Source organism: Dicentrarchus labrax, unplaced genomic scaffold (genome assembly GCF_905237075.1).
Source record: "Dicentrarchus labrax unplaced genomic scaffold, dlabrax2021, whole genome shotgun sequence".
Lineage (NCBI taxonomy): Eukaryota > Metazoa > Chordata > Actinopteri > Moronidae > Dicentrarchus > Dicentrarchus labrax.
Genome location: NW_026136715.1, coordinates 6590877 through 6873666, shown reverse-complemented (window position 1 = coordinate 6873666; position 282790 = coordinate 6590877). Strand labels below are relative to the sequence as shown.

General features: G+C 39.7%; 23 protein-coding genes across 33 annotated transcripts; 11 read left to right on the top strand and 12 right to left on the bottom strand.

Moving 5' to 3' along the window:
- Positions 1–99: 99 nt before the first annotated feature.
- On the bottom strand, positions 100–10907 carry pan2 (poly(A) specific ribonuclease subunit PAN2). Its single transcript, XM_051424282.1, has 26 exons — positions 10778–10907; positions 10044–10349; positions 9776–9945; positions 9547–9667; positions 9354–9431; positions 8991–9261; positions 8355–8700; positions 7259–7355; positions 6924–7043; positions 6687–6806; positions 6446–6574; positions 6116–6327; positions 5784–5932; positions 5539–5645; positions 4815–4913; positions 4597–4685; positions 4237–4381; positions 3988–4125; positions 3792–3851; positions 3621–3711; positions 3382–3539; positions 2298–2441; positions 1502–1681; positions 1271–1364; positions 492–683; positions 100–354 (listed from the first exon to the last, which is right to left on the bottom strand). Exons 2-26 carry the CDS (start codon positions 10329–10331, stop codon positions 320–322), a joined length of 3633 nt encoding a protein of 1210 aa, XP_051280242.1. The 5' UTR covers positions 10332–10349; positions 10778–10907; the 3' UTR covers positions 100–319.
- Positions 10908–12961: 2054 nt separating this feature from the next.
- LOC127377373 (interleukin-23 subunit alpha-like) lies at positions 12962–14484 on the top strand. The gene is made up of 4 exons (XM_051425180.1): positions 12962–13168; positions 13620–13721; positions 13868–14041; positions 14156–14484. Exons 1-4 carry the CDS (start codon positions 13016–13018, stop codon positions 14321–14323), a joined length of 597 nt encoding a protein of 198 aa, XP_051281140.1. The 5' UTR covers positions 12962–13015; the 3' UTR covers positions 14324–14484.
- Positions 14485–19031: 4547 nt separating this feature from the next.
- Positions 19032–23735, top strand: ormdl2 (ORMDL sphingolipid biosynthesis regulator 2). The gene is made up of 4 exons (XM_051425302.1): positions 19032–19181; positions 21015–21188; positions 22351–22502; positions 22881–23735. The coding sequence occupies exons 2-4, from the start codon at positions 21015–21017 to the stop codon at positions 23014–23016; spliced, it is 462 nt and encodes a 153-aa protein (XP_051281262.1). The 5' UTR covers positions 19032–19181; the 3' UTR covers positions 23017–23735.
- A 2084-nt stretch (positions 23736–25819) lies between these two features.
- nemp1 (nuclear envelope integral membrane protein 1) lies at positions 25820–30750 on the bottom strand. 2 transcript variants are annotated; one of them, XR_007887689.1, is made up of 10 exons: positions 30593–30750; positions 29723–29844; positions 29356–29572; positions 29196–29268; positions 29005–29098; positions 28792–28906; positions 27952–28177; positions 27393–27569; positions 27079–27139; positions 26535–26673 (listed from the first exon to the last, which is right to left on the bottom strand). XR_007887689.1 is itself a non-coding variant. In XM_051425291.1 (9 exons), the coding sequence occupies exons 1-9, from the start codon at positions 30699–30701 to the stop codon at positions 26514–26516; spliced, it is 1293 nt and encodes a 430-aa protein (XP_051281251.1). In that variant the 5' UTR covers positions 30702–30747; the 3' UTR covers positions 25820–26513. The 2 variants fall into 2 exon arrangements, 1 of the variants encoding a protein (XP_051281251.1); XM_051425291.1 differs by lacking the exon at positions 27079–27139 and having other exon boundaries at positions 25820–26673; positions 30593–30747.
- A 5254-nt stretch (positions 30751–36004) lies between these two features.
- cd63 (CD63 molecule) lies at positions 36005–45905 on the top strand. 2 transcript variants are annotated; one of them, XM_051425297.1, is made up of 8 exons: positions 36005–36144; positions 36901–36990; positions 41437–41625; positions 41735–41809; positions 41899–41997; positions 42245–42388; positions 45105–45188; positions 45509–45905. In XM_051425297.1, exons 2-8 carry the CDS (start codon positions 36925–36927, stop codon positions 45572–45574), a joined length of 723 nt encoding a protein of 240 aa, XP_051281257.1. In that variant the 5' UTR covers positions 36005–36144; positions 36901–36924; the 3' UTR covers positions 45575–45905. The 2 variants fall into 2 exon arrangements, with proteins under 2 accessions (XP_051281257.1, XP_051281258.1); XM_051425298.1 differs by having other exon boundaries at positions 36016–36145; positions 36905–36990.
- A 45-nt stretch (positions 45906–45950) lies between these two features.
- Positions 45951–52123, bottom strand: letmd1 (LETM1 domain containing 1). Its single transcript, XM_051425293.1, has 9 exons — positions 51993–52123; positions 51500–51654; positions 50319–50434; positions 50020–50102; positions 49631–49817; positions 48386–48487; positions 48081–48233; positions 47865–47961; positions 45951–47447 (listed from the first exon to the last, which is right to left on the bottom strand). The coding sequence occupies exons 1-9, from the start codon at positions 52106–52108 to the stop codon at positions 47371–47373; spliced, it is 1086 nt and encodes a 361-aa protein (XP_051281253.1). The 5' UTR covers positions 52109–52123; the 3' UTR covers positions 45951–47370.
- Positions 52124–55064: 2941 nt separating this feature from the next.
- On the top strand, positions 55065–59371 carry zgc:56699 (uncharacterized protein LOC405758 homolog). 3 transcript variants are annotated; one of them, XM_051425301.1, is made up of 7 exons: positions 55065–55152; positions 56566–56694; positions 56807–56913; positions 58045–58171; positions 58267–58350; positions 58574–58631; positions 58708–59371. In XM_051425301.1, the coding sequence occupies exons 2-7, from the start codon at positions 56607–56609 to the stop codon at positions 58781–58783; spliced, it is 540 nt and encodes a 179-aa protein (XP_051281261.1). In that variant the 5' UTR covers positions 55065–55152; positions 56566–56606; the 3' UTR covers positions 58784–59371. The 3 variants fall into 3 exon arrangements, with proteins under 3 accessions (XP_051281261.1, XP_051281259.1, XP_051281260.1); XM_051425299.1 differs by having other exon boundaries at positions 58705–59371; XM_051425300.1 differs by having other exon boundaries at positions 55080–55152; positions 56574–56694; positions 58705–59371.
- Positions 59372–65464: 6093 nt separating this feature from the next.
- On the bottom strand, positions 65465–69963 carry nr4a1 (nuclear receptor subfamily 4, group A, member 1). Its single transcript, XM_051425288.1, has 7 exons — positions 69853–69963; positions 68310–69108; positions 68065–68194; positions 67803–67969; positions 67491–67693; positions 67217–67395; positions 65465–66695 (listed from the first exon to the last, which is right to left on the bottom strand). The coding sequence occupies exons 2-7, from the start codon at positions 69096–69098 to the stop codon at positions 66439–66441; spliced, it is 1725 nt and encodes a 574-aa protein (XP_051281248.1). The 5' UTR covers positions 69099–69108; positions 69853–69963; the 3' UTR covers positions 65465–66438.
- A 19304-nt stretch (positions 69964–89267) lies between these two features.
- On the bottom strand, positions 89268–101121 carry tamalin (trafficking regulator and scaffold protein tamalin). Its single transcript, XM_051425292.1, has 8 exons — positions 100757–101121; positions 98457–98509; positions 96729–96783; positions 94590–94692; positions 93040–93133; positions 91495–91561; positions 90507–90573; positions 89268–90223 (listed from the first exon to the last, which is right to left on the bottom strand). Exons 1-8 carry the CDS (start codon positions 100952–100954, stop codon positions 89727–89729), a joined length of 1134 nt encoding a protein of 377 aa, XP_051281252.1. The 5' UTR covers positions 100955–101121; the 3' UTR covers positions 89268–89726.
- A 1440-nt stretch (positions 101122–102561) lies between these two features.
- Positions 102562–119661, bottom strand: dgkaa (diacylglycerol kinase, alpha a). Its single transcript, XM_051425287.1, has 24 exons — positions 119487–119661; positions 112524–112627; positions 112131–112207; positions 110800–110929; positions 110532–110606; positions 110392–110441; positions 110149–110223; positions 109708–109824; positions 108505–108622; positions 108230–108318; positions 107999–108118; positions 107574–107672; positions 107264–107350; positions 107076–107149; positions 106919–106993; positions 106684–106769; positions 106484–106573; positions 106120–106280; positions 105976–106040; positions 105550–105640; positions 105223–105409; positions 103987–104104; positions 103715–103775; positions 102562–103577 (listed from the first exon to the last, which is right to left on the bottom strand). The coding sequence occupies exons 2-24, from the start codon at positions 112597–112599 to the stop codon at positions 103497–103499; spliced, it is 2202 nt and encodes a 733-aa protein (XP_051281247.1). The 5' UTR covers positions 112600–112627; positions 119487–119661; the 3' UTR covers positions 102562–103496.
- Positions 119662–121438: 1777 nt separating this feature from the next.
- Positions 121439–125840, bottom strand: rnf41 (ring finger protein 41). Of its 2 annotated transcripts, none has more exons than XM_051425295.1 (7): positions 125716–125840; positions 124732–124837; positions 124510–124625; positions 124153–124424; positions 123847–123982; positions 123126–123229; positions 121439–123012 (listed from the first exon to the last, which is right to left on the bottom strand). In XM_051425295.1, the coding sequence occupies exons 3-7, from the start codon at positions 124597–124599 to the stop codon at positions 122658–122660; spliced, it is 957 nt and encodes a 318-aa protein (XP_051281255.1). In that variant the 5' UTR covers positions 124600–124625; positions 124732–124837; positions 125716–125840; the 3' UTR covers positions 121439–122657. The 2 variants fall into 2 exon arrangements, with proteins under 2 accessions (XP_051281255.1, XP_051281254.1); XM_051425294.1 differs by having other exon boundaries at positions 124741–124837.
- Positions 125841–127208: 1368 nt separating this feature from the next.
- ankrd52a (ankyrin repeat domain 52a) lies at positions 127209–147776 on the bottom strand. Its single transcript, XM_051425285.1, has 28 exons — positions 147609–147776; positions 146581–146664; positions 146391–146469; positions 146136–146206; positions 145732–145932; positions 145553–145640; positions 145113–145255; positions 144703–144915; positions 143920–143998; positions 143696–143810; positions 143416–143498; positions 143188–143305; positions 143013–143081; positions 142743–142883; positions 142213–142275; positions 141931–142042; positions 141465–141536; positions 141157–141358; positions 140935–141022; positions 140726–140843; positions 139382–139601; positions 139195–139282; positions 138975–139058; positions 138590–138735; positions 138324–138406; positions 138030–138112; positions 137744–137835; positions 127209–137258 (listed from the first exon to the last, which is right to left on the bottom strand). The coding sequence occupies exons 1-28, from the start codon at positions 147633–147635 to the stop codon at positions 136987–136989; spliced, it is 3234 nt and encodes a 1077-aa protein (XP_051281245.1). The 5' UTR covers positions 147636–147776; the 3' UTR covers positions 127209–136986.
- Positions 147777–149511: 1735 nt separating this feature from the next.
- Positions 149512–155013, top strand: coq10a (coenzyme Q10A). Its single transcript, XM_051425296.1, has 5 exons — positions 149512–150067; positions 151213–151362; positions 151452–151644; positions 151872–151973; positions 153011–155013. The coding sequence occupies exons 1-5, from the start codon at positions 149916–149918 to the stop codon at positions 153176–153178; spliced, it is 765 nt and encodes a 254-aa protein (XP_051281256.1). The 5' UTR covers positions 149512–149915; the 3' UTR covers positions 153179–155013.
- Positions 155014–156316: 1303 nt separating this feature from the next.
- Positions 156317–169088, bottom strand: cs (citrate synthase). Its single transcript, XM_051425289.1, has 11 exons — positions 168920–169088; positions 165340–165390; positions 164905–165012; positions 164057–164122; positions 163588–163719; positions 162217–162405; positions 161723–161922; positions 160033–160162; positions 159070–159171; positions 158545–158754; positions 156317–158450 (listed from the first exon to the last, which is right to left on the bottom strand). The coding sequence occupies exons 1-11, from the start codon at positions 168968–168970 to the stop codon at positions 158280–158282; spliced, it is 1410 nt and encodes a 469-aa protein (XP_051281249.1). The 5' UTR covers positions 168971–169088; the 3' UTR covers positions 156317–158279.
- Positions 169089–170504: 1416 nt separating this feature from the next.
- On the bottom strand, positions 170505–195383 carry LOC127377423 (inactive dipeptidyl peptidase 10). The gene is given in 26 exon segments (XM_051425286.1): positions 170505–172111; positions 172210–172282; positions 173494–173552; positions 173661–173760; positions 173850–173904; positions 174006–174200; positions 174344–174410; positions 174829–174927; positions 175267–175314; positions 175423–175541; positions 176669–176716; positions 177555–177646; positions 178434–178538; positions 178623–178664; positions 179072–179195; positions 179371–179468; positions 180295–180315; positions 180317–180450; positions 180600–180720; positions 181245–181326; positions 181901–181953; positions 185856–185927; positions 187972–188066; positions 188262–188357; positions 189336–189450; positions 195222–195383. Coding segments are annotated over 26 exon segments (2370 nt in total). The 5' UTR covers positions 195261–195383; the 3' UTR covers positions 170505–171893.
- A 1093-nt stretch (positions 195384–196476) lies between these two features.
- On the top strand, positions 196477–204491 carry racgap1 (Rac GTPase activating protein 1). Its single transcript, XM_051425351.1, has 17 exons — positions 196477–196636; positions 197030–197133; positions 197262–197464; positions 197554–197696; positions 198183–198252; positions 198363–198416; positions 198526–198603; positions 198824–198941; positions 199408–199550; positions 199801–199965; positions 200061–200156; positions 200933–201131; positions 201537–201642; positions 202038–202170; positions 202754–202880; positions 202984–203083; positions 203348–204491. Exons 2-17 carry the CDS (start codon positions 197049–197051, stop codon positions 203421–203423), a joined length of 1896 nt encoding a protein of 631 aa, XP_051281311.1. The 5' UTR covers positions 196477–196636; positions 197030–197048; the 3' UTR covers positions 203424–204491.
- A 681-nt stretch (positions 204492–205172) lies between these two features.
- On the bottom strand, positions 205173–208020 carry si:ch211-210c8.6 (uncharacterized). The gene is made up of 5 exons (XM_051425354.1): positions 207799–208020; positions 206488–206593; positions 206142–206248; positions 205743–205915; positions 205173–205651 (listed from the first exon to the last, which is right to left on the bottom strand). The coding sequence occupies exons 1-5, from the start codon at positions 207953–207955 to the stop codon at positions 205373–205375; spliced, it is 822 nt and encodes a 273-aa protein (XP_051281314.1). The 5' UTR covers positions 207956–208020; the 3' UTR covers positions 205173–205372.
- bin2a (bridging integrator 2a) lies at positions 206744–213580 on the top strand. 2 transcript variants are annotated; one of them, XM_051425353.1, is made up of 13 exons: positions 206744–206814; positions 209738–209839; positions 209938–210018; positions 210262–210316; positions 210420–210514; positions 210667–210762; positions 210921–211028; positions 211138–211223; positions 211312–211387; positions 211478–211560; positions 211923–212505; positions 212605–212680; positions 212787–213580. In XM_051425353.1, exons 2-12 carry the CDS (start codon positions 209762–209764, stop codon positions 212656–212658), a joined length of 1395 nt encoding a protein of 464 aa, XP_051281313.1. In that variant the 5' UTR covers positions 206744–206814; positions 209738–209761; the 3' UTR covers positions 212659–212680; positions 212787–213580. The 2 variants fall into 2 exon arrangements, with proteins under 2 accessions (XP_051281313.1, XP_051281312.1); XM_051425352.1 differs by having other exon boundaries at positions 206768–206856.
- Positions 213581–216693: 3113 nt separating this feature from the next.
- Positions 216694–220048, top strand: LOC127377075 (uncharacterized). The gene is made up of 6 exons (XM_051424679.1): positions 216694–216922; positions 217288–217329; positions 218496–218558; positions 218726–218785; positions 219008–219055; positions 219161–220048. The coding sequence occupies exons 2-6, from the start codon at positions 217323–217325 to the stop codon at positions 219331–219333; spliced, it is 351 nt and encodes a 116-aa protein (XP_051280639.1). The 5' UTR covers positions 216694–216922; positions 217288–217322; the 3' UTR covers positions 219334–220048.
- Positions 220049–220563: 515 nt separating this feature from the next.
- dazap2 (DAZ associated protein 2) lies at positions 220564–225857 on the bottom strand. Its single transcript, XM_051424678.1, has 4 exons — positions 225694–225857; positions 224232–224350; positions 223888–224136; positions 220564–223750 (listed from the first exon to the last, which is right to left on the bottom strand). The coding sequence occupies exons 1-4, from the start codon at positions 225704–225706 to the stop codon at positions 223622–223624; spliced, it is 510 nt and encodes a 169-aa protein (XP_051280638.1). The 5' UTR covers positions 225707–225857; the 3' UTR covers positions 220564–223621.
- A 2447-nt stretch (positions 225858–228304) lies between these two features.
- Positions 228305–237407, top strand: pou6f1 (POU class 6 homeobox 1). Of its 3 annotated transcripts, none has more exons than XM_051425708.1 (11): positions 228305–228671; positions 229399–229491; positions 230474–230663; positions 230810–230946; positions 231509–231734; positions 232123–232364; positions 232483–232608; positions 233214–233417; positions 233570–233705; positions 233790–233958; positions 234934–237407. In XM_051425708.1, exons 2-11 carry the CDS (start codon positions 229438–229440, stop codon positions 235277–235279), a joined length of 1830 nt encoding a protein of 609 aa, XP_051281668.1. In that variant the 5' UTR covers positions 228305–228671; positions 229399–229437; the 3' UTR covers positions 235280–237407. The 3 variants fall into 3 exon arrangements, with proteins under 3 accessions (XP_051281668.1, XP_051281669.1, XP_051281670.1); XM_051425709.1 differs by lacking the exon at positions 228305–228671 and adding an exon at positions 228822–228994; XM_051425710.1 differs by lacking the exon at positions 228305–228671 and adding an exon at positions 230031–230110 and having other exon boundaries at positions 229398–229491.
- Positions 237408–238113: 706 nt separating this feature from the next.
- Positions 238114–247951, top strand: tfcp2 (transcription factor CP2). Its single transcript, XM_051424877.1, has 16 exons — positions 238114–238454; positions 238779–238978; positions 240148–240299; positions 240913–240989; positions 241099–241204; positions 241452–241558; positions 241843–241995; positions 242085–242195; positions 242763–242851; positions 243021–243069; positions 243694–243787; positions 244862–244952; positions 245066–245172; positions 246090–246232; positions 246404–246455; positions 246583–247951. The coding sequence occupies exons 2-16, from the start codon at positions 238857–238859 to the stop codon at positions 246618–246620; spliced, it is 1491 nt and encodes a 496-aa protein (XP_051280837.1). The 5' UTR covers positions 238114–238454; positions 238779–238856; the 3' UTR covers positions 246621–247951.
- A 381-nt stretch (positions 247952–248332) lies between these two features.
- Positions 248333–257760, top strand: csrnp2 (cysteine-serine-rich nuclear protein 2). 3 transcript variants are annotated; one of them, XM_051424875.1, is made up of 5 exons: positions 248333–248525; positions 250901–251073; positions 251206–251468; positions 252528–252824; positions 254543–257760. In XM_051424875.1, exons 1-5 carry the CDS (start codon positions 248479–248481, stop codon positions 255497–255499), a joined length of 1737 nt encoding a protein of 578 aa, XP_051280835.1. In that variant the 5' UTR covers positions 248333–248478; the 3' UTR covers positions 255500–257760. The 3 variants fall into 3 exon arrangements, with proteins under 3 accessions (XP_051280835.1, XP_051280834.1, XP_051280836.1); XM_051424874.1 differs by having other exon boundaries at positions 250901–251103; XM_051424876.1 differs by having other exon boundaries at positions 248333–249087; positions 250901–251103.
- Positions 257761–282790: the final 25030 nt, after the last annotated feature.

Genomic DNA, 282790 nt, shown 5'->3' with positions numbered 1-282790 from the left:
TTCCTGGTAGCAAACACGATGCATCTTCTGGTGCTCATGATTTATTTACATGCACCAAATAACACACTGCTTGTTTTTTATTAAAAAGGCACTAAAAAATCATAAAATACAAATTTATTTCCTTTCCTTGATGAAAAGTGATTTGACATTGACATGATTAAAACAGTTTTTTTGAGCATGTGTGCTGTACAGGCAACAAAGACCATCATAAACACTGTACACAATGCAAAAATAAATGCAAATAAGTAGAAAATATGACACTAACTGAACTATCAGTCATCAGTGAAAACTCTCCAGTGGGAACAGGTGACGGTGCGGCTCACAGCCCCATCACAGAGGGAAACACAGCAGCACCTGTTAAAGGAAGAAGAGTGCTTTCAATCCACTCAGGCGGAATCGGTTTCTCATCAACCCTCCCATCTAAACCCATTGTTAGTTCATTGCCATCAGCCTACACCTAATTCAAACGTATGTCGTACTTTTTGGGCTACCTTGACCATCTCCTGTGTCCGATTCTGGGACTTTCCAGTCCATCTGGCGGCCTTTTTCGTAGAGTCCCTTCAGGACCTTCCTCACTTCGTCTGTCCCACCTCCACGACTCAGCTCCAGGTACTTCCTGTACAGTTGCAGAGCGGTGCGGGCGTCCTCTATGCTGTCGTGGGTTTCCCCCTGGATGCTGAGGTCTGGGAGCCGCACAAAGAAAAAAGAACAATCAGGAATGACTAATCATAATGATTCCTGTGGCAGCATTTCAACCATTAAGGATCAGTTTACAATGTGAATATTGGACTTTTAAAAGGGATTAACACCTCAATGCTTTACTGCCAAAGCACAAACACAGACATCTAAATTATTCCTGGAGACATTTGAGAATGTAGACAGACCTGAATACTAACTACCCACATCAAAAGAAAAGTTTGAACTGAGAATGAACTCTCTGATTTATCGACAGAGATATTTAAGCAACCTGACCGCCCAATGGGATGAGTCCAATAATTACTCTCTTTTAGCTCTGTTTTTTTTATCTACACAAACTGAGGAAAAAATATCTGGCTCCTTTACTGCTAAATGCTTCAGTATGTTCAACGGCCAGTCACAAACTACGGATGTCGCAATACCAGAAATTTAGAAGTCGATACAAATGCCAGTAAAATTCCACCATTGTCCATACCCAATATGATAAACCGGTAAAAACAAAACAATAAATCCCATGTACTTCAATATACACTCCTTTGCACTGTGATGTTCAAAAAACAGTTTCTGAAAGTACCTAGAAAGTACCAGGCGAGAAATCTCAGAGAAATCATCCTCTTGCGGGGTAAATGAAACAGGTAGACAGTGTCGACGACTTGGTCTTTCAGAACCTTAAAAACAGAAGAAACACCACTGTTCAAAGACACAGTCTGTTCTTGTAATTGTGCACTATCATGCACTACACAGTCAACTTTAAACCTAAAACATGCACCTACAAAAACAAATCTCACTTTAGGAAAAAACATACCAGTAAATTAATAACCCGAAAGTCCTTCTGTAAACCGTGGCCAACAAAGCGAACTCCCGTGTCGATAAGGAAGCGCAGCTTCAGGTAAGTGGACTTCAGTGTGGTCAAATGCTTTGAAGAAATCTTTGCATCCAGGTCTCCTGGTTTGATGCCAGAATATTGAGTCAGATAGTCGACGACCTGAAACATTCAGAAGTGTTAGGGGTGCATACGTGAGCAGCAGTTTAATAAGATGAAGTCAAAGAAAGCACTGTAGCTCTTTTAATATTTAACTAATAATAACTAATGAATAAAGACTTTTCTATCAAGTCAGCAGAGAGTAGTCTACCTACATAGAAACTAGACAAAGGGACAAGTGATTAATTATTATGATCAAAGCATAATATGAGAAGATTAGGAAAAAATCCTGTGACGTATGTTTGTGAATCCTAATAGTAACTGAACAACAAATAAAAAAACCACAGAGTTCAAACTCTCTCTGCTCACATGAATAACGTGCTACTCAATTCAGAACTTACTGGAATTTCTTGAACTTACTGCAGGCAAATATTTTGTTACTGGATGAACTTGAAAAAGATTTTTTTTTTTGTAAGAATGTATTATGACCACCAACAAAAGGACACACTGTTCATGACAATGAAGGCAACATGATAGAGGCAGTGATGGGAAAAAGTGTAATCTCACATAATAGTTTATTCAAGCGTATCCTGTTCTCACAGCATTCAAAACCTGCTTTCAAAGTCAAATTAATGATGTGTTTTTTGCTTGGCCATCTTGTTGTTTGGCAGTCTCTCACCTGCTCCTGAGTAGAGATGTAGTCATCGATGAAGGGCACCCCCTCGTTGGCCCCCTGACCCCTCACACAGGTGATCCTGGCAACAGACATCTGACTGGGCTTGATGGTCGACTTGGTGCCGTCGCTGCGAAGTTCTGCCTCTTCCTGCAAACAGTCATGAATCAGGTTTATTAAAGCCAGTAATCACAAACTGACTTTACAATAAATACAATATTAGTACGAGCTCACGGAGCTCAAGAAGTCTCTCTGATTCACCTCCTAACAGGCTCAATTTATCACATTCTACCATGTCAAAATGTTGATTTGAGCATAACCCAACCTATATGACTATGAGTGTATGTTTGTGGAAGCTTCATTCACACTTTTAATCATGTGACAGTCCCATTCATCCAGGGAGCTAATGTTTTAAGCTTCATGTAAACAAGAAACCTGGTTCCCGTAATAAGGGTAGAGGATTAGACTAATCTGGTTTCCCCGCCTACATTTTTCCTAAAGAGCGCCGATTTGTCTGCCGTGTAAGTAACCGGATACACGTGTGCATGACAAAGACTTCAAAGAGTACTCAACCAATTTAGCAACGTATATATGTATTATATATATATATATGCATTGTCAGACTCACAATGGATAGTTTGAAAACAAAAACAAAAAGGAATCAATGCAGCAGAATCAGAGACATAACTTTCATTCCATGCATTCTTATTCCCCCGGTCAACATTACTTTGTGCAACTCCCTCTGATACAACTTTTTACATATGCAATAGTACTCCTCAACACCTGTGAACAGTCACAGCAGAGTAGACGAATGAAAGAAGAGCTCATTACACAGATGTGTCCTCATATTTAAAAAAGTCCAACTACAACTGATAGTAACCCAAAGTAGCCTCAAGAAGTCTAAATATGTTGGTTTATGCTGAACATCCGGAAGCTGCATCTTCTAAAACCGTTAAAGTAAGCAAACCTTCAAAATACGGGCCTAGAGATGAACTCTGATCTCAGACTGACTGGTTTCACATGAGTGCATGAAAACATACTGTGGGACAGAGTGAGGTAAACAGACAGCGGCATTATAATCCTGACTCACCTGGTTGAGTGTGACAAACTCAGCGTCTAGCCCCACCAGGTCACCGGCCTGTGGCATCTCACTGACCATCAGGGGGATGAAAGTGGCGTGACTCTTCCTCTGCTTCCGTGCCAGAGAGGCTTCTGTCAGCAGCACGCTAGCGTCTATGGGATTTTTAACTGAGAAGAAACAGCAAAGCATGAGCGTGAATGCCCTTTACCTGAAAGTAAAATATTCAGATTTAATGTATTGAAACGTACTGCGGAGGTCGTATTTGGTATGGTAGTTCCTCTTGGCGTAATACAGAATGGCTGGCACTTTCCAGCTCACATCAAACTGAGCAGCTTCAGCCTTTAACAAAAAACAAACTTTCAACACGACTGCGAACATGACATTTCATCAGCATAAACTAAAAGTGGTCAAATACTTACCTTGTCAACTGGCTCAATTAAGAAATCATTGAAGAGGTACCACTGCTGGTGTGTGACTCCCTGAAACAAATGTCATTTTAAAAGTCAAAACACAGAACTGAAGTGACCAGGAATACCACATCAAGAACTTTTGGCTTTCACTTTACAGAAGCAAGCGTCTCGCAACCAGTTTTTTTCTAAATCAAGTTTCACTCACCTCTTTTCTTTGATGGTAGGTCTCTCCCACTTTGATGTGTGCAATCAGATTTCCACCTGTGCGAGCATCCAGGACGTGAGGCACCGTGACCACCAGGTCATAGAGAGAAGCGCCCTCCGCCTCTTCAGCAGAACTCAACTGTTTGGAGACGATGTAACGGGTCATTAGTTGCATTTAAATCTTTACACCACAAAGAGAAAACCAAAAATCTGAGTTTTAATCCAGAAATCAGAGTTAAATCTTCCTCACCTCTTCTCCTTCAGGCCAGCTGCTGATCTCCAGTCCCTGACTTTTGCTGATGGACATCTTGAGAGTGAGAGGGATCCAGACGTGTCGCAGGTCCTCCGCCCGCGTGTCAAAGGTCAAGCCCTCCATACTGCATACATCCTCCCCACTACAGGGATGTACGGTAAGATTAAAGAGAAGCGGTGTTGAGACACATTCAACTGAAGAACTGAAGATTTGTCTGGGAAAATATCGTGGCCATTTTCTGATGTTTTCTTCATATTCAAATTCATAAATCAATTAATAAATTGAAGAAACATTAACCGATAATGGCAATAATTGACGATGCAACCCTCTATATTTGATATTAGAAAGGGATCTTACTCCAAGCACCACTCGGTGGGCATGGGTGGGGGTTCTTTAGGTTTTGCAGGTTCCATCGCCTCTTTTTGCATGGCCTTATTGAAGGCGTACTGTGAAGAAAACCAAAAGAACAATTACATAATTCATGTAACTAACAGCAGGAAAGTGGTTAATCAATTTTTTAAAATGTATTTAAAACCAGCCGGGATGGAAAGTAAAACCAAATAAGTGTAATTTACCTCGGCCTGGACCTTCCAGAATTCAGCCTCTTTAGCACTGTTCACTTCACAGTTGATGACCAGAACATCTGGTAGACATCGAATGTTGCGCGTCTGCACCTACAGCGGCACAAAATAACACTCTCATAATGCAGAATAGGGTGGACAGATATCGTAAGTAAAGCCCAGTTCAGACAAAAGACTAAATAGACCAAAGGAAACGCTGCAGCGATTTCAACAGCCAATCGGCTGGCTGTAAAGTCAGCTGGTCAAGTCGGTTACAACCTGTCAGCTGGTGGAAATTGAAGAGTTTTGGACGGAGGAAAGAGAGGATCAACTCATCTGTTTGAAGCCTTAAAATGTACACATTTTAAGGGCCTCTGTTTGAAGCCTTAAAATGTACACATTTTAAGGGCCTCTCATTTTATTGAATGTTTTAATAGTTATATGAATAAAATGCAACTGTAGCAAGTTACTCACCATTCACTACCCTAATTTTATATTTTATATATTTTTTTATTATAGTATTTTAGTTAAAAATGATGCCCAGCTACAAAAAATGCCTAAAAAGGGAAGTACAGAGATTCGTTGCTTCGGAGACGATGCACTGTTCCATCTAGTTTCATTGGTGTGAGTGCACAAGTAGCTGCAAGTTTCAACTGGGTTGTTGCGACTCTTTGGCCTAAACTGGGCTTAATGTGTTAATCTGAGCTGCTGATACGTGTGAATGGGAGGTGGAACTCACTGTGGGTTGATACTTCTCACAGTTTTCACACCACGCCTGCGTGCTCTGCTCCAGACAGATGCTTTTCTTCAAGATCTCAGCAAAGTCATATTCCTTTACTGTTTTTTCTGACGAGACACAGTGAAATCAACATATTGTCAGCAAATACAGAACTTTTATCTGCCCCATTAACCACAAACTTTGAGGCTTGAGGTACACGATAGCTTCGCACACACTGTTCATGTACAGCAGTGCTATGAACTCACCTTGAGAGTTCTGTTCAGGGTAATGCATGGTGAAGAGCAGCGTGAGGGAGGAGCGGACCGTCTCCTTGCCACAGCGACACAGGCTGCTGTTCTCAACCTCACAGCCAAACAGTTTTCCGATGGCAGACTCACCAGAGGAACCCAGAGAACTATATCGAATGTATCGACACAACACAAACTTATAAGTGATTAGATCTGCCTAATCGGGGCAGATAAAATATCAGCCAATAGTGAGAAATTTATACCATTATGTATTAGAAAAATCTATATTGTACATATTTTCAAGTGGTTTGGCACTACGCTAACAGTGACACACTAACATCTATTCCCACTGGCTGTTCTCACCTGCTGCTGGCGCCCGGTAGGCCTGCGGGCCCTCCTGCTCCTGCGTCTCCTGGTGGAGCTGGGTGAGGATGAAACGGTTCCAGCTTTGGATTAAGCGACCGAGTCTGGCCTTCCCCGTTTGCTCGTCCGAGTCAGCGAGGATCAGACCCAGCGCCGAGGCTTCAGGGATGGTACGAAAAGCTCGGAGGAAGTTACTGGCCTTGAGAACAGGAAATAGGAGAGGTTGGAATGAGACAATGTGGTCGATATTTTAACACCTCTGCATTGCCACAGGGATCGACCTACCGTTATTGAGAGAAACAGTAACAAATAGCTACCTGACATGGATCTCCTCGAGACAAATCCAACATGTGAAAGAGAAAGCCGAGCTCACAGGCCAAACAAAACTCCTTCTGGCACAAATGATTCTGCACTAGACACCGGATTGGCTCCAAGAAATATAAGACCTAACGCACCAACACAAAAACAGGAAATAAAACAACTTTTCTTTTACATAATCTCTCAAAAATGTAATATCACTAAAAACTAATTTAAAAAAAAAAAAAACTAGTTTCTTACCTGGATCATGCAGTTACAGTAGGCATTGGGGATGTGAGGCTCCAGGCCAGCAAACAGGGTTCTGTTGTAATGTTTGAAGTCAAAGTCCTCTAGTCCAAGTTTTGAGTATTTAATTGTGACCTGATTAAGCAAAAACATACAAACTTCAAATTTTAAAAAAAAAAAACACAGCAAGAACGAATAAATTATTCTAAGATAAAAATTGATAACGATTCTTTTAAAAGCATATGGTCCAACCTTTCTGTACTTCTTGGGCACCATGTAGAGGTGTGGCTCTTCATCACGCCCAATTGGTGATTCGGGGACCTGGTTGTAATTATCATAATCCAGCTCCACGTCTTTAATTTTGTATGGAACCTGAAAGCAACACAGAAAATGTATTTTAGGTTGTTGAAATGTGACACTGAACACAGAAAACATGTAGTAGAAATGACACAATACTAAGGCAGTTACCAAAATACACCTTGTAAAAATCGGCCTAATGTATTTGACAATTTAGTGTTTTTACAGCCTTTACAACAACAGGCTGTTGTAAAGTCTCATCAGATCTACACTGTATGTTTCTGACATACCTGGTTCCGAGGGCGGGTACGAGGATTCGCCGCGTAACCAATGAACCCGACAGTTTTCATTGTGCGCAGGATTTCTGGGTCTACAGGAGGAGCTCGTCTGTTGGAAAGAAGTGTTAGATAACTCCCTTTATTGTGATATGTATTGTATCGCCACATTCTTGTATTCACATTCAGTACACAGCTGTAATGTATAAGCATAAACTAATGGTGCTGTTACATGCCAATCAATCGCCCTGGCTGGAGGGTGTTCTTCGTTTTTCCCCACTGAGTAATGAGACTCTTTTCAAACAAGGTTAAATTCTACTTTGTTAGGACGAGCAGCCTACATGCAAATAAAGGGCCAAATTTGAATGAATGAACATGAATCACTGATTAAGTAACAAGTAAAAACAATGACATCACTTCAGCAGAGTTAGCCAACTGTGGCTGCAGAAAAAGAGAAATGAATAAGTTCCACATGATGAAATCATAAGCTAATAAATAATAAGGTAAGATCATGCATGTGAGCTGGATGTTTTGTTGTCATTACGTAAAGTTGCAACACCAGTTAAAAGGTGAAGTTGGTGAGATATTCTATATTTCTGCTAGTCAACAAATCCCACCAAAAGACAAATACCAACAATGCGTTGGTCTGTCTCTCAATAATTTCCGACTTCCCTGTTGTTTCTGTGGCACTCAGCCCCAAAGCCCGTTTGGTTCCCAGTAGTTTGACCGGTGGTCACAGATATAGTTTCATTTTTAACAAAGGCTGAATCACTTCCTAAAACAGCTGAGCACCCTGATGGAGAAAACATTACCCCTACAGGATTAATAATGTATTTGTTGGGAACTATTATCAGCAAAGGACTTGGTGCTTGGTGAGTTTTGCTAGCAGTGTAAAGTTCACTCAAAATAAACTACTAGTGCGATTGTTCATCATAATGAAGAAACATGTCAACCAGTGCAACAGTGTGGCTCACTGGTGTGATTCTAATAGTTTGTGGACAATAATGGAGCTCTACAGCACAGAGGAATACACAATATCATCACAGGATACACAGACAATACTTAGCATCATACAGAATCAGCTATCTTAAAGCACTTCTGACTGTGTTACCTGGGGCTGGGTGTAGCCAGAGCAGTGGGCCAGTCTGAGAGCAGTTGCTCTGTGCTGGTCAGTGGCATGGGGATAAGCGAGATGGGCAGCAGGTCGTGGTTCCAGTCCAGCTGAGGCAGCGTGTCCACAAGGCAAGGCAGGGCAAACTCTGTCTCCCGGGAGTAGTCGTTAAACGAAACCTCCGGAGCGTCTGACCAAAGGTGCACACATCCCCCGGAGTCCCCGAAGGCCAAGGCTTGTTTGCTCGATGATACGTCAAAACTCATGAGCAACTGGCCCACGGTGTTGACGTGAAAAATGTCCGCCACGTTAGCGAGACCGGTGGGCTCGCAGAACTGGCACTGACCTGAAGAAAGAGGAGGTTGAACATTAATTCAAAACTACATGTGCCTGTATTAAGAAAACATTTGTATTTAAATACCAGAGGGACTTTGGTGCAAGTGCCACCATTCAAGAAGCACTTCCACTGTAGAGACTTAAGTTTGATGCAAACACACACATTTTATTATTATTTTATTGTTACACAAAAAGCATATATCCCATTTATTCAGCAAACTCTCGAAGATAAATAAGTTTAACTCTACAAATACACTGACTACAGAGCATGAAGTTGACCACACAATCCTCGGTTAATACCCGTTTGTGAGATGATCGCCAGGCGTGACGTGTAGGTGGGAATGAAGCGCAGGAAGAGGGGGTCCACGTGCACCTGAAGTGGCGTTACAGCTCGCATCATACGGAGGTCATACACCATGAGGAAACGGTCGCACGCCAGCCCATTCATTCCTCGGCTGGAGAACCCGCACGCAGCCAGAAGGTTTCCATGAACGTCGAAGTCTGAGAGACTGCCAGAGAACGCGTCGAAATCGTGCTCCATCTTGAAGGTACGCAGGTCTCGAAGGGTTATCTGTTTTTTTTAAAGGATGGTGAACGTGAGAGTTTTGTGTTAAGAAAGGAAAAAACATCTTTCACAAACTGATTTAATAAAGTCCACCTTACTTTGCCAGACGTGTGCCCACAGAAGAAGAAACGACTGGTTTGGCGCATTATTGCCATTCCGGGTACCTCAACAGTGAACTGTGAAATACACATAAAAGCAAACGATGCATCGCCTGCTTTTGTTTATTCTTATAAAGGCGCATTATGTCATGTGTTCCTGTGCTGCATGCATCAGTAGCTGTGGATGTCTCACCTTTTGAGTTTCTTGAACAGTATTCAAGTCAACTTCAACCGCATAGTTTTGTAATCCGCCCATAAGAACGGTGTTGTTGTCGGTCATGAGAAGACTATGCATATCAGCTCCTTCGTCCATGCTGGAATGCACATGTATGTTATTATTAAATCATTTCACGGCTGCAGTTTGTCTACAATCAATCTCAGCACAACGTCATTTGTCCCAGTCAATATTCAGTGAAACTTACGGGAAATCAAACATAACGAGACCGCCACGAGTGTGGCATTTGAGGTTACACTTGGAAAGGAACAGGACGCCTGTCTCCAAACTCTGAATGTGGCGGATGTCATCTGATGCATGCACTTGGAAAGATGAGTGGCGGCCCATTGTAGGTCCGAAGAACGAGGTTACGTGACCCTAAAGAGAATAATGAAGGGAATTAGATGGAGTGCAGAGTATGTGTGCATTTCATTAAACTGGAGGCACCCTGTATATCAACAGATCAAAGCTCTTACTCTGTGGTTTCCCATCCAGAGCATTTCCTCCTGCAGATCAAAATGTGTTGCAGTGACTGGGATGCCAACTTCTGAAACTGCACTGTGCAGCTCGGAAAACATCCCCTCCATGAGGTGCACAGACTCGGGGACAGTCACGGGCAACCCCTCGGAGTCCAGCTCCACCCCCTGCAGTAAGTTGGGGTTCAGGTGGGGGTCCATGGAGGGCTCCATCCCCGCGTCCAGAGGCCCGTGAAGGCTGGGCGGGTACTCGCCCATCCCGGCGTCCAGACCGTCAAAGTTCATCATGGGTACAGCTAAATCAACCTGCATGAGGAATGACAGCGTCTGTGAACACGAATACCACCTTAAATAATAAACATGTGCAACTTATTTGTTTTTGATTAATTAAACTCTGAAGTGTCCATTTTCTCCAGGCTAACAGCAGCTAGCCCCGGGAGCTAACGTTAGAGCTAACTGCTAACAGAAGCCCCCCCCCCCCCTCCCCCCCCCAATAAAGCCAAAGTTACATTTTTAATTACTAAATGAAGACAAGAAGCTAAACTATCTCCAGTCACAACAGCAGCGTCTCATTAGTGATATTTAATCAATTAGTTTCCGTTAACGGTTAGCTAATGTGGCTAACGGATAGCTAGCATCGTGACACTGTCCGTTTCTGTATCTATTATATCGATCAGTTAATCAATAATGTGCGTCAGAAAGACTCCGTATATTATTGTAAAGTTTACACCGACCTATTCTTGCGATGCGACGTGCCGCACATGAGTCCATGCTCGCTTCATTCACAACAATAACACACTTTTAAAAAAAATAAAAACAACAAACAAAACATTTCCGGAGCAAAGCGGGGTGCGTTCAGGAGCAGCTCCGTGATGTCGGAATTCAGGGCAGTGTTTCTATCAGCGCCTTTTAAAGTTATTGTTCAGTCCAGATGTGTGGGTTATTTAACTTGGCTCGTTGACTGTTTGATTAATGTTATTTTCTACTTATTCAAATCAGTGATATCAGTTCTGTCTTTACCGATCACCAACCGAGCAAAGTGGAAAAGTGCTCCGAGGTCTCCAGACCCCCAGCGGCCCCTGAAGGCAGCTGTTACTCGGAGCCTTAATCAATAAACTTAATAAAAACAATCTTAACCATCACTAACAGTACAGGCAAGGTAAACCGTGTGATATAGTTTCTAATCTAAACTACGGAACTTAATGCAATATATATGCTGTTACCATTAATTAGTGTATATTATATTTTAATAAACCTGAGAAAAAAAAAAAAACAATCTGCGAAATGAATCTAAATAAAAAATAAAGTCAATCAATTAGTAGTCAATCAGTTGACTGACTTAAAATTCTTCTTTTTTTTAATCGAGAAATCACTTGAGTAGTTTTTCCCTGCAAAAAATATAAAACCTTATTTTATTCCAACTTTTCAAAATGAAGAGATTTTCTGTTTTACATCATGTTAAACTGATTTTGTAATAGTATTTTCTGAAGGTTTATAGGACATACAATTAATCAATGAATCAAGGAAATAATATACACGTGAAAGGGATCATCAGTCGCGACCCTACAGTTTGTTTTAGGATTAAGCATCATGACAGCGCTATATAAACTGGAGTGATAAAGTGTCAACCTCCTTATTATTGCTGTTAAAACTTACACAGAATATCTATTCCCTTTAATAAAAATAAATAACACACCTGAGACAGGATAATTCTCCAGCACAGGTGTGTCTGATAGTTTCTGTGTCTCATCCAGTAGGAACAGACCTTTTTCACAGCATATTCTGACATGGAAATAAAAAAAAAACCAGGTGTTTACAGTGATGCTGACCAAGGTTATGTTACATTTATTGTAGCAGAGCCTTTTCCAGTGAGCCAAACATGCAGAATGTAACGGGACCTTAATTAATGTTAAAATGGCTGCTGTGAAAAAAGGTTTATTACATCCATAATTGGACAGTTCTTGGACAAAATGTCATTGAACAAACCCCCTTTTGGCTATTTATTCTGTGTTAATTTGAATTTAAGAAATAGTAGTAGACTATCAGCACACTTCCCACATTCACCAGTGTTTAAAATAAATAAATAAATGTCACTTTAATTAAGAATGAACTGATTGAGCTGAGTGCGGTAAATGAGTCAGTTAGAGTCAGTTTGGTATATTACTACTTACTATACCAAAGAATATAGAACTTAAACGGGAAAGATAAAGGAAGCACGAAAATATCTTATGTCTTCCCTTATCATCTTTTTGTCTTTCTCCGAAAAACAAAAAAAATTCAGTTGAAAGGCAGAAGGTTTTTCTCTGGTAGAGAAGAGGGGCAGAGCGTGGACACAGATGGAAAGTTTGTCCAATCTGTGTTCAGTTCATTATCGCCCTGACATGTAAAGGTTAATCTCACTTCCTCAACACAGCCAGATGTGAAACTTGATTGCAGCACATTTAGGCTAATTGGTGTCACCCTTACTATATTGTCTGTCACCAACTTAGCCCAAAATATAATGGGGGTGGGAAAATATCGGTTAAGAATATTATTGAGTATATGTGATTTTAAAAAAAAGATTTTATTGATGACTGGAGATCAGAAAGAATACATTGATTTAAACTCACATTCATTCAAATTCATAAAGCAGAGATATATATAAAAAGTTTGTTCATGATGATTCGAGGTAAATATTGTTCACTTTGTGATTACAACAGGCGAGCATTGTGCTTTTCTTCCTTTTTTTGTTTTCGTATTCACTGACAATTGCCTAATATAATGCAATTATAGTGACATCATTCGTGGTCTTCCGTGAAAAATGCACTCGGCTTGAACTTACCTGAGGAAAACCCTTTCACGTGATCAGTGGCGCTTATTCAAAACATTTAAAGGCAGGAGCATCCACACTCACTCACTCACTCACTCACTGACTCACTCACTCACAGGGACGAGCTCACACCGCCACAGCTCCAAACTCACTGAAACTCATCATGGATTTTTGTTTCGCGACTTTTGCTGCTCTTTTCTTGCTCTTCTCGGCTGCATCCTGCGCTCCGGCCGGCCACAGCCTGCACGATGCATGTGCGGCTGTACAGAGGAGCTCTCTGGAGCTTAATCACCTTGCCAAAGGTGTATCAGTCGAGGTATGTAGTTGTTTTTTAAACATTTATTTGGAATTATTAATGCAAAATACACCCAATTTCCATACAGCCTCTGGAATATGTGTTTCACTCAAATTGTGTTTTTTTTATAAATTATTATTAAAGCTTTTATAATTTATTTTTAAATATGATACGTTGAAGCATGTATTTAAACACATCTTTAAGTGTTTATTGCCTGCAGTATCTCTCTATTTATATAATATATAATCTTTAATTTGACAAGTGCGGACTGGTAAGATTTCAGAACCTCACTTACAGACTGCTTGAAAACATCATTAGTGATAAATTAACTCCACTTCCACATCAACACTGGCATAATGAGGAATACTGAACTTTAAATTTGCTGTATATACCAACATTTATTGCTTGATGTCTTTATTATCTCACATATTGTGGCAGTGTACTGAGCATGTTTGTCTCAAATTGTCTGTAGGCACGAAATGGATCCAAACATATGGGTACTTTCACCACCAATCTTGTCTGGATGGAGGCTAAAGACATGTGTGATCCCGAGAGCCTCAGACAGAAGTCTGAGGTAAGAATCAAATACCAATATTCAACAAATATCATATCAGTGACAATAGAAACTAATGGGGGAAACAATACATATAATGGACTTCTTCAACATAAACAATGAGTTCCTGATTTAAATGTGGTTTTTTTTTCCGCCTCCTTCCTCAGCCATGCATTAGCAAGATACACGATGTCCTAATGAGCTACAACTCCTTAATGAAGAGGCTTGAGCAATTTTCCAGCTGTGCAAGGTTTGCCAGCAAAGTGATGCCAGCGATGCACAAACTGCACACAGATATGAGCAAATGTGTGAATGCGATTACAGGAGTGAATCCCCACAAGGTAAGCTTTCCCCTCAGAGGGCTGTGCAGAATTTATTAGTGTTTGACTTTGTTAACTCGTGGCTCGGTTTAAAAAACTGACCAAAAGTTTTAATGGTGTTTTCTGATTCCACAGCACATCAGTAATGAAGAGACTCATCCCATGATGCCTCGCTGGGAGCAGAATCTGCTCTGCCGCTACACCCTGGACAGACTCTTCTCCTTCTCCATCCTCACCGCTCGGGTCTTTGCCGTCGGTGACCCGGCTCATCACGCCGATGGCTCTGCTCAGAAATGCTTGTAGAACATGAGATGTCGCTGACATGAATCGTACTATCATCCTTTATTTGATCACATTGATCAAAGTCTTTTGTACAGCCTTCAGCAGCTGACTATGTATCTACAACAGTATTTCCACTCATTTCTACAATGTATACATGCAGTGTATTTCCAATGGAATTATTATCTAACATATTTATTCAAATCATATTTATTGTATTTATTTATTGCTATTTATTGAAATTGGTATTTGTTTGTATGCAGAATAAATACAATGTTCATAATAAACAATATGACTTTCATCATCATATGTGTTGTGGTTCGTACATTATGTCATAGTGTCTCTCATGTTCCTTCCACTGAAAACATTAATGATACATATTGCCTTATTAAGGAAGGTTAGGAAGTTACCTGCACTGAGAACTATTTTCTTTGAATGAATTCCAAAAACAACACCCCGACAAACATGTTGATATAAGGAGGAAGCTGTGCTTTCCTGAAAGATTCCTGCTGCTCTTCAGAGAGGCACAACTTCCTGCATACTTCCTCCCAGTCTGTTTAGTACAGCAGATGTGTTCACTCGAGCGCTCTCACACTCTGGTGATGCAATGTTACTCCAATAGTGCTTCGAGGCAAAAAAAAAGGAAGGTGTCACATTTAAAGGGGAAGAGGAAGTAGCAGTGAGCTAAGTGTAAAGGTACCGGATTGCTCAACAAGGAAGTTTGTTCTCCGAGTGACTTAATATGCAGAATTCATTCATCCTTTCATCATGTCCTGTCCACAGGAATCCTATCTTTGAAGATTAAAAACTCCAAACTTTACTGATGGACATGTGTCATGGCCTTCCTCAGAAGAGGAAATCATTTATCTAAAAAAACAGACTTCCCAAAATGCTTTACAAGTAAGATACGAAAGTGATATGATCAAAGATGCACAAACAAAATGAAATAAACGCATAGATAAAATAAAAGTTTAAGAACAATATATAATTCTTGTAATATATACAAGAAAATAATGTACAAAAAGCCTGCCTGGTGGCATACTAAACAGATATAATCTGCTTAGCTTTGAGAGTTTTTTATTTCCAAACATATAAGTAGTCCAGCCCCAGAGCCTCTTCCCAGATAAATCCAAAGACAAGAGAAACTAGCAGCATGGCGAGAGGTAACTGTAGAATAAAATACCTACATCGCAGATCCAAATTTGGACAATCGGCATCAGTTTAATGCTTTGCAGGTTAAATTGCATCATCCCTATTAAATAAGCAAATATAACAAGAAGCACAAGCGGCCCTATGCGGCTGTAATGCTCATTGTAAAGAAAAACAAAGAAATATGAAAAGAAATGCTGAAGTTGAAGTTCTGTTTTTTATCTTTGGTGGTCAGGGTGAAGTGACCAGAAGGTGATGTCAGGATAAACATATTTGTTCTGCTTTATTGTGTTATTGTGTAAGCATTAAAAAAAAAGTGATGTGCAGTGTTACTGTAGTTTGTTTGTGTGAGGGTGATGCAAGAGCAGGTTACAGTAAGTCAACATTTATGGTGCTGTGTGAGATGTGAACCTGATCCAGATGATGGTAGTAGAAAAGAAGTTAAAGGAAACGGTGTGCTGGAGTTGTTGGCGTCTAGCGGTGAAGCTGCAGATCGCAAACAAACTACTACTTTAACTGTGTAGGAGAAACTGCGTGAAAAGACCCTATCTATGAATATTATATTTCATTTCTGCCAATAGATCCTCCTAAATGTGTTACACACTGGACCTTTAAAGGTTCACCGAAGAGAGTTCACAGAAACAACAGTTCATAAAACAATCACAACTCAAGGCCCATAAATATAAACATACAATAAAAATGTTTCTGTGAATGCTCGAGTCAGCAAGCCAAAGTTCCTCCTGATGTCCAGTATGTGCAATCCAAGGGTCATTCGTAATGTGAAGTTTACGTCACTTCCTTGTTACATTTTTCTACATGCTGTTCACGCCACGGGGAAGTAATCTGGCCAGCGTGCCGGTAACAGCGTGTTTTTGTTTTCATTCCCTGTGCATTAGTCATTTGGGGCGGTCGAAGATATTCTTCCCCTCTACGTTACTCATACCGTCTATCAAAACCAACATAGATTTAATTTAAAATGTAATTTCCATGCTTGATTTTTCTGTTTCTAACCACTGCTGTTTATTCTGAGAAATTTGAGCTGCAACTAAAAGCTGTTTACTTTATTTCAACTTGTACACCAGAAAAACCCGTCTACTTGTACATAAGGATGTGTTTGAGTTTGAGAGCGACATCCTGTCTCCATACTCCCACTATTGACTACGAAGCACGATGTTCAAGTGAAGAATGCTTTGATTTGTGCATTTGAGCCACTGGGGGTGAAAAAGATTGTGCCAGAGGTTTACAGACGGTGAAAGCATTTAATTATTTCGGTTTCCGTTTAGTAATTTTATGCAACGTTGCAAATCAATGAGCAGTTCTGCTTTAAGGCAACACTGGTTTCCTACATCAGGGTGATACGGCGCCTTCATTTGGCATGTATTTAGTTCACTTGACAGCAGACATTTCCATGTGGTTACTTTCTTTAATATACCGTAACAGATTTATCCATCGCCCACCCCCCTATTAGTCATTTCACATATATATATAACTGCTCCTTTTGCATGTATAGTTATGCTGATATTTATCTATATGCAAGTAAAAAAAACGTAACACTTTATCTGGATAGTCCGCCTACAGATGCATTTGTACAGGTCTTACACATTACACCACTGTGGTTAGGCTTTGGTTAGAGTACGTTCATGAAAACCACTTTCTATCCACAGACAATGTGAAACAGCTGAAAAGGTACAAATACACTATATAAACGGACATAGATCTGTAGGCAGACTATCAAAATAAAGGGTTACCGAAAAAACAAACTAAGGTACATTTTAGGTATCAATAATTGTGGGCTGTGAGGTTACGATCAGTGGTGGAAATATACTTTAAGTAGATTTAAGTAAACGTAGGAATACTCTTTTATGAGTTTGCGTTATTATACTTAAGTATCATTATTAAAAATGTATTGAAATTATTGTGCAGAATTCTCCTTTGTTATATTATTATACATTGTATGTTATATAATTCGACTGATGAAGACGGTTTTCATTGTTGTAGGTGGTTGAGGTGAAGCTCATTTTAATTACCTTTATAATTAAATCTATCCTGTTTATAAACTGTCGGAAACAGCAGTTAACAAAACCCTCTCAACTCAAGGCCCATAAATATATATGAATAAATATAAAATGTATACTTTAAAATGTGTTTCAATAAACGCCTGATTCAGCAAACCAGCAAGCAAGTTCCTCAAGACGTCCAGCACATATAATCTATGGGTGTAATGTGAATTTTACATCACTTCCTTATTTTAATTTCTCCACAGACCGCTCGTGGTAGAGGGAAGTGATCTCAGCGCTCACCCTGCACGGCAACAGCCTTCATCTTGTTTTCATACATCAGCAAATGATGATGTGGTTTGTATATCCAATCTGAATATATATATTCAGATGTTACATAAAAGTGAGATGAGAAAAAAAAAAAACACAATATTTGAAATGTAGTGGAGTAGAAGCATGGCTGGATTAACCTGTTAGGAGCAACAACAAAAACACGCTCTTCCTGACCCTTAACCCCCTAACAGCCCAAAGCCAGGGGCTGCACAACATGGTCGATTAATGGGAAAGATCCATCCAAAAGATCGAAACCAACAAGGACCTTAATCTATCTCTTAATTTACGTAACATAACTTCTGTGGCACTGCTTCCCACTAAAGATGTAAATCTAATCTGGCTACCAAATACACAGTTTCAAGTCTAGTTTCTTATATTTATTCATTTCTCATATTACTAAACGGTTCACCAAAGGCTAGTTTCCATCTGTAGTCCCCGAATTGAATAGCCTGAAATCAAGAAACAAGTTTTAAAACAATAATCATGATTAACTGGGTAGTTTAGTTACCCAAGCTGGAGTAAATAGATTAGATTGATCGGGGATTGCTGTGGATTTGGTGGCTGAGTGGTACATCTGAGATGGGACTCACAAATAAACGACAGTGCCCACGTTGACTGTAATGAAAGATAATGTCACCCAGTGCAACAGACTGGTTTATTCATGTGTTTCTAATGGCGTGTGAACAACAATGGAGCTCTGTGGGACAGAGGGACTCTACATCAGGGTCCGTGCCTGCAGACACACAATACTTACTAGTATGATATACGATTGCAAAAATTACAGAATATCACCAGATATACGCCCTTTAAGTACTTTCCACCACCGGCTTCAAAGCACTTTTGTACCAAACCCCCCCCAGTACCTGCAGTTTGCTGACCTTTAAGCCTGTTGACATTTTGTTTGTGGTGCATTTCTTCAGTAGTAGTCATTTATATCAATTTAATTTAATTTCTAAATACAATTTTGGTTGTTATTTGTGTTGCATTAATAACCCAACCTAGGATGTAATATTCTTCCCTTTTAAACTCCACCTGAGAGGCAAAAATATTTAAAAAAAAACAAGCTTAAAGCCGAAGTGAAAGTGTTGTGCTGGAGAGTGAAACTTAAATCCCTTTATTGTGATGACATTTTGTAGTTACAAGGGAATTAACTCTGATATTAAACTATTGCTCATATATATATTTTTTTTTTTTTTTGAGGGGGGGGAGGGGGATTTCTTGCAAGGGCAGTTTCTACCACCACCACTCACCTCACCTGTTTACCTGCCGCTGATGAGGACAGGAGGACGGGGCTGGAGTTTTGACAGATGTCCGCCGCAGCGGTGGAACCAGCCCAAACCTAACGAAGGCGGGGTTAAAGACAAAACAAGGAATTTCCTGGTGAGCTACGACAACACAGGAAGGTAAAGTTTGCTCCGGTTGAAATGTGAAGTTTTAAAACCTCAAAATGCCGCCCGGGCGAGGCTAATTTATCTCGACTGACACCCCGAGAAAGTGATCCAACTCTCCCCCCGTCGGTAGAAACGCGTCGATCTGCAACCTGGCACCAACCGTCAGCGTCACTTTGAGCTAACGTTAGCTCGTCAACCTGTAGATAGCCGCTCAACGGTTAGCTTCCGTCGCGAACGTTATCCGACGTTAACTGCCGACGGTTACTGTCGTGTTATCGTACAATATTAACGTTATTACGACTTTATTGTGGCTTTTATCGTGTGTGTATCGTGTGTGTGTGTGTGTGTGTGTGTGTGTGTGTGAACGTTGCTGCTAACTTAGATGTAACGTTAGCTGAATGATGGTAGTCCTGTGAGAGGAAGCGCATGTTTAGTCACCCAGAACAATTCAGTCGGGCGGAGTCTCTCTCCCCCCCCCTTTCCAGAGAGTCGATATAATTCTTATAATTATTTATTTTTATGCTTTAATGTGTAACAGTGGAAAATATCTGCCCCTAAAATATTAAATGTACAATTATATAAAGTATTCGCATGATCAATTAAACTTTATAGCAATTGTTGTTGATTATTGATTATTGATTAATTGTGATGTAACAGCTGCAAGAGCAGGGGCGGATCTAGACAAAGTATTAATGAATATAATATCCATAGGTATGTTTTTATTAGTGTGTAGTCACCTGAAAGTAATAATCATTGTTGTGTTATCTTCGAATGAACTGTTAGTATTTACAGAGGGAGGGGGTCCTCTTCTACGGAGTCCGCCATGTTGGACCGCCATGTTTCTACAGTAGCCCCAGGACGGACAAACTAAAACACTGGCTCTAGACTCTTTCTTTCTACACACTTCACAGCCCGTTCCCAGGTTGTCAAATACAGACGCGAGCAGTGTTCAGTTAACTAAATCCTACACACTGGTCCTTTATATTGTAATGTAACAGTTGCAGAGTGGATGTAGGACGGATGGAGACTTTAAAGGGGGGGCGTTCACGTATGTCAATATTTGCTTGCCTTGTTATTTACAGGTGATTACACACTAATAAAAGCGTATTATATTTAAATTTCTGCCAGTCGGCCCGCCTAACAGGACGTTTAAAGAAGTGCATAGAAATAACTTAAAACACTGAAATAAACAAAACCACAAACATGAACTTGAACTACAATGTAATGATTGTAACTATTGTATATGTTCCACTTCCACGTGTGTATTGTTTGGGGATGGTATGAAAGTAAAGCAGAGTTCTGCATTGTCGCAATTTTATCGGAAATGTTGATTTTAATAACTTAATTTCAGCAGATCAACCTCGTCGCTGCCAGTAATTTTACCGTATGTTCTCATAAGTTGGTTCTCCTGGTTGTTAATGTGTTTGAGAAGCAGGATATCTAGAGTAAGGAAGTTTCCTAAAAATCTTCATCAATAGCAATAAGAAAACTGTTCATAAGAGTATCGAAAGTTGCACAGAGATGCATTTAATGCAAACCGCCTTGAAAGCACATAATGAACGAAAGTCCCGGCTCATAAACAGCCTTACATATCCCTTGATAAATGGGAGCGTGCGATTAGTGAATCATATATCGTCAGTCACAACCTACATCTCAGGAAACAACCCACAATAAGCACTGATATTGACTGAAATTAAACATTTTATTGCGATCCATTTTTCAGCTGTATATCACCCAGCAGTGTCTGCAGCCACAGGGGGATTAAAAGGTCTGCGGGTGCCTCAACAGACCCCACCTCTTCCTCCCGTCCTGAACCCTTACGCTCTGTTTCTCTCTGCGTTGTAGATGAACGTGGGCGTAGCTCACAGTGAGGTGAACCCCAACACGAGGGTGATGAACAGCAGAGGAATATGGCTCACCTACCTGCTGCTGACCGTCGTGTTGCACATCGTTCTGCTCAGCATTCCTTTCTTCACTGTGCCGCTCGTCTGGACCCTTACCAACGTCATCCACAACCTGGTCAGTCCAAATCATGTCATGTCCATGGGCTGAGTCGTTAGGCTCTTTACATTAATAATTTATTACATGTCTGTGTTTACTTTTAGGGGTGGGCAGTAAGATGATATTTATCATGCAGTATATCTCTGTTTTGAATAGTTTGACATTTTGGCTTTGCTTTATTCACCACACGTTTTTTGGCTCAGGATCAGTTTTCTCACCTATTTTTTCTTTAATTTTGAAGAGATCACGAAACAGGGTGTACACAGCTAGCCTGGATCTGTGCATAAGTTAAAAATATCCGCCTAATGAGCACCTCTAAAGCTTGTCAATTCATATTTTATATCTAATTTGTTTAATCTTGTACAAAAAAAACAACAATAAGTTGTAGTTTTACATATTAAAAACCACAATGTGTGGAGTAGTTTAGCTTAAGAGGTGCTGGTAGGCTGATTTCCTTAACCTTAGTTTAAACTAGTCTCCTGAGACAGATTTGAGCAAGAAAGCAAATAAGAATATTTCACAAAACTATTCCTTTTAATTTGAGATTTCTGTCTTTCTGATTTTTGCCTTACACTGATTAATACTGTCTGCTTCTTTTATCCATTAACAATTTCTTGATTGACTTTCCAGGAAATCTACTATATCACAATATATACTGATATCATAATAAGATTACGTATACTGTAAAACAGGCTTTATTCATATCGCCAACCCCTATTAATCTTTATCTGAAGTATGTAAAATATCAATTTATCAGCACTGAAATCCTGATAAACACTTTGTTACACTTTCCTACTTCCTTATGAAAACGCTCAGCTCTGCTTTCTACTGCCTCTTTATAAGAGTATAGTTGTTCTATTATACTGGGTTGATGAGAAACCCTGTAGATACATTATGTGAAATGTTCCTTTGGTTTCATTATCAAAAATTAAAAACTTAAATTAAAAATTGGAATTGCAACAGCTCTGTATATAAATGGTTAAGTATGTGTCAGGCCTAAACATAAATACGGCATCTTTGCAGTGGTTGATACTGAGAGTTTGAGTCCTGGCTGTCAGCTAATGATCCAGTGATCTCTGAGGATTACTTCTTGAAAAGAGTACAAACAGTATGGAAACTCATCTGTCTTTGTGGCTGGTAGTATTTGTTTTATTTCTTCTTTGTGGTTTGTCCTGTGCAGGTGATGTACCTGTTTCTACACACAGTGAAGGGCACTCCCTTTGAGACGCCAGACCAAGGCAAAGCTCGCCTGCTCACGCACTGGGAACAGATGGACTACGGCGTCCAGTTCACATCTTCACGCAAATTCCTCACTATCTCACCGATTGTTCTGTAAGTGTGTTTGCAGCTTTTTATTTAAACAGTCATCTGCAGTGATGGTAACAGTTTCTCTTTCTTTATGATGGCTAGATCAGCGTGTAGAGGAAGACAGTTTTTGACTCACTTTTTCAGGTTGTTTGGTAACCTTCTCACCTTCTTGTTACACTACTTTCACACTGATCTACATCATTAACGTCACCTTCAGAGAACTGAGACAGAAACCGTGATAAACTTTATCATGTAGACCAGAAGCATTGCAGAATAAAGTGTGTTATCACTTGAATGGTGTATTTTTCCCTGTTTGATTATGTATATGTATACGACTGTTTGTCTTGAGTGTTTTTGGTGTTCAAAAATGAAATATAAATCGACACTTTTCTCTCTCTGCAGGTATATTCTCGCCAGTTTCTACACAAAATACGATCCCACGCATTTCCTCATCAACACAAGCTCCCTCCTTAGTGTCCTCCTCCCAAAGTTGCCTCAGTTTCACGGAGTACGGATATTTGGGATCAACAAATACTGACTGAACACTGGATTTTAACCAGCAACACTGGACTTGTAGTTTTCTGTTTTCTGCTGAACTTTTTTTTATGTTTAGAGGTTGAGGAGAAGAGAACCAGTTTCAGTTTGTCTTTATCTGTACAGACTGTGTGGAGTAATATATGAAAGTTGCAGTTTGTGCTGCCTCTTGCAGCCTGAGGGAAAAAAAAAAAAAAAAACGTAAATGCACTGCTGCTGTTTCATGAAAGTAATTGTCGTTACTGACATTCCTGATGTATGGTTATCAAAAGCCTGGCACTTTGCTCTTGGCTTCAAGAAAGAGCAAATTTGAACTGCACTGCTTTCCAATTTTTATTCATCATTTTTTAAATGTCGTCACCCTCCGTCTCAGATGTAGCTTTCCCTGTTACAAACTGCACTGGCTGCACGTCTGTAAAACTGTGCCTGGTTATTGCCATAAATGTGAATGAGTTCATTGCGAATTCATCGTGGCAGTGTGGTTCATGTTCTCATAACACTTGCACAGGTTTCCATTTTCTTTCACGTTTTTTTTTTTTTTTTTTCTTGATTTACTATGAAGGAATTCACACGCAAGTATGCATTTACACGCCTGCAATAAAACACTGCAATCTTTGTTTTGCTATGATACACGTAATCATGTAATTTTACCGTTTGCTTTACAAAAGCTGGACGTCTTTTCCAGCTTATAAAATGAGTAGTGAGAGCTACACGGTGTACACACGTGGTTGTTTTATCATCTTTTTATTCCACATGGTGAAAACTGCACAATCGTTTTGTGTGGAGGTCTGTAAGAATCAAGTTATCAAATGTGGGTGAGTGTGTAAGCTGTGGGGAACTCCAGACACTTTACATGAAGCCACCATGGGGGGGCTGTCACAGTGTTTGCAATATGCTCATACATCCGAGGGGTTCCCCCCCTTCCGCATATGATGTGGTCGTGTTTGCATCGCAGCGAGGTTTCCCTGTTTGTGTTTGTGTTTTGGGGAAGTAATTCGTAGGAAATGCAGCAACATGTGAATCTGATTACACTGTTGCTCATGCCAGCCTGTGCCTGGGAAATATGCAAATAGTGTTAGCAACATCAGCTGTTTCATGTTGTGTAATCGAGTGTAGTCATTTGTAACTTTTATTGGGGTGTTCCCTGCCTTCAGATCCTGCGAGGACAGTCACATTCATGTAAAGAAGCCGGTGGCGGGATGCAGAAGGCAGGTGGGCTAAATGTCATCAGATATGGCTCACTGAAACCGAAGAGTGGGAGCGAAAGGATGAATACAATGTTGGTTTTTTTTCTCCAACATATACTGAAAGCTACTTGATTTAAGATAACGCTATCTCGCTTGAACAGCAAATTTGGTCATCGGCTGCAGTTTTTTTTTCTTCCCAGTTCTGCTTCCACTTTAAATTTAATGTGAACTCAGTAAACCTTGATGAGAGGTGCTAGAACACTGTACTGTATTGTAATGTGTATTTAAACCTGAGAGCTTTCTGTGTGCAGGAGTGTGGCACATGCAGTGTATGCCATCACTTATTTTATTTTAACTTTAGATTTTTAACAGATTTACATGGTAAATTATATGAAAGGAGACGTCAACGGTAATGTGCAGATATGAGAAAAGGTCAGAAGTTTCTAGTTTGGTGCAGGTGGTAGATGTTCCAAAGGCTTCAGAGAAGATAAGTCATATTTCCACATAAGATTTGAAGACAAAGGTCCAATAGACAGGAAAAAGTCACATAGGGGGTTTTAAAGTAAAATGCTGTTTCATTTGGTAACTGAGGAAAAACAAAAGATGTCATTCATAACGCTGACAGTGATTCATTTCTGAAATAGGCAGATTCAAACTGTAAACTGTGGCTGTTAAAATCAAATGCAGATTCTGCACGTTTGTGTTTGATACAGTTCAGCCCTCTGCTGCTTGTAAAGTCCACGATCATCTTCCTCCCACTGGTAATTTATTTAATAGTCTCTCTAATGCTGTGCAAATAGTGCTGAAATGACTAGTTGTGAAGTCAAATGATCGAAAGCAATATTGATAAAAAATTAAGTAATTAGCAAATATGCATCTCAAACATTTCAGCATCTCAAATACAAGGATAATATTTCATTTTTTTATGTTTTATTCCATTGCACACTTCATATTTTTGAGTTTTTGTAAATTATTTTGGACAAAACAAGCTATTTGGAGACATTGTGAACTGTGGGAACTTCTGATGTCATTTTGCTTGTTTTATTAAAAACCTTTAATAGCCCAAATAATAAATAGAACATGAAAGACATTAGCTGCTGCTGTAGATGCAAATATCAAATCAATAAAATAATCTTGTGGTAAAAGTATTCAGATCTTTCACTTAAGTAAATGTAGCAGTACCTTCAAGTCAAAATAAGTCCTTCATTGAAAGTTTTACTCAAGTAGAAGTACACAAGTATTAGCAGCAAAATGTACTTAAAGTCTTTAAAAGTTGAAGTTATATAGATATAGTTATAGATACGTGACTGGAATTTTATGTTGTAGCTGCTTGTAGTAAACCTGTTTTTAACTATTTATATACTGTTGGGTAGTTTTATCTGTAACACTGCATCAAATATAAAAGGATCGTATATTTTGTGTGTAGCAAAATAACTAGTTTTATGTCAGATAAATGTAGTAGAAAGTATTTCCTTCTGAAATGTAGTTGGGTGGAAATAGAAAAACACCTCAAAATTGTACTTAATAAAATGTATTCAGTTACTTTAGATAGTTTAGGTACCACTTTAGAAAAAGAGAATTTTAGCTTCAAATGCGTCACATAATTAAATCAAAGCCATGTTGACAGAATGTTTTTTTTTATTCAAAATACATTGGGAAACCTCCACTGATTTATGTCCATTAAAATGAAAACAGTGAAATACAAACTCGACTGAACTTTTCCTCCCCGAGCAGAAAGCTATAACAGTAACCACCAGCCACCTTGTTGCTGTTCAGAGCAGTGGACAGGCATCACGTGACGCGCTGCACAACCTGGACGCTCCCATTGCAGTGAGCCCATTTAGAGCCTAAAGGCTGTTAACACAACATTTTTTTGAAAATTAAAACGTGAAACCTTCTCTAATATGACTAAAGACAACACAAACTATCATCACACAGTAAAAAGTTCAATTGCTTTGACCTCCAACTAGTCTCAATAACTGAGTTTCATTGTATTTGTAACCTCAATTTTAACAGAAGCTTTTGTTCCCTGAAAACGAAGCAATCTGCCTTTAGTGCAGTCTTTTCAAATCACTTTACCATTGTTTTAATGCTGATAACAGATCTGACCTGCGATTGTCATTGATTTTTTTTCAATGAAAGCCAGGTGGCTCTTGTGACCGACATGACAATCCAGGCTTTTTCTTAATCCAGCCTCCACAGTAATCACTCGGAAGTGTCCACAGGAGCCATGGCGAGCTGTTCTCCGGCCACCTTTCTGAAAGGCAATGACAACTGTTTATATTTTCCATACGTCTCCCAACGCTGTGCCGTCTCACTCTGGTTTCATCATTGGTTTGATGATATCGTCTTCCTCGTCGTCTGTGTCAAAAAATTCATCCTCGAAAAAAGATCCTCCGAAGCCATATTCCTGCACGTGGACGGACACCTCATTTTGCATCAAGTGAGGGGACCCTTCAATGAAATCTGCAAACCTGTTGATTAAATGTTCACAGCACTATGTTCATTGGCACGGTAATATAAAAGGAGTTTTTTTTATAGTTTGTTTACAGTATATTTATTAATTTAGACAACAAAATACAGTGCCTATAAAAAGTGTTCACCCTACTTAGTTTTGTTATCGTTTTACAATTCAATCAGAGTAGATTTAATGTGGCTTTTTTTCAACCTTTAAAGTCAAAGTGAAAACATCTCTACAAAAGTGATTAATTACAACAAAAAAAACCAATTTGTTTGCTTAAGTATTCGCCCACTTGAAAAGGGCACATACATATCATCACTGGTGCAGCCGAGTCACGTGACTAGTTGAATGGAGAGCACCTGTGTGTAGTAGTCAAGGGGTTTCAATTGATTGTAGCATAGATACATGTGTACTGTACCTGGAACTTTGGTGACTCAGCACTGTGGCAAAACCTGCACCAGCTGTGGTCTCATCTTTTTCTGTTGCTCATTGTCAAAAAAAGCCACACAAATCCACTCTGATTCAATGTTGTGAGGCGGTAAAAACTAAAAAAACTTCCAAGGGGGTGAAATAGTATTGAATCACAATATTATCTCTTCAAGTTCACATGTAAATCATCAGACTTGGCTGGTTTCGGTTTTTGTTGACCCAAGCCTCGGACTGAGCATAAATCAAGCATTAAAAGACATTTAACAAATGATATACTTGTGGACAGAACATGTCAACACTCACCTTTTTGGAGACTGAAGCCTGGACACTGCCTTCCACGGGCTGAACTCTGGGCTGTTACAGTACTTCCTCAGCTCCTCCAGTGCACGCCGAGTCTCTTCCTCTCCCTCCTTCTGATACTCCTCCTCAGTCAACAGGCGACGTGGCTCCGGCTTCCAGCGAACGAACCGTCTGATTTTCCTGCACAAAACACAGCAAGTGCTTAATAAAAAAATCCAAATGAATATCACAAAGGGAAAATGCAATATAACAGACTACCATCTCACTGTATTGAGTTTCAGTAGTTTAAGCAGTGTGAACTTGTGTAAAGGACAGAAATAAGCACACATCATGCAAAACTTTTCAAAGTACAAATGACCCAAAATATAGTATAGAGATTATCAAATCATTTTGTGGAGTATCAAAAGCTTTTACATACAATAACAAATAGAAAATACATTTGTGACACAGAGCTACATGACACTACATGAGGTAACACGAACCATATGAACGGTTTTAAAAGTGGGACATAATATATTACTGTACTCTTACGCCACCTTCTGTCAGGATTGTGAACACCCACCTCCATGCAACAACAACCAGGAAGACTGGGTACTCCAGGTTCTTGGAGATCAAACTGGCCACAATGATGGCGAAGGAAACTTGCTGAATTTGAATCCCTAAATAAACCAGGAGCAGGCCAAACAGCTGCAGCGTCCACGACAGGATATTAACGCTCTTCTCATCCACCAGAGGACCGTAACGGTAACACACAGCGAAACTGATGAATCCCACCACTGATACATAACCTGACAAAAACACAAACACAGACTTAGTGTTTAAGAAGAACTAACCCAGTGCAGAGGTATGCAACAAAAAGCCTAAATACTGAATTTACTCATTTATTTACAGTCTCTGTAAAAGTCCTGCAGCCCATCATACATATATACGAATATATTTTGGGGCTTTTCCCCCACCTTTATTAGACAGGACAGCTTAAGTGATAGACAGGAAAGGGGGAGAGAGAGGGGGGGTGACACACAGCAAAGGGCCAGATTCGAACCAATGAGCACTGCAGCAAGAACTAAGCATTCTGACCAGATGAGCTATGAGGGCCGTGCATACTGTATTTTGTCCCTCCTTGACTGATTCAAATCTCTAGCCTCAAAGTGGGGCAGACGGTAAACTGTGTGCAGACTTAAGCATGCATAAGTAACCATTACATACTACAGACTAATAATCTGTGATGAGAACTTTAACAGATGTCCATTAACGTAACGTTAAAAGTCTTAAGGTGACAAATATATGGGAAGTTTAACAGAACTATTTAATATGTTATATTAAGAGTCTTGTTTTAATCTGATGTTTCCAATTCCAGGAGGTCACTGTCTATATCACGTTTGTGTTGATGGAGGGTCTGTACCTAATGCCACATGCCAGTGTTCTCGCAGAATCATGTTGAGGTTCCTGCAGACAAGCTGGATGGCGTACACAGAAAATGACCAGCCGCCAACAATCAACACATAAAAAGGGCTTTTCTGCGGGAACAGCAAACACAAATGGTACAATGATCCAGTATGACAATAAAGTGATTTGACTTGTAAAATCATGAATATTTGAGGATGAAATTACTTACCTTTGGCAGAAAGCGAGCCAAAATGAAAAAGAGGATGATGAGAGAGGCGATCATGCCAGTGCTCACACCGGCGGAGTAGAAGAAAACTTGACTCCTTCATGTAAGGGAGACAAAATGGTTAAAAACATTATCTATCAACAAATCCTTATCCTGTTGAATCCTAACAATGGCACTTAAGGAAGAAGAATTACCTGCTGAGTGAGTCTGCAAAGATGAACAACAGCGCTCCAGCGAGGAATACCAAAAACAGATAAATATCGAACTCTGCAAGACAGAAAAGAAGATTGTGTTGGCCGTATAACATCTATTAATAACCAGCAAATGTATTGTGCTTATTTGTTTTCCACTCACTACGAAGGGGCTTGATGGTGTACGGAGTTTTATCAGCAGGATCGATCTTGAAGCACGTCTTCTTGCTGAACAGGTTGATGTTAATAGTAGTTTCATTTTGCCGCTCGCGTAAGAAGCTCTGAAACCAGCCCCAGAAACTGAAGCGGTCCAGCTCCTGCAGCTCCTCCTCACCTTCCACAGTTTCCACCTTAAACACGTTTGAACTCCAAACTCTGACCTGTCAGAAATCTTCAGTTATTACGGACATAATCAACCGAGGTTCACCAGCAGGAATTATTAAAAGATCACAACATATGAAGCTTTAAAGGGGGGACATCGATCGATAACAAACTTTTAATATTAACTTATTATTAATATTAAATCTCACCTGAATCCGTGTCCATGTTTGCCTCCAGGATGGCACTACAGAGTTTGTATAACAGAACTTGTTGGACCCTGACCTGACGTACGTTTGTCCATCCTGGAGGTCAGTTACTGGATGTTGGTTACCTGCGTTGGAGAAGCGGAGGCATGTGACATGAACAACAAAGTTAAAGGATATCTGTTACTTAAAAGGCGTTAACTCAAGTCTAGTATTTTACTAATAACGCTGACATTATTATACATCTTCTGTATTGTCGATAAATCATATAAATAACAGCATTAGTGCGTCCTTAAATACTTCCTGACTTCCCTTCCCTGTACAGGCACTCAGGCTCACGTCCATTGGTTCCTACTGAAGACAAAACTCTTTAAAAATATAAAATATATATATATTGTTTCACTTCCTAAAACAGCTGGGCACTCAACCAGTGAAGAGTGCGTTTAGTTTCAGCTGCAAAGAAACACAGATTCGATACTCTACAGAGTGTTTACACCTGCATTACTTGTCTGTATTGGTTTTATATTTAATTCAATGCAACAACTCAAAGTCTGTTTAGCTTTATTTGATTGATTAAACAGATAAACAGATAAACATTGTTCCAGATAAGCACAGTGACCTGAAGGGCGGGGCGGGGGCATCAACTACAGCAACGTTAAGGTTTATTTTTACAGATTAAGTAAAAGTTAAGTAGTTGAATTGCAGTAAAAGACTCGTTATAAAGAGATATAGTCATAGATTAACCCGCAGGAGCGTTAGCATCAAACAACTTCTGTACAGTTTGAAAGCTAACAAGAGTTAGCCGGAGCAACGACACTAAAACGCGTGTTTTATTAATTAAAGTGTCTGTTGTGGCCTCGTAACTCTGCTCCTTACCCGCATGCTGCTGGGAGGTTGGAGGTAAACAGGCCAGCAGCGCCGTGAGAAGCATTACTTTAGCAGCTGCAGACATCAGACCGTTTATCGTTTTCATGCATCCCGCCATGATGCTAGCACCGAATCACTCAGGTCGTATGTCCCGCCCCTTCCGGTCCGGGCAGCGCGGGTTGAGTTACAGGCCGTTCAGCCAATCACAGCGTGAGATGTCTGAAAGTCGTCATCATTGGTGGACGTTCAACGTCTCTACGAGTGGCTGACTGTTATTTAATAATAATAATAATAATAATGATAATAATAATAGTTATAATTATTATAATAATTATAATAATTATAATAATACTAATAATAATAATAATAGTTATAATAATAATAATAATAATAATAACAGTTATAATAATAATAATAATTATAATTATAATAATAATAGTTATAATAATAATAATAATAATAATAATAATAGTTATAATAATTATTATAATAATTATAATAATAATATTATTATAATAATAATAATAATAATAATAATTTAATAATAATAATGACTATTATTATTATAATAATAATAATTATTATTATTATTATTATAATTATTATAATAATTATAATAATTATAATAATTATAATTATTATTATTATCATTATTATAATTATTATAATAATTATTATAATAATAATAAATAATAATGATAATAATAGTAATAAAAAATATTATTATTATTATTATTATAATTATTATTATTATTATAATTATTATAATAATTATAATAATTATTATTATCATTATTATAATTATTATAATAATTATTATAATAATAATAGTAATAATAATGATAATAATAGTAAAAAAATATTATTATTATTATTATTATAATTATTATTATTATTATAATTATTATAATAATTATAATAATTATAATAGTAATAATACTAATAATAATAAAAATAATACTAATAATCTAATAATAATAATAATACTAATAATAAAAAAAAAAAAAAAAATAATATTATAATTATTATTATTATTAATAATAATAATTATTATTATAATAATTATAATAATAATAATAATAATGATAATGATAATAATAACAATAATAATAATAATAATATAATAGTAATAATAATAACAATATCATTATTGTTTGTATTATATTATTATTATTATTACTATTATTATTATAATTATTATAATAATTATAATAGTAATAATAATAATAATAATAATAATGATAATAATTATTATTATAATAATAATAATAATAATGATAATAATAATAATAATAATAATGATAATAATAATAATGATAATAATAATAATAATTATTATAATGATGATAATTATAATAATAATAATTATTATGATAATGTAATAATAATAATACAAATAATAATAATAAAAATAATAATAGTAATAATAATAATAATGATAATAATAATAGTCATAATAATAATAATAATTATAATTATAATTATAATAGTCATAATAATAATAATAATTGTTATTATTATCATAATAATGATAATAATGATAATAATGATAAGAATAATAGTCATAATAATAATAATTATAATAATAATAATAATAATAACAATAGTACTAATAATAATAATCGTAATAAGAATAAAAATAATAATAATAATATATTGATATATTAACAATTTATATTTTTAACTATTATTTTTATATCACACTACTACAACTACTACTACTAATAATAATAATAGTAATAATAATAATATATTATTTAAAAAATATATGATTATTATAATAATAATAATTATTATTATTATTATTATTATTTATTATTTACGTTTATTTTATAGCACTTTTTAAAAACAAAGTTTACAAAGGGCTTTGACAGACAAAGCAAAGTGATAGATAAATAAATATAATACAAAGATATAAATATAAAGATAAATATAAAAATAATAAATACCAACACTCAACAATAAGAGTAGAAGAAGAAGTATTAGAAATATATATATTTTTAAATTAAATAACTAAATAAAATAGAATGAAGTAAAAAGACAAAAGAGAATAACACAGTACATACCTGTACATACATACTTTATATATAATTGTTTAGATGGGTGAGGTTCTGCTGGGAGAATCATGACCCCAGTATTTCTACAGTTGTGGTTACAGTCCTGTGATTGTGTATGGAAACGTGTATTGTTTAGCCCAGGGGTTGACGGTGCCACATTAACATTATAAATAACATTAAGTTTCAAATTTAAACCTCTAACAGATGTGTAATTTTATTTCATCCTCATTGGCAACATGCATTGCAGCATTTAAAATGTTTTTCCATAATCAGGAAATTGTTATTATATGGGAGAGCACTCTACATCTCTAATCTCTATATACAGCCACAAAGTGCTTTAATGAAAAAAGATGCAGATAAGAAGGTTTATTGCTGGTGCACCAATTGTAGCACTTGTGTGTTTCAAACAAATAAAACAAGCAAAGCTTTTACCCATTTCAGTCAATTAAATGTCCATGATTTTCTATTTAAAATAATCTGATGTGACTGAAATTAGTTTTTTTGTAGTTAATTTTAAGATAGTGGAGCCCACATGGAAACTCTTTAACTAAACTGTGTACCTTTGGCAGCACCTGTAGTTTGACATTGGTGGAGTAAGTAAATACGTGGAGAGATTCGGAGGCTGCTGAAAGATAAGCTCCTATTGTAAAAGTTTACCATTGGATTTGTCCTATGAAAACACAGTGTCGGCTGTAAGTATTAGGGCTTAAAATAGATTTTAAGGTATCAAGAATGAGCAGTCAAGTGACAGAGGCGTTACATCTTTATAATCTTCTTGAGTACCACTTGTACCACTAGGTGGCAGCTACTGACCTTATCTTAGTTACATCAGGAAAAAAGACAAACAAACACCCACCTGTAAGCTAAAGTATTAAAACAAGGACATTTTTTTTTTTACCGAAGAAGCCATCAAACGTTATTACTATGTAAATTGGTGGCAATATTTGATTTGAAAAAACTAAAAGTGATTGCAACTTTAAATTAATCAATTTAAAAGTAGTTTGCCAGAAACATTTAGCCATGTAAGCTGCTGTATCTGCTACAGTAACTGATTGTTGCATTGGACGAGTCTCCCTAAAATCATTTATTTTCAAAGTGAACGAGGACCCAACACTGATTGAACCCTGTGGGGCGTTCAGAAGACATAAGAGACACCTACACACAAACACCCACCAACATACAATAAAAAACAGATGAAGCAAAACAATAATAATAAATGGTTGCCTGAGTATATGCATGCTCAGATATACTGATCTCCCTTGTTCATTGGACATGTCCATACGGGTTGAAACTGTCTGCACCCTCACACAGTCCAGGGTAGTACAATGGGTACAGGTAAAAAAAAAAGTAGCTCAAATAAGTTGCACAACAACAAGCCAAGAGGGGCAACAACCAACATGTCATAGCATGAAAAGCACGGTTGTAAATGTTATGATCAAATATCATGTGGGTGTCACAGTTCCAGGGTGCTGGTATTGCACTCGATCTTGGTAGTTACACTTTTACCTCCTTTCCTTGGATTCACTTATTGCCCCCATGATCTAAAAAATGCCACCAGTGTGCCCTCCTGGATGCCCCTATAGTAGATAAAACATGATAGAGTCCTATCTAAGGTGTTAATTCTAACCCCGACCGAGCTGTTTCACCATAAATGCATCACAACCTTCTGCACGTTGGTTCTTTTTTTAATTTTTTCACGCCTGCGTCTAGGGCCTTCCCCCGGAAACGGCGCCCTGGCCCTCAAGACTACGTAGTGTACAGCTCTGCCTTCGCCCTCTGGCATTAAAGCGCCATGCTGAACCACACGGCGCAGCTGTTATCACCGTGGCCCCACAGTTTACAGACGGGGAAAACTTTCAAATACGTCTGTAGTAATGCAGTCAATGCTGCTGTATAAGAGGTTAGAGGTCGGAGAGAATGAAGCTGAACCCTAAATATGTGTCACCAGTTGTAACACACACATTTATTCATAAACCAGTCAAATAAAAGTACTATTTCATTGTTTACACAGAGACCAGTGCACAGTGAAATGTTACGCTGAACAAAGTCTACCGCTGATATTTGTCCATTAGGATATGCTCAGGGATGTGAATTACTCAGTTGTTTGTTTTTCTGATACGTTTGTGGGACAATGAGCTTACAGGTTACAGCCCGACTAACTGTGGTCATTGATTGAGTCCATTGAAGTGGTTCTTAAAGTGGGACGGGGGCCTCCTTGGGGGCTGCCAGGGGCATCAAGGTGGGGCTTCAGCAAATTTAAGGAAAGATAATGAAAGCATTATTATAAAATTAATAAAAGTAAGGAAATATACTATAAGTAGTATTGTCAGTGGGTTTTTAAACACATCTTACAAAAGGGGAGCCTCGTCCGATGAGCTAATGCTCTTTTGGGGCCTTTGCATAGAAAAGTTTGGCCAGACTCTTCATATTATACATTGTACTTATATCTTTATATCTTTTTTTTTTTTTTATTGCTGCTGCATGTCACTGAGAGTTACCAAACACAATGCTGTAGTATGCCCACAGTGATAAATAAAGAGTTCATATATGTCCTAACGTGGGAAAAAAATTGCAGCATGACTCAGGTTCCTGCATTATGAAGTTCAGTGGTCATTTAGAAAAAATATTACTCAAGGAGGCGGTTACTCAGCAGTCAAAGGATATTACTCAATATGTAAAAGAGGAACTGTTTGAGGAATTGTATTTCTTAGGAGCAATTTTCAGTTCTCTATGACTTAACAGAATTTTAATTAGAATCCCCAAAAATAGGAATAACAATAGATGCAGAGAATATTTCACACTGCCTTCCAGTACTGTTTATATGTTTAGTACAGCCTATAATACATTCATAGTCATAATTCTTGTTATAAATAACCTCCGCTGCTTGCATGTTATCTGCTCTTTATTACAGCTCTATCTATCTATCTATGTAAGACAGATAATTTCCAATGCTCATCTCTCCCTAAAACAGACATAAAACATGTTTCATTTAGTTTTCTTTCGGCCTACAGCATATATGTTTAATATATAAGTTTTCTTCTCAAATCTAAAAAGCAACCCCAAGTGAAGGTTTGGTGATCCCTAATGTTAGGATCCACTGGTTTAGATAGTGTGTAAACTTAATTTAAAATACATAACACAGACAGAGAATTGTTTAAAAAGTCCCTAAAACTAGTAGGAAAACTCATCTCTGACCAATATTTACACAGTTCATCGGGTTTATAATATATTTATACCCAAAACAATATGTGTCTTAATCAGGGAGAAAGGCGGCGACAGTTCTGGGTTTAACGAGGAGACCGCGAACGCAGCATGTGGTAGTTATGGTGGGAGAAGTAGTTCGGGGGGGGGGGGGGGGGAGGTGAGGGAGTAACGTTAGTAGTGAGACGGGAGCTGAGGGAGGAGGAGGGACTATAAACACTAAAAGTTAGTCTACAATTACAACACATCGTCGTCCTCGCCTCCCATCGCAGGATCTCGAAGGCTTTTCTTCACAAAAAAAAAGGTTAGCCATTAGCGAACTTTCAGTCACTTATAATGTTAAGATTTTAAACTTCCGTTGACCGTTTTTTTTTTTTTTTTTTTTTTGGAACGTCAGCCGTTGACGGTTTGATTGTCAGTTAATGTCGTCGTTGTTTTTGTGGTGTTAATCTAACGTTAACTAACTCGGTCGGTTAAACTGTGTGGACTAATTCAATAAGAGAAATGCCCTCTGGTTTTCACAAAGATAGTATTGTTTGGTGGTTGGTGGTTAACGGTCCGGGGGCAGGAGGAGGGGGGGGCAGGGACAGGGGTTGTTTATTCCCTTAAAAATAAATAAACGGAGCTTTTTTTTTTATCCCTTTAAGGCCTCAGACGAAGTGTTCTTATACAGCTAGTGAGGCCTTTACTGACCTTAACACTTTTATTTGTTTGGCGAATTTGAAGCACAGCCCTGCCCCACTTTTTGTCTTTCTATTTGAGTGCTCGTTTGCTGTTTTAACTTTGATTTTGTGTCTTTTATTATATTAAAGAAAAATGAGTTAGTCAAACAATAGGAGCGTGTGTGATTCACTGACCCACGTTTGTAATGATAAATAAAATGCGCAGCTTCGTCACACATGTGCTGTTGACTGGTCAAGGCCTTTTCCAGCTAAAAACCCCCTAAGTTCCTACTTAAAATGACTCATATATTCCGGTGCTGCTGCTCATATTACAGCTGATTTATATTGTCCATACAACTGCCTTGAAATGAAATGTCTTTTTTTTTTTTTTCATGTTAAAGGAAACTCATCCTCATCAGCCATGGCTGTGGAGGGGGGTATGAAATGTGTCAAGTTCCTGATCTTCTTTTTCAACTTTATTTTCTGGGTGAGTAGCAGTTTTACCACTTCTTTAAACACACAAACACAGAACTGTAAACAACAATGTGACAGAGAAGTGAATGCAGCTTGTTGTGGTGAAAAATGAAAGCAAAGAGCAGGCAAACAGGAAACAAAACCAGGTATGTGCATTGTCCTGTGGGATTTTTCTTATCAAGATAAAGCACCTTATCTTTTTTGGCAGGATTATGTCTTTGCCGGACTAGTTTTGTGGCATTACTGCCTGCCCTGTGACTTTTTTAAGACTGAACTCTTGCTTTTGTTACCCTTATTTAAGGTTAACATACAGTTTGCTCATCATCTGTTAAATCAGCTGATGAGCAAACGCTCACTCAACCTGTGACATCCTCCTTCTGGATTCCTCATTCCTTCTAGACGGGCTCACATGTTTGTTTGATATCAAAATTTAATGAAAACATGAAGGAACATAAACACGAGGACGTCTCAAATCCCCCGGACTTACCTGAACCTATCCTGAATATGACCTGTTTGCAGCCTCCTCCTCCTCCTCCTCCTCCTCCTCCTCCTCCTGTGTTTTGAGTGCTTTAAAGCGAGGAATGTGAATCTTATGACCAGATTTTCAAAGTGTAACCGACTGTATCATGTGACACATCTCACGTTAGATCATCGGTTTTTCTTTCTTTCCGCCTCCTTCACTGACACAGTGTCACTCGACGACGCTTCACACAGTGGTGTTTGCACAATGAACTCTGTGGCACAAGAACAAATCTGATAATCATCTCAGGAGGAAGTTGACAAGAGGAAGTACACAATGACAAAGATATATTTATTCTCTTTACTCAGTGCACATTTTTAGGACTGCAATTAACAATTATTTTTTTTATTATTGATGGTAACTCTTTACTTTAACCGCCCCTCCCTATGTAGCACTGATGAGCATTATATGAATATAACACTATAATATGGTTGTAAGCAGATGTGTTTAATAATTTAATTGTCAAACATTCATAAGTAGAGGCTAGTTTATAAACAGATTATGAATAATAATATAGTAAAGCACATGTAAGATATGTCTCCATAGGATAAGTTATAATTGTTGACAAATACTGCACATTAACAAACCCTTAAAAATGTCCTTATAGCTGCTCACAACTACATTATAGTGTGTTATAAACCATTAATTTAAATATTTATATACTGCTTATAAATGCTAAGAGAAGGGGTTAAAGTACCCGTCCAAAGATATTCAGTTTATTACAAAAGCAATAGCAGTAATTTATGTTTAAAAATGGTTCGACTTGAGTCTCAAAATGCTTGCAAGGGTCATTCAGGATTATTCTTTACACATCTTCAAGAAATTAAGGTCAAGAAAGAAAGAATACAACAGCAACCTGGATAAACAGTTTTATTTTATCACTCTATTCCATTGAATTCTCTTTTGATGTGAACGCCATTTGCTTTTGCTCTGTTTGCATCCTCTGTTTACTCCTTTATGTTGTCCTACGTCGATCAATAGCCACCTGTCTGACTCACGCTCAAATATTTGCATTGGTGGTGCCAACAAGGAGAGGTCAGCTGCAGCGAGGGCTTAACATGACATGATCATGGGTCATCTGATATTAAGGCTGATGATAACCTTCCAGTGTAAATATGTTGGTTTTATCCTGCATTTCTGCTCATTTTACTTGCTTTAAAACAGCATGAAAGCTAAAGGTTGTAAGACCAGTTTGGCTTCGTTGTTGTTGTCCCTGGAGCTTAAATGTAAATTTGTACATCGACTTGATTTTTACTGTTGTAGAGAATTTGTTAACAGTTAAGACAGAAAGGAAGCGTTAGAGTGTTGTCATCAATCCTCTATGATAACCTCAGGGTGAATAATGTCTCAATCCTGTGCTACTTCCTGGCATCATGTGGTTATTTTTAGGTGGTGACATGTATAGAGACATAAAGGTTAATAAATAATCTCAGTATGACTCACAAATAAATATACAAGCAAGGTTATAGCCACATATTTTGATCATTTATAAGAAACCATTGATTTATCAAACAAAACAATATTTACATCCAAATACATCCAAGTCATTCCTTTAATCAACCCGCCTCCCCCTGAAAGTTTGAAGTTTGATACCTTATGGACTAAATGATTAATCGAGCAGTGAAGATAAACAATCTTAAAATGAATAAACATTAGTTGGAGCTCTGTATATCAGTATGCATAGTGAAGGCCAACGTCTGAGTCACTGGGGTTTTTTACAGTTTCATACAAACTTGTTGCAGTAATTCTCGCCTTGCAGTCAGTGTTTCTCCTCATGCTATTTTCATGACCTGACCAATGATTTCCGCATCCAAACACCCTTATTTATGCGTCGTCATATAAGCTGTTGTTCTAAGACACATTCATAGTCAGTATTCATGATAAGGTACACATTAATGGTAATGCTGAAAGAAATGTGTTGCAGGAATCTTTTGCAGAGTAGAATAAAGAGAGAAATGAAAGTCATATGTTTGATGTTTGAGTGAGTCTGTGAAAGTCTGTTTGATGTCCAATAAATACATTTAAAAGAAAAAGCTCACACTGGAGTCACAGTAGGGTTGAGTGTCTGGCTAATTGTTTTCTTGATTAATTGTTTGGCCCATAAAGTAGCAAAAACAAATTACGATGACAATTTAAAATGAAGAAATCTCAACATAATGTCATCCGGCCAACATTAAAGCAATCTGAAGATATTTAATTTGTCCTAACGTAAGACAAAAAGAGGTGAAACTCCTCATGTTTGAGAAGAAGGAACCAGGAAATGTCTGGTCAAAAAGATGTGTCTTGCTGATTATTTTCCCGCGGATTAACTAATCGATTAATCGACCAATTGTTTCAGCTCTAGTGGATACATTTCCTCAAAGACACACGGTTATTTAATTGTCATTTTCCAACGCAGGGTTGTGTAATTAAAGTCAGGTTGCGGTTCCCTTTATGCTACTCTTATAACAAATATATATATATATACAACAATTAGCTCCACTAAAATTGATTAATAAGTCATAAAAAAATAATAATAGGATTATTATCGTCAAAGTGAGTCATTCCCACCACAGTCGTATCCACCTGCAGTGAACCGCCTGCTCTCCTTTGGAAAAAGCCCTGTCAAAGTAAACAATATGAAGTTCGCTGTAATGTTTGCTTTAGAGCTTGTTCATCCCAAACGATCACGATCAAACAGATGACCCACACAATGTTTGCAAAGAAATGTTATAGTCGCCCCACCCAGAACAATGACATGTGGATATCACATTTTATCATCTGACCGCTTTTTACATCTGCACACAGGAACTGAAAAGTGTCCCAACTTCCTTACGTCTATTTAGTGTTAGCGCTTTGTGTGAGATGTTCATATGTAAGGAAGGCATATAAGTGACTATCTCATCGTAATTTTAATTTAATTATGACTGAATACTTAATGTTGAAATTTGAATACTCCTTCTAGAATATATCTAAATTTGTGTGGTTTTATTTCCTATCTTTAAACCTTCCAGTTGGTATTTTAACTTATATTTCTGTCTATATCTGTTATTTTAATTTTAAAAACGTGATTTTAAGTATTTTTAGCCGTCCTAGCAGGTCCAGCACTGTCATTGTCTTTCTTGGTCCCCAAGGCAATGTATCCTACTCACGCTGGTGTTCCCATGACTATTCATTTATTCATTTATCACCACCAACCGGTCCAAATTTCAATTTACTCAACACTTAATGACCAAATACCTGCAAACAAATCCCATTTGTTATGACCCAAAACAGAGTTTGTAGTTCTTTTAAAGGTTTATTTAAAGTTTAGCAACCGTAACTAAAAAAAAACCAAGTCACTAACCCCTAAATCAAAAACAGGAGAAACAGCTCAACCCCCACTGAACCCTGGGCTGTTACATCAGTTAGCAGATCTATTACATATCACACAGAAACATGTTGGCTGGAAGTAGAGAGAAGAGAGCCCACAGGAGCTTTTAAGCTCGAAGGCTGGAACCAATCAGCTCCCTGGAACAACCTACACACTCACACAGTAAATCGTTCCACAGCGGAGAGAGAGAGAGAGAGAGGGATCCACAACAGCAAATTCAGGCCCGCAGCAAATTCCATCAGACAAATCCAGTGCCAATTAGCATGTTAACACACTAAACTAAGATGACAGTTTACTTTTTTTTATCCATATTTTTTAACTTTCTAACAACAACAACAGGTTTTTGAGAGGGAGAAACTTTAAATGGAAATGGAAAATCAAACCACATGAATTCAGATCAATCAGCATCAGTATTTAGAAGTGGTTACTTTTCAAAATTAGGCATTCAGTTGCTTGTAAAACCCACATTACTACGGTTTATTTCTACTTCCATGGTGCTGCCAGATAAAGTTTCCACTACAGGCTCAAACCAAAGACTTGTATGTACAAATTCTCCTCTAAACTGAATCTCCCTCTCTTTTCTGCAGTTATGCGGCTTAGCGTTGATCGTCGTGGGAGTCCTGGTTCAGGTGGGTTTGCACAAGACCTTCACCATCAAGGACGCGGCGGCCTCAGGAGTTCCCATCCTCATCATCATTGTCGGTGTGGTGATTTTCTTCATCTCCTTCTTCGGCTGCTGTGGCGCCTGGAAAGAGAACTACTGCATGATCACCACGGTAATGCATAAAGCGTGTTATCTGTTAAACCGCACAACAACAGAGGTTGAATTATCAGCTGGGTGGGATTTGATGGTACAGATTAATGAATAATGTACTTTTTCCTCAGTTTGCCATCTTTCTCTCACTGATCATCATTGTTGAGATTGCAGCAGCAATCGCTGGATACGTCTTCAGGAACAAAGTGAGTGTAGAATTTCACTTTTTCTGTGTGTGTTTAATAAAGAAGGTGTGGTTTTAACGTGGCTTCTATGTTGTGTCTACCCACGTTAGCTCTCAGGTGTCGTCCAGGATAGTCTCACTGATATGATTATGCATTACGAGAACGGCACAGCTGAATTCAAAGACACTGTGGATAAACTGCAGGAGGAGGTGAGTTCAGTGTAAACTCCCCTACACTCTGTTTACTTAGTCTGACAACACCTTCACATAACAGTGCTGTATCCTGTTGGTCGGTCCTATTGGTCGGTCCTGTAGGACACGACTTTGTTTTCCTTTGCACCATCTGTTGACACAAGTTATATCCCTTTTCTCTGTTCATCATGTGACCACATGGCCAAACCTTATGGCCGTAATGTCCATAAAAAATGTGTTTCATGTGACTTATTTGCACTTCCAGTTGAAATGCTGTGGCGTGAACAGTTCTTCCGACTGGAAAATCTTCAGTTCTGAGGGAAACTCTGTGCCTGACTCATGCTGTAAGAATATCACTGCTGGCTGTGGAGTCGGGACCATGACGGACGCTGCCAAAGTGTACCTGAAGGTAAACCCCCAGTGGTCGATATGTTGTTGCAAAGTCACTGAACATGAGATTTAGTTCAAGTGACAATCCTTTAAGGTCCAGTGTGTAACATTTAGGAGGATCTATTGGCAGAAATGGAATATAATGCTCATAGGTATGTTTACATTAGTGTGTAATCACCTACAATTAGGAATGATTGTGTATTTTGTTACCTTAGAATGAGACGTTTTTACCTTCAGATGCCACGGGTCGCCTTTCATGGAGTCCGCCATGTTTCTACAGTAGCCCAGAACGGACAAACCAAAGACTGGCTGTAGATGAGACCTTTTTCAGGGGTTTCGCAGCCACCATAGTTTCTCCTAAACACTTTACAGCCCGTTCTTCGTACTTCACCGCTAGATGGCACTAAATTCTACACTCTGGTCCTTTTTTTGGTCTTGATTTCAATTCTGGTTGATTTCGCGACACCCATGATTTAGTCCTACAGCCAACACTCGTTGAGTAGCTACTACTTCCCAAAAACAGAAGAAAAACTGGTTTATCTTACAGAAGAGACAAACAAACTCAAGTTGTTTTGATAAAGAAGTCAGTCAATAAGCAGCCTTTTCCCATCATGCCATGAGCAACCGCAGTCTGATTTCTTGCTGCATGCAGTGCGGGTAGTTTTCCACACATCAGGGCACAGTAAAATCCATTACACACACATTCTTGTTGTACAGTCTCAGTCAGCGCTAACCTCTGTGACAAATACATACTGTTTTCTGCGACTGATAATACACATTTAAATCATTTGAATGTGACGCAACAGCAGTAGGAAATGTAGGGTTAGATTTGTAAACAGTGAGGCTGATTACAGGAACAATCCCATGAATTTGTTTTTTACAGAATTGAATACTGAGCAGGATATTTTACAGATGATAAACTTGTCAGTGGTATCTGATGGACAAACTATATTAATAATTAATTATGTCGTAGCATCACTGTTTCTAAATTCCCTGAAGCGGATCTCTGTACCACAATTTCATTTCCAATATCAGCAAACATACACACCGATACAGATATATCAGCGCTGGTCAAATATCGGCTGATAAATCGTCTTGGCGGCCCAAGTGTGAAGTATAAGTTGCAGATTGTGACAAACCTACAGAAAATAATGACCCAGCTCTGCAGTCCTACACTGTCAGTGTCACAACCCAATCTTCAACAACAGCCGGCCATTGCCAGCACCAAATGGCAAGTTAACAACTCGTCTCTGGAGAAGGTCAAACATCAACCAAGCTAAAGAGACACCAAAGTAAATATTAGACAGAAGCATCGTCTCCACTGGGATAACAATGTGGCTTTGTGTCAAATAGGCGTGTACACCAGGGTTTATTCCTGATAAACGACATTCCCGGGGATACCCTGTCCAGATTCACAAATATATATTTACCACAAATACTTCAAAAGATTGAACAATGAAGATGCAAAGTGTGTGAACGAGTGATCAGATGTGACGAAGGTTCAACAAGCAGTTCATTGTGATCTGTCTTCTAACAGCAGCCTCGTGGTTGAAGCAAGTAGTTTGGTGATTTCAAAGTAATTCTATTAAGCTGAGAGATATTGTGTTCAGAGGCTGCTGCTGCGAGCCAAACATTGTTATAATAGATATAAAACAGCTCACTTCTTGCCTGAAATCAGTGAAGATGGATGTTTTTTGTTGGTGATGGATGAATAAGCACAAGACTCCATTGAGCCGGGACATTAGAGACGCATATCAGACCCGACTGGCCGGGCGGTGACACTAGAACTGCCTCAGCTTAACTGAATGACATTGAAAACGCCAAATTACTTGTTTGAACAAATTTAGTTGATTCAGGCTGTACAATGAATAATTGTCAAATATCACTTCCATGAAGCTGTTCGGATCACAAACAATGAACATTTTATAATCTTTGAAAGCTTCACTGCAGTTTAATTTTATATTATCTTCATTCTAATGATGATTAATGTAAATGGATTTCTTTTGCTTTGATAATTATTAACAGCACCAAGTAATACACTATAGGGGTCAGGTTGGGAGGCCACAGGTTCGTGCATATTTCTCCTTTAGCGTTGCTTGAAATGTGACCAATGCGTTTTGACTGCAGCCGAAGTTCAACCTTAGAACAAGTGTGGTTCCCAGGAGTCCTAGGACACTAGTGTGCTTCTGTTCCCAGGATAGAAAATGTCTCATTTTTTGAAAACAAATATTAATCCTTAGTGTACACACACATACAGTTTATGAGTCCTGTATGTAAATTATACCTCTTTGTGGTAACCAACCCCAAACATTTGGCAAACAAAAAGGAATATATTTGTTTATGCATAGCCCATTTTACAAAAAAATATATGTATTATATAATATAATATTTGGTGTAATAACAGCAACTTTAACAATACTTTATGACAATATAAATGTGCAAGTTTGTGACAAAGTGAAGGGTTACCACTTCAATGCTTTGCCACATATCAGGTTTTAATAAGGTCGGAAGAAAAGGGAAATAATATTGTTCATTTTATGATTATTATTATTATTATTATTATTATTAGACATACTGCATTGAGGTGTGTGGAAGGAAGTAAAGTCAATGTGAACAAAACAACTGTTAGAAAGAAGTCAATGTTTTACCACGAGGCAACGTGTCTCTCAAATAACAACTGAACCAGTGAAAAGTCCAGATTGAATCTAACTTTTCTCTCTTTTTTGATGTTCTAGGGTTGCCATGATGCTGTGGAGGCTTTACTGAAGAAAAACCTCCTGTGGGTGATAGTTGCAGCCCTTGTTATTGCTTTCTTGCAGGTACGTAACATCAATAAAACAAAAAACCTGGTTGTATTACAAAGATTATCTTACCAGACACTTATTGGTTTTTGTATTAATTTGTCATTTTAACTTATTACTTCATTATATTTAATTCTTATTAAATTTAAACTGCTTTATTGCATTTTTATTGTCATATCTGGTGGTTTTTCTTTAGCTTCTGACTTATAAATACTTCTCAACCTGGCTTTTGAAAAGTGCTACAGGATATAAATTAAGATTTTATTATATGTCAGTCACATAATATCTCGGAAACACTAATGTCCTCTCCTTTTTGTGCGTGATTGTTTTCCTTCCAGATAATGGGCATTGTGTTCGCCTGCTGTTTGATGAGAGGCATCCGCAGCGGCTACGAAGTCATGTGATTCAGCTTCCCGCCCCGAGGCAGGAGCCGGTTGTTCAGATCACACTTATTGGGAGCGTCATTGTTCGTCATTGTTCGTCCTTATACTCCAGATAAAGTGCACAGAACAATTCATTTTCTCTTGTATTGATTTTTGGATTTTATTTTCATAGGTTATATCTCCGCTTTGATACTTTATCATTTGAGCTTAGGAATTCTAAACAGTAGAAAAAGATAAATGTGCGCTTTGTTATGTTCTTATTGGTGGCGAGGATTTCTAACACACTTTTACTTTGCTTGTTCTTGTTAAGAGCGCCAAGTTTTTATGTTTTTATTAAAGACTGTTTAAATTACATCTGCATTTGCTTTAAGGGTAAACACAAACAGGGGGACATAAATGTACCATAATGGTATTTATTTCAGACACAGTTCCATTACAATGTGTTTAATATTGGCACAGCAATACAAGATTCAAAACCTGAAGAACAAATAATATCATGTCTTAAAATAAATCATAAACAGAACAGAACGTTTGCAAATATTATTTCAGATATATTGTGCCAGTTCTTGCGAAAAGGCACAGGAAGCAAATGACATTTCCTATTTAACAACTTACAACAGCAAACAGCAGCACACGGGGAGGTGCAGTTCCTCTTACTGTTAATCTGAAGTTGGTAAAAAAAAAAAAAAGCTTGAATGAAGCTCGAAGTGTGGTCTGACTAGGATGTGTCAATGTAATTTAAAGCCTCCAAAGCAAGAAAACATCAAGTAAACAATAAAGTGCCATCACAACTCTTTTACACGCAGCTTGTAAATGCCGTGCTGGCGGTGCTGCACCCCAAAAAAGGTTAATCCATAAAATAAAGTTCAGTTTCTCATCACACACACAAGCTTGAATGTCTTTGCAAGTAATAATTGGGCTTTTTTCTTTCTAATCTCTATTAAGGATTCTTTTTTTTTTTTCGTTTGAAAAGGTGCTTTTGTGTAATCTAAGGATTTTTGGATGCTGACCACTTGTTCCATATTAGTCAGAACTATTTCCTTCCCTAAAAACTTTTTTTTGCTATGACCAGCATTGGTCATTGTAGAGAAGAGCCGAGCACAGAGTGAGGTAAATGTGTGACAACATACTTATTTGTATTTTTTATGAATGGAATGTGTCTGAACTATTTTACCATTCCACAAGTGAAATATATAACTGAGCCTTTTACTAAACAACATCCTCTTTGTTTCCCTGCCTGTTTTTGTAGCTGTGTAATGATGCAATAGCTTAGAAGTAAACAATCGACGAGTCTGCGTTTTACAGTGGCGACAAAGCTTGAGATACAGCGACAGGTAAACAGCATATTACCTTAACATCACCAGTTAATATAGCTCAGTGCATCACAATGGGTTTAAGTCCCCTCGTGAGGGGCTGAAGTACACGAGAACTCCTCTAAGCAAGTGTCTTATCTTGCTAATTTAAAGTAATATCCCACATCACTCCTCTTGATAAAGACACAATAGATTCATCCTTTCTCTTCCAAAAGAAATCTTCTTAACGGTGTATGTTTTTTTTTTTATATATTCTTAGGTATTCATAACTTACACTGGGCATCTAGAATTAACGGGATTATTTTCTTGACTGCAAACCTCCTTTGAAGTTTTGGGCTAAGAGAGTTTATTTTATAATTAATCCTCAAAATCTCAAAAAGAGCAGTTTTTGAAATTGTTTTTTCCTTGGCAATAACGAGACGTTGACAGCTCTCAGGAAGCTGTGCTGCCCAGTCCTCAGAAGAGAGCATATAATCAGAAGAGCAGATTGCCTCAGGCTTCCTGTCAGTGTCGGCTGGGACTGTTCGGGTAGTTGACGGAGAGAAATACAATGCTGTGCAAAAGCAGTGACACCTCTGAGTCTGCAAAAAATTAAACAAAAGAAGGCATAGAAATACCATTACATTTTAGACATGTCAATAGGAAAGGTTTAAAGTAGCGGTTGAGTATTTTAGTTAGATGAGAAGACTGATATTAAGCTCATATCTGTGCATTAAAGGAGAATTTTCCTTACTTTACTACTTAATTTAGGCAGAATTTGTTACCTTCAGGCTGAACCAGGTTACCAGTTTATGCCAAGCTAAAGAGCCGCTGTCTGTAAGCTCCACATTAACCATACCAACTGTACAATACAAACTGGTATTCTCATCTAACTCTGGGCAAGAAAGCGAATACGTGTCTTTCCCAAGATTCTTGAACTGTTTCTTCATATATTAGACAAAACAGAAATGTCAACAGGATATCATTGAAGAAAATACTGCACAGCCAAAAGAAAATACCTTTCAGTGAGGATGACACCTGAAGCCACTGGGATAACCACTCACGACACTGATTAATGCCAAGACTATTAGAATGGAGCCCCCTTATGTAACAAGCCTGCAAAGAGAAACGCTTATTTATATTTATTACAGAAGTAACAGATGAATACACATTTTTAAATCATATAAATTTGGCCAGTGAATTCAAAATTTGCCACGTCGTGCAGAGCGACTGACCTGTCTGAGTTCAGAGTCACTCAGCTGGTTGGGGCCCAGCCGGCTGAGGGCCCGGTCCAGCTGGAGCAGCTCCAGGGCATGGCTGTTCAGCCGCCGGCCAATCAGGAAACCCGGGAGGCGAGGCGTCAGGAAGAGCAGGGGGCTGATGTGTCTCTGGTTCGCCATGACGACAGACAGAAGAGATATGGGTTGGTGTTCAGGTTCACAAAGCCTTTTTTTTTTTTTTTTTAACGCTATTTCATGTCAACAGAGTTTTTGAGAGTGTTTGAGTGTGCAGGATGAAGAGCAGGGGGGATTTCACCGACCATGTGATCCACGCTCATCCTCTTTATACCCAGAGGGGGTCCGGAGAACAAGGCCCGAACGGCAAGGATTTCAGACACTTTGGGGTTTTCTCCATTTTGCACCTGAAAATGTACGGAAAGTCAGTTTATCCCACTTTTCATAGGATAATTAATAATAATAATAATAATAATAATTCAATCTGCCTTTAACTATTTATACCAGACCAATCGTCACAGGTAGCGACACGGAGAGAATCAGGTGTGAAAAGGCTCACACAGTTAATAGCTGAAGTGGTGGGAGGGAGCAAACAAACTTGGGTTGCACCAACTGTTTTTAAATGCATCACTAAGTTTATGTGTGAAGTCGTTGAGCTCTTGGCAACTACATGATAGTTTCATACTAGCCTGTAGAACATCTTAGCTCGTAACAACTTAATGTGCAAAGGCAAACATCTGTAGCGCCGTCCAACAAAAAGCAATCACCAGTTTTAAAAGCCATATAAATGTAGGAACAACTATATATACTACTAATATATCCTATTATATACTAATATTTGTATATTCAAATGTGGAGAAATGTGGAGTTTCAGAGTTATATGAATATTATTGGCTTAACAATTTGTCATTCGAAGTATATTGTGTATGTATCTTTCCAGTCAGCTTCATTAAAGTGCATTTTGTGTCATAAGTGTCAGGTCAGATGTGTCGAACATGTTCCAGTGGTGGAAAGTAACATTTACTCAAGTTCTTCACTTACATACAATTTTGAGTATGTATGTACTTTTACTTGAGTATTTATATTAGATGCTACTCTATACTTCGAGTCCTTCAACATTTCAGAGGCAGACAGCTATTATAGTTATTAGTTACTTTTCATGATTAAGATTAAACATAAAACAAAGAGACAAAGATTTTTACCTCTTGTGACAAAAGAAGCAGTCTCTTGTTGGGGCCCCTTGTCATGTTTCACATTTAACATCCATTATTAGATGGTTGACAGTAGAGTTTGGGGTTTCTTAATCTATAATTATACAGATATTTTACCCGTCTACCACTAGGAGTTTGTATGTTAGCCTGTTCAGGAGAAGAAATAGATAAATCGGACTCTTTGCGTACAGATGATTAGTCATCTTATGTAAAGCAAATGTACATTTTTTGCTCCATACTGTTGAAGCAGAGTTGTAAATGTCGTCTATATGTGTGAAAGAAGAACATACAAACCGTTCTGTATCTGTACAAACAAATAGTCTGGATGCGTTCACTTACTTTAGCGCACAGGTCCGTAAGGCGGCGCTGCAGTTGACCGTCTGTGACGTGGCGGCTCGTATTCTCGAGCCCTTTGAGAACTGGCCAGTGGTGCCGGGCCCTAAGAGAGTGGTACAGTGCCTGAAACTCCACCTGCTGCCTGGGGGTCCAGAAATGAGGAATCAGGAGCTGGCGGGGGAAAAAGTACCTGGCAGTGAACAGACAGGATGGTAGCAGAGAGAGGGGAGACACAAGGGGTGATGGGAAAATATGTATCAACAGGCACAGGACAGGAAGGAAGACTCAATACAATGTAGGACAAGGAGTATTTATTTAATGATCATCACTGAATATGAAACAAAGGGTGTAAACTAAAAATTAAAAACATGCTTATTTTAAAGTGAACTCACATCAGGACAAAAACCAGGTAGTTGGCAAAGGGCGGGATGGATATCACCACCAGTGGAAACGCCTTGACCACGTTTCTGCGAAACTGCAACACAAAAGTAAAGTAAGTAAAGTTACTATGAGAAAATAAACATTACAGACCTGAAATTAAACAACGGCAACGTCCTAAACGAAACTGCTGACCCGTAAGGAACACTACTCTACTCAGGCATCTGATTTACTCTGATTCATCCAATAATTAACAAATCTGCCCAGGCAAAATACCCAGTTCTCTCTGTGTGGTTCAGTAAATAGACCCCACCTGTCTGAGTTTCTCCATGTCTCTGTAGGGCAAATCCTGGAACTGTAGTTTTTCAGAGAACATCCTCGTTTTTATCCTCTTCACATCTCTGGCATCTTGGAACAGCAGCTTGAATCCTGGAATGATTCAATGAGATAAAATATGTTTATGATGATGAAAATGGGCTGCATTTATATAACCATTCTACATACACTGATTGGGGGTGTAGCTGCCATGCAAGGTGCCTGGCTGTCTGGAGCAAATGAGGTTCAGTGTTTTTGCTCATGGCAACTTTGTGAACATGTGAACAGGAGACGCTGGGAATCAAACCACCAACTGAGCCACAGACGCCCCGTCCTGACCCCCTTTGACTTCTTATACAGTCTGTGGTGCCACAAAAAGATAAAACTGCTTAATTTTTTATATATTTACGTTACACAGTGACTGTCATTGCACTAAATTCACATGAATATTAGGTTTATTTTAATGAAGTTAAATAAATTATGGTCTGCAGTAACCAAGAAAATAAACTTTTGTCACTGAGATTCAATTTAAGGCTTCTCTGCAACAAATTTGATCTTTAATTACTTTTTTTTTTTAAAGACACGTAGCTATAAAACCAACAAAAGAACCAGTATGAAGTTTTAAATAAATAAAAATATCTAACACAAACCCAGACATTTACAGAAAGTATTTCTAGTCTATAATAGATCCACACCAAGTGATAAAAACATAATAATGCTATTGTTTTGACGCATATTGCGATACACTTTACACGATTACTGATGTTCACTGAAGAACACTAATAAAATTAAGGCTGCACGATATGGCAGAAACATCATATTGTGATTATTTTTGACAGATATGATTCACAATTTGTGTGTAAATTATGATTTTTGCATAAAAAATGAAACGTTTTAGGGGGTCTGTACCAAACAAACATCTGGAGAACAAGATTTGTTGACCAGAGTTTTAATACCTCATTATAACTCTGCCTGCTTTTTCAAATTTGACCTTTATTAAATTAATTGCAGCTTCTGTGATATTTGGATTAATTTTGCAGCCCTAATTAAAATCATGATGATGTGACATTTTTTGGGTGGGTGGGGGGGGACCAGAGTTTCATTACTTCATCCTTACAGCTTCAGCTCTTTGGACATTGCACCTGGAGGACCTCAGAGGTGAGACAACAGTGGACTTACCTTCCACAAAAGTGTGGTAGAGCTGGAAAAATCTGGGAAATCGCCTTTTGAGGAAACCTTCATATTTGCTATTTGCCCTCTGGAGCCTGGAGGAGACATATCGACCGATACCTCGTCTAACTTTGGACGAGGAGTAGTATCTACACAGGGGCAACCTGTAAAAGCAGAATGCATATAACTCCTCAATAATAATAATAATAATAATAAAAACATCTGTCAGGACTTTAAATTGAGTAAAATACAGGAAATGATCAACTTCCAGTTTCCTGATGTTTGGATATATTACAAGATAACTGGGTAGTGTTGTTCTGGATGCACATTAATAATGACAGTGAAAAGCACCACAATTTAAATACAACATAAAGACTTAATGTGATTAAATGTTTCTTAAACGGTGGAGCTCATCCAGACATGGAGCTAGCTTCAGCGACGCTCTTCCAGTCAGTAAACACAGTGAATAAGAAGGAGCTTTTCCACAGAGATGTATAAATACCTGGGCTGATAGGACACACGGGGAGAATAAAGGACATTTGTTATCCTGTTTGTCCTGAGACCACACAGACGGATCAAAGACAAATGGCTACACAGGCTCGAACAGGACAGCGCCATGTTTGACACTGTCACTGTAGTTACCGTAATGACTCTCATGTGCAGCAGCCCCCAAAGAAAAATTATATTCAATTACCGTAATGTCTGTAATGTAGTGTCCATAAACTGCAAGTGAATTCAAGTTGTTTTTAAAGCTTTATTTATTGTCAGTAGCTATAAAATGGCTGTTTGGTAGAAATATCTTATTGTACAGTTATTTTTTAAATATTTTTGCACATTTTGCACATTTAAATTATATATTAATATATTGTTTGTCTATTACATCTGGAGTATATGTACCGAAAGTGATCCCCCCCTGGGATTAATAAAGTATTTCTGATTCTGATTTAGATTTTAATATTTTAGAATTATTTGAATCATTTTCATTGGTGCACACATAATCATAAATAAACAAGCTAAACAAAATAGACATAAACTACAATGTATAGTATATACAGTACATTATATATATATAATTTATATATATATAAACAAAACAATAAGATGTGTAGACAGTAGTGCAATAGTGCAGAGGATGCTGAAATAAGGTTTATTGTTAATGTACTTGAGGTAGATGGATATATATAGTAGTATATACAGTATACAATGTATAATGTACAACCAATTTAATACTTGTACTTACATCCGCACTATATAATTTACTGCTAATCTGTTCACACTGTAAATATCTTAACTTAATAGCTGTGTATATCTTAGTATTTTCACCTCACTCCGTTCATTCTGTTAATGTCGTTCATACTGTAAATATCCTGCTAGTATATTCATACATATAAATATCTATAATGTTATTATTTTTTATATTTATATATCCCTGTACATCAAACATTACTCTGCACTTCACTTTGGGTTAGATGCTCAACTGCATTTCGTTGTCTAGTACTTGTACTTGTGCAATGACAATAAAGTTGAATCTAATCAACTCTAATCTAAAATACACAGTATAAGTAGATGTGTTTGAATGGCTGTGTTTATGTTTAAAGAAAAGAAACTGAATTTCAACAATGAATAAAGTGTAGTAAATAGTTTACAGGTACAGTGGATGTTAGAGAAAATGTGTTCCTGTGTCTGTTTGTTTTGGCGTACAGGTTCTCTGTAGCGCCTACCAGATGGGAGAGCTGGAACAGGTTGTGTCCAGGTTGAGATGGATCTGCAGTGATGTTTCCTGCCTGTTTCCTTCCTCTGGACAAGTATAGGTCCTGAATGGAGGGCAGGTTGGCACCAGTGACTCTTTCTGCAGTCCTTACTGCCCATTGTAGTTATTAGACTATCAATCACAACTATAGCCAATTATTCTTGTTCCAATTACATTATTGTAATCATATGAGGGAGTACAGACAGTACAACAATTTAAAACATACAATCAGTGCTGGAAGGTAACTACAGGTAAGTTTATTTACTCAAGTAACAACAGCAAGCAAACAACTATTTGTTATGGTGTCTTGAGCAGAAAACAATAATTACAGTTTTATTTTATACACACAAGGCCTTCTTAATTTTAAGGTGAAATATACAAATATACAAGGCCTGTCTCAGTATTTCATTTGTTTGTTAAGGGAACAAAATCAAATTGTTATTTTTAAAATCTTGATTATTATTTAAGATATAAACAAATATATAATATAATATAATAAATATTACAATCATGTATTTACCATATGTCAAAGCAGCCTGTATATCAATAATTTTCTACTTTTACTCACACACTTATACATTGTGTCACAAATTTTTATTTGTTTTTACTTTTCAGTTCAAATTTAATTCAAAACCTTTATTTAAGTCTCGAGAATCATTGATGTTTTCCTTCATTTACAGTGAGAAGTTTAAGTTAATGTAAGTTTATTTATACAATAAATCATGATAAAATAAAATTAAGATTAAAAAAGAAGAAGAAAATAAATCAATCAATCAATTCGAGAAGCTTAAGGCAGATTTTCCAAGTTCAGAATAAACCAACAGGACTCAAGACAGTAGAGTTTTATAGGGGTCCTGAGGTCCAGTGCAGCATAGATGTTATATAGGAGAACAAATGTCCAATAAGGCATTTATGGATGAAAAGTGCTTGTTTAAGCTTCTTTGTCAGGAAGGAACCAACCAACTTTAGTGTACAAAGTGCAATAGTGAGTGTAGTGAGGGATCTCCAGTAATGAATCTGAGTCTAGTCTGTAGATTATATCACAGTAATATCCAGGACTGATAGAAACACTGTCCCAACTCAGTAGTTTTCCTGCTATTCAAAGGGATGCTTTTATTTGAATGCGGGATTGTATATTGTCATATTGCTGCTTCTTGCTTGAGCGAATGATCTGAATACTTCTTCCGCCACTGCACTGAACACAGGAGAGGTATTTACTCATCACTAAAACAACATTTATGACCAGACCACGTCCATAACTCAGCAACAATACGAGAGTCATTTTTATACTATAGCCCATTTCTTTCGATTGCACTACCTGTATAGTCCTCACATACATATATACATATATATATAAATAATTTCTTACTTCTGTTCATAGCCCTGTGAAATAATTTCTATATAATATATTTTTTGTCCAGTATAATTATTTATTATTTATTTCAACAACACGTCACTACCTCCCTCTGTAACCTGTGCATTATTATTATTATAATTTACCTTTAAATCTGTATTATCATACTGTCTGAACATAAAACCCAAATTCTATTTCTTGTCCTTGAAATCTTGTATTTTCTTTTCTATTTTATTTTGTTATTTAATGTGTATTTTATTTGTCTTATCTGCTGAGTTACACATCTGGAGCTGCTGAAAACGAGTTAATTTCCCCGATGTGGGCTCAATAAAGTATCTTATGTCCAGAGGTCAGTCAGGCCTCCTTTTTATATGTTTTACACACTTTAACAAGGCGATTGTGAGATAAAAGTTACCACGTGTTAATTTCAATGTTGTTGTTGAAACGGGAAGTCACGTGTGTCCGCGTGACGACAATAACAGAGGGGCGGGGCTAAAACCTTTTTTTAAAAAAAAATCTTTTCGCTTCAGCGATTAGCACAAAGCTAACAGGGAAAAGGTAAGTTAAGTGATAAAATGTTGTATTTAAAGCAGTCTCTGAAACGTAAAGTTAAGATTTTAGTCATTTAAACGTGTAATTTAATTTTTGTTGTCACGCAGTTTGAATCATAGTCGCGTTGTTGGCGAGCTGGGCGACACGCGTGTTTTGTTAGCAAACTTTTAAAACCGCATTCACGGTTTTAGGAATGTTTTTAATTTAGATTTAAATCTAGGTACAAAGAGAGTTTCCACTAATCACAAAACCCTCTTTCTTCACTTTCTTATGAATGGTTTATTTTAAAGTCGTGTTTTAAAACCCTTTTGAAATACGTAGAGCAAAAACCCTGTGATGCTCTTTTTTTATTATTTTTTTTATTTTTATTTTATTTTGCATTTGCAGTCGCACTAAATCCAAGTTTGTGCAGATGTTTTTGGTATAAACTCAAATTCAAATCGGCTTTATTGGCATGAATGTAAAACAACAATATTGCCGAAGCTACAAGTAAATTAACACATAAGAACAATTTCATACATTTCATTAAATAAGTAAATAAAACAGTAAAAGTTGTTTGTGTTTGTCAATAAAAAGTAAAATAATAATAATAATAAAATATTTTAAAATTAAAATAAATAAATAAAATAGTAAGTGTATGTATGTATATACATAATTAATGATTAAAAAAATTTTTTTAAATAATTTATTTTATATATTTATCCGTCTGAGTTTCCTCGTTCTCAGTTTGTGGCATGAGGAGACATATTTTGCTGCAATTATTTGACATTTGGGCATTTCTCCCAGTAAATAGGGGAGTTTCTGTGTGTCTAATATATAAATTCAAATTCGAGGTATATTTGGGAAATGTTTGCGAAGTGTTTTTCTCTTAAGGTTTCATATTTAGGGCATGAGGTTAGAAAGTGCTGCTCTGTCTCTACCTGTCCTCTGTCACACTGGGAGCAGAGTCTCTCCTCTTCTGGTAGCCAGTTCTGTCTGTGGCGACCCGTTTCTATGGCCAGGCTGTGTTCACTCAGTCTGTACATTGTCAACATTTTTCTTAGTTTAGGACATTTTATTGTGCTCAGGTAATTTGCCAGTGTGAGTTCTCTCTTTAGGGTCAGATAACATTGTAATTTACTTTGTGTTTTGGTCGTTTCTTTCCATTATTCAATATATTTTTCTTTTTGCTTGTTGATAATGTGGTTTGGTCTGCTTGTTCACAACAAACTTACACCAGCAAACAAACACACATTAGAATATTGCACAGCTGAGGGGTTACCTGCACCAATGGACAGAATCCTGCAGATTTATGATGATCTGATGGGTTGCCATGGTTCTGCAGCTTTTAAATTCTTCATGTGGATCCAGCAACCTGTCAGTATTTGTTCCTGTCTTTTGTTTTTTTTGCATTCAGCTAACTTTAATCTTATCCTTGAGCTCCCCAGTTAATCAGTTTGTGAAGTAAATCCCAGCTGCAAATGGCGACCACCATAAGATTTGGAACCACTAGCGACCCGCACAGGTCGTCTGCCGCTGCTGAGAGGATGCAGGTGGCAGAGGACGCTGGTAATGCAAAAGATATTCTTCCACAGCATCTGTTTTTTTAAGTTGTCTTCTATTATAGTCCAATGTTATTAAAAGGTAAAATGTATAAATTTGTTCTTCTTTAACTTTAAAGATGAGAAGGGAAACTGTGACCCGGAGAAACTTCTGCAGTGCCCCTTTGACAAGAATCACCAGATCCGGGCCTGCCGCTTCCCTTACCATCTGATAAAGTGCAGGAAGGTGAGTCGAGCCCTTTATTATTTATTTATTTATTTATTTATTTATTTATTTAACTAACTAACAAATATGAAAAAAAAACATTGTAGGATTACATTGAATAAAAGCTCAAACACACTGGAGCCAAACAGCCCCTATTTATTTTCTAAGTATCAGCCCTATGGCTACCTGATGTGGCAAAAACATCATATTCTCATTGTTTTGACACATATGACAACATGATTCTCGAGTAGTGTGCGAGCGATCATTTTTCTGTCACAGATTTAATTTTCACAGGAAAAAATGATTAAAATAATGATAATTTCCACCAAACAAACATGTTTTCTTAAATCTGGAGAACACAGTTTGAAGGCCAGGTCACCTTTACAGAACTGTAGTTCTAAGTTATTATTTTTCATTTTATTATACGTCATATTATTCAATTTTGTCACACATTTTACCTTTTTATCAAAAAATATGCATATTGTATTATATTCAATTAATTGTGCAACCCTAATAGCCTCCACCCTGGCAGCAGCTAGACCCTGGGAGACCTTAGGTGAGTTTAAATAGTGGTGTCCACACGTGTTTATAAGCTAAAGTCTTATGTCTGTGTCTCAATTTTAGTATGAAAAAAAAAAAAACAATTGGCCTTCACAGTTCAAAAGGTTAAAGTCCTGCTTAAATGAGAAGACTATGCCACCTTCTGTTTTAAATTGGTACGAGCGTTGGGCAGTGACAGCAAAGGATTATTTGTCATCAATGCAGATCTGCTGTTATCACAAATCTGAGCAGCTCCAGGAGATTAACAAGCACTTCCTGTCAGTTCTTTGGGCGGCACTGTGCACAGTGTGTTTTAGCCTTTAGAGTGCAGGGATATATGTATTACGTATAGTTTTTTGTTTCATTTTTTTACACTCAGTCACCAGTTTCTTATGTATACCTAGTTAAAAGTCTTATACAGCAGCCCTGGAATAAATCCTGCCGTCCAATATTTTGCAGTCTGCTTGTTAGTCTGTGTCGTGATTCAGTTCACGGAGTAACAGGCTGAGTGCGGAGGTTACAGGAATACCAGTTTTGAGTTTTCAGTCGGGTTATTTGCTATCATCACACTGTAAGTTTGAGTGTTGTTTAACTGACCTCTCATTGATGTAGAATCACCCGAAACTGGCCAGTGAGCTAAAAACCTGCCCGTTCAATGCTCGCCACCTGGTCCCAAAGCACGAGCTGACATACCATACTGAAACCTGTGAGGACAGAATCTCTGTGGACACTGAAGATGGTAAGATTATCACTTGGTTGTCTCTTTCTTTACGCCGCAGAGTCGACGTGTTACGTCTTACAGTGTTTCTGATTGGAGTTGTGCTCTGTTTGCAGGTGCGAGCACAAATGGATATTGTAAATGGCAGGTCCCAGTCAGTACTTGGGTGAACTCAGACACGACTGAGGACTGGGACAAAGGTAGTATTAATAACCGCAACTTTGGATGTGTGGACTGGGCAAACGAGATATAACTTGTTGATTAGTTAGATTACATTTAGATGGAACCAGACTTGCCGTTTCCTCGGTTTCCAGCTAACTCCTGATTCAACTCTCAGCATGTCTTAATTTGGTAACTATCAGTTCTCTGAACCAGAGTTTGTACTAGACTTGTAAAGGTAACAGAGTGTTTTGTGTCTTGCAGAAGCTGATGACACTGCTGCTCCATTTGTGTGGGGTGTGAACACGGTCTTGAATGAAAAGTAAGTCTGCCCCTAGCACTCGTTTGTGCACATTTTCTTTGTTCTTTAACTCTTATTTTGTCTCGTTTCTCAGCAGAACGGAGATGATGCCCACCAACAATCTTGGTCCCAGTTTTAGAACGCCCAATACCCTCCCATGGTCTGGTTTATAAGCATTCATTTGTGCTCACTTTTTATATCCAGATACCAACTTGGGCTACGTTCACACTGCAAACCATAGTGCTCAATTCTGAATTTGTTGCTCTTATCTGATCTTTTTTTTTTTTCTTGGCTGTTCACATTATTTTTTAGGATCTGAACTAGATTTCAGGGTCACATGATGTATGACGAATGTCTATCTAGAGTATATTAAATCAGATTTCATGTGATTTGTGCCATGACAAAAAAATCTGATCTGAGTCACATATGAGCAAATAAAAGATCACATTTGAGTCACTTTGGTCTGCAGTCTGAACGTAGCCTTTGTGTCGGCAACATATCCATGGATATTTCTTTTTAATTTGTTCTTAAGTTTTTGTTCTTAAAGTTTTTGCACATGTAGTAATGTTTTTAATTTGCATAACCAAGTCTGTGTATAATAACCCTAAAAGCAGAGTATAGTGACAGTTGAGTGGCATTCACAATAGTGCCTCATTTTTTTCCTGCATTGTCTTGCATTTACTCCCTGTTGCAATAACAAATGGCATTGGTTGGATATTGTGAATTATGCATGTTATATTAAAGGTGTTTATTTCAAATAATTTGAGTGGTTGGTTATGAAAATGGTAAATTAATCACGTGTTGTAGCGTCCACAGGTTGAAATAACTAGCAGTTTGGGAATAATTTGAGATGTAAGTGATTTTTTCCCCCCTTTTTTATGTCATTGTTTATTCTGATTTGAGACTCTGTTGCACTTATACTTCACTAAAAGGTGTATTTTAACTCAAAATGATTGTTACTTTTTGGATCAAATCAGATCCAAAAAGTGGTTGCTGGAAAATGCATGTACAGGCTGCTATCAGTATGCAAACACAGCATACAGTATCAGCAGATGTTGGGTTAGTCAGTGGTACAGACACTTAGTAGTGTACTGGTATGCTAATGTAATCCTGTTGAACAGCCTTTAATCATTCTTTTCTCTTCAAAATGGGTGTTTAAATCGATTATTTTCAAGCTGGACTGAAATAATCACATGTTAAGAATAAACAGGGCAAAAGTGGAAGTTGTCAGACAGCATTTACTTCCTTACAATAAGTAGACACAAGTGGTTTCCTTTATAGTTCATGTGAGAAATGTTGCATGAACACAGAAATATACACACACAATGTGCAGATAATTGTGGTAGTGACTGCACACTCGGCCAATAAAAATGACCGTGGATCTTTTATTTACCTGGAAAAGTTACAATAGTTCAAAGGCTTAAATGAAATAGAGTGAACACAGGTGTTATCAATGATACTAATTAAAACACATTAACACGTACAATAGCAGCGCCCTGACCACACCTGAATGGAACAGAGCCTTCATTAGATTATTGGTAACATCTGTGTTTACTGACAACATAAACAAACAATGTGAATATATACATGTACTGCAAGATTCTTTATGAATTATATAGTCAATCTCTAGGATTCTCTCTCTAGCAAGGAAGCAGCCGTGTAAACAGATGTGTCACTGTACGGCCACTGGATGGCAGTACTCGTCAGTTTGTTACTCGACCCAAGCACTTTCATAATCACTATGCCTACTTCCAAGCCCCTTTGAAACTTAATTCGTTAGATTTGATTATCTCCTTTTGATTCAAGTAGCTCCTCTGGGTATCAGACATTTTAATGCGGGCACGTTTCATGCATAAAGTTCCACGTTGGGCAGCTGACATTTGTTATATGTTGAGAAAATGCTCCAGGTGAAAGCCAAAGGAGTGAGCTCAGAGTGATGAGTGTCAGGATAATCTCAGTGTGTGGGCGGCCGGCCAGGGCTTTCTGTCATATCTAAGTGGCATTATTGATTTCATGTGATGACTGTCTATTTTAGTTGTGGCTATTATTGGAAGTGTTCAGACAGTCTGTGTGCTGTCCTGTCACCATCTTTAGGGACGAGATATGACTCCTCTGAAGAGAGTACATGCAGGATCTGTGGTCTTTACAAGACCCCTCATTTCTATCGAGGAACTACTGCCTCATCTTATGCTGTATATCTGTTACTACCCATTCAGAGTGTTTACAGGGTGAAAGCTAATGTTAGTTTTGAACTTTTGAACTCTTGAACTTGTCGCAGACTAGGCTTAAATGTCATATCCTAAAACCCAAGACGCTGATGTTAAATAGCAGAAGTCACACCTCCATGTCGTGTGTATCTGCGTGAATCTGCCAGCGGGAACTGATGTTGCCTCTTGAATATGACTCGATCTTAAAAAAAGATCTGCACCAAGACAGACCTATAAATAGCTCTTCAGATGTTCTATGATTCCTAAATACTGTGGGTGTTTAGATTTCCTTATAAGAGTCTATTTTGGAAGATGGTTTTCCAATTTACATAGAGAGCATATACATATAAGACATAAACAAATGTATTAAAATTAAAATTTTAGCTTTATATACTATTTGGTAGTTTAAAATATCACCATTAATCATACTTTATCAGCTGATCATGTTTCCTGTGAGAAATCTTAATCTGAAAGACAACTATTAACTAAATATAGTAAACACGTACAATATTTGCCTCTGAAATGTAATCGGTATCAATTGTCATAATATGGAAATACTGGAGTAAAGTACAAGTACTTGTAACGTACAGTACATAGATACTAAGAAGAGTAAATGTTGGCAGTGTATACATTAAACATACATTAAATGTCAGTCTGTTGTACTGTGTTTCCTATCAAGATGTCAGACCAAACTGTTTCCCTCTAAAATAATTTTGTTGTGGGTATTGATCAGTAATAAAACATCATTGATTAAAACCCTTTCCCCCTTTTTTTGGCGAGAAATCTAATGCCAAATCCATATTTACACTCTTGCCAACGAGCAACATAAAATGAAACTGAATAGCCTTCAGTACATCACGTCCCAGACTGAGTGGCCAGTGCAAGTCACTGTCAGTGAGTCGTACAGAAAACCTACAGGAGCAAAGAAAAAACCTGGAAAACGTCTTCCCTTCTCCTGATTTAAAGCTCCAGTGTGCAACATTTAGGAGGATCAGTTGGCAGGAATGGGATGTCATATGGCTTGGTTAAAATGCATTTCTAAAAATGGCATTTTTAGGGTGGAATCAACCTTGAAGACACGAATATATTATATATCTACACTGGTTATGAGTTTCTGTTCTCTGAGAGTGTGCTTCACTTCATATCCCCTCAGAAAATAGTATCCTGCCATCACATCACACACATTCTGGTATTTTATTTGGGGTAATATCTTAAAATGTTGGATTGAAAGTTTGAAGACATTCATGGTTCCCAGAGGATTACAACTTTTCCTCTAGCACTGTCTTTTGTATTTACTGATAATTAGCAAATGTTACCATTGCTAACACACTAAACTAACATGGTGAACATTATACCTGCTAAACATCAGCACATTAGCGTCGTCATTGTGAGGATGCTGACGTTACCGTTTAGTAAGTAACCGACAGCCTTAAAAGCTGCTAGCATTGACTGTTAGTCTTGTGAAAATAGATCTAATAAATACTAAATTAGATAAATATTATATACATAGATAACTTAATGTGATGTTTGGTTTCCATTTGTTTTCACACTCAAACAAGGATCTTAAAGGTTCAGTGTGCAACATTTAGGAGGATCTAATGGCAGAAATTAAATATAATATTCATAGGTATGTTTTTATTAGTGTATAATCACCTGAATATAGGAATTGTTGTGTTTTTGTTACCTTAAAATGAGCCGTTGTCACCTACAGACGAGGCGGGTCTTCTTCGATGGAGTCATGGAGTTTAACCGCCAGGTGTCTACAGTAGCTGTATCTGGCTTTAGATCGGGACTTTCACGTTTTTTCACGAGTTTCGCAGCCACTGTAGTTGCTCCTACACACTTCACAGCCAGTTTTCATTCCCAGGTCATCAAAAACAGATGTGTTCAGTTAGTTGTATTCTGCAACTTCACCACTAGATGCTGCTAAATTCTACACACTGGTAAAAGCCACTGACAATGCTGCCTGAAAAGATATTTCAGTATGAATGTTACCTGCTGCATGATTGGATATATATTATCGTTATATTTTTTAAGATTCTGGTTCCTTTGTGACACAGCAGAGAGGTGATTTCACATTGCTGGTCTCTAATGAAACTCATCACACTCACGCTGGCTGCTAAACACTCTGCAAACAACTTTCAGGCATGCATCCCGGGCTTGTCGCCGCAAGTGAAATCGAAGCCTCACTGTTGATCTTGTTTTATAAATGTGACATTCTCATATTCTTTCAGACATAAGAGTCCTGCACAATGTGTAGTGGACAGTTTGTGCTCTGGAGTTGCCCTCTAATCCTGTAACTCTGTCTGAAGCTTGTGATCCTCTATTATCACTGGCATTTCGTACCCCACTCAAACAAGCCACATTCAAGCTGCTCTCGCTTTCCCCAGTTTCCACTGAGGCATGATGGGTAGCTCATAAAAGAGTTGCCCTACCCACCTTGTCATTATCAGTGTACCATCACTCACATATGTTCTGTAATCAGAGAGATGCCAACTGCATCCAACTGCTCTTGTTGCATAAGTGTTACATGTGCAAGGTTATCAAGTCCTCCAACTTGTATATTAAGTTACGTTACAGCACCACACCAGACGGAGAATTTCAGCATTTGTAACTCAAGAGAGGCATGAGACCAGCTGGATGCTGGTAGCTGTAAGTTATCTCCAAATTCAAGAGCAAAGTCTATTTTCAGTGTTTGATATGACATCGGATCAGAATAACTTCAGTGCAAGAGCAATAAATCTGCAGGAATTCATCTTGGTGACACTGAAGAATATTGACAAAAACACATATAGGCTTACTCCACTGGGTACATTACAATGTGCCACACAGTGGTCCAGTGTAATGTTTAGTAATTATGATGGAAGTTTAATGAACACCAGGGAACCTTTAAATAATACAACACACTGAATACTGCATATCGTCTGTGCTGGTACCATTTCATAAAAGGACACTATGGGATCAATACATCCTTTGTAAAGGCTTTATAAATTGTAGCAAATGGCTTTATTTAGATTTTTTAATTTGATTTTAAGCTGTCACTATCTAATAAACACAATAAATAAATAATGACAATCATAACTTTTCATTGCTCTCTGGTAGTCTAAATCTGTCTCATTACTCAGCACATCTTTAACATTTCTGTACTGCTAGTTGTTGGTACTTATGAGCCGACACATACACAGATACTGACATACCGGCAATAAGCTGATATCTCCTAATGTACCAGTCTCACTCTACTCACTGTCAGAGCTGGAACAAATATCCAGGGGGGCACCAAATTACAGGCACAGAGTGGCACAGAGAATGTGAAACCGTTCAGGGGTAAGCTCCCCAGGAGAAACCTTTGAGGATTAATCACAAAAACAGTTGCTTTCCTAATAATCTGACTAAAAGCAAACATCTAATCTAAATCTAGCCCGTAGGTGTAAATAAATACACATTTTACATTGGCCGAAACTGCATCCAAAAGCTGCTTTCACAGAATACTCCAGCCATCCCCTTCTCCAGTACCAGGCAGCAAGGAAACATCACTTCTTACTCCCAAACAGGCTCACTGGGGAGGTGTGGAGACTGTCCTGTTTAGGGCCTTCATCTAAATCATCCACGGTGGCATCAGGCTCAACAGAAAGAACTGAAATTTGGTACAGACCACTATATCCCCCTTGCAATGATTTGATATAATTTTTTTAATTGTTTGTTGTGCTTCAGCCTACAGTCACTCGTAATATGTATTTAATCAGCATTGCTAATCACTCATGAGCCTGAACCTCTGTATTCCTGCTGACTTTGTCTGTTTTGGACCAATAATAATGGATCACAGTGGCCCATGTGCTGTTAACACCTGAGTAATCTACAGCCTATCATCTATAAAAAATATTTTATTGAGGTGTCTTGCAGTATTTTTTCACAACAGTGACTCCAAGCTGTAAAAGGTATACATTAATGTTTTGGCACACACACATTCATGTGAGTGAGGCATTATACAATGATGAAGTGGTCTGAGTTACTTGAGACTGGACTGGGAATTCCACTGGCTTCTAAAAAGAGACCAGCACATAACTGGGAGGGAGGTGGACGGGGGTACATTTTTCACCAGTATGTTCTGATCTGTTGCCAAAAGAAGAAGTTACACTTGACTCAGGCTTACAGACTGCTGGCCCAGCACTGCCACACAATGAAGGAATAAACAGTAGACTAACTTGCTTACAGGTCCAGTGTGTAACATTTATGAGGATCTATAGAATACAATATTCAGAGGTATGTTTTCATTAGTGGATAAGGAAAGTAAGAATCATGTTTTTGTTATCTTAGAATGAGCTGTTTATATCTACATGTGCTGCAGGTCCTCTTCCATGGAGTCCACCATGATGAACATCCATGTTTCTACAGTAGTCCAGGATGGACAAACCAAACACTGGCTGTAGATATCGCCGTTCATGTTTTTTGCAAGTTTCACAGCCACCAAACTTTCTTCTACATGCTTTGAAGAGGAGGTTGAGACAAGGGCGTTGAAATCAGGGACTACAGGACCAGTGTGTTGGTTTCAGTTGCAGATTGCAACTATTTTAAATACAGCTACGGTGGCTGCAAAAATATAATATCTCTAAATATTCTGAAGTAAAGATGGAAAAAGCAGGTGGAATATGCAGTTTTATATTTTATTTAATGTTTAGCTGCAGTAAAATATAACTTCTTGTAAAAATAACAGGCTCACAACAAAAGTACATTTTCATCAGACTACAGAATACAGTTCATGTAGCAATAACACCAGCAGGTTTAAAAGAAATTAAAAATATTTTACATTCAAGACCAGTGTATAAGACTGTACTGATGATACACACAGTATACAGTATTAGCTGCTCAACATCTATTCATGATACATGAATGATACCACTGAATTATAGGCTTAACCTACTTTATTGTCACCAAATACATATGGTGGCATTAAAGCAAACTGGAGATTTGAGTGACTGATGCTTTGGACTCACCGAACATCAGTTTTGGGGCCTGGAAGTTGGTTCTATGAAATGATTTGCTTGTTTGAACATGTTGGAGCACCTGATATATTAAAATCTGAACAGAAAAATAATGCCTTGTCGCATATTTTATGTGCAACTTACAGTCATGCAAATCCCAACAAAACATAGGTTTTTTTTGTTTTTTAAAAAAAGAAGCTAATTGTTGTTCTCATTGCATCCTTGAAATGGTGGTGCAGATAATATTTGTATTCAATTTGAAACTGTTTAGAAAGTGCAAATCATCTTCCCTCCATCAGAAATGTTTCCATTCATGACACCTTGTTGTATGTAAACAGTTATTTTGGTCCATCAGCTGGCCTAATTCCATCTGCAGAGAACACAATATCCTAGAAACACAAACTAGGAAGAGCGTTTTGTGGCAGCTCCACATACATGTTGCTTCTGAAAGTTTTATAACTCATTCACTTTATAATTCAGAAGTAGCCCTTTTTCCTGTGAAGCTCTTAGGATTCTTCTTCTTGTTGTCTTCTTGCAGTTTTACTTAATTCTACCTGAAGTACCAGTGCTCAGTCTGTTGCCTTTGGCTGTCATATGAACTCCAGAATTTATATCACAGATGGTTAATCTCCTATCTCACACTCAAAACGGAAGCGTATCCATGAAGATTTTGTCCACAATTGGTGGAGGAGGAACAAGATCTTCTAGTTTAAGGTAAAAGATACGCTGGAGGCCTTGAGTGCACAGAGTCCTGAGCTCGGGCAGCTTCCCGAGAAGTCTGGACAAATAATTGGGCCGCAAAGAGTCGGAGCTGCAGCCAGAGACGTGATGTTTAAGGCAGGTGATGAGCTGGTTCTGCAAGTCCTCCACACGTCCTGGCTCCTTAAGACCATGCCGGTCTGCAGAGGAAAATAACATGTATGTTAGAGTTAGAGTGAGCCTTATGCATCATTATTTTTTACTTTATATATGAATAACACACACACATGTTCATGATAGGGACTGCAAACTTTAAAACCATACAGTAACAAATCTGATGCTGCAACTCTGGTCTGTATTTGGAATATCTTTATACAAAACATTAACTACATTAAGAGGAATACTACAGCCCTAAAGAGGAAACCTACTAGTGCTGTTGGCAGTTTAAATGCTTCTATGTTGGAACAATTCCTTTGCTTTAAATTTAAACCTGCAGTGTAACCTATGTTTAGTCTGCTTTGATATATTGCATCTTGTCTGTACTATACATGAGGTCATGTCAATCTTGTGTTATGTAACTGCCTTGTATTGTGCACACGAATGGAACCAAATCCCTCATGCAAAGTGAAAAAAAGTTACTCTGGTTGGGACAATAAAGGTGGGTTTATCTCTGCCTCTAAAATTAGATTTGTTAGTGTTACGGGATGACTGAAGCTCTTACCAGTGATTATGACGAGGGCTGTGAGACAGGAAAAGGAGGACATGTCTAGCTTCATGCGATGGAGGGCCTGAGAAAACTCCAAGATGGAGTCGATCCAGTCCCCAAAGCCTCGGACACACTGCATTTTGTGAAGCACAGCCCCATTGCAGAAAATGATCTTGTCCGTTTCAGGACTGGAACTTCAAAAGAAAAAAAACAACATAGTTTGTTGTTTTTGTCCAAGGCATCAGGAATATAAGTTGTATCATAAACATGTGCAAGAAGCTGCCCTTACCGATAAGCGAGACGCAAGATGAAGAGTTCAACAAATGCAGATTCCAGCAGCAGTTCCTGGTCTTCTGAGCAGAACTCAGGGAAACCTGGGATGCTCTTCGCCCACTTCCTGATGACCTCCATGGAGGCTGTGAGTAAGTCGTAAAACCGTTTGATGTCACTCACATCCTCTTTCTGGTTCGGACTGACTTCTGTCTCATCATACTGAAATAGCAGACAGCAGAGGAGTTAAAGGAGATGCCAACGTTGGTAATCAAATATTCCAAAAAGAGTTGGAAAAAATTAAAATAGGGATTCTGTTTTTGTTTCTTACCTTGGAGTAATCAAGCTTCCCAACACTGGGGTTTGAGTCGATGTGGGCCCTCACAAGGGAAGCAATCATGCTCACTGGAGACACAGTGGTTGTTGTCACGTCCTGGACGACTTTAGGCTTGGACGGCAGGCGGCCTCTTCGTCCTTTCAGGCTATCCGTTCTCACAACTGGACAAATGGAGATGTCAACTGTTACTTTCAGTCCAGCGTTTACCGTCCTAAATCCTCCCGCTGTTTTTCATTTGTGTTTGTGCCAAACTTACCTTCCCTCACCATGCCTACAGTTAGACACTTCTGGAAACGGCAGAACTGGCATCGATTCCGCCTCCTCTTATCCACAGGACAGTCCTTGTTGGCAAGGCAAACATACTTGGAATTCTTTTGTACTGTACGCTGTGAAATAAAAAGAAGAATCACTCTAAACCTGTCTCAAGGACTGGCACAAAACATTCAGTGAGACATTTAGTCCATCTTCAATTGGCTGCATAGATAAGTCAGATCTTATTACCTTGAAAAACCCTTTGCATCCCTCACAGGTGCGAACGCCATAATGCTGACAGGAGGCGTTGTCCCCACACACAGCACAGCAGCCCTCATTTCCACTGGGACTTTTTAACTTGGGTGATAAGCTCCCATCCAGCTGGTCAGTGCCATCAAGGCATTGCGCTTGATCCATCACCAAGGCAGGGAAGTTCAGCACAGATGGGTGACTGTGGGTCAAAGTGAAAGGATCCTGCTCTCGTAAGCGTGGTTGACCCATGTGAGACATATCTTCTACAGATCCTGAGCCAAAAGTGAAGAAAGAGGGCGCATGTGGCACTGAGGTCTCCTCTGCTGCCCAGTATCCTGGACTGGGTGAGTATGGCCCGAAGGCTGAATCCCAGTTGGATGCATGCTGACCCTGGAACCCGGGGGTTGAAGGAGACGAGGCTGACGCGGGGCTGCCGAAATAATCTGACCCGGCAGGGGAAGCGGCCTCGTCTGGGTAATTCAGCGTGAACGTTCCAGGGTAGCAGCCGTAAACCTGGAGGTCATCCAGCTTGAAGGGGGTCTCCTGGCCTGATGATGGAGGGACGTGGGCAGGGGCTGTGGTGAACTGACACGAATACGCATCGAAGTCGCCCGCCTGAGTGCCCACCAGGGAGTTGATGCTTGGCAGGGATGGAGCAGTGAGGTGGTCCCGTGAGCTGCTCATATCGACAGCCAGCCTGGAGATGAAGTCTGAGCTTTGAAGCTCCGAGCTGCCAAGGTTGAACTCACAGGGCTGAGATCCATGCTGGGGGTGTATGCAAGTCATGGCTGCAAGACTGAAAAGGACGTAATAAAAACTGTTAGAGTCACAGGAGCTTGTTTTACAGATCTTTATCTTTAACTGTCAGGCAATGGTCAGTTAACCTGCTGGGGGTCCCTGGGGCAAAAATGGGCGACCTAATTTCCTCCTATGTGTGCTCTCTGTACAGTATTTACAGACAGGCTCTGTGGCAGCTCAGACTTCAAGATAAGGTAACAATGCATGTACCACCTCAAAGGCATTTCATAATGTAATTTGAAACTGCACAGAAATGAATTAGCCTACATTCGTTTTATGATAAAACCTAGAAAGTGTTCTGCTCTTCACAGTCTTAAATAATCTGATCATATATTACTATGTAATAATACGGTCAGCTGCACATGCCTGGAGGTACAGTAGTGGTGTTGACTTTCAGACAGCGGGCACAGAGCCAACATATGAGGCACATGTTAACGTTACCTAAGAAAAACACTGGGGCGACCTCACCTGCTGCACTTTGATTCCCAGACTTTTATTCTACAATTCAAGCTCACTTTGGTACATATGTAAATAGCAAAATACAATATTTATGCAAACTATTTTCCCCAATAACTTGGGAAATAGTGGCTGATTTATGTTTCATTTACATTTTCTTAACGCCAGTGTCAGTATCGTTTAAAAATAAGTAAAGAAATAAGTTGTTTCCGCATTCAAGTCCACTGTATTAAAATAAAATATAAACATATATCATAAAATAATAAAAACAATAAATATTTCTTACCTGTGTTTCGGATCCGTCTACAAGTGTTTTGAGCTGTCTGTACTCCACAAACGACCGTCTGTCATCCTCAGTGTTTCCCAGCTGAGGAGCAGTCCCTCCGCTCGCGGCTCGACAACACTTTTATACTAATAGCCCTATTGTACCCATGACGCCAGAGAAAGGTTTCCATACAAGGCGGTGGGCGGGGAGATTTCCACGCGTCGACCAATCACAGCGCGCGTTCGAGAGAATAGACGTCCGATGACGCACTCCGGGATTCCGTTGACGCGCATTCAGCGAAGAACCGCAGCATTGTCCTCCTGCTTCACACACGCACACACACGCACACGCACACACACACACACACACACACACACATAGACACACACGTAGAGCTAAATTAAACCCCCTCACAAAGCTGAATATAACGTGATAATTTAAGCAGGACGAGGCCAGTGTACACAAATCGATATTAAATCATCCCCACAACTACCTGTTTCTTCTATAGTGAGTAAGTTTGGCTGATGAAGTGGAAAAAAAGGATGAATTTATGATTTGTAAACAGGAAGTGATGGTTGATTCTATGAATTCCACTTTTGTGGTGAAAATGAAGAGAATTTGTGTTAAAAATCGCAGGGTTTTTTTTTTTTTTTTTTTTTTGCTTATCTGGTGTGTACCATAGAATAGACACAAAAAAATACCAGTACTTGTTTTTGTGTGTGTGTGTGTGTGTGTGTGTTTTTGCACAGGGTCATAAAAGGCTACAGGTTTATGTATAATTTAATTTAAAATATACTTATGCATCAGAAAGCACAACATCCTCTCACACCTGGAGGGCCTTGGAGGTGGGTCCTGCTGTGAGGGACCCCCCTTTGCTCGTTGTTATTTCAGTTTCATGCTTTCTGTTTTGCATATTTCCCCCTAAATTAATTTGTGTTTAATCAAATTACAACAGGTAGTATTCCAGCACACACTGCACACAGAGTGGGGACATTAAAAGGGGCCCGACGGGTCACTATAGCATGGGTTAGACACAATACCACCTGTACAACATAATCCAGTCCAATCCAATTATTGTACGTGTGATAATAATGAGCTTTCTAAAGCTTGTTATGTTGAATTGTTTGAGACTGTCAGTGCTAATTTGAGGTCATTTTAAGGGTAATTTCTTTTAATTATCTTTAATATTCAGATTTGTTTTGGATTGCATGCATGTAAAGCAAATATAAGAAAGTTTGGTTTTATTCCAGAAGCAATTAGACGTGTGAACAGCCACGTTAAAATAAATAAAATGTTACTTTTTAGTGATTTTATGGGTTGTGTTGGATATTTCCGGTGCAGCTTTTGACTGCTATTTAACCCTTGTGTATTTAAACTTGTTCTAACCTTGTCACATGTGTATTTTTATGTATGTAAATTAATTTCCTATGCGTACTTCTGTTTGCACGCCCGTTTGCCTTGAACTTCCTCCTACGGGATGAATACCGTATTTTATAAAATGAAAGGAATTTAATAGAATTTTATTCTCTTTTCACCTGGAGTTTGTTTTAGTTTTTCTGACTGGTGATGTGCTCACTGACCCTGAATGTAATCCATAACACCATGTTGGCCTCATGGGAGGAAGAGCTTCTTACAAGCTGGTGCTACAGAGCAAGCAGGCCACACACACACACACACACACACACACACACACCACACACACACACACAGAGAGAGAGAGAGAGAGAGAGAGAGAGAGAGAGAGAGAGAGCTGGAATTGTAACAACAAAACATTTTATTAAAGTGAACATCTCAGCTGTTAGTTAAAAAAAGACACCATTCCTGCTTTCTTTCCAAGGTAGTTTTATGGTTGCAGGCAGCTTCCAGGATTCTTGGAGGGTACACATTTTTATTTTTGCCTCAAGCGGTTGCAGACTGTGGGGGAAACTAATCACCCTTGCACTGAAGTCTTTTTTTTCTTCTTCTTATGAATGATTGGGCATTTGTGATGCCATGCCAGCACTGGCTGGGACTTCCCTGCCCCACAGAAACTGATGTAACTGGTTATCTGATCTGGGTTATCGGAGACAGGGTACATTCTGTGACATCAACCAGATCTTTTTTTTGGATCTCCTCTCTGCACGGATTTAGATGAAAGATAACTTATTTGGTGGAAGGACAGAGTTGTCAGGTGTGAACTCTGTGTGTGTGTGTGTTTAGAAGCTGTGAGAGTTTTGGACGCGACAATGTGATGTGCAAGAAGGCCTTTACGTGCAACTGTTCTCACACACATACTTGTTATGTATTATCACATGTGCATAGCCAGAGCTCCACCCACCACCTGTTGCTACTCCAGAGTGCTATTTTTGAGGTTGAGAAGATGCTTGTCATTGTGGAGAAATCCTGCAGTTCAGTGGTTCCCAAACTGGGTCTCGAGACTCCTTCTTGATTTGCCTCTAGATAAAAATATCTCATTCTAAGGTAACGTAAACACAACGGTTCCTATATTTAGGTGATTATACACCAATGAAAACATACCTATGAATATTATATTACATTTCTGCCTATAGATCCTCCTAAATGTTGCACACTGGACCTTTAATATCTAAACGAAAAGACCTGAACACAATATTTACAGATAAAAAGCCCTTAATTTGTCCAAAAAAGCTAATAAAACAAGCCAATTAAGTATGTATAATAGTTAAAAATACATTATACAGACACAGAAATGTGTAAAAGGTTCCTGAAAATGTCAGAAAAACTTGTGTCAGATTGTTTTCACCATTTGGGTTAATTGTGCAGTTTACCAGTTGATATGTTGTGTTATTGTTAGGCACTGAATGCAATATATGAATAATATCCATACATTTATGTCACAGTATACTCAATGATAGAAAAGAGGAAACCACTGCTCTAGTTCTTCAGTCCAAACATAAAAATACCTCTTTGTTAGTTTCTGTTGAAATCCACTTGCTTAACATCTCATTTAAATCCAGCATGCGACCAGGAGAGCTGTGAGGAATCCCTGAGGGAGACCAGCAGCGAGATGATAACTGATAACAGAGTGTTTTTATTAGATAGACCAACCTAAGCTCCAACTGTTACAGCCGGAAAAAAAAAAAAAGTGACAACTGATGAAGTCTATTGGATCCCGAGCACTTTGCATGCAGATGTAAATGAGGCAGAGATGATGCTATCAGTTCTGCTTTGCATCTTCCCCCCCCCCAAACCTTAGAGGGTTCCACTGCTCATTCACACGTATGATTTGTTGATTTTAGCTCCAGTGTATAAACTTTATAGCCTCATTCACCGATTAGGGAGTTAACAGAGCTTAGTCTTAGTTCTTTTATTGTTAAGTGGTATCATTAACTCCAGTTTTACACAGCGGTCAGTGTATGAACACCCTCCCGGGATGTGCTATCTTCTGTTTAGGCTGTGTAATTATAATTAATTCATTGTTTCAAGTCATGATATATGTAACGTAAGTAAAGAAATCTATCAGTGCACCACTCTGCAAAAGACAGATTTGTGTAATGGTGCAGAAAAAAGTTTCTTATCTTGAATATCAAAAGGATGATATCAAGCCAGTGGTTAACCTAAAAATCCATTACGCCATTTTCTTATCACACGTACCTCCCAACTGACTGGAAATACACTGTGAGAACATGACAGGGGTTCAGCAACACCTGCCTCTTTACTAGATCTATGAGCACAGGACGTGCAGATGGATTTGTGTCTGACACAGCTCATATTCTTGCACCCAAAATACAACGTGATCAGGTTCAAACATGCCTTTGTGGCACCCTGGCTTCTTCATATGAGCAGTCACACTGATTGTTTTTATGGGGTGTGTAGAGTGTGCATTGTTTGGATCCCTGCAACATGATATGAAGTAATGTTTGTGTACGTGTGTGAATCTGTATATATTTTCTTGTGTGTTTTATTTATCTGTGCACTTTATCTAATATTTATTGTTTAGAGGTGCTCTTATACACTAAAGGGTCCTGAAATATAGAAACACCAATGATGTAATGCAGTGCAACAGCCATGCTACCTTACTTAAAAAGTTTAGTGGAGACAACTTGATTCAGTTCAATTGTATATTTTTTAAGCTGTATTGGATTCAAAAGTAATATTTCTAATATTTTGCCCTCTTTGCATAATGATACTGGTCTTGTGATTGAGTCCTTACTGCAGTGGTCTGGGTTCGGGTCCAACCTACGGCCCTTCGCTGCATATCATCCCCACTTTCCTGTCAGTCTTCAGCTGCTCTGATCAAATTAAGGTTAAAAAACAGTCAATCAATCATTAAAAAAACAATATGACAAGCCACAACTATTTAAGTAAAGCAGTTTAAAGTGTTTCTCAGTCAACCCCTCTAGGATTCCACAACTTTTTTGGGTGGATTGTTGCAACCTTTCATGGTAGCTTTTCCAAATAAGTACAAGGCATGTTGTAACGTTTTAGGTATTTTTTGCAATAAAATTGTGAAAGAAAGTGAAAATTGCAAAAAATAGTTGCAATTTGTTTTGTGTAATTAATCGAAAGCATCCTGTTCCATTGAGAATAACATTGTTTGTAGTTTGGGGATGTATGGCTTAATGACTGTTATGATTGGTGCAACTTTTGCATTTCACAGGGATTGGTTGAAAAGTTGGGTTAATTGTTGCGATCGCCCACATCACAACTTCCAAGAGGGACTGCTCAGTGAACTTTAACAAGGAACTTGGATGGATGTCAATGACACGTGGCCGAGACTACAGCCACGCTAGCTGCTCTGTGAGTTGGTACTTAGGCACAGTGGCGCTAACACACTGGAATAAATGCACACGGTACTATCCAAGGTGGTGTATAAGGACAGAATGCAGAAGATCTTTGACTGGTTTTATTTGTGTTATGATTTGATATGATATGATATGATATGATATGATATGATATGATATGATATGATATGATAACATAAGCACTGAACACAAAGTTAGGAATTTAAACTAAACAACTGATCATATTTGATTAAATGAAAAGTCAGGCGGTCACCAGAGTCAGTAGGATTCATCCACTGGGGAACATGAATGTCTCTAAAAAAAAATCCACGGTAATCAATCCAATAGTTGTCGAGATATTTCAGTCTCATAGTTGTGGCTTGGCTGACCTATCAACATTGCCACTGAGACATTTCACTGACAGTGCTTAAAACTATCACAAAGTGTCCTGCTAAGTAACTCTACTGAAATACTATTCTTCCGAAAGATATTTGGTGTTTTGATGATGGCTGAGAAAAAGAGTGGTGTCTAACACATCTCTCCAAAATCCCCCATAGGTGTTCAGTTGGGTTGAGATCTGGTGACTGTGGAGGCAATAATGTATAATTCACATGATTTTCATGTTTTTATGACTTGTGTTCTGTGTGAAAGCATCTGAATTCATTATGTATCTACACTGACCTGTTCATGTTTTGCCTTTAATTTGTCTTTGCTTTGTACCTCCTCAGTGGAGATAATTAACTTTATTTTATCTGTGACAGTGTATTATTGTCAGGATGCATCTCAATACAAGACAATATGTTAATTCCAGGAAGCATTATCACAATTTTAACCAAATTGTTGAGTTTATAGACAAATTTAACAAAAAGAAATAAAGTTAAATACTTGTTGGCATGAAATATACCGGGGATCTACCATGTTCCACATTCATGACCACAATATGGAATTTATTACAAAAACCAGAATTTACAGACCAAGAAATTCACATATTTAGAGAAGCTGCTCTGCACATGACGAAAACATGACAGGACCTCTTGGTGACGCTTCCCCTTTTTTGACCAAACATGTGAGACATGTGTTTTCTGTCCGACATGTCTCCACTAAGCTTGAATCACCACTGTCCTTATCAGGTTCCACTTTCCACTCTCAAATGAAAACGGGATTGGACATCACACATAAAAGACGTCTCATGTTTTACATAGAGATCAAATTAATTATGACCACCTCCTACGCTCCCCCTCTCCAAAGCCTTTTACTGTCCATTATGTTTAACTTGTGTATGACAACAGGGTCTGTTTTGATTGGCTGTGGAAGTTTATTTGACGTGTGCTGCAAGACAGATTATTATCAAACATTTAAGTACAGGAGCAAGTGATATCTTACCCTTTATGTCTGTGCTCACTTCAGAGTTCTCAACTTTTGCTGATGTTTGCACCAGGGAGGACATATCGTATCTCATACTCCATCTGGTGGTGCAACATGGGAGCATGACATTTGAGTTTAACTCTCAAAAGGTTAATAGGTCCGTCTTTTGTCTTGATTAAATAAGTGGAAGACCGAGAGAGTGTGTTTGATATGTTGGAGCTGAGTTATGTGCAAAGTTAATTCTTCATTCTTCTTCTACTCCGTCTGCAGATGAAGACTGTGGGATATGATTGAAAGCTCCTGATCAGCTACGAAGGGACTCTGTGGAGAGATTTTTTCTGTGAAATATTCAGAGCATTTCTCGAGTAAAAGTACCAACACATCAATGTAAAAATACTCCATTACAAGTAAAAGTGCATTGAAAACTTAAGTAGAAAGAAGTGTTATCAACAAAACTGACTTAAAGTAGAGAGAAAATGACCTTTGTGATTTATGTATCATTATAAATTATATTATTATACTAATACTGGTGCTTCAGTAGCATACATAATGGCATTTTATTGTAGGTTGGTTGAGGTGGAGCTAGTTTTAACTACAGTTAGGTCGTCCAGTGGCTGTGTGGGCCAAACCCACTCAGAAGGTCACAAAATACATCAATCAGCTATAATATCATGACCACCTCATAATGTGATGCACTGTGAGTTCTGACACCTTTCTATCTATCTATCTATCTATCTATCTATCTATCTATCTATCTATCTATCTATCTATCTATCTATCTATCTATCTGTTGGATCAGACCACACGGGCCAGCCTTCGCTCCTCACATGTATCAATGAGCCTTGACCGCCCATGACCCTGTCATGTTTTTTTTTTTTTTTTTTTTTTTAAAGGCCTTTTATTGCCTTTATTTGATAGATACAGCTGAAGATAGATAGGAAAGGGGAGTAGAGAGAGGGGACGATACGCAGCAAAGGGCCGCAGGTCGGATTCGAACCCTGGGCCGCTGCAGCAAGGACTCAGCCTCGGCACATGGCTCGCCAGCTCCACCCACTGAGCTGCCAGGGCACCCATGGACAACTTTTAATAGGTACTGACCTCTGTAGACTGCGAACACCCCACAAGAGCTGCAGTTTTGGAGATGCTCTGACCCAGTCGTCTAGCCATCACAATGTGGCCCTTGTCAAAGTCGCTCAAATCCTCACGCTGCCCATTTTTTCTGCTTCTAACACATCAACTTTGAGGACAAAATGTTCACTTACTGCCTAATATATCCCACCCACTGACAGGAGCCATGATAACCAGATAATCAGTGTTATTCACTACACCTGTCAGTGCTCATAATGTTATGACGGATCGGTGTAAATCTGGTGTTGTAGAATAATTAATGAGAGAAAAAAGATGAAAAAATACATTTCTGCTACACAAATGGTCATTACTCTAATCTTTAGGGGAGAAATCACCCTTTGGCGGATCTGTGAACAACTCATAGACATCTTAAATGTCACAAGAGTTAGACTTAATTACAGCACTTCAGTAAAGTATGGCTGCCAGGCAGTTATGTTGAGGTTCTGGCCATGAGACTTTAAACTGTATTGTAAGCAGGATGTCTTTGACTCTTATCTGTGTTGAGCCTGAGGGCCTGGACTCAGCACTGCCCTGATCAACTGACCATAAGAGGCTTGAAGCATCTCCTCTCATTATATTTAATTATAACGTTCTGTATTTATTGATATGGAAAACTCCTCAGCAGATTCTCTCTGCAACATGACACCTGAGATTAGCCACAGCAATCAGATCAGATATCAGATATGATATAAGACATAAATCAACCATTCATCTGGGATAGAGGACAGCTTTAGACTCCACGTTTTAGCAGCTGCTAACAGTTTGACAGCACGCTAATTGTCTTGCTTTGGCCTGTGCTGACTTTCAGGTCGGGGCTGAAATTCAGCTAAAGCGTCGTGAGAATCTGTTGAAGGTAATTCACGAGTTACTTGTGTGAATGCTTCTGGCTACGAGTCTCTGACACTTCACAGTTTTATATTTGCTTAAGTTGGGATCTCAAACTGCCGGCCTGGGGGCCATTTCCGGGTCCTCCACCTTCCTCCCCCCCACCGGCCTGCGTCATTATGTCAAAAAATATAATAAAATCCTGTAAGATCGTTTTTTTCTAGATGTTTTATATCAATTTAAACTAACCCGTCATGTATAATAAAAATAAATAATTTTTGTTTGATGCACAATATTGGCAAAGGTCAAAGGTGCCTGCAAATGCATGTAAAGGGTAGTTATGAAGAGAGCAGGTTTTCTGTTTTTCAGGTATGATGTCAGAATATTGTGCTTTACGTGTATCAGCTGTTGCCCCCCAGCAAATTTAAGTTCGAGACTCCTGGTTTAAAGTGGAGAAAAAAGTCTGAAAAGTCTGAATTGGAAAAAAGTATTGGCTCATTATGTTAGGAAATAGACAAATATATCTGAATGTCAAAGCCTTCATTTATTTTATTTAATTCATGAATTTCAAATTAAAGTATCAAATCCTAGAGAATCCAAGAAGAATATTGCCTTACAGAGAGAGACATTTTGACATCAGTAAGAAAAGCGCAGGTATAAATAATATATATATTTTAACACTTTATTCATCGTTTTCTCATGCAACATTTGAAAATAGCATTAATGATGAATTACATTTAGCTGCTTTAGTTTCAGGGTCCTCCTGTTACTGTGCGTGCTGGTTCACTGTCACACCAGGACACTTGAATATAACGAAGCCATCATTAATGTTACCTAGTTTAAGATCTACCTCTTAAGAGAACAAGAAAATATTTTTGATAGAATTGCTATTTACATGAATCGAGATGCTAATTAATAGTGTAATTATTTAAATATTTAATACCCAACTCTTCTATATCTTATTTTAAAACTACTTTATTGCACACCAGCTTTTTTTTTTTTAGCACATCCTCAAGAGTATGTATGCCAACCTGCACTTCACTGTAAATAATTTTTGTTTTAAACCCAAAAGCTCAATAAAAAAAGTGTTTGAAGAAAAAAAAGGCTGGTTTGTGTCTTCTAAAATCAGATTTCCCAACTTGATGTGGTCCACTTTGTATGATAGTGCATTGACATTCACCACCAATGTCTTGACATAGTGCATGGAAACCACTCAGTCACCACTGGAGGGCAGCATCCTGACATGAATGAGTAACTGCAGCTCAGTAAATGTCACATTTACTGGACTTAGGTCAGTGCTGCTCTTATTTCATAGTGAATGACATAGTGACATTTGGTTTGGGTGGATAATCAACAGCTGTGTAACATCAGCATTGTCTTTTATAATATAACCAAAACTTATACTAGTGTTGATGAGTTAATGAGTTTACCTGTTAGCACAGGTAAGAAAAAGATTAAAATATAAATTGTAGGGTCTCACATAAATATAACAATGACCATTACAGTTAGGAATTATCAATGAAAAACACATAGCACAAAGCATAATGTATTAAAACATACACACAATCTACCAAATTTGAGTAGTTTGACTCAGTCTAAACTTTGTGAGAGGTTGATCATGTCGCAATTTATCCCACAGCTGAACCAAAAAGAGACCACTAGAATAACTAATACTCCGCAATGTGGCTTCACTGCTGAACAATAACTTTCCATCCAGATTATATTAAGTGAAAATGACGCAAGGCCCGACTGTGCTGTCATCAGAGACGTTTCATCACAGCCCCGTTTGAATAATGAGCTCTGTCTTCATGCTTGTCTCTGTCACCCCAAGAGGACAAAATCTTTTCTGTCATCCGTTTGTAGGTCACAAGAATGTCCTCCTTTGAGCCGGCCCACTCTCACATTCCTCCCTCATCGACTGCCCACATACACTGTCTGGGGCCACACACGCTCACTCTCAGGGGCAGACCACCTTTAGGTGTGGTTTACTGAGTTACTGTTAATCACATAAGAAAAATTGTGGTGGTACAAGCACTCAAGTCTTATACCTAAAGGAATATAGCTTATTAACTTTCTGGTGGAGATGATCGATAGTAGTTAAAGGGAAGATTTTCCAGTTTCTTGAATAGTCACATTGGGAATCACTGGTTTTACACTGATATGGTATTATTATATTATAATTATATGATATTATATACGATTATTGTATGTTTTTTTATGTGAAATCTGAAAAGTAACCACAGCTGTACAACATCTACATTTAAATTAGCATACAATTGAAATAGTCAAGTAAAGTGCCTCTTAATTGTACAATACTTGAATCAATACTTAGTTATTTTCCACAACGTGTTTTAGGTGGTAGGAAACACCTCTGCTTTTGTTCACACCTCGGTTTTGTGTCTCTTACTATTTGGTTTTCGTGCCGCTGCGGTTGTGGTCATCACTGCTGTCTCTGAGAGAAGAGGCATGGACGAGGGTGGGGAATGTTTTCTGTATAAGTCCCACAGGAAAACAGACAGGAAGCATTACACGAGGCCTCAAACACTTTCGTCAAAGCTGGAGGCAGCGGCTGAACACCTCCAAAACTCCCCATAACCAGCATCTCCTCACAGGCCACTATAGTGGATTGCCAGTGCTTTTTGTTTTGATTCCTCTCCAGGCCTGGGACAGTCGCCATCAGTGACTCACACATATTGGCTTTTGGCTGACTTTGGCCTCTTTTCATCTTAAACTTTTTTTTTTTTCTCTTCTCTCTTTTTTTCTTCAATGAGTTTCCTCTTGTTTTTCCAGATACAGTCCATGGATGAAATAGCGGTGTTATTGTCTCAAAGTTTCCTGGACCTGTTCAAGGTCAGGAGCCAGTAAGCAAGGGGGACTTTGTAGAACTGTTTGTGTGTGTGTGTGTGTGTGCACACCGGGTTTTGATTGCATTGATGCAAGTGAAATCCCCAAACAATACAATGCCTGGCTTGTCAGTATTAGACTAGGGATAGAAGAATCTTGTAGAGGTTGGAAGAGAAATGTCAGCTGTTACAACCACAGCTGCCATTCAGCTGGAAATGGATAATAGCTTTACCCCAATGTGCTTATGTTTGGTCTCCTTTCAAATCACATAAATTCCTCACTCTCATCATGCATGCAGAGTACAGTCACTGTCTGTTATTGGTGCTGAATTCAGCCTCACACTAAACTGAAGGGACCGAATGGTGAAACAGCAAATCACGTGAAAATTACAGGTCTAGCGGTGGTAAATATTCAACAGAAAATGGGACACTAAAACAACCTTAGCTCTCAAATTATTGAACTTGAGCTGACAAAATAAAAATGCGTGCCGTGAGACATATTCAAGTAATCATGGGATCTAAAACCCAATGGAAAAAACAAAAAAAGAAGAAGATGAAGAAGCAGCACCCGAGAAACCACAAAGTGACTAGACAGACACGTAAACTTCCTCCTTTCCCAATACTTTGTTTTAAAAATATAATGATCACTTACAGTAGTCTTAGCCCTTTCATAACACACTTGTCTCCTTTCATAGTCGTCATTCACATGTCGTCCCTTTCCCCCTCAAAAAAAAATCTCAATATGAAGCATGTGTGTGTGTGTGGGTTCATCATCACCGCAGATGAGTCACTTCTACCTTTCTTGGATTGAGAATGAAAGACTTTGAGGTAGAGAGTGTGTGTGGGCAGACAAAGTGTTAGATAAAAGTCCCTGTACCAACACACTGTATTTAATATAATATATTATTGAGCTTTAAGGCCACACTCTGTTCCAGTTTCAGGTCATTTTGACACTGAAGAGGGAAGAGGGGCTGTTTGTGAGTTTTCCATTGGATACAATCAAACAAAAGCATAATGTCATCTTCCTAAGAAGCTAATTTCAATCATAATGTTTTCTGGGAACACGGTACAGTATCTCTGGGCTCCATCCTCCCTGTTTTCCTGGAGCTGGCTCTTGAAAAATAAAAAGAGCCCCGGTGAGTCAACATCCTCTCTCCTCTTGGACAAACACCGCAGCTTACAGCATTCCTGAAGCCCAGACGATCCTGCTCTTTTCAGGCGGGCATGCTGATTTCATTTGCTCTGGCGTGGTGGGAGATGAGGACAATATGCTGTACTCTGCTGTACTGTTCAGTCAGTGTGGACGTGGTGGTTTGTATTTGTTCAGAGTCCCCTGGAAAAAAAAAAAAAAGACGTCAGAACAAACTGATCCCCACCACTTCCTGTCTTTGGAGACAGGAAGAAGTTACTGTCGCCATTCTCTGTCTTTCAACTCAAGTGTGGATGTCTACAGGTCTACGTGTTGCTGTAGTGGTTAAACACATCTTTAGCTTTGGGGCTGAGTATGACAAAAGTGATTGACTTTAGTAAATAATCTAACTGAAATATTTGGCAGTTACAACTTCTGGGAAAAGGTTTCAAACTGTGGCCACACAGCGATTAAAGATATGACCCCATGACACTTCCTGCCATTGTATTTGAGGACTTTCTCTGTCTCTGTGTGTACACTCTGCTCTCACACTCACAGCTGTCAGAGGTTTTATATAACAGGCCTTCACCCTTAGATGTATGCTGGGTAAAAAATGCTCTGTTGTTATTTTTTTTGACAAAATTTATTCCAGCTATTCCTCAAGAGTCTTGCTTTTTTTATTTCCATTCAATTTGTCTATAATGTCTGTAAACACTCTTCCTATGTCCTATATTTTGTTGAGCTGTGAAATCTTAACTATATATTTGAACCAGATGAAGGATTTGAATCATTAGACGTCTGGATCTTAAGTTGTTAGAGAAACTAAGTGAGCTAACGTTAGCAGCAGCTCAGCTGGCCGGCTCTTTTTAAAAGAATTTAAAGAGTTTTCTGCAGAAACCGTCTGTATATGGCTTATTTACTTGTATTGTTAACTGATTTAGCTCCAAATCTGGACATTTTATTTGATCTCTACATATTTTGTTATAAGAAATTGGCTGATCTGGAGGCCGGTTACGTATGCCGTGGCAGCTTTCGTCAACAACCAACATCTCGACTCTGCAGTCTGAGCGTCGTTAAACAACACGTAGCCACGTGGCCACGCCCACTATATGAGGGTTTTAGTTACACTGTTTTATTCAGTGGTTGTACTGGTTTCACCGGGACTGTTTGTTTTAGAGGAGGAGACCTCTGTAGATAATTCGTCTCTCCTGAATCCTAACCAGGAGAAGCCGACTGCAATGACAGCAATGGTGGTGAAGACAACAACTCCCATGATCCCACAAGACAACATCAAACTTTGTCTTTTGTTATTGTTTTCATGTGAGAGACCCTCTAGTGAAGGAAATTACATGTTTTACATTTAATTCTTACCAGTTTTTTTTGGTCTGATACATACAGTACTGTGACCACATGTCAACTATAATCCTTTACTCTCTTAAAGGACCAGTGTGGAGGATTGTGTGGCTTCAAGCAGACTGAATCTTGCCGATTACAACCCACTCGCCTCACCCTCCTGTTCTAAGCTTGTAGGAGAAACTACAGTGGCCACGGAAATCACCAAGAACGGAAAGGCCTCTATCTAATTATCTATCTAATAAATATTACAAAGGTTTAATAATTCTAGTGTGGAGCAGCAGCTGATTGGAAACTGATCTAAAAGTCAAAAAGTAGCTTCAACATTTCCAGTATTGTTTTGACTGTCTTCTGCGTGTGTGTCAGAGAGTGGAAGCTACGGTACATTGGCAGGTGGTTCCTTATCTGTTCTCAAACATCATAAAGCCATCATGAAAAAGAGGAACTTGTTTAATAACTGACTGTTCAATATAAGGCCTGTAGTACGTCATCTGTACACACACTGTTTCACATCCTGAGGAAAACTCTCTCAAATACCCCAAATCGAGAAAACAACCTGCAAATGATTAGGTTTCATCCAGATTTAATCTGACTTTTCTTCTTACCAGATCTGCTGTATTACTGACGCTGTTGTGAGCACGACAGGAAAGACAGAGCAAAGAGTTTAAGCCAAACACAATCACATGTGTATTGTATTAAAACTAAGCCTATATGCACCACTTCAGGATGTTTTAACTTCCAACTAATATATGAAAACAGTACCAACAAACAAATGATTTATTCATTCGCCCCTGAATTTATACTGAGATTAGCCACATGCAGCTGTTGTGTTTCCTGTGTGGGCATTAAAGCTAAATGGCCACGACTGTCTGACATATGAGGAGCAATAAGTATATTCACTGACGCAGACATTCACACCTGTCACCCACTTCAACAGGAAATACTCTAAGTATATAAGTATGTGTGTGTGTGTGTGTGTGTGTTGTGTGTGTTGGTGGGTTTGGTGGGTGATATAAGGTCTTATTTTGTAACTGGATACAGCCACATGGTGAGACAATGAACAGGAAGCGTTTATTTCTGTGGACACTTCAAATATTGTTTTGTTGCAAATAGCTTCATATTCATGTGCGTGCTCCGCTACAGTAAAACACAATCAGCTGCCAAACACAGAAAAGCCTACACAGCTTTATAATGAAAGATCTATTTAGTAAAACCCCATTTTAATTGAAACCATTTATCCTTTAAAGAGGCATTTAGTAAGAGAGATATCCTAACATTTAGACAGTATTGCAGGGTATACGCAGGCATGACGTATGACAATTTCCATGAGTGGATGGAGTAATGGAATAAGGGATACATCCCTCAAAATCTGCACCTCTACTGTGGCTAATGTTAATTCCATAATGATCCTTACTCCCTGAAGTAGAAGCAGCAGAAGTTAAGTTAACCTGCGAGTACTACTGGTCTGTTTTTGGGTGAACTAAGAGCAGGGAGGTGCTGGACAGGCTGCTTTAAAACACAATTTGGGGCATAAATGAATCTATAGTATGAAAATAATATACACTATACACTGTCTTTGGTCACTGGTTCCCAAAACCCTGTCCTACAATTCCCTTAATGCAACTCATTATGCATCCTCTTCCATTAGACCCTCCCTGTCTGGTAAACATATGTCTTTCAAAGTCCATCCTCTAAGTTCTGTTAAAGATGTAAAGCAGAGGACGATTTCTGGCACAACTTCCAAGCGTTGAGAAGGGAAAAAAAGGTCTTCAGAGACACTTTTAGGAGATTTCAGATCGCTGCCTTCATCAAGGTCATCATAAAACACAGTTAAGCAGTTCTTTATTAAAAGGTTGCTGGAGCTGCAACACTGTTTAACATTTGACATCTCAAGCATAATTAAAGCTAGCCATGGTGAGAGGGTTGTATTAAAAAGCATCTTTCAGAGTCACAGAACACAATATCCAAGTTAACCTGTAAAGTCTGTGGCGTGTTCCCATTAACTCATAGTTTGCAGTACAGCAGTTCAATATATTACAATACATTTTTATTGCATCTCTCAGATATGTTTTATTTATCATCCTGCCACTCCAACTACACCTACTACAACTGGTTTTATTTTACAAATCGATGCATGTTAAAGCCTACGGCATTAAATATCCACGAATGAATAAGCGATAATTAAAGTCTAAGTTTGGAAGAAAAACATCCTTAGTTATTATTTATTCAGTGTTAAAAATCCAACCTTGCTGCAGCATCTGGATGGCGGGGGCGTTGTTTGATCAGGTTTCACTGATTGTGCCTGTCAACGTTTGCAAACAAACCACACGACTGTCATCAGATTGTGATTTGAAACGTGCTAATCTTTCATTGGTGCGTGGAAATATCGCTATCACCCTTTTTTCCAACTGAGGACTTCCCACTTCAAACCAGCACTTTAAAAGAAAATTTAATAAAATCACAAACAGAGAAATATTTAATTAAAAATCACCAAAGAACTCTGGCAGAAAATTGCGACCGCATATGAAGCTGATTGAGAAAATCTGTTTTCAGCTTTCATGTGTAAGCTGCTATTTTTGTATCTTGATAATCAAGCATGTTTTTGGATCTGTTACACCCGTGCAGCCACTGGAAAACTTTTTTATAGACTGTAGCTAGGGGTTGATAAAACACACAGCAGGGCAGTTCCTAAATAAGAAGTTCAGACTGTACGACTGAGTTGTCCATTAACAAACCGTTGGGTGGAAATTATGAGCAGCGGTTTCAGGAAAAAGGCTGTTAAAGCCACAAAGAGACAATATAACCTTTAAGGTATCAGTTGACTCGTGCTGCTGCTGCTGGGAAACCAAATGCACAATCGTTATCTCAGATGCAAATTTATGAAGAACGTCTTTCAATTTGCATTTATTAAAGCATTCAGATACTGTAGCTGTCGAGGGTGGCGGCTGTTGGGTTTTGCAGTAATGCTGATTCATCCTCTGGGCAGCTCAGTTTCCTGTGTGCTACATTCACCAGTTTGCGGACATTTTACGGGTAAAGGAAGAGTTTTTATTTGTAACTTTTGACCGTGAACTCCTCTTTAATTCACACCTGTCGTCTCTCGAAGCAGGTGTCCAGTCTACTTGCTTATTTTATTGCATATGACCTGTTCTCTCTCACTCTCTTTGTCAAACACACACACTGGCAGACAAACATAAAGAGATAATCACATATGATGCTGCCTTTTTTTTTAGCATGCCGTCAGTTGTATTCTCTTATCTTTATGGTGGATTTCCGGCACATTTGTCAACCACATCCTGCGCCTTGACGGCCTACTCAAACTCCTATCCGTCTATCAGACACAACAGACACAACTCCAAAATGCCACACAGGCCACCCACGCTTTATGACACCAAAAGCTTCCCTTTTGAGAGATATTTCGGCTTCAAGCAGGTTAATTCCTTGCGTGAGACTGAAGTTGTGGTTTTGTCTGGTGTATTTTCTGTTCACATATATACGTGTAAAAAAACGCTGCAAGTGTCGAGCTCAAACTTCCAACCGCTTCCTTATTTTTAACCAAGAACATCTGCACCGATTCCATTAATTTGACCAGAGGCACTCACAGCCCATCAGAAGCTCTGACGCACGCCATGTTTGAGAAATAGCTCTCTAGCCGGAGGCTGTTTCACCACAGAGGCTTAACTTTGTGCTACAGGCCCTTCTGCTTCCTCTTCTCAAAGCTCGTTTCTCATCGCTGACAGGACTGGACACAGTGTTTTAATAATTGTGTGTTTAAGACTGCAAACTCAGTGATCAAAACTTTAAATGCATTAACTTCAACTTTTAAAGAGTTCTGGTTCTTTACACGCAGTTCTCTTTATCCGTCACACGACTATCACATTGAAAATATGGTTTGCAGAGAATTTAACACGAGCATGGAATTAAAATGTTAGCCCTTTGCTCCCAAAATCCTAAATCCTAATCCTGCAAGAATAAAAGGACACACCAGAGTGGTATCAGGTGTTGATAGACTTCCATATGGATGTTACCAGGCCCAGGCCTAGGTCCAGGGGGGGCCGAGGGGTCAGGGGCCCCTAAGCCAGAACCTCTTTGTAAAGAAATTTCTTGTTGAAAAAGTGAGTTCAGCAAAAAGTACAAACATTAATATTAAAAGAGTATTCCACTTATTCAGCATTTCTTTAACACTGTCAGACTCACAGTGGACAGTTCACAAAAAAACGATCAAATTTGACACAGCGAGAGAGAGAGAGAGCTTTTTTTTATTTATTCCACACATTATTCCCTCTCATCAAAATATGGCGCCTACATTAACCACAATGGAACTCGAATTCTGAGAGCGCGGTCGGGTTTTATGGGTTTCATGTTAGTAGCACCTAATGTAGCCACAAGCCGCTAGCCTCAAGCAGACAGGTCTGGTGACGTCACTTCTTTCACACCGAACCCCCAGATTTATTTATTTATTTATCTTCAAACTGGTAGTCTTCAGCATCAACCAATATTGTGATCATTAACACATTTGATTGCTTTATGATTTTGTGATTTGTTTTCTGTTGTTTTATAGATCCAATTATTCATCAGTTAATCTAAAACATAAGCATACACTAAAATATAATTATCTGCAGCCCTGATCCATTTTATTATTGCAAGTTTGAACTTAAGATTTGATGCTCCATGTTTCGCTATTTGGTTTTTGGCCAGCAGTTGGTTCAGTTTCAATTATTGTTGTTTGACTGATTTTAGTGTCCAACTTCATCAAAGCATCGTAGAGAAACTGTAATACGGGCTTTCTCAACATATTACGTAACCCTCCAAACAATGCAGAGATGGTAACAAAGTCAAACTTAAGCAATTAATTCTACTTAAAATGGAGGGAAAACAGCACAAGGAGCCGTCTGCCTGCAGTCCATGTTGAAACACACTGCTGCACGGACAAAAGAAATTCAGCACATAGTCTTTGAATCAACAGTGGTGTTTTAGCAGTAAGGCGACATCCAAACATTTGCAACTGTATTATTGACTAGCCACCACCCTACACTAACCTCCCACTGGGTTAATTGCTGAGTACCAACTGCACCCTCCTTGTTTGGGCCCTCTGTCTCTGTTAAATGGCCCTTTCACACATTGTTTTTAGTGTACCATCATCTTGAATAATTACCCCTTGTTATGCATTCAGCCCATTCGCTCTAAACCCATGTTTCAAGCACCAGCAGCATGCATAACAATCCCTTATGTCAGCGTCCTTTCCAAAGCCCCCTCCTTCCCCTCCTCCTCCTCCTCCTGCTCCCTGCTTCTCCTTAATGTCCTCACAACAGTCAGAGGAGGGCATGAACAGGGCTCGGCTCTGAACACATGGCCACATACCATCGCTCACCATCATCAACACTCCTGACGCATCTGTGAATGAGCGGCAGAGGACAAAAGGGATCATCGCCGCAGAGCCGACGGAGAGAGTGACCACCATGACCTCATGGGTCAGCTGGGAGCCAGGAATGAAAAGACTCCAAGCAACCCCCGCCCAAACACACACACACACACACACACACACACACACACACACCCAGTGAGCTCTTGGACAACTGAAGCCGCCATGGGAATATGGGAGCGTGGAAGAAGAGGAATCGGCATTCGCCTGCAGGAGCTGAAAGAAAGTGGTTGTGTTTGGAATTCTGGGTCATGCCTTTCTCTGCACATTCCTCTCTATTCTCCCAACAATAAACTGTGTCATAGCCGACACAACAGCCTCCATTCTGGATACCTTGAACCACAAAAAGCCTAGAACCATACGAAACCACGCACTAACCTCCTAAACTCGGGTGATAACATTCTTAAATGGAAGAAGAGTTGTGAAACTATAAAGACGTACTATATTTAAAAGAATCACATGGAGCAGGACGCATCCCCACTGGGGGAAATTACAAACAGAATGTGTCTACACTCGAGATCTGAGCGCTAATTTAAGTTTGGCAGCTACAATTCCCACAAACAGTTGTGGCCTGTGGAACAAGACAGCTTTTCTTGCAAGTTTTGCACAAAAATAATGAGCATATCATCTGAAAATGCCACATTTTTTATTTTTAGGAACCGTGACTTAGGCAGAAAAAAAATATATAACAGGATCAATTTGAATGATCTAAAGTAGGTATCAAACTTACAAAATGTTGTGTTGCACAATCACAACAGTAACGGGTCATTTACTCAGCTGTCAAAAGTGGGTGCATGCTGTAAAAACTGGAAAATCCTTCATTCTGTACATAAACCTGACATGTTAAAATAAATAAATAACTTAGAGAAAACAATTTGAAAAGTTATGTACAGCTGTGAAACAATGAAGGCTACAGGACGCGGCCAAATGTTCATTGGTCTACTCAAACATGGAGAGGTGCAGCTGTAGAGCCATTACTTTGGTCTCTTCAGTCTTTGGGGCTTCTTGCACTTTTTTTCTTTGGCAGTTTTAGTTTGACAGTCACTGGTGCTTTAAGTCTTTGGGTCTGTGAAGTTCAGGTGAACCACTCACAGTTTGCTCTCCTCCTCCTCCAGCGGTCGGTTCAAGCCTGGGATGAATTTGAGGAGTCGCCTGCGGAAGCTTTTCTGTTTGGGCTTCCTCTGCAGTGTGCTGAACCCTCCCTGCTTCTCCCCCGAGGTGGAAGACGACGACGACGACGAAGGTCCCCTCACGTAGCTGCGTGTGCTGGCGCTGCGGGTCAGGTGCGTCTTGGCCGTCAGGAAGAGCTCGCTGGCCGGTCGGAGACGCTGCTGCCTCTGCGGCGGCTGCTCTTTCTTTTTGTCTGCAATGGTGTTGTCCGAGTCCACGCTGCCGTCCACCTGGTACAGGCAGGTCTGGTAGAGAGGGTCATCCTCTGTGGCTGTGCTGAGGAAGCTGGCGCTGCTGCTGGTGCTGCCGGTGCAGCGGAGGGCTCTCTGAGCGGCGGGGCTGGGAGTGCCGAGGCTGCCGTATACACCTGCAGACTCCAGGGACTCGTACACTGCAGCATCACTCATTACTATGCCTACAGGAAAGAGTGGCAGAGTTAGGATAGTGGACTAGCTGCATCACTGAACACACAGGAATGCTAGAAACTATTCAAATGGCAGTAAAGTGGACTAGAGTGGTTTTTTATTTGTATAATGTTTGTTTAATCTGCTGAATGAAAACTAATAAAAATTAATGATTTGAAATCTGGATTTCACTTTGATGTTTTAATACTTGTATTGTTTGTTTTACTGTATGTACAAGCATGTACACAAAGGTTTCTAAATAAAAGAGGATACATAAAACTCCATACAACCTACCATGAACAAGCCTCTGCTCCTGCACCATCAACGACCGATATTCATCCCATTTCTCATGAAGGGTTTGCTACAAAAGGAAGAGAACAGAAGAGATAATGTTAAATAATTGTGACAACAAACCACAACACACTCATGGAAAAGGATCTTTAACTCTACTGAAGTATAAAAAACAATGCCACAGAAAGGTAGGACATATTAATGTAAATCACAACAGGTTGTCAGCTCATGTATAACAAAGATCTGGTGATGTGACACTTTAATATGCAACTTTTAAAAGCAATAAAAGACTAAAGAATAAATGCTGTATTGCTTGGGGAATATTCTCAGACATTCTTTGTGAAACAAGAACTGCATTGACAAATAAGAGAAGTTGCAGGCTAAAACCAACAGGAAGATGACGTATTAAGAGGGCATTCCCAAATACCACTAAGTTACACGCAACTTAATATGAATATCATTGTATCAGTTTTTGTCTTGGTGATGTAGTTGGTATTTCTCAGTAAGTGTTTTTGATTTTCCCCAACATGAATCCACAATGATATCATATTCAATGTGAAATCAACATCTACTAACAGTTTCACCCCAAGCAAGTCAAGTGCAAGTGTGTTCAGCAGCAACGTTAATCTTTAAAACGTTTGGGATTAGTATCTCAGAAAGCGGCTGTGTTGCAGCTCTCACACACTGGTGGATTAAGAGAGGGACAGCTGCTGTAATCTTGGGGGGGAAAAGCCACTTCACAGGCAGCTTTTTAGAAACAGCCACGAGTCAAGAATGTGTGCAGCGATCAGCGAGAGCCTGCTGGAGGAACTGCTGATGCAACAGGTGGTGCTGCTGGGAAGACAGGTGTGATGGGGGGGTGATGTCTATATACAGCATTATAACGTAATGTATGTGTGTGTATGTGGGTGGGTGAGGCTGGGGGACAAACAATCCGGCTGACTCACTGCTGACAAACAGTAAAAAAAACACACAGAGAAGACAAACTCACCTTCAGATACTGAAGCCGGGCCTCCAGCTCTGCTTTTCGGATTGAGTCACTGTAAACCGTCTCCAGCCTTTTAAATGTAAAACCAGAAGGCAACAGAATTAATAAGCGTTAACAGGAAGCGCTTATTAAAACCTACAAGGGCATAAAACGGCGATTTGAAAAACAAGTTGGACCATATGAAAGGCCCTTTTCATAAGACGGTGGCGGGAAGGGGTCTGGTATCAAACGGTTTACAAGCAAGGGGGAAGGATAAGAAACATATACACTTTCCACTCAAGATACTTCAGTGTGGCAAATCCTTTGAGTCACATGAGCGGCTGACCGACTTATAGAGCTTGTTTTCACTTTAACAGTTTATACAGACTTGAGTTTTTAAGTATAATTTGATGATGTCAGTCTATAAACTCCCTGCGTACACTGGCACCTTGATGCGGTTCACCTCACTTCTTTTGCAGCAGCTTTCAAAAGCTCACATACAGGGGCCTCGCTAATTGTCCTTTTAATCTTTTACAAGCAGAGAGGGAGGATGAGGAAGAGAGTGTGGTTCAGATTAAACACCCACTCAGCACTCAGCTTCAAGTGCCAGATATCAACGATGTTTGAGTTACTTAAGCTATGGTTGACAAATCTCTTTTACCTATTAAATGGAGACAAATATAGACTATATCTTGATTATTTTTAAACTTTTAAGCTGCAACTATGCTTCATTAGATGGTCGTAGAGCTTCTGAAACCCTGAAGCCTTTTCAAATGTCAGTTTGGGGGGGGAGCTGCGTCTGACCATTTCTGTAACTGTCTGAAAACTGGCAATCTGACATTCACAACCACATTACACAGCGATTGGCCAGCTGTGCAGAGGTGAGGAAGGAGCCAGTGTTCAAACTTCTCTCTTTAGGTCTTTTTTTTACCCCATTCTTGACAACTTTTTCACGCAAATAACTGAATGTAACACTGCGACTTCCAGGAAAGACGAGTCTGCAAATATGAGCGGTTATCTCTGTATTTAAATGATGTTGCGTCTGGCCCCTTAGACCAGACCAAAAGCCAGCTCAGCTTCTTAAGGGAACATCTTCTAACTGCTAGTTTTGCTCAACCAACAGATATATGCAATTGGCTGTGATAGAAAATAAAGAAAAGCAGCGAGTCCTCACATTTTTGCTCATTTAATAATTTGAACCAGTGATTCTCGAACCTATTCTATCACCCCTCCCCCCTTTAAGAACTAAAAATCCATCCTGCCCATGTAAACTGAATTCAATCTTTATTAACCATAAATAGATTTTGGCACACAAAGAGAGAGAAAGTCAGAGAGATGTGTTTTTCTGTTATTTTTCCCTTTTGAATGGATCTTTCTAAGCTGAGTTGTGACAGGAGTGCTTTGACGCTAACAACACTAAGAAATAAAACAATCAAAATTGCTTCCAATTTTTATGTCAAATTGAACTGGAATAAATGTAATGTATTTATTAATGAATTAAAAACCTGAGAACATTCACTAACACATTCTATATTGAAATTTAATGTCGCTTTCTGTCAGTCTGTGTACCTGATTGTGTTGCCGCAGGCCCTGATGAGCTGAACGATCTCCTTGTGCCTAAATCCCTCCACGGTGGCCTCGTTCACACTTGCGATGGTGTCCCCTGCGCACACACACACACACACACACACACACACACACAAACATCATGTCTGTTAACCAGCAGCCATAAGGTCAGGGTGCACTTCAATCCACTGTGGCTTCAATTACTGCAAGCTGCAGCCAACTGAGGCTCATTTGATTCTAAATGAAACCTCGACACATGTGCAACACAAATGTGGAAGGCCATGCGTGTGCAGTCGTGGCAAATGGCTCGTCACTGAACTGCAGTCACCTCATTGGGAAGAAGCTTATTTCAACATGTTAAAGATAAAATTAATGATCAAAGTTGCTTCCCAAAAATATAAAAAAAAACACTTAAAAAAGGAGGAAATGAATTACAGAGACGTGCAGATGTAAGCAAATACATTTGAGCTCAATCTACAACCAATGAGAGGAATCAAAGAGCCAAACATGTTCCAAAAGAAAAAAATCATTATAGGGATGATAAAAAGTTATTATTACTATGTTGAAAGCGAGCTTGTTGCGCTTTCTTTTGTTATGTTAAAACCACCTATGTTTATTTATATGAGTCACACCATTCCACTTTAGACCCTGCAGTTATTAGCTGTGGTGTGAACTCTCATGCGTGACAACAACCCTTGTGAGGTTTCAGCACAATGTCTATTTTCCTCTTTCAAAAACCACCGCTTAATCTGCTTCATGCAATGAAGTCACCGCGTTCGCAGCAAGGCAGCAGGGAACAATAGTGCAAGTATGCGAAGAATGTAGAAGTGAAACTGAAGTGACATACGCAGGATGGATGAAGGAGGGAGGTGGCTGAATCGGAGATCACCTTCCTTTTTCTTTTCCTTTATTGACACACTGATTGACGTAATGCTGAGAGCGGCCGGCTTGTGACTGAGCGGTCATGAGTTTTGAAAACCAGAGCCAATTTATAGAAGCAAGTGAACAACCGCCGCGATGCTCTTCAGCACAGACCTTCTTTTTCTCATCTTGCTTCAACAAATATTTTCTTCACTTAACTAATAAACACAGAACTTCTTGTGCTGGTTTATTAGCACACTCTTTCTATCTTTGAGGAATTCCTTTTAAAAAAGACCCAAAAAGGAAGCGAGCTGTTATTTGCCAAATACAAACAACACTTCATTTCAAAACTGCCATTTGAGAGGTTGTCTTTGCTTTACTCTATCTGGCACAGTGGTGAGAGGAGCTGGCACTGACGTGTTGGCTGAAATAGCCGCTCACTTGTTTGTTGACTGGAAAATGAGTAGGCGCACAGTCATATTTGTACTTCCCTAAACAGCCGGCTGAAAACACAAAGAGTGCTTTTGTTGATGTACAGTTTGTGGATTTTAGTTGGAAAACACAAAAGAGGATGAGCTGAACCAAAAACCTCTTCACACACACTCACTTCCCCTCACGTCTATTATGAGCGTTTTCCCAGGATATTTTAAGGCTTCGATACGGCTCAAAGGAAAATAGAAACACAAACTCACCAACTTTAAGTCCTGCTTCCTGAGCCGGGCTGTCATCGTGCACCTTACACACAAACGTGCACATCTCCACCGAGTTTTGGTCCTGATGGTGGAGGCCGTAAGTCTGAAAGAGACAGAAGAATCACACTGAACCACAGAAGCTTTATGAATACTTCCTTACGCCTCACATATAGGAATGATCTTACACAATGTGATTGATGTCAGCAGTTTTGAAATCTTGTAGACATGCATTTCAACACTGATAAACCACTGAATGGCAAGCTGAGGAAGTCATGGCAGACAATGCAGGAAAGCAGATCGTATCACTGAACGTGCAGAGATGTGGCACAAGCATGCAAAGCAAGTTTCACTTGTCTGATTAAACAGAAACTGTTGGTAGACGTTTTAATGTCAAACATTTGAGGGTAGATTCACAGGAGCCTGTATGTGTATCGAAAGGGTTCCTCCTGTCCATACTTTTTTTGTAAGAGAAGGGGGACAAAAGCCCTCCATTATGTGCATAAATATACTCGAAAGTTGCAGAAATTACAGCTTTAAATTCATCTGAAAATAATTTGAGGCTTCAGCAGACTGAACTAGAGAGGAAATCTTCCAAAGTTACAGTCTTTATAGTACAAAATTCCCTCTGTGTGTGTCTGTGAAAACACTGTTCACAGAAGCTCAAAGAGGGAATACTAAAAACAAAAAAGAACAATAACTCTGGATGATGACTACTCATACAATCTTTACTTGAACATTGCAATATATGTCTGCACAGAAAACACATCTGATCTCTTTACAGACAGTTTCTTACAGAGTCAGATAACTCTTTCAGCATACAATAGATTAGCCACTTTATAAACCTGCTGCTGCCACAAAACTCATTAAGAAACTGCTCCACAAACACAGATCACAACAAGCGAACCAAATACCAGCACCACCTCATTACATATCTAATATTTTGTTGTCTTGGGAACCGTTTTTGTTACTTCCACATGCATTTGCATGCTCTTCCTGGTTTCAGCCACCACATTCTCTCTACAGAAGGTCACTGGAGGCAACAGATACACTTCCTCTTGTCACTCAACTATCAGTCAGTCAAGATGCTGCTTCTGAGGGAGCCAGTAACTCTGCACCTCGACTAACAGGTCGAGAGACTCGAAAAACGATGGGAACGTCTCTTGAAAATAAAGCCCAAGTTATTGAGCTTCCCATCTGTTACAGTCAGTCAAGTGTTCCTATTAAGACATGGATCCAACTTGGATGAGTGTCTCTTATGGAAATTTGCAATGATTCAAATCTGCCTGTCTGCGTTTGCTGCTGGCTCACTGTGAGCTTCCTTTACAGCAGCCTAAAAGATAAACCATCCAAATATCGCTGAGATGCAAACATCATATTTACATGCTGGATGCTCAGCTCCACATATGTATTAACATAACAGGCACCGAGGGAGGGAAAACCACCAGGAAACACTCTAAAACTCATCTCTCTCTCTCTCTCTCTCTCTCTCTCTCTTGTGTGTTGACCGTCAAACTGGCCCTCATGATCTCACTTCCTTCTGGCCACAGGCAGGCAGGAAGGGCGGGAACCTCCATCGAAACCGTAAATAGAACAATTTGTCTTTTCCTCAATGCAGCCCTCCACTTCAAGAAACACTAACCGTCCCAGAACACATTACATTATCCGCATTACTGTGAAAACACTCAAACCCACATTTAACCATTTCAGAAAACTATTTAAAGAATGAGGTCTGCACAACAGAGCCGACATTGTGAGGCAGTGCTTCGGGGCGACGTGAGCGTGGCGAGAGAGATCTGTGAGATACTGAGGTCAAATGTGTGAAGCGTCTGCCTGCTGAGCCGGTGAGAACGAAGCAGGTATTACATGGGAAGCGTGTGAGCAAACCACAGGGCTTAAAATAAACACCGGGAGAGAAAGAACCCATCTCCTCTTCAGTCATATGACTAACATCAATGAGTTATTTGACTGATGCATGACCTTTCAACCCCCGGACGCCAGCGCAGGCAAACGTTGAGATTAAGAGATTTATGGGATAAGATGTACATGTTCCAGTCAGTCAGGCATGATGATCGGTTCACAGGGAAGTGGCCGATCAGGGAAATCCTGTTAAATGGCACTCGGGAGGTTAAGAAGTCTTACCTGGATCTCAAAGCCAAACGTCTCCTCGTCCTTTTTCTCCAGGACAACCACCTTTCTGAAAAAAAAGGAAGAGATTCCGTCAGTTTTTTACTAACTACTACTCTTTTCTGTATACACTTCAGCTCAACTTCTTTTGTATCCTCAGATTTGGCCGAAGCAGATGAGTCTTTTTGTGAAATTAACATGAGCTCCGAGGAGCATCTGTTTTGATAATCAATGAATCGCTGTCGATAAGTCACTTTTAAAGCGGAAATGCCAAATATTTGTTGGTTGCAGGTTCCCAGATGTGACAAATGGCTGCTTCTCTTACATTAAAAGTAGAGATTGTAGAAATTAAGTGTTGCATATTTACCTTATGATAAAGTAGAAGAATCAAGAGGAGGGGAAAAAAGCACAAAAGGGTTGTATTCAATGCAGAGCTGAAACTATTAGTCTATTAATCAGCAACCATATGGATAATTGCTAAGTTGCTTTGTGTCATTTTTGGTGTCAGCTTCTCAAATGTCAGATGTTTCTGCTTTTCACTGTTTTATATTATTGTAAATTGGGGTTTTGAACTGTTGGTTGGAAAAAAACAAAACAATTGAAGACGTCACCTTGGGCTTTAGGATATTTTGATGAACATTTTCACAGAATATAATAGTTAGTTGCAGCCTTGCTTTCAGGGTTATCTACCCAGAGATTGGGTTTTTTGTTTTTTTTATGAAAATCACCTTAAATCTGAAACCTCAGCTTCACTCTATCACTCTAACTAGAGCTGAACCATATAGTAAAAGCATCAAATTGTGATTATTTTGACAAATATTGTGATGCCGATATGATTCCCGAAGAGTGGGAATGATATTTTCTGTATCACAAATGTATTTATTCATAAAAACACATGTGACATTTTTTGGGGTCTGTACCAAATAAACATGTTTTCGTAAATCTGGAGAACAAGAGTTGTAGATCAGGTCAAACTACAGTGCTTTAATATAATGCTGTTTTATCAGACATTTTACCTTTTTATAAAAAAAAAAAAATGCAGCTTCTGTGATTTGCACATTGTAATTTTTGATAATAATTTGATTAATTGTGTAGTACTAACTCTAACATTGGACTTGAACTGCAGTAGAACCAGAGATACAACTTCTTGTACTACCACTCCCCATGTAAACAGCCTCTGATGTGTAAAAATCAGTGGAGCTCCCCTTTAAAGCAAATAAATATGTGATTTAATAAGCATACCCATCAGCTTTTTAGTCTGATGGTAATGGTGACATTTAAAAGACTCAGAATCATTTATAAAATAACATTTTTGTACTTTAAGACCAGGATGCGGAGGAGGTCGACAAGATGTTTACGTCCATCTCTGGATTCCTCTCTTCCATGTCCATCCTTATCTAAATTGCATAATGAGATATCTCTGCTGGCTGCACAGGACTTCTTCTGTGTCCAGCAGCATCTGGACGTCACAGCTAAGCGTACAGTACAAGGGTCTGTTGGACTGAGGGACGTCAGCACTGCATCCCTCATGCAGGGGCAGCAAAAACGCATGAAAATTCATGACAAACCTCAAGAATATCATGAATAACAATGCCAGCCATCGTTACAGATCACTGTTTGAATCATGGGGGGGGGGCGGGGGGCTTTTCACTCTGAGGGGGCGGCTCACTTGTTTGCAGGAGGGAAGGCTGTTGCCATGAAAACAATGGGTGTGAAGACAGTGAACGATTAGGGGGATTGTACCTTTGTGGTTCTGGTGACTGTGTGAGGGGTTTCCACTTCTGCAGCCCGCCACCCTGCCGGGAAGAAACGAAACAAGACATGGAGCGTGTCAGACACCTGCGTAAGATGCATGCGTGATTACTCATGAGGGTTTCCCCCGCACCCCACCCCCACCCCAGCATTTCCTAGGCACACCTACTGTACACATCAGTGCGTCGACCGGTCCAACGAGTCCTGAAGCTGCACGTGTGCGCCAAGCTTTGTGTTTGTGTTTTTAAGCCACTGAGTTATTATGCCGGTATAAAACATCAGTACTGAAACCCGAAATACGTGTCTGGCTGCTCTCTGTTTACTTCAAACAGTCACAACATCAGAGAGAGACCACAGAGGGCCTAAATTTAGCCTTTAATTTCACACAAAATCAGCTGCCTGCAGGCACTCAGACTGTTGACCCATCTGAAATTTTAGATCATTTAGGGCAAGTTTGTACAGATTCCAGCCTATTACAGAAACAAATAAGACACAGTGGTGAACACTGGGCTGGAATAACTGCCACAATAACCGCATTGAGTGAAAATCCAAGTCAACAGTAGGTCAAGACCCGGCCCTACCTGACTGTGTAAATAAGGAAGGCATCTGTCCAGAAAGGCTCCACTAAATCACTCACATTCAATCCTCGTCTGTTCCAACTCAATCACGTTCAAATGCTGCTCCTATGAAAGGGCTGCTTTGTGCCACAGTCTCTCTGGGTAGTAAAATGTTGCTTTCTTTATGTCTCCACACTTACAGAATTGTCCCACAGCCGTCTCAATGAGTGCATTTATTCCCACATACCCACAGAGACCAACGGAGGCGGCTGGAGCAGGATCTCCGTGCCTGTGTGCGCACAATGCACTGTTGTAGCCCTTTCGCTCCAGCTACTGCACACTAATGTATGTATGCATGCATGTATGTATGTATTGTGGATGACTGTGCCTCTCTTTACAGTACACTGTTGCAACAGTTCAAACTAACTGGGGATTTGTTCTCAGAAACTGAAAAGGAAGTTGCAGAATGGAATCAGTGAGCTTCATGAGACACAATAACCAGGAAGATTTGCCAATTGACCACCAGCAGTGCCAACTTCCAGCCTGTATTAGGCAACGCCGACTAAAGCTGATGTCATTCTGGACCATCAGAGAAGGAGGGGGGGCCTGTCAGTCCTGGGTCCTGTACTTCAATCATTCAATTAACTAATCCGGTCAAGCAAGTTGTTATCAGGTTAAAACGTTTAATTTGTTTACCTTGGATGATGTTTGCCGCAGTGTGCTCTTATTTTGAAATGAAGGCAGCATGTAAAAGTTATCTTAAAGCTGAATAAATGGCACTGTCTGATTCAAATGTGTACAAGTGAGTATACAGTCTGTACTTATGAGTTCAAATGACAAATTTCCCATCATAAAGTCAGTTTAATTACTTTCTTTTGGTCTTTTGACCTCAGTTTTCTAACAACTACAGTTGAGTTTATGTGTTTTTCCTCATAGTACTTATATTTTGTTGTATATTTTAGTATTTGGGTACCACAAAACTATTATATAGTTACACCAGGAGCTTGTAAGGGTTTCTCAATTACCTACATGTAAAAATCACCTCTAAAATCCTAATCATATCTACATGTTCCATCATCCCTCACAGGAAAGAGGAGTCATTATACTTGATAATGAGTTATTCTTGGACTGTTGTTTGTTGACAAGTCCACATATTAAGTAGCTCACAGCGCCCCGGGCTGTCCCTGACACAGCAGAGACCAGATTCAGTGTTTGGGTGGTCCACACTTGCCCCAGGATGGGCTACTGTTGGCCTTCAGTCAGATGCCCTCTACAGATAGTGTGAACAGCCTTCCAGCAGAGCTTTCCCAAACATTTTCCCATCTGAGTAAACTTCATCCCACTTAACTCCAGTTTAACTTTAAGACGAGGTAACACAAAGTTCAAGGGTTGACCAGCCACAATTACAAAATGATCTCTTCACCCTCCCCCCGTGAAACGCAAATAAAAAAGTGTTGATTTAGCAGAAAAGCCACAATCCAAAACCACAAGTGGAACTGGACATGAATTGATGCTAATGAGGCAAATAATAGCTTCTGCCTCTAGAGTGGAAAAACTTAATATTGAGCTAAATCTAACTGTAGAAAAAGCTCACAGAAATACATTTTAGAGTGCAGTTTTATAAGATTAAAATAACCTCAGACTAAAAAGACCCCCCCCCAAAAAAAAAAAAAAAATGAATGAGGGCACAACATAAAATAAAAAAAAGGTTATGAACACAAATGCACTTCTTACTTTTTTGAAGTTCCTGGGCAGAGTCCCTCCAGAGTAAGCCAGAGTCCTGTAGTTGTAAACCTCCGAGGAGTTGGTCGGTAGCTCCATCGTCCTGCAGCTGTCTGACTTTGACGAGGGGAAATAGATGTCGTTGTCCTGGGATGAGTGTCCACTCTCTGGCCCGCTGGAGTTCACCTTCTTCAGCCTCCTGAACGTCATGCTGAGGTTGGTTGAGGTTGAAGTGGGGAAAAAGTTGTTGGAAATAAAAAGATATAAAGAAAATATGTTGTTGTCCTGTGAAGAGAGAGATGCTGGCCGAGTCGTTCGCTTCAACGTGGAGGCAACTTCACTTCAAAAGTGAGTTCAGAGCGTTTCTTCTGAATAGGCTGCGGAGGCGGGGACTTTATTGTGAAGGACACGAATGAGTGCCAATAGCGACGTTGACGTGCATCCTTTACGCTGCCTTCGGGTGCGCCTCGGATTTTTTTCTGTGTCGCGTTTAGGAAGCTGAGCGTGAGCAGCTGCAAGTGTTGTTTTGTTTATGATTATCAGTATAATCCAAGACAGAGGGCAACAAGAGAATGAATCAGCAAATGTTTGGATAATCGATTAGTTGTTTTAATCTTTTTTTTTGGTAATTTCTAAAGCAACAATGACAATCATTCACTAGTGTCTGCTTCTAAAATGTGAGGATCTTCTGCTGTTCTCTGTGTTATTTCAATGTAACCTGAATATATTTGTAGTTTTGTACAAAAAAACCCCCAAAACATCTGAAGATCTCACCTTGATATAGAAATTTTGCTGGACATTTTTCACTCTTTTCTGATAATTTATAAATCAAACGATTAATGTGTTTATCAAGGAAATAACATTCAACATTAGCTTCAGACATAAATCAATGTTTATATTGAGACTTAAAGGGGAGAATTAACTTACCTAAGTTCAATGAATAGTTGTGAACAAGCACCACTCATTCCTTACAGTAGAAATCGCAGTAACTTTATTGACCTGGAAGATTTTTGTGTGAGTTCTCATCAGTGATGGTATGATACAAGCTTGTGGGTTCAAATTCAACTTATATCTGTGAAGCAGAGCCCCGCTGTTCGAGCTTCACTGTGCAGAGTTTGAGACTCACGTTCATTCATTCTGTGCCCACGTTAAATCCGAGTTTAAGTTACATACAAGCATGATTTTGTGACATCTCCACCTGTTTGGTAACCATAAAGGTCCAATATGCAACTAATAAAACCATGACGTGGACATTTGAAACTTCCTCGACACATACACTGAGAAAGACTCAATGGGCCCGCTGGGAGTGGAAGTATTTTTTATTAAAACATGTCCTGAGGTGCTCTTTAAGGCTTTTCTATATATAATTCAATGAAACTGAGCCATGCTAAGGCACATGTGTTTAATTCTTGAAATTGATGGCTTCTTTTATATGCAAACAGTTGTTTAAATCACTCTGAGCAGCAGCTGTTGGCAAAGTTTCCAGACATACAGTATGTAATCATGATTTGTCCAACAGCATCTGAAGGCAGCATCTGTTGCTGGCACACAAACCTTCTCACTAAAGTTAGGTGTGCTATTAACTCAGAACAAACTACTATTTATTCTACACACAGATCCTGTCTTTGACAACAAAGAGATTAAGTTGTACAATCAGAATTTTAGTCTAAGAGAAAACTATTATTTTGAGTCAGGGGGAACGTGAACATGTTGCAGCCATCTGTGGGCATCAGTAAAAAGTAGATGACGCCCCCTTGTGGTGGACACAAATAGTAATTTACCACATAAGGAATTAAACGAAAGAAGTATACCAAACGTTGAAGTCCAGATGATTTATTAAAATCTTTACACAGTGTATTATTTCAGGCATATTACATTAACATCTTCCAGATACATTGAAATGATATGACTGAGAAAGCATTTAAATAAGAACTACATACATTTAAAACTGGTCTGAACCAACCAATTCAAATCCGACTCCTCCAGAAATTTACAAGTTAGAAGTGAACATCTTTCTGCGCTAAACAAGTACTACAAAACACTTTCTGCCTTCACACACACGCAGTCGCTCACACACACACACACACACACACACACAGGAACAGCAGAGTAGGCTGACTGCTGCAGCGGATCAACGTGCAGACCCCTTTTGGCAATGATTCTCCTTTTACTGTTCCCCTAAACACTTTCAAGTATCTCCTAAAAATCTATGGGAAAAAAAATTAGAAAGGGAGGAAAATAATGTCAGCCACAATCTAAAGCGTAATCGCATCTATCCTTCTCTTCTGGTTCCAATTTGACAAGAATATATATATATATATATGTGTCCGGCTTTCACAGCATCTTTACAGCCACAAGCTATACAGCAATACTACGTGGTTTATGTCCAGAGTGCATGCCTACACGATGCTCTGTATGTCCTCCTCCTAAGCCATAACCATAGAGAACAGATGTTTAAAAGGCACATGAAGCTGAATATTCTTCTTTTAGCATGCTATTCACTTTACTTTAACCTTACTTTAAGTTCCTACAGAGCAACATTCTCCATTAACTGTGGAGCACTGAGACGGAGGCAGCGAGAGTGTCGAGTATTGATAAAAAGAGTACATTTGGTCAAAATCATTTTGCCACGATGCAAACATATCTCACCATATAGTTTGCATTCATACAGTTCTATGCTTCAGTTATGTGTTACAGACATGCAGAAAAAGTGTCAGTCCTCTATATACAATCGGCACGTAGTAATCGGGTTTTACTTGTAGTTGAAAAAACCAGATGATTTGCCCTGTGGAGCCATCAGCATACTGGCTTGATTCTTGTGTGTGATGTGAATCTGAAAAGGAAATATAAAAATATAATCAAATCAAAACATTTCTACTAATTTTATTTTATTGCTAATGGGAGATTTTGCTCCAGTATTTAATTTATGGTCTTGCCCTAAAGAGGAAACGGTCTGTGTGGTATATTTACCGTGCAGGGAGGCTGCATCCACGGCTCTCCATCTATCTGCATCGGTAATGCTTTCTTCGTCCTGGGGGCAAAGCAAAGAGGGATCAACAAACTGCATCAGGTAACAAAAATCAATGACCCAAATGTGTAATTAAAATACCAAAAGGAAAGCCAGCATACTTAATTATTGTTATGTAAAGAACCAGCTAAGTATCATCCTCAGCTGGTGATCAAAGTCACATAGAGCCCAAAAGCCGGACAAGTCTGAACACGTCTGCGTGGCAGTTTCTCACCTGATGGTGATCTGTGACGTTTTGGCGAGCCTCACAGCGCTCTTAAGGCCTGTGTATATCTGCCCCATCTCCATGGCTCCTTCGAGGCCGACCACCTCTAGTCGACGATCACTGAGATCTGACGAGAACACACGGACATACTGAACATCCACGGAGCGGGAACGTCGACATGTTTACAGTTATCATACTGTGCATAAACTGGATCTATTACATACATTTATGTGAAATATAATACTAAAACTATATCTGTAACAGTTCAAAGTGCAAATATTTTTAAAGAGGCTATGGGGTCACATGTTATAGGGGACCACTTTTCCAGGTGTAGCAGGAAGCTGTACCCTCCCTGCTCAAGTCCAAACAGCCCACTTGGAGTATTTAACAGCTAAAGAGATAGATATTTCCCTCAGGAACTGGTGGAGACCAAAATCAGACCTAAAAGGAGAGTGAATATCACACAAGTGTACAGAAACTCGACTCAAAATGAATGCTACTGTTGCTCTGTGTCTGCTGGATGTGTAAATAGGCAACAATTTGCAAACAAGTTCACCATATAATATTGAAAGGTCAGTCTCTCTGCTGCCCTCAAGCGGCCAGAGAAATCAGTTATTGCAGGTTTACCACAAGAGCACTAAAAAATACATTAGACCAATGCTGTCATCATGTGGGCTGATGAATCTGATGAATCGTGAGAGCCAGTTTAATTTAATGCATTAAATGATTTGTGCAAATGGCCCCTCCCTTAAAGCTGCATTAATGGCTTTTTTGACCACTGGGGAGCAGCAGATTATTATACTACGTCCATTATACAATCCTGCATTTTAAATGACAATTAAATAACCTTGAATCATTGAGAAAACACATCTGACAAATTATCACCATAAATAAATAAATAGGCAAGCATTTTAGCCAACAGTTGCCTATTTACACATCCAACATTATCATTTATTTTGGGGTCCTGTTTGTGTCTGGCAGACGAGTCCAATATTCACTTTGCTTTTAGCTCTGTTTTTGTCTGTCTGCCATTTGGTGCTGGACAGGCAGCATACAGTGTTTATCAGGACCTTTCTGCTAAAAACAGCTTCCCGCTGCAGCTAGAAAGGGGCTCGATGAGAGCGGAGTTTGTGGGCTTTAACACGAAAACATTTAGATGAAAGAAGTTAAAAGGCTTCTGATAATCTCACATGCACTCTGGTCTAAAGTCACCGTTCAGTAGAGTTGAGGTCAAAGACAAAATACCTTGGGAGGTCACTTTCAGGATTTCTGGGTCGATGATCACCTCAGGCTCCTCCTGACTTGTCAGTCCCTTAGTGTCCCCTTTTTTGGTTTCACCCCATAGGTTGGAGCCACCATGCATGCTGGGAATGTTCAGGACAGCAACCCCTTCTAGAGACACGCCACTGAGATCCAGTGGAGTACCACAGCACTGAAGAGTGAAGAGCAGCATGTGACAGAAACAATGTAAAGCATCAGTACACTGTCTGGTTGTGGGAACAGTTATTTTTCACACTACAGAAACAGTGCAACACACTTGCAATTCTGGTAACGCTGATGCCGCATTCTCACCTCGATTGTTAGACTTTCGCTCAGTTTTTTGCAGGAAGCAGAGATGGTTTCTGAAGTGGCAAATTCAAAATACCACAGCTTGTTCTTCATTCTGCAGTCACAAAAAAAGTGTGTGTGTTTTTTTTTTTAGGTTTTAGTGAGATTTTAATTTCATTTTCAGGTTTAAGAACACACAGCTTTTAAGGAGGAGGAGGAGTCAAGCTGCAACCACAGACATCTGCTGTCACCACCTGCATTCATTTTTTTTTTAAAAATCCGTTACAGAAAACAGAAAAAATAAAAGTAAAACTGATGATAAAATAGAGGTCTGCTTTGTTGTTAAAACTGTGTTGTTATTACTATGAATGGGGTATTTCTCTTTGTTTGTTGTTCCTGAGGAAGTACCCTAGAGACTGAATGTGTTAGACCAAACTGTTTAAAGCATACCTGCTGTTAAATTTCTGGGGATGTTTCTCCCTCATTGTGTGAAACCGGTGGGCAATGGAGGCATCCTGTCAACAAAACACAACGATCCAAATGATCCAAACCTGAAAAACTTCCTCTCGTGTGATATATTTCTGAGAAACTCACAACGCCAATAGAGAAGTAGTTGTTGATGATTTCATATGGCACCGGGTCGCCCTTCTCCTGATTCTCGTCTGTGATGACCTGCACGCTCCAGCGGTCCATCAGCACCTGAGCGCTCCCCTCGATGTCCTTAAGAATACGACTCAGATCCTCACCATCATATCCTTCAGAGAGGCAACACACACGAAGACCAACATGACTCACTGCTTTCATGTGCACAAATATAGAATAAAGCATTTGGAGAACTTCTCTTTTGCTGAAGCACATTCAAACAAACACACACATAGCAACAGAGCATACAGAGCAAACTGTTTCACTATGTTCTTAAAAAAGGAAACTCTCAAACTCCAAGATATTAATTTCTTACCTCCTCCCCATCTGAGACATCGTGCAAGGTCATTTCCTGTGCCCAAAGGAAGCACAGCAACAGGTGGCCGTACTAGCAGATTGGCTTTGTCTGATTGCAAAAAAAGGAGGAAAAAGGAAATGAGTCACAATGATTTCTACCAGCAGCTCATGGTGTGGAAGTTGACGCGTGTTTTATAGTCCTAGATCCAACTATCTCACCTATTGCGTCAAGAATCCAGCCAACTGTTCCGTCTCCCCCGCACACCAGGATCCTGTAATCCTGTAGATTTCTAAAGAAACTCAATCTGAAAGAAAGATAATGGGAACTGTAACAGCAAAGCATGACACAGGACATTGTGCTGTGAAATGCTCTAATATTCAGGTCTGTGTATTTTAAAATAAAATCTATTTCAATGTCATGCTGACATGATAATATGTCGTACAGATTACTCACCCTGGTCCGGGTCCGCCATTTGAAAGGTTGTATACCTGCCGTGGATTCAGTAAATACTGAAATTTATGCAGGACTCTGAAATACACAAAACCAGGCTAAACAAAGAGCATGTATTAGACATCTATTTCTTCATGAGCGTATTCTTCTTTGGACTCACCTTTCCCCCTGCTTGCCTCCACTTTTAGGGTTGACAAACACTAGAAGAGGATGAGTGTTTGGCACAGCGCTGATCTGTTCAATGATAAACAGATGCTCATTTACTGTACATATAGCCAAATCAAATGTAGACTACTCAGATGTCAGGTTGTAAGTATTAATCGAAGCCTCCACTGAGGTAAATAATACCTGAAGCACTTGTCCATCAGGAGTTGTATTAAGCTCGCTGTCTTCTGCTGAGCCTGAGCAGCCATTCTTTACATTGTTTGGTCTCTCCTTTAGGGACCAAAACAAAGGCACACAGTGAATAAACAAGAGAAATGTAATAGCTTTTCCTTCCCTTTGAGGACAAAGAAAAAACTGTACTAGCTGTACCTGCCACACAGGTGAAAAGGGTTTACCAACAACAAAAAACAGCCCTGGGCTGTTCTGCGTTGGTGTGACAGGCACTGTTCGTACTGTACATGTGCTTGAAATGTGCCAGAGGACAATTCAGTACCTTTATAACAGGATATATTGCCCATGGAGGCAGGATATGGTCTCTGAGCTGCCCACAGGTACACTCTGTTGGCTCTTGGTCTGCACAATCATCATGACGCTGTAGAAAACAGAAAAACAGTGACGCATTACATAAACCCCCAGCACAACAGTGATGACAGCTGATCCAGATTTATCTTTTTAAAAGATTTAGTTTTGCATTTATGCTTCATTTACTGCTTACAGTGTAAATAGGCAGTAAAGTTAGAAGGAGGAGGAGGAGGAGGAGGATATAAGCTTCCCCAGACTGAATTTGAATCAAAAGCATTATGGGTACATTTGAGGCTAGATGCCTGATAACCAAAATGCACATCTTCTCCTCATTGCTCAAAAACAATGTAACTGTTTATTCCTAAAGATCAGTCAAACACTGAGATGCTTCCTCACCATTGTGTGGCACCACACACAGTGTTTCCCTGTTAAGCCTTGGAGGCTCTTGATCTTCTTCTGGCATTTATCACACTTCCTCGAGTCACAGTTCCCACTCACCCAGTCGTGTGCTGGAACCTGAAATGCGAGATGAATGTTTTAACGTCCACATAACAGAACTCAGCAGGATAACGTCTAACTTAGACGGTCAGTGTTAATGTAAATGTTGTCATAGAGACACTGGCATACCCCCGTTTCTTTCTTTGACTTCACATACGTCCGGGTGCAGGGAGCCGGGTTCCTGTTAGCACAGCGTCCGTGGACTGTGTATTTGCAGCCTGCACAACAGGACACATAACCCAGCTGTCATATGATGTTTACATTAATATAAATCATCCTGTAAAATGTAAGGATGACAGATGAGTATCAATCTAAAAAGGATGCAATTCCCAGTTTTGACGCCACAGTTCCAGTTATAAATGTCACTGTAGTGTTGCCCTCTTCTGGTGAGTTCAGGTACTCACAGGTGCAGCACAGTCCTTGCTTCCTCAGGCCCAGCAGCATGCTATGGCACACATTGCAGTAAACAGGCTTGTTGAAATGCTTCATCCTCCAAAGGTGCTGACCGTCCTTCTGGGTCATCTGGTTGTTGAAGGAGTATTCGTTGAAAATGACAATGAAAAAACAAGAGAACATCACATTTAAGATCTTTGCTGCTGTGTAAACCTAAATGTTTGTAATAAAAAATGCTTATATCTGTTTCCTTTGTTAAATTTTTGGATCAAACTACACAAACCTTTTCACAAAAACAATGTGGCCTGCATTTCACAGTTTTTTTTCACACCCACACATGACTAACCTTGCATTAATGAGATAGCTGATTATGCAGTATGTAGTGGCTCTAGATATCATGACATACAGTTCAGCACCATGGGTATTCAAATCAACACTGACTATAATCTCAAATTCTCAACACAAGATTATAAGGTTGCTTTCAATCTGTTTACACAGCGCTCTTATTCAGATTACACACTTTTTCCCCCTGACATGATGCATCAGCCTATCGCTTACTGCATGAGGCATAGCGGGGCAGCACAGAGCAACTGTGAGGGGGCTGGATTCATGCACACCAGGCTTCAAATGTCCATTGGTGGCTAGAAATAGCCTGAGGGGAAGTCCCTGGCATTGTGGTAGAGGCCAAACCCAGTGACAGGGTCTAGTTCATGGTTTTATATTGCTGTTTAACAGTAAGTAGCTTTTACATATCTGGCAATACATTAAACAACACCCATAAAACAAAACTGATCTGTCCTTGATTTAAGACAACCATTTTTATACGTACACCCAATATCAAAATGATTCATTTCTTTAGTGAAGTGTAGTGCATCAGCGCTAAGATGCCTATTTTATGCGAGCACTTTGTTAAATGTGGGCACAGATTGTGCAGAGTAATTGGAAAACACTAAAGCACTTTGATGGTGCAGAGCTTGCATGAGAGGAGATGACATTACCACACCCTGTAACACTGAGTCGGCAAAAAGGCCCTTATGGACGGGGAGGAGGCGAAGGACAGAGGAGTGGCACGGCAAGGCCAGGGTTTCACAGGAGCAGTAAAAGTAGGTTTTACCACTTTGTGAGACACCTGCTGTAAAAATGAAATACACCTGAGGCTCGGCTTTTGGGGCCCAACACTTATTGAAAAGAGAAACATGCTGTTTTTAAAGCACCTTCAGACCCAGCAAGACCAGCAAGGGAACGTTGTTCATGCCTCCCTCCACCCACTCCTCCAGAGACACTGTGCCGCTGCTGTCGGCATCAATTGCTGTCATCATGTCCTTGAGAACCTGATGAAATTAGATTTGATTGTTATTATCCAATCAGCACACACATTTCTATTACTTAAAACTGGCCATATGTTTCCTGATACAAGTAATGTGTGGGAATTTGTTGACTTTGTAGGCCTAGATAAGCTTCATTTCACAAACCCTAGCAAATGAGTAACAAGAACTGCCATATATAGTATGTAATGATGTAAGAGATATCTTGTGCAAACAAATGTGTTTATCTATACGTACATTTACTACGTTGTCATGGCTGAAAGTACAGTATGTACAGGCTTTCCTGTGTTTAAGAGACTACATTTCAAAGTAGAGCATTCTGGGACTTACCGGCCTCAGCTCTGACACATCCCATCCAAGGTATTCGGCAGCATGCATCATCTGAGCAATAATCCTATCCACCTCCTATTTAAAAAGAGAGAGTAAAGACTTGTTTTAGTAGTGCGGCCTATATAATACAATAGTTTAAATTAAATGTTGATCAAGAACCTTTAACTGGATAAGTAGGATCCACAATTAAGGCCAGAATATTACACTGATTTTGACAATCACACCTAAAAGATTTTCTCTTACAGAGCTGTCGAGGACTCCGTTGCCGTCTCTGTCATAGAGCTTGAAAGCAACTAAGGAGAGAGGGGAAAAGAAAGTGGAAGTGCTGGATCAAGTCATAACTCAAATTATTTTGGGCATAAAAGAAACAAAGAAAAACTCACACTCCAGCTTGTCCCTGGGCTGGCCATCCTCCAGCAGAGAGAAGTAACATGAAACATCTTTCAGAAAGACCTCCTCTACAGGAGAGACGGAGGAGAGAGAGGGACGGCTGTGAATACTCTGGTTACCATATCTGCACAAACAGTACCTCACAGGCATGTGGTGATAAATGAATGTATGCCAAATAGGCCATGGCGTAAATGGATAAGGGCCTGCTGCAAAGTAGCATGGAGGCAGTGAGTTGTGTTAATACATGGTGTATAATCTCACTGGCACTGTCTTCCCGGGTGGGTTCAGAGTTTTGGAAGGAGCGGAAGAGTCTCTGGCAGAGATCCACCGGGAAGTCTTCCACTTCTAAATAAGTCTTCAGGAACAGACGAAAGCCTTCTTCATTGATGCACTGGGAAAGAATGAATGGGAGAGCCATATTTTATTTACAGTGGTTTTTTTGCATGTAAAATGAAACGTTTTAACTCTGTGTGTGTGTGTGTGTGTGTGCATGTTAACTTCTGCATTTTTCAAATTCACCTCTTCTGAAAATAAGGGAAGATGACGATCACATTGTTGACACTGTGAAAATGTTGTATCTGACGTGTTGCTTACTCAGAAAAACTGCCTTGTTAAGACCTTGAAAGTCACGTAAATAAATCCAGTGACGGTTGAGATACGCTTTCAAAGCCCAAGATGTTTCTCAGAAACATTTAAGCCATTGTTTTTAGGTAAAAACATGACGTTGGAGTGGTTGCAGGGTTTTCAAGATATTAGTCCATCTGTGTCGCCTGGTATCTGTCTTTCTCACATGATAATATCCTACAGGGCTAACAAGCAATATTCCCTCGATAATAGTGAACCACAAACCCATTTTTTGTTGACATTATTCCATTTTCCTGGTTGATACCCTGCAGAGCTGCTCTAGTAATAAATAATGCCACTGCAAGGCAGCTAGATCACAAAAAAAGGACAAATGAGAGTGAGGCTAAGGAAACAGCATCATTATTCTGCACCAACATTTTAAACAAATAACTTAATTGTTCTGCGTATTTTAACAGCTATTAACTTCTAATTCATGGCAATATTTGTGTTTTCGCCCATTAAAAACATTTCCATTTCCTTCCAATTATCTAATTAAACTGTATGCAGCCAAATGATCCATCACAAATCATTGCATTTGCTTCCTGCACAAATTAGTTGGCAGTGTCAGCCACTGATGTACAGTATTGGAAATATCTTTTTTCAATCACATTTGAGCTTACACTGCATGAGGGCAGCCAGCACACTGTTCAGCAAAGCCTTGCTGCGTGGGCAAAACTAAGAAGGCAATTTATATTTGCAACCTTGCTCGAGTGCGCTGAAGATATTTCTAACGGACAGCTTAGTCAACATGATCGATGGATTTGAATCTAATTAATCAGCGTAGGACAATTAATAACGGCACAGTACACATAAATCAAATTCTAATTTCTCACTAAACTGCTCCACTGAGTGCCATATTTCAGTTTAGTTATGTGCCTCATAGCTGACATCCCTGTGAGTGAGTTTTGGAGGAGTGGACCTGATGGTGAACAGCAGGACACACTGACCCCCCACCCCCACCCCCTCACCTCTCCATGTCTGTGCCGGGCCAGACTGCCATCTGCATCAAATTCCCTCAGCACGTCTTTCACCTTCAAGCTGCAGTCTGGAAGCAAAGACACACAGGTCACACAACAGGGACACAAAACATTTTCAATCCTCATTTCTGACACATCACGAACACACATGATTGCACAATGAATATAGATTTATCTAGGGAAAAACACAAAAGATGTGCATGCTTTATTTGCACAAAAACAGAATGTGGCAGACTGCTACCTCCTCTAGATACGAGAAACCATGAGCGAGTGTATATGAGTGTGTGTGTGTGGGTGGAAGTGGAAGTGGAGGAGGGGGGGAGAGAGTGTTAAGCGCTGAGAAAGCCTGCTTGCCCGCCCGCCCGCCCGCCTGTCTGTACTCACATTCAATGTACTGCTGTAGCTGGATAAAGTCGACAGGGCTCAGTTCCTTCACCTCTGGGTTTGTGGGGGTGGACATGGTGCCTGCTTCTGCACTAACTGCCTGCCTGTGCATAGGCGAGAGAAACAGTGAGACATAGACGGAGAAAAAAGAGAAGGTGGGTGCACAGTAGCCTGCCTCTTTGTAAAACATGAAAGCATGGCTGCAAGCAAAAGATAGCATCTTCCAACTCGCACTGTAAAAATCCATGATTGTAGACAGGGAGATTTACACTCAACATCCAAAGTTTGAGTGAAGCAGAGGCAGAAGTCAGTATCTGTAAGAGGATATGTAGAATCGTGCAGAACATCTGCAGTGCATCTGTATTTTACGTTCTGGTGAACATATAAAACAGGTTTTTATGGGTAACCAACATTATATTTCACTGTGGTCCGTGTTCATAAACCCACAGTCTTTATTTCCTTGTATGAGGCTCTGAAATGCAGCTTCACTGCTTAATATAAACCATTTAGTGCACTCATGTCTAAATACTGTATTTATTTTACGTTTCTCACCAGTAACTTGCAACTAGCCACTCAAAACTGGGCCAAAGTCTGGTGCTAGAATTATTTCAGGCTAAAGGTACCCATGGTACTTCGGCTCTAGGGATTTTCTGCACCCACAGTCTCTTTCCATATACTCACTGGCCCACATTCGATTTATAGAATACCAGATATAGGGAGTGTTTGGTTTAGTTTAGCCCAAAAGAGTACAAGGAAGTCTTGTAATAAATACAGAGATAAACAATAACATCTTGTGGACAGGTCAAAAAAAAACAAAAACTGGCTTATCAAGGGACCTCCCCTCCAAACAAAAGGAAGAGACCTAAATGTCAAACAAGGCTGAAAGCGAGCATGAAATTTGAATCTGACACAGAAAATGTGGTTGCAATCGCAATGAACAATGGCCTCGCATGTCGTCCTAAAGTCGGAGGCATGACGTCTGGATAAACATTTGGTGGGTTTCCTATGAATGCTTTCATCAAAAGAAACAAATGCTGTTGAAACATAATAGTAGAAGATTCCCTGATGACAGGAAAACAAGCAAACAAATGTATAGTTCATTAATCATTGAAGAAAGAGAAGGAACTAGTTAATGGAGTGGAGAAAAGTGTCATCCTGACATCCTGTTGCTGTTGCAGATGCATGCCAATAAGATGTTGCAATAACAAATATAGGTATAGATCAATATGGAGTTTAAAGAATGCCTAATGCAGATGTTGATAATCAATATGGAAGGCAATTACAATCTGTTAGCCAAGATCTTTCCAGGCAGGTCTGTCATAATAAGCACCAATAAATAGTATGCATGCTTTTCTGATTCACTGATGCATTCCTTGTAAGAGGAGTGTTTAATAGAATATTTATGTTAAAACAAGACTGTAATATTTTTAAAGACATTAACAAACATAATTCTGAATTATTAAGCGATAAAATGCACTCTTACTCTATTTATTTTTGTTGCTACAGTCTTACTCGGTCTGATATGACCAGTAGCTTATGGTGCCTAATGCTTGTTAATGTTAGCAGACTTTAGATAGATATTGCTGTGTAATGGGCATTACTGAGTCAGTTACACCTCTACCTTTTACACTATGTTTTACAATAATCCCCTATTTATCACTTATTAAGAAAAAGTTGCTTTGAACAAGTGATTTTACATGATTTCTCTCACAAATACTTAACATAACTCTTGACATTTGAAGCCTGAGTTGTGTTATCCATCACAGCAAACTGCATTAGGTTCTGTCTAAATTACATTATCATTATGGGGTAATGCAGTTAAGACTCTAAATCAATCTGCACTTCACCTACATTACCATGCACTCACTATGGCCCTTTGAAAACAATAAATACACCTTTTTCACCACTCTGTGGGAGTATACAAATGAAGAAAGTTTAAATAGTCTTCTAATTGATTTTAATATTGTATGGAATTTAATGGCGACGGAAGGCTGGAACATAAAGCAGGAAAGGCAGATTGAGAGTGAGAAACTTGGAAACTGGAAAATGGTCAGTAGTAATGGTTTGTACTTAAGGGGAGAAAAAAAAGCTGGTACGGTCCTTAAAGAGCAGCCTTCTGGCTTAAAATCAAGTATCTAGTAGCAATTCTGGCAATTCCCCACTTAATGTGATTGTTACTAAGGATATTACGAGGGGGAAAAGTTTAAAATAGAATGAGATAAATATACTAAATCTGGTGTAGCAGAATTGTTAAATACACACGTAAAGTAAATATGATATCACTTCTGATATCAACAGCGTTCTATCATCACTTACACAAATACAAGACCAGAGCAGATAAAATACTGTGTGTTGGTTTTCAGTCCAGGTTGATGAATAGGACCTCACTGTAATTGTGTTGTTCACACTGTTGTTCACAGGTGTTATCACACATTAAAGTGCAGCCAACACAGGTATCAGTGACGGCTGCCTGCACTGAACAGAAAATCAGAGTACTTAAGGGACAAAGAACGCACTGAGAAAAAGAAATGAAATATACTGAAAAAAAAAAAAAAAAACACCCACTCTTTACATGTGATATGAATCCGTTTGCTGTCACTGGACTAGGTTCACACTGTCCTCAGTTAATTCCCTAAAAAGGTCAGTAGCTTAGCGCTTGTTTATGCAGCAGATCAGGTGGGCCAGGTCTGCATCGACACTGAAGTGACACACGAAGGAATCATGAAACACTGCCTGCTACTGATCACCTGATTACAGCCAAAAACTGTTTATTCTAAAAATATGCTCCTGACTCCATCTTCAAACACTGTCTTATAAATAAACCAAAAATAGGCATCAGGCACACCTCTTGTTTTAGATGACTCCTGGGTTGTTGTTTTTTCCTTTCCTGTTGTTATGCTTTCCAGAGCAGTGTGATGTCATGAGCAGCATCGTCTATTTTGTCTCCTTACCGACCCGAGTATCATCATTATTGTCTGCTTCAACGAGATCTCAAGCCTATCTGAGTAATCTGATTCCTCACTTCCTGATTAGATAATGATTTGCGTGCACAACGTGCAGTAGGAATCAGGATCAGTATGAAAATGAAGCACAGGAAGAGGCATTTCCAGCACTTAGAGGAGATGAGATAAATAATAAGTGCAATATGTACAGAGCCAGTCGTCTCCATGTGGGATGAGGAGACAACTGGTTTTGAAAAAACAAAGGCGACCATCTAAATGAGCTTACTGAAGCAAGTATAAATATTTCAGGAAGTTTGAGGAATGTCAAATTCCTGTTAAGACTTATTATAGACCATGTGACCAACCACTTTCTGGGCTGGCTCTCAATAAGGTTACACTGTTGGGCTAAAGTAAAATGGTACATGCTTTACGAGGGAACTGTTTATGTTGCTTTATAGAAACATTTATGTGGTAGACACTCTGTTGTGTAGACATGAGAAAGATTTAAATGTGAGCTAACACATCGCGGAGTCACATCGCCATCATTCAGTGTGATTTACTTTGGTTAGCTCTACTGACAGACTGTCTCAGGTATAATTTTGTTTGAACAAAATGTCGCACCATATAATCAGTACAGAATAAATGGCGCAGCACATGTTCTGAGCCGACATGCACGAGAACTACAGCCTCCTTGCTCTATGCAGGGCCACTAGTAGTTCTTCAAATAGCAGTAAAGAACAATTTAAATGTTAAAGTGGTTCTTCAAGTAGCAACAGCTTGAAAAAGCAACATCTACACCCCCATACCACTGAAAAACCGTCTGTTCAGAGCCCGACACAAGCCTTTTACTTCTGACCACTCAACTGAAAAACACCAAAGCAATAGCTTTATAATAATTCACACAGTGAAATAATTGGGGGATTGGAGTGAACAATAGAGTTGGCATTTTCAGTCACACATGCCAGGCATTTCATTACGAACCCTCAGCGTCTCGATGAAAACGTGTCAATAACCATAAAGCACTCTCTTTACGATTTCAAGGTGCACTCGGGGATGACCTTTTTCCATACAGGCTAATGTTTGTGCAAGCTGTCATAACGCCCACGCCTTGTGTCAAGGAAATCTGCTGTTTTGCAACACTTGCAGAGTGCAAGCCATAGACTCCGTCATCCTGTGGTTGGAAAACACTGCGTAGGTTCTCTGTGAAGTGAAGTCTACATCTAATGTTGGGCCATTTGTTTTCCTCCTGAAACTACAACAATTCTCTAGACTGAAGTGTGTACAGATTGCATCAGGTTAACAGAAGAGGGAGGACGGACATGCTTGGTTGCTATGGAAAGTGTTTCCCTCCATCAGCTGCTCTCCGTCAGAGTGCTGCCACGGGTGACTAACAGGTAGGAGGAGGAACAGGCAGAGAGGGAGGCAATCAGCTCAGGGAAAGGGGAGAGCCCAGTCAGTCGTTGTGAGTCTTCCTCCTCGTCACTCCACCTCCTCCCACGCCAGGAGCCTCGTTTGACCTTCAAAAACAGGGGCCACGCTCTACACTGCATTCTACATGCAGATGCTACTGTGACTCATTGCATGAACAGGGGAATACTCCCTTACTATAAATGGACTGTTTGCTCAAGGGGTCACTTCGCAGGCCGAGCTAAAAGTTACAAACCAGCAGTAATTTTTTACTTACTTAGTGGAACTATCAAAGAACAAAAAGCCACTTTTTCACATTTATGTATCCCTAGAGCTGCAGCTCCAAACCACTACTTCCCCTGGTTGTTTGACATCTTCATTTTAGTGCAGTATAGTAGGTATTACTCTACTGGCAAATGTTTTTAACAGACTCTATTAAAACCACCCAGGCTGTTATGCATGTTCCTGGATAGGTGGATTTTTAGATAAAATACAGATCTGGCTGGTGTAAGATTCATCAAATGAAAAACAAATAATGAGCAGGATCAAAAGTAATAAGTAAAAGGCAAGCTCACAACTGGACACGGTGCCTAAAAAGGGGATTCCCCTCGTGCTTGAAGAATTGAGTGATATGCAAACTACAACAGGCTCCGGTTAGTAGAGATACTAGGGGAACTTGAACACAATAAACATGGATTACAAATCAGACAATAACACGAGAGAAAAATGAAGAAAAAAACACCCTAAAGGCATTCACCACAGCATGAATCACAGATTTCTCGGAAAATGTGGGCGAGGCACTGCTCTCTCCACAGCTTCAAAGTGAGGACTGCCCATCACTCGGAGTTCAGACTTGAATGTGACTTACATAATAGTTTTTTTTTATGTGGAGGCAGCCTTGTAGAACACCACGCCACCACACAGAGGAAAAAAAAAACCCTCAAACCTGCCCAGACTTGTGAGGGTACAAGCTGTCATACAACAGCCACATGGCTTTTATGATGAGTTTGCACGTATCAAAGAGTCTCGCCTGGTTCGCCCCCACAGATCTGTCCAAGACTGAAAATGAAATAACATTTTTAAATGATTCAATCTGAAACTCACTGACGTAGGATTCTCCACTATCATGTCAGTAATTCAGAGATCCGGGATCTTCACAAAGAAGATTGTTTTTTGCTCCTATGATTCACCTTCTAACTATGAATAGACGAGCTCAACTAGGAGAGAGGAGTGATGCGTTAAGTTACAGCATTTGAGAATTCAAAAGGCCAATTCTAATCCCTCGTATGACGTGAGAAGAAAATACTGAATAACTGGTATGACAGTTTATTTACCAGAGCCAAAGGGGTTAAAAAAACCCCAGTCATTAATATTGGATTCAGGCAGACTCAGTGTGATGATATAATGAAGGAAGTGAAGGCTAAATGGAAGATACAAATGCTGTATTTAGAGAAGTGAAATAGTCTGTAAACAAAAGGCATTCGTGCCATTTCTCTGATCATGCTAGCGACGCCACATAGCAGAACATTTAGAAACAAAACAAAAAAAACACAGATCACAAAATGGACTTATTTCTAGTTCATTTACAGCCTCTAGCCTCTGATGTTAACATTAACAACGGGACAATTGACCTGGCTACAGCATTGATTGCCTGTGCCTGAAAACTCTCTTGCAGCTAGAAACTGATGAATACCACTGGGACTCAAAGTACCTGCCTCATAATGAGCACACAGTTCAACCCGGAAAGAGTCACCTGGAAATAAAGTTGCTCATGCAGGCAAAAAAGGGGAAAAACACAGAGCTGGCTATATGTTGTTATGGCTCTTCCAGTATGTTTTCTTTTCCTGCTTAGCATGAGGGCTGAATGTCACATTCACTATTTGCAGTCCAACACAGTGAAAGGGGTAAAAAAAAAAAAAAAAAAAAAAAAAACCACACAGCAGTGACAGTGCCCACCAACGCCCACCATGATCTACTTCACACAGTGAAAACCCTCCACTATAAAACTGTACTGGTGACATATCAAGTTGTAGCATGTGTTGTCAGGGTTGAATAAAAACATATAAAGGAGCTCTTTGCACCGTGAGCATCTGCAGACATGACAGCTCAGATACTTCAGACACCCCCTGAAAGCTCAACCAGCCTCGACTCTGACAGAGGAATTGTTCAATTCTCTAAATAGACTGAGAGAAGGGTTCTCCCATGGGTAACTCAAGTAGCTTGACATTAACAATCATAAAACACGGCAAAAGGGAACTGAAATTATGCCTTTATGAGGTATAAAAAGAAGAGGCAGGGGGCCGTGCATTAAAATGCAATAGGTCTGCCCTGCTGGTTGTTGTTCGGCTGAGTGAATTACTCTGTTATTAACACACTTCTTATTTCTCTTTTTTTTAAATCCCATGCACGGAGCTGTCGTTTACCGGATGCACGTCCTTCGATTTCACATTAAATCCCTAAAAAAAAAAAAAAAAACCCCACAATAACAGACTCAAATAATCGCCCCGTATTTTGACTCTATCTGCAGCCGCTCGGAGCTGCATCAAAACTTCAATCAATACGCCGAGCCCGGACCTTCTTACTGTTTGTTTGTTGTTTTTAGAGATTAATCTACCTTTCTGTGGCCACCTCCGTGGACGAGCCAGTCGTCGCGGTGCAAAGCTCTGCAACCAAAAAGTCAAAACGCTGCCTTCAGATGCGAAGTGGCCGTTAACTTTGAACGGAGGGCTGCAGGTCGGTCGGTCGGTCGGTCGGAGTGGAAGCAGGGAACAAATGCACAGCAAAAGAGAGAGAGAGAGAGAGAGAGAGAGAGAGAGAGAGAACGTGAGTGAGCGGATCCCTCCTGTCAAGCGCCGCCTCAGCTGCTCTGCGCCCTCTCTGCTAGCCAATACACACACCCGTCACACCGGCGTGCATCCATCTGCAAAGTTGAGAAAGTCGTGTTCGTTACAATTGTGCAACTGTAACGCGTGGCAGTGGAAATAACATGCAATATATATATATAACGTTACACCAAACATTTTCTGAATAATGTTTTACACAAACTGATAGTTGCATGTGGAGTCTCGGTTGCAGTACTAGGCTACAAGAAAAAATAACTTTCTTTCTGGTGTTATGTCCTGTTATGCAAGGCTAAGCTATGGTTTTATGATAACATGCCACAAAAAAAAAAAAAAAAATCAATAATACTGTTACAATATATGGAAAAACGTTACAATACAATGGCGCCACCACATACAGCCTTATTAGATTATTATTATTAATTTTTTATAGCTAGCAGCCATTATTAGTGACCAAAACATTATCAATAAATTAGTATCTGACCACATTAATATGTTAACTTAATGATTAGGCTGTTGTTGTTTTTTTCACCAGGAGTTCAACCGCTACCGTTTCTTTTATGTCGTCGCTATGGTTACCAGCAGTTTGACGCGCATTGCGCGGTGATTTGGATCGCGGTGATTGGAGGAATCAGTTTAACGGTCACCGGCAGCCAATCAGAAGCGAGTATTAGGCAGCGGTGGAATGACACAGTGCGGTTACTAAAATAGTGCACTGAAGTACAAATTAGTACTTGTAATTAATTGAATATTTCCATTTCTTGCCACTTTATACTTTTTTACATGAAAAAATGAATTTGACAACTATAGCTGCTATTTCACTAATTAAAAAAATACTTACAAAACATATAATGGATGTATTTTTAAAAGATTAAATTTACCCAACAACAAGAAAATGCTTCAGTTTAGTAGTTTAATGTTTAATTAAGAAGCATTTTCAGTGCAGGACTACTTGTAAGAGAGTACTTTTACAGAGTGGCCTTGCTCCTTTTATTTAAGGATCATCCAGTATTTGTGTTGTAGCCTACATTTGGTGCTACTACTACTAAGTAAAGGATCTGATTTCTTCCTCCACCACTGCATTCATATTTATGCTGTACATTTTATATGAATGTGTTGCTTGTAGAAATGTTTTGAGGTCCTTGAAACATATTCCGTAACTTAATCTGTGGTGTACCATGTTTCTAAGTACGGGGACTGCTGTACGCCGTGTAGCACCAACCACATCTCATAATAATGTGTGTGGACAATAACAGAGCCACAGTATTTGGTAAAGCACATGATTTCACATTCCAGTGACCACAATGGCGAGGGATTAGGCTCCACAATGAGGACAAGGCTGGCAAGAGAGGATAACAGACATGGAAAGCATGTGGGTGTCTGGGTTAGACAGAGAAAGAAGTGTGAGTCAGGTCAAAGCAGTCAGACCTTCCTCCCACTGATCTTTGTGGTTAAACTTTCCTCTTCATATTCTTAACCTGGATCAACAAGCACTTCACATGCCACCTCTCCTCCTCACTGCCCTGCTTTCTTTAAAAGCAGCAATCATTTTCTCCAGATTGAACTTTTTACATAATGTATTAAGCTGATGTGCCCTTAAGTAATGTACCTCCCTGCAGATCTCTGATGACATGGTGTGGTAAAATTAGGAACTGCATTTTTTCCTAATTAAAATGCTAAATATAAAAATCCTGTTATCCCAATGAGAGAATACATTCTTCAAGGATAAAGTTTGACATTTTTTATTACTTTCTTGTCTGTACAGCACAGTACATAACAGACACAAAACAAATAAAAACATTAACAGGGAAAACAATAAAGGGCACAATGCAAACTCATCTGTTTACCGCACTTGTGTAGGCTTTTTATAGCGGATGTCTGAAGTCTTGTTTGTCTTACTACAGCAATAAGTGACTAATGGTGAAACATTTTACCTCTCAAAAGCCATATCTGTGACTTTACAAATATTTTTTACAATCTCCAAGCTATGGGTTTTTAGTGACGTCAGTGAACAGACGGTTGCTAACTGTGAAGAATGAGAAGATCAATGTCTATACTTCAATTATCAGAAAAAGACATATGGATCACCTAACATATCAAGAGACCCATTATGATTTGTCAAATAAAAATTCATTATACATAGTTAATTCCGAAATGTTGAACTTCAAATTTAACACTTAAACTGGACCCAACATTCAGACTATATATACAACTGAGGCAACAAAGAAAACACAAAATCGATTTTCTTCCTGCAATAAACTTCAAATGCACCAAAAAAGGCAGATTTCCATACATCGAATGGTAACATCTTCAAGCATTTTTGTGTAAAAGGCAACACAATAAATAAAACAAATGGCACAGAAGGTTTAGACAATCTAAACTGAGAAGCACAATGTCTTGTGAAATATTCACAGGAAACTAAACGCTAAAGCAAGCACGCGAAAAAAATCTTCTGAGCCAACGTCCCTGCAGACAGTAACACAGGCCGACAAAACAGAAACGAGATAAACAAAAATCACAATCTAATTACAGTGAGAGGAATAAGAGAATGACATTTATAATTCAATATAGTATTTGTATTTACAAGCATTTATACAACTGCGGACATTAAACATGGGGTTCAAGCTTATTACTATATTAGGACATGGAGCAGAACAATCAGATCATATAATGCACCAAATATAAACCTTGTAAACATCACATCTCACCTTTTATCTTAGATATCAGTCAGATTAAGTTTCTATTCGACAGGTTCATAACATATTTGTCCTTACTTTAAGGCATAGGTATCAAGCTTAGGAGTGAGCCTGTTATAAGATTTTATTTTAAATAAGCCAGATTTTTCAGGGAGGTTTCACTCCAACAAGGAAAAACCTACTCGTCACAGCAAACCCCCAAGCAAAACGTCCCCACTTGTCTCTGAATCAGCTCAGCAAGCCGTACAGTTATAAGATCTCCTCCACTCCGTGCGCAAAGATCATGACCAGGCCGGGTTCCAGGATCATATCCTCCCCCATATGCTGATTCTCACAGGCCATCACCACCACTGCCTGCTTGCCAGGAATACGCTTGGCAACATAGTTCTCGTAGTAGCGCCTGTTCATCTGTCGTGTCTCGAGCGTGGCTAGTCCCTGCGGCCAGTTACGCTCGTGGGCGTTCTCGATCAGGTCATTCACAATTGAGAGAGGACAGCCGCTGTCGATGAGGGAGCGTTTGATGACTGCCTGGAGCACGGCGTCGGGGGTGGAGATCATGCCACCCCAGCGTGTCACTCTTGCGGGCTGCATGGAGTTCACCCACCTGAAGAGAAGATAAACCACAAGAAATTAGAGACACAGCTGCATCTCCCTGATAAAGTTTATATTATTTTATATTAGAATACAAAGCAGGGGAGATAATGAAATTTCACTTACTCCAAGATCTCATTGTACTCGATGCTCTCTTCAAGGTTTTGCAGGTTAGGGTTAGCACTGCGGATTGCTCTCATGTAGGCTTTTAGCAGCTGAACGTCCCGTTTCTGGAATTTAAAAAGCATCATTCAGAGACGGATTTCACAAAATCTCCTAAAAGTAAGGAATTTATTTCAATTAATTAGCCTAGTGGCTGCCTTGAAAGGCTGCATGGATCAGAATGTGAGATATTCACATATCAATTTTCTTCAATTTCTTTCTTTCCTTCCCTTCACTCACTTTTATTAGATTTTCCTCAGTTGTATTAGTTTTGTCAGATTCCAATAGATTTCAATCTAACTGTTAAGAATATATTTGTAATAGCAGTGCCTTATATGGTTACATGATAATCATATATAAATATTCTTCTACTTCTACTACTGTATCAAACAGAACATATATAGAGACACGCATCCATACCAACCTGTAACACACAGACATATCAAACTCAAGTGATCAGTCAGGCAAACAGTCTACCAAACAATAACCACAATCTGTACCCAAATGCTTTGAGCAATTAATAAACCCAAATCCCAAAAAGCATTTTAGTAACTGAATTAGAGTGAACCACAGTATCTACTCAGTATAACTGTCAATATGAACCCATTCCACATTTGTAAGTAACATTATCCGTACTGGGCTCACAAAGCGGCTAATAAATCAATAAGCAGGCAAATGTTCTTACTTGTTCCCCCAACTGGTGTTTATGCTCAGCCACAGTTTTCTCCAGCTCCGAAATCTTTGTCTGTTGCTGCTGGACGACGCTCCGCAAGTGTTTGATGCAGTTATGGTTGGGCAGCTCATCTTTGGGCATCTCAAGCCTGCAAGAGTGGTGGTGGTGAGAAAATAACAGGAGAGAAAATAGAGGCTTTAATACCTACCATACAGAGGACAGGTCATACATTGCAAATCATATATTCATAATAATTTACAGCAAAAATTTAATTTATTATTTTTTTAGGTCATTTTCTGTCACATGAAAGCCACTCACCCACAACCCTCCTCACAGTTGACAGGCCTTTTGGGGTTGTGCTCACAGTCCTTGAGATGTGACTGCAGCTGGTCCAGCCGCAGCGTGGCCGTACAGCCAAAACCAGCATTGTCACAGCTGATCTGAAGTTTGGACAGCATGTTGCGCATGATGCGGGGCACAGGCCGGAGGTGAGCTAGTGTCACTACTGTGCGGTCAACAGGACAAATCTGTTGCTGCGCAAACCACTGTGTTATACAGGCATTGCAGAAGGCATGCTCACAATGTGGAGCCTGAAATGAAAATGAGAACACAAATTACACATTTGAAAAACGCTGATACAATTCAGAGTGGGTATTCTTTCAGACAGACACTTACCTGCACTGGTTCTTCGAGCACTCCACTACATATAGGGCACAGCAGGTCTTCATCCACCTCCCCTTGGAACCTCGTAACGTCGTACCCCATGGTACATTACTGGGACCCGCAACCTCCTGATCAACACACAACCATGCAAATTAGGTTTTTCAGACAACTTGACTACATTAAATAAAAGGACTGAAGATATTTCAGACACACACACAAATGCTTTCGGACTACCTCACTCACAAAAGGCCTCAAATGCTTCCATTCAGCTCTTGATGTAGTGCTGATTCGTCATATCTGGCAGAAACAATCTGTCTGGTGAAAGAGACACAGACAATCCCTGCAAAAAAAATTATATCATCACATGGTTATTTAGTTTTCAAGAGACTATAGGGTAGCTGCTGGTTAGATGAACTTATGTTATGCAATGTAATCTAACCCCACATGATGAATATAATGCAGTTTATCTGCAGACAATCAGTGATTTCTAACCTTCCTCGTCCTCATCAGACACTCTCTCTACTAGGATAACATTATAAAAAGGTAAAAACGAGGGGAATATTGCCATCTAACGAACACGTGTAGTCTTTTTTTTTTTATAAATTAAATGTACTCCATGGTATCAGCCATATTCAGACACATCCAAGAGCCCAAAAGCGACGTCCTTGATCGGTAACGTTGTGTGGGTTTCACGAACATTATCTCCCCGACTTTTGTGTTACCAGCCGAGCTCCAACATCTTGAGGAGAGCATCCTGTCGTCCCAGCTGACTGGTGGCTGACCTAATTTCAGTGAAAGCAGAACATACCGGTCTGGAGGCGATTTACAGATCCCCTTTTTTTCCTCCCATCGCACTCAGCATGCCTTGCAAAACAAGCTACCCCTCCATGCTAACAGTAGCTACGTGTATGATGTTGGTCCGCTGTCAGTGTTGCATTAAATCGCGCTGCCTTCGGGGTTTATAACGAGACGAACCGGTGTCGTGTTGAATAAACAGCCCAAATGCTTCTCTTCAGGTGTCAGTACCATGTATTTAAAAGGTGGCTAACGCTTGCTAACTGGATAACAGCAGCATCGCCCACGGTACCGTTGGTTTCCTCTGGATATTAGCCACCGAGCTAACCAGACAGACCTCAGTCTGGACAAACTGCACCGACAAATGGCTGCTTACAATCAGCCACGTCGGGAGAAAACATTATAACCGAGTCGTATACTTACTTGAACACACAGTAAAACAGATCCTAGTCACGATGTTTGTGTATTTTCGGGGCGTCCTACTGTTGCTAGTAGCTCCCTAGCCACGTCCTGTGCTAACGTTACATCCTACACTTCTGTCGACGTTACGCAGGCGGGCGATGACGTCATGACGCACAGGGAGCTTTTGATTGGTCTTTTAAAAATCTACCTCTCTATATTTTACCACATGTTTGAGGTGAATCTGTTTTATTTTATTTTTATAAACATGTGGTTAAATATGTATTAAAGGACCTTAAAGGAGAAACACAGCATATGTTACACTGAAAACTTACTTGTAAAGGAATAACAGTAGGAAGGCATGATGAGCTGTGAATATCTGTTTCTCAGTTTGTGAAAGTGTGCATTTTAATTCAATACATTCCAATATCAGGTTTGGCCGGATACGATAACAGCATGAAACTCCTCTTTCGCTGCCATGCACTGTTGCATTCCTCTGTATGAGGTAGAAGGTAAACAGGAAGGAAATGGACAGCAGCCTGCATGCAGAGTGTGTGAGAATATGGCTTAACAGAAGAGGGAGCTGACTATAAAACATGAGTCATCACTCCCTAACAGTGTGATTGCATGTTGCAACACCCCCCCCAAAAAAGCAATTTCATCACATTGCACGATTACTCTTAAAGAACCATTTGGTTGTGTTAAAACTGAAATCCAGCCCCAGTCAGTAGTAGTGTGAGCACAGTTAATGCACAATGGGTTACTGCAACATTTATGCTTCTTTCTTTTTGTGGTTGCCACAGTATGTAGTACAATATGTTCTTTAATCCTATATGGGATTTACACTTGAATAGAAGGACTCATTCATTGTACTACATAATTATTTTCATGTCTAAGTGCAGGTCAGTATTTCATTGGCTCCTCTATGAGCCCTTCTTAATGTCTCACAAGGTGTCTGAGAAATACTACAGGTTTGTATGACATTAGAGTGGCCTTTGTACATTCATTTCTAGTGGATGTAGCCTTGGGTCCGGGAGAGAGAGGCCATCGGGTGGTGCCCAACCTTCTCAGAGTGTTTGAACCACAACACTCTCCAGTTGTCAGTAGGACATTGGAAGCAAAAAGGTGTAAACTTCAAACCGTTCTGGAGATGTATATTGACACAGTAACTCAATACCCTTGAGAGCTAAACGTGTTATTGTCTGAAACACACCCAACACTTTCCTTCAGTAAATCCAATCAAGTTCTTTTCTTTGCTTCATCATCTCCGTCAGTTCCTCATTTCAATCAAGATAAACACCTTAGATCTGAAACCAAGAACCTCTTCCAGTAAAGACATTTTCACATTTAAATGAAGACTTGACTCAAACTATTTTTTTAGATAAAGAAGATTCTTCAGCTTCATGCAGCTTTTAGTTATTCCAGTTGATTCAACATAACTAATAAACAGGATAAAACATGTGAATATGAGACCTGAACAATTACTTATCAAAAGAAATAACTCCAGACTCAGGAAATATTTAGCAATAGCACTTTATTGAACACAAACAACCCTAAGCCACAATACTGAATGACAAGACCAATTGGCTGCAGCAAACATTTTATAAAATAGATTCAGGTTTAATGTCACTAAATTGTTTTTTTTTTTCTTTTAACGTCAGAAAGACAGATGCAGGTTTTTCCAAAACAGTGAATGATCTTTTACATATTTAACATTTTTGTAACAAATTATCATTCACATGTTCACACAAAGGAATAACAAGGCAAAGTGCTTTCAGGATTGCATTGTCGAAAAAACAAAACAGAAAAATGAATGGCTTGAGGTTTAGGTGAGACAGTGGGTGGGTGACGGGGGAGCGGGGGGGTGGTCCTGTCCTGGATTAGGCATAGGTGGGTGGGGTGAATGGGTGGGGGGCCCTGGTCAGAAAACCTCAAACCTTTCACCTTGTCCTGTACCCCTTGTAGTCAAACTGAATGTAAAATGTCAGGGCAGTGTGGAGATCTAAATCTAGCAGAATTTGGTTCGCAGTGGACAAATGGATTTCGAAGGCATACGGCTAGAGGGGCTCAAACTCGCCCTCGTACAGAATTACAAATCCACCTCACTATCTTCCTCGTGACAACCTGTGGTATCATTACAACTGCAGGGCAATCGATGGCTGACCCAGAATGAAGCTGTAAACGTTGAAATAATGTACACTATAGGGCTAGACAGGGAAGTATACGCACAGAGGAAACCAAAGAAATACATGGTGTTAAAAAAAAAAAAAAAAAAAAAGCCAATGCATGGTTATTTATTTTCCCAAGAAGATGAATCCTCTGACCATTCGCCACTGAATGTTAAAGGGGATAGACTATCATCATAATCTGCATCATAACATTGTCTGGCTTCACATTCCAGTGGTATTTTGTCGTATAAATGCTTCTCATAAATATTTTTTTTTTTTTTTCAACGTCAAATAGACATATACACATACAGCACAACCAAGCACACTTTTTATGTATAACTACCATTGCTTATGATAAATCTGTATTCCCGTACTGTGAATAGACTTTTTTTTTTTTTTGTCAGAACAGGTGGAGAGACAAAAACAATACTCAAGGCTGCAAAACAAGGAGGTAGGAGAAATGCTACTGAAAAACAGCAAGTGATGCTAACATGATCGTTCACTTAAAAATAATAGTGAGACACACCAGGCTTCGGCTCGACTTCTTGAACCATGCTAGTGCCGACAGTTGCTATTCCAGCCGGCATTTGAGGAGCGGTTGCGTTACAACTGTAGCGTTTAATTTTCACCTTTATTTTTTTTTGTTAAAAATAATGTGCAATATTGATTTGACCACCAAATTAAAAAAACATCCCAGACAAAAAAAAAAAAAATCTCAAAATTGTATGTCTCCTGATTGCTCCAGATGCAGACTGGTGTAGCAACTGTGGTGATTTACTAACTGAAGAAATCTTAGAGGCCCATTCTGCCTTACAAAAAAAAAAAAATAATAATAATTTGAATAGTGTCTTAAACCCTATATTTCCCGACTGGTCATATTCTAAAATTGGCTAACTTCATTGGTCCTGTTGTCATCACAGGTCTAGAGACCACGCTGCTGGTGATGGCATTGACTCCTTTACACACAGTAGAATAGTATATTTGCAGATTTTTGTAAATGAGGTAATCAGCGTTAGGCTAAATAGGGAACCCTGTCATTGACACACATGCCCACTTCATTCACCAGCAAAAAAAAAAAAAAAGCAAAAAGATTTCCTCAATCAGTGGGACAGGACTGTGGAAAATGAAATCAACTTTGGAATGTTGGGTGGACGAGCCAACTTTTTTTTGTGTGTGTGTGTGTAAAGGTGCACTGTGAAACTATTTGATTGTAACTCATCACATGCCCTGATTCAGAGTCCTTCCACTCATAATAAGGGCTCCTTTGTATTTCCCCTTAGATAAGCCACTCAATGTAAAAACAGGCAACCCATTATCAATCACTTTTTTTTTGTTTTGTTTTTTTGAATTCGTCATGAATTAAGGCTGCATCAGCAGCAGATCAATGCCTGCTTCAAGTCCAGTTGTGAGAGGATTGTTAATAGCTTGTGAGTTGCAATGAGTTGGCAACATCTACAGTGAAGCGGACTAAAAACAAAAACATGAAAAGGGACTACCACTACTAAAAATGTCACAGAACATGCAGTATACATCCTTTCCTACAGTAGGCTATTCCTAATAGCACATTCAAGGGGGGCTCCTAATGGGCAAATTCTCTGATATGGCTCTGCTTTAGAGTAATCAAGCTCGGTAGTGAGACTATTTCCATCGTGGGCTCACAGAAGGAGCAAGTCGATAAGGTGCTCCATCAGAAGATTGCTGCCTTATTTTTCACCTGCACAAATACTTTGTGTCATTCAGTTCAACAGGTTCAACAGTAAACACTGGAAAGTGTTCTGAACATTTGTTTTCCTTCGTGTAAATACATTTCACCCCCACCCCCCCAACCCCGCCCAAAGACGCATCCTCTGCTGGTGAAAACAAACGGCACTTTCAAGGGGAATGTTTCTCTAAAATCACAATCACAGGACCTCCAAGTAACAAATTCTGAAAACACATAGGCTATACAGTAGATATAAATCTCATGAGTTTCTTAACTGTACAAGCTTTAGGCTACACACTGAAAAGGGAGGGACACGTAGAACCCTTAATGCTTAACATTGAAAACAAATATAAGGCATTTCATATTTCCTTTTATCCGCATACATCACTGACAGCAGGTCTAAATATTTTTGAGAAAACATTTCATTCAAGGAGGAAGAGGATGCATATACACATCTACACATGCAAATGAACATGTCTACCGGCTAATAAACCAGAAGTCCAGACTACAATACTATCAAAGTCCATCCATAAAAAAAAAAAAAAAAAAAAAAAAAAAAGCACCTACTCATATCTACCAGTCAACTTGTGCACAGTCCTTTCTCTGAGCAGGCAGCTTTTAAAGTTGGACATTGATCACAGTTTTAAGAATGGAATATCAAACACTCCACTATCAAATGCCACCTCTCTGAATACAAACAAGAGGACCACTTGAAATCCTTCATTTGCTACAGACGAGTGACTTTTGGTGTTAACAGAAAGGGCATATTAAATAATATTTTTTTTATTTTTCTCAACTGAGGAAGCAATGATAAACAAAAGGTTATTGCACTTTTTATCTTTTGTCTATTTCAAACGAGGTCAGCTTTAGAGAAGATGATTCATGCCTTAATGTCGTGGCAAGACAACAAATGTTACGTCACTTCTATAAGTATGATCACACTGTTATTAACACTGCACACAGCTACTACTGCAACCCTACTTGTAGTCAGTCTACCCTAAATAAACACAAAACAATCTCTACAATCAATTTGCAACACAGTCACAACAAACAGTTTTGCCTAAACTTGATCTTGAGCGCAGGTACCGCATCGTTTCACAACTTGGTTTGTATTGTGAAGTTACTAATCGTCGATGAATAGAGTTGAGAAGAACAGTCAGAAGAAGCTCTGAAACTCCACCACGATGGTCTTTCTACAGTTGATGTGTTACTGACAATCGAAACCTCGTGTCTTCTGCACACAGAGGAGTCGGGTGTCTTTTCTTTCCTCTCATCTTTGCCTAAATTTGGTCTATAGGCTCCTTCACTCCTTGGTGTTTGGAGAGCCAACTGAGCCCCGAGGTGCCTTCTTTGGATTTGTGCTTTCATACTATTGATCCCCCCTCCATTCAATGTTTGATGTGCCCTAAATCGCATCAGTAATGTGCAATTTATTCTGCCACCCAAAAGGGAGCACTCAGTCACTGCATAATGAAATCCAGACTAATACAGGAGGAGTTTTTCCAGGCTTTTTTTTCTCCTCTCTTTGTTTCTTATAACTCAGATCACATAGGGTTGAAATAATCACGCTCAGAGGGAATATGAGCCTATCCACTGTAGTTGTGTATGTTCAGTGTAATTTCTTTTTCCCATTATAAGGCTTCTGGGAAATACAAATGGAAGACCGTACCTTTCGGTAGTAACAAATAAAAGGCACCATGCCACCACTGTGCTCGATATTACACAGGTCCTATTGGTGGGTGGGGGGGATTAATAACCAAGTGTTCAGGCAGGGAAGGCGGTCGAACTAGCATTAGTCATACAGTAAAATTGTATTGTTTTGACTTACAGAGGTAAAGTTTTATAGCTACCTTCATTCCCCACCTTATATTAGACTGTACCCTTTACCCTATATGACCTGCACTTGATAACAGACTCATCTGTTGGTTGCAATGAAGAGAAACATGTTGAATCATGGTTACTATGCTTTTTCTGTTCTAAAAAAAGGGACTTGTGCATGTTTTAGGTTCGACATGCATATATTGAAAAGTCACTCACACACACTATAAGAGAGAAATCTACACGACTGGCATCAGGAAAAAACGAGAAGAAATCACAGAGGATAAATGTCAGCGTCATCACACAAAATTTCACTGATGAGGTAAAACTGCAGGTCCAATAAAAAGTACAAGGTGCAGTTCGCTGCCCCTTTGTAAGGTAGGAAACATGAGACATCTGCCGACACTAATCTAACACTTCCGCATAGATACATCTCTGATTTAGGCTGGTTTAAGCAGAATTACACTACCCACGACAAGATGGATCACACAATTTTTTAACTCTTTGTTAGCATAGCTGTACAAGCATTTTTCATAAGAATTTCCTTTCCATCAATATTTTTTTTTTTTTGAGGTACACCACTTTTATCCCCAGTGTCCTTTGGCTCTGGATGACAGAGAAGCCAAAGTTGATTGTTTACGAGTGAATTCTGAATTCATTCAATTCACAGTGGCAAATATGGCGATATCCTAACCTCTCAGAACAATCTCTGCACCATGGCAACCTTGAGCTATGTGCTACCTCAATTGATTTGTGTGCTTCTCGACACCCAAAGATGTCTGTAAGACCAAAATTAGCCAAGAATTTTTTATTCATTTTTCTTCGTTTAGCAATCCAACCAAGTAGCATAACTCTACAGGTGATGCAACTTATCAGGTACTGCCAGGTATCATTTCCTTTTTCAGCTTTTAAGGCAAAAGGCTCAACAGTGGATCAGAGAGTTGAATTGAAATTTGCCATTTACTTCAAGTAAGAACCGAGACATCCATTGAGGCAAATCAATTCTATATTGTATATACCAAGCTTTTTTTTTTGGACATCAAAAATGTTTTTTTTTTCCTTCCTGGTAACACACATTATAAACCATCTTGTTAAATAAACACACAACCTAGGGATTGCTTTGCCAATACCAAAGGGACTCACTATATTCTTCAAAAATGTCCAATTATACAACAGACTTCTACCGACACCAAATTTTAAACAGAATACTTGCATTTAAGTACTAATATCCCATGCAAATATTTATATAGTTTTTCTTTGACTAATATAATTGGTGAAAACACATGCAGCTCCAAACACAAAACTGTAATAATCCGGCCTACTTCTGAATAAGTTACTGACCAAGTAAGTATGATTCATGTCTAAAGGCAAATAAAGGTTTCTATGGCACTAAATGGGTGTAGCTTAGGTGCATTTCTGTCAAATATAGGCTATTTACGAGTATGTGTGATCATATCTACTGTAGACCTTTTTGTCCCTCTTGTTTTACTGTACTGTAAGGCAATCTCAATGGAATGGATGAACATGAATGTTAAATTCATCTGAACTCTTGTCCTCTGTTTACCTTGTAGGCTACACTCCACACAAATATATATGTATAGAGAAAGAAGAGCGATATTACACAACAGCAGGCCTACACTCCAACAATAATGCCAAGAACAAAACCTATCCAGACCCTCAATGCAGGAAGACTACTACACATACTGTATAATATGTGGGAATTAGTTATTACATGCTACCTGTATAATCATATCTACGCAAGACAAATGAAGAGCAACAGTTTAAAGTCGGGAGAAAGCAAGTTGTCCTGCTCTAAACTGACCCTACATTCATTTCAGTCAGAAAATTCATGGCTCAGATTTGATGGTCAGACTGTAAACTGCTTGAACATATGCATAAATCCATTGCTGCTTTACTAAGAGGTTTTCCCCCTCTCGACACATTTTGGCAAAACAGGCCTTATTTGTGACCAAAGATTATAACATCTAACCCGCATTTAAATCTTCCATTGGCATTTATGCTATGATTTACTGAATTGGCCTAAATGGATGGCAGTGCAATATTTGTGCTGCACACGATTACACACACTCTCTATTGCTACAATTGGACCTTTCATTGCTTTCCGTTTCTGACACCAGATATATTGTATATGCTCCACTTGTTCAACCGTTACTATATCAAAATTGTGATCTAGCTCCATGCACAATCACTCAGTTATCACTGGTACACACAAATAAAAAAAGCATGTATAAGAATACTGTGATACAACAAAAGGATTCAGTTGCAACCTGTATAGTTGCAGGGGCAATGGCTCCATTTACTGGTCAGATAAGGACATCACAAGAGAAAAAAATCCCTGCCCAAACAGACATCACCTGCAGATGGCAGAGAGAGTATGTAGAGTATTTTGAGGAGTCTGCCTGAGGTGTCTGTTGAATCACTGGACTGACTTTAAGTGACTTAGGCCAGAGTCTGTATTATTAACAGTAGGCTGGGTAATGTAACCTTGTCACTTTTTTTTTTTTTGGGCCGGTTGCCCAGAAATAGATAACACAAAGAAAGTCAGCGGGCAGTGGACACTGTCCCAAAGTACTTAGAGACACTTTTTTTTTTTTAAGTAATGCATTGTTAGAGTACAATTTTGTTGCAGCCTTTGCTTGTCTTTTGCAACCCTACCTTCCTGTATTCAGCAGCAACACACATGCATGTAAACATAAGTACATACATTACATCTGCTCTATTTTGCACACTTAGAACCTGAATGTACTAAAGTGCGTGCTTGACTATCTAATTAAGTGCTGTGGGATTAGGGTTAAAAAGGAATTAAATTACGGAAAATCCCATCAAACAAAAACGTAGACATAATCATCCTGCTGAGATCTGATTGGATTAATAAATTCTGCCCGCTGCTTCAGCACAGGTCCTGAGATTACAAAAAAATTATGTACCTATCCCTAATATTAATAATAATAATAATATTAATAATAATAATAATAATATTATAACTGTTCTTGTAGAAATGATAAATTGATCAAGGGAACAAAGGTTGGGGGTCACAAATTAGATCCATTTCATTTCAATCAATTATGGAGGTCAATTGAAATGCCAACTACGAATCTATGACACTAACTCTGAGAAATTACTGCTCTGAAATGGACTTAGTCAGTTTTAGAAAATCAAGTAAAATACACTAAAGACTTTCTCGCGGGGGTATTTAACAACATAGCCTAGTCTAGGTCCTCATCTCTCATCCAGTCAACTAATGTGTGCAATTGTGCCACTTCATTACCAGTGGATATGAAGTTATCACATCAATGAAAACAATCTGACTCAGTGTAATTTAACCACCAGCAGATGGTCTAAAACAAAAAACAAAAACAAAAAAACCCCAAAACAAAAACAAACAAAAAAAAAAAACCCGACAAAATAGCATAGATATAACATCTAAAAGTCACAAACAGCTCTAGTGGTCCGATACAATCATCTTTAGTATGCTTAGTACCAGAAATGGGATGAGGAGACAACAAAATGAACACCAAAAAAGCACATATTTGGATTTCTGCTATTCCTGAAATCTAAACAGGTATTGGCCTAAGCAAAGATCCCTCTCATTTTCCTCTTAGCCCTATTTTCTTCTATAAGGGATATCACCTCCCTGGTCATTAATAATGCCGGGGCATATAAAGATATGCCGGGCAATTTGTTTTCCACTAGATAATATGGTGCAACTGTGGTTCAATGCTGTTGCTATCAAATGTGTGGAAAGTTAATCAGTCTCAGGGCTCATCATACTCTGCCATTACGCAATCCAACTGAAATGATGTGTTACGGAAGGCATGGGTCAAAAGGCATTTCATGAGATGCCATAAAGGCAATCCAGTGCATTTGTGTTGACACTGACAGTAAAATGCCCGGCACACACAGAGCCATTCGTTTAGTCTTTAGGTAATTTTTCATGAAACAATAAAAACGCAAAAAAAAAAAAAAAAAAAGAGAAAGAAAAAATCAAACACATTCCAGGGAAACAAAAGCCCTTGTGACAGTGATTGTCTATTCAATAATGTTAAACAAAAAGGCCAAAAGAAAATATTGCTTGAAAACTGCCCAATAAAAATAGCAGACAATACTCTATCTGTTCAAATTGATCAGAGCTGACCACTGAGAAGTTGCGATATGAGCTATTATTTGTTTAAGACTAGTTTACCAGCTCCACAAAATACTCCTTTTAGTGACAGCTTGTTAAAACCACAATGCTTAATGGCCAGTTCAACTTAAAAAGAAAAAAGAAAAAAAAAAGAAAAAACACAAAAGAAAAAAACGTCATGAGTGCCTAAAAACCAAAACTGATCGCTCTCTTTCGATAATTAGGCCATTCAAATTCTGAAATCTTTTCCAAAAAACACTGTTAAAGAGATGGGAAATAAATTGAAATGGCTTGTTCATTTATGTGCTCAGATATATGACGCTTTGATGAGGTGTTGTTGGCAGATATTACTAGTAAAGCCTTCATCTAGAAATAAACAAGGCCTCAGTCAGTCACTATCCTACAGTAGTTCTCTAGTCCTACAAAAAAGAGAACATTAGGCCTACGGACCCTGGGTGAAGATGAAGCAGCTGCTAAACGAGTTGACGAGGTATATCAAGATCTATTGTCTTTCTCTATACAGTACAGTTCATCTCAAATAAATAATTTATAGCCATAATAGTGTTGATCAACTTTGGTCATAAGTTATATGCTTAGAAACATTCTAGCTTAACAAACACTTATTTAGCATCTTTAAAACATGAAGTCAGCATTAAGAACAAATCGATGTTACAGCGCTGACCCGAAACATGGCTCTCCTTTGGAAGGAGACATGCTAATGTATTCAGCAGCATTACCAAATTATCTTAAAATGCCAAACAATTCTAGGCCGTACATTTAAAGTACACTATGGAATTAACATCTTTGTGACCCTTTTCCAAATTTTCGGATTGTACTGTAGTACACAAGCATTGCACTCTTAAGCAAAATTTAGATTTTTCCCTTGTGTGGTTCCTTCATAAAAATCTAAGCTAACGGACAATTAAAACAAAAAAGAAAGAAAAAAATAAATCAAAAAACAAACAAAGAAACTCTTTGATCATTCTTTTGGGAAGGCTGTATGTTCCTCTACAAGGTCACCACAACTGATTAAACATGATATGACTTTTATACTGAATGATATGAAGAGAAAGACAGTCGAGGATACAGCGATTTCCATGCTCTTAGATGTCGGTTATATAATTGTCTCAACATGGTTTTAAAGGGTTAAATGATTTAGAGATGGCCAGATTGCTAGTGTTTGTTTTGGATGCCACACTTTATCTGAGTGACCTTGTAGAGCAATCCGCCCCTACATATTAAGCACTACTAGGAGATGGAGGAATGGGATCTAATTGCATATTAGGTTTGACTGCACCTCAAGAGAAGACCAAACACTCACGCACACACAGACACACAAACACATACATACACAGAACAGACATGTGGGTGGGTGCTCTCCTGGTCCTCGGGGCCATGTTAAAGGGAGTCCCCCCCTGGTGGTGATGATGGTGATAGCAGCTGACTGAGGGGGGCACGTGACCTCACTCAGACAGACACCCATCCAGGCCGACCGGTGCACCGTGACGGTCTTTGACGTAGCCGTTGTGGAGGCCGTTGCTGGGCAGGGGGGCGCAGGTGGCGGTGATGCCGCAGTGCTTCAGCAAGTTGAGACCCGGGGAGGGGGAGACGGTGGGAGAGGAGCAGGAGCAGGAGGAAGGGTCCCGCTGGGGGAAAGGCTTCATGGTAGAGAGGATCAGAGCCAGGCAGTCAGCCACGTCCTTGTTAGGAGCACAGGCCAGAGCTGGGGTGTGGCCTGATTGACAGATAACAAACTCAAATTAGTGCATACATACAACAACACGTGACGGTGAATTATGACCCAAATCTCCAGCTTCCATCAGTTCAATGGAGCATTTTAGCATCTTTTTAACTCATTTGTTTTGCATTTTGGTTGACTCACGATGGTCTTATCAGTGTCGTTGTCAGACGCAGTGCGCAGCTGTTATCAGAGAAAAAAAAACTCTTGCTCCCTGCTCACCCCACATACAGCAGCAGACAGACGCAGTTAGTGACTGACTGGTGAACATAGTGGAGCATTTCACAGCTAAAGAGACATATTTACCTCAGGAGTGTGTGTGGAGGTCTAATGTACCTACAGAATCATTTATAGTAAATATCCTAAAATATTTTAAACATTGTAAGATTCTTTTAAAATTCCAGACTCTAAACTCACTAGAAATTAACACAAGAGTTTAACTGTAAATCAAACTGGATGAACAAAACCTGAAAATGACTCACCCTCCTCATCCACAGCCAGCACAGTGGCTCCTCTACTCAGCAGTGCCTGCACCACCGTAGCCAGGCCATTACGTGCTGCAAGATGGAGGGGCCTGGAGGAGAACAAGGGAGACTGTGAGAGACAGCTGGCAGAGCTACTATTCGAACTACAACATGTGAAGAGTACCATAAAACTTTGATTTAAAAAAAAAAAAGAGCCTCAGAGTTAGCAAAATCATTAAAATGACTAAACATTAACCCTGACCACGTTTTTGTTGATAGCTTAAAATTGTTAATAGCTTCTCACATTTGCAGAGCACTGTTGGTGGCGTTTATGAGTGTGGGACTGTGGATCTCCCCCAGAATCAGCAGGGCACACATCTCATGAGCCTGAGGGATAAAATAAAAAGACAGTGAAAAAATTATACATGAGCTTCTGTCGCTCAGCATTCAAAGAAAGTGCACCTCATTACACTCAGGTGCAAAATATTGCTGATGAAAGAAGAACTGTACTTGATTAAGGACTCGGATTCTTTCTAATAGGCTTGGTGTTCATGCACACCACAGTGAAGCTTTGACTTAGCATAATTGTGCTGTGTACCTTGCTGCAGGCCAGGTGCAGGGCAGTGTTCCTGTTCTCATCCAGCAGTGTCAGGTCAGCCTTGGCCCGGTGAAGGAGGATGGCTGGATGACAACAAAAAAACCCCATTAATTCCCTGCAACTATAGACGACCTGATCTGATAATTATAGCCAAAGGAGATGCTCAAGGGACCCAGTCAAGCATAGAGTGTGACAAATAGCTATGTATTCCTGAGAAAACAAACTGCACTTAAGAATCCCAAGAGAATAACAGGTCAAAGACTTACCCACGGTGCCACTGTGTCCCTTGTCAGCAGCTACCATCAGAGCAGAGCGTCCACTTTTGTCCACTGTATTGATCTCTGTCCCATGGCGAAGCACCAGCTGAAGTCCTGCGACATCCTCAGCAAATGCAGCAGCATGCAGTGGGGTCCTACAGGCACAGACAAAGACAGTCCAAGCAATTACAGTATAATCAGTGTAACTGTGGCAGACCGTCGTGACCAATTATTTTAAAAGATAGAAGGAGGAATGGCTTTAGGTAGCACCACTAACTCTACACTACTAACAATGATGAGGATATCTTAAAAATGCTCTTTTTTTTAGGATCTACATTACATGCTGTCTTTCTGAATCACAGTTGTTCCCAAATAAACTCTTCTGCAACCTCACCTTCCTTTGGCATCTCTGGTGTTAATCATGTGGACCCCAGCAGATTCCAGCAGCCTCTCTGCAGCACCGCTGTGGCCATTCATCCTACAAACACGACGGTTGAGTAAATGAAATGATGTTTTCATCTAAACCGACAAATTGTGTTTTTGTTTTCCTTTTAAGTAATAAATTTCGACACAGCAAGACACAAGACAAGAGCATATGCCAAGTTAATACTCACAGAGCACAGTGCAGGGGGGTGAAAGGGTTTCCCTCTTCATGGATAAATGTTTTAAATTCAAGTAAAACCTCCAAACAGTCTTCATGCCCTGAGAACGAACACACTCAGCATTATAGACAGCAGATGTTACAGTGATTAATTGCAGGTTTGAGGATTAGCCATTTCCAGTCGATCAAACTGAGCAAACCTTTGTAAGCAGCCCAGTGTAATGGGGTGTATTGTTTGTTGTCCAGCAGTTTATCTTGTGGGTCTGTTGCCATGGTGGCCTGCACCAGACTGGCCAGGATCTCCGTGTGGCCTCTGGATGCAGCGTAGTGCAGCGGTGTACTACCCTGGACGTCCCGACACAGTGCAGAAGCTTTGTGCTCCAGCAGGGCTGTCACACAGTCATCATGTCCCAACACCGCCTGAACAAAGACCAGCAAGGAGTGATGAGACAATCTCCACTGATAAAAACAACACCTTTACTTTAACTACACATTCCTCTGTTATGCCTTCTACTCCGGGACCTCAGCAGTAATAATTAGATCTAGGATACTTTCTTGGACCTGGGATTTCTTTTTTAGGGATTAAGAATGTTATCCATTAGATATCTCATTTGAGAAGGTTTTTTTTTTTTTAATCCAGTGTTTCCTTTTAATTACTATGACTATGGCACGCCACCATGGTCTAATTTCAGCCGCCATAGTTTCATAAAAGTATGTGTACACTTCTCTCTAACATTGTGTTTTTCGCCATTGCTTCAGCAAAGCATCTCTCACTCACAGTACAAATATCTGAACAATTAACTAGTGGTCAATCTCCCCTCACTCTGCTCCTCCTCCACAGTCTACTGACAGTCACACTGCTATGCAGAGAAACACAGAGTCAGACGCTCTCTGGTGCAGATAGTGTTTATTTTACCAGTGCGGACCAGGTAAAGCAAGAGTGAACAGCAGTGGACACATCACCTGTTTGTTACCACGTTAGTGTTGGTAAAAATCCTGAACGAAAGGTGACTTTACAAACGTTACTGCTGAAGAAAGTCAACAGAGACACAGAGAGAGAGAGAGAGAGAAACAGTAAGAGGCAAGGGCCGCGAGCCAATGTCTGAGTGAATGAGAGAGACCAGAGTATCTGTGTGTGTGGCTTGTGTGGAGAAGACTTATGGAAGAGAAAAGCAAGGTGATTAAAGTAGTTTGAGAGTTACGTGAAATAAGTTATATATAAGTAAAATGTAAAAAATAAGTATGTGTTTTATTTTCAATAGCTTAATATCGGCAACACACTGGATATTTAAAAAGGTTCCCAGTTTGACTAGATTATCTAAAGTACTATATTTGGTAGCAAGGATTAAGGTGAAACACTTAAGTTGTTTGTGCTGTAAATGTTAAAATCTACTGTGTTTGCATTCTAAATGTTAACTTCTACTGTATTAAGTAACACTTGTATGTTATGTTTACCCACCAATTAGTCTTTTTTTAGTAGTTTTTGTGGTATAATTGATGCTCTGCTACAGTTTGTAGCCACGTGCAGTGTTGTTTTGACCTACCCCTCTGTGCAAAGCTGTGCTGCCCCTCTTGTCCTTGGCATCTGGCAAGGCACCCTTCTCCAACAGGAAGTGAACACAGTCAGTGTGACCTCCCAGAACAGCTAGCATCAGAGGGGTCCTGAGGGAGAGAGAGGTGACAATAAAGATGTGTTTCATTGGTAGGGTTAGGCATTAAACTACAGCCACACGTTTAAAAGAAAACAACTCACTGGCCAAATTTGTCCGCAACGTTGGTGAGATCCCCCTCCTCTCCATAATCAATCATCATGCGCAGGCAGTCTGAGTGACCATTGGCAGCTGGTATGAAAGAGTACAAGAGTGAGAGTTACAAATATATTTGTATATTCTCAACATACAATTGACTGTATTCAGGATGGTAACAATCAGACAAAATGCTACACCATGAAATCTTTAAGCAGAGAGAAGTATACCTGCAACATGAATTGGAGTCCACATGAGGCGGTTGTCATTGAGGAGACAGGAGGCCCCCTGAGCCAACAGTACCTCCACACAGCGGGCGTACCCTTTCTGTGCAGCCAAGTAGAGCACAGAACGGCCCGCAGCATCCTGCATATCAACATAGGCTGCAGTCTCCGTCAGCACACGCAGTGCCTGCCAGTGGCCCTTGTCAGCCTGAGGGAGCAGAGGAATGCCGTCACAACTCTGGATTTTGTTAACATTAAGAGCTTGATTACAGTCTGTGTCGACCCAGAGAGCTGATTAAATGGGAAACACTTACAGCAAGATGCAGTGGACTGACTGGAATACTGCTTTCTATGTCTCCTAGTGCATTAAAAGACATCTCCAGGAGCTAAAAAATAAACCACAACGGTGGATTTCATTTAATTTACTGAGGAAAGAAGTAAAACACAACTTGCTACGCATATTAATATAAATTTTAAATCTACACCTGAACATTTGTTGTCATGCACAGTCTCTAAAAAAAAACAATCCTATTAACTAATCATTCACCCTAAACATCGTTTAATTCTGGAAACATATTTCACTCAGCTAGGGCACAGAATTAATAAATACATCTGTTGACCTAAGAAAGTCTTGCATCTACTGTGGACCAGATTTGTGACATCTGCTTAGGTGGAATATGTGCAATCAGTGTGTGTAACATGTCGAATTTGTAACATCTGATGCATCTACCGAGTTAAGGGATTTCAGATTTAAAAAAAAAAGAAAACTGAAAAACTCACCAACTCCAGGTTCTGCTTGTTGCCATGGTAAGCTGCGTAGTGGACAGCACTGTAACCCTTTGAGTTGACCATGGATGGATCAGCACCATTGTCCAAAAGATGCTCCAAGCAGCTGTTATTAAAAGACGACACAAAATGTAGCGAAGGGATAAAGAATAGCAGCATTTCATTTGGCGGTCTTAATGTGTGAATGTTTTCCACAAACAAACTTTTGTGTTGTTTTATTGAATTTGAAGTCATAATCCCATTAGTCCTGGTCAGACACAAGAGACAAGAACTTACAAGTATGACTCCTTCGCCTCATCCTCATCGTTCTGATGGTTGCCAGAAAAATGACGATCGACTCTGAAAACAACAAGAAATACTTTGAGTCAATCTTATTCTGTTTTTAGGGTGAACTTGTACAGTCTGTCCAGAGACATTTACAGCAATGTTTTTCTATCAATGTGGATGTTTTCTGCTGAATAAACCAACAAATAAACTGAAATCAAACTAAAAAATAAAGTTTCTTGAGGTCAGGATAACATAAATCACGGCAAAGCTACACATTCCTTGGTGTGTTGTTTAGATTGTTACACCGCTATCCAAGAAAGCTTGTTGTTCAACTATTTAGTATATTTACATAAAAGTAAACAGCTTGAACCTTATAAAAATGAGTCATGAGAGAAAACAAGTTGAGATACATATGATCGAGAAACACCGTTTACGAACTTCATAAACCACTTTCTGCCAGACATGAACAGAATTTGGTGGCTTGTGTTGCCTCTGTTGTGTCAGAGAGAACACAGAATGAGAGAAACACATTTTCCAACCTGCTGAAGGCTTGGGAGGCAGCAGAGTAGTGCAGGGGAGTACAGCCTGTCTGGTCAGGCTCGTTGACCTCAGCGCCAGCGCTCACCAGGGTCACAGTGCACTGGTACCTCCCATTAGCAGCTGCATAGTGCAACGGTGTCCTACAGAGAGGGAGAGAGAATACAGTCACTCAGAATGAGAATGACACTTAGGTAAATCACCGTTACAGCATCAGTAAAATGAAAACACATATTTCAAAAAAAAAAAAAAAAGGATCAGGGGAAACTCACCTTCCCATTATGTCCCTCTTATTCAAGTCAGTACCGCTGCTTAAGAGCAAGTTCAGACATTCAACATTTCTGTAAAGAAAGGTGATCACAGGAACAGAGTTACAGATGACATGTGATACAAGAATATTTTGACAAATTTGAATAATTCATGTACAGAGCAGATTCTGCATCTCACCCTCCAGAGGCAGCAGCGTGTAGACAGGTCCTCCCAAAGTTGTCAGGGGTGTTTATGTCAAACCCAGCCGATAGTACATGCTCCTTACTCATAGATGAAACTATACTATACAGCTGACCTGTAGGGTTCATTAAGAAACAGGTCGCTTTAACAGCTGTGTCCAAAGTGTATACAAACATAGATATAGAAGTTAATAAGAGTGCACAGATCTATGGAACAAAGACAAACCTGAGGAGAGTAACTTGCGACAACAGTCTGAAAACCCGTACAGCACAGCTAAGTGCAAGGGGAACATTCCATGGATCCCACGTCTGGAAATGCCAAAAACACACAGAACAGAAAGTTAGAAACCAAGTAGTCATTGAAAGTGTAATCCCAAACACACTCAACTGTCTTACAGCAGCAGACACATACATGAATGTTGTTACTTCATATTAAAGGTTTTGTCTTTACAACCTTATGGCATGATTACACTCAACAGTAACATTACTTAAGAGTTTTCCGATACCTGGCCGTGTCTGCTCCGTTGGTCATCAGAGTGCTGATCAGCAGTTCATGGCCGTACTTAGCAGCAACGTGGAGAGGAGTATTGCCATACTTATCCACGCAATCAATTTCCCCACCTGAAGGAAAGTAGGAAAAGACAGAGTGAATCAAATACCCATTAGGAGGAGAGAAAACCTGCTGCAACATTTTCTCACAGATCATCCCGACAGCCACAATCATCGTTACCATTTTGGATGAGGATCTGAGAGCGTGTGAAGCGTCCATGAATGGCTGCCATGTGCAGGGGGCTCTTCCCTTCTTTGCTCTACGTAGGGTAAAAAAACAGAATATACAATTGTGTCAGTTTATCTTAAGGATAGTTCAGAGATAACTACCACAGAGTCAGAATTCACTGATTAATTAGACTTTTAGCAAGCTTCGGAAAACTGCAACAGGCCGGTTTGACAACTCTGTATCTTACAGCTAAAGTATACATGTTTCTACACTCTTTGTGCAGTGTTTCTGAAGGCAGCAGCAGCTAAGCAGTTTCGACTCTTTCTGCTATCACATCAAATTAATATAAATTTGGAGTGACAAGTTTACAAGACTCACTTTACATTACGGTCAATCCGTTTCCACTAAAAAGGCAGTTAACCAGAAATTGTGTCATTTCTAGCAGCTAAATGTATGTGTGAGACAGAGAAGAGTTTCTATAGTATAGGAATCGGATGTGTCATTTCTTCTGCTAAACTAACCACATGTTCATTACTTTGGACCACAGCTACAATTCAAACACACACACACACACACACACACACACACACACACACACACACACACACAAGAAATCTCTAATTTGTGTAGAAAAAACTGAACTAGTTTATGAATGACAATCTTTGATAGTGGCCTAACCATTGCACTCTTATCGCCAAAATACACTACTAGTAATAAGAGGAACAAATAAGACACAGTAGTTAAAGTAAACTGTGCAGTAATTTCCATTCGGGACATCTGTAGTGTATTTCATACCTGCTGGTTGACATCTGCCCCATTGTTGACCAGCAACTCCAGACAGAGGGCACCGTTGGTGGAGACGGCAGCCAGGTGCAGAGGGGTGTAGCCGCACTTGTTGGGCTGGTTAACATTAGCTCCATGGTTCACCAGCTCGGTAGCCACCGCCTCCTGCCCCATGTAGCAAGCCACGTGGAGTGGAGTGTTTCCAAAGCCATTGGGCTCATCAATCTGACAGTAAAACACAAAAGGTGACACAAGATCAGACTGCACCTCGAGCTCGGGATTCCTGGAAATCTTAAAATACAAGACATATTTTAGCTGCTGATGATAAAAGACTATTCATTATACAATGTGACATTTAATAAAGCAGACAATATGGCAGCGTAATTTGGCTAGTTTCAAAATCTATATATAAAACCACTCACCTCTGCCCCCATCCTCAGTAGGTACTTCACAATTTCGATGTGACCACTTGCAGCAGCAGCATGGAGAGGTGTATAGCCCTGCTTATCCTTGCAGCTCTTGTCTGCACTGCGGGACACCAGCAACTTCACAACCTCTGAATGCCCTAAAGGAAACACAAACACACACATGTCAGTATGATCCCCAACATGAATTATATGTTTATTTGACAAATTCACGGCAATAATGGCCACAAATAGAGAGATTAAAGCAAATGACGCACCACAGTTGGTTCTTTCAGTGATAGTAGGGTCTTTTACCCCTAGACTGTGATGTAAGGACTTGGCCATGTTATTGCTCCTCATTTGAGTCAAACTTGCAGTGAACAATGGGAGCTTTTACTGCTGTCTGACAATGAAAATTTGTGTTGTGCAGCATTGGCAAGAAAGGAAAACTTGCTTACCCAAGTAAGCAGCACAATGGATAGGCTGTCTCTCCTTCTTATCGATGGCACTCAGGTTGGCCCCTTTGTTCAGCAGCAGCTTCACCATCTGTAATAAAAATAAATACATTTGAAGAAACACCCCTTTTATGGTCTCATTATTTAATGAATCCCAAAGAAGAGAAGGGCATAACTCTTACCTCTTGGAACCCACTCTGAGCTGCGTGGTGCAGGGCAGTTCTGCCGGTGCGATCTGCCATGTTCAGGTTGCTCAGCTGGGTTAGCAGGGCCTCTGCGCAGCGCGTGGCACGGTTGGCAGTAGCCACATGCAGCGGTGTCTGCCAGAACTTGTCTCGTGCGTTTGCCTCTGCTCCGCGCCTCAGCAGCAGACCCACTGCCCTCTAGGGAGAAGGAAGCAATCACAAGAGCTTAAAGTACACATCACATCTGCAGTTTGCAGCATTTCCTGCAGTCAGCACAATATTTTGGTGCAATTTTATAATCGCTGTGGGTGAATACATAATAGAATTAAAGGATGAGGTCATCTGACAGAGAGATAATTGGACTGTTTGAAATGGCAAAAGGAAATGAGTTGATTGCTTACTTCATTCCTGGAAGCAGCCGCCCTGTGCAACGGGGTCAACCATACATGGTCTTTAGCATTTACAGTGGCACCTGGCAGACACACAAAAATACATCAACCATTTCTTTTTAGGGGTCACAAAGACGTTGGTGAGAAGAGCAATACAGCTGCTGGTGTAATGACAAAGTATAAAGTATGCACCACATTTCACTAACACAGAGGAGACTAAAATCTTAACACATAGTGAAGCATTGGTAATACATAAAGCTCACTCACCTGATTCAATGAGGAGGTCCATTATATGGACGTCACCCACACAGGCAGCAGCATGAAGTGGCGTACGGCGATCTTGGTCCTGAGGGATAAACATTGTTCACAATCAGGGAGAACCTTTTGTGTAATGGAACAAATCCTTTCGTGATCTGAACCCTGTTTTGCTCCCTAACCTAATGTACATCATACATACCAGTGCATTGACATCCTCCTTTTTGTGCAATAATAGTTGAACTTCTTCAGCATTACGATTGAAGATGGCCTGGACCAGAGGAGGCTGCAACACAGAAATACCTCTTCAGTTAACAGCTCCGATAAGGTTGCATACAATTACGTTAACGCCGGTGGTGCGGTGGTCCCTGGAGAAGTGGGTATACTCTTAAAATTTAAGCCCGTAACATAAACAATGACATGTATGACTGCTCTTGCATATGTAGCTCAAAAAAGGGGGGCCAGTAGTATTTATCACTCAACTTCTGCTGCTTGACAGAAGAAGAGGAGCAACTACAAAATTATTCATTTTGAGTGTAGTATCCCTTTACTCCATCCTAGGTCATGCCTTTGCCATCCTGCAAAAATAAAACCAGCTCACAGATCACCACTGAATGAAGTGTGTGTCACCAATGTTGACTGAAAGAGAAGTACCCCGTATACCTGCGTACACCCTGCACTAAACCACCGGGTAACGTTGCTCGATGCCCATCACACTGGGATTCATCTGCACTTCTAGTTCCAGCAATTAACCAACCAGCGATATGGTTGATATCATATTAAAGTTGTATTTAGTTCGTTTACTGTAGCTGTAGATTTAACGTTACCTAATGCATCCCCCCCCTCCCTTTTCCTTTCCAGTAAATACCCTGATCCCGACTGCGGCCTACAGGCCCTCATCTCTCTTCTTACGTCAGCTAGCCCAACGGCTCTAGTTAGCTACCCAGCTAGCTCCGGATCTGGCCCCGACCCAGAGGAGGGCCTCGACCGCAGCTGCAACAACGCGGTGTGTGTGTGTGTGTGTTCAATCCCGAAGCATCGCTAACCACAAGGGCCTACATCAATTCAACTCGCGATGTCCGCTTGACACAAAACATGCACCGCCGACGAGCCAGAAACGAAAACAAGCCGTTGAGCGAGTAAGACGTAATGTGTTGCGCACAAGAAGCTTCCACCAGCAAATAGACTGCGCCACAAGCACAAACACGGAGCGCTTTATTTTCAGCGTACCTGGTCTGCAATGTTGAGTACTCCCATCTCCCAAACTCAGCCAGGACGGAGCTCCTTCATGAGGATGAAACTTCGAGGTATATTGCGGTGCGCTACTGTATCCACTTTTTCAGACTACACCCATAGCTGGTTGCAAACACAAATGCGGTCTTGATCTGTCACTGTTGTTGTCTGTATCCTCTGTCTGGTCTGACGATACAGGCTACGACGGTGCGGGTCCGCCTACAGGCGTGGCGGTCTGTTTTCGCCTCCTCGGGTGAAATGGCGCCATCTGGTGGGCGAAGGCTGTAAGTGCACCCTGCAGTCACACCGACGATATGGGGGGGGTACTGAGCGAGGATTTAAGGTGGGAGATGTTTTAATAAAAACGTAAAATAGCTGTTATTAAGCCGTTTTTTTTAAATTTAGGAACAACTTGAAGCTGTAGTTGGTAACTTTTTATATAAATTACGTTTTGGCATATTTGTGGAAACAATTTAATTTGCTTTATTGGCACGAGTGTAACAGAAAAAGAGTAAAAAAAATAATTAAACACATTAGAATTAATAAGAGCAAGAACATTGTTAACATTAAACTATGTCTTTTGCAAAAAAATGATTTAATTCAGGGGAAGCCCATTTCCACCCATGTGACAAAAAAAGGGATCGTGTTAATCAATATAATGAGAAACTTTCTCAATATTTTGACTTATTATCTAAAAATAATGAGAAACTCTCTCAAAATAATGACTTAGTATCTCAAATTTAGAAACTTTCTCAATATTTTGACTAGTATCTCAAATTTAGAAACTTTCTCAATATTTTTACTAAGTATCTAAATAATGAGGAACTTTCTCGATATTTTGACTTAGTATCTCAAAATAATGAGAAACTCTCGATATTTTGACTTATTATCAAAAAATAATGAGAAACTCTCTCAAAAAAATGACTTAGTATCTCAAATTTAGAAACTTTCTCGATATTTTGACTAAGTATCTCAAAATAATGAGAAACTCTCTCAAAATAATGACTTAGTATCTCAAATTTAGAAACTTTCTCAATATTTTTACTAAGTATCTCAAAATAATGAGGAACTTTCTTGATATTTTTACTAAGTATCTCGAAATAATGAGAAACTTTCTTGATATTTTGACTTAGTATCTCAAAATAATGAGAAACTCTTTAAAAATCTCAAAATAATGACTCAAAATAATACTTAGTATCTCAAATTTAGAAACTTTCTCAATATTTTTACTAAGTATCTCAAAATAATGAGAAACTCTCTCAAAATAATGATTTAGTATCTCAAATTTAGAAACTTTCTCAATATTTTGACTTATTATCTAAAAATAATGAGAATCTCTCAAAATAAAACTTAGTATCTCAAATTTAGGACTTCTCGATATTTTACGAATACTCAAAAAAAGGAACTTTCTAAAATTCTACAAGTATCTCAAATAATGAAAACTTCTTGATATTTTGACTTAGTATCTCAAAATAATGAGAAACTTTCTCAAAATAATGACTTAGTATCTCAAAATAATGAGAAACTCTCTCAAAATAATGACTCAGTATCTCAAATTTAGAAACTTTCTCAATATTTTTTACTAAGTATCTCGAAATAATTACTTAGTTTTTCAAAGTAATTAATAAAAAAGAAACTTTCTCAATATTCTGAAAATGCTAAAGATACTTTGAGATACTAAATCATTATTTTGAAACGGCCTTCCATATTATTATTATTATTTTTATTTTGTTTTATTTTGAAATAAACACTACATTAGCGTGTTTATTTCAAAACAAAACAATAAAATGGCATTTAAAAACGCTTTTATTTTGTAGCCGTGAACCTCCAGCACGGTGGGCGGCAGCACTTCACCACAGAGCCGTTGGCTTTACGTTGGGCCAACGGACGCTCAGAAGAAAGGAACAGTTTGTCCCACCGGCGTTTTATTCAGCAGCAGAAGGTCGTCCGCGGCTCTGCGGGGTTTGACAGTACTGTACACCAAAAGTAGTCTAAATAATTGTTATTGTAGGACGTTTTTTTTTTTTTTTGGGGGGCTTTGTGAATATTTCTGGGGGGTGAAACAAATAGAGGAACGCGGCTTTACGGGCTCGTTATGAAACGTTGCTAGCTGCTAACGTTAGCGGTTGACGTTAGCTGCGCTGACAGCACTGAAAGTGAAGGCAGCTAACTAGCCTGCTAACCGGCTAATGCTACGTGTAATATTGGGACACCCTCACTGAAGCAGGGTGTTTGAAGTGGACCACCCACTGGGTTCAGCTCCTCTAGACCCAGGATCCTTCCTTGAACTGAGCGGCTGGTTTGATGGCAGCCACCGCCAGTGCCCGGCGGTTACCCATGGGTGTGCGGACATTCAGTGACTTTCTCCAGGTCGCCGCCGTGGGCTCCCCTCGGGTGGGCTCCCCTCGGGTGGGTCGTACGGCAGCTCCGAGAGGATGTTTGCGACAAAACATCAGGTGAGCCCGTCATGGAGACACCCGAGTCTATTCTTGTAATGACAGTCGGGCTAGTCCTTCAGTACGGGGCGACTGGGTCACCTTTGGGTCGAGCAGCGGGAAGGTTACAAGCTCACTTTTATTTATTTTATATCTGGGTTTGTTTATATTTATGTTTTCTTTATCTCAGAAGTGTGACGGTTCTCCATTAAGGCAAGGGTTTAGTGGTGGCTAGTGTCACGGTTTAGACTTGTTTATAATGAATACATTCATGTAAGCAGATGCCTACAAGTCAGGGATTCACCAATATGTGTTACTAAAGTTAATTACCAATTATTATCGATCATGCAGCTGAAAGACCACAACAAGTTTTATTATAATTTAACAGATTCTACTGAAAACACAAAAATATTCAGTCAGTATTGTTTGTTAATGCCTATATCAGCTGATATAGACAGTATATTGATTAATGAGTGCATCCCCAGATAAGGATGTGCTATCTTATATTTGTATAGTTTTTTTTTTTTTTAAAGTAATGACTAACTTTACATGCAGCGTCAACAAACATTGCTAACTAAAATCCTACAAAAAAGGTAGTATGTAAGAGGTTTGGATATAAAAAGTGAGGTGACCAACACTACTTCATCGTGTGACGAGAGTGTAACAGCTCATTTGAAGTCTAAACAACCAAATAGATGTTGTTTATGGCAATTAATAATAATATAGCAAAGCAATGTTATAGCAGTACTACCCTGTGATATTGGGATATTATTTTAAAGCAATATCGGCCCATCCTTATCCCCCTAGTCTGTAATGAGGAATGTTTCTAAACACATTTGGTAACCTAGGTACAGGTTGCCTATAGGAAAACACATTGCTAAGTGGTGCAACAAGCCTGACTGGTTGCGACATTATAGGTTTTTTTGCTTTTTGCACAAATGGCCCAACTCAGAAAACACTAGCGCACTCACAAACACAGAGACCTTCCATTACCTCCTGGTGCGCTGTTGTTTGTGTACTCATTGACTTTAGTAGCTGAAAACTGGAATGTTGTGGGCCTTTTTTTTTGTTGTTGTTGTTGTTGTTGTTGTTGTGGACTGCGCCTGTGGCAGGTTGCACTCTTTCCAGAATGGGGCTCACAGGACATTTTCCTCTTACCTCTTTAGACACTTGTCATCATGTGGCATTTTGATGACAAGAACCCCCAGAGTGCTTTGCCTTCAAGACTGGGACACAATGACGGCTGTTCCTCAAAGCAGAAACTTCATCAGTCTCACCAACAAAAGGAAGGAGTACTCCGAGCGTAGGATACTTGGGTAATTTTCTCCAGTATCAGCTAGTCATATGTTGTTGTTGTTGTTGATTTTTCCATAAGTCCATAACCTTGCGTTGCTTGCTGTCGTAGGTTTTCTATGCAGGAGATGTATGATGTGGTGGCCAATGTGGACGAGTACAAGCTCTTTGTGCCCTGGTGTAAGAAGTCCCAGACCATCATGAAAAGAGCCGGCCACTCGAAAGCCCAACTTGAAGTGGGATTCCCTCCAGTTGTGGAGAGATACACATCTATGATCAGTAGTGTTCGGCCTCATCTAGTCAAGGTAAGTGCCAGTAGCTTCACTGAGTCTGTCAGTCCTGTGAATGAAGATCTGTTTAATGGCAATTGTATTTGATACTGCTACAGTTTAAATAACCTAAAAGAAAAGCCTACTGAGACACTAATACTAATTTTTTGTTTAAGTGAATAATGTTTATGATGTTAACAAGCCACCCATTGCTCAAAGCTCCTGATTGTAATCACAGAGTTTCTCTTTTGGGGGGATTTTAGGCCGTGTGTACAGATGGAAAGCTGTTCAATCACCTGGAGACGATATGGCGCTTCAGTCCTGGCATTCCCGGTTACCCTCGCACCTGCACGGTAGACTTTTCTGTAAGTAGCCTGCACCTCGCTTCTTGTGGTGATTTATTGACCGTGTATTAGACCCTCTTCATACTTTTTCTTTTTGTAATTTCCTTGATAAAAGGAATAGTTCAACATATTGGGGAAAACTTTGCCTCACACAGTGAGTACATTTCTGGCAGGTCCCATAGAAAAGCTCAGGGAAGTGACTGTGTGCTACAGTTAACTGGAAGTACATTTACGAAACCAACAAGTTAGTCTTCATCCTTGAAGTCTTTTTTTTCTTTCTTGAAAAATAGTTTGAAAACACTTCTGGTAAAGCACAAAATTCCCTTTTGGCTTTGTGTCACTCGACCAAGAAAGTTTCTATTGCGGCAACTTCTTCATTGTGGTTCAGCAAACCTTAATGGGCTAGAGAACTGCTTGTAGTGGGTGTTTTTATTTTTTTATTTCTCAGAATGAGCCTGTTCCACACTCAAACAAACCTTTATGAGCAACACAAAGCTAAAATGTTCTGTTTTATCAGAAGTGTGTTCAAATAGTAAAGTAAATAGGAAAAGGCTTATTAGCTTTCTTGCAGAGAGTTAGATGAGAAGCTGTCAAGTCTCTACAGTAATTGTAAAGCTTCAGTTGGCTTAACTGTATAAATGTATGTATAGATACTGGAAGTCGGGGGAAACGGCTAGCGAACAAAGTGTAGAAACAAGAAGTTGAGGCTTTTACGAGTGGTTATGTGTGGGATTCTATCTTTTCCTCAAGCAGTGACTTCCTGGAGTCGCTGCTCTAAGATGATGACACACCAGTGAGTCACTGCCGAGCCAAGAAATAGTTCTACATGTAACTTTTGTTACCTGAAGATAGAACCAGGCAAGCTGTTTCCCCGTGTCCACTCTTCGGTCGTATTTATGGTACAGACGCAAGAACTGTGCTCTCATCTAACCCTTAACAAGAATGCAATAAGTGTATTTTCCAAAATGTCTGTCCACTTTCTATAGTTGCCATATTTTGAGGACTAACCTGCTCTCTGGCATACACTAAAGAGATTATTATGTTTGTATCTTTAACAGATATCCTTTGAGTTCCGCTCTTTGCTGCACTCCCAGTTAGCCACCATGTTCTTCGATGAGGTTGTAAAGCAGAATGTCGCCGCGTTTGAGCGGCGAGCCTGTAAGCTCTACGGTCCAGAGACTCGCATCCCACGAGAGCTGATGTTTCACGAGGTGCATCAGACGTGATCTCAACACCCGTATTTGTCCTCATCCGGCCTTAAATCATACCAACCTTTTATTTCCTTTATCCACACGAACCTGCATGATGCTGCTTAGTCACCCATCACGTCAAGTCTCCATCGCCATCATGGCTCCTGAAGATGTTTCACAGCCGACTCCTGTAAGCATTATGTTGGAATTGCTGCCTCAACAGGTTCTCGCTAATCTCCTCCTCCTCCTCCTCCTCCTCCTCCTTGTGTTACGTCTGTCCACTTTCTGTCTACCTCCAACTTGAAGGGATCCTTGTTTAGCAGAAGGACCTCACCATTGCTCTTGCTCCATGGCAGTTACAAGCTGTATTTATGTAAACAAACAGTAAACCATTGCAACATTATGTCACCAATGGTAGAGAGTCGACTATTATTTTAAACAAACAGCACAGTGACACTCAACAAAATTTTTAACTGGGATCTTATAGTTTGACTGTGACCTGAAGGTCGTTTGCCAAACGGACACGTTCGCGAGTCACAGTGTGTCCAGTTTTTTAGTTCACCAGTTACCATCATCACTTTGATCAGCTGATAATACTGTATTAGGAAAGCTTGTTCTTTGCCTTTACTTTTATTATTCACATTTATTTCAAATGGAAGTTTATTATATCGTTTGACATATAGTAGTGAACTTGGTGCAAAACGATAACTTATTTCATCCTTTTTAATTTATCCATCAGTGGTTATATGCACATTTTTATTAGTTTTATTGGGGTTCAGATTAAATGTGCCATGTCTGGGATGTCAAGAGAGTTTGCAAAAGGGGGGGAAAAGGGTAATTTCTTATTTAGTCAGCTGTGCCCTCAATTGGCTTTGAGGTTTGGGAAATGTATCTTTTAACTTGGCTGTTGTTGTGCTGTGAGGATTGTGTTTTTGGACACCGACACCTGGCCTGCCAATTATAATAATGCCTTATTTTACAGCCCAGCGCTTGTAACTATCCCAAGATTAACAGAAGTACTCTTAACTTTGCACAAACGGAGCACCTGAATGACTCCACGGCCAGGCCAGAGAATACTGTGAAATACTTACAACAAGAATGTCACAGATCATACAGGATGTTCTGTATATTTATATTTAATGAAAATATAGTTTCAGATGATCACTAAATGGTCTGCTTTAAATCATGGGACACGTATTAATAATAATGCAAATAAGCAAATTGTAACAGGTTATGTAAAAGTTTCCCTACTCTGCTTTTTGTATTTTATGGTCCATCTTCTGAAGGTCACCAGGAGGATGTTACTCCTCTTTACATTGTGAGTATAACATACAATGCTGGGCTGTAGAATAAAACATTATCAATGTTATCATTGTCTTTGGGTTTCATGCTTATATTTTGTTGATGTTTTAGCTTTTTATTTATATCCATTATCATGCATGAATGTAATTAACAAAGGCAAATACAGTCTACTCAACATTTCCTAGTGTTTAGTGTTGCATTGTTAGGGCGTGACTACATTTAGTTGGGATTTATATTTCATATCTAAGTAGCCCATTGGCTCTTTTCCCAGAATAAAGTGCTCATAAAGTCAATTGATTGTTCTTACCATTTGAGAGGTGACTGATATGGTCAAGTTGCCACACGCCAATGGAAGAAGTCCTGGCCTTCCAGTTCATTATGTCCATGTGCTCCAAGTCTCATAATCCAATAAAAGAAAATAGTGTTTTTAAAGCTGTTTTTGGGGCTGTTGGTAAGATGACTGGAAATTAAAGCACATCAATGCATGAAGAATGTGTATTGAAGCAAAATTGGTCTGTGAATCACTGTTACGTAGAAAATCTAACTTATTAAAAGATTGTTAAATGCCATTTCTGAGTGCTATATCCTTAAGCAATGAAATAGGTTAAGTCTATTTTTTACCATATGGAACTCAGACATGTTGTTTATATTGTGTCATCTTTTATTTCTTTTGCTGGATGTTTTATTTTCAATATCTTTGATACAGATCTCATGCCAAGCTTTATTATAGTAGGTGGCAGTATTGTAATGTAAATTAAAAGCATTATTTTAATCAGAACCAGATGATAACTAGTATCAGACAGTATAAACCCAAGAAATATCTAAAGAGTATTAGATGATCATCTTAGCCCTTCAACCCTGTAGTATATTTGCACATAAATTGTCAGATTGCAGGATGACCCTTGGTCTAATAGTGGTTGTATGTACATAAGGACGGTGACACTATCACTGACTGAAGAGTTGCTACAATACAATATATTATTTTGCAGTTCACTTTTGTTGCAAGCTAAAATGTATCTTTGTAAATACTGTGGGTGTATTTCAGAGCTTTATTTAAATTAAAAAAAAAAAAAGCAGGTGGAATGAATTTCTTTGTGTGCACCAAGTCATTTACAAGTCTCATTCCTTTCTCTACATGTTTAGAGTGATCTGATTGCAGAAATGAATCCTTCAAGGTTCATTTAGATGAAGCTTTGTCGCAGCGAAACCACACAGGCAGAGTCTGTTTGGGTTCAGGGACAGAGAGTGGATGTAGCTCTTCAAAAGGCAGCTGACCAGGAAGAAACTAGAGTGGGTTGATGGTATGTGGGCCAGTTATTAATAACAGCACATAGTAGAGGTGGGCATTTGGACCTATCTTCTTTCTTTATCGCGTCAATTGTATGTATTACATTAAAGCAAGGGCTCGTCAAACATATTGTCACAGGGGAAGATATAAAACTAAATATTATGGCAAATGTAATTTATTGTAGCCCTGCAACAGGAGCCCTGGAGAATGAGACCATTAGAAATAATGATTTTGTCTCACATTCAAAAACTCGTTTCCAAAATTCAATTTGCTTCTCGTCGTACGTCTCAACAAAAGTGACTCCAGGTTGACGGAGTGAGACTTTTGCTCCCTGACAGAGTACACTGACGTGTTTTTCTGTGTTGTAATGTCATCCTCACATTACAGTCGTGACAGAAATTCTTAACAAATCATCGGTCAGCTGAGCGCACATGACCGTGACCTTCAGTGGTTGTGTATTCAGCTCTGCATTTCATTATTTATACAACACCAGATAATAAGAATATCCTCTTAACAATGATGGAAACGTTACCTTCTTTATTTTACATGTACCTTTATATACCATTAACAAAATGAGACCAACAAAGTGTTAATAAAAACCTTTATTATTTTTCATTTTTTGTTAGGTTTTCCAATATTCGCTCTTCAAAGCTTTTTCTTGCCCATTTGACCCAGCCAGCCCCCATCCCCCAAGTGTTTCTCTGATGAATCCACCTGCCATGAATTCTCCCAGTTAACATGTACAACTGTTAATGCTCCTCTAAGATCAAAATAACCACGTCTCTTGAACCACCCGCACGAAAGAACACTACAATAAAACACAAACACACCTGATGAAGCCAGAAGGAAGGTGGTAGCAGAGCGTAGAGATTCAAACATATGAGTGAACTACTACTAGTAGCGCGGCAAGAGTAGTTTGAAAAAAAAAAAATAATATAAAAGATGCATGAGCTTTTCAACCACACAAAAATGGAGTGTTGACAAACCCAGAACTTAAGAGCAAGCTTGAAACATTCAAGTGAAACACCTGAAAAACAGCACCGGCTAAAGCCCACAAAGCTAGGCGAGAAATCGTGTATATACAAGATAGCTGCGGCCTTTCTTTTTGTTCGTTGTTAGAATTTCACAGTGACCAGTGGGACTGAACACTACTACAGTTGGTAAACTATGGTAATCATTGTGGTTATTACAAGCAAGTGATCGCACAGAGCTCATACATTCAAGCTATACATATATATACCTATGTACACAAAGTATAAATAAAACCACAAAATGAGAACCCAAAGATTATTAGTTTTATACATATTCAACACCAAAAAAAGAAACCTGTAAAAAGGGACACAATCAACCTGGGAGGGTTCTACTGCTACAAATTAGGAAATCCAATCAAGCAAGTGCTCATTTTGGAGTAGTTGATGTTTAAAGCGCTCTCCTGTGGGGATAAAGTAACAAACATACACTCAAATAAGACAGGACTTTAACAAATACAAAGCCCCCCCATCCCACGTTTCATTCAAGCTTGCTCTTAAGGATTTACTACAGGCTGCCAATTACAACACCCTTCGCTCAAATCTTATCATTACTGTTACTGTACATTATTTCTTGGTTCACTACCATTCTGAAGACCCTTTGAGCAGAGACACACATTAAAAATAGGAAAGCATGTTAACAGAAAAAAAGCTGAGGAAAATAATTTCTATATCCACAAGACAGTTATTTTGATCATAGAGGGAATACAGGTCATCATTAAAAAGAAAAAACCTATAAGTTGGAGAAAAAGGGGACACCAAAGATTTAAAGGGGCAGTATCTTTTAACTGATTTTCATGTTTGTGAATGTGTATCTTGAACAGTTTGTTCATTTTACTTGTAAGGACCTTTTTTTTTTTTTTTTCTAAAACTGGAGTGTTCATAAATGGGAGTGAAACGCATGGATAGACTGGGTGGGATGACATCTGGGAACATTGCATAGAAGAAACTAAGTTGACAGTCTTGATTGGAGAAAAAAGGTATTTTGCTTGCGGATATCCTCTAAAACAAATCACTGCATTAGCCAAAAGCAGGAAAGCTTGAGACGGGTATTTAACTTTAGATATTTAAAGAAATATGAAGGAAGTAATTCACTCCCACAATTCCCTTTGGATGCCACTGCCTATTCATAGTTCAGACCTTGTGCCCAATGAAAAACACGCAGGCACTGCACAGGGGAAAATCTTAGCAATGCTAGCAGACTTCTAATGGTACATAGTTTGAGCCTACTATGGGTTAACATGTATGTGTGTCTGAAGTTTTTACCGCTCATGTTCCAAATATGGAGACATGATAGGAAAACCTGTCAGTGGTTACCTAAACACACTTCAACACTAATGGTGTGACGATTTAAAAAGGCCCTTCTTTCGTGAAATGACATTAAAAGAGTACTGTCTCTTTGAATCCCATTGAATCCCTGGGGTTGGAAATGACAGGGGGTCAATTTATGTCTGGTTTTTTGATATTTCCACCTCCTCCCACCCTTCACACTAACCCCCAGCTCATTTCAGGTGGTTCTTCAGCCTGACTTGACTCCCACCAGTTTCATCAGTCCATCTGTGCTCATGGACTTGGGGCGCTCCAAGGGGAAGCCGAGGGCTCTACTCCACACCAGCTGAGCGAGCACGCCGAGAGCTCGGGACACACCGAACAGCACAGTGTAGTAATTCATTTCAGTCATTCCATAATACTGCACAGACAGGGAAAACAGACACGGATCAGAATCTGTATTTGCAACCATAACATGACAAGCGTAGGATTATATGCCATCATGCATGTCTTACCTGCAGCAGCACTCCGCTGTGGGCATCGACATTGGGCCAGGGGTTCTTGGCCTTGCCCTGCTCCAGGAGCACGTTGGGCACAATCTTATAAAGCTGGGCAACCAACTTGAACATGGGGTCGTTGGGCAGGTGCTTCAGGGCAAACTCACGCTGGCAGGTGTAACGGGGGTCAGTCTTCCTCAGGACAGCATGGCCATAGCCTGGCACAACCTATAAAGAGAGAAGAGAGAGTTGAGGTATTTTTCTCAACTTTTTAACCCGTACAACCTACCAATCTTTGCATAGCATTTTTTTAGAACATTTAAGTGCTCATTAAAAAGAAAATACCCAGGCTATGTCATTTTATTTAAAATTTTATATTGCAATCTCAAGCTGTCAAAAGGCAGAGTCCTTGTGACAGATAAATTACTTCCTAATTGAGTAAGGTCGTCCCCAAAAAAAAAACAATGGATGACAGGTTATCTGAAAAAAAAAATGAGTTCATAATGATGATGAGAATTAGTAGTGTAGGTTGTGTGTCCTTACCCTGCCAGATTTAAGTGTGTTCCAGATGTAATCCCTCATTAAGTCATCAGAAACTTCTCCACCCATCTCCTTCTGCAGGGCAGTCAGCCACACCAGCACCTCCTGTGAGACGCAGAAGAAAACACACACTAATGAGTTAAAACTGTGAATTTCAAGATTGGTGTGTACAGTGTAAACAGTAAAAATACCACAGCAGGGGGAATGTAGCAGAAACCAGTTCACACATACACTCTGTATGTGTTCTGGGAATTTTAAATGTCAGCATCATGTTTGAAAAAAAAACGACTAGGAAGTAAATGAGAACAAAACCTGTCATCTTCGGATCGGGGCACTATCAGATTGACTAATTATCTAATAATAAAACTGATGGCAGAACTTATTTGAGGGGGTTTGGGGAATTTTGATTAAGATTGAGATTAATTAACTTAAAAAATAAGTTACAATTCAACACTGAGGCAGCCTGTGTGAGAACTTAAAACTCTTCCTATGTGTTATTATTATCCTCTCTGCTGTTCACCTGCTGTGCACCACCAAGTGAGGAGAAAAATAAAACTCAACCCTAAACTGTCACGTGTGGAAAGAGCTGACAAGAAATAGTTTCAATAGGACACACAGCAGACATTTTGACTTGTCACAGTAAGAAAAACACAGGTGTTACTAATAACAATGGCTCCATTTTGTTTAAGTGTCCCAGATAGCCATGGCAGCGTGACAGTGAGCCAGCAGGCACAATACTGGGACCCTGAAACTGAAGCAGCTTAATATAATTCAAACCATTATCAAATGTATTATACCTGTACCTTTCCTGCTGTGATATGTCAAAATGTCTGAGAAAAAGGCTTATTGTGAGACTACTTTAGGGATGAAATAAACACTGCCGTACACCAACTTTTGAAGCCTACAAAATTGCATCTGATCTATATGTGAAAATACAGTGGAAATAATAGTTTTCTTGGCACAAACCTGATTGGCCAGGCCATGCAGAGGACCAGCCAGACCATTCATGGCAGCACTGAAGGACAGGTAGGGGTCAGACAGGGCACTACCCACCAAGTGGCTGGTGTGGGCACTGACGTTGCCACCTTCATGGTCACTGTAACATTACAAAAAAACCCCAACAAAAACAGTTATAATTCAAAACATAAAAAATGGCCTTCCCTACACTGAAATTGATTTGGGCGCACCGGTGCTCCTGACCAGTTCCAAATTATTCATGCGTCAAATATTTTTAAGGTTGGTTTTTTCATTGGTGCTTCAAGAAATCTGTAAATATAGTTTTGGTGTAATTTCTTATCACGCATGCAGCCTTTCCTCTCCTCTGTGTGTCGGTGCATGAGGGCGAGGCTTAGCTCCTTTACCCTGCACACACACACACACACAGCTGCAGAGAAGTTGTGTGAGAATGTAAAACCCAGTTGAAGCGAATGATATTACTCAAGTTCACAACAACTATGCTTGTTACCTGCGTGCAAGTAAAGCTTTCACAACTAAAAAGCCAGTAGAGAGTAATTCATCAAAAGAGCTGTTGAACAAGCATTAACTTGCAGAAAAGTGACTAAATGTTTTAGCCATAGTATGCTCCTTAGGCTAATTGTTATGAACAATATGAACCAAACCGTAATGAGCCCATGTATTGTAATTTTTAGTACATGCCTGTTGGTCTTCTGGCTGTGGTGGCAGCAGCCCACTCCCACCTGCCCAACTCCACTAAAGTACCTGGTACTTTTCACTGTGTTCCTAAATGTTTTTATTTAGGAGCACATTTACTCCTTGGGGATAAAGTTGGTCATGCCCTGCATTTACTTACCCTGTGTGTAATAAATAATAACTATATTCACCAGCACTCTGATATTGGGTCACTTTGATAGCACATGTTCTGCTTGTGGCACTGGTTTGATGCCTACACAAACCACAGATTGTGGGTAGCAGCCAATTCAGGCTAGCAGGACTGTTTGAACAGCAGAAGTTGCATCACACACTGCAATAATGAGGAATCTCCTGGGAACTTTGACAAGCTCGTACATGGCGTGGCTAAACAATTCAGACGAATGTACCTTTATCATCATGTAAGGTGCCCTGAATTGATAATGTTCAGTAAATAATCTCACATTAAATGTTTAATGTTCTAAATCCAGATGTTAGGTCTGGCGCTCTGGAGATGACAGACCTTTTGCAACAAGAGGGTTCCTTCAGTAACATTACGCTGCATATTTTAGTATCAAGTGTTATATAAGCCTAATAGTGGACAATTATTTTGGTTAAACTGATGACTTGCGCAATTCTGGATATATATATATATATATAGATATCTATATATATGCGCTTTATACAGCTTATGTTTTGATATATCGTTTGATATAGATGTTAGAAATAAGTATTCTTAAATTCAATGAATAAAACCAGTATTATCTTAGCCCTTGGGCACAGAAACAGATTCACAATTTAAATTGGATACCACTTTAAACTGTGAATCTTTGTGAAAACACTTCATCTGAGTTTTGCTTCAAGCTCAACATTTAATTTACATTAAAATTGCATGACTTTGATCCAAGTGTGACTTGAAGCATAAGTGGAGCATAAATCCTCAAAATGCTGAGAACCCCACTTCAAAGCTAGTTTATAATCTAAAAAAAGGTATGTGTTCAAGTTGCACCTGTGGATGGTGAGGTAGAGCCTCATTAGCTCAGTGAATTGGGCATCACTGTAGCCCAGCATGTTGGAGAAGTTGTGGGACCAGTCCAGGTTGGAGTCGATGGCTCCGATACTGCTGCCTTCGCGATACAGGTTGCGGTAGATCTTTGCAGCAATGCAGGGCAGCTTGGCAATCAAGTCCATGGAGTCCTCATAGACAAACTAGGAGAACCAATGTAAAAAGGATTTGGAAAAAGGGCATGGAACCAGACCAAAAGTCAACAGCCATGCTAACAGCCCTGTGAGGCTGTAACACTCTTTACACAACTGAAAAAAACACTGTGGATTCATCATCTTAGGACCATGAATATCCGTACCAAATTCAATCCAACCAATTCAAGATATTTTAATTTGGACAAACATTTCCACTCTAGTGCCAAGTCACCAGCCTGTTTTCAGATGTGTTTTCAGATGTGTTTTCAGATGTGTTTTCTGTGTGTCCAGATGTGAACTCACCTCCCAGTACTTGGTCTTGTGGACACCCTCAGAGTAGGCCCGTGCAAAGCTGCTCTCACTGTTCAGAGCTGTGATGGCAGCACTGAACTGAGACATGGGGTGTAGGTTTGTGGGGAAGTTATCCAACATGGTGACAACGTGAGAGGGAAGTGCTGCTCTCTTTGCCCACTCTTTGGACACCCAGTTCACCTGAAGAAACAGGAGCACACAATATAAGCGGGTGACCGGAGATATTCACTTTCGTGTTCTTTCCATGTCATGTTTATATGTTTTTGACAATGTGTGCAACAGGCAAACATACACAGATTTAGTTGTAACCGTACTTTTCCACCAAACATGACTATACACAACCACACCGTCAAGAAAGAGCCTAAGCTGTTCAAGTACAATGTTTGGTTTATTTTACGGAGGGGGGGGGGATTATTTAACTAACGTCCTTAGCTACAGTAGCTGACTTCTCTGAGTCAATTGCAGATCATATCAAAGAACAAAGGGCAAAGAGGTGAAAGCTATTTCTTCAGTGAAAAGATTCAGCTAAAAGGAGAAAGCTTATCAGTCACTTTATCCTCATTTCACCTATTCAGGAGATAGCCATCAGCAATAAAATGCCTATTTAGGTCACAAACTTCCTCGTTTCCCATTTATACAAAATTTCTACCTTATATAAGACTGTTGTAAGACCAGCCAAACATCTTTTGATCACCTTTCCCATGTTTATAACAAGTCAATAATCATCATTAGAGCCCAGACGATACTATCAGCTGATAGTGTCGAATCGCAAACAGCTGGTATTATATCGGTATCTGTGTATATGTTATATAATATGGAATACATATACAATGCAGGAAAAAAATGCTTGTGGTAATATAGTGCTGTAACTGCAAAGTCTGTGCAGCAGGGTGCACTGCAATGTACAATACTATTTACAATACAGGTCTTAGCAATGTCAGCAAGAATTGGTTGACACAATAAAGATTAAATTATTCAACATGTTGAAGAATATTTGACTTAAATATTATAAAGTTATATGTTCAAGAAAGCAGCCTATTGAGTTCCTTTAGATATTCATACTGGTGCAAAATTTGTGAACAATAGATCTATTTTCTAGCTCAAAACGTCACTATAAATGGTATTGGTAGGGCTCTAGTAATCATGTTATCCCTCATATATTATGGAGTTCCTCTTTTAACTAATCATTAATCTGCATATTTAATTTTGAAAATGCTGAAACAGCGAAGGGACATCCTGTCAAAATCTGACGAGCAGCGTTTGAGATGCACTGACAGATGGATGTAGAGAATGAACAGCTGCAGCTCCCTCATTATAGCTCTATTGTATTCTTTGTAGCTTCAGCGCTCCTGTTCCACTCACCTGCTCCTCAGTGGGCACCTGTCCTGTGACCAACAGCCAAAAGAGACCCTCGGGCAGCGGCTCCTCACCTCCTGGAGCTTTAGGCAGCAACTTCTGACACTCTGGAATGCTGTAGCCCCGGAAACGGATACCCTGTGTATCAACAGAGAGAACAAGAGATGCAAAGGTGATTATACATATTCAACTTATCCTGAAATGGCCCATCAAGTGAGTGCTGGCAAGCTGCCAACATGAGCTCCAAGTCTAACCACTGAATTTTGATGATTCAATATCTCATTACATGTGGTGGCCTGCTAAAAAAAGATAGATAACAGCAATTCCACTCTGCCACTAAAGGCTGCTTCAGTAAGAAAGCAATCAAGGTTAAGTGCCTTTGAGGCAGGCTAATCTCATACAGGCAAAGGGTGTTCAAACTATAAAGCCACTGTAAGAATCATAATGCTTTGTGCCACTCATGAGCCATACTGACCTCATCAGGATCCAACACGGAGGTCTCATACACCAGACCCTTCATTCCCCTCATACCTCCATAGACCTGTGGATGAAAACAACAAGCATATAAAGACATTACATATTGAAAACTGTCTTATTAAGACGATATATACAGTTGTAAATATAACAGTTATGTAAAGCCAAAATCTACTGACTGCTCTGAGTGGAGCAGAACAATTGCTAATCTTGGTTATCAATTGCTGCCATGTATTTTACAAAGACGGGAAGAAATAACCTAAATCCAATTCAACGTTAAGTGTGTAACATTATGCACTGGAATTAGAAAATAACAATAAATAGACGTACATAACATCAGCTGAATGCTTACTTCTTGTTGTTAAAGTGAAACAGACTCTTGTCAAGACCCAAATTCTTTTTTCTAAAAAACCCAAAGGCAAGTAGCGAGAGGTCAGAAGTGAAATGCGTGATAAACAGAGGAGGACGATGCAGTTGTTGGACTGGTGTGTGTGCGTGAGTGTATATGGGAGCTGTGCGAGTTGGCAGTGTACAGTAGATGTTTGAGTGACTCAGCTAAAAAACGCCTCCACTGGCGGGTATCAGTGCAGCTTCATATTGTGACCTCTGAGGGACATGACCGAACAGTGACACCCGACACAGTAAATAAGGCTCGACAGGCCCAGACAGATTAGGTGAAGCCAATATGCCACGTCTCATCTACGACATGGTTGATGGCTTCATGCTCCTTCCTAAAGAATTTATTAAAAGAATCTGGCTTTGTTTCTTATTGGTTTGTATTTCTGATTTTATTTGGATCCCTTGACACATACCCTTTATTTGGTCATAACATCCCAAGAAGTCACTCACCATGTCAACAGTAACCTGTCCTATGTTGGTTTTGCCATACTGTTGTTTAAAGTTCTTGATCCTGGTCTGTTCTTTAGGGATAAGGTCTGCCAGAACATCCTTCAGATTCTGTAAAAACACAACATTTAATCAGTCATGCCCTTGATCAAACATCTAGATCAAACAACTCCAAGCACACAGACTACCACTTAAACATATAATATAGAAAAAAAACAAAAGACGTAGATAACTAGAGGCAAGTAAAAAACATAATTACAGATTTCTCTAGGATTTTTTGTTGGAAACATTTGGTATAATAAGTACACAACTCAACAAAATGTACAGCAGGTCTAGTCGGTTTTAAACATTTAAATGCAAAAATGTTACACAGTATACATTTAAGCTACAGATTAATAACAATGCAGGAAGTAAAGGGACTGTTTGTAGTGTACTTACTGTTGTTGATGCGCTGGCATTTCTGGCAGCCACGAGGAAGTAGGTGGCATTCTGTAGAATAGACAAAGAAAGAATACAATTATAAGTATTACTATAATTCACAACCACAAAGCTAAATTTAAAAAAAAAAAAAAAAGGCCTGACATGAGGAACTTAAAATTAAAATATTATCTATAAATATCTTAAAATATTATGGACAATAACAGACTTCCTTCCTCTTAGCTTAAGACCACATTATATATAGAAATCTCCAGTTCAGTTGTTGAAAGGAGTAAACAAAGACAGACTTGAAATCATTCAACTTTAAGTAGTACTGGCCAATATCATGTATAATATGAATTTTACATATACTGCCATAGCTGAAACAACTGTAACTCTTCAACAGGTAGCAATATTGTTTTACCAGGGCAAGCTGTGTAAAGTGTACTGACAGGTGAGATGTATTAACCCTTCTTACTACCAGTTATAACTTTATAACTCACAACTAACTATCTCCAAACAGGGCAAACCCCCTATGGCACATAACAATTTGTGACTATTTGTTTTTTACTTAAATACTACTACTAAGTATTTAATGTCAGTTTATGTTGTTAATACAACGGTCATGCACTCGTGCTCTGCAATAATTTAAAAAGGGACTCAGAAAGCAGTGGCACTCCCATCCAAGAGTAACAACGACACAGAGGTTGCCACATTTCAGAACAGCGGTGTACATATACACCTGCAGGCATATTGATTTCCTAAAGAATGGATTTAATGCCATTTAAAAATATATATATATATATATATATATATATTTGCGTTGCTGTTGGCCTGGTATCCTGCGAGGCCTTAATGCTAGTAATTAATCCAGGATCTAAATTATTAATCCCTCCTTCCTTATATTGACAAGCACTTCTTTTCTTCCCTCTGCATAACTGAACTGGACAGATCACTACAAACGACTGTAAGAGTAACTAATGGTGACTGAGGACTAAGACATTTACAAACTCAAGGCTGATTGCTAATGAAGTGAAGATATTCAGAGTCATACAATGACGCATTTCACAGTCACCAGTCTACAATGTCAATATGTAGGATTGATTCATGTGGTTTCCAGTTTTCCATCACTCTTTTATGTTGGTGTCAAACAATAAACATACAGGATTTGTTCCTTACTCAAAGTGACCCTGTATTTTTTCAGTCATCTTAACTATTTCACAATTCTTGAATTTCATGCTAGTTGATTGAACATGTGATGTTTGGAAATGTTGTCCACTGCTTAATAAGGCTGCTAAATACTAAGAGTAGGGAAATAATAAATGAAAACACTATGTAAGAGAGAAAAAACAGTAAGAATCCACAACAAAAGATAACAAATATTAGCAGCAGCAGTTGCACATGGGCAATAGATTGCACAGTGAATAAAGACATGAAAGGATTGTGAGTGTTTTTGTATTGTAACTGGAGGTCTCCTATAATAATGGACTTAGACCCTAGTATTAATATGCTGCAATGTGACTCGCAAAAAAATAAATAAACAGTAAATAAAGTGCATTTTTATAAGCATTAATATAATATATATAAGCAGTATTTAATGTTTTGCTGATTGAGATAAGTCTAGAAATATTCAGGTGGTTTTTGCAAGGAGATCCTTACAAGTTGGTACGTATTTGCCCAGATAAGCTGAGTGATGGAAAAGAAAATTACGCATGACATGAGGAACCAAACCTTCTCTATAATTAATGGCGCTTGGGTTCTTAAGCCTTGGACTGTTGTTGGAACAAGACCAAGGGACGTAGGAGAGATTTAAAAAACTACCGGCCCTGGTTATGAAAGTGTTTGGAGGCTAGTAATCTTGTTGGAAGCTCAGTGACAGTAGTGAGAAGTCGAGCCTGGTGCTTCTCACAGCTGAAACAGGACTACTCTGTCAGCTTATTAAAATTATCAATGGGAGAGGGAGGAGTCTGGGGACAGCTGGCTCTGCTCCCAATGGGATCCCCTCCCCACAAACACAACTGGTGAGGGTGGATAAAGGAGTGACAAGGCTCACAGAAACAAAAGGTAGGATCTTGCGTCACCACACACACACACACACACTACACAGCTGAGTGAGAGATTATGTAACAGCTCAGGGTCTTAAATATAGAGCGCCAGTTTCACTCAGTCACTCCCAGCTTCCTGCCTGGGAGAAAGGTTAAACCAACTGCACTGGACAAAAGGGTATATGAGTCAAATCAGAGTGTGTGATAAAGAAACCAACAAATAAATAATTGATTTATCACCGACTAAACATTCTCTTAAATAAACTAAAACTACCTGGCTTGAGAAAGCAACTTTGCTGTTGGCAAACAGTCATTTGTGTGTCATTTAGTGACTGCTACATGTAAGAAACTCTACATTTATTCTAAAAATCAACCATTAACACGACACAAACACAAAAACTATCTGAATAAACTATTATAAGAACACCACATGTATTCTGTCCTTGCTCTCAATCACATGATTTTAAGTCATAGTCCAGAGGCAAAAAGATTTTATGGTCAAAAAAATGATATGCAATGACAAAGAAAACTGCTTACTAATTACTTTCCTGAGCAAAGATTACAACTGATATTACAGGACTGATAACAGGAACATGATAGCTCCCAGTCTGTCAGTCTGTATAGAGTTCACAGATGGGGTTGGGTTCAGGGGGGCATTAAGTTGGTAGTACTAGAAGTTCTTCAGCTGTGGGTGACACAAGTTGATATGAGGGCTCATTAAGTGTGAGTAGTCTGTGCTGGGAGGTCAGTGGAGTAAGACAGTAGGTTAGGGTGACTGGAAGGAAGGTTACAGTCAGCACAGAGGGCATTTTACTTAATCACTGGCAGTGTTTCAGGTGCAGCCTTCAGGTGGGGGAATTATGACATACTGAGTTAACTATTAAAGCAATTCCCCCCATTTTATAATAATTTCCAATCACGCTAAGATGATTCATCTGAGATTACATGTGTTAACACTGCTGCTGGATGGCTGAATCCACCCTAAAAGACTCGCTGACACAGGGTTATGCAACTTTTTGCACATGCAAAAACATCTTCAGGACCTCGTTAAATGAGGTGCAGTCAGATAATGGGCTGAAATCTTAACGTGAAGGTCAACGGAGGTGGTGAAGAAACGCAAAGTTAAGAGGGGGAAGAGTTTACGAGCGAATACGGCGCTTGTAACCTATCAAAATAAAAACTAATTCCTCATTAGAAATACTAAAAGAAACGACACAGGCTCACGGTCCAGTCTCTCCTGGTTACAGACTCGGTGACAATACAAGGCCAACACAGACACCCACGGCTGCCATGCTAACGTTAGCGAGCCAACATGACACAAGTTCACACACACACAAAACAACGTTTAAGTAAGTAAAGCGGAGAAAAAAATAAATAAAAACCTCCTATTTTAACATTTTAAAAAATACCTCGCCACGCTAGCACCTCCACATTGTGACATACAAGGCCAACGCTTGCCGTTACGTCGTTAGCCTCCAGGAGCTAACCTCCCAACAGCTTTTGATAAAGTGGAAATCGAGGCCGGGTTTTATTTTATATTTTTAAAGTCCTCTTACCTTGGAATTGAGCAGTTTGGGTGCTAGCCTGCTGACCGACAGGAAGGACATTGTGTCTGTGTAAAAGTGTTATTTCCACTTATTCTTTACGACTCAGGAAGCCGCTGCCGGTGCACCGCGGAGCTGGTTGAAGGTGCCCCTCCGGAAAGCAGAAGGTTGAAGAGGGATTGTGGCCCGCAAGTAGCGCCACTGTTGATTGGACGATGGGCTGAGTCCGTGCGATGGCGTATATTGATTTGATTGGCTGGCGGGCCACTTGGGGTGCGCGCTGATTGGCCCTGTGTTTGTGACGGCAGCTGAGGGTCGGGTAAGCTTTATAAAGTCTCTGCACTCAATTATTGGGATATTGATTACAGTTGATGAAGAATCTGTTCCAGATACCCTTGTCTGGATAATTTAACAAATAATCTCCACTCTCTACACCAATCTTTATTTTTTCTTTATTCCTCTGTACAGTTTTTCCTGAAGGGACCCATTTTCTAGGATTTAAACTTATCACTCCTGGATTAAGTAACATATTTTAGGGAATTCTTTATACAAATCTCTGTCTGTATTATGTATTATATATAATTTTTTAACAATCATACACACTTAATAGGTTTCTTTTTTGGCAAATTCAGTGTTTTCTTGTCCCTGATGCTTGGTCATTATTCTGTTAGACAATTTACCAAACAATTACTAATAATACTTTACTTCACATTTACTTTTCTTCCCAGAAGTGAACCAGATGCTGAGATATAGGCCTACTGTATATTTTTTTTAAGTTTTCGTACACGCCTTAAAATCAAGAAGGCCTCACGACCCTCCTCCATGAAGCTTTGGCCACCCATAGTAGGGGTCCCGACCCCCAGGTTGGGAACCACAGGGTCAAAGGACATCTTTCATGTGGCTCTAAAACAATGGACTTTACTCCTAAAACTTCTCCACTACATCAAAATGTGGTATCAAGCTCAACAAGAAACATTAAAATAAAGACACTGCGACTTGGTTACCTGAATTTAATCCCAACTTCATTTCCAATTGAAAAAATATGCCTACTATTTTTGCCAGTGATCCTCAGCTGCATCTATATATACTCTTTTATGTCTTTAGAGTGACATTTTTGGCATTCAGTATCAGCATATGTTACTTACAATCAATCAGTGTTGGCAGGGACTATAAATGGATCTCTTCAAGACCTGATTTGAACCTATTAGTGGACATGATCTTTGCAGCCATTTACAGCTGTAATAGCGGACAATAATTGCTGCCAGTGTCACGCCAGGACTTCTGCTCAGATCAAAGTCAGTGTTTACCAAATGTTAGCACATGATTGGTAATTTTATTTCTTCACAATCATCCCTCCAGATAGCTGTTAGACTACAGCCCTGATGACTATTGAAGGAACCAAAGTACATTTTTGCTGTAAAACAAGAAGATCAAACTTTATTGTCCAGGATTGTTGGAAAAAAATAGTAGCCTGTTGTTTAGACTCAAGGGCATTTGTTTTTTTTAACCAACTGCATGCAGTTTACCAGTATGGTTTCGTTGATGGTCAAGCCCACTGTTCTCTACCTCTGTGGACTGTAATATAATGGCTCAACAGTTTGTCCAAAGAAATAATTTAATTCTGCAATACACAAGAAATGATTAAAATGCCGAGATGTATCAAAACAGAAACATACTGTACTTTCAAATACAGTACATAGATAGACCTACATATACGTTCTTGCAATCATTCTTGAATTAGAGCTTGTGGTGTAAATAGTCTCAGTTGCATACTCATTCTTGATCACATAATGCAAAGTAATGCTAATAAAACCAGTGGATAAAGTCCACAAAATGTGTTTGGCACATTCAGAATGATCCATATGTTTCATTACACTTTATGTAAGCCAGGAACACACTATACAAAAGACCTAAAATAACTCTTTACAATGACATCTTAAATACTGTGGAGAGTTTTGCCAGGACAGAGCCAGTAGGACCAGTTGGCGTTATCTTAAGCTACATTCACACTACTGGCACACACAACCAAAATCTGATTTATTTATTTTATGCTCATATATGACTTAGATCTGTTTTTTCATGACAGTGTAAACGGCACAAATCACATGCAATCTGATCTTTTCAATACTGATTTGGGCCACTTTCATATGTGGTCCAAATCAAATATAAGTCCAATTTTTTTTTTGCAATGCGACCTCAGTGTGAACGGTCAATTCATTTGACTTTTACGTCCCTCTGGATCTATGTTCCTCATGTGGGACACTTCAGGACTGTGACCTGTTCACACTGGAATCTGATATGGGCCACATTTAAAAAATAATGTGAACAGTTAAAAAAACTAAAAGAAAATCTGAACTGAGCACTTAGGCTTACAGTGTGAACGTAGCCTTAGAGTTTAGAATTAAAATATCTTGTATTGCTGTCCCAATTGTTTGAATTTGTATGACTGGAATCTACATTAATCTGAATGAGATCCTGTAGTCTTAGCTGGTTTATTTAGAGCTCTGTATAGAAAACCAGCAGTCATTAGTCTTCTCATAGCATTAATTAGGATTTTTAAAAAAGTCCTCCTAGTGTGTTCCCGGCTGTTGGCAGATTTTGCATTTTTAACCCTGTTGGGTGAGATTTAGACCAGCAAAACACAGAAGATGCAATGTAAACTAATCCACATCATGCAGCCATTACGACATGCATGTTTTAAAATCTTTGTAAACTTTTGGCAGAATCAGTAGCCTTCTAGTCCACATCATCTCAAGTGAATTCTGTAAACAAAGAGGGCCTCAAACATACAGTATAAGAGCAGAAATAATTGTGTGCAACAAGGTATAAGAGTACGTCAATTTTTCCAGAAGTTGTAGGAGGTGATCTGATGTGCTTGGTCCCCACTCCTGTGTTCTTGTGCCTGGTAATCCGACCCAAGGTAATGCATAAGATGGCATACAGTCCTAAGAGAGTCCTTTTTAGAAGAAGGGCAGGTGCTCTGGGCTCAGTTGTCTTCTTCCTCATCGTCCTCTACGGGATCTAGGAGGACGCTGTGCTTCAAGCAGGTTTGGAGGTAGTTCACCACTGTCCGCTGGAAGTGCTGGATGCTGCGCGGCTCTCTCAGGATGTGGCCCTCGTCTGGGTACAGCTGCAGTGAGTAGTTGGCTTCCACCTTCACCAGTCGGTTCAGGAGCTCAGCGCTGTGCTGAAAGTGTACCCTCGCTTTGGTCAAACACAGATATATTGGAATTAGTTTTAGAAATTATTATTAAAAGCAAGCAATTAAAAGCTAAGCAGCATAAAATTGAACAAAATCTCACCATCTGCAGTTCCATGCAGAATAAGGAAGTTCTCATCTTTCAGCTTGTTAACCTCCTCCAGCAAAGAGGCAGTCTGAAAAGATATACCATCACAGTGTGAGTACTTTATTAGGCACAACTACCTAGCTGAAACTAACGCAGCCTGACACAACAGCCCTGTAATAAATTCCACCTTCATGAAAATGTAATTGTTCAGTTTTTGTTTAAACTGTTTTAGAGAGGTGTTGATTAAACTCTATGGTCGTCTTGGAGGCTGTCGATTGTGGTGCAGTTGAAGTGTATTGCATTATACATAGAGGTGTTTCTGCTCTCAGTAATATAAATGGGGTGGACAAAATATCAGAAACATTTCTCAGTATAACAAAATATAATTCAGTTGTAAGTTTAATCAGCACCTCTCTAAAACAGTTTCAACAAAACCTGCACTTTATAACCATCATGGAGACTGGATTTATTGGAGGATTGTTGTATTAGACTGCACAAGTTTGGGGTAAGAAAGTTGCAGCTGAGTGTATATCCACAACAAAGTACACATATTCTTTACTCAAGCAGAAGTACAAATACTTCTGTAAAAAAAGACTAAAGTCAAAGTAGAAGTATTGACTTAACTTCTTTACTCAAGTAAAAGTGAAAAAGTACAGACTCTGAAATGTACACAAAAGTATAAGAGTAAAAAGTCCTCTCGTGGTTTCTCTGAAGGACATTTCTACCACCCGTTTCTGTGCAAAGCTAACTGAAAAGACAAATAGGGTCGAGTCTCTTCTCTTTTGTTTTACTACACAGCATTTGCAGTCAGGGTCTGGAGGCTCTAGAACAATCTGCCCGAGGAATTCGGAAGTATCTTTTTTACTTAAACCTAAATGTTTTTTCTTGTTTATTTGTTTTTTGTTTTAAATTGATGATTTAATAACTTGGGTTGAATTGTATTTTATTTTTTGTGAAGCACTTTATAATGTTGTTTTTAAAAGTTTTCTATAAATAAAGAACATTATTAGATTATTACTACGTTGTTTCTGGCTTTGTCATCATGTTACGTCATGTGTGATAGAAGCGTGTTGGGCAGGCGTACAATGACCAAAATAATAATAATAATAATGCTAATAAAAACCTTAAGTAACAAGCCTGTTTTGAAAATGTAGGGAGTAGAAAGTACACATATTTGTGTAGAAATGTAGGGGGTAAAAGTGAAAAGTAAAGTACAATAATAAAGTATTTGTACTTTGTTACTTCCCAAATCTGCATGTCAAAACCAAGTATTTACACCTAATAGCTTTAGAGCCCCACCGAGTATGCATGCTCCTCCTTTGCTGGAAGGCCAAGATACCTCTCTGAGAATGCAGCACCTGAAAAAAGAAGAATAACTTTTACTCTGATACGTGAACTGTGTCTCTATTTCATCACTATCTCCATGGCCTCAATGTTTGAATAATTAATGACATGTCTCAACTCACTATAAAGCCTGAAGTCAGTTATCGGTGCCACGACGGCTGTGCATTGAAAGAGCTTATCAGTGGCAGCTAACATCTTGAGAGTTAAATAACCACCAAATGCCTGTGGGGAGAAGCAGAAAAGTGCTAACAATCAAACCAATGGGGCTTCAGTTGTAGTACTGAGTTTCCAAATTTAAATGATGCTGTAACCTTGCCATAGAGGACCATCCGTCGATCGTCAATGTAAGGCAGTTGCATCAACAACCTGCGGAAATATCATAAAAATCCTGCTAGTTTACCAATTCACAGGCATTATTCTTACAGGGTCAGTTATATAGCCTTATGTAGTTGCATAACTGTACTGACTCTACAACTCCCAAGTAATCTTTGACTCTGAGTGAGCCAAGCTTGCGTGGATCTACAGCTGTGGTCTTCTGTCCACGACCAACCCCACTCCTGCCGTCCACCCAGGCCAAGGCCACATTGTGTGTGCCGGAGAGGACCTGAGGCCAGTCCAGGGCAAATTCCTCTGTCACTGACTGACTGCCAGGAACGCCATCTCTAAAGGGACAAGAGGAACAGGATCAGCTAGAACGGTGACAGTAGTAGGGCGTGGAAGATAGGGGAAAAGGCTTCGGGGTCATAGGTTGCCAAACAGGTGACATTAAATAGCTCTTAGCTATTGTTTAGCTTGTGATGCTTACACAATGATGAGGAGGGGGTGCAGGTTGGCCTCGTAACCCTGAGGTAGAGATAGTTTCAGGTGTAGATCTAAAGAAAGCAAATAGGGGTTGAAGAAGGTCAGCTGTCCATAGACATGTTGGGACTACTACTCCCTACTCCTACTACTAACATGAAATACATCAGAACCTCATGCAAGAATGGATCTTAAATATAAACAAAGCATGAACAAACGTGCACAACCAGTCTGAAAGAATACTTGGTGCTGGTCCTTGGGGGCAGGCATGACTCACACTAATTACCTAATCAGCAAATAGAAGAAATTACTGCTTTGGTTGGTGCTTAACTATATTTGTCCCCTTCAGTGTAGCCGGACCTCCATTCTCACTGCTTAATATAGTCTGACTGCTTGAGAGAAACACTGAAGGTGATCTGTAAGTGCTTTGTGACTCTATTTGTCTGGCCAGCATCCTTAATGTCAAACCATAAAATGCTTTCTTTGTTCTACCATGGTTGTCTGCTGGTATCGTCCTGAACACGGCCTCAGGGAGGCTCTTGTCCTCCAGAGCTTTAGATAGAGGGCTGTTATCCTCCAAGACGACGTATCCTACAGGAGATAAAACGCCAGTGTGACATATTTTTAATCCTTAAATTTGAAGACAGACACAGTAGCCCATCAGCTTTCCTTCATCATCATTGACCATCAGCTCTAACAGAGAGCAACAGACAGAGGGCAGTATTCACAAGCATGAAATTAATGAATCTACATTCTGGTGTGCTTGAAAATACCGCCCTCTGTAGGCAGTCAAAGGGAAACTGCAGACAGACCGTGTGTGCATGTGTGACAGTACATCTGTGTGCGTGTGTGTGTGTGTGTGTGTGTGTGTGTGTGTGTGTGTGTGTGAGTGATTAAACCATTAGTCAGACAAGCAGATGTAAAACTCACTGGAGGGGTCCTTTGTACTGTGAACTGTCACTTTAGGGATCCCTGGGCCTGGGGAATTTTTCAAAAGACAACATTATAAAACTAATTGTCTGAGCAGCGTAAAGCTTTCATATTTGTGTGTGTGTGTGTGGGTGTGTGTGTTAGTGTGTGTGTTACCTAAGCAGTAGAGGGTGAAATGGGTTTGATTGGGGCTGAATTCAGCCTTAAAGAAGCGACATCCATCTATGAGGTTACAGGAGATGCACCGGCGCTGAAACACTCCATCCAGGTCCACACTTGAGGGTTATTGACCAAAGAACAAAAAGACAGTCTTAAGTGGTTTGATTTGCTCCAGGAGAGGGTCAATTGATTTCTAAGATATTAAGGAAAAGTGTCAGTGTCTTGAGACAAACTATTCAGGCAGTTGACTTTTCAGAAACAAATGGGGTTCAATAAGGCTAGACATAAAAGCTATTATACTGATTGCTCTGTTACGTGGTGTCAAGTCTCTGAACGTCTCCTTTGCTCTCCACCGCTTACACATTTCATACAGGTTTAATCACAGACCACATTTAAACAACGTCCCTCCTCCATAATACTGTTCTACCTCCGAAAGCCCAAAGCTATGTAAGCTAATAAAAAGATATGAAACCTAGGAGGTTGATGAGGGAACAGACCAGTGTGTTTATCACAGTGGTGACAATACGTCTCAGTGACTCAGCAGCATAGAGGGCCCACGCTCATTAAGCACATTTTTTATAAATGTGTCAATGCAGCATTTGGCCTCAAGCATTTACAGCACAGATCCACGTATCAACACATCAGAGTGCAGTTACTCTTCTGAATGCTTTTCTAGCCATGCTAGCGACTTGACTCCATCGATAGAAATGGTGGTTTATGTTGCCCGAGGGATGAATTGTAGTAACTTTTGTGACGTTTTGTCTAGCGCCCACAATAAATAGATATATGCTGATTTAATCGCAAACAATCACACAAACATGACATTATTGTGGCACATGGCGTTGAATAAGTGGTATTAGAAATCAATAAATAGTTTTATTTCCAAATCTTCAGACATTTCCCAAAATACTTGTCTTTTTTTATTGAATTTGAGCCTATCACTTCGTCTAAAATGCGTCCATAATTGATAAATATATTATATGCATTCATTTACATATTTAACACCTTATTTTTTTTAATGAATCTGAATTAATGTGTTAAATTTGGCAGAAAAAGGGGGTGGCAGCTGGGGCGACCCATGCCATTCCTCTTGATCCCCCCTGCTGCTTGACTGTAAACTCTAATCTTACATTAATGACAAGACATGCTACATACAAATTATATATATATTATCTGTTTTCTGCATCTGCAATATTCATATTTGGTCAAGGTTAGGCCATATTTAACAGGGAAGCAAGCTTACCTGTAAAGGTGTCTGCTCTGTCTGGATTCTTCTGTGCTCAGGAAATATCTGATGAGGAGAAAAAATAACCACAGACACAGAAAGTTACTCATCACAGCCAATGAACTGCAGATCACCTTTGGGCATTTTCACTTCAACATTATTATTCTGGTTATTTATTATTCATGTCAAGAATCAATCTACACTTATTTACATATTCCTGCAAGTTAACAAAATCCGTGTATCACATTTAATTTGTGAAGCAGCAGTAATGATTTAAAACATCTGAGGAGTGGATGTACATCAAAATATGCTGCCTACTTCTACATCAATGTTAAAAGACTATTGTGAAACAAAAATGAACTGTTTGGAGGCAAAGAGCAGTATAAACCTGTGTGCCTTTGTACCGCAAACCACTGACTACATCTAAAATCGACTTTCCTTGATTCTCTGTGATGCTCAGACCTAAGTCAATCAGGTCGTGAGGGATTTCCGCCCCCAGCAGGATAAAGACAGATTTAAGCAATAATCTGCTCTGGTCAAGTGTAAGCAATCCTTTGTCATCTTCAGTGGCAATGCATTGCCACAAGCATAGTCAGGGTCAAAGCCATATCCTTTTAACCGAGATCAATGCTACATGTTAAAATAGCCCTTTTAGTTATTCTTTAAAACACAGTCTTATGTGTACAATCCAGCCAGAGCCTGACCCAGCGAATGAATTTACTCTCCAGTAGCCGACACATCTAGAATTTACTCTCAGCTTACAACAAGAAATTATTATTTTAATGATGGCCACTATTCTAGTCTACTCCTCTGTCACTTGTAGATTAATAGTAAGAAGCTGCAAGCTGTTAAAATCACTGAAGGGTGATTCAACTCGGCCTCACACAATGTGGGTCTCACATACATTTTTCCTGCCTTCTCCTCGAGGGCGCAGAGCAGGGTGACGTCCCAGCTCCCTGATGTCAAGAAGCGAGGAGGGACAGAGGGGATGGCAGGCTGCGTTAGACAGAGAAACAGGAAAGTAGAAGCAGACACACATACAGAATAAAAATAGGTGCAGCGATACAGCAAGTGTGTGTCAGAGGATGGGGAAAGAATGAAGGTTCATGAAGTTAAACCAAATGAGGCCACTGATGGCTACAGCGAGAGTTCGAAAAAATAATTTTTAAATCATTGTTTATTTTGACATGGGGACTGAAGTTAGGGAGACGCAGGAGCACAAACGTTGTATTTGATCCTAAGTCAGTAATTGTATGCATGAGCCCAAAGGTGTGAGACTAACCAACAACTATAAAACACATGCCCTTTTATTGGCAATTTCCCCTAAATGAAGAAATCGAGCCTCATTTCTTCAACAATTTTAACTTAATTCTTTATTGAGAATTAAGTATAAGAGGCCATTCTCGTCTGTATAGACTACGTTTCTAAAGAAATGTTTTATTTGCCCCACTGAGGATGAATAGCTTGTTAAATTGAAGTGAACTGAAATGAATTCATTGAATAATGTAAAGGGCAAAACACCATTAAAATAATGAAGAGTGAAATGCCTCCTTAGATAAAAGTGTTGTTAAGGTAATTAGGGAGAATACAAATGCGAAAAAACTGCTTCAATAATAAGAGAAGAGCAGGACATTGCAAGCAAATTGGACTTTAAGGTCTGTGACGCTGAAATCTGTAATCAAACTGTTTTATATGACCCTTGCTGAAATGTTAATGGCCAATTTTGTCCGAAACTATTCGAGGATGACACGAGGGAATGAAAGTTAACTGCCCTCAAACTGACCTGGGCTGAAAGACCGACAATGTGGTGAAACTCTCCACGAGCGCCCTGTTTTGCTGGCAGGATTGTATAAAACACAGAGCCGTCTGCTGAGAACAACGGCACATCCTGTTGAAAGAAAAGGCACGGAGTCAAAAGAAAGATGGTAGTGATAAATAGATGTAAACAGGCAGAAACATGAGCGATACATACCTGCCTTTGGTTTTGCATTATGTCCATTGCCATTTTGTGTTTCTGTTGATTTAAAATCACACAATATAAAGAAGTTTATTAGTCACGCCATTTAAAATGCACTTAAATCCACATCTGAAAGCTGATTTAAGTAGCATTGTATAAATAAAGCTTATTATGTGTATTAATTCTTAAATATAGCAATAATAAAATATTGGCAATGCATTACTACAATCTGTGAGGATTCACAGGAAGGGAACATGCAATAAAATACTGCAACACATCACTGAAAATTCTTCTCATGCAGCAAATGACCTTAAATATTAATCCAGCGAGTAGACATTTGAGAGCTTAAGGAAATCAATCCCAACTCCCAACACAGAGTAAAAGAAGCCAAAAATCTATTAAAGCTCTATATTGCAGCCGGGGCCGCTCGGATTACTAATGTGGAACGACTGATGACCACTCACCTCTGAGCATGCCCCTGTGGTGGCCTCGCACACGCAGAGCACTGATTGGTTCTGGGCACGATTCAGCCAACGAACTGCGAGGCGGGTGCTGCTGATCCAAGTCACCATGGAGATGTAGCTGTCTCTAAAGAGGCGATGCAGAAAATGATACACGGAGTTAGGATTGGAAAGTGGTGCAATGGAATGGAAAAGAAAGAAGCAGGGGGAGAGGTGATCCTTGGACGTGTGATCATTTCTGACAGATGGTGTCTAAAGTATTCATGATTTATTCTGTTTTTACATTCACAAAGACGTACTACCTGGCCCTGAGGGAGTCAGGAGGCATCATCTCCAGAGTGTGAGCCGGACCATACAAGTTCACCACAAACAGACTGACTGATGGGATACTTGAGCCAGCCTGTGAGTACGACAAGAAAATAAAAAAAGCTTTAAAAGATTAAATGAACTAAACAGAAATGTTAAAGATCCATTGTGTTATAATACCTATGGAGTATTTGACATACAGATCGAAGTGTAGCGCTCAATTCAGATTTATTTTGTTAGGCTGTTCACATTATTTTTTAAATGTGGACTATATCAGATTCCAGTGTGAACAGGTCCATGTTTCTACAGCAGCCCAGAAGAGACAATCCTAACACTGCTTCTAGATTTCTCACTTGTTTCACTGCCACTGTAGTTTCTCCTTCGCACTTGAAAGGGGAAGGTGAAGCGAGGGAGTTGTAATCTGCAAATACACTGCTAGATGACACTTAATCCAACATAACGATCCTTTAAATGTACATTTTGGCAAATATTTTTTAGCTAAACTAGTGGCAATGTCAAAGTCTGTTGGTCCACAACTTTGGTTCAAACTGTAATGTCTCAACTATTCTTCTTTGAGATTATTATTGACATTCATGGTTCCCAGAGAATGAATCCCAATGACTTTGGTGATCCCCTTATTTTTTCTCTAGCGCCACGATGAGGTTGACTGGTAATTGGATGGATTGCCATGACATTTGGTTCAGACACTCATGTTCCCATCAGGATTAATTGTAATACTTTGGTTTCTGACCAAATACCTGCAAAAGTACAGTCATAAAGTGAAGATGGTAAACATTACACCTGCTAGACGGCAGAAGCATGCTGACATTAGCATTCAGCTCCAAGCACCCCCTGAGCCTGAGTACAGCTTACTGAGCCGCTAGTCTGGCTATAGACTTTTGTTCATATCCATTTTTTACCTTGGGGTAAGGGAAAGAGAACATTGGACGGGTAGAGACCACCTAAGAAGTGAGGTATTTCCATCACAGGTGTGGCAGAGTTGTTGATGGTGAGGTATGCCAGCCGTGCCCCATCCATAGACCACCAGTGGGCAACATATGTCAAGAGCACTTCCTCTGTTTTAAAACACAATGTAAGTTGTTACTGTCAAGCTCAACACATACACTTGTTACTCACGATCATTGGTGTCAACTTGGTTTTACAGATTTGTCCCTCTATGGTCGAAGTGGGAAACATTTCTAGTGGAAGCTGGAATATATTATACCTTCATAAGTCCAGTCCGAGAGCCCGTTCACCACATTCTGCTCCAGGTCAGCGGTTGTGAGACGTAAAGGTTTGCTGGTCACACTCGGCTTGTAGTAGATATCGCCGTCAAACACATAGGCCTGGCATGAGTAGCACAGAGAGACAGTGCCAATCCATTATCAAAGACAGTACAGTTGCAGGCTTCATCGCTGGCTGCCTGAATCGTGCGTCGGACGCCGTCCAAGACTAAATGAATCATCGGCCAGCACACACACACACACACACACACACACACACACACACACAAGTGAGAGCCAATACATCTTTGCTTGCCAGTTAATATGCTGCAGATGAGCACCAACATAGCAGCAAGAGCCAATTACATTACAGGGAAGGTATATGAATTACATTATGAGCGTAAAACAACTCCATTATAGCAACACGGTCACTGCAATAACCTCTAGGCTTCAGTTCATCTCATAATGACAAAGACGTTATTCCACTGACATTATCACTATAAAAACGATGTCAAACGGAGGCTCCATTCATAAATAGACTATCATTATAGACTGTCTAATCTTCGTAGTATATCCTCATATAAATGGGTATAGTTGGTGCAGATCTCAGGTGAAACACTGATCAGGTAAATGAGTGCCTGGCTTACCAGCTGGTTCCCCTGAGGTCCCCAGGAAGCGTAATGTATCACTGCCCTCTCACTCTCTGGAGGGTTAAGCTCCAGCAGATCCCTGGAACACACACAAAAAACGCAAACATAAGCCCTCCGTTATGGACGAGCATCCTGTTGAAAGCCCTCAGAGGTCCATCCATGCCCGGGCCTTGAGCTCTGCTCGAGGAAGAGATGCTGTACTGTGAGGACAAAAGAGCAAGATGCAGAGAAGGAAAACAAAACAGAGAACGGGGTTGGTTCATGCAAGAGTGCAATAATTTCTTTTTCCATATTTCTAGCCGTTTTTTCTTCCTCAGGACAAGCAAACATTTTCCTCCAAGGCATACTCAGGCAAATATCGAATCTGAAGGTCCTCTTGAAATCCTTTTAAGAACCATTCCTCTGAGTTTTCCCACTGATATAATGCTGAATATGAATCTCAGGCAGTGAAATCTGGAGTACAGTACAATGCTCACGTTGCGATATGGAACCTGGAAAGAACACTGACGAATGAATGCATGGCTGACAGAAACATGAGGTTCTGATTCGATGAAACACACTTGGGGGGACGTTTTTCAATCCGCAGGTCTGCTTGCATTGGTAACGCTCATGCCCAGTGCAGCCCATGCATTAGCATTCATGATTCTACCTACCCATTAGCCACAGTGTAGATAGCATAGGAGGCTGTGAAGGACTGAGAGAACACCTGAAAGAGGTAGAGGATATCATGCACACAGGAGTGCCACACACATATTTTAGTGCTCACACATGCTCATACACATGTATAAAGAAAGTTAAATGCAAATGAAACAAAGGTTATGAAGGACACTGCCAAGGCCAACCCTAAAATTAAAGCAATTAGCAACTGGAAGCTCTGTTTGCATTCACTAATTTCATCTGAAATCACTGCAAAGCAGAGCTACAAGTAGCGTATTGCTGTTATCAAAGGGCAGCATAAAAACATTATTCTACAAAATTAGAAAGGGACGTGTTCAAGGAAGCCTAAAATATTGTATTAATAATAGTTTAATGCAATTGAATGTTATTCTCTCGCCTAAAAAAGATGTAGTGGCAAAGTGCTGCACACTGTAAGTATCTGTATGTGAGGTAATTTCACATTGATTTTAATATTGCTTTGATTGATCAGTCATAGCTTAGTATTGTAGATGTAATTTATTAGCACCACTTACAGCCATTTTCTCCATATTACATCATTATTGTATAATATCTGAATAACAGGAATTTTAATTATGGAGACCCTTAAAGGAGAGTAAAAGAGAAGACAAAAGACATTAAATGTGAAAGGAAAGTACAGAAACTAAGACGGACACTCTTATGAAACAGCATCATTACAGCTAATATTCTTCTCACTGAGATCTATTGTGGCTGGCAACTCTGTCACGACCCTGACACAAGCATCAGAAGCTCAATGATTAATTAGATTAACATGCTGAAGAACACTAAGAGACCAGAATCAATGAATGCATGGATGTGTATGTGTTACCCGCGATTGATCACAGCCTTACCTGATGAATTCTAAGTAATATATTGATTTGTACCATTCTTTTTTTTCCTCAAGCAGGCTATTTGCCCTCTGGCCTTTAACAGCCCGAGCCTCCTGGAAAAAACAGTCCCTAACAAAATTAAATGTCACATGCTCTATACAGCACACTTAGCAATGAAATTGGATTTCTCCTCTGTGTTGTTTGTCTGTTGTTTTTTGAAAATTCATGGATGAAGTGACGCAGAGGTAAAGCTGTAAGAATAAAGGAGTGGAAATAAATTCTAAGGTTATCTAAATGAAATTGAAATCTGATTGCGGTGTAAAGTCTGAGCAAGAGTGGCAACAGGGCGAACGGGAAAAAGAGCTGCGTTACAACAGAAAACGACGGCGAGAACAGGAAGGGGCAGGAATGAATTGGTGGAACACTAAAGGAAAAAGTAAGAGAGGGATAGAGAGAAAGAAACAAAGACAGGAAGGGAGGAAAGGATGCAGAGAGGGGAGAGGCAGTGGCTGACAGCCGACGGGAGCTCGACACACAACAAGGACCGTTCTTGTGTTAGAGGGAGTATCACTCTTTGAGACCAAGGGGGGCAGCATTGCCATGAGCACCATGTTCAATCAGCTGTTTATGATTTGTTAAGGAGCCCGGAGATCCTACCCATGATTTAACATTATGAAACCGGTGGCAGAGGCTGTACGTTATTGTGGTCTGTGTGATAAACAGACAGAGACAGTGAGAGCTACTGTCTCCGAGAGGCAGAGTGAATTCTAATGTGGCTGCCAGAACCGTATCATAAATCCTCCAGATCGCTCTGCTCCTCACCCCCTGTTACTTCCCACCCCCTCTCCCCAATCCATGTCCCCAAAGGGGATGGGGGCACAACGCACAGATTAAACATTGAGAAGATGGCGTGGGATAATGGGACAAAGGAAATATATAGAGATTACAACATCCTTTGCATGAACATAGATACTGGGATACAGAGATAATAGCATCCTTCCATCAAAACATTGTTCCTGCATCACAAGCGTTTCTTTGCAGCCCCACAATGCGCTGCCTTTGATACCAGCACCCATCAGCGTTTGCTGCAGAGTGCAGACACGACTCCCTTGGCATGTTATTTGTCCCTAAACTGCTCTGTCTTGGCAGGTACCGGTCCATTTGCCTCTGCTCATCAATCCCAGAGACCTCCATCTCCTCTAGATTATTTCCCCATCACTCTTTGAAAAATATGTAGGTCTTCTCGTTCCTTGCACACAAACCTGTTTAATTCAAACAAGCTTTGAGGAAAGACATTTTCCTCTAGGAGATCTGCTTTCTCTTGTTCCTATGTGGCCAAATCCCTAACTCACTATGTATACTCTCTTATCAAAATCCATTTATTTTCACCCACCAGGCACAAAGCCCTCCCTAAAGCCTCCAGAGCTAATACAAAACCCAGAGAAGCCTTTTAACTTTACCCACAGCCTGCTCATCCATTTCTCTGTACTGCAGCTTTCTTCTTTTAGTATCTCTGTCATTCTTTGATAACCATTCTGATTGATTTCAACTGGGCAGTGTATCTAAGGGCAAATGGTGCATAACCCATCCCGCCCCCCTCCATTGCAAGTGGCTTTCCCCACTGCTCTCTCTGTTTTTTATCTCTCGTTCCCTGCCACTCTCAGCAGCGTGCCGCTCCTCTTCCAAACAGCAAAGCTGGTGCCTGGCACAAACTGCTTCAGTCAGCACAAATCCCCCCCAGAGACAGACAGAAGAAAGTGAGAGAGAGTGAGGAAGATGACGTGGGCGAGAGAAGGAGGGAACTAGAAAGAAGGGGAGAGTGGCGGAATAGCCCCCAGGCACAAAAACATGGCAACCATCCTCACACATACATCACATATCCATTTTTTAATATACAAACGACTTCAGGTGGCGTGCCCACTGTCCCTGATTTCTTCTAGTGTGAATACACACGGAGCATACAGATGAGAATAGACCATTCCTGCTGACATCAAAGGAAGTATGCTAATGACATGGCAGGAATCAACCAAAGCAACCCACAAACTGGGCTAAAGATCTGAGCCCTTTTCTCCACAGAGATATCTGAAAACTGATTGGACGTATGTTAACCGCTCAATAATTCAGTTACAATGGATGCACTGTATTTATGATGAATGCTGTAACACAGCAACAGGCTCATTCCTTCTCAACCCCCTACACACATAGAAAATATGATACGCGGTGATTTAAGCAAGAGTAGATCTCTAAAGGAAACCCAGAGAGATAGAAGAGACTGGGAGTTGAGAGTGCAAGAGAGCAGCAAAATCTGCTTTCAGATGTTTAATAAAAATATGGGGAAAATGTGCTGAGGGCTTTCATTTCCTCCTAATTCTGTTTTCTCCCCTCACCGATTACTTGCACATTACACAACTCGCCTGCCCTTTGAGGAACGACTCAACTGTTTATTAATGATGCGGGTATTTGCAGAGTGAGACGGGCGGCGGCGGGGTGGTGGAGGCACCAAGCTATGTGGTGTTTAAATAAAAGGAGCAAAAGGTCTGTGTTTTGTGTCTACCTCAACACTTATCTGAAACCACCTGCGATTGTGATTCTCGTCGGCTTCTCATTAAAATTCTCCACTGAACTAGCACGGCGATTTCATTACAGCAGTTCCAACTTTCCTCTTCGTCTCCTTGATCTTCCCTTCCCCCCCGCGCTATCCACTTCACACTGATCACTGACTCTAAGCTTTCCTCAATCCCCTGCACCTTCCACCACTAGCCAGTTTAAATATTCAACTCCCCATATGTTATCCCAGTCATTTGGCGGGCCGTGTTGTAGAGCTAAAGACTGCTGCAGTAGCAGAATCAGCACACACACACAAACACACACACCTTCTCCTCAACCTCCTCTCTGTTGTTTCTTTGGAGCTCTTATTAGGATGCATGTCACTGTTGTTTCGCAGACACTAGTGGCCTGCCAGACATGTGGAGGTGTGTGAGCGGTAACAGCTTGTCTTTGATATTCGTGGATAATTTATGGCCCTGGATGTATTCTGGAGCTCAACGCTGCCTTTCTGGAATAAATGAATGCCAAGTCAACTTGGCACTCAAAGAAAACTTACCGGTCGAATGTTATACGCCAAGAGGACAAACCTCTTATCTGCAGACACTTGGAATTTAGTAGTGGTCAGGTCCTGTAGAAAAGAAAAGGAGGAAACATGTCAGGAGCTTCCATCTGTTTCCCTGCAGATAAAATGGGTCAGGGTATGAATGTAACTTCTTTGTTTCTGTTACTGACAAACTGTATAGTCTGACATCTGGAGTTCCTCAAGAGTTAATCCTGGGATCTATTCTCCCTTTACACGACTCCTTTAGGGCACATTATCTCTGCATCTCTTATCACTGCTATGCTGATGAACTGCAGCTTTATGTATTTGTGAAGCCTGGGGAGCCTTCAAATCTGGTTGTTTTATATAATTGTCTTAAATCTGTAATAATTGTTTTATTTGGCCACGTGATGCAGTGGAAACAATCTGAGAACACGGCACTGACATATCATCACATTTAAAAGTTGAACTAGACACTGGGCAAGTCCAATATTCACTCTCTTTTAGCTTGTTTTTGGCCTCTGCCAATTTGACCAACTCCTTAGGGAAATATCTGGCTCTTTTGCTGCTAAATGTTCCATTATGTTCACCAGCTAGTCACAAACTGTGTCTCTGTGCTGAGCAGGTAGTGTACAGTGTGTATTTAGAGCTCTTTAACTGATAACAGCTGCCTGCTGCAGCTGAAAACGATGCTTAGATGAGGGGAGCCAACCAAAACGGTAAAGTTGCGGGCCAGACAGCTAAACAATGAGGTAAAACTCTTCAGTTGAATAGTCCTCTTAGTTTCAATTAAGAAACAGATTACACCCCTTTTTATCTTTCCACCAGCTTGAACAAATCTGCCATTCTTTTGTCTCATTATGTCTCCACTATTGTAATGCATCATATTGTTGTTTAAGCCAAGAAGCTCTAGCATAATTACAAATAATTAAAAATTCTGCTGCATATTTGCAAACTAAAACTCCTTCTCATCTACTGACGAGGCTTTATTTGAATCCACCATACATTAGTGAGCGGCTGATAGGTCCACTAGGACACTCTGGTCATTTAAGACATGTGGTGAAGGAGCTTTTGCTGCCTCTCTCTGGGGATCAGATCAGTATTGTGTATAACAATATTGGCACCATGTTTTCCATTGTTCTATTTGCCAAAAGTGAACATGACTTGCCTACCAAGCAACACATTAAAAATGACGACGTTTGTCCTGGTATGAAAGCAGACCTTGCCTTTTTAGTGACATGTGTTAATCATGTAGTGAAAAGAGCTAAAACTCTGTTCAGTGTTATAAATCTCATCTCAAAACCTGATTATGCTCAAAAGGCATTTTATGAAAGGTTTCTTGCCCCAATTTGTTCCTATTATTCAATGTGTTTTGCTTGTCTTTGATTTAAATATTTCTACAGATGCTTTTTATCATCTTTTTTTGTAACTCTGAATCACTTTGTAACTCTGCTTTTGAGAGAAGAGCTACACACAAAAAAGTTTGACTTACTTAATGTAAATTTTAATCTCAAAAGTTACCATCTCCCCCTAGGGATTCGTACATTAGATAGAATTACAGAAGCCTGTATACAATTTATGATGACAAAATGTCTGATACAAAATGTGAATGTCAGTGTTTGACAATATACTTAGCTAAAATTGTATCAGCAATTCATTTATTCAGGCAAATCCCCATGTGTGTCTTGGTATTCACACAAGAAAATATATTTTTCTAGAATTAGCTACAGCAGCAGAGATAACAAACCATATCACAACGCCAAAGAGAGACTTCTTCTCAACCTGACAACACAACCCCTTCTCTAAGCTCCTCGCTGATGACCCATATAAGTCTGTCAGTGTCGTGCAGAGGCGGTGTTCAAAATGATACCCTTGCTTGGAAAATTCTCTTTGAAGGCACATGTTGAGGGCTCACAGAGCAGCCAGATTGGGGGGAAATGAGCTGATACTGTCATTCTGCCAAATCTTTTTCTGTTCAGCTGTGGGATGTGGAACAGTGGGAATCTACAGCTTCTCTTTCTCAATCTGGAGGCACCCCCTCTCCTTTGGCCAGTCAATTTAACCAGCTGTCTGTGGATATGAGCCAATCAATACTGAAATCTGTCCTCTGTTCTCATAAGCTGTAACTCACCAGGGAGCTGTTGTCCAGGAGAGTCGAGGTGAGGTTGCTGTTGAGGCTGAACGACAGGACATGTCCTTCTCTGGTGCGGAGGGCCACTTCGTTTTCTGGCAGGGTTAAGACAGTTCAGGGAAGAGGATCCTTTGTTATTAGTGACGACTTAAACCCACAGAGGCAGAGACGGTTGCAAGGTCTGCAAACCCTGTGGCTCGATTTCAGGTGAGATCATTAAAGTGATTTTAAACTGCGATGAGCACTTTGTCAGTCAGGGGTAATTTGTGAGTCAGAACAGGGATCCTTACCGTTCAACCATGCCACAGAGGGGTCATGAACTTTAAAGTCTTCACTCTCCAGGTCCTCCATAGTGAGATGGGAACGGAGTAACAAGTGCGATTCATCTTTAGAGGAGAGGAGACAGCGTTAATTAGTTCATCAAAAAGTCTGTCCTGTTTAGAGGAAAGCAGAGTCTGACCTATTTCTGCTTCGGTCTTGGATTCATTATGTGCATTTTGAAAATCGCTGTTGTTTGAAACATTTGCAACCCACATTATGCCTCCCTTTGAAGCAGATGTTCAACTTTTTAGGAAATATTTGGTTTCTGGCAGAGAGTTAAATGATACCACTGGATACCTCTCATATCGGTACATTAAAAGGTACAGCTATAGCAGCACCTCTATAGACTACCAATTACCACATTATATCTTGTTTGTTTAATCTGTAAAACAGAAGTGTAAGAACCACAATTTACTGTTTTACGGGGCATATTAAGGAGAACGGTTACATCTATTTTCCAACTATTTTGATGATTAACCATTTGCCAACCAAGCATGGGGAGAAAACTGCAGAGACAGATAACAGGGAATCTCTTATCACCTTGTTTGCAAGCAGTTTTAGCATGCACTTTTGTGCAGCCACCAGGGCAAAGAAGATTAGCCTGATCATCATGAAAATGGAGAAATATGGCCGGATATATGCTCCCATTAAGCTTTGTGGAAGGAGAAGGCTTCTGTGAGGTGATGCCATTTGTTGGGCCGCCTCCATAAAGTGGTGAATGGCTGTTATTATTTTGTGGTTTTTGTACAGGTAAAACAAAAAAGACATAACGTCTTAATTAGAGAGCTTTAGAGGTGCTGGTAGAAGGATATTACTTTAGGACAGAGCCAGGCTAGTGGGTTCCCCCTGTTTCCAGTCTTTGTGCTAAGCTAAGCTAAACAGTAGCTGGCAGTAGCTTCATATAAACCCTACAGACATCTCAGTTTACTCTACACCACAAAGCGAACAAGCCTTATTTCCAAAATGTCAAACTACTCCTTTAATTCCCCACAACTCCTCTCTCTACTTTGTTGCTTTTTACTCTTCCAAACAGCTCTTCTTACCAGGCGAGAGGAGGATGACGGAGAGAATGACCAGAGACATAACAGCCACAATCACCACCATGGCAATTCCTATGCCCTTCCAGTTCCGCGGGGGACCGTCTGAACTCCCCAGGTCCTGATATGATGAGAACACACACAAACACAATGCTGAATGCGGGCACAGCTAAGGAGAAGGACATTAGTGCTGCCTCATTTCCATAGTCTCACAGAAATTTCTCCCCGACAGGCATATTAGTACAGTGAGCCTCAGAGGAATTGAGACCAGTCTCCTGCATCACACAGACCTAGCTGAATTACACTAATTTTCCAAATGAAAATGGCATGAAATTGTTGCATATAAGAGACTTTAATTCCAGCAGTAGTTTTGGCCCACACCATCATTTTTCTTCACCATCGCCTCATTTCACCTGTTACATGACTGATGAGCCATGTGGTTTGCTAAAGAACAGGGGGGTGGGTGAAGTTACCATGAAATGTGTAGTGCCTGAAATCACAATGTGCCTTTATAGGAAAATGTTACCTACTTCATCTCCTTTGGTGGATCAGGATTTATTCAACAGCCTGTTAACGAGGCAATAAAAATAAGAAGTAGATGGGACTATATAACTATACAGTGAATCATAGAGCAAAACTTCAAGTTTAGCCTCAAGTCCTTGTATACCCTCCGTATGCGATCAGGGGGAACTGATCGAATAGGCCGGCATCAGAATCAGTCACAATTAAACACAATTGTGTGCTGTTCCCAGGCTGCGCTCCACTCCCTCATAATGAGTGGCTGGCACCTCTGGAGCCACATGGCTGCTGGAGTGTGAGAGTTCAATCATAGAGCTGCTATAAAATTCAGCCATCATTATGGCTGACCACCCCTTTGGCTTAACTCTCACTGCCTCGCCTGTCCCCGATCACCTTCTTCTAGGCCAGGGGCAGGCAGGCAGGCGGAAGGAGGGCATCTACGTGGTTCACTGGACGACAGATTGCTGCTCCTCCGTGCTCCCGGGGAGACACCAGCTGTCCCTAAGTCTGTGCTTTTGGCCACACTAGCCTTAAAGCCCCCACCTAGCACTTCCTTTCCACAAACATACAGTTATTTACCTCCCTTGACCATCTGACTTACAGCCCCTGGCTCATGGCGTATTAAAGTGCTGAAAACAGACAATGTACTAACATAACAGGGGTCAAAATGTCTTAAAAACCCAATTTCATAAAATGGAGGAAAAAAAAGAATTCTGTAGGAACTGAAGATTAAAGGTCAATGCAGTTGAACCAGAAGTAGTGGGGTTTCTCGTCAGGATAAAAGTCCTCGATACACATTTATTTTTAACTTCTCTTTTAAGAATTTGTTTCAGAAATGTTCACCCTTTATTGTAAGCAAACAGAGTTACTTTAATCCCGAGATGACCTACACGGTCTGCTCAATCTCCACCGGTTGCCAGCACAGAACTCCTGCCAAGGTCTCATCTTTAATAGATCTCCAGGCTCCTGCAGTATCATAACATGTTCAAATTAAAACCACTACCGGTTGCACCTGCAGGGACAACTTTTAAGTGATGTCTGAGCACGCCAGAGCTGGGTGATTGATGTCCAAAGCTCTGTATCTACTGGCCTTTCTTACACTCTGTTTTATCTCATTCGCCTGCCCTCTCGGCACACAATATCTCAGTGAACCACCATTATCCTTCCATCAGATAAAGAAGCCTACAGTAGTCGATGAAGGCTTTTTTGAGTATACAGTAAATACTGAATAATACTGCATCTTCAGCACTTTCTGTTGGACTGAACTGTTATACATTCGAAAAACTGAGAACTGAATCTCCTTGGCAATACGAACTGGGGGTATGTTGTATAAAAACTATGAATAGCAATGGTTAAGTGTTATGGTTACATATCATAAAACAAATTATAAGGAATTACATAGTGGTTCCAGGATCTCATAGTAGAAAGGAACATTATAAATCAAATTCCTCCACTTGACTGATTCCATCACACTGTGTTTTCATTTCCAAGTCCTCCCTCTAATTACTGTGTGCAACATGAGAGCTGAAACATCCTCTTAATGGAATGCACAGCTCCTCTCATTCCCCTGAGCCCGATATAAGACCGTACTTCCAATTAAGGTCGCATCGTTGTTAAGACAGACCGGGAGAATCCCTCATTTGGGGCGAATAAGTAGTTTTGTCACACTTGCAAATGAGGTACAGATGCGCTAAGCAGAATCCCCAGAGTGAACACCGACAATGCTGCTGGTGCCGACTGGCTGCTGGTCACAATGCATGAGGGAATCTAATGCAGCACAAACTGCTGGCACAGGTGAACCGACAAGGAGATGCGCAGCATGACAGACTTGGCTTATTTCAGTCAGGGACCTTGATGGACAAGCAAATATATCTTGGAGCAGATTTTTCTGCTGAGCCACATCAAAAATGAATCACACATAGACCTTTTCTAAGTGGGCCATCTGTTTTATTCAGCCTGCATGATCCCACGGGAGTTGGAGAAGAGATCCATGAGGTGTCAGTCAAACACCAAAGGGTGAGTGAATGCAAATCAAAGGTCTTTATGTTTATGGATAGCTCTCCTGAAGGAATCCCCTTGAGAGGATTTTTTTTGGCAAACCATGCAGAATTGCATTAGAGGAGAGAGAGAGCTCTTGTGTTTGCCAGTGGAGCTAAGGGAATTTTCACTCAACCAAATGAGAGAATCGATAAGTGTACAGTTGTACAAGGTCCAGAGGGAAAAAATTAATAGTGGGAATACAGCCATAAAGGAGACTTTTAGATAGACGCCCTCCTGTTGATCACTGGTTCTTGCAAAGTATGACACCCCCAACACCTATTCTGACCTTTCTGTCATTTCAACTTAAAAATACTTGGGAACCGTTTATTAAACTGCACACAAACTGACTGCAGCTAACTGGCTCCTTTTTTTCCTCAGAGCACTGTACACACAATCAAACTATTCCCACTGTATTGATTGAGTTTGCACACTAAAAAAGCAAGCCACACCACACAATTATTCACTCTGCAACACAACTAGGTTGAGCAGAATCCAGGCGGTGCTAAGAAATCATAAATTAGGCTCAGGAGACCTCCTTAACTCTATCTTCTCTTTCTTTGAGGCATGGAGAATCTGACAGTAAATTACATGCAGAGGAATGAGGGAACCAATGCAGGCTGTTTTGGGATCGGGTTCTGGATTTTAAACCCCCCTTTAACATCGGGCAATGATGTTTATTACTCACATGACATTGGCTGAGCCATCAATGAAATAACCACCACCATAAAAAGGGTTGAGATCTATTGGCAGACACATACAGCATTCACTATAGCCTATATGCTCCTGATTATAACGATTCACTGTAATGGCTCACAAGGGAAAGCTGTAGATTAGCAAGTAACCCACGTATGTATTACCATGTCAATATCTCTCACTGCCTCTTTTAAAATAAAGGTCATCATCAGAGCAGGCTGTAACTTTAGCGTGTTTGGAATAAATAGTAACCAATGTGCTGTAGTAATGAGATACTACAGCTCAATATTGATTCATATCTTGGCTTTGTCTTTCATCACATCCAGAGGAATTTCTGTGCTCCTACTCACTGCGCCACTGTTTCTCCCTTTGCGTTTCTTATCTTAAAAAAAGCAGTAGGTGGCATAGACACCATATGGGACTAACTGGGCTGATTTTTTTGCCCTCGAGGCTATTGCCAGATAATGCAGCACAAGCCTTTTGCGAAATGAAAGACCTGCCGCTTGAGCCTATACTGCTGCAAGGCTGCCCTACTGTCTTATTCTTTTCATGCTTCCCATCACGCATAAGAAAATTACTGTACAAAAGGGTCCTGTATGAGGGAGCTTTTTCTCAGCGTGTCCAGCCACTCACAGGAACCGAGTTCTTGCCTGAGGAAACAAGCAGCATCAGTAATAAAACACGTGTGGGAGAGCTGTCGGTGACATGATATATAGTTATAGTAAAATATGAGAAAGAATGTGTCATTTTTCACTGGGTTGAGACAGAAATACTCTATCAGTAAATAATATGCTTGTAATATGCTCACGGTATACACAATAAGAATACACTGTGTCATAATGTCACATTATCAGTGTTGATGATAAATGTTAAAAGAATGCCGCCTTTGAAAAAACTAATTAAATCACTTATATTCGACATTAATGCTTGGGATTAACTGAACCAGAACCAAAGCATTATGTTTTTCCGGCATGAAATTGGGATATTGCTTAAGTATTTGGATATGACAAAAAGCAGTATTACAACTCATTTACATCAACTCCTTAATGCTCTTTGCTCCTTCTGTATCATGGTGTGTCTAATATTGTGACACGCAAACATATGAGTCAAGCAGAAACCCACATTATCCCTTAAACCATTGCGTCTTTTCACCAACACGCAAAGGCAAAAATGACAATATATAACACAGGTTTGCCTCATTAATTGCTTTGGTATGTAAAACATATTGATTAAAGACCGTAGGCATGAAACGTTGCGACATTCGGAGGTAATGGATTGTCAATAAACCCTGCTGCTTTGTGTGGCCCTCTCAAGGAGACAACAATGCTGCAAGATTATCACACAGATGCTTCCCACAGGTTCGATCACATTAGTATGTGAGTAAAAGCACTAAAGGTTGGTGTAATGTCAAACATCACTATGCTCATACCACATACCAATTAGATGTAATTTAACTAAATAATTGACCTGCTCCTCTATCTCACAAACACTTTCTCCACCAGGCCAGCTGTGTACTAATGATATCATGATTGAAGCTCTTTTCCACGAAGGGTGACAGTTTGATGAGACCTGTTAATTAGTTGACTTGGCAAGGGTTTAAATTGTTACACTGCACTGTAAAAAAAAACAGATTAACCAGAGGACATTATAATTCCCCCCCCAGACAATGACTGATGCAGCATGAGAAAGTTTTATTCAAAGAAAGAAACAATGCATATTTGTGATTCCGTATATATTAGTCATGTAAATCCCATTGAAATAAAAATGTAAAACCAGTGACATGACTAATCTGATGCAATAATTTATCACCATCATTTATATTACATTAAACCGCTGATAAATTCTACACACTTTAAGATGTTAAAAGCATTAGTGAATCTTTAATTCACGTAGTGTATAATTTATGTAATCTCCATGTAATACATGAAAGTGTTTGCTCATAAGTTGCTTCTGACACATAAACAGAAGCGAACTGTCTTTGAAATGAACCATAAAAAGTCACACTGGAGCTGATGTGCATGTTACAATTGAACGGGAGGGGTGCATAAATACTCATTTACAGAGCATTAAGGGTATTTTAACTAAGTGCAGTGTGTGTGTGAGGAAAAAACAGAAGATGTTTGTTCATAGTCTTTGTTCATTGACAGTATACCAACCCAGCAGAGGGATAATCAATCATACAGTGCAGGCTGCAGGTTTGAGCCCCATTGTCACTGTGCAGGTGCAGGCTGGAAGGGACAGTCTGCTGGGACAAATTCTTACATCTGTAACAGTAGACTGCAGATATTATGCTATAAAAGTCTGCATGGGACAGAAAGACAATAAGAGTGAGGTGCGCTGGACGTCGTGTAACCACACCAGCCTGCACCGCAGTACACAGAGTCAAAGCCTGTTCAGGAGATTGATATTGCAGTCTGAATGGGTGAAATGACTAAAACACTAATCGATAGTCATCATATTGTGGTCATACATGAGGAATCCCCCGCTGCGCTCAGTGAATCTCCCCTAACAGAGCAGAAACACACACCCACACACACACACACACACATACACATACACACACACACACTCAGTGCTCTGAATGTGAAGAAAAACTAAGTATACAGATAAAACAATAAAATAAAAAAACCACACACATACCAGCTCCGTGGTCATGTTTTGTTGAGTTGTGGCAATCATTGTAATCCCCAACAAGCTGTGCTGCTTCTGTAGCCTCAAAACCCGCCGAGCTGCTGCACTGTTGTCTTGCGGAGCTTTTTCTGCATGCACTGCTTCTTGCAAGTTTGTCCTCACAGGGTTGGTGGTCTCTCTCTCTCTCTCTCTCTCTCTCTCTCTCTCTCTCTCCCCCCTCGTTCACCCATTCGCCTATTTCCAATCTGCTTAGAATATTGATTGGCTCAGAAATTAATCATGACAGGAGGTTGGGTGCATAGCTGTACTATCATGCGACTAAAGCTGTTTCAGCATTCCTACAGACTATCAACACGGAGTAATTAATAATGAGCTAAATGTTTTGTGAAAGATTAACAGCCAATTTTCATCCATTAGTTTGTTATATGTGGGTTGAATACTTATAGACTAATTGTCAAATTCCATTCATACATAATAATTATCATCGTGTAGTTATTCCTGTAGCCTATCTAATAATATAAAGATTCATGATTCCTTCAGGAGCAATGCTGAAGTGCCTTAATTTCCTTTCTCTTCTACAGGCTGGAGTTTTTGCTTTTGAGTTTCTTGTTTTCTTTTATATTAATTGTTGCAGAAATGTAATTTTATTCACCTATCATTTTATAATATGGAATATAGAGTACTTGCAACTTTTATAATGTACATTTCTCCAGAACTTTGGTATACCGGTACTCTGTACTAAATGAACTGGTCTGTATGGGTGGACTGACTGCACAAATACAGCAATATGGTGATAATTAAACAAACTGTTTTACTGCTCCTTCAGGGCTACAGATGCAGGGCTCCTTCCCTCCCAGCCACAGCATACTGACACTGTCAGTTAAACTCATGCAGTGACCTAACAGGACCGTGTGTAGTCGTTATTTTTCCACTTACATACTCCAACAATAAAACCCTTTTATTCACTGGTATGGATTTTTATTTTGAAGGTTGTGACCGGAAGTTTTTTTTTTCTTCTTCTTGATTCCTGCTTTTTTCCCCCTCCTTACTTATTTGATAGGTAATCGATAAAATTTTTAAACTGACATTTAACAGTCGTGGCTGTACTCGTTTCTGTGTGTCGCCCGTTGTAGTGCCGCCGAAGCGACGATCGACCATTACGGTGGGGTTTTATTATGAAAATCCGTCCCCGGATGTCCCGTTCTCCATTCTGCCGCGGCTCCTTCGCTGATTGGCCAGCGGCGAAATTTGAAATGTAACGCGGTCAAAGCAGCTGTGGCTGCGGAAGGATGCAGACAAAGATACAACAAGCTCGTCGCTAAAGGCTAAAAAAAAAAAAAAAAAAAGAGAGAAACGGGGACAAAAAGCAGTGCGCTAATCATCGCCGAAAGGATTATTCTGTCGATATCTTCACTATCGAAACGGTAAAGTAACTGTTGCTCGCTAATGTTTGCTCACATGCGAGATTAAAGAATACAAACAAGTTAGCAGCTAAAGTCAGACCCGCCATGGTTTTTTTTTTTTTCCCCAATCATACAGTTAACTGTGTGTAACGCATTTCCCTGGAGATGTTAGCTCTCCAGAACATAAACAAAATAAGCAGATTTTATCAGATGAGGAATATGTAACGTTATTGTTATGGTTTTAGGTACAGTTATGGGGCTAATTTATATTTTTTTAAGCATTGTTTTCGTTGCCAAGTTTAAGGTTAATTTCCATTTCTTCCAAACACAGCTCCACACCAATCCCAGTCTCTATAGAACCACTTGTTATCATATGAATTGAACGTAGTTAATGTACTTTTTTTTTTTAAAAAGGTCTCAGTTGTAAAACAACATGGACACGGCTGTGCTGAGCCTCCAGAGCTTATATGATAAGCTGAGGACGCAAGTTGACCTTCTCAATGACAACATTGAACCCAGTGAGTAGTTTTTATTGTTCTTGAGGTTTTATCTTTACTGTCTGTTTGATTTGAGACAGCTGCCTTGGGTTGCTATACATACGCCTGCCCACATTACTGCTGTAACTATGTGCATCCTGTTTCCCCAGACTTCATCCAGATGGCACAAAACTTTGATGACTGCCGCCGCAAGTGGCTGAGGACCGAGCATGAGCTGGGATCTTGCAAAGAGGCCCTCACCAAAACGGAGACGGAGAGGGGATCCTTGGAGGTCAAACTGAAACATGCCCGCAACCAAGTAGATGTGGAGATCCGGCGCAGACAAAAAGCTGAAGCTGACTGCGAGAAATTGGTATGTTTGAAACCCTTGTTCGTTAATGTGTGTTGATTTCAGTTTGTTCTGTTATTTCACCTGGTTCTTCTTGTATTCCTCTAACACAGGACCGTCAAATCCAGTTGATCCGGGACCTGCTGACCAGTGAGGGATCCTCAAACAGCATCCAGCTGAGTGCAGAGCAGCGTTCAGCTCTGGCCTTCCTGAACACAAACTGCCAGGCGGCCGCCAACCTGAATACCAGCCGAAGGTAATAAGCTCACACATACAGCAATATATATTTAATATAGCCATGTTTTATCTTTCATTCATAGTTTTGAGTCCCTGGCAGTGCTTCAGCAGGGCTGCATCTGCTACATTAGCTGTTCTGTGAGCCATATGGTACAATAGAGAGAGTACACTGATGGTTTACCTTGTGGTGGGGTTCATTTGCATGTGTGAACATCTGACACTTGAGACTTGGATGCAATACAAAATTGTATTCACAAGCTTACTCTGAACTGGGGAACTCATTTCCCCACGTCCATTCCCATCTTCCCATCTATTTATCGCATGAATGCACCATTCTGCCACGCTTTAAAGTCACTCTGAACTTTCAAATGCATTTCCATGTAGGCATTTTAAAGAATAAAATGGCAAATAAAACAATTTGCAAAACTGTTTTGGGTGAAGGCAAATGAAAGTAGATGAAATACTCCTGACTGGTTTAACACGTATATTCTGTTGCTCCTGACAGACTGAAGACGATAGATGAGTCCGCCTCCATCTTGTCAGATATCAGCTATGATAAAACTGATGACTCTCTTGTAAGTACTTCCCTTTTCAGTATCATCTAGAGTACAATTAACATATATATATGTTATGTTATATACAATAAAACAACCTCCTTTCCTTTTGTGTGATTGATCTGTGACAGGATTGGGACTCCTCTACGGTGAGGACAGTGCGACTCAAGAAACGAGAAAAAAGGGTATGTTAAGGACACGTGCACCTTTCCCCCCTTTTAAACATTTGTATTTGTAAGATGAGCTTTGTGTTCACTGGAGTTAAAGATCTCATGTCTGCTGTCTTGATTTCAGCGCTCCTCGAGAAACCATGTCGATGGTCCTCCACTCGCCTCCAAACGCACTCGATCCACAGGCAGAACTTCAGAGAGGGTAGGGTTTTTACTCATTATCACCGTTTCACTGAAACGTGTGGTGTTCTTACACATGGCTACGATAACTCCAAATATAAACAACTAAAATATGGCAACCAAAATAAAATGATTCTGTTTTGGCAACCGAAAGCTGATTGTTTGTTGGAAGCCTGTAACCAGCTTGTAAAACGTGTTGGGACCTGTCATAGATGGCTTGTATGGTTATTTATTTGTAACAGGGAAATGAGACCCTTGTGACGAAGACCACAGTGACTGTTCCTGCGAACGGAGGACCTGTTGAGGCGGTTTCTACCATTGAGACTGTTCCTTACTGGACTCGCAGCAGGAGAAAGACTAGTAAGATTTTCGTTATGATGCAGTATTTAACCTTGGGCGGTGCTCAGCTTAACTAATCCCAGTTTAAGTGATCTTGTTCATTCTTATCCAGCTAACTTGATTCTTTCAGCTGTTTTTTTATCTGTCAAAATCAGCCGAAAATGTAATTACTTAAATCCCTAAATTATTTAATCTAATCCATGCATGCTTTTATTCTGAAATAATGGCGACATGACAGATTTTAACCCATAGGCTCATGTCAGATCAAAATCAATCTACTGTTATTATTATTTTTATTATTATTATTATTATTATTATTATTAGTAAAATCAAAACACATTCAATTAAAGGAGGCTGCCTATTATTTACAGTAATGCTCTCATTATTTGTATGGATTTCTCTGCAGCAGTGATTTAACGTTTTCTCCTAACTGGAGAATGATCATGGATGTGTGCCAAAAGTATTTTGTTGTCTGCCTCCTGTTCAGCTACCATGGACTGGGAGTCTGAATCAGTTAAGCCTGAGGATGTCTTCAAGCAGCCTGGCATCCCTGAAGGAGAAATAAAAATGCAGCCCAGCACTCCGCAGAACCACGGGGGCGTCCGTCATCATGAGTTTGTCTCCAAAACTGTAAGAGCGCCGTTTGTGTGATAGAATTTGCAGAGTGAATTACTAGAACTAGAAATACACATTTTCTTTTGGATTTATGGGAAATTCTGTTCTGTTTATAATACGTGTATTTGGACATACTTATTTGTTATCATCTATCTTTTTATGCCGTTAATTTGCCAAAACAAAGTCTAATATCTTGTTTTGGCTAAACATATACGTAGCTGTTGACCCACAAGCCTCCTAAATCCTGTCAAATGTCTTTCTATAGGTCATTAAACCTGAATCGTGCGTGCCCTGTGGAAAGAGGATAAAGTTTGGAAAGATTTCACTGAAGTGCCGTGACTGCAGGGTGGTCTCGCACCCCGAGTGCCGCGAGCGTTGCCCTCTGCCGTGCATCCCCAACATGGGTGGCACACCGGTCAAAATCGGGGAGGTGTGTGTGTGTGAACGGAGTTAAACTGAGTTTATTTCCAATTTAAAATGTTACCACAGTGCTGAAAGTTTATCCCATTACTCATTTGTTTCCAGGGTGTGCTTGCAGACTACGTCTCCGACACATCGCCCATGATTCCTCCTCTCGTTGTCCATTGTATCAATGAGATTGACCAAAGGGGCCTGCATGAGGTGAGAGGTGTTTCCTGTCCTAATAATATGCAGCGATGTGAAAGACTATAAAGCCTCACACCCCAGTAGTTATCTTCTAATGTATTTCCCTTTAGCTGAGACAGAGAGCTGAAACTAAGATTTTTACAATCTGTTCCTGGGAGATTAAATTTGTAATTGGGCTGTGGAAGCGCTCCAAATCAGGAGATTTCTGTGTGACTGTGCTGCTGTCTTCCTTCTGTCTTTAATGTTTTACTGCCGTCTTACTTTCGCTCTATGGGTTTTGTTTGAGGTGGTTATGAAATGTTGGCTTTTTTTTCTCCATCTGAAACAAATTAGCTTCTTCTGTCACTTAGAAATTTCATCTTCAAAGGTCCTAAGCCTGACAAATGTTATGTCAGCTGTTTTGCAAAGAAAAATGTTCTTATTCTTCTTTTTTTTTATATAGTGGGAAGAAATTGTACTTGAAAGAATTGTTTGACATAGAAAAAAATTTGCTTAATTTCTGAGAATTGAATAGGAAGATGGATTCCACCACCATTTCTGTGCACTAAGTACAAAACTAGAGCCAGGGGCTTGTTAGTTTAGCTTAGCATAAAGACTGGAAGCAGGGGGAACCAGCTAGTCTGTCCAAAATTCACTTACCAGCACCACTAAAGCTCCGTAATTAATGCATACAGCAGGAATGTAGAAACGAGAAGTTGTGGTCTTATGGGGCGATCAGTGGCTGGGCACAGATACTTTGAGTTCATTGAAGAAAATTTAACGGCGAATATTTTGTGTTTCTCCGTTCTCAGGCTGGACTGTACCGCTTGTCCGGCGCTGATCGCACAGTGAAGGAGCTGAAGGAGAAGTTCCTCCGCAGCAAAACCGTTCCCGTGCTCAGCAAGGTGGACGATATCAACGCCATCACAGGCCTCCTCAAGGACTTCCTGAGGAACCTCAAGGAGCCTCTTCTCACCTTCCGCCTCAACCGTACTTTCATGGATGCAGCCGGTATGTGTGTGTGTGGGTGGCTGACTGGTGTTAAAAAACCAGTGTTGTTGGTTGCTGCTTCTGATGTGGAGGGCTCCACTTAAAAGAAGTAATGGCACACTACATGAAAGCAGTCGGTAGATATTGAAATAACTTGAAAGTTTGTGTAAGTTCTTGAACATTTACCCAACAGACCTGTTAAATGCATATTTCCACGTTGTTTTGTTCAATTTGTACTGAGCAGTGATGGAAATCTCACTTGCCCGGGGCAAAAAAGAGATTGATCTTTCTGTTTGTTTGCCTTTTTTAGTATTTATTTGTCACTGGAGTCGGGCACATTTTCTTTCAAGTTGTTAAAAATAAATCCACACAATCTCCCATTTCTTGTTCTCTGCTAACAACATTGTTTTCTTTGTTCCCTCTCAGAGGTTTCAGACGACGACAACAGCTTAGCTCTGATGTACCAAACCATCAGTGACCTGCCACAGCCCAACAGAGACACACTGGCCTTCTTAGTCCTTCACCTTCAGAGGTTAGCAGCTACTCTCCTCTAAAAATAATAATATACCTAATTTGAGCTATGCATATTCCAATGCAGCTGATTTAAAAACATTTCCTCCGCTTCGATGCCTAGGATATTCTTGCTACTGATTAAGTGTTGGGGTTTGCTGATATTCACAGAAGTATCTAGTCTGTCTGTAACTGAGCTGTTTTTGAATTTTGCTGCATCCTCTAAGTTTAATTGGGTTAAATTGCTTCAGGCAAAATGTGCTAAGCATATATTAAACACCTGAACTCTATCTCATTACCTGATTTTCAGATAGGCAAAAAAATGCAGTTTATATAACCTAAGATACACGTTGAATGGTTTATATTGTATTCCACATACATTAAATAAACATAATTTAATCTAACAACACCTTTCAGAGTTGCTAGCAGTTTGGACACTAGGATGGACATCAGTAACTTGGCTCGAGTGTTTGGTCCAACTATTGTGGGTCATGCAGTTCCCAACCCAGACCCTATGACAATCCTACAGGATACCAAAAGACAACCTAAGGTAGGCCTGAGTGATTCATCAAGTCACACTGCCACTAACAATGTAAACTACTACATAAAGAGTTAATTACAGAATGTAAACGAATGCCTACTGCTGAAATATATCTATAAAAAAATGGGGTTTGATTTGATGACCATCTTAACGAATCATCACTATGAATGAATCATTTTAAACATTTAGTTTGAAAGAAAGTCAATCATGGGACAAAGTCTTGATAAGATTTTAATAATATTAAAAAGTTATTAAAAGTTTCTTTTACACAAATTATAACTATTTTAATCAATAATCATCACACTTTTTAGCAATAAAACCCCAAAACATTGTAAATGTGTATCCCAATTTGATGTAAGAGACTGACTACAACATATAGAGACCACCAAACATTTATTTTTTTAATTTATTATGTAATACTTACCTTCAGAGCAGCATCATCATAATACCATAGACTTTTTTTTAGTAATTCCCCTCTGTCTTGCCCAAGGCCTTTACATAACCAACTCAGCATGTTGGTCTAGGATGAGGCAACACACTGAAATCACCCCAATGTCTTTTTACATTTTTATGATTTCCCCTTTCCTTTCAGGTCGTGGAGCGTCTGTTGGCTCTGCCGGTCGTCTACTGGGACCAGTTTGTGATGGTGCAAAGCGAGCAGCCGAACTTGGATCACCTGATCATCGAGAACGCAAACTGCTATGCCACCCCTGAGAAAAGTACGTGCTCACTAAACTTTGTCTGTGGTTCTGCAGGGCTTGTATGAGTCTGGGCACTTGTTTGCTGGCTGATGTTTCATCTCAATGTTTGTACTGTTTGCAGTGGGCATGCTGGGACCTCTGACCACTCCAGAGCACCAGCTCAGTAAAACCCCCTCCTCCAGCTCCTTGTCTCAGCGCATGAAGTCCAGTCTGACACCCAGGTAAACATACAAACATCCTGCCCTGCTTTTAACAATCAATGATTAAGTTCCTCTAGAATGACTAATAGTCTACTGCTGATTTAAATATTCAGGAGAGAGAGCTATATACTGTTTTTAGGGGGATTTAGATTAAAAGGACTCTTTTGAACATCTTTCATAGAAGTTAATCTACTGTAAAATATCTCATTATCCTCCATTGACTCTGCTGTATTGACTTTGACTCCTACTTCCATTAAATTTCATTATGTGCACTCTTTGTTGCAGATTTGGAAGCAAGACCAAATCAGCAGTCGGATTTTCACGCCAAGGAAAATTCTTTGCATCTCCACTCCTCAAATAATCCAAAGCAGCTTCACTTAACCTTTTTATTGATCCTGCAATAACAACCAAACATTTATGCATAACACATAACTTGGTACTGCTTTGATTATAGCTATAAACGCCTCCATCTTAGTCTTCTTGTAATAGTTTTAATGTTTCACAGTACTAAGAGTTGTACTTTGATGATTTTACATGTTTGTAAAGTGATTAATTTTTTAACCAAATAGTAGGTTTTCCTATCTATGCACACTCTTGTGTCTTTAGAGCTGATGCTTCTTTTAAATGTTTAACGAGGCATTCTCATTTCACCTCATGCCATGTGAGAATGTACTGCATATTACTCTTTTTGAAGAATGTGCACATAAAAATATGTACTGTAATATGCACAGTTTTATTGTGATCCTCTTCTACATTTAATCATTTCTTTTGACAGTTTTTCAACTCATGTGTCACTCAGAAGTTGAATAACTGATTCTTTGGCATTTCATTCTAGGTTGTAATTGAATGTGTGACTGCAAGTAACATTATGTTTTAGTTTTGATGTTTGTTTATTCTCTTCTGGTAAGTGTTTGATTGTCTTCCAGGTAGTTGTGCAGTAAATGTTAGCAATCTCACAATGCCCAGCCCTTTTACTACTACAACAACTACAAACTAGTTCTAGACCTCAAGGCAGACCTTTCTCATTGGCAGGATCTCCGGCATTATCTACAAACGTGACTGGGTGCAATGTTTTTGGTGATTAATCTGTTGAATAGGGGGACAGTTTTTTAAGAGTCTTTACTGCCATTGTGTTTTCCAGTATATTCTGCACTGCCAGTGATAATCAGGAACATTGTTCACTGGTTTATGTGACAGGCTGTAATCTTTGTCTGAATTTTGCCCCTCTAATGTTTATTGCTCTGTGTGATGTTTGTACTGTGGGCGGTTACTTTATGAGCAATCCCACGCAAAAGGCAATTACTTTGTATGATTGGCCAGTTCAGTTACTGTGGCATTATTTGATTAACCATTAGCACAAATTTTGTACACAAAGACACGCTCTAAAAGTCATGTAACTTATAAAATACATTTCTAACCTTTACAAAAATGTCTTGTGTGCTTTCTTTTATATACATACATACATATTTAATGTTCTGATCTCTGCACTACATCCACTTGTACCATATTACCTAAAATATTTAACTATTGATGTAGTGCACCTAGCTATTTGTGTGTCTTAAACGTCCTGGGAAGGCTTAGGTTATGTCAAAAAAAGAACTGGTGTGTAGACATGTTGTTGGACCATGTTGGAAAGCAAAAGAATAGCTGTTCTGAACAGTCCACAGCTGAAGGTGGCAGGAGAGCCATCACTGACAGAAAAGTAGTGTTATTGTTTAAACATGGGGAGAACAGCACACGTACACCAGAAATGGTGTGACAAAATGAAAGAGCACCATGTAAAGTGGCTGCAAAGGTGTTTTTTTTTTTTTTTGTCAGTTTTGGGAAATTGTGAAACATGTTCTGGCAGATGACTGATGGTTGTTTCAGTTTGACAAAAATCTTAACAAATCTTTATGGCAGAGATGTCCAACCTGTAAATTTAAAGAATTTAGAGAGTAAAAGGTGAAATAATTTCTAATAATTTACAACGCATTGGCCACTGCAGCATGAACCCAGCCTTGGTGCATGGGGTGCTACTTCTACTGGGTGAGCTACCGTGGCGTCCTGGCTTTACAGTCTTGACAACAATGCAGTTATTTAGCTCTCAGTCATTAAACCCCACAAGAGATCTTACACAGAAGGCTTTTATGTAAAGACTAGGAATGATAAACTGGAATTTATATTACAGAATAATTACAGGTGACAGATTATAGCTGCACACTCATTTCAAAGTATTGTGCTCAGAACACCTAATGGCTTGAATGTGTAAATATCCTTTATGTGGAGGCAAATTTTGGTAAATGAATTAAACATAACAAATATGTAACATCAAAATTTAGGCCATGGCCAGAGAAGAGGAGTGTTCTTGATGTAGTCCTGGAAGACAGGGTCAGATCCCCACTTCTTCATAGCCTGCTTCTCCAGGATGGGGATGCCGCTGACGTAACGTAGCAGGAACCAGACGAAGAGAGGTGACGCCGCACTCAGGTACTGGGGCCCCTGCATCACAGATGAGGCTGAGAGCCAGAGACCCGACCACTGCAGGATCTCTCCAAAATAGTTTGGGTGTCTGCTGTAGGCCCACAGTCCACTCTGGATGAACTTCCCCTGGAGGCACAGATGCAAATTAGACCATACAGTTGGTGAATGAGGTATTAATGCAGTTAAGGGCTGCACAACATCAGGTCTGTTGACTTACAGCATTATCTGGGTCACGCTTGAAAAGCCATTTCTGCTGGTCAGCAATAGCCTCAGCAGCGAAGCCAAGGCCCCATACGGTCCAGCCAATATAGTCCCTAGTTCCCAGAGGTACATCTCGCTTCTCACTGTTCAGCATGAGGGTGGGCAGGAGAGTCACATATACCCACATGGCTGAAAGAAACAGGAAAATATGAATCATCTTGAACCAGCTTTTTCCTGAAAAGCTCCATGAACTAAATGCATTTAACTTACCCAACAGCTCTTACCTAGAATAAATGCATGTTAGCGCTACAAACTAGACAGTGATTTATACAAGGCTACCCTCCCTTTAACTGGGTGCTGAGTTGCTCAAGGTCTGTGGCATTGAGAGGAAGGCATTTACATTGCTTCCAAGTACCTTGAACAGTCCAATATACAAAGAAAGTCCCCGGGCTGTCTCTGACATTGTTGAACCTGCGATCATGACCGTCCTTCAAGATCCGCATGAAGAGGAATGTCCCCAGCCTGCAGAAAGAATACGGTTAACGTCCATTCACATTAACCCAGGCATTATTCATTAACCTGACTTCAGGTTTCACATTCATTAGTTCCTCCTCTGACCTCGCCAAGGACCCTCCATAACTAACACAAAACTCTGTGGGTTTTTTTTAATGTAAGAGGGTATAATCTTCATTGCTCTGTGGGAGTTTTATTAAACTGCACTGGGTGTGTATAAGAATGAGGGTCAATACTGCCTCATTTACCTGAGTCCCCACGCTGTCACCAACCCAGTCTGCACCTTCTGACGGACGTGAGTGGCTCCTCCCCAGATACGACTGAGGTGGGCAAGTAGTATAAATGTGCCAGACCCTGGGGGGAAAAAAAGAGAGAGAAGCTGTAGACTCAGGGTGGTTGGATTGGGACATGGGCATGGCGGATGGCCCTACTTGTTGCAGAGTAAGGCGTGTTCAATAAATCTTTTACCCAGGATACTGCAGACAATTGGTTCCAAAGTTCAAGGGTAAAATTTCCTAGGAGCACAGCGTACAGCGGAGAACCAGAAGAGGACGAGTCAAAAGAAAAGTGTCAAGGTACTTCATTTGGGAAAAGAAACCAGACACTGCCGTTGACAGGTAAGCTGCAATGTTCTACGTGTGACAAATGATTTGATGATTTTCTATATTTAAGGACAATCACCTGAAAATCTCAAAATTTGTTATACTTAACTTTTTAGGCTCATAACTTCCTTTGTTAAAACTCACAATCTAATTGGGTGAAAAGTGAGGATACTCTGGCTGCAGCTAAATCTTATGCTAATGATTGTTTTCCATTATTGGTTAATCTGAATGGTGAAAATGTTTCCTAAAGCCCGGGCTGACACCTCACAATTGCCTGTTTTGTCCGACTAACCAAAAGAGTTGCTATCACCTACGGCTAAAACTATTAGGGACATTATTGCTCAAAAAGTAACAAACTTTATCAAAAAGATCAGTTTTATTAGTCTGAAGAGTTTCGGCTGATCGACTAATTGCTTCACCTCTGCAAGACACAAATTAATTTAGTATTCGGTATTTGCTTAATATTTTTAAAACAGGATTACCAACTTTCACCTACTTTTATAAATATTCAGGTAGTTTGTTTATCAATGCAAAAGTGGGACCAGGAAGCATAAATCACTAGTGGAGAGACCAGATGTGCTGATTCTTGATTTGGGGCCCACAAAAATCCCCCTTTCTGATTCAAAAAGAGGGACCCAAGATTCCTCTGTACGCCCCTGCTGACGCTGATTGGATATGTGCTGCTTCCTAATCTGAAGGAGGAGCCTTCTGCCTGTTTCACAACAAAGCTGCTTTAGATAACAGGTTTTATAATCATGACAGTTCAACATCTTAATGCATTGCAGTAATAATTAAATTAAATAGGAAGTGCACAGATGACTTATGGATAAGTCACCTACCTAGAAGTTTATATATGATTCGCTTTTTCTGTCAACACTAATACATTGATGTGAATAACAAGTCAGGCTGCACATGGTCGCAGATCAACACACAAGGAGAGCCACTTTTCCACATTACCTGCCAAATCATAAAACTTCTCGGTTTTGAAAGCTGCAGCCAGAGCCCAGCCGGCCCACTGGATGCCGAGGTCGGTGGCGGCACATTTGAACAGAGTGCTCCCCATGATCGCGTCCTGCAGGTCGGCGAGCAGCGCAGGAAACTGGTAGTTTGTCATAGGGCCACTCCTCCGACAGCCAAAGAAATTTCAACACCGTGGTTAAAGTTCACCGCCGCCATTCTACTGCTGGGAGTGGCTTGACCGCGGGGAAGTCTGGGTATTGTAGTTTATTAGAGGATCAGAGCCAGAGTTTGTGTGGTTCCCAAGCTGAGGTGCTGGGTGCCTTCATGGATCACTGAGCTTTTATTGATCCCCAGAGGAGAAATTGAGGTGTTGCAGCACCAATATATAATTATAAGTATATAAAATAGTTTGTATTATTATTATTATTGTATGTAATATAGAAATATGTTGTAGTGCATTATGTAATAACATAATATAGTATAGAATAAAATATAATGCATATATGTGTGGTATTTATTATATATATGTAACTAAGTACGTTTACTCGAGTACTTTACTTCTGTACAATGTTACTGCTACTGAAAACTAAGGTTTTATCAGCAATATGTCGCCTATTGAAAAGTAACAGTACTCAGTGTTATAGTATTAAACTAAATCATTTCTGGATTATTATTACTGATGCATGTATGTGTAAATATGATTTTACTGTTATAGTTGGTCAAAGTGGTGCTAATTTGAATTATTTTACATAATGTAGTATAATAAATGTAGGATAATCTGTAATTCTATGAGATTAATATGTATTTTAAAATTAATCTGACACTGACTATAACTGTACACAAATGTAGTGGAGTTAAAAGTATAATATTTATATTATATTTATCTGAATTGTAGCAGGGAAGTAGAAGCAAAAAGTAAATGAAAATACTAAAGTACAAGTACATTAAATTTGTACGTCATACAGTACGAGATTAAACTACCCAACAGTATAGATGCTAGTCAAATGTAGCTTCACCTCCACCCCATTTATGCACTTATTAAAAATAAAGTAATATACAATATATAATACAACTCTGAAAAGGGCCATTCAACTGCATAATGAGTACATTTACTTTTAGTCCACTTTTCCTATAATATTACCAACTCTGAATGTCGGACTTTTAGTTGTATAAGTACTTTTTCCATCACTGCTTCCAAAGAGGACGTCTCTCACTACTTTGCTCACTGAGGCGAATACAGAGAGTTTATTTGAATATGCTTCACTTTCCCCATTTTTGCTACTTCATCTAACATTTTACATTTAAATACTCTCTATATATGAAAAAGCCACAAGAGTCAAATGTTACAGCAGCACAGAGAAGAGGTAATAAACCAGAGTGTGTGCAGCAAACTGTTTGAAAATAAATACAAATAAAGTGAGAAATTAAGGAAAGTAGAGAGATGACAGTAAATATATATATATACACACAATACCTTAGACTATATTAAATAATGTGAATGGAAATGTCTGTGTAAAGGAAATCAAGAAATCTTATAATCTTAATAATTAAAATAACATTTTAAGTATATATCCTGTGCAGTATAAGTAACATACACAATAACAAAATGCAATAGGAATACAATTTTATGAAATATATTTGATATACATAGAAAAGAAAATAATAATTTAACATATCATTTAAAAGTACAATGACAAATAATATTAGTAATATAGCATTGTAGTGATATGAGTAATATAAATATATAGATATATTACTACTTGTACTACTACCCCATACTAATAATAATACTATATAATGGAGGACCAGGTGCAGGTGTGTTGTTGTAAAGCACTTGTTTCAATGTGCAACATTAAGGCCAAATACTCCATACACCAAAGGTCTTGAGGTATTGTTGTAATATTTTCTTTCTTCTCTGTATCCCTTTAATCATCAGGAATAAACACTGTCAAGACAAAATATGGCCGAGAATCCAAAAGGCAGCTCTGGTGACTTTGCTAAAAAAGTCCAAAGACAGCTGAGCAGAAGCAAAGAAAAGGTAATAGTCTGCAAGTTTTTGTTTCCCAAATAACAAGAGAAATAACTTATTGCCATTTAGCTGCTGTTGCTTTGAGATATGGGCTTTTTTTTCTGCAGGTACTGCAAAGGCTGGGAAAGACTGTGGAGAGCAAAGATGACGAATTCGAGCGTTCTCTCCAGCAGTTTAATGACCAGCAGGTAATAACCCCCTCTATTTAATAAGGAGATAATAATTATGGAGTTGCTTTATTTTGGGCAGTAAAATGGATTTAAATGTTTGAACTGCTCAAAAGTTCAAAAGAAATAAATTCCCCACTGCTGTCTCAACATGTTTCACTGTGTATGTAGACACTGATGATTTATTGACTATACTCAGTGAATCAAACATCTTAAATGTAATAAATCTAAACGCTGACAGTCATACGCACCTCTTATTTGCAGACTGATGGGAACCGAATGTACAAGGACTTGAGGAACTACATTAATGCAGTTAGAGGTGAGTGTGCTTTTTGCTTGTAGATGCTGCAGAGCTGTAAATTTATGTCCTCTGCAGGTCTCATATTGACAAAAATGGTTTTTTTTTGTTTTTTTTTTTACAGATATGCGTGAGGCTTCAAGACGCCTTTCCCAGTCTCTGTTTGATTCATATGAAACTGACTGGGCTGGAGAGGAAGATTTAGGAGCCATTGTAGAGGTCCGTAGTGATAAAAACCCAGAGCAGCAACTGCTCTGCCCATTTTTGTTGTGTACAAAAGCAGCAATATTCGCCAGGGGAACCAAACCCCTGCTTTCTCCCGCTCTTTATACATAATTAATCCAATATTTATGCTGCGTCTTTTAATAAAGGGGGAGGACCTCCTGTGGAATGACTACGAGGTGAAGCTATTAGACCAGTCCATACGCACCATGGAGTCCTATGTGAGCCAATTCCCAGATGTCAGGGTAAGACAAGAGGAAGCAAGTATGCAAGCAAACAAAAGTGAATACACAGGCAGATAAAAAGGCCTGAGAGCAAACACACAAAAACCAACAAAGGCACAGAAATAGTTCACACACGCACTCATGCATAATTTATCTGGACCCTTTTTTTCAACCTGCAGGAGAAAATAGCCAAAAGGGGAAGAAAACTGGTGGACTACGACTCTGCCCGTCACCACCTGGAGGCACTGCAGACTGCAAAGAAGAGGGATGATGTCAAGATAAACAAGGTGATTAATAATGACATTCATATCTCTCTTTTTTTCCTTGCACTGCGTATTTCCACCTTCCCTTGCTCTGAAGTGTACTTTAACATTAATTCAATTTTTCACTCTGTAGGCAGAAGAGGAGATGAATGCTGCCAAAAGTGTCTATGAGGGAATCAACAATGACTTAAAAGAAGAGCTGCCTGCACTCTATGAAAGGTCTGATAGATTATTTTCTATTATCAAATGATATATTGGGGGTGTTCACATTTCTTTTACATTATGTTTTGATATTTTCCCTTTTTAGCCGTATTGGATGCTACGTCTCAGTCTTCTCAGCTCTATCAAATTTAAGAGACATCTTCCATAAGGAAATGAGCACGGTATGTTTGGCTCTGTGTTGGCATTTGCATTAAGTTGCCACACAATTGTTATAAAATAATCATTTTTTGACCAGTCCTTTCCTTTTTCAGCTCAGTCTTGATCTGCATAATGTGATAAAGGAGCTGCAGGCTCAGCATCCGGACAAAATGTTTGCTGTAAAGGGACTGCAACGGTAAGATTTGTTTTTTAAACTTTACATTATGATTAGTACGATACAAAATGATATCATCTACTCATAAGTTGAAGTTCTGCAAGATTTTATAGATCACAAAACAGTGTAAATTATTAAAGGCAATATTCCACATGTTTTGTGGCCAAACAGTTGCAAATTAGGGCCTAAAGCTACAATATTTACTATATTTTTTGTTATATTCTCCTCACTGACAATACTGTACATCCAAGAATCTGACAGATGTGAACATTTGGGCTGGATTATTTTAATAAATTGATGTCTCTGTTTGGGGATAGAAGCAAAATCTTCAAACAACTTCCTTGCTTTTTTGTCTGATATATTACTCTTGCAAAATGTTTCAGGTACGGCTCCCTGAAGAGACGATCTCTGATGTCCCCTAAGGCCTGGAAAGCCAGCTTTTCTGAGTTTCACAAGAGCTATAGTCCCAGACCTGGCCAGAGGTTTAGTTTCAGGTCCCCTGACAGATCTCGCCAGGGTACTCTGTCCAGAGAGAGCAGCACCCTTGCGGTCTCCCCGCAGTCACCTCTTCTGGAGAGCCCCACCTCTGAGTCCAGGGACCTGGATGCAGAACCGAGCCACAGTGAGATCTCATCTGCAGAAGAAGACACTGCAGCAGGGACGGCTAGAAACGAGTTGGGAGAAGACGGCAATCAGGTGGAAGAGGAGGACAGGAAGGAAGAGGAGTCTGAGCCTAAGCCACCTGCAGAGTCTGAAAATAAGGGAGATGTTGAGAAAGCTCCACCAAGTGAGAGCAGCTCTGAACTGAACAACTCCTGTGATTCAGAGAGCTTGGAGCTCCAGCTGTCAGCAGCAACTGACGGCCCGCTGCACATTGAAGAAAGAGAAGACAGCCCGGTAGCCTTCAACCCTCCTAAACCAAACGGACTGGAGAATGGTGAAGTTTCTAAGGACCTGAGCAACAAGGTTTGTCGTTTGATTAGCACACAGCTGAGGAACAGTGATGCAAACCTTCTCTATGAGTTGTTTTCTCTCCTGTTTCACACACTTTTCTGTCCCATTCAGGATGCTCCTGCAGAGAAACAGGCAACTCCGGACTCAAAAAGCACAACGGTTTAATGTATTCAAACTTTAATAGAAGGTTTGTATGTTTTTTTAATGTCACATATCAATCTCCTTGCTCCCTTCTATCTTGTTTCTGACTGAGCTTTTTATAAATCAGTGTCTGCTCTGTGTTCCTTTAACAGAGAAGCACAGAAGAGATTGAAGTCAACAGCTGCACAAGAGAGAAAAAATGTGGAGACAGCCGCACTGAAGTGTCCATCTGTGGTGTCAGGAATGATGTGCTATGCATTGACGTGTCGGTGCTAGTTTTCTTATTTATCTTTTATTGAAATCAGCTGTGGATAGACTACACCATATAGGTAAATCTTCATCTGTAATATTTTTGTAACAGCAATGCTTTATCTCAATTATCCTCTCAAGAAGTATAGATACATGTGTACATGTCATTTTTGGAGCAAACATTGTCCCACAGATTCCATTATATTCTGCACCAAACAGGTTATAATCAGATAAGTTATCTCATGTGTCTAATGTCAGCAAACACACATGCACTTATAGGTTTACAAAACTGTCCTGCAGTATAGCTCACCATATGCAGACATACTGTACTGTGGTCTCAGTTTAGAAAGGAACTGAGATCAACTCCATTCTCATGTAACCACTTAACCTAAAGACTGAAAGTAAATAGAAGTTTCAATGATTTTCTTTTCTTCTATTTCTATCTATTTTATTTCTTAACCAGTTTTGTTGGCAGGGATTCATTTTTTGAATCTTTTAATCTTTTTCACTCGCACAAAGACGTGATCTGCTAATTAGTTGTGCACTGAGAAGATAAATCATTGTGTAATTCTGAACATTTTTTGGTTCACATTTATACTCATTTGTTTGATTTTAATCATTTACAACACACACACCCTCAAGGGTACAGCTAATAGATGGACATCTGTATAAAATAAATGATGAATGTAAAACTGAATTGAATTTAATATTGTGTCAAAAGCTGTGGATGCTTCTCTGCCAATGGAGGTTTAACATGATAGTGACAAAAACAGAGAGCTCTCACTCAGCCCACATTTCTCAGCTCACTTCATTATGAACACAACATAACACAGGAAAGCTATAGAGACATGTCTTTCTGCTTTAATGGTTATTAATTTAAAGCATTTAAAACGTTTATTTGTACCAAATTCCCCCTAAAAACTGAAAACATTGAATTGAAACGATGAATTCTAGAGCTAAAATGGCTATGAGATGATAATAATGATATTTGTATAGCACTTCTCAGTTACAATGTGTTTTACAGAACAAGATGTCTTTACTAGATTAGTTTGATGATATAAAATCAGTTTTTACTTACACTTCATTCATTACGAGAGGAAGACATCAGATGTGTGCTTCCTGAAATTTGTCGAGGTCTATTGTCCCCACTGGCTTTCACTTCTTGAATTGTAACAACGAGGATCTCTGTTATGGCGGCCAGAATCAGGACACAGAAACCACTTGCTGATCTTTCTGATTTTATATGTGACGATGATAAACCTGCTTCTCTGTGAAACACAAACTTAAATGTGGCACCAAGTGTGTGACAAAGGTGACGATCAAGAGGAACCACAGACGTTTTCAAAGACAGCATTCGAGCAGGATGAAGCAAGTTTAAATGTTTGAACCCTTTCAAATCTTTTCAGTGTGTGGATGATTATTTCCCTCTGATGATCTCTGCAGCTGTCAGCTTGAGAAACAACATTGTGGAACAGAAAGTGGGTGGACTTTTTTTGGAAATATTTGTTGATTACACAAACAGAAAAGAAGGAGAGCTAGTTTGTGCATTATCTAGTAGGCTAATAAGACGTTAAATTAAATTCATGGGTAGTTGATTTGTTACAAAACCAAGAAGCCTTCTGCAGGCTTCCTCCAGGATAACGGAAGTATTGACTTGTTGGCTGAATCCAAATAGAAAAGGTGGTGCTAACACTTTAAAGGTTTACCAGCTGTAATTTGATTAACAGCTAACAGAGATTCAACAACATATCTTATGTCATGCAGGCACAGCCAAATAAGGGGGGTGACACCAAGTGGTCTTATGGAAAATAAGTTTGACCCAAATTTAAAAGTCAGTATATCTCAGCCACAGATTTTGATCCTTCATCTTTAAATCTGTCACTGCCAAAGTCCTTCAACTTTATGTACGTGTAATACTAAATCGCTGAGTTACAGGTAACCTTTAGCCTTCAGATAATACTTCATACAATAAAAAGAAAAATGTGCTTATCAAGATATTTACTTTTCTTTCCTCACTGTAACTAATCATTTATCAAATGCATAAATCTGCCTTTTAACAAACCATAGCAAGACTCCTCTGACAATATGTGGCTCTACAGATCACTTCGAGAGAATTTGGAAACCATTTATAGAATATATTTAAGATAAGCTTTAGCTGCCGCACCCTCCTGAATGTAACTCCATATGGAGTAATTAAAAATGAATTATTATCTTGTATCTATCTCTGCCTTTGTACCTCTGTAGCCCATCACAATGAGGTAAGCCTCGGGCCTTTACTTTGTGCAACTGCCTGTTTGTTAACATGTTTTTGTGTATAAACTGCATCACTTTAATCCCAAGACACATGGTTTGAATGCAACAACGCTAAAGGACACACTCTTTCACTGTGGATGGGGATGTAATGTGGTCAGAAGACAGGATCAGCCAGATAACAAACCTGACAATCCATTGTTTGTCTAAGTTATATATTCTGGTTATTTATCCAAACGATGTTATTGCTAAGAAGAATGACTGTGCATTAATAGATTTGTGTCTTTTACAAGCTAAAAGAGCAACAGCTACAAGCTGGAGACAAATGTTAATAAACCAAGTATGAACCAATGTATGAAGGATCTATCATTATGTGTCTTAATGGACAAACTAACGTACATTACTGAAGGAAAGCTTAGAGTTTCTGAAAACATCTGGGGGAGCTTCATGGAGCAGGGTCACGGGTATATGATTATTTTAAAGTATTTATTTATGTTCCTTTTCATTTGATGATTAACTGTATCTGCTGCCAAAGCTGTCTATTTTTAAATTTTATTTATTTTTTCAATTAGTGTATTAATATCTAACAGATGTTCTAAAACAGCAATAAAAACATTGTATATTTAAAAAATTGTGTATGTTTTTATTTTTCTTAGCCGTTTTTAGTCATTAAACTGGTGCTGATGATGTGCAATAAGTCGATTAAATACCCGGGTCAATGTGCAATACACTTGATTATTATGTTATTACTATTTAATTTCTTTCAGCACATACTATATAATATGTTTACATTTACTTTGTATATACGCTCTTATTATCTTATTATATCTCTTACACTCTTATTATATTTATATTTCAATTTTTATTTTTACTTTTACTTTATGTATATTCCTATACATTTCTATTCTGTATATCGTGTTAGATAATATAAACATAAGTTTTATTTCTATTCTTGAACATGTGTGAGTAGAACATTTAACGTATTGTTGTGCAGCTGTTCTGTATGTTCCTAAAAAAGCCAATAAGAATATGTAATAAAAAACAAACAAAGTGGGGGAAAGTGAGGCACAGAGCACCTTTCAACTCAGGTTTCTTTGTTAACTCTTCACTGTTTTGCACTTTAAGTTATATGTGCTATTTTAGTTATATTTTAACTTAAAGGGAGTCGGGCAAAGTAAGAATAAACCTCTAAACATTTAATTTACCTGCACATGTTTCATTTCTAGTTAAATTTAATGTATGGCTACCGTGTTATAAGTTTATCTATCTATCTATCTATCTATCTATCTATCTATCTATCTATCTATCTATCTATCTATCTATCTATCTATCTATCTATCTATCTATCTATCTATCTATCTATCTATCTATCTATCTATCTATCTATCTATCTATCTATCTATCTATCTATCTATCTATCATCTTTGATCTTTGAAAATCTACTTTGAAACCAGACTCCTCTTAACCTAACAGAGGAGTGATGCATCTCGCTCACAGAAGATCTTTGACAGAGAAGAAGGAGGGAGGAAAAAAGGGGGAGGAAAGGGAGGGGCGGAAATCGAGAGCGTGTGCCGCATGACTCACTGAGTGCTGGGAGAAAAAAAAAAAAGTATATGCACTTACTGTATTTCACAGACGCAGTTCAGACGCCTCAACAGCTTCAATTTCAAAACTCAAAGTTAGCAGCGTGCGCTCGTTTTGCTCACCTTTTAGAAGAAAAAAAAAGAGTTGAAAAGTGGACCACCGCCGCCGACAGTTCGGGGTTACTGTCACTCTCCGCTGCGCCCAGGTAAGCTCCACACAAACAGCTGTGATGAACAATGTCTGATTGTTTTTTTTAAAAAGGCGTTTTGAGAACCGTGAGTTACTTTACCTGCTACCAACTCCAGGGTGGGGTGGGGGGCTTTTATTTGTTAAGCGAGCTGACCTGAATGGTGGTGAAGCAGTTTTTAGTTTTTCCCCTGACAAGAAGTGAGTGAGAGGGACAAAGAAAGTCAGCTGTGGTTGATGAAGTAACAATGGGAGAGAAAAAAAGGTGTCGACCGGTTAAATAAATCGTGTCGAGCTCCAGCGTGGTTAGAAACAGTGACTGCGGAAATGTCAGTGAGATGTTTGGTTGTTTATTGTTTGGGTTTTTTTTGTGTGTGTTTACAGGTATATATTAACCAGTGAGTTTACCAGAAGTAACCATGAATAGTAAGTCAAAGTGCTTCTTTAGAGCTTTTGCTAAATGTCTTTCTGCCACACATTTGATTGTTGTTATTCTCCTTTTATCCTGCAGCGAATATTTGATTAATCCATCAAAATAAAAAGAATTTGCTACTATTTTTTTTTTACATTTTCAAGCAAAAACTACAAACTTTTGATGGTTCCAGGTTTCTCAAATGTGAGAATGTGTCCTACATTGTAGTCAACTGACTGACTTTGGGGGTTTTCAACTGTTTTATTGTACTTTACATACAACATAGTTTTATAAAATATGATGTGTAGTCACAGATTAACCCACCCAAAAGTGCAAAGTAGTTCAAACTAGCTCCACCTCCACCAGATACAACAATATATGCATCAGTAACAATAACCCCATAAAATAATATAACTGGGGGCTAAAAAAACCAGTATTTTCTCTATTAAAGGTTTGCTGTAGATGAGGCCTTTCCTGTTTTTTCACGAGTTTCACAGCCACCATAGTGATGTTCAGTTAGTCCAGTCTGAAACTTCACCGATAGATGCCACTGAATCCTTCACACTGGTCCTTTTTTTTAAAAATCATTTCATCTAAAAAAAAAAAAAACCCATCAGAAAATGGTGAAAAATGCCTATTAAAAGTATCCTAGCTGTCTTGTTCTGTGGGAATAAGATAATATAACCAAAATACTGGATTTACAGTGTATTTATTGTACTGTGTAAATAAGAAAAGCAGGAAATTCTCTCATTTGAGAACCTTAAACCAAAGAATGTTTGGCATTTTGGCTTTAAAAACGACTCAATAGTAACATTTTCTGTTGATTGATCAATCAACCAATCATTGCTGCTCTATTGCTGATACCATTTTAAAAGCAGAACCTTTTCCTTGTAATGGCTGTAGTGTTTCATAGTGTGGTATTCCTACTTTTTCTCCATTAAAAGATCTCCATATTTCTTCCACCCCTGGTCTGTTTTCTGATTAAGTTCATTGCATCACCGAGGAAATAAGAGGCGGACAGGTTTCAGTCCCAGCCCTTAATAATCAGATTACTGTGTCACAACACTTAATATTCCCTTCCTCAGCCAGCAGCTATGCAGTTACACAAGTCTCTTCTAGCAGACTGCGTGCTGAAGATAGAGCCCCTGTGACATTTTTAACATGTTTTTTTATCTTCCAGAATCAGACATGGTGCCTTCGACAACGCTCTCCTCCTATACAAACGCAACAGCTGTGACAGAGGGTGAGGACATTGTTTGTTTTTTGTATTTTTAGCTCCGTTATTAATGTATCCACTCTGAGTCGCAGCCAACAACAATCCTGATATCATAACCCTTTTTTTTTTTTCCTTTTACTTTGTGCTGTTTTATCCAAACATGTCATGCTTGTGTGTGTTTTCCTTTTGTTCAGCACCAGATATGGGACTTTTAACATCACTTCCCACACAAGCAGACACCACCATGATTCAGGGTAACTCCTACACTTTTTGTTCTTTATTTTTTTTATTTTTTCTATTACTGGCACACAAACCGGTCTCCTCCTGGACCCACACATTTGTGAGACACAACACAGTTTACTTCCTGTCAGATGCTTTACAGTCGAACAAACTCATGACCTTTCTACTTCGTCTGTTACCTGACACCAGTGGTTTAAAAACCAATTTACATGTTTTATTCCCCCCCTCCCTTTCAGTGGTAACAACAGCAGCCCCCACAGGTCCAGACTCCGCAGTTATTGCAGGTAACTGTTCGCACTTTATGCTGAACTCGCGAGGTCATAATGTTTTAAAAACTGCATTTTAAAAAGATGTTTTGCGTTGTTTGTTTTTTTCTTTCTTTCCTCCAGTGGTTATTGTTCTTATCCTGCTGACGATAGCTGCCTTGGGCATCCTGCTTTACCGGTATCTCTGCCACAACAAAGGAGACTACAGGACGACGGGGGAGCTGGCTCCGGGAGAGGACCCCGATGAAGAGTACAGTAACCAGGCTATGAGCGAAAAGAAGGAATACTTCATATGAACCTGGTGAAGCCCTACAGGGAGTGAACAGGGCTTAAGAAAGAGAAAAAAGGGTCTGTGAAGGACTAGGACTGTTTTTTTTTTTTTTGGTTTTTGTATCTGTGTTTTGAGGGAAGGCTGCTACTTGCTGCTCACGGTGGAGGAGGGGGGGCAAAGAAAAGAACCTTGTTTATTAAAAAATGATTATGATAAACGGAGAGAGGAGCACGAGCAATACCAAAGATAAGGTTGTTGTAGTGAGAGTGCGGATTGATGGATGGAGAGCAGGTGAACCAGACAACAGGTGTGTTCAGATTAGCAGAGCTAGGCGTGAAACAGGTGGTGGGATTTTAAAATATCACAGCTACGCGATCAGTTACAATCAAAATGTAAGATTATCTCATCCGCTACACTATTTATCAGCCAGGTTTCCGTTTTTTATTTAGCATTTATAATATGTTGTTTTGATTCAGACATACTGTATTCCCCCCCTCCCCCCCAACAAACCCAGTACAAGACATGTTCTGGGGCTACTGGGGGCAATTACTTTTATATTGATTTGCTTTTAAGACGATAGTTTTCTATGCAATTCTTTTATAAGCTAGTCAAAAACAGCTTTTTGTATTTGATTTTACTGTACCTGGTTTTGTTTTGTATTATTCCTCGCCAGACTTTGGTTACTGATGACTTCCCTGTTTGAGATAAATGTGGAAGACAATAAAAGGTTGTTTTTCAAACTTGTGTCGTTTTACAGCCCGGCAGATTAGTGGTATTTAATGTATTCTATAATAGGCAATGTCATGATCATCAGCATTGCTGCCCACAATTGGATTTGTTGGAATCGGAGATGGGTGCACAAATGTTTTAGAGAACATACTGCACATTACACTGAGTTTGTTAAGATACATTTAGATACATCCAATATAGTATAATCCAACAGTCCAGCACTGAATCCCACGATCATGAAGCGTATGTTCAGTTTTTGTTGACGCAGCGTTTGAAAAATTGATTAGCTGACAAAATAATAGACACCTTTTCGGTAAAATGCAATACAAGCCAACAAACCAGGGATTCAAATGATCTCACGGCTGTGAGTCAAAACCTTCCTGTCACAATGTCAGCAAAAAACTGAATTTGACAAGCTTCATTAAGGTGTGATTTATCGTGGGCTGTTGGATCAAAATGCTATGGATGAGATAAACTGGCAACTCCGTGTTGTGCTGGGCGGTTTTGACAAAAATACACATCCATATTTGACTCAATACTGTTTATATCAAAGTGACAATAGTTGGGTTGTGACTATTGGTTCTTTCATACAGTACGTATACTAAATTAAGGTGGATGATGAGGATTTCTGACAAAAAAATCTTGGTGATATTGGTATGAAGGCCAAGCAAGTAGGAGCATCCACTCAAACAAGTTGATAAAACGATCAATTACCTGTGATGCAGTCTGGCCAGGGGAAAGACAACATTTAAGCTATAATCACAACATAACAGTAACCAAAATCTCAGATGTTCTCTCGGATCAAAATCATGAAATAAATACCTGCCCTGTTCTAATACATTGTATATGTGGATAAAATTAAAACAAACATGCAACATTTCAAATTTCCAAAATAACCTTTATTCTAAACTTACATTTTAAATTTTAAGTTTAGTATAAAAAAGTTAAGTGCACCTAAGTTCTTTTTTTCAAAGTATTCCATCTTTGACACTCATCTCCTTTAGTAATCTTAAAAGATAGAATGTGTACCAAAGTCTATCACATCACTTTAGTACATACATCTATTTTTACAAAATATTGTAAAGAGAATCCCTGAACTATAAATGTCCATAATCCTTCAACAAAGGGGGTAATCCATTTGCTGGCTGTGGTTGGCATAGCATCTACTGGTCAGCTGTAGTTTACAGTACTTCATATTGCTGGGACAAAGCCACCATTATGCTGCTTTACAAACAATCAGAGCAGAGATGGAGAGAGAGAAGAAAAAAAAAAAATACACATTTGTTTGAATAATATTTTAAAAGCTTTGATAGCTGTGGCCTCTTCCCCAGCAAAGCTGTATGAAGCGGCGGAATGAGTGAGATTTTAAAAACACGAGTGACATTGTTAGTCACGTCCGTTGTAGTAGCTGTGTGTCTGTGTGTGTGTGTGTGTATGAGCTGCTGAGAGGAGGTTCATCGGATGAATGAAGCACGTTTTCCAGACAGCCGGTCTTTCTCACATAAATAACACTGAAATCACTCGATGTTGGTTGACAGCAAACAGCATTTGTTTTCTGGTGGCCACAGCTGTTAAAACTTGATATAGTATGTCGGATACCCAGTGACACATTGACGCTACCACACACCAAAATGAAGAATATCTACAAATATACGTTTATGGTATCTATACTTACTTCCCTACTTTTTAGATACCTAAAGTTCACAACATAACGTATTATGTAAAGATTCTAAAGAAGTGTAATTACCAGCACAAAAGTGTCTTTTTAAATGAACTATTATGCTGACGGTGATATAGCCTCATTGCAAGTGTTTTGCATACACTTTAAGGCTACTGAACAACACGACACATCATGACGTTATTTTCAAATGGACTAGAACTTGATGAATTTTAAAATCTTAAAAAAGAAATGTTGAAAAATCTCACAGCTTTCTTTAAAAACTCATGAAAAAAAAAAGAAAAAGAGTAGCCCCTTGTTTGCAACCACTCAGATTTGCTTAGCAGTGCATCTCAGATAAAAAGTATTTAATCAAATTTGTACATAGCAAAGGTGCAAAAGTATGCAACGACTTAAAAAAAAATGCAATTAACCCACATAAAGTGACATGAACACATTAACTAACATGTCAGACTGAAGATCTAGGTACCAACAATCTCATAACTGCGTATTCAATGATATGTTTGCTTTTAAATTGTGACGTTTTAAATTTCAAGTCACAACCAAACATAAGTGCATTATAGACCAAATCTTTGGTACAACCAGCTCATTGGTCATACTAACGAATGTAATAGCCTAACTACTCATGTAGCACGCTTAAGATGTGGAATAGTAATGGAAGAAATAAAAGAAACACTGAAATATTTATAGAAGTCTCCTCAACCTTTGAAAAGTTTAACTAGAAACTAATGCTATCACAAAAGTGACATTTTTCTTCTTCTACAGTGAATAAATATGTTTAACAAATTATACGGTGTGAAATGACAAAGAAGGAACAATGGAGGGTAGTTCTTGAAATCTGCACAATAAAACATTTAGTGTATAAAGTCTGGGTATCCGACTGTGAAATAGAAACAAGAGACAAAAAAAGCTAAAATGTTACACCAACCACCCCTTCCCATTCAACTTACTATTTGGATTTACTTTAAATTTCTTTCCTTTAAGTTTACTGAAGTTAATTTGCTTTAAATTAGGGCTATCCCCAGTGCTCTTTGGCACTTGACTATGTTCATCTACAAGTTGCCCAACAAGGTACAGTAAACCACTTTGGATATTGCATGAAATCTTTTCTTGAATTATTTGCTTTAGCTTAAATTTATTTAATTTACAAGTGATTTTAATGTAGGAATCTGTCAGATGAGACAGTTCACTGTGCAACAAATTCGCCGTGTTATTTTGGATACTGTGCAAAGGACAAGACGATTCTAGCTAAAAGCATCCAGGATGCTCATTCTTTTTTTTTTTTCTTTTTTTTTAATAGTCGAGATGTAAATTCTTATGATCATCATACTGATATTTACATGGAACTATTACACATCTATTAATTTAACTACACTAAAAGTTTTCAAAAAGACAAGTGGAGATTTCTTTTTTTTTGCGCTTTCACTGCAACTTTGTAACTGCATTTCACTTTCACCATAAAGCAGCTAAACTATATAATGCGGGTCTGATATTTCAACATTTCATTTATGTAGCTTTACAGGTATACAAGAACATCTCAATGTAATTTGTGATCTATTCGATCAAAGGAGACAAGGTCTCTTGAACAAATACAGATGCCTGAAAGAGGTCCAATCTGGAATGACCAAAGAGGTTTGTGACGAATTATGGAATGAATTCTGCGACATTAAAAATTTTGCATTTGTCCTCTCCAGGCAGTGGCATTCATCATTTGATCTCTAGGTCAGAAGTGGAGTACTGTACCTTTCACGAGGGCTCTAAAATATTACATTCCATTAGGTGATATCAGTATTGTGGCATGGCCAAGCAGCCTGAAGAGGGAGGCGTATGGGATGGGGGAAGAACTGGGTCATCATTTGGGACGGGGACACGGTTTAGGCATGAAGGAGGAGTTGAGGACTTGCTGTTACCAGATGGTATAACCTCCACTGGATCCACCAAGGAAGAAGTTATTCTTGCGCTGTGTCATTACAACATTGGCATTCTGCATGGCAGCCAGCTGAGCTGCATTGGGGGGATGTCCAGGAGGTGGGGGCTACGGGAGAAACAAGCAAAGGAATATGCATTGAGGTGATCAGCTTTGGATTTTATATATTCCAGCATCCAGACGTAAGATAACACTCAACAACATCCTAACTGCAATAATGAGTTGAACAAGGGGGGGATACTCACTGGGATGGAAACACTGCTGCCTGCTGTGAAGCGAGCACCAGCATCAAAGCCACCTTCCACCATCACTGTTGAACCAGGGGGGTACATGGCTCCCATGGGATAGTAAGCCATGGGGACATTCTGGCCCACCGGTCCAACAGACATATGTGGCTGCATGGGCATGAACATCTGAGCACCAGGGTAGTGAGAGGACATCTGAGGCAACTGACCAGGCACCTGAGGTGGAAGCACATATCTGGGCTGGTATATCTGCAGACACAGAGACAAAAAGGACAGGTTTAAAACGGTTTACAACTGTTCATATATGTTTATAATCGTATATGACATGTACATGTAATAGTTACCTCAGAATATGCAGGTGGTGTGTCTGTGTAAGGAGGTGCCTGAGGAGACATTTGCATAGCAGGAGGGTATACAGGTGCAGTGCTCTGCTGAGGGTACACAGCCTGCTGTGGATATGAACCTGCAAAACAACATTTTACTTTCAGCAAATGACCATTTTTTAGTCTTAAAAAGTGACAGACACAGAAATCCCAGCCTGAGGGAGTAACAGTGTATTCGTGGCAAAGTGTTGTGAAATATTTCAGCAGTAAACAAAGTCTGAGAACTTTAGAGGCTTCCGAGAAACATCAACAAAGTATGTGACACAGGGCAAGACAAATATGTCCCGTTAACGGCCTGGATGGAGGAAAGAATACCACATTTTCGGCAGTAATAGAAAATATTTTTCTATTCAAATAGCATTGCTTGTGGGGTGAAATGTAGTGTCACTTCCACTGCCCCATGATGGAGAGCAAGGAAAAACCCTGAAATATAAAAAAACGGCCCTGAGAAATTTTCTTTCAAGGGTGCATATAAATCCTATAATGACATGAAAAAAATGTACACAAGTTTAAGCTGTTAATTCCAAATAAATATAAAATACAGTTTAAATTTTTGGTTTTTTTCAGTTCCTAGGTTTAAAAACTGACAAAACATTTAAAAAATAAATCTAGGAAAACATACAAGATAATTAAACTATAAGCCAATTATTTGATTAGTCAATCCACAGAAAATACAATTTTAGAATCAATAAGTATTTTTTTAAAGCAAAAATTGTTAAATCATTTGTTTATTCTGTCTATTCTTGATGGACAAAACCATAATTTAAAAAAAAAGGCATCCAACACGTGATGTAGTTATTCGAGAAAATAATCGCTAAATGAATCGATAAAGGAAGGAAAAAAAAAAAAATCGTTAGCTGCAGCCCCACATCTTAACTGCATGGCTACAACAAAAGATCTGAGTATGTCCAAAATAAAGCTGCATATGACAGAATAAAAAGCTACAAGAAGACACATTTTTGCACACACGATAGAAATACACCATTATTACACTCACTCATCCGGATTTAGATGCCTATGCATGTAAAACCAAAACAGTAAAATCATGTCAGCTTCGCCTTTAAAAACCTTGCCTGTGTGTGTGAGTGAAAGCTAGCGAACTGAAAATATGTGACCTGGCCAGTGATAAAAAAAAAAAAAAAAAAAAATAGAAAAAGGTGACAAGCAAACGTTGGGCGTTTATTATTAACATCTATCGTGTTTGTGAAAAATCCAATAAACTATATGCCCGAGCTCAAACCTGTGTGCTTTAGTGTTATCCGTGAGAAAAAAACCACGGTCGGTTTATTGTCATGTACGTAGCTAAACGTGAAGTCCGCTTCGGATGGCCATAACGACAGCTCTTCATCTCTTCTTATAACCTCCGCGTCGTGTAGCGGACTTATTAACGCTGCCTGGCGAAAGAAATGTGCGGATAAAATACCTTTGTTGTTCATTGTTCTGGGCTGATCCGGAGACTGAGGAATTTCGGATTAAACACGGAGCTCTGCGTATCTTGTCACGGCCTTATAACAGGTTACGGCTTCACAATCATTCACTTCCTTGTTTTTCAGCTTCTTGTTGTTGTGGAAGTGGTGACGTCAGTCGTTCTTCCCGTCGGCGGTTCGACGCACTGGTGCGCGCGCCGCCTACAGGCGAGCGCGAGGTGTTCAAGAGTGAATGAAGGTGAAATTGAGAGAAAAAAAAAAAAAAAAGTTGGATGTTTAAGAGTTACAAATAAAATACAAAAAAAAAAAAGATGTGTTCACTGTCAGAATACAGGCTGGAGTAGCTAGATCAATAGATAGATCGATAGAGAGATCAGGAGCACTTTTATTGGCCAGGTATGTGCACACAAATAAGGGATTTTGACTCATAATCATAAATAAACAGGACAACAAGCTCAACAAAATAGATTTAAACTACTATGTATAGTTTTACATATAAACAAACAATAACATTTGTAGACAATAGTGCAATAAAAATAAAAAATATAAAAAAAAATAAAAAAATAAAAAACAATAAAAGAGAAATACAAAAATAGGATAAAATACGATACACAAGACAAAGAAGATGGACGTTACAACAGTGAAATGTGCAAATTACTGGAGGGGCAGGACAGAGGGGGAGGTATGAGAAAGAAACTATAAAGCAGAGAGTTCTCTTTTTGACTGCCGCGAGGAAAGACTTCCTGTATCTGTCGCTGTGGTAGCAAAGTGACATGAAGTGACGTGTGAATGTAAAACACAAATAACTAATTAATCAGAAACTGAACTAAAACTAAGAACTAGAACCACACAGTACATATGTAAAACAATATGGGACATGGTTAGTGCAGGTGTAGGATATACTCCTACATTGTGTTGTATTGTAATGATATAACTTATAGCAAATACAATACAAAGAACGTTAATACTGATATTATTGGGCAGTCTCTGTCTCTCTCTGACTTGTAGTGAACTATCTGTGTTGCTCACCATAAATATAACACAGAAGGCCTTTGTCACTGCAGACATAATAGGAAAAGCACAGATATTAATAGTAACATCAATGATGGCTCTGTCTTATTCAAGCGTCCCAGTGGATGGTAAATTATTATCTTATTAGCACTGCTGTCATATGTGCAGTTTTTAATGCTTTATACATAAAGAACATGTACAATTCAATTTTAAGAATACAACAATAACAGCATTACACTTTAATAGGAACGCCACAGTAGCAAAAGCACATAATGATGAATTAAATAATTGCTTAAGTCCATTTAGGTGCTTAAGATTCAGGCTTCTGGAATTTTACATGCTGTAACACAGACACCATTGATGTTTTTAGTAATACCTCAACTTTTTCTACAGTGAGTATAAAACACACAGGTATTACTTCTACTAGTAGTTATACTACCACAAGTTAAAAAGTCTAGGCCTAAAAAAAGGTGGTCATAGCAAATGATCCTGTGGGGTTAAGGGGCCCAGAAAACCTTGATATGCATTTGCCTGTAATTTATCTCCATCACTGAACTCAACAGTTAACCATTATTCTTTATGTTGAGATATGCACTATATTGTTTGTATACATGTTAATGTATTGTGAATTGCATACACGGTTAGTATTTGCACAACCTCATATGCTGTAGGCGCACCCAGAGACTATAGGATGGAAGTGATTCATTAATTTATTAAGTGGGGATTCAAATTTGTTCATTAAAAAGAACTTAAGAACATTTTGGGCAGCATATTTTTAAGATTACAAATATTTGTGAAGAAAACTAGGAGATTATAACCATATGTGTGCACGTCGGACCACAATCTCCTGTTGTTTTGTTAAAGGGCTGGGTCAATAAAGGGTTTCCATCCAGTCAGAAATACACTCATTTCCACTTAACCAGCTTAACGAACACACACAGCAGATGTTTCACTACTCACAGTCATAGTCAAATTGTTAGTCAGACAGAAGGAAGTCCCACCAAGAGGGGCGCTTGAATGGAGCTATTTTATTCAGTTTTCAATAAACAAAACAAAATATATCAGGCCCATGAACAAACAAACAAACAAACAAAGGATACCCTCCTCATAGCACACAGAATATACTTCTGCAAACACAATAGGAGCACTTTAATTCATAAACATAAATAGCTTGTTTCCTTACTATTTATTGAATTTCTGTCAACAATACTGTGGAATATGTTTAGATTTACATTTACTTAATATATAGGCTCTTATTATCTTATTATATTTCTATTTCCATTCTTATTTTTTACTCTTTTACTATATTAATATCCCTATACATTCATTTCTATTCTATATATTGTGTTAGATATTGTATAGAAGTACTATTTCTTTAACGTTGTGTGAGTAATGAGTAACATATTAGTATAAGTATTTCTGGATCTGATTCTGATTTGTCATTATAAACACTAACTATAAGTGAGCGAAACAAGCAAATAGTGTTATTATATTTATAATTTCACTGTGTCGGTGCCATAGACTGTAGTCAGTGCTGCGTCCTCCAGAGCTTTTATTTATGGAGGCACTTCCCCTTTAAGAGAACCATGGCACCTCTCAAGTCGAGGCAGACATTTTTCAATGCAAGATTTTTTCTTGCATAAATTATGTTCATGACGTAGTGCAAAAGGCCAATTTTGTGGCAATTTTGTCCGACTTTGTTGCTCAAATAGGATTTGTTGAGACACGCCAGGGATTTTTGATTGTCTGAACTGTTGCAGAAAGGGCATCGTCATTAAATATTAAGAGAGAAGGAGATCCTAACATTGCAACCCTCCTTATCAATGCAAATACCTCTTTTGTGTGCAGTCACAGCGCCTGTCTGGGAGCTGAGATGAATTTTTAATTATGTGTGACTGAAACAAACTGTGACAAGGACCTTTATAAGAGCGAGGGATTACAGAAAATAAGCTGCATTTACGCGGTAAGTTGAATATAATAACCGGAGTCTGTTCTAGCCTGCTCTTCGCGCATAGCAGCGAAATGGCGAGAGGAAATGAGTTTTGGTTAATATGCAATGTTCGTAATTAGCATAATTTATATATTTATGATAAAGAGAGGGAAATACATAATATTCGGTCTCTAGGCACGGGTCGAGATGATTTCTGTCGCCTGTACTTGGTGGTTAGTGCCTGTCTCCAAAAGTGGCCGACGCGGCGAGACTTTTATTGGCCAGGATGGGGGTGGGGAACCCATCAACACCCGCTGAAGTTTTTGACAGATCCTCATTTCTAACGGGGCATTGCAGTAGGAAATGCACCATCTTGAATCTTTATTTTGATCTGTGTTGAATTTGTAACCACTTCATGTCCACGATCAGCGTATTTCATCACGTTTTCTGCAGCTGAAGTGCAACACAGTATCGCCTGTTTATAGGCCCCTCCAAATAGTCTGGTCCTGCAATGACAGAATTAGCCATGAATAACAAAACAGTCCTCTGCATGTGGGTCTGTTCTAAACCAGAATTTAACCCCCACCCCCCCTTAAAGTGCAGCTGTGCCTTAACAGGGGTCACCATCATGGAAACTTTTATGTATATTTTCATTCTTGAAATGAGTGCAAAACAGATTAGGAGTGGATTAAGTAGTCACCACACTAAATCAAGAAGACAAATCTTTCAGGGTTTGTTTAATCAGTGTTTGTTTACCCAGAATGCCAGGAAGACAGTGACGGTGGTGGTGCAGCGAGCCATGAACTCCCAGGATCTCCCTGCCAAAGATGCCCCACTTACTGTCAATGAGCAGGTAACACTCTCCTGTCTGTTTAAAGCACAGCGAACACACCTTCCACTATAACCCCTCACTTAGCGTAACCAAATCCTGATAACTTATGTTGTCTTCAAGTTCTTTGCTCCCGTTTGCTCCCTGTCGCTCTCCATGTGCCCACATACCATACCATGTTGGAATGATTAACTTCCATACGAGTTTGTTAGAGAATCAGGACCCACGTTTTGTGTTTTATCACCTAATAATACCTGCTGCTTTATGCTTGGGGACGGTTGCCGTTCTTTAAACTGCTGTGTTTAATAATTAATTGTGGGTTTTTTTCTCTCTCTAGTAACATTCTGTGTAGACATAGTCAGTAAACAAAAAGCAATGCTCTTCACAGACGTACGGAGGGGGGAGCTTGAAGAAAGCATTGCTTGAGCTGCTTGTTTGGCTGATGCTTTTGTCATTGTTTTGGTGTACTCATGCTCTTTTCGTTTGTGTCTCTTCCTTTTTGGTGTTGTCTTGTTTTGGGTCATTGTGTCCTAACATGTGCTCGGCTTCTCTGTTCTCCTTAGCCATTCACTGTCTGACTGCAGAAGTCTTTTTTCAGCCATTTAAATCCTGCACTTTGAAATTCCCTGCCAAAGACAACCAGGTATGCATCCTCCTCTCTCTTCCTGCATTGTCTCTCTGCACCTTGTCCTCCAGCCCAGGTTGTCTCGCTGCGTCTCCTCTAGGCCTTTCATTATTGCATACCATGAATCACCAGTTAGGTCAAAATTAGATCCAATTAAAGGGGGAATTCATAAAGTAGGGAAATACTAAATTTAACTATTGTCTATATTTGTGACCCTTCACGTATCAAGTGATACTTAAACCATAACAGAGTGGTTTATTTATTTGTTTATTTTTATTTCTTATAATAAAATCCTGAGCAAAAGAAGTGGAACAGTGTAGGCAGTTTTTTTTTTGTGTGCATTTGAATCATCTCAGATTTTACTCCCTAATTGTTGTGCAGGTCATTGTGATGTCTGGCCATGAGACTATTCGTGTGCTAGAGGTAGAGGTCGATGCGTCTCTGCCGTCATCCGTACCTGATGGGAAGAATGAAGGCAAAGCCGAGGAGGGAGTGGCTCGGCCTGCAGAGCAACCTGAGCTCGGCAGCATGCAGGAAGGCCTCGTTGTGCCCCAGAGCATCGGGGGAGCAGGTAAATCATGGTCCTACTAGATAATGATGGATAGCAGATGACTTATTATTCATACGTACATGACACTGTAGCACTGAAATGTTAATAGCAGCTGTGAAAACTACTTCAAATGTCAGTCAGAACTAACCCTGTCTGTGCTCCTGCAGTGCTGGGTGAGCAGCAGGTGGTGTCTGTAGAGGCAGCAGCCCCTGCTGTTCAAACGTTGACTCCTGCTGTTCCCGTCAGTGTGTCCCTGCCACAGCCCCAAGCCACCATGCCCATCACTGTACAAGGCTGTCCACAGGTAGAATTTACACACTTTCCAAATACATCCTATGTTATCAGAGAAGGAAAGTTGTAGGTTGTTGGAGTTTTTCTTTACCTAAAACCAGGGACAGAAATTAACAAGTTTAAGCTGCATTGGCCTTGAAAGGGCTGAAAGTGTGAAATTTCAAATGAGGGGAAATTTACAAGGACCCTATTTGCATTTCACCCGGTTCACTTATGTCCAATATTCATTCATCAGAGGGATTAAATCACCTACAGTAGTCTGTCACCTACAGACAACTGTAGGTGATTTTCTGAAGTCACTGACCGAGGCTCTGGTGCTTTGTGAATGGTAAAAATTGAACAAATTGGATCCCACAAAACTGCCACAAAAAATAAAACACCCACTTTAGTAAAAGACAAAAACAAATCAAATTAAGTAGTTGAGTGCACAGACAGTAAAAAGTGTATTCATAATTAGTTCAGTAAGCTTTCCCCTGTAGAAACACCAGGATGTCAGTAAACTTTATCTAGAACAACATTACTGTGTTCATCCCAGTCCCAAATGTTGATGGAAAGCTTTTATTATGCTACATTAGGTGCTGACCCAGGAAAGTTTGGCCACTCTGATGACTGGTATGATGGCACAGACAGGATCTCTGGGGCAGCCCTTGCTCATCCCCCTCAGTATGGCGGGCTCCATTGGTGGCCAGGGTGGTCTGGCTGTTCTCACCTTGCCTACCACCAATGTAACTACTCTACCTGCCTTTGCAGCAGCTACCACAGCCGGAAACCTCCTCAAACTGCCCTTCGCTGGCCTCCAAGGTAAAACACAATCTGTTTATGTGTGCTCTCAATTTAGCTTCTCATAAACAGATTTTGTCCAACTTTATTTTAGGTAGATCATAGTTGAGACCTGACTTCAAAATTGCCATCTTTAACAAAGACTAATGACATTTCCATAAGCCTCAGCTACGTTTTTCTTTAGTGCTAATTAGAAAATGTCAGCATGCTAAAAAGCTAAACTAACATGGTGAACATGGTAAACATTATACCTGCTAAACATGAGCATGGTAGCGTTGTCATTGTGAGATTTTTAGCTCCACAAACCATGTGCCTAAGTACATGTTAGCGTGGCTCTGTGACAATATTTCCTCACAATGAGTAACTTGATTACAGAACAATAACAGGTTGATACTGTACTTTCATTCAGCTGCGACTGTCCTGAACTCGGTCCAGCCCCAATTGCACACAAATGCACAGGCGATGTTCCAGCCTCAAGCTTCTATACAGCCAGTGCAGGTGACGTCTCAGCCAACACAGGTGACCAATGCACAGGTCACCGCTGCTCAGATGGCGGCTGCCCAGGCGACCTCGGCCACAACTACTGTCTCTCAGTCCAACATATCTTTAGCAGCACTCCAGACTGCAGGACTCTCCATCAATCCTGCCATTGTAAGAATGCTGCTTGAAGGATTTATGCCTGGTCATACTTTTTGTAGCATTTTAAATCACGTCATTCACAGGATTTAGTTTCCTATGCTATTTTAATTTGTTGTGTTTTTCTGTTCAGATCAACGCTGCCTCCTTGGGTCAGCCCCAGTTTCTCAGTTCCCTCACCTCCACTCCCATCATCACCAGTGCCATGTCCAACATGGCTGGCATCACCAGCCAGATCATCACAAATGCCCAAGGACAGGTGGGTACCTTAAACTGATACTTGTGATATTAATATTATATTATATTATATTATATAGATTTAGATTTATGAGGGTCTGTCTGTACTGTATCATTAGCCAAAAAACACCCCCTAGGCGTTGATTGATTAGAACGCATAACAGACGTCATTACAAAGTGAAAACAGTGTAAGAACAAATAATTTACAGACAGTGAGCTCCCATTACACAGTGCATTTGACACTTTTTGCGAGTTTAGATTTATATTGACGGGTAATCACACCCTCTGTAAGGACAGTCAAAATGCTTTTGTGTTGCGTTTCTGGATTGGTAATAAAAGCAACACCCTCCAGGTAACCAATCAATCAGCAGTGCTATTTCAGGTCAGTAGAGCATTAGACTATTTCTGTGAAACCTGATTTGTCCTCTCAAACAGATCCATTTCTCAATCTGGAGTTAGTAGTGCAATGTTTGATCTGAAAAGACATGATTTTATTCCAGGTAAACAGCTAGTAGAGCGTACTTAAGTGACACATTGATGAATGTGCTGTAACTGGGTTTGGTAAGCAAAAAAAAAAAATGATTACATTCAATTGTTGTTTGTATTTCTCTTAAACTAAATTCACAGGTAATAGGAACCCTCCCGCTGTTTGTGAACCCAGCCTCTCTGGGTCAGGGTCTCCAGGTCCAGACTGTCACCCCACAGCTGCTTCTCAACACCCAGGGCCAGATCATTGCCACAGTAGGGAATGGACATGCAGCGGTTGCAACCTCTGCTGCAGTTCTGCCCAAAGCTGCTGCTCCTCCAACACTATCAAAACCTAGCACTCAGGTAGATAATAAACATCTGTCTGCATTTTGTTTTTAGGTCAGAAAGGACCAAATAATTTCAGCACAGTTAATTGGCTGATCATCCGTATGATTAAATCTTACCATTATGTTGCATGTCACGTCTAAGAATATAATTAATTTGTTCTCTCCCAGCCTTTGGTAACAACTGCCACTCAGTCACCAGTTGTCATCGCCCCGCAGCCGTCTGTACTGAAGACCACCACCACGCTCTCCTCCACAGTACCCATCACCTGTGGAGACATAGCAAAAGTGGGCCAGCTTGTCAGCAGTACGTGCACCTGCTTCCCATATCTAAACATAGATGCGTTTTAAGTGGGTAGATATTTTTAACCAGATTCTCCTTCAATTGTAGAACCCCAGCAGGTAGTCAGCAGCGAGGAAGGCATTAATCTGGAGGAAATTCGAGAGTTCGCCAAGAATTTCAAGATCCGCCGGCTCTCCTTGGGACTTACTCAGACACAAGTAGGGCAGGCCCTTACAGCAACTGAGGGTCCGGCCTACAGCCAGTCTGCCATTTGCAGGTAAATGACCCCACTGTTCATGTTACCTTACTTTACTTCTGTATTGTAAAAAAAACCCATGTATTTCTGCATGTAAGCATCAGTGATTCATGCAGCATTTGTTATGTGCATACTCTGACCTAATTTGCATGCACACAGAATTACAATTCTATTACTATTGAAGCATGAATGGCCACGCACCCACATCTACTCATCTACTTTCGCCATGTTATTGCAGTCGTGCTTAGTGGAGTGAGTTTATCGTGTTGAGATATGTGTGACATTTGTAAAAGGCTTTAGTGTTAAATCCTTAAATTAATAAATCATTGTGAATGTGTTATGGTAACTTAACAGTCAAAAACACTTTGGCTACATAAAAATAAGTATAGATTGTAAGCTAGAGGTTGTGTGTTTAAATTATTTTAAACACATGGCTTAGCACCTAGTTTAACAGTTTTTGTATGGAGGAAACCAACAAGATATAATGTGTTAATCGGTGAGATCGGCTTAAGAGGTGGTGGAAGGCAGATTCTGTTACCTTCATACAGTGCCCAGACTAGTTATTTCCAGTCCTAATGCAAAGCTAAGCTAACCAGTTACTGGCTGTAGCTTCATATTTACCTTACAGGTATGAGAGCCATATTGATCAAGAGTAAGCATATTTCCCAAAATGTAAAACTATTCCTTTGAATGTGGATATGATTAGGCAACGTATCTGTAACAGGCAGTAACATTTTTAAGAATTGTCCCAATGGTTCATGATCTTAGATTGACATTTTGATATGAACAGCAATGGGTTCATCCTTATATAGAGGTAAGTAGGTAAATTAAGTAAAGAAATGAGACTAGTACTCAAAAACATTTTTTTTCTTAATTAAAGTTATGTACTTTCCTGCAAATTTGGTCTATGTGAATTCATAGGGATAAAATAGAAATACAGCTCATACAATGTGTTCTCATGATATGATTCAGGCTGAACTTTCTTTTGCACCACAGGTTTGAAAAGCTGGATATCACCCCGAAGAGTGCTCAGAAGCTAAAGCCGGTGTTGGAGAAGTGGCTGGCTGAAGCGGAGCACTGGAACCAAAAAGGCCAGCAGAATCTGATGGAGTTTGTTGGTGGTGAACCATCAAAAAAACGCAAGCGACGTACTAGTTTCACACCGCAGGCAATAGAAGTTCTTAACTCCTACTTTGAGAAGAATGCGTTGCCTACAGGCCAAGAGATTACAGAAATTGCCAGAGAGCTAAACTATGACCGAGAGGTTGTGCGAGTATGGTTCTGCAACCGGCGACAGACGTTAAAAAACACAAGCAAAATCAATGTCTTCCAGGTTCAGTAGCGACCTCGTTGTGGGAGGGATCGCCACTGATCTTTTGTCGTTTTGGGAAGTTGAACATTTAATACAGCAGCACAGATTCAAATTATGTTACAATACAATAATACAAGCTAAACTCCAATAATATGGTTGAAAGAATATGAACTTTTTGAGAAAATGAAGGAAAACACAGAATGTAAGTGTTATGAAAGAGTAGTAAAAATGAACTATTGTATTTTAAGGCTGTATATGTGTACACTACTCATGTGTGGTGGGTACTAAGTCAAACTGCATGGTCCTCTTATCATACTCAGATGATAAATAATACAGTGACGATAACAACTAATTAAAAATATTTGATGAACTTTTATACAAGTGGTTTTATAGGATATCCCTCTGAATTATATTAAGTGGCAGTGCATTGAGTCACATTGATTTTTAGTCACAAAATTGTCACTTTGGCACAATGGCTCACATAACACTGATGTTTGAATAACATGCTTTTGCCACCTTGGATGTTTTTAAGATTCTAGCTGCTCATTTATTTTGTATTCATGTAGTATTTGTACCGCGTGAGCAGCTTTGCAAACATAAATAAGATACTGACAGATATAAGATTCTGAAGACTGAAAGAAGTAAATAGCCTAGTAGCCTATTTTCATCAGAAGATTACTTGTTGTCAAAGGAACGCCAAAAAATACGTTACTATCTGTGGACTCCTGACTGAAACTGTTTTTGGGACAATCATCATTTTGACATATCTTATTGATAATCACAAAGATGATCTGAAAATCTTTAGTCATTTCCTCTTGTTTAGCTTTGATACTTTAATTCAGCGGTGTGAAATGTGTCACACTGTTTGGTGCCCATAGAGAGTCATTTCTGAGTTCCACGGACGACAGGTTCTTATCAAAATAAAGTTGCAGCTTCGGCTATTGCCTGCGATACCAGAACTGTAAACTTAATTTAGTTTTTATAATGTTTTTTCATTTGTGAGTTACTGGTCATGCAAATACATATATTGTATGTGTGGGTGACACGTATGTGTGAAAACACCACAGTCCTGTTTTTACACTTTCTGTTTAATGTGCTTATAATACTCTGAGAGTATTTTGTGTTTCCTCTTTATTCACTGTTGTGACTGTTCCCTTAATGACTTGACAATGTTTCTGCTGCATTTTTCATCAACTTAGATAAAGTATGTTTGCAAAATAGGAACTTAATTGGCCTATTAGGAAGTCAACTTAAAATAGTCTCATGTTGCCTAAGAACATTAGCAGCAGATTTTTTGATACTTTTACTAAGCCTAATATCAATCAAATTGATTTACTTATTAAAACAATCTATTAACTGTTCAGCCAAGAAAGGGGGTTTTGTGATTTAATGTGTTGTGACTTTCAATCTGAATGAGTAAGAAGAGTGTTTGCATGTTTGTTTTTTTCTGTAGGAACAATACTATGGTGGTTTTCTTTATTTTTGCCAATTTAAGATTTGCTTTCAGTCTTCAAGAGGTCTTTGCACTTTAGTGACAGCAGGGAAAGTAAAAGGGTTACGAATGGTTTATGTACAGTGCAAGGTTTCAGTTATGTATGTGAGAGAATTTAATTTCTGCATTTTAATGTTCTTGAACAGAATAAAGCTTTGCTTTACGAAATGTAGCAGTACTGGCAAAATTGCAGTCATCAACTTGACAAGCAACATCACTAAGATTAATGTACTTTTTACGCAGATGAAATGTAAAATACTGCAGATTAAATATAAACTCTAGTATGCATTTATCACATTCTTTGAGTTTGTGAATTATATAATGCATTTTATGGCTCACCTCATATTTGCCTTTTGAATAACAGTAGGCTTATATTGCAGTGGACATACCTAACCATAAAATAATGAATATTGCAAAGTTCTTGCTTTAACATGTGTTTACCTTCATGTTCAATATGGGAAGACAGTATATAATATTGTTTAATGTACTAAGTTATCAGTAGAGAAAAAGGAAGAGCTACGTTATAAGATATCAGCTGTTACTCATTTGACTCTGCAAAGCAGATAAAAAAGTTCAGGTTGCTGTGAGATAAGGAAAAAACAAAGGTTGGAGGCTTTTCGTCATTTTCTGTCAGATAAATCAAATAAATCATGTCTTTATTAATCACTCTTTATTGTTGTGTATTGATATATGTACAACATTTGCATTGGCTGTAGTTGCAAAGGTTGCTGCTGTAGTCCTAACCTTTTTCCTTAAGGGACCCCTTTTCTATAATTTAGTAAACTGCTTAAGTGACATATTTAATATTATATTGAAAACTATACAATTAACCCAAATAGTGAACTCAGTAGCTGCAAGACATTTGTGTAAAACAAGTGATTTGGATGAATTTTGAGCACATTATTTCCTGTATAGGGAACCTATTATACATTCTGTCTGTGTTATGTATTTTTAAAAATAATTTTAACAATCGTAAATAAGCAATAGGCTATTTTGTTGGGTTTTTTTGGACAAATTCCGTGTTTGTCCACTTGGTCATTGTCCTCAGAATCAGAATCAGAAATACTCAAAAGATCCCTGGAGCCAATTTTGTTCTGGCAATTTACTTTATATCTACTTTTCTTCACAGAAGTGAACCAAATGCTGAGATATAGCATTATTATACCCCAGGTTGGGAACCACTGATGTAACCGATAGTGACCACTAACCTGAAAGATATATATTTTTTTCATTTTACAGATAAAATATAACTTCTAAAAGCAGTAAACCTCTTCCTTCATCACCATGCTTTATCGGCCAGTCGCGGTAGGTGGCGGTAGTGAGCTCCCCAACGTTCTGTGCTACCGCTGTGAAATAACAACGAAGAAGAAGAAGAAGAAGAAGAACGACGGAAATGACGGTGGCTCCTTTTCCTGACGAATCTAGATAAACAAACAAAAGCAAGACATTATATTATATATTATACACATTTAGGAGGCTGGGACAAATCTGAGGCGCTTTCTATTTACAGATATGTCTACCAGGAACAATTTATTCGCCAGTAAGTGAGGCAGAGGAGAGCTAGCACCGCCACTCGCTGAGTTAGCTCGCAGGCTCCGGAGCTTGGAGGAGTTTTTAGCTCGACATGTTTATTTTAGAGCTGGAGCGAAGGAGCGCGACATGATGGCATGACACTGTCGCAGTGCTGGCGAGTAGCTACACGTTCACTCTAAGGTGTGGTGTGTGTTTTATTTATTTATTTAATGGATTATGTTACCAAACTGAATAATGAGTGGAAACTAATATTTGTGTGGCTGAGCGCAAGTTATTTTCATCTGAGTGCACGGTTACATAAAAATGTGTGTGTGTGTGTGTGTGTGTGTGGTTATAACTTGTTACTGACCTTTACACAAACTGCTAATTTGAGTCTTATTTTTGTGGGCATGTACCTCGATCAAGCCTCAGCACGTTGGCTTTTTTTTTTTTCGCGACTTTAAAAGTTGGAGCCACATTATGATGATAATGAAACTTCTTATTTCACTTTCTCCCACTCAAAAGATTTGAAGATTGTTGGGGGGGGGACAGGTCAAACTTTTAACCGGATCTGCACTCCGTTGAGATCTCCACATCGTCAGCATGGCGTGGGCCCTGAAGTTGCCTCTCACGGATGAAGTGATTGAGTCCGGACTGGTCCAGGACTTCGATGCCAGTCTCTCGGGCATTGGTCAGGAGCTTGGTGCGGGGGCATATAGCATGAGGTACTGTATGTTTTTTTTTTTTTTTTTGGGATGGGTTGATCCCTTTGCTTTAACTGTACTGTTGAACTGAGCTCCTCTGATGCTGCTACACATAAATATTGACCAAAATATGTCATCTGATTTGTGACTTTTTAAAATACAGTGCAAACGTGTTTGAATGAAAACATCTGTGTTTTATTTGGGGGCCTAATTGTTGATGTAAATCGTGATAATAATAATGGCAGAGTGATGCCTGTAACTCCTGTTTAAGCTTAAATGTCAAGCGTGTAATTTTATGACTCTTATGTGGAATATATTAGAGATTCTGTGTGAAGGTATTAAATATCTTTTTTTTTTTTTTTTTAAAAGATAAGTGATCAACCTTTTCTGTCTAATTAAATCTGCCTCATTAATGTGCAGTGTTTCTCTCAGCTAGGCTCTGTGTCCAGCGCAGTTTGAGCAGAGAAATCTCTTCACACTTTGTATTTGTACATGAATATGTGAAAATCTGGCACGGAGAGATGGCAAAAGGGCAAATTAATCACCACATGCAGATGAATTGCAAGGCAGTGATTATGAGATGAAGAACACTCTTTGATGAAATTTGATTGCGGCATCAGACTACCACTATGCAGCGTATCCCCGATACATTAATGTAAATATATCTGCACACAGTTATGTGTTTTTTTCATTTGTTGAGGTCTTACGTAGAAGTTTAATGTCCACGTAGATATTTATGATGCATGTGCTCAGTTTTTCATGATAGAAATTGTGTGAAATCCATTTAGGTTTTTGCTGACTCAAGCACTTTGCTTCGCTGGAGAAAGAACATTCTCTTATGTGCTGCTTTCTGGCTGGTTAAGTGCACTGTTAAATGATACTGTGCAAGCTGCAAAGTGCCTGCTTGTTCCTGAAATTCTTCTGTTGAGAGGTGCAATGAGATCCTGACTGGATACCTTGGTATTTAGTAGTGTTGCCTCCATTATAATTTATGAACTGCAAAGCTGACGAACACAGTAACCCAGCATTCAGTGTTGTTTAGTGATGACAGGTGGTGTTACACTCTCCATTTGACGTAACATTACTTTTATTATGAGGTTGAAAGTAACCAGTTAAATATCAAGAAACATTTAATAATGAGTGTGTCTCACATGAGGTGATCAGGCTGTTCTTTTGTCTCTGTTCTCCAGCGATGTACTTGCCCTCCCCATCTTCAAGCAGGAGGAGTCCAACCTGCCCCCAGACAGCGACAACAAGATCCTTCCTTTTCAGTATGTTCTGTGTGCAGCTACCTCGCCTGCTGTTAAACTGCATGATGAAACACTCACCTACCTCAACCAAGGTCAGCATCGGGATCCCAGCCACAGAGTACTTTTCAGATTTGTGTAAATTTATTGATGTCTAAAAACAAATTCAGTTGCCTATGATCTAGCAATTCTAGATATTTTATTACCTGGATGGCAGTAGATCTTCATAGACAAATTTAATGAAAAAAACAGAGGCAGGGAGAAAAATCAGTATGAATATATATATATATATATATATATGTATGTAATATATATATATATATATATATATATATATATATATAGCATTATGGTCTGTAGTGGTATGTTTTTGATATACCAGTATGATATGTTATTTTCTGTCAGTTCAGCCTGTTGTCAGATTATATCTGTTTTACTCTGAAGTTGTTTAAGACATTGAAGGGTATCTTTTCCTTTTCTGTTACACAGATATTGTGATGTGTGATTGATCATCATTATCTGGCAGTGTATGTGGTATTGCAGAATTTTCTTTATAGTCATGCCATTGCCATCTAAACAAGCATGTCATAATGATGTATTATTGAGATTAGAATGACTACAAGGATTAGATATCAGCTGTGAATGTTTTGTGACAGCCTCGTAGGAATCCCGATTTTTTTAATTCTCTATATGGACTTGTCATTGCAGGCCAGTCCTATGAAATTAGAATGCTTGACAATCGGAAAATTGGGGAGCTTCCGGAAATCACTGGTAAAATGGTGAAGGTAAGATTCTGACGTGCCGGGTCACACGTACATTATGTATGCGTTGGTTTAAATAGCAATAACATCTGCCTTGAATTGTTTGTAAAAAATAAATCTTTCTGAATTTCAGAGCATCATCCGTGTGGTGTTTCATGACCGACGACTTCAGTACACAGAGCACCAGCAGCTGGAAGGCTGGCGCTGGAACAGGCCGGGAGATCGCATCCTCGACCTGGGTGAGCCCTGAATAACAAATGGTTTTGGGTCTTTATAGTGGATTTGTGTGTTGAATGAATGTTGCTGTGCAGCCTTGTATATGTATATTAACCACCCAGTAATTTTTGAGTAAATTCTGTTCAGGATATTGACTGTTAACCTGAACTATAAGTACAAGGCTTAGATGACAGTGGTGATATTATGGAGACGATGGTGTGCATTAAGAACTCTTTTGATAACAGCCTGTTTTACATTGATCCATTGCAGATATCCCCATGTCCGTCGGCATAATCGACCCCAGGGCTAACCCTACTCAGCTTAACACTGTGGAGTTCCTTTGGGACCCATCAAAAAGAACCTCAGTTTTTATCCAGGTAGCATGACAGACAACACTGATACTTTCATTCATTAAACAGCAGTAATCTGAGGCAAATTTTGAGCACTTTGGCATCATGGAGCTAAGCTTTGTAACATTTAGTGTACTCACCTATTCTGTTTGACAAAATGGCAAGTAAACTGAATGTCATTCTGCAGACAGTAATTACTAATACAATAGTTTTGCCAAGATCTGTTTATTTATTGATTGAATTGACCTAAGTTTTGTGTAACGTCATCATTCCTGTATAGATTTACATTTTCTATTCCTTTCCTTTTATAGGTACACTGCATCAGCACAGAATTTACTATGCGCAAGCATGGTGGAGAGAAGGGTGTGCCTTTCCGCATCCAGATCGACACGTTTAAAGAGAATGAGAATGAAGAGTACACAGAACATCTCCACTCTGCCTCCTGCCAGGTCAAAGTCTTCAAGGTGAGAGGAATGAGAAGAAACAGTGATGTACTGCAAGAATTTGTCATTTATGCCCACCACCTAAATTACCCCTACATGACCTGTTTCAGCCTAAAGGTGCGGACAGAAAGCAGAAGACCGACAGGGAAAAGATGGAGAAGAGGGCGCCACAGGAAAAGGAAAAGTACCAGCCCTCCTATGAAACCACAATCCTGACAGAGGTTAGCATATAACTAATGTGTAAAAGGGATGAATAATTAAATGAAGAGAAGAGCCTGGAAAAGAGCAAAAACAACTGTGTAATTGGCTGTGGGTCAGTTTCTTTCATTACAACTAGATCTGCAACTAACAATTATTTTCATTATCGATTTAGCTGTCTATTATTTGTTCGGTTAATCTTATTAGTGACAGACGCCAACAAATTCCTTTGTTTGTCTGACCAACAGTCCAAAACCAAAGATATTCACTTCACAATGATGTAATACTGACAACAGAAGCAAACCCTCACAATGAGAAGCTGCAGCTAGAGAATGTTTGGCATGTTTGCTTGAGAAACAACAAACAATCGTTTATCAAAATAGTTGCCGATGGGTTGTCTCATTGATTTAACTTTCCATCTCAGCTCAAATTCCAATTAATTATTTACAACTAGTAAATAAAATTGTGAATGACACAAACCGTAGGGATATATTAAATGTAAGGGAAAGCTGCAGCTAATAACTGGCAGCAGCAGAACGTTATTTCTGAGGTTATTTAGATGCCACAGTAACAAAAGTGTTCTTTTGCAGTGCTGTCCCTGGCCTGAGGTCACATATGTCAGCAACTCCCCATCTCCTGGCTTCAACAGCACACACAACAGCTTCCCAGTTGCAGAAGGGTATGAGTGTTTCAAGATTTCTGCCAGTACTGCTTGCTGCTTGAATTTAATTTACCATAAAATCAACATGTGGTTTTGGTTAGCGAGGAGCACGCTGTGTTCAGATTCTTAATGTGGATTTCAATATTCTTCTTGGATTCTAACATTACATTTTTTTGTCCCTTTTAAGAAATGGATCCCCAAACCACCAGCCTGAGCCCGTCATTCCGGTAGCAGATGTAAGTAAAAGAGCATTTTTCGCTCTCCGGATTTACTTGCCTGGCTACCTCCGGCCTCACTAAACCATGGCATATTAATATTCAGAAATGCAAAGCTGACCTGTGTGAATCTCCCAGAAGACTCACTAAGGCAAACTAAAATAAACAAACTAAGCCTAACCTGCCTCAAGGTGTGAATGAAAGCATTTCGTATTGATAAATAAGGTCAACATTACATCAGAACTCTTTTCTATGCATTACAGGGAAGCAGACAGTGATTCAATGCTTCTATTATTTGACCTTGGAAGATGATTTGTCAGAATAATTTATGTACATTCTGTACAGACTGTTTTTGGGCAGATGTCTGGCTGATATGTTTTGCTTTAGTTACTTACATTCATTGAGAAACAAAGGTATAGTGATGTAACCCAAGTACAGTTAGATTAGTAGAGATTAATAAACCTCTGTGCAAATGTAATCGTTGCAGAGGTTATATACAGAATAAATCAACTCTAGATTAAAAAGGTTAAATAGACAGATTCAGGCACATTGATATTGAGAGCACCACATGCAATATAATAATTTTGAAGATTTGCTGCAATTAAGTGTTTTATTTTTGGTTCTGTCTTGTTTTTTTCTTCTCAGAATTTGTTACCCACAGCAACACCACAAGATGCACAACAGTGGCTTTTAAGAAACCGCTTCTCGCCCTTCTGTCGACTCTTCACTAACTTCTCAGGTAAAATGTCTCTTAAATACAGAACGCCCATTTGTCTTAGTATAGTGTCACTTGTGACTGTCACAGAGCAGCTTGACAGAACCCAGGCTCATGCATTTTAGAGAGTAAAGAGTCAGGAATGTGAAAGGAAATAAGCCCCTTTCAGACATTTACCTGATTAGGTAAGCCTTTTTCACAGCCATCTCCTGCAGCCATTTTGAGATGGAGAAGTAGAATAAACACAGGTGTTACCAATGACACTATTTAAGGTTACGTTTAGTTCGGGTCAAGCAGAGTCAGGGTGCTGCTATTGTGCGTGTTGGCTCACTGGAAAGGCTCTGTAACAGTAAAACACCTGTGATTACTATTTCATGTCAAAATGGCTGCTGTGGAAAAAGGTCCTTTGGGCTAATTTCTGTATCACTTTCAACATGTCACAACACTTAAAGGCCACAGCAGCATGAATGAAAACATAAAGAGAGAGAAATTAAATGCCCTTTGTGTATGCCTTTCACAGTACACTGTAAAAACAACTGTAACTTAATTATCATCTCTTAAGCAGTCAGAAAAAAATCTGTTTAACAAACCACAAACCCTTGAATGAGCCAGTGTTATGTGGCTATAAATATATTAGTATTATTATCCCCACACAATTCTAGTGTAACTCAGACCTGCACTCCATCCTTATATTTAAGATTTTACCATTACCAAGTCATTACTTTATTAGCTAGATGAAGCTAACCATTTTATGTATCCCCTTTATGAAAACAGCTGTAGACAAAGAATCTGGTATTTGGAGTATGCAGGGTAGCATAGAGGTGAAAAAAAGGCTCAACCCTACATGGCACAAAACATCCAAATGCTAAAGCAGAAGACACTACAACTTGCAGCCCCTAGGACTGTGGTCTTTAGTGGACCCTGTATGGTGCCGTCTGTGAAAAGGCTGTTCCATTAAAGGGGGCTATGATGGGTTGTGTTATTTTACTGTACACGTAAACATTTGGACTGAAAACAAACTTGTTGGGAAATTCAGGTTCACGTATATAGTGTGAATGGTTTTACAGTCTTAAGTAATGTCTTGTTTATGTGTCCCAGGGGCAGATCTGTTGAAGCTGACCAGGGAGGATGTTATTCAGATCTGTGGGCCAGCTGATGGTATTAGACTCTTCAACGCATTGAAGGGACGGTGGGTCTTCTTTAATTAAATCCCATTTTACAGTATATCATTAACCTGGTAAATCAAGAAATGCTTCATACATTCATGGACATGCTGTTTTCCCTCTGTGTGTATGTTTACAGGGTGGTACGTCCGAGGCTCACCATCTACGTTTGCCAGGAGTCTCAGCAGACACGGGATCAGCAAGTGAAACATGAAAACGGAGATGCTGCTGCCAACACTTTCTTTGGTCAGTGCATGTTCATGGTTTATTCATGGTTTGCTATAGCAAAATGCATAGAGGAAACTTGAATTCGGGACCGAATGCTTGAGAGTTGAGCAGGTACAAGGCATTGTTAGACACATCACAGAATCCCAGTATCACTGCATCATGTTATCAAACATTGGAATAAAAATGATGTGAGTAATGTATAACTGTAAGTCCTTAGTACTGTGGTGTATTTAACAAAATTTTGTTCTGCTGACATATAAAGTAATGGTTCTACGTTTTGGGAAATTCACCTTCTTAGTGTCTTTCTGAGATTTAAATGAGAGGATAAATGCGGTAAATTTGTAAATGTAATGATAATTCCTGTAGTCCTCTTCTCACCGTCAAGATGCTATGTAACCAGCCAGGAAGTCACTGCGGATGTTTGTGCCTGGCACAGAAACGGTTCGGCAGCCTCCTGTAAAACCGCAACTCGATTACACATTAAACAAACAAGCTGGAACGTGGTTAATTAGTGAACTTTATAGGTGCTGATTGGTGGAGTTTGTTACCTTTTGGACAAAGCAACACAAACTGTTTTTCCCTGTTTCCAGGCTAGCGTCCCATTTACCATACAGGCGATAATGTTATTGATATTCTCATCTAACTCCAAAATGTGAAACTATTCCATGAAGCTTAAGTGTATCTCTGTGCACTATGTGTTTTGTTCTGCTGTTGTAACTGCTGCTGGTCATTGTTCCCACTCTGTTCTTGAATTTCAAACAAGTTGCTCTTAGCTTTTTAAAGTCAAACGCATCACTTGCAGTGCACAAGAAGACTGACTTGTTGTGTATTTTTGTTCAAAGTAAATCTTGATACACAAAATACGGACAGTAAGTTTTTACAGTAGTTAAAGCATTTAAGATAATTGTGTTCTTGTACCTGCTTCTTTGTTGCAGTATATCACGCCATTTACTTGGAGGAGCTCACATCTGCTGAGCTGACAGAGAAGATCGCCCAGCTCTTCAACATTTTACCCAGACAAATAAATCAAATCTTTAAACAGGGTCCCACAGGAATCCATGTACTGGTCAGTGATGAGGTAAGATAATGTTGTTTTTTCCAGTAATCTCCCCCTGCTTAGTACCAAGGCTACACTTTCAAATCCCAGTCTCAGATGCTGTGAAACTGACTAGTTGTCATTACAGATGCTAGTAAACTACTTTAGCTTGTTTCCCCTCCTGCATTTAAACATCTGCCCTCTCTTTAACAGATGATTCAGAACTTCCAGGATGAAGTATGTTTTGTTTTGGACACAATGAAAGGTATCCGAGCGTGGCGCTAATAAACGATGATGATTAATCCGTTTCTATATTTAACATAGAGCCTTAATGAACTTTATCGTGGGAGATTTATTTATAACACCCTACTCTGCTTTCCTTTTCTTTCCAGATGACTCAAATGACGGCTACCACATCATCTTGAAATGAATACTGGGCAGGAGAACAGCGTTGCTCTCTTCGTCAGCCCCGATCCAGTCAGCCCCTCTAGCGCTTCATACTCCTCGCTGTTCCTGGAATATGTGGAGATGCCCCAAGGAACCTCTTGAGGCTGCTTGAAGGAATATGCGACTGAAGCCCCTCTCCTCACTATACCTTACTGTCTTACGTTCGAGGGAGTGACTGTTACCACAGCGAATTAACAGTGTCCTTCTCGCCCTGCCATTGTCTCCCTTGAATGGTTGCATTTTCCTCTGTCGCTTATATCTCATGAAAAGAGGTTAGTGGCACTACAGCTGCTATCACTGTTTATTTGTTAGCTGAGCATCTGGTGTGCCAAAGCTTGTTTGTTGTCTCTTTTTAAAAAACCAACAACCAAAAAAAGACAAAAAAAAAACAAACAAACAAAGCGACAAAAAACGAGAAATGCTCCGACGGTACTTGACTTTCGGTCTGCGATGCAAGCATAGTTTCTCGTCTTCATGCTAGGTTGCCTTATGGGATCCACTTAAGCCAGCCTGCAAGAAACACTGTATAGCTAACACAATCACACAATCGCATCAAAGAACTACAAGAGGCATCAGAATCAGCAATCGGGACATCAAGGGAAACAGTTGGAATCCAGTTGCTGTGTAACATCTGTGATTCCTTTTGAAAGCTAACAATGTCCCTGGTTTTCAACTTTTTAATTTGAACTTTTTTCCTGTCTCCCACACACTGTTTGGTCCTTATTGTTAGTGTAGAGCGCATAATGGCACCTGTGGTTGTTACTTATGAATCTTGAATGATGATTAAACACTGTCTGTTAGTGATCACAGTGGCAACACCAGCAAATTGTCTCTGGCCCATGTACTTGCTATCCCTCTCAGCTTTTTTTTTGGTTTCGTTTTTTTTGTGTAGCTATTTCATTATGTTTTATCTTTAGCCATTTCCCAGCATTATTTGTAAATAGGTCATTATTTTAAAAAAAATGTTTTCATAAGAATCGCGTGTTACTTTGTTAGTTTTTTTGTTTTTTAAAAAAAAATAATCTTTTTAACATACTTACGTCTCTTCATTGTTTTTGGATGTTACCACTTCCAAATACTAATACATGAAATGTGCTGTTGGGCACACACCGGAGCTGCATGTGGAAAGATGTGGTTAGTTTATGTTGAATCCATTGTACTGGTCACATGAAATTGATAGCTTGACATTTTAGATTTTCATCTTTGCCCCCATCTCATCAGCGTTATTAAAATACCTACCAACGTACTGCCATCTCTGGTCTGTCCTCCTATTAATATTTGCAAAAAATAAAATAAAATGTCTTTTTAACCATATCGCTTAAATGTTGTTAAAGAAAATGTGACAAATTGTTTTTATTTATATTATCAAACACACACAGCCTTTTCCCTTTTTTGCTGGACAGATGTGGAGCCCTCCAGACATCCACAGTCATTTTGTTGCCATGGAAACTAGCTTTGACAAGACAATAATGATGTAACATACTGTAAAATAACAGTGTCAAGATGCAGGTTTATGTTTAAAACACCATCCGTGGCATGGTGCTGTCAAATGTTTGCAAGTGTCCGCCTTTGCACAGTGTGAACAAAGAAAGTCAAAAAAAAAAAAAAAAAATACATTTACTTCATTTCCCAGCATGCTCCGGCGCATGGCATGCCTGTGATGTCACAATAAGTATATATACGACTACAGGGAAGAATTTCTTCCTCCATTGTTACATTGTAACAAACGGGGCCGGGGCGAAACGGGGGAGGAAAAGGCGTCTTCTCGTTACAACGTTTGCAACATTTTGGGCACCGACCGGCTTAAAAAAAAAAACCCCAAAAAAAGCCAGTCTGCGTTAATGCGAGAAGACTGCGAAGAAAGCAAAGCCCGACTGAACCCGCCCCGGTGAGAAAAAGGATAAACCAACACAGATGTCAGCGGATTTCTCCATCGCAAGCGTTTCCAGGGCTTAAATCAGGAAGATAAGACGTTTTTAGTCTGTTTACGTTATTAACATTGCAGCGAACAATGTTCGGGGAACAAATCGCAGGCGACCATACGACGTCCCTCTTCTTCTCCGCCGTCTGTCCTTTAAACTAGGGAGGCATGCAACGTTTCAATAAATCCCGCAGGTCTAACAGACAGCTCCTGCTCTCTTCGTGATCTTTTCACTGTGCAGAACAATGAGCGTGGAGTCTTAAAGTAGCCTCGCATAGGCAAGATATATAATAAAAAGTGTTGCAAATTGACAGTCACGCAAAGCTTTTTAAAAAAGCCAGATCACTTTGGGGTCGCCGTTGCTCCACGGTTGCAGTCTGGATATTCGGTTTTGGCAAGCAAACATAAAAAAAGGGGGAAAAAAAAGGGGGCATCTCATAGGGCGTTAAAAGATTGATGTGCAGCTCACATTGGGAAAGGGAAACGACCTACGAGTTGGTTGGAATAAGGGTCCCTGTTTCTGCCCCAGGTAAGAGGGTTTAGTATTTCATTAACCGGGCGGTTTGCCATTGTGTGTGTGTGTGTGTATAAAAATGGGGAGAGCTGGTATAGCCTACTGGAGAGAGAGAGAAAGAGAGAGAGAGAGAGCGGTCGAGTCTTTGCCTGTCAGACTGATAATATCCAACCTCCCCCAATACAGTCTGGTCAGTTGCTGCATGCATACACAGTTAAACAAATATATCAGCAACACTGCATGTCCCTGAAGGTAAATACACCGTGGAGTCACAATGGGCTGTTAGCACACTGTAGCTTGCTGTCCACACTGTCCAACTAAGAGGTTGAGTGAGTCAGATTTTCATAAGAGAAATGAGCCGGCTATCAGCCCCTCTGCTCTGTTTGGCCCATTTATACTGGAGTCCCCCAGGTGGAAAATCCAGTTCACATTGATGCTACAAGCATCTTTACTGAACATTTAAAAAAACAAAAAACCTGCGCTTGTTCCTCGCAGCCTCTTTCAGGGGTGTTAAAATAGGTTAAAACCTCCTTCTAAAGAGGCACATAAAGAAATAATCCATATGAATTTGTTGGCTGCTTCAGTGATTTTTGCACAGTAGCGACACAGACAGACAACTACAGCAGACAGACAACTACAGCAGACAGACAACTACAGCTCATCATTTATGTTTGAGATATCGCATCCAATGTGAGGACTTTGATGGAAAAGTGTCCTCCTATCCCAGTGAAATCACTATGGCTGCAGCAGTTGTTTCATTATTCACTATCCACAGAGCAGCTCCAGGATTTGTCTATATGACATCATCACTACATCATATCCCTGTTTAGCTTAAAGACAAACTACACTGTACAATATTGTGGAAATGTTACATATAATTATATACGTAGCACAGGTTTTTCCCTGTGAGAGCTTTAATAATGGCTCATTTGGAGCTGTGCCATCAGGAATGAAGATGCAGCACGTTGCTGTTAGTGGGATAGTAAACTATTAATTAGCTCTTGAAGTGCCTTATTCGTGGAGAATAGTAATATAATAACCTTAAGATATATATTTGTACACAGACGCACTGTCTTTATGGAATAGAGTGCGGGTTCATTTATTTGGATTATATCTTGAAAATATAAAACTTTGTGTGATGAAGTTTGACCGCAGAAATGTAGGGCTTAACAAAACATATCATAAGACACATATTCATCTGCTCTCATTCACCTTGTCTGACCTCTCCCCGCCGATGTGATTGATGAGCTTCGGCCTTCAGATTCGCTCGCATCGATCCCCCTCTACGGTGTTTATGGCAGAATTAAGAGAAACAGAAGAGTGAGAAGCCATGGAGATCATTTGCTTCAAGGCTGTTCGCATAAACCCGTGCTTGCTTGCCTAGTTGCCATGGTGACGTTTTTGGACTTGATAATTTCAAAGTAGGATTTCATGTGAGATGTGGGGAGGGGGGAGGCTGGGGGGGGAGGCAGAGGGAGGAAATGATGGAGCTGGAATACAGATGAAAGGAGACAGAACCAAACAGCTGATGTCACCTTTTAGTTTCTGTGTCGGTGTTGAGAGCTGACCTTACGCAGGAGCAATTTAACACTAATGATCCAGTTCAGTGTCTGTGCGTGACAACAAGAACATTCTGTCTTTAAGGTGTTCAACTGGTAAACAAATATTACACAGTGCTACACACATTATCCACTCTGCCTCTCATTAATAGAAGTTTTTTTTTTCTTTCACAAATATCCACATGTTTTGGTTCACAGCTACTGGTGCCGAGCGTTTTGTCCGTGGCTCAATGTGTGCTGCTCTGTCCCCCCCCCAAATCTCCCATCAGACACCGAGTTTCCATGGAGGCAGGTTCGTCCCTCAGCCTCAAACGAAGATATGAAGAGGTGGACAACAGCTCTCCATTCTCTACACCTAAGGACTCCGACGATGACATCTCCAGCAGTGACAGCGCTGACAGCTGTGACAGCCTCAACCCTCCTTCCAGCACTGCATTTACCCGTAAGGAACAACAGGAGACACACGTTAAAGGCAATCCACTCTAAAACCCACTCAAACAGTTAATTAGCAAAAGTATTTAATTACTCATGTGTAACATCGCATCCCAAATCTCTCCCCTTTTCCCCACTTCAGCAACCTCCATCCTCAGACAGCACAAGCCGTCACCGGGGGGGAAACGGGTGCGTTTCGATGTGGTGACAGTGTATTACTTCCCCCGGCGGCAGGGATTCACCAGCGTGCCCAGCCAAGGGGGCAGCTCGCTGGGCATGGCCCGTCACCACTCCTCCATCAGACACTACACGCTCGGCGAGTTCGCCCGCGAACAGGAAACGAGCCACCGGCACACGTTGCGCCAGCACCTGCGCCAGGAGAAGCTCAATGCCCGCAAGATGAAGGTTGGTTTCACATTTTGTCGGGGAGGGACTGATGAGTGGATGAGCACAAATCACCTTCTGTTCCAAGGTGCCTTGTTTTGGGTCAAATATATTTTTGGCATATGATGTCTTACAAAATGACATTTAGAATATTTTTAGGGTACATTATTTTTTTTCTTGTCTCTTGAAAAGCAAATGACATCTCCATTTGCAAGTGCAAAGTACATTTGCATAGTACTGTAGTACTGTACTTTCATACTTGTATATTGTCATTTTTTTAATGCTACTTAATACTTCTACTCCACTACTGTACATTTCAAAGATAATATATTGTAATTTTTGCTCAACTACATTTATCTAACAGCTGAAGTTACTGGTTACTTTGTATAGTGTGTGTAGTTTGGAACCCTTGTCACTTTTCAGATATCTGTGAGTTGTTAGCAGGTCAACCAAGGCTAGATATTTCTCATAAAAATCTCAAATTGTTCCATTTAAATTATTGTTTAAGGCCTAAAGGAGTAAAAACTCCAATATTCAAATATATAATATCAGGAAAAAGTAAAAAAAAAATTATACAATACAGATTTGTGGAGCAGAACTGTTTTCCTTCTTCCTACTCTATTAATCATCTCATAACTCCCCAGATTATTATGTGAGAGGGTGGAAGCACTGGACTAAGCTACCAAAATGCATCTAAACTCCACCTCGAACAGCTATAACAGTAAAATGTTGCTTATGAATTGACTGAGCAGTCTTAGCAATCTAACCATGGGATATACATGTATAATAACAGATCAGTTACAGGTGCCAGTTTCAAGTACTTTTTGGTGATATTACTACTTACTACTTAACTTAAGTAGGAATTGTATTGCAGAACTTTTACTTTAAATAGAATATTTTTTACATTGTTGTATTGTTACTTGTACTTAGTACTTTTTCCAACACTGTCAATTTGAGAGTTCTTGATTAAGTTAAGTTCCAGATTTTTGAAGTCTCAGTCTTTATGATAATTACGCACTGGAGCTCTCAGTCAGTCTCAGAAATCAGTCTCTTATCGTCTTCCCTAACTGTTGTCCACAGCTGACAAGGAATGGCACAGTGGAGTGCGCTCAGGCAGACCTGCTGACTCTGGAAGACGTATCAGATGAGGACCTCGACGTGGATGGGGTGGAGGTGGATGACTGTTTCTTCCTTCAGCCGCTGCCCACAAAGCGCCGCCGAGCCCTCCTTCGAGCCTCTGGCATTGCCCGCATAGATGCGCGGGAGAAAGCTGAGCTCAGAACCATCCGCCTCTCACGGGAGGAATGTGGCTGTGACTGCCGCCTCTACTGCGACCCTCGCCACTGCGGCTGCAGCCAGGCTGGTATTAAGTGCCAGGTAAGGGTTGTTGGCTTGTCTGTGCGCAGGAAGAAGAGAGCCACTGTGCAGTTTCTTCAGTGCTTAATACAATGTGCACCTTGTATACCATATTTGATGTTTTTTTAATTTGAAGTCACGTGCAATGAAATCTTTTGTCCCAGAAGGAAAAATATAGATGAAGATAATAAAATGAATGATGAATTCCATTTAGCTGCTTCAGGTTCAGGGTCCTTGTATTGTACATGTTGGCTCACTGTCACACTGTCATGGCTTACTGGGACACTTGAATACAACAGAGGCATCATCAATGTGATTACTAAGGCCGCTGCTTTTCCTACTATGACAAATCAAAATGTCTGCTGTCAAAAATACATATTCTTTTCATTTTAAGCAAATCTTTGTTAGACTGTACTGTCAGCTACAGTTTAGTTCAGTATCTATGCCAGCACGAGATAATAATGTTCTTATTGTTTGAAGTCTATCACCTTAGAAAGTGATTGTGTCGATGAATTAAGTTCCTGCAGCACTTGAAAATGGTCACTTTCTTTGTTTATTTTTTGAAATTCAGTGTACTGTATTTTCCAGTATCGGCACCAAGAATATCTCTACTTTAAAGAGAACAGCCTTAAGGAGCCTCTGTGCCTGTGTACAGTAGTTCTGACAGATTCAATGGTTCCAATTTGTTAAAATAGCCTAAATCAGCAATCATTAGTTTTTTTGTTCTTGTCAGGAATATTCTATTCAAAGCATTTCTGTGTGATACAGGACTGCAGCCTGATCGATTCATTGAGATTGAAATGCAATTTACTGCACTGATGCAGTGAATCAATCATTACACCATCTTCTATTTGTACAGCTCATTTCCCTCTTTTTGATTTACTGAAATTAAATGATTAACATGTTGGTACATTCAGAATATTAAGATGCTTTTACTTCTTTGTGCATGTCTGTGTCCTGACAGTGACTGACCAGAGTTTAAATAGAATTTAAAGTATTAAAATGTATATATATTTAATTTTTGTCTCTAAAGACAGAGCATTTAACATTAAAGGCTGTATCTCTCTGTACCTGTATTATTTAGAACTACAATGAGTCGATTAATTGATTAGTTGTTTTTCAGAAAATTAATTGGCTACTATTTTGATCATTTATTAATTCATTTTTCAAGCAATAATACCAAAAATGTGATGGTTCAAATGTTCCAGCTTCCCAAAAATGTGCCGTAATGACTTCACCATCTGGGACAGTAAAATAATAAATAATAAAACATGTCATAGTCAGTTCTAAATGATAGTGAAGGGGTCCCTTAAGGAAAAAGGTTGACAACCATTGTGATTGACATTTCTTTGACTATTTTCTTGTTTTATATGCAAATTGATTCATATAAAAAATAATAAGGAAAATAATAGTTAGTTGCAGCCCTGGTATTTTGGATGTTAGAAATAGTTTGAAATCTTTTCTGGTTACATTTTGTCTCGTTAGGAGGAAGTACAGCTATATCTCAGTCTGAATAATTACACAGTAACCAGATATTCTCTTGGTTGCCATGATATGTTTTCCTTGATATATCTCAGCATGTGTGTCATCTGTCTTTGTTCTTTGCACAACAAACAAACTCTTACGTAACCTAAATAATAATTATGTAAATGAGTCAGTAAATTCAAAGTGTTTACTCTACCCTTTCCTGTTTAAAATGCAATAAAACTGAAACTGGAATTACCTCTGCTCGTTCCCAGGTGGATCGAATGTCCTTCCCATGTGGCTGCTCCAGGGATGGCTGCGGCAATGTAGCAGGCCGCATCGAGTTCAATCCTCTGCGTGTCAGAACTCACTACCTGCACACCATCATGAAGCTGGACCTGGAGAAGAGGAGGATGCTGATACAAGGGGCTGGGGACCAGTATGCTGAATCTGACCCATTGTCCTCCCCCTCCTCCACTTGCCCCACTTCTCCGGACTTGTCTTCAGTCGCTGGCCTGGACTCTGAGCTGGAGGAGAACGAGGTGCAGACAGTGGTGGAGGTTCAGGATCTCCTGGCAGAGCAGGACATTCTGGAGCGAGAGAACGAGACAGCTGTGTTGCACCTGCAGAGCGCGGAGGAGCAGGAGAGGAGGGAGAGGGAGGAGGCAGAAGGGGAGGCAGTGCAGCAGGAGCTGGGTGCAGGAGGTCTCACAGAGCAGCCTCTCTGCCTCATGCCTGGTGCCTTGGGAGGGGAGCTGCCCGAGCAGGCAGAAGTGCCAGGAGTGGAGCAGGTCCTTTTGCAGGGGCCGTTCCCCACTGGGGCCACGGTGCTGTGCATCACTGACAACCAGGAGGAGAGCCCTTCTGACCTCCTCAAAGACTCCACTTCTTTGCTCTACTATCAGCTCAGTCCCATAGAGCCTGGAGCCTTTGAAACCCTGCCCAGAGCGGAGGAGGCTGAACGGGAGGAGCGCCTGGTGAGAGAACAAGATTCAGGAGGAGACGAGTGTGTGGAGAGGAAACAAGAAGGAGGAGAGGAGTCGAAGGATGATAAGCGTGAAGAGACCACCTGCAGGCAGAGTTTGGGCAAGTCCTTGACCAATGTGATTCTGTGCTCGGAGGAACGTGAGGAGGAGAGGCCCTCGAGTCCCCAACTGAGCTTCCCTGAAGAGCGGTGCCAACGTGGGTCCTGCTTGGAGGGAGAAGTAGATCCACTGCCTCCTGAAGTTTAATTCTAGCTTCTCTGCAGATATTTTGCACAATAGCTTCATCTAAGATGAAAAATTACACATTTCACATTTATTACTGCTATCATCAAGAATGATTACAGGTTGCAATCTATTATAGTGACTGTCATTGAATTAGGTAGAGAATGAGCTTGGGTATTACAATACATGAGGATGGGGGAGGGGGGTGCTGAAAGCACATACAGATCACTCCCCAGAAGTAATATGGATGCAGTTACAAGGCAACATTGTACGTAATTCTGTTAGGTGTAATGAATGCGGCCTTAATGGAAAAACATAAAAACACTTGTGTGTAGGAGTCATTTGTCGATGAGGAAGTACAGCAAGTAGTGCTTTGTTAATTTCCAACGCAGCAAACAGAAAAAAAAAAACAATGTGTGAATGCTGACATAAGCCTTTTGTTTGGTGATGTATTAAGCTATCAACACTAAACACAAATTGTTTTGCAGTGTGCAAGAAGCTGGTGTGTTTAGATACTTGCTGGCTCACTTTCCATTACAGCAAACTTGTGCTGTAGTCAAGCCAAATGAAGGCCTCTGATAGCATCCTCCGCTGAAAATAGACCTAATAATCCTGGAAATACTTGTTTTTGTGTACTGTATATGCATTTGCAAAAGTGCAAGACAGAGCCGAGGTTGCTGCTTTCTTGATCTGTATGCACATTGTGAACTGAGGGCAGCGAGTGTTGTGGCTCTGCTGTTATGAAGGTAAACCAACACTGAGCAGCAGACTAGCACTGGCCTTAGTTGTTGCTCTTGCTCACCTTGAGCTGCTCGTGCAAATGCAGTCGATTTGTCAACAAAAACCTAGTTTACGTGTAGTTACAATGCCTATGATATTATTATTTCTTTTAGTAATGTGTCTTTTGTGGATTAGTTACTGTTGATTTGAAGTCATCACAGTCTTTGTTTTTTTGTTTTTGTTTTTTTTTTGAGTGAAAGGACATGTTATTTCTTTCATACTGCTACACTGTAATGCTATGTAGTCAGTCATGTCACGATGAAATGCCAGAACAGATCCACGTCGTCTCCTCTTTTAATGAGTTATACTGTAAGGAAGAGATGATTCGGGCTCATGTCAAATTTCGTATAAAGAAGATAGAATTTAAAGAGTTCAAGAAAATAACAGCCTGCGCTGTTGAAAGTAGTTATACAAAATGTGATGTTACTAATTTATGAAACAGATTGACAACAACCTGAATTTGTATATTTTATGTTCAATTTGTACAGTATGTGTGTGTGTATGAATACTTTACATCTGTGTGTCTATGTGAGAGAGAACTTAGTATGCATCTGTGTGTGCATGCACATGTGTATGTACTGTATTATGATAAAGGGGGGAGGGTGGGAGTATATTAGTGAGGATACATATTTTATTCCTGAAAGGTGCTGATGTTACAGATTTACAATTCACTGATTTTTCTCCCTAACATCATGAGAAATAGGATTTCATGGAGATGTTTCTTGATGACTGATGTAAGAAGTAAAAGGGTTGTAGAGCCTCTTGTAGGAACGCAATAGCTACTGCACTGCAAATCATTAATGTGGCGGTTCTGGAACGAGGTGTTTTGTCATTGACTATGTAAATGCAATCGTATAACACTTCTGGTCTTTAAATGTCTTTTTTAAGCTGTGTCTGATTAATACTGATCTGCGTAAGTGTGCCGACTCTTCTTACACAAAATCAGTCCTTTGTTTTGTTGCCTAAAATTACAGCTGTTGCTTTCGGTAACACAGGATGTGCTGCTGTGTATGAGACGTCTGATGTATTTCTTTGCCTTTTTTTATTGTCTTAATATAAATCTACTTACGAGTTGCACCAAAGCAGTGGTTTCAAACCTAATTAAATGATGCTTTCATCCATCAGATTTTAACAAAGCAGTCTCCTGTAGTTATTGTGAGGCTGTAGATTTATCGTGGCCCTTTGTGTTCGCGTGACTTGCCTTGACATAGTGCCATCTTTGAAGTGATGATGATTACAAGCTGCCTATTGTTGAGCTTTTGTCCTTGGCTTTCTACTAATAGACTTAGGTTTGGGATCACTGCATCAAATCAACTCCACTACACTATGTGATTGTGTGCTTCTCTGTGCGAAAGGGGTGTGTGATTGTTGGAAAGACCGATAAATTTAGACTTCATCTAAAAGCTGTGAGAACTACTCTCATGCTAACTGTTGCCTAAAGTGGACAAAAAGGTTTTTTATACAAAAATAAAAACAATAAAACACTCATTTTAAAAAGGATCAAATTTTATGTGTGTTGTGTTGATTTTAGTAGGTCATAAATCTTTATTTCACATGATCACAAGAGTTAAAAACTACAGATCTGAGGCTGCCATTGGCCTTTTTCCATGACCTTCATTTGGCTGGATAGGGACATGATACCAATCGTTTATTCACAAAATATCCCATGATGATTTTTACTGTTCTCAATACTGTAACAGAGGAAGCTTTCAATATAACATATTTTAACTGAAAAGCAGTTTGGGGTGAAATTAGCTCCAAAGCAATTATGTTTCATATTTTGTAGAATTTTAAAATAAAGAAGAATTACTATATATGGTTTTATAATTTGTCCTTTTGAAAGCAGGAACTTAGTGTTTATGTTTGTTTTGTCACTCCAACCATTCACTGCAAACGGATGTGACAGACCTAAGAATGTGTGAAAACTACATAATGTTTAGTCACTCTAAAGGGAGAAAATGGGAAGCCTTTGTCCTCATTCAGACACTGGAGGTCATGACAAAGGCTGTTTGTTGGATGCAGTGTAACCTCTAACCACTAGATGGCAGCATAAACCCAGTGTATTCCTCCTAAACACAACATGCTTGCTGCACACAGATATCTGTCACATATAAGGTTCATTCACAGCAGTTGTTCCTGAAATCTGAGGCTGTACATCTTATCCATGCCACTGAATCACCACTTGAGATATTATCATACCCAGTTATAGGTCATCTCTCGATGTCATGCAAACTTGGGAAAATAACGACAGCCTCTTTCATACCCCAGTTTTCCACTCTTACTGACCTGGCTTTGATTCCTCTGGATGATCAGTAGCAGCAAGTCATTTTCCGAATGTTATCTTACAGCTTACACGGGGCCTATCACTTTTCACGGGGTATAACAACTGATTGTGGAAGCCAAAATATTTGCTCTCTTTTCTCTTCAATAGAAGGAAGTCGCTAGCTGGGGGAAAGTGAAACAGTGTCTACCCTCTATTCCCCACTGGCCTGAGCCAGAAGTGGCTTCTTAATAGCGGCCTTTCGACAGTGTAACCCACATCGCTCTGAGGTCTCTGCTCTGGGATGCAGGATGCAGGCTTGCTGCTCTGACATTTACTTCCCTTCAACTAGCTTTGCAATCCAAATACTGATAACCCTGGTACAAATAAACAGTCACATCAGTGGTTGTGAGAATTCCTTTAAAATTTCTGTTATCCTACATACATTGTTTTTTTAAAGGGCATTCAACCAATTTTGAGACATCATCAGGGTTATTTTTTTAAGATTGGGCTTGAAGACAACACATTTATAATAGAAACTTCCGTTACAAACTGCGAGTGGGTTTTAAACACATAGGCCTTTATTAGGTGGGGAGGGTCTAACAGAAGCTGTTGAGTTGCATTATAGGAAGTGTAGGAGCCAGTGTTTTGGAGCTCTTGACTCGCTCTTAAAGTCAGTATCTCACCCTCTGCTGCTTCAAAGTTGACAGTTCAGTCTTTAATGTGTCTCTTGCAAGTTTCTCAACTGCAGAGGTGAAAACTTAATCGCCGGCGCACCCCTTTAAGTTCACTTCACTTGAAGTTACCTAATTAAAATCCTTCTACTCTTCTGTGCCAGTCACCGTGTGTTTGTTTGTATGTATGCCATTATTGAGTTGGCCAACAGTCTGAGAGTGGGCCCACACACATAAACAAACACCACAAACATGCAGAAACAAATTACCTCTGGAACCCCTGGAACAATTGTGGCAGCAGTCCACAGCTCAGAGAACTATGCATCATCTGTTTAACCTTTCCGGCCTCTGGCTTTCTATTGTTCTACCTCTGCAATGGCCGGAAGGACTCAGCTGGGCTTGATAGTTTCAGGGCTGATGATGGAGCCCATCACGAGCCTGTGGAAAGATTTTGAGGACACATTAAAAAAACATAATCAGAGGAGAGAATAGCTCCCACAGTCGTCTCAGATCGTGATGACAGATGTGCAAAATCACCAGCTTTATCTGGGCTTTAATTTTACTGTTGTGACTGGACAGAGCCATGGAGAGCAACTGGGCATTAGGAGTGACGTATATGAAATGGAAAGTTGCCACACCGCCTCACTCCAGTCTACCAGTCTGAAAGTGCTGCTCCAGCGCCTGGAAAGAATGCTCCCTCTTTCCCACTCTCTCTGTGACGCCAGCGCTATGGCATCATTAGCCCTTCACCGAAACCAATCCCTCTTAAATGGCACTATTCATAAAACTGGCTCATGGTATTTTCACTAGTCTCCCCTGCTCCTCACATGCTGGCTGAACTGAGGAGGGAAATCCAGACCCTCAGACACAAAGTTCATTCCGTGTGCTCAGGAGAGAGGATCCAAATATCCTTATGAAAGAAGGAAGAAGGAAACAATGAGGGCAGTAAAAGTCAATGCAAAACTATAAAACTGCTAAAACTTTCTCTTTGTGCCCATCAGTTAAAAGAGTTTTTTTTCCCAAAGCTTGTCTACGTATTTGGTGCCTACGTGCAAAACTTCTTTCTCTCTTATAGTCTCTGGGCTCTATGTCATTCTATATTTTATCCAAGGATGCATTTTTAGAATAGTGTATGTATGTATGCATGCAAGGATGCCTTGAAGCAGTGATTTTTTTGAGGGATTTTTAGTCTTGAGGACATGAAATAATCCAGTAGTAAAAATCAGGAAAAATTTGAAAAATAATTAATTTTGTGGAACATAAATGTTTTTTTAATCCCCTTTTTATCCATCATTAAGCAGCCCCTCAGATTTATCTAAGTCCCGACCCGAGGCTGGGAGCCATAGTAGCCTTGAAGGGTTGGTTGACTCAAAAGAATATTAAGACAGAATTAAAATTCAACAACAGCACACCTTCTTTCCAGAAACAACATCCCATTCAGTCTGAATACTCCATTTAATGGCCTCTGAATGTTTTTACAGTACGGGGGTCTGCAGTTTTTGTATGAATTAAACAAACAAGATAATGTTAGTGAGCTTTAGAGGTGCTGGTGGGTGGATTGTGTAACTGTTCGACGTACAAAATAGGAGAAATCAGATGAAAACTGCTGATGCAATTTAGTTAATGATTAATTTCTTTTTTTGTAAAAATCTTTCATGGAGTTGTGTTTTGTCTAATTAGATTCTTTGAAACCATTTCCATGACAACTTTGCTCTTGCACATTACAGGGACTACTTTCTCAGTAGAAAACTAGCTCCATTAAGAACTAATTACACCAAGATATTACTTGAGGTTATCCTGTAGAAAAGATGATGAATCATCATTAACACCACTAAAATCTTGTTTTGTTTACATGTAACAGAACAATAAGTTGCTATGATTCATTGGTGACAGTCAACTCTCTAGCATTGAATGCAGTCCGAGTTTGCAAGGACACACTAAAGCCGAAACCCAAAGATTTTTATTATGACATCAAGCTCTGGGTATAAGATGGCACCGCCAGAACAAGCAAAAAATGAAACTGAATGAAAGCAAAGTATGGCAGCACAGCAGAGCGACTCCCAGCAGAACCAGAAAAACAGCTGTGTGTCCACAGCTGCATGAAATATTGTGTGTCTTGTACTGAATGCTAGTCCCCAAGGACATGTTCGTCATTGTTACATCCACGTTCCCCAACAACAACTCTAAAACACCATATACTATGGAAGTTACTGAAAAAACAGCATGTAGTTTCTGTGCATGCTTCCTTGTGGGTTTTTTGATGTTACATGCTCTCGCTTCCTTTCAGTCCTGTAATAAAAACCATCCCATTAGCTAAGCAACTGGCTGTGTGCCCAGCCTTCCTTGAGGTGGAAGTTTAAATATCTATATACTGACATAGTTTCTTAACAACAACCAGTGGGTAACCTCACGTGAATGTTTTCTATCTAACTCAAGGAGAGAAAAGAGGTGACTTCATATCAGAGGTATCTGGAGAAAGAGGAAACTGGCTGAATCTTCCATGACCCTTGAAGCTTTGAGGATATGTTTAATTTAGGTAGACAAATAGACAGTCTTTACAAACTGTTCGCAAACTGTTAATTTGGTGAAAGTGGTGAGTAATCTTGGTTGTTGACTGTCTTTGCTTGTTTGGGTTTTTCTTCATGATTACTTCTGTTTTTTAGTTCTGGCAACTGAATAGTTACATTACAGCGGAGGACATTAACAGGACAAAAGGTGGCAAGGTTCAGGAACTGGTGGATGAATAATGATATCCCCTCGGTGTGGTGATATTATGTCATTAAAATAATATTTTTGCAATATTACATGACAATGCAGTTCATGCTCTCACTACCCAAACCACATTTTAGCCACACAAGCGGGAAGGCTCTAGGGGATGGCACTGCCGGTAGGTTGGTCCACTGTTTTATCCCACACTGATATATCTAAAAAACTTTTAGTTGGACTGCCACAAAATGTGGTACAGACAGTCATAGCTCCCACACATGCATTGTAATAATTTTGGTGATTTTTCTAGCTCCACCATGGAACATTTGTGGTTTTAGAGAAATGTCTCAACAACTATTGGATGCATTGCCATGAAATTAGCTACAGACATTTCTGTTCCCCCCCAGGAGAAATTGTAGTAACTTTGGTGATCCTCTGATGTCCCAGCTAGGTCAAAATGTTATTTGTCCAATTTGGACACTTAAAACACTCAGCTGTACTTTGTGTTAAAGCTACAAGAACCAGAGAAAAACTTTTAAGTTGATATGGCAAACTTGTGAGCAACCATTGCTTATTTACACATCCTGCAGTTATGGAGCAACATTATCATTCATTTAGAGTCCTGTTTGGGTCCAATATTCACTTCATTTAGCTCTGTTTTGGTCTCTACCACTTCTTCCTGAGAGAAATATCAGGCTCTTTAGGTGCTTAAAGCTCCACTTTGTTCACCATCTAGACTGTCACTGTCTGCCATTTGATGCTTTTTCACTGAAAACAGCTGCATGTTGTGGTTAGAAACAATGCTATGAGAATGGTAAGAGTGAACAAAAACTGTAAAGTTTCGGGGCTGACAGCAATACCAACATCAATGAGCTAAAATCTGTACACTACAAGTGACCCCTTTCACATTGATTTTGTTATTATTTAAAAAATGGAATATAGCTGCTTTAAGTTCTAGCTGCTTTTTTGCATCTTTCAAAACAGTATCAAAGTCTGAGAATGAAAAACAAAGAAGGAAAGCAAAATGTTTAAATTGTATTTTAACATGTGCCTTTGTCTAAGTGCGCCCGGGCTCCACTTTCTAACAATGCTGTTAAGCTTTTTTCTGCTCTTGATCCTGATGCTGCTGTCGCCTCGGGCTCACATGATCAATAGCATGTTTGTGGGGGTCAGACTTTGTGTTGTGCAAGTGGTGGGAATAAGAGGGATATATGTTTTAGCAAATCTGGGAAAGGATGTAGAATCCCTTCCTGTGTAGGCCTATGTGCCCTATTCCCTGATGGACAATTAAGTGAATCATGTAGAAGTCCCCTGCTTGTGGCAAATGTTTAACCCCCATCACGGCAGGCCAGTCACTTCTCAACCTTAATTAATACCATATTCCTACAGTACTTTTTGTGTTTCTCTCTTGCTTGCATAAAACTGGCAGTGACAGTCATTCCCAGCAGGAGCCAGGCTGTGCTGACATTTATAGTAGTTAAGTTTTCAGTAGCGGTCTTGTATATTGATTGTTTTATCCAAATGACCTCATTTCCTGTAACAAAGGGGTTCACTGGTCTACCTGTAAAAATGATGCTTTGCCCCGTCGTCTCGGCGGGTAAGAGTTTCCATACTGTGTGTACTGGGATACTTTTTCCCCCCCTCCCATCACCCTTGGTATCATGGAAACATGTATGCACAGGCATGTGTGTGTGTGTGTGTGTGTGTGTGTTAGGGAAGGGATGTTGGAGGGTGGAGGTTGCTTTCCACATGTGGAATAATCTGAAAGGGTGGAGTGTATGCAGGAAATGTGCCGCTCAAGGTTACAGGTGCCATTTAATTTGAAGCTGATAAGAAATCTTGTGTTTTGGATAACTGCTTCGTATTTCTTGTAATGGCAGTGATTGGAGTGATTAAAGTGATGACATAAAATATACACATTTTATCACAGATTTTTTGTTAACCCCTTAGGTTCTCTTCGAGGAACCTCTTTTTTTTTGTCTGGAACATTTTCTCTCATTTGGTAGGTATGTCAGAGGTGTCACCCAATCAGCAGCGGCATGTATATAAACTTGCATACACAACAGGATTTTCAAGGCACCACAGTTTCTGTTTAAATAAATGGTTTGCTATATTTTATTCGGTCTGTGCGTGGTCCATGTTTTTGTGGGAAAAACAATAATTTGTACTTAAATTTGGCAGCTTCAAATTCACAAATGCTTCAAATTCTAAGCTCACATATTAGCTCCTAACTGCCATTAAGAAATACATACAAAATATTTCACCCATCCTAAAAGTAAGGGAATTTTGTAATACACAAATGCTGTTTTTTACCTGCTGTGTCACTGGTGCCATTGTGTGCTGGGAATCAGGGCCTATTCTCAGGTTACTGCTGGGAAGACAGGCGTAGCGTGAGTCCAACAGGTGATGGGCTTGATGGAGGGGCTTGTCATAACACTGCAGCGCTTCATCACTTTGGAACTACTGCTGAAAATTAATTACGCATCAGGGATGACTTCAGAACATTATTTATAGCCTCTCTGTAGGGTTTCAGTGGAAAGGGGATCCCCTCCGAGAGAATGGAAGTATCAGAGTATCCGAGGCCTCTCTCTAAGAATAAACTGCAGGCCTGGACCCTGAGCAACATCCCTTTGACTTGTGGAATAAACAAAGTAATGTGAGGTCATTGAGAGTTTGGCTTTTTAAAGATCTGCTCTGCATCTGTGAGCTGATGTCAAGTTTTAAATGTTAGCAATCAGTAACAGATAACAGATCGGTTTAACCAAATGAACATGAGGTTAAGCTTTCTAATGCTCTGGAATGCTGAATTGATCTTAGTTTCTGGGTCATTTTTTTAAGTTTATCTCAGATAAATCACTGAAAAGCAAACCAGGTGCAAAATAAAGACAACTGAAAGAAACCTACTTCTCTATTATCAATCGTGTTCAGCTCAGGCTCTAAAAGACAATGTTGCTGTAACATCCTGTCTGCAGGATTCAGAAGATATCAGTACTGGCATGCAGAGTCATCTGAGCTGTGTAAACTGGTAAAGAGGGGAGATTATGTGGCAGCAAGACAGCAGAGTTAAAAGGTCACAACACTGCTGAATGTCAATTTGATCTCCGTCTTCTCCCTTTAATGACCAGACAATCCCAGCTGCTCCCAGAGAAAATGTTATGGTTCAGCACTTCCATGAGATGTGATGGCTTTCCCACCGGCCCCTCAAAGGAAATCACAGAGAAGTCTGGTTTCCAGGGATCTTCATTTGTCTGGGTTTTTAAGAGTTAACTGAGACTGATGAGGCGTTCCTGAAAAACATCAGAGGACTCTGCTGTGATCTTGGTACAGATTTACTTCACTCCCATGTCAGACAGCATCCTGGGAGCTGCTAGAATATTTCAATAGAAACTCAAAACGCCCTCCCTGAGATTAAGCTCCAGGGGAGAGAGAGAGAGAGAGAGAGAGAGAGAGAGAGAGAGAGAGAGAGAGAGAGAGAGAGAGAGAAAGTGAGAAAGAGATGAGGAGTTCACACTGCCATAAATTCTTGGCGGAGTAATGTGAACTGGAGATCAGCTAGATGGTTAATGATTAGAATATGGCCTGATACGCCTCATTTCACCCTCTGGTGCTGTTTCCCACAGGCCACCACTTTTTCCTTGAGGCTGTAGCACTGAAAAGTCATTGTTTGGTGTGGGCACAAACACTTAAATTAGATGCATTTAGTCTTCTCTTCCGGGCCTGATGAAACTGTAAAATTAGATCTTTGCCTGTATATATTTTGGTGTTGGAGGCCCTTGGGGAATGTCTTTAGGAAGCAGGGGAAGGAAGTTTTGGATATGTGAGTGGATACACTTAGTTTATGCTTTTCTGGGCAGAGGCCATGGCTTACATCCCACTGAGTGATGGGTAATGCCCATATTTCATATCCTTGGCTGAAAGATTTTTTCCTGTTGTTCCACTATGAAAGTGCTTTTCCTCTTTAAAGGGTTGGTTTGACTTATGATTTAGCCAAAGTGCCCTTTAAAGGGTCGGTTTACCATAATTATGAAAAACTCTGTTTAGTTGCCCACCTCCAGTGCTGTACTCATACAAACAGTTTGACTGAGCAAACTCCCTCTGCTGATGAAGACCATGTGATATGATCAAAAGCTGGACAAGGAAGTGAGATTGTTTTGCAGAAACGGTTACTTTCATTGGAACTATTGTCTGCTATGTAATCTGTTTAATGATCCCCTCCAGACATGTATAGAAATAGTCTGCTTGGAACAATACTGTCTGTCTGTTATGTGTTTTTCCACAAAATAAAGCATAATTTCTGCATTAAAATCCTCATTCTACCTTGTTATAAATTCTAAATAAAAGGTTTTCCTGCTGGACACAAGATTATAAGTTATACATAGTGGACCCATATTGACTTCAAACTATTTGTGATATCTATCGTGCGTGCCACCCCTTAAAATCTGATTAACAGTGAGCACAGAGAAACTGTCCACTTTCAGCAGATTGATGTAAAAACATCCTTCTAGAGTCTGGAGAGGGACTTGTTTGCTTTCTTGATGACAGCTAGAAGAGCGATACAGCTCAATTTATTTTTATTTCTAAATAAATTGTGTGGAGGAATTTGCCTTGATACACTGGTGCATAAGAATCAAAATCAAACATCATTGTGCCTGCCTCAGAAATGGTTGAATGAAACGGCCCGTAAGACCTCAACATTGTTGCTGGTTGCAATTGAAATATAAGTAGTTATAATAATTTGGAGGTGCTGGTGTTATAAACTTTGGACTGAGCAAGGCTTGCTGTTTCCCCCTGGTTCCTGTCTCTACCATTAAGCTTAGCTAACTGCCTGCTGCTGACTCTTACTTTAATTTTAGCATACAGATAAGAGGGGTATCGATTTTCTCGTCTAACTTTAGATAAGAAAAAATAATTGCATTTTCCAAAACGTCACACTATTCTTCCGATAGCGTGGTCTGCAGATCCAGAGTAACAGGCATGCTTTTAAAAAGACATGTTGCTGTTACAGTTTACCTCTGTTGTATTGGGCTGGAGGCAAAAGTCTGAGGAGAAGACCTGGACGAATTAAACCAAAACTAACTGCATGGCTAAATGTCCCTGGAGATCACTGAACTGACCCTTTAAAGAGCACTTTTGCAAAATCATATTTACACACACACACACAAACACACACACACACACACACACACACACACACACACACATACACGTACGGTTCTCTGCGGCCTGTGTTGGGTGTCACCAGATTAGAGGGTTCTGTAGTTTCTCACTGACATTAGACTCTGACCCTGCTTGCCTTTCTTTGCATTCGGGCCCCTTCATTAGGCCCCTGCAGAGTGTGGCCACTCACCCAGGGAAGGGGAGGTCATCTCCAAGCCTTTTACTAATCACAGCCTCCCCTACTGAGCAGCCAGACCCCCTCATCAGCAGCTGGCAGGTGAATCAACGCGCTCTTTGTCGAATCACCTGAAGGTCTGTTTTCTCCCCCTGAATCTTTTTTTTGGTTGCTGATTACGGGGTAAAAGCCAGTGAGTCAGAGAAGCACCTTTGTTGGGTTGTAACTAACAGCTGCTTCCCATTCATTACCTCAATGTTTTCTTTCTTTCTTTGTCATCGTAGGGGACTCTTGTAAGGCACGATTTTGTATTCATGTGGTTATTTATACTTGTGTGTTCACGTTTAGAATCAGGATAGGCAATCCTCCAATTTATTTCTGTCTGTGCAATCCTGAATTTATGCTTGGCAAGGAAGATGGGAAAATAATGAATTAGATCACATGTAAGATAAAGAAGAATGGTTGAGCTTCAGAGGGAGTAAGGAAACTGATGAGTGCAGGATTGTGACAGGTGATATATGAATGTGGAAGGTTCAGGAACCCTTACCATTAACGCTTTAAATCACTGTTGGTGCAGGGTGTGTGTGCCTATTATAGAATAAGGGAAGTTAAAGCACCATGCTGTGCTAATGAGGGTGCCCAGTGCCTTAACCCAGCATGGGCACTCCTGCATGTGGAGAAGGTTGCGGGAAAATTAAGCTGCAGAGACAGGAAGTCCACAGGATCTGGACAGAGATCGTTTCCCTACCAGAGGCACTGAGAAGAATGTTCCACAGTCTTAGAAAGTTAGGAAGTCATGAAATCTCGATGGTTGAGTCATCAAACAATGTGCATGTGTCGTATGAACTTAAGGGATAGCATTTTGGGAAACATGCTTATTCGTTGCTATGAAGCTGTATGATAAAGCTAGGAGCCAGTTAGCTTAGCTTCTCACAAAGACTGGAAACATAGGGAAGCAGTTAGTTTGGCACTCTCAAAAGGTCACATTATGTGCCCACCAGCACCCCCTAAGCTCATGAATTAACATGTTTTATCTTGTTTGTTTAATCCATAAAAAAACCAAAGTGTAAGAGCTTCAAAGGTGCTGGTAGGTGGATTTTGTTATCTTAATGCGGACAGAGCCAGGCTTGCTGCTTCCCCTTGGTTTCAGTCTTTATGCTAAGCAAAGCTAACAGGCTTCTGGCAGCTTCATAGTATGCAGACATGAGATTGATATCGACCTTTGCATCTTTCAGCAAAAAAGTGAATATAATAAAAAAAATTCTCAAAATGTCAACCATTCTTTTATTTTATATTCCTTTATATTTGTGTTTGCCATTTTGGGAAGCTTTGACCCTTCATTTCGACCAATAAGGTTTCGACACTTGGAAAAGTGGCCTCATATTTTTTTCAAATCTCAGTTTAGATAGCCATTAAATAGAGCATTAAATCTGTCGAAATCTCTTTAATCCCTCCAAAAGAAAATCAAATCTCAGACCCAGGATAATCAAATGATAATATGATTAATAAAAATGACCAATTCCAAATGTGTGTTAATGGATAGAAAGTAGTTGGGTAGATGTTGTGATACTCTGTGTGTAGTTCCAGTTAACCCAAAAATGGTGACTTCTTGATAAATGATCCAAAAATGAATCAGCAACACGATAAGTGAGAAAAATGTAACCTCAAAGTGACACTGACGTGACGATGAAACACAGGAAGAAACACACCCTGATATTTAGATGGCTTTGCCACTTGTTGAAACCGCGGTGAGGATGTTTCAACACATTTTAGTGTTTGGGTTCAAAGACTCAAGTTCAGTTCAAGACTCATCAACTCAACTCAATCATTGTGTGCTTATGTGGAGAAAAACACACAAATATATTTACTGAGGACAAAAGATTTTTGTTTGCTTAAATTACATAAATTAATCATTATTATTTTTTATTTTATTATATTAATTGAGTGGTAATACCATCACTAAAAATGTTTTATGTGCTTGTGCTTTTTTTGTTCTCAAATTGGTCCATCCTGTATGGAGCCCCTAAAGGGACATGGGGAAAAAAAATTGCGATGATGTTGCATCATTAAACATGTTATTTGTAAAATAGGGAACTTTTTCTTTCATTTCCCCACCCTCACAGTTAAGGAAGGAATAGTTTTAACATTTTCGGAAAGAGACATATCCACTTTCTTGCTTACATTTGATGTTAAGATCAATACCACTGTCATGTCTGTCATTGAGTATGGAGCTTGCTAACCCAACCAGCTGGTGTTTACCTTCATATTTACCACACAGCAGTACAGTATCAAATCTCATGAAAGCAAATGTGAATTTCTCAAAATGTAAAAATTATTCCTTCAAGTATTCTGTGTACATTTCTGATGGTAGGCCTGAGAAACAGGGTTGAAACCAAAGTTCACTTATGTTATGAGCAAGCAAATGAGAAAGTTTTACAGCTATCAAGTATGTTTGTAAATCAACCACAGGAAGAGTCAGCCACCTTATTCAAGGAAGTCACTGTGCCCGATCAAGATAAGGCTATAGCACGTAACTCCCTGTAAAACCACATTTGCTTGCATCATCGATTTGTGTGACTCAGCAGTCTCCCCAGCAAACAGACATTTCTTGAACTCAACTTTCAGACGCTGGAAGTGAGTAGGAGTGTAGTCATAGACACAGACAAAGTTCTGCATCCTTGTACTTGTTGTTTCCTCATATGTCCAGCTGTTTTTGTTACCAGACCTCATTTAACAATGCATTCAGTTGTGTTATCAACAGATGATCTGCGTGTAAAACTTTTTATGTGGTAAATATCAGCAAAAGTGCAGACCACCCTCAGATTAGCGGTAATGTGGTTAATAAAGACACTCCAGATCCCAAGAGTGAGGAACAATTGGCTGTTGTTCTTATGAAGTTACTGTTCCAGCTTGTCTTGCTTGAGTTTCTCTGTGATGTGGGGTGAGAAAGAGGTTGGTATCAGTTAATCATTTCAGTTGTCAGTGCAGTTTCTTCTTGCTCCTCGACCAAGACACACATGTTTGTCCTGGTATCACCTCAAATCTGCTCATATCAAAAGGTATCTTCAGAGAGATGGGAACACCTGGTGGATCGAGGTCAGAGGAACCACATGGCACCTGTGGAATTCATCCTCCTCACCTGCGGCCAGGGTGAGGAGCGTTCAAACACCTGGATAAAGTCTGAACACTGAGTTCTTTCTGTTTGCCTATAGAAATATCTGTCTGTCTGAGGGTTTATCAGACTGACATGTGTTGATAAGTGAAAAAAATCACATCTTCAGAATCGTCTGCAGATTTCCAGCAGAGCCACGGATCAAAAAGATCTCTAACTGGAAGCATAATACTTTATAAATTACTTTCAATGTGTTTCAAATCAATATATCTATTTCAGGCCCTTTCACAGTTCAAGAAGCTGTAAGAGTTTTAGATGTACTGAATTTACCTCATTCCCATTTTGCTAAGCGTGTGGTGACTTTAATTGGCTGTAAGAGGTTGTGGTTCAAGACGTAAAGACGCCCGACATGACTGCTATGGAAATAGCACGTTATGAGCAAAGGAAAGCCTTACTCATACAGCTCACACAGAGAGGTCTGCATAGCTGTGTCATCAATGTGCAGGACTCTCAGCTGAGAGAATGGGCCCTCCACAGCCAGTAAATGACCCCACCCAGCTGGTCTCTGCTGTCCTCATCCAAAACCTCCTCTCTACTCCTCTCACTAACATCATCAGCATGGCCTGCACCACAACTGAGAGACATGGAAGCAATTATAGCAGCAGGCACGGGAACATACAGGGTGAAGTCAAATCTGAGCAACCTAAGAAAATCAAAAGCTCTGCCTCTGTGTTAGAATGGCAGGGTACTGATCATTGATTCAGGGAGAGTGGTGTTGAAGAAAAACTTTTTATGAATGTCTTGTACCAGAAAATGAGGGGATTTGTTAAAGGGGCACAGATTTTACACATCAAGACGACTTGTTGTGTGAGTCATGTCATCTCTGGCTCTGCTGAAGCTTTCTAAAGTCAAAGTGAAAAAAAACCCTGATGGTGTCATGAGAGTTATCCCAACTCTCAGCTAGGAGCCAATCAAAAATGGGAAAGCCTGCATTACAAACTGTGGACGTAGAGTTTAAAAGACGTGGTTGTTTACCAGACAGGGAGGGTCTAACAAGAGACACTATCAAGTTGGATCATGGGAAGAGTAGGTCCAGATTTTTGGAGCTTGACTCAGTTTACAGACAAAATGTCAGGATATTTTTATTTAAATCTGTTTCTTGCGATTCCTTCAACATTATAGAAGTGCAGTGCTAAATTGGAGTGCCCCTCAAGAAATAGTATACATGGTGTTTTTACATTTTTTATCTCATTAAAGGATTTTGCACACCATCTCTTCGATTGGAAGCATTAAAGGGGATCTGTTAATGGCCAATATGGACAGGAGGAATGATGATAGCTAGAAAAATGATTTCAAAGTACATGTGGACTGTTTTAGAACAGGCTTGAAAAAACATGAACTTATGTCCTTTACTTTGTTAGTGAATTGAAATATTTTCCAACATCCAAAACCTGAGATTCATCAACAAGAGTAGAAATGACCTAATTAGATTTTTTTTATATATAGGTTTTTGTTCATTTTAATTTAATTTAATTTCCAAATATTACATACAGTGGTAATTTCGTCTTTCTAAACAAAGACTTTTTAAGGAAGTCCCCAATTACATTGTGATTAAAGGCCTATCCCAACAAAGTTTGCTTCATTCATACTGTAATGGCTTAAAATGAAGCTGCTAATTATAAAAGGAAAATCACATCAGTCTAAGAACTTACGGTATGCTTTGAAAATGGTGAGCAGTAATGTAAAATATACACAATTTGAAGTTAATGAGCTAAATGTTGAAATCACTTTTTGTTTCTGGATCCACACCAGCGGCTTTGATTCTCACAAGACCCATGTAATTATTTCCGAATCCAGATGATAATTTTTCTGACCACTTACTTCTCACAGGCTCATCTGACATTTTCTCTGATCCTCCCATCATACCAGTACTATTTTTTTCCCCGCTTGGCCTTCCACCAAGGCAGAGGTCACTATCGTTCACATCACATGGGGTATTACAAGACAACAAGGTATTTCGTCCAAGAGTAACCCAACTCCTCAGTGGCTGTGGATTCGGCCAGATCCTGATGAGCTAAGGTGGGTCCGTCCAAAAAAGTGGACGCGCCCATGACAGCAGCTCCTCGGGGAGTCCACCCCTCCTTGTTACCCATGGAAACCAATGTATTGACACACACAAGTTTACTCAAATGTTCCGGGTTGTCCATGTCCCCTGGTTGCGTGGGTGTGACATCGGGGGGCAACTGTGATTTTATACATTATATATCCTGTATGTGCATATGTGTGTGAGTCAAAGTGAGAGAGACAGACTGAGGGATGGGGGGGCTGAGTTGTAAAAGGGAATTTCTGCCTTAACAGCTCCCGTACCTAGGCAGAACGCACGCAGCTACAGCTAGGCTTGTTCCAAATCACTAATGGAAACCAGACACATGCCGCATGAGGAGTGAGGCTTTCACAGCACAGTTCCAGAGGGAACCACTGTAGGAGTGACGGGGGAGAGGAGGTAGGGAGGGTAAATCAAGCAGCCAAAGAAAGAAGGAAATAAAAAAAGAATTGGGCAGATAAGAAACTTTTAACTGTTATTTTCACTTGGAGCTTGCCTCAGATGGGAGCGTCAACTCCCTATTTGTATCTGAAATTTCTCCATCCACTTGCAAGATGAGTGCCACTGACTGATAAGGGGGAAGCCAGCATAGCACTTAACTGAGATAATTCTTAAAGACTGAGCCTGCTGTATATGTGAGAAAAAACTCTATTGCTTGACATTTTATTGATTTGGCTTAACGGACAAAGTACCTAACTGCAACCACATGCACACACACAGATAACCACCCAGTTTCAACTTTTAACTCACTGACAGCATACTGAAATGTAGCCAGCAGTGTATTAGAAGATAATAATGGAGAGAGAAAATGTAAAAAGTTTAGTATGGTGTAATGGTGTTTTTTTTTTTATTAGACAAACTATGTCTGAAATGGGAATAGAGGGGGACGAATTGGAGTACTTGTGTAATTTGGGACATTGGGACTTTAGACCAGATGATTCATCATCATCATTTTGTGAATCAGATGTTTTCTCAAGACCACCAGACCTTTAAACCTCCTTACAGCTGCCTCTCCTCTCATCTCTTCTCCTCTCAGTTTTATACAACGCTTCTCTTCGAGGCCCATTTTTTACTCTATCTTCCCTCTCTCTTGCCTGGAGAAGCTCAGTGCCGGTCATGTGTGAGACATACGGCGAGAGAGAACAGAGGCTCCACTTCAGTCTTTTTCTGCCCGCTTGTACTGTGCGTCAGGTCATAAGCAGGGACATGGAGTACTAGTCAGTCAGAAACGCACTGATAAACGCTGCTGAGAATTACACAGCCTTATTTAGAGTCACAGTAGGAAGAGGATTTGAGTCACAAGACCTTGGCAGCACAGTCTCTTCCAAGAGAATTCATTAGGGAGAATGAATCAGCATTTTAGTACAAACATTAGGTGTTGGTGTTTATGCTCAGCAGTCTTTGTGTGAGATAGGTATTACCATGAATGGTCAATTCCTCCTTGGAGTGGGACATTTAGTCTCCAGGTGGGGGAGATGAATCAGCTTCCAGAGAAGTTTTGTCACTTCCTGAATCAGTCTATGATGAAGTGGAAACTAAATGGTAATATTTTATTTCACTTTCGTTTAAAAAAGCTTGTAATGCTTCGAATAAAAACGTGGACGGGAGGGATACGGCATAGATCTGACTGAGCTGGTCATTAATGCTTTATTATGTCAATTAAACAAGTTAACAACATCTCATTAGCTCAAAATCAGCAAGAACCTGAAAACCAGACTCTCAATCAAATCAAAAAACAATTGAATCCTTTATTTATTTGTTTATTTATTTACTTTAGAAAGAAGAAAGAAAGAAAGGTTATGTGTCAGCAGCCAAAAGTGTTAGATAAACATTAGATACAGTGATTTCCTTTACTTATAGAGTAAAGGCTTTGACACAAGAGAAGCTTCTCTCAATGAACTCTAAAGCAGCTATAATCAATATTTATTTTTACTGTCTCAAATGACAGTGTGACAGTGTGAAAGGGGTTGATTGCATGATTTATTTGAAGTCATTGTTTAACTTTAAGGACCAAAGCTTTACTCTAAAAACCCAATGCACAATACCTGCTCGACAGCAAACAACAGACAGACACAGTTAGCCACTTAAAACAAATATATATATATTTCTCTCAGGGGTTTTTAGGGACCAAAAACAGAGCTAAAAGAGAGTAAATATGGGTCTTATATTAATCGGATAGAGAGAAACACGACTCCGTATAAAGGATAAATCCAAACAAAACCAAATGCTGGCTCTATTTGGGGCCTTTTGACCTAGAAAGAAATGAAGAGCCCTGATGCTTTTTTGGCTCATCGTGGTGTTTGATTGTATATACATGATACAAACAAACCTTCCATCTCCTGTGGTAGTTTTATAGGAAATGAGCTACTGGCAAGATAATGTTTTCCTGTTGTTTTCCTGTTGTTTTCCACCTGGGTGTTCGGCTATTGAAAATTAGTTTTCAGTGAATTAAGAGGTGAAGCTCCGTTGTTAAAAATGTATATTTTGTCATTTTCCCCACAGGGAAGACACCACTGCTGCTCCGGTGTGTAGGTGGTCCTTCACTAAACCCTAAGCTGTGTTATATTACATTACCGGTAATGCCCGTTATGTGTGGTCAGGAAAATGCATTTAGTCAATGCATTTAATGTAATTACAGCAGTATTATGTAAATGCCAGATTAAAGTAAAGTGGGTGTGATTGTCATGTTTTCAGAAATACAGCAGTATTTCTTATGGCCTTACACATAGCAGTCACATATAAAGGAGTCAACACATTCGGCTCAACAACATATGACGTTAAATAAGCTGTTAAATTAGTCTCTTGTCCTTTGAAGAGCAGGCGATTCATCAGCTGCACCAAAACACAACATTCCTCAAGACAAATGCAGGAAGACTGGGATTGTTGTTCTGTGGCAGCATGGTACTCTCCTAATAATGTGGCATGTGTTCCACCACTAAAACATGCCAAGATCACCCAATCAATGTGATATGGACAAACTAGGGGTTATGCAGAGGTGAAAAGCACCCTGTTTTGTGCTTGTGATGTGGGCTTGGATATACCTACAGAGCAAAATAAAAGGCAAGATGGAAAAGCTATTTTTAGTCCACAGCAGGCTGTTTGAATTATGGATTCCTTACAGACAGAAGAGTAGTTGTACACGCTGTTGCAGATTCAGTATTAACGAGTGTCCCAAAAGCAAGAGTGCCTAGCAAAAAGATTTTCCATGGAGATGTCCCAGAGCTCGATGCAGCAGCAATAAAAATACCTGCCTGGATCTCTTTCCCACTATTCATCATTGTTTGAATTTCAATGATGACTTTAAACTACATGTTCATGTCATACCATTATCTCTTGTTCACAACAACTGCTTATATATTCAAAGGCTCATTGAACAACTAAATTCAGAGAACAGGTGGTGGAGAGCCCTCTTAGATATTTAACACATGAACATGTGATGTGTCAGATTTCAAGTGGAGGAAAAAAACCTGCAGTTGAACCACAATAATACTCGTGACCTCGGACCCTTTCATTAGAGAAGACACTTCCCCTCTGCGCTGTTTGCTTGTGTGCATGCTTTGGTTTGTTTGGGATGTAATCCTATCCAGGCAGAGGACATGCTTTGTGCCAAGTCTCCTCTCAAGCCTCCATCAATCTTGACCCCCACCAAAAAACTGATATTAGCATGCCAATCATTTTCCCAGGACCCCTCGTCCTGTGCCTCCACTGAGAGAGACCTTCACTCTTATATAAGGGAAGGGCATGAGTTATTTCAGCAGACTACCACAGAATTTGACCTTGCAGTGACTGGTACATTAGCAAGATGACAAAATACCCTGCATGTTGCTTCACATCGGCTGATACCACTAATGCACTGATCATAAACCTCTGATGGCTTCTATATAAGGCTGTGCAAGTGTGTGTGACACCTCGGTGGTCTGGACAGCATTAACATCAACATTGACTTATAAGGAGGAGCAGGGCAGATTAAGGGGAGTCAGGGGGGTAGGTGTAACATTTTAATGGGCATTGTGACTCACCATCCCAAACATTGTTTTTAATGTTTACAGAAGGTGACACAGCTGAAGTATGGTACATTCTTTTGAGACCTCCACATAGTTCAAGACCCACTGTGTTGTTCATCAGCCTAACGGCAGTCTGGACAGGACATGACACACAATGCATTGGGAAGTAGTGAGATGAAAGATAGAGTGGGAATAATATGACAGGACCCTAGGGATGGTGATGTTGGTCAGCTTTTTTATTTCAGTCTGGATAAAAAAAACAACTATTGGATGGATGAAATTCTGAACAAATGCCCAGAGAATGAATTACTCCCCTATTTTTTCTTCTAGTGCCACAAGTTTTCTCTGAAATATTTCAACATCTACTTGATGGATTGCCGCACAAATTTGAACAGACATGCATGGTTCCCAGATGATGAATCCTGATGACTTTGGTAATTCTCTGACTTTTCCTCTAGCACCACCATGAATTTGACATTTCTGGTTCTGAAGGAAATGTAGGATGGACTGTCATGACATTTAGTGCAAACATTGATACCCCCCTCAGGATGAACTGTATGGTGTAAAGGTCTTTACACAAGGGTGTCTAGTGATTCATTTGCACGTCAATATATTTTTTCAAACGGTTGTTTTTGTCATGAGTACTTTTACACAGAACACAAATATTACATAATGTAAAAGCATCAACCAATCAAATTGTATGGAACAGACATCACGCCACAACTCATGGTTAATTGTTGTATGTTTCTCATCACCCAGTATTATATGACACCAAAATTATAAAGACAATATGACAAAAGTGACTTGGGATGACGCCTCTGCACAGACTGCGATGTGGGTTTTACCACCGAGGAACGGCATATGCTTAAGTAAAGGCTGTCGCTTATGTTCAAACCTGCTCTTGATCTAAACTTTAAGTCTTGAAAAGGCTTACAAGCTAACATCAGCATGTTAGTGTTGTCATTGTGGACATTTTAGCATGCTGATATCAACATTTGGCTCAAAGCCTTGCTGTGCCTAAGTATGTAAGCATTTGGCAGGCTGTGTTGAATGATCCTACACTGCATGACTGTGAACACAGTGATAAATGTGAAATTCCACCACAGGAAGGAAGAGACAACTTACACATAATAACCAGAAACATTAAGGAAACTATAGTAATGTGTTACACCCATTACGTCAACGTAGGTGAAGCATGATGAAAGTCAATGTAAAGACCCCCCTTCCAAAAAACCTTTCTCTATTGTCCACCTGTCTTATTGCAGAATTGCAGGGGAGACATTATGGGCAGCCTTTGTTTCTGCCATCAGCCGTTATTGTTGTTCCATCAATCTCATCTAGAAATGTCTCCGTCCCTGGAGGGAAGTACATGTCGCCATTCAGCTGATGAAGTGTTGAAAGTTGTCACGATGGTGTTTTGTCTGTGCCATCAACCATTCATTAACATGAGATTTCTCAAGTCACAACACAAGTGGAGCAGCCAATGGCTTTTTTTAAAGGGTGGCGTGCCCTCCTCAATCATGCGCCTAATACAGATTTATATGTGCTTAAAACAGAAGTGGTTGATTCTCTGTCATGCTGTTTTTGCAACAATAACATGAGGCTGTACATATAAAAAAAGAAAATGTTGATGTTTGTGTCTATGAATATAAGAAGAAATGTTATCTATACTTATCTATTTTCGACTTAACAGCAGTTTGTTTTTGTCATGGGAAGCCGGGTGCGACTGTTTCCATATGCATTGTGTCAAACATGTTTGGCCAAGGGAGTGGGTGTGGGAAAGCAACAGCAGCAAATTGGAGGGAATGTGTGAATGGTTATACGTGTGTGTGTGTGTGTGTGTGTATATTTGCGAGTGAAACAATACCCTGAGGCTCTCCAGTGATCACACTGATTCACTGCCCTCTCCTGCTGTACCCCCAGATACACACATTTTACAGCCGCATTCCTTCACTCCGAGGCCTGGCGGCGGCCTCAGCTGCACGCCCGCCCCAATAGCAAAACACAGGAGGGGGTCAGGGGGCACACCATTACTCCGAGAGACAAATAGGCCATCCAAATAAAACATGACACCCTGAACAGGCGACCTGAATGCAAGACTGGTCGACGGGCTGTGCACAAATGTCTTGTTCAATGTCATCTTTCAACTCAAACATTCCTGTTCACAAGTTTTCACAATAAGAAAGTTTTGACCTGGTCTTTGCACCATACCCTCTGCAGTTTATTTGTTGTTCCTCCATTACAATGTCCTGCAAATATTGCCTGCTGTGACCCAGCTCAGAGGGTTACCCGTTTTATGTTTCACTGTTGATTCTGGTATTAAAGGGGATTTTTCTTAGCAGCCTACCTTGTACCGTTTTTGTAGCCGAGTGCTTGCATCTTGTCTTGGTTTGTCAGCCTGGCCACTCTACCTCAGTGAGCTCCCATTAAGGGATGTCAAGCATTTTATACCGCCTCTTAAAAAGTTGTGTTTTCAAGTAAACAAGTTCAGTGAGGGAGGAAAGAGACTAAACACTGCATGAAGCACAAGACTGGTTGTAAATGCAGGGAGGTCAGAGTTGCTGTTTGGGGACACTTGCGTGTTATGGTGTGTAGAATGAGGCTGCTGGTAGCGGGGTCATTTCCCCGAAGCAGCTTCCAGGCTGCTGCTTTACTGCACTGCTCCCTTGCACCGATTAGCAGATGTACATAAAAACACAACTGCTTATTTTCAGGCATTTTGTGGCTGTTTTAACAAGGCAACTAAACAATGGACACTGTTTGGATCATCTTGCTCCCCACACACGTTGTCTCAATTTGTTTGGATTGACAGTAAAAGCTCACAAGAGCAAACCGTAATGCAGAGGGGCGGGTGAACTTTGCCTTGTAAGGAGCCTCCGGGATGATTTCTTCTTCTAAAACAATCATATGACTCAGCCACTACGTTGCTAAGAGCTTGTGTTGAAAACAATGGACAGTCCACTCAGCAACACTGGCCAGCTCAGGACTTCCACCCCTTCATGACAAATCTGTCAACCCGTATGCAATGCCTCAGACTGGCTGGAGCAATCAGCAACACCTCACCACCCTTCCTCCTTGTACATGGGGAATGTTACAGAGCTGAGCTGAAAGCAAAGAGGATAGGAATTGAGTGTGCGTATATGTATAGTGTGCGTCGGTGCGTGAGCTTAACAGAGACGCAAAGAGTAGGAACTTGCTGAAACAGGAAGCCCAGGAAGACTTTTACATTGGAGGAATTTCCTGCCAGTAAGATGTGTATCACAGTGTTTCTACCGTTAAGGAGAAACGGAGAGAGGGGAAGAAGGAGGAGCAAAGAAAGTTTGCTCTATGTGTTTGAAAGGCTTTTCAATGTAGGTTTCAGGCTTACAGAGCAGGTTTGAACATAAGCCACAGTAGCCCCTTCTTCTCAAAGACTTATATGATCGACAGCAGACCTCTGTTTTTAACAGTATAACCCTCTGTCCAGAAACCACATTTTCCATCATTACGTTCAATTTCCTTCCTCAAAAACACTTTTTATCCACGGCAAATTTATCACAAATTCAATAGTTCTGAAAGGAACTGACAAACTGCTTAAAGGAACAAACAGAAGTCAAATCTTCCTGATTGTTGTGGCTGTTGACATTTGTGTGTACAAACTATCAAGTTGCCTGTTGTGGCCTTTATTTGCTGTCTGTTCCCCAGTGGTAAAGTGGTGTTTATTCTGTGACTAAAGCCCTAACAGTTGCCTGATGGCAGTCATCAGGGAGACACCCTGCCCCCACGGAGCCCATCAGTGTCAGCTCACCGTTTGTGCTACAGAGAGAAATGAGATGAGGGTGGAGGCTGGTGCCTCAGGGAATGAAGATCATTTAAAAGTGGCAGATAGATGCAGTGATTGTTTGCTAAATTAGGGTCAGAGGCCACTTTAATTTTGGAGTGAAGAGTTTTGAAGGAATAGTTTTACATTTTTGGAAATAAACTTATTTGCTTTCTTAAGACTTGTCTATAAAGCCTCCTTTTTTATGACATGTCTCACGTCTAGTCAGATGGAACGGATACATTTGTATTTTAATCAATACAGCCATTTACACATGCCACATATGTCATGTCTCTTCTGTTGTACGTGCATAACTGCAAAAGGAAAGATATATCGTGCTTTAATTCTATTTCTTCAGATTTATGCATGTATGGCCAATATGAAGTTACCATGAGCATCTGGTTAGCTCAGCTTAGTGCAAAGACTGGAAACAATGGTAAGGAAATCTGCCCACCAGCCCCTCTAAAGCTTTTTTGGTATGGTTTATTAAGCGTTTTTCTCAATTTTCTGAACTTTTTCTTTCAGAGTTAAAGTTAAAAGAGTGTTCAACATTTCGGATAATGTTGGCGTTCTTGCAGAAAGTAAAATTAGAAGATCAATACCACCCCCCTAATTCTCTGCAAGAAAGCATGGAAAGAAATGTTGAAGTATTCCTTTAAATTTTTCATAACAGTCCGGTGACAGTGATGTTTCTTTTCAACCAAGGAACAAAAGATGTTTTACTGCCTCATAAAGAATTCTAAATAATAATAAAGGAAATGACAAGCAGTGTAATGAGGACACTGTGGTGACACCTTCATATCTTGATGTATATGTGTGAAGATGACGGAAACAAAGTGAATTCCTGGTATTGATATAAATATGGAAGATAGTATGTGCTGTGTGCACGCATCCTACACACACATACTTCTGCATATATAAGCATGGCCTTGCAGGAGTGCCAATGTGTCAGGTCTATATTTAAAATAGTTGGCCAGCTGTGCAGAGTCCTATGAAATGTTCTTTAAGTGTTTTGCTGCACTTCAGATCTGTTGCCATAGTGGCCAATGATGATGTCAAAGCAGAGGCACTGGAATAAAACCACACCCCCTTTTTCAACGGAAATCACAGTTTGACCAAGATGGAAAATACTGTTCAGTTAGCCAGGCCCAATTATTCACCACCAAAAGCAGAACAGGCTCTGGCTTCACACACAAAATATGCTTAACGGAACACACTTGTGTACGCTGGCTTGTAGGTTACGTTGCTACTGGATGACACACATACAGACTTGTGTGAAGAGGCCGAGGGGGGCAAAACACTTAAAATAAATATTTCTCCTATCTTCTGGCAAATCCTGATCCTTTAAGATGTCGAATGGATAATTGTGGGCGGATAGATAACATAAGAACTGTGCTATTCAGTCAGGCAGACACTAACAGGACAATGACTAAGAGCTGATACCGTTATTATCTATTTCCAATGTGTTTGCTGGTTCCCTCTGACTAACCTCATAAGTGAAGTCATGGGACTGTGTGTGGATGAGTATGACGACCACCTCTGGCTTCAGACTTTCGGAATATCCAGGAACACAAATCAAAGTAGCATGAGTTGACATACCTATCACTTTAATTCACCAGTATGTTTGTGGCAGATCTTCTCATTTCATTTTGACTATGATGGGGTTTCTGAAAAGCAAACCATGACTTCAGAGGGAAAGTTTGAACTAATTTTGATTGGCTCCATATAATCTGTCTTTCTGTCAACCACGCCTTGAACTCTGGCCCTCCTTCATCTGCAATATCATCCTGTGGACCTAAAAACAGAGTGAGAGAATGAGACCCCTCCAGGATTAGGGCTTTGAACCATCAAGTGCCCCCAACAGCTGCGAACTGCCCCCCGCCCCCAAGACACTCTGGATTACTCCCATCAGAGTACAGTCAAACTTCGCTCCATGTTTCGGGGCGCTTCAGACCAGTTATAAATACGAGCGGCACTTGACAGAGAGTTCATGTTGCTACTGCCACACAGCCAAATTTGGCCCCTGTGTTCAATCCCTGAGGCTTCAAATGAATCAGCTAAACCAACAGTTACTAATTCCAGCCGCCCAGGATAGGTTTATTAAAGGTCTCATTTCAGTGAGTAGTTGCTTTTCACAGCCTAACCACTTTCCTCGGTCTCGTGTGACTTAGAGGCAGGAATAGGAAATCTTCCCACACCCCCCCCAAAGAGCATTAGAGGACATGCCCAAAATCAGATCAACGCTGTAATTAGGTAGAAATACATATGGATCACACATTGAGTTGTAAAGTTGTAGTGTGGAGTTAGGGTCTTTGATTTATTATAAGAGTTGTACATTTGGAAAGTTTATTTGACCAATGGAAAGGTGGCAGTTTATATTTAAAATATCAAAACCATGAATACAGAACTACGTTATTATTATTGAAAAAGTTGGGGTGAATCCTATTAATGCTCTCAAGGGGGGGGAAAAAAAACACACTGCTGTTTGAATTCTTAACTTATCAGCGAAAACCTGAAGAGATAAAGTTCCACAAGATAGCATCA

What these genes read in the sequence shown, in the direction of transcription:
- pan2 (XM_051424282.1), bottom strand. Translation starts at nt 10,331, where the DNA reads ATGATGAACTTTGACGGTCTGGACGCCGGGATGGGCGAGTACCCGCCC. An exon ending in TTCGGGTTATTAATTTACTG is followed by an intron (nt 1,365 to 1,501) that starts GTATGTTTTTTC and finishes TCTGTTTTTAAG; the next exon opens with GTTCTGAAAGACCAAGTCGT. An exon ending in GGACACAGGAGATGGTCAAG is followed by an intron (nt 355 to 491) that starts GTAGCCCAAAAA and finishes TTCCTTTAACAG; the next exon opens with GTGCTGCTGTGTTTCCCTCT.
- LOC127377373 (XM_051425180.1), top strand. Translation starts at nt 13,016, where the DNA reads ATGGATTTTTGTTTCGCGACTTTTGCTGCTCTTTTCTTGCTCTTCTCG. An exon ending in CCAAAGGTGTATCAGTCGAG is followed by an intron (nt 13,169 to 13,619) that starts GTATGTAGTTGT and finishes AATTGTCTGTAG; the next exon opens with GCACGAAATGGATCCAAACA. An exon ending in CAGGAGTGAATCCCCACAAG is followed by an intron (nt 14,042 to 14,155) that starts GTAAGCTTTCCC and finishes CTGATTCCACAG; the next exon opens with CACATCAGTAATGAAGAGAC.
- ormdl2 (XM_051425302.1), top strand. Translation starts at nt 21,015, where the DNA reads ATGAACGTGGGCGTAGCTCACAGTGAGGTGAACCCCAACACGAGGGTG. An exon ending in CCAACGTCATCCACAACCTG is followed by an intron (nt 21,189 to 22,350) that starts GTCAGTCCAAAT and finishes TGTCCTGTGCAG; the next exon opens with GTGATGTACCTGTTTCTACA. An exon ending in ACTATCTCACCGATTGTTCT is followed by an intron (nt 22,503 to 22,880) that starts GTAAGTGTGTTT and finishes CTCTCTCTGCAG; the next exon opens with GTATATTCTCGCCAGTTTCT.
- nemp1 (XM_051425291.1), bottom strand. Translation starts at nt 30,701, where the DNA reads ATGGCGGGATGCATGAAAACGATAAACGGTCTGATGTCTGCAGCTGCT. An exon ending in AACCTCCCAGCAGCATGCGG is followed by an intron (nt 29,845 to 30,592) that starts GTAAGGAGCAGA and finishes TCTCCAACGCAG; the next exon opens with GTAACCAACATCCAGTAACT. An exon ending in CACCATCAAGCCCCTTCGTA is followed by an intron (nt 29,269 to 29,355) that starts GTGAGTGGAAAA and finishes TCTGTCTTGCAG; the next exon opens with AGTTCGATATTTATCTGTTT.
- cd63 (XM_051425297.1), top strand. Translation starts at nt 36,925, where the DNA reads ATGGCTGTGGAGGGGGGTATGAAATGTGTCAAGTTCCTGATCTTCTTT. An exon ending in CTGCCAAAGTGTACCTGAAG is followed by an intron (nt 42,389 to 45,104) that starts GTAAACCCCCAG and finishes TTGATGTTCTAG; the next exon opens with GGTTGCCATGATGCTGTGGA. An exon ending in TTGTTATTGCTTTCTTGCAG is followed by an intron (nt 45,189 to 45,508) that starts GTACGTAACATC and finishes TTTTCCTTCCAG; the next exon opens with ATAATGGGCATTGTGTTCGC.
- letmd1 (XM_051425293.1), bottom strand. Translation starts at nt 52,108, where the DNA reads ATGGCGCTGTCCTGTTCGAGCCTGTGTAGCCATTTGTCTTTGATCCGT. An exon ending in ACATGGAGAAACTCAGACAG is followed by an intron (nt 50,103 to 50,318) that starts GTGGGGTCTATT and finishes TTTGTGTTGCAG; the next exon opens with TTTCGCAGAAACGTGGTCAA. An exon ending in TACCTGGTTTTTGTCCTGAT is followed by an intron (nt 49,818 to 50,019) that starts GTGAGTTCACTT and finishes GTTCACTGCCAG; the next exon opens with GTACTTTTTCCCCCGCCAGC.
- zgc:56699 (XM_051425299.1), top strand. Translation starts at nt 56,607, where the DNA reads ATGGCGACCACCATAAGATTTGGAACCACTAGCGACCCGCACAGGTCG. An exon ending in GCAGGTGGCAGAGGACGCTG is followed by an intron (nt 56,695 to 56,806) that starts GTAATGCAAAAG and finishes TTAACTTTAAAG; the next exon opens with ATGAGAAGGGAAACTGTGAC. An exon ending in ATCTGATAAAGTGCAGGAAG is followed by an intron (nt 56,914 to 58,044) that starts GTGAGTCGAGCC and finishes TCATTGATGTAG; the next exon opens with AATCACCCGAAACTGGCCAG.
- nr4a1 (XM_051425288.1), bottom strand. Translation starts at nt 69,098, where the DNA reads ATGACTTGCATACACCCCCAGCATGGATCTCAGCCCTGTGAGTTCAAC. An exon ending in GATGCAAAGGGTTTTTCAAG is followed by an intron (nt 68,195 to 68,309) that starts GTAATAAGATCT and finishes TTTATTTCACAG; the next exon opens with CGTACAGTACAAAAGAATTC. An exon ending in ATCTTGCGTCTCGCTTATCG is followed by an intron (nt 67,396 to 67,490) that starts GTAAGGGCAGCT and finishes TTTCTTTTGAAG; the next exon opens with TTCCAGTCCTGAAACGGACA.
- tamalin (XM_051425292.1), bottom strand. Translation starts at nt 100,954, where the DNA reads ATGACGTTCAGGAGGCTGAAGAAGGTGAACTCCAGCGGGCCAGAGAGT. An exon ending in TGCCCAGGAACTTCAAAAAA is followed by an intron (nt 98,510 to 100,756) that starts GTAAGAAGTGCA and finishes TCTTCCCGGCAG; the next exon opens with GGTGGCGGGCTGCAGAAGTG. An exon ending in GGAAGCAGGACTTAAAGTTG is followed by an intron (nt 93,134 to 94,589) that starts GTGAGTTTGTGT and finishes GTGTGTGCGCAG; the next exon opens with GGGACACCATCGCAAGTGTG.
- dgkaa (XM_051425287.1), bottom strand. Translation starts at nt 112,599, where the DNA reads ATGTCCACCCCCACAAACCCAGAGGTGAAGGAACTGAGCCCTGTCGAC. An exon ending in GGAGGCAAGCAGGGGGAAAG is followed by an intron (nt 106,994 to 107,075) that starts GTGAGTCCAAAG and finishes TGTGTATTTCAG; the next exon opens with AGTCCTGCATAAATTTCAGT. An exon ending in CCTGAAAGTGACCTCCCAAG is followed by an intron (nt 104,105 to 105,222) that starts GTATTTTGTCTT and finishes TGTTCTCGTCAG; the next exon opens with ATCTCAGTGATCGTCGACTA.
- rnf41 (XM_051425295.1), bottom strand. Translation starts at nt 124,599, where the DNA reads ATGGGGTACGACGTTACGAGGTTCCAAGGGGAGGTGGATGAAGACCTG. An exon ending in AACTGTGAGGAGGGTTGTGG is followed by an intron (nt 123,983 to 124,152) that starts GTGAGTGGCTTT and finishes CCACTCTTGCAG; the next exon opens with GCTTGAGATGCCCAAAGATG. An exon ending in AACACCAGTTGGGGGAACAA is followed by an intron (nt 123,230 to 123,846) that starts GTAAGAACATTT and finishes TTTAAATTCCAG; the next exon opens with AAACGGGACGTTCAGCTGCT.
- ankrd52a (XM_051425285.1), bottom strand. Translation starts at nt 147,635, where the DNA reads ATGGGAGTACTCAACATTGCAGACCAG. An exon ending in GAGGCGAAGGAGTCATACTT is followed by an intron (nt 142,043 to 142,212) that starts GTAAGTTCTTGT and finishes TTTTAATAACAG; the next exon opens with CTGCTTGGAGCATCTTTTGG. An exon ending in ACAAGCAGAACCTGGAGTTG is followed by an intron (nt 141,537 to 141,930) that starts GTGAGTTTTTCA and finishes TTTATTTTTTAG; the next exon opens with CTCCTGGAGATGTCTTTTAA.
- coq10a (XM_051425296.1), top strand. Translation starts at nt 149,916, where the DNA reads ATGGCAGCCACCGCCAGTGCCCGGCGGTTACCCATGGGTGTGCGGACA. An exon ending in TGTTTGCGACAAAACATCAG is followed by an intron (nt 150,068 to 151,212) that starts GTGAGCCCGTCA and finishes TTACCTCTTTAG; the next exon opens with ACACTTGTCATCATGTGGCA. An exon ending in TCCGAGCGTAGGATACTTGG is followed by an intron (nt 151,363 to 151,451) that starts GTAATTTTCTCC and finishes TTGCTGTCGTAG; the next exon opens with GTTTTCTATGCAGGAGATGT.
- cs (XM_051425289.1), bottom strand. Translation starts at nt 168,970, where the DNA reads ATGTCCTTCCTGTCGGTCAGCAGGCTAGCACCCAAACTGCTCAATTCC. An exon ending in CTCTACCTCACCATCCACAG is followed by an intron (nt 160,163 to 161,722) that starts GTGCAACTTGAA and finishes GTAATGTTACAG; the next exon opens with TGACCATGAAGGTGGCAACG. An exon ending in ACAGCGGAGTGCTGCTGCAG is followed by an intron (nt 158,451 to 158,544) that starts GTAAGACATGCA and finishes CTGTCTGTGCAG; the next exon opens with TATTATGGAATGACTGAAAT.
- racgap1 (XM_051425351.1), top strand. Translation starts at nt 197,049, where the DNA reads ATGGACACGGCTGTGCTGAGCCTCCAGAGCTTATATGATAAGCTGAGG. An exon ending in TCGCAGCAGGAGAAAGACTA is followed by an intron (nt 198,942 to 199,407) that starts GTAAGATTTTCG and finishes CCTCCTGTTCAG; the next exon opens with CTACCATGGACTGGGAGTCT. An exon ending in TACTTTCATGGATGCAGCCG is followed by an intron (nt 201,132 to 201,536) that starts GTATGTGTGTGT and finishes GTTCCCTCTCAG; the next exon opens with AGGTTTCAGACGACGACAAC.
- si:ch211-210c8.6 (XM_051425354.1), bottom strand. Translation starts at nt 207,955, where the DNA reads ATGACAAACTACCAGTTTCCTGCGCTGCTCGCCGACCTGCAGGACGCG. An exon ending in GAAGTTTTATGATTTGGCAG is followed by an intron (nt 206,594 to 207,798) that starts GTAATGTGGAAA and finishes TTTTCCCCCCAG; the next exon opens with GGTCTGGCACATTTATACTA. An exon ending in AGCGTGACCCAGATAATGCT is followed by an intron (nt 205,652 to 205,742) that starts GTAAGTCAACAG and finishes CTGTGCCTCCAG; the next exon opens with GGGAAGTTCATCCAGAGTGG.
- bin2a (XM_051425353.1), top strand. Translation starts at nt 209,762, where the DNA reads ATGGCCGAGAATCCAAAAGGCAGCTCTGGTGACTTTGCTAAAAAAGTC. An exon ending in GCCAATTCCCAGATGTCAGG is followed by an intron (nt 210,763 to 210,920) that starts GTAAGACAAGAG and finishes TTCAACCTGCAG; the next exon opens with GAGAAAATAGCCAAAAGGGG. An exon ending in CTGCCTGCACTCTATGAAAG is followed by an intron (nt 211,224 to 211,311) that starts GTCTGATAGATT and finishes TTCCCTTTTTAG; the next exon opens with CCGTATTGGATGCTACGTCT.
- LOC127377075 (XM_051424679.1), top strand. An exon ending in CGCAACAGCTGTGACAGAGG is followed by an intron (nt 218,559 to 218,725) that starts GTGAGGACATTG and finishes CCTTTTGTTCAG; the next exon opens with CACCAGATATGGGACTTTTA. An exon ending in AGACTCCGCAGTTATTGCAG is followed by an intron (nt 219,056 to 219,160) that starts GTAACTGTTCGC and finishes TCTTTCCTCCAG; the next exon opens with TGGTTATTGTTCTTATCCTG.
- dazap2 (XM_051424678.1), bottom strand. An exon ending in CACCACCTGCATATTCTGAG is followed by an intron (nt 224,137 to 224,231) that starts GTAACTATTACA and finishes CTGTGTCTGCAG; the next exon opens with ATATACCAGCCCAGATATGT. An exon ending in GCAGCAGTGTTTCCATCCCA is followed by an intron (nt 223,751 to 223,887) that starts GTGAGTATCCCC and finishes TTTCTCCCGTAG; the next exon opens with CCCCCACCTCCTGGACATCC.
- pou6f1 (XM_051425708.1), top strand. Translation starts at nt 229,438, where the DNA reads ATGAACTCCCAGGATCTCCCTGCCAAAGATGCCCCACTTACTGTCAAT. An exon ending in CCAGAGCATCGGGGGAGCAG is followed by an intron (nt 230,664 to 230,809) that starts GTAAATCATGGT and finishes GTGCTCCTGCAG; the next exon opens with TGCTGGGTGAGCAGCAGGTG. An exon ending in TCTCCATCAATCCTGCCATT is followed by an intron (nt 232,365 to 232,482) that starts GTAAGAATGCTG and finishes TTTTCTGTTCAG; the next exon opens with ATCAACGCTGCCTCCTTGGG.
- tfcp2 (XM_051424877.1), top strand. Translation starts at nt 238,857, where the DNA reads ATGGCGTGGGCCCTGAAGTTGCCTCTCACGGATGAAGTGATTGAGTCC. An exon ending in GCGGGGGCATATAGCATGAG is followed by an intron (nt 238,979 to 240,147) that starts GTACTGTATGTT and finishes TCTGTTCTCCAG; the next exon opens with CGATGTACTTGCCCTCCCCA. An exon ending in GCCAGGTCAAAGTCTTCAAG is followed by an intron (nt 241,996 to 242,084) that starts GTGAGAGGAATG and finishes GACCTGTTTCAG; the next exon opens with CCTAAAGGTGCGGACAGAAA.
- csrnp2 (XM_051424874.1), top strand. Translation starts at nt 248,479, where the DNA reads ATGCGAGAAGACTGCGAAGAAAGCAAAGCCCGACTGAACCCGCCCCG. An exon ending in ACAGGAGACACACGTTAAAG is followed by an intron (nt 251,104 to 251,205) that starts GCAATCCACTCT and finishes TCCCCACTTCAG; the next exon opens with CAACCTCCATCCTCAGACAG. An exon ending in AGGCTGGTATTAAGTGCCAG is followed by an intron (nt 252,825 to 254,542) that starts GTAAGGGTTGTT and finishes GCTCGTTCCCAG; the next exon opens with GTGGATCGAATGTCCTTCCC.